The 288,358-nt window shown below is 39.7% G+C and overlaps 1 protein-coding gene across 4 annotated transcripts; it reads right to left on the reverse strand.

Moving 5' to 3' along the window:
- Positions 1–86,038: 86,038 nt before the first annotated feature.
- On the reverse strand, positions 86,039–225,003 carry Adgrg6 (adhesion G protein-coupled receptor G6). Of its 4 annotated transcripts, XM_085842659.1 has the most exons (26): positions 224,307–225,001; positions 215,221–215,321; positions 152,363–152,704; positions 150,726–151,349; positions 141,549–141,617; positions 139,577–139,660; positions 133,945–134,030; positions 132,240–132,292; positions 131,492–131,557; positions 127,428–127,570; positions 124,884–124,995; positions 123,842–123,897; positions 123,114–123,324; positions 121,841–122,012; positions 120,183–120,323; positions 117,719–117,838; positions 116,354–116,399; positions 115,035–115,141; positions 111,513–111,640; positions 110,159–110,427; positions 105,937–106,033; positions 103,699–103,982; positions 93,094–93,195; positions 92,310–92,462; positions 91,142–91,187; positions 86,039–88,922 (listed from the first exon to the last, which is right to left on the reverse strand). In XM_085842659.1, exons 1-25 carry the CDS (start codon positions 224,336–224,338, stop codon positions 91,174–91,176), a joined length of 3,612 nt encoding a protein of 1,203 aa, XP_085698785.1. In that variant the 5' UTR covers positions 224,339–225,001; the 3' UTR covers positions 86,039–88,922; positions 91,142–91,173. The 4 variants fall into 4 exon arrangements, with proteins under 4 accessions (XP_085698785.1, XP_085698784.1, XP_085698783.1 ...); XM_085842658.1 differs by lacking the exon at positions 91,142–91,187 and having other exon boundaries at positions 224,213–225,003; XM_085842657.1 differs by lacking the exon at positions 91,142–91,187 and having other exon boundaries at positions 224,307–225,002.
- Positions 225,004–288,358: the final 63,355 nt, after the last annotated feature.

The following is a 288,358-nucleotide window of genomic DNA, read 5'->3' on the forward strand; positions in this document are numbered from 1 at the left end:
AATATTCCAGCCTAGACAGGATTCCAACCCGGTCATTAACTTCACAATGACTTCATATGTGACCCAATGCAGCCAACACTGCATAATACCAGCCATTCTTAGTGCCCTTTCAGACACATTCTGAATCAAGCCCTACCCTTTCTCTCAGAGCCTAATAAGAACCACACCTTGAGCTCTTCAAATAAGAAAGAGTTTTAGGCACAGGTTACATTCCTTGTTCTTGAGGAGAGTCCCTCCGTGTAGGAAGCCTTTGCTCTAAGCCAGCTGGGAGCAGACTGCCGGGTTGATCAAGCTGGGAACCTGGAGAGCAAATTTTACTGAATTTTCATCCTAGCTCAGAGCTGAGTGCATTACCAAAGGGAAGAGGAAAGATACTCAAAGCACAGTATCATCAAGGCCCCCAAGGATTCTAAACGGATATCTAAGTTGGCTAAGTAGCAAGAGAGACTTGCCAGACAAATGGCAGCTCTCAGACTTTATGTCTTTCTCCCCTTTTTTAGGGAATGAGAGCTTTTGGAATCCCCCAGAGGAAGCAACTGCCTCCTTCCAAGCCCCAGGAAGCAGCTCAGTGAATGTGAGGCTTCCTTGGGGTTCTCCCACCATCCTTGGTGGCAGGATTTGCCCTTCAGGTTCATCCATTTCCTGGGGATTATCTCTGCATAATTACTCTGTGATCCAAATAGTTGATTAGAGACACCCCAGTCTTCTCTTTGTCAACATGGTACACTTGTGGCTGCCAAGCAAGACAGCTTTTTTAAATTATTAAAATGTTTGCAGTGGTAGCATTTAAAATGAATTTCAGGGCAGTGATAGTCACATTGTGAGAAAGTCATATGTGTCTATGTGAGACAGTATTCCCCCTAGTGATTTCTCCTTTGTCCCAAAGATTCGTTCAAAGCACATCTAACTGTAGAACTACACCAAAGTTCGAAGAAGTTTCTTGACCTTATCTCTGTGGACTGATGAGAGTATGGTTTGTGTAGCTGTGAGTGTGTGTGTGTGTGTGTGTAGAGGAGACACTACCCAAATTCCCATCATTCCATGTCTACTTTGCTTTGTCAACTCCAGAGTCACCAAATCCAAAAGCCGCTTAGCATATGCTATGGATAGTTTGAATGTTTGTTTCCCAAGGCTCATCTGGTAACTTCCTCACTCTATAAGGATATGGCATTTGAAGGCAAGGGCCTTTGGGAAGTGGGATTAGGATTTTTATGGGAGACATCAGAGAGATCCCTCATCAATCTGACATGTGACATTAGAGTGAGAAGATGAGGAAGAGGGTCTTCACCAGCCACAGACTCTGCTGAGGACTTGATCTTTAACTTCTTAGCATCTAGAACTATGAACGGTAAATTTCTGTTATGTAAAAATTGACCCAATCTGTATATTTTGGTATTTTGTGATGGCGGTCTGAAGTGAGTAATTCAGGACATACCACTGGTATGTGAAACCTTTATAAATAAATCTCAGTCATTTGAGAGTGTTCATGTTGCCAAATTTTATTTCTGATCCAAGTGTGTGTACAAGTTCATGCGTATATGCACATGTGTGTACATACACACATACATACATGAGTATATATGTATGTGGACGCCAGAGGTTTCTATCAGATACCTTTGTTAGTTGCTCTCCAAGCCCGTGTTGTAATAAAGTATCTCTCATAGAACCTGGAGCTCAGAGATTCATTGAGATTGGCTGCTTGGTATGTTCCAAGGAACCCCTTGTCTCTGTTCCCAAGAACCAGAATTACAGGCATGCACTGCCACACTTGGCTTTTTACTATGGGTGTTGGAATTCATAACACAGACCATCCTTGCCAAACTACTATTTTACTGATTAATCTGTCATTTAGGTCCCTATGTCTGATCTTATGAAGAGTCACAGAGAAATTAGAGGGAGAAAATTAAACAGAAAGAGACACCATTGTTTTTTATTTTTCATTAAAAATAAAAACATTTCCTTTGTCTTTTGAAAAAGTCCTGACCAAGGTACGCCGAACCACAGATAGGGAGAGAACTCACTGTCTTTCCCATGGCTTATCTCTTCCACCTGGAGATCCAAAGCTGGTGACTGGCCACAAACGCCTAGATGATGCTGCCGTAGTATTGATTTGTGGTCAGCAGCGGCTCCGCTTCCTCTGCTTTGTGACATCATTTTCCTGTTCATTTCCCACAGTTGCATATGTGGGTTTATGGGATGCAAACTAATCCAACAAATGGAAGAAATTATGCATCGTGTCAGAGAGCTTTCAGGAATAGAATTTGGAGCAAAGGAGCCAATACTTGACACATCAAGCGGGGGATGAGATAATGGGTGGAGAATGCTTCTCAACCCAAGATGAAAGAGTCCTGCTCACCGAATGTGTGAGTGGTGTGGGGGTGTTCCTTAGCACCACGGCTTTTCACTCTCCTCAAGATGCACTTGTGGGTCAGTGGACATGTTTGACTAATGGACACATGTTCATTCCACAATACCCAAAGGGTTGATCATGATTGAATATCCATCAGCAAGACTGAGGAAGGCTTCTTGGAGGTAATGTGGTGTGGTTTCAATGAGCTGTAAAAGAATAAAATTCTAGAAACTATCATAATGAGACTTTGGGATAGAGAAAAAGAAAGTTTAGAATATTCTGTTCAGTCAAAAAGCTTTTATAGACAAACCTCTGTTCTAAGCAACTGGAGTTTCTGAAGTCACCAACTGGAGCAGCTTCCCTCTTCCATGATTCCTGCATGCCTGCAGAGTGTCATACGTGCCTCGTGACTAATGTTCATGTACTAAGAGAGCCCCTATCTTTGCTGTCTTATCATGTTGTGTAAAGCCCCTCTGGGAAGTGCTGACTGAAGGCTTCTTCTGTACTCATGGCATTTTAGCACCTCTGAACCAAAACTCTGGCCTTCTTACAATGCATTTGATTGCTGTTTGATGTCCAATCATGACTTAGGATCTCCATGCATGAGACACCATAGTGCCAACAACCAAGAACACTTACATGCTATGCTACCTGCTTGTCCAAAGCCCACTTACCCAAACAATTTTTACTCAGAGCTTGAAGGACTGTACAGAAGGGTGAGCTCTGGATGTCTTATTATCATGTGACATCCACAGAGATTCAGAAATATCAGAGTCACATGGAATGGAGCCATGTTTGATCATGAAAATATCCACTATTAGCAGTAGCAGAGATAAGAAAACCAGATTTAAGTATCAAGTTACCAAACATATCTATGTCATCATGCATAATCCATGCAGTGTAGAACAGTGTGTAGCACAGTATCTGTTGCATGGGTGGCTTCATGCGTACCCAGCTTGGGTGGAGCCTAGCAGGGATTTGCAAACTCCAGGCTGTGATCTTCTCATAGGAGATAGCAGGTATCTCTGCAGCTGGTAGAAAAAAAATTACTGCCTTATTCACCTCTCCAACAGGAAACGAAGGTCACTGACACTGGGAGGAAGAGGTTTGTGGTGAGCTTCAGACCTTCAGTTTACTCACCTGTAAAATGGGGTGGTAAGTCCTGCAGAACCAATGCAAATATCAAGTAAGAGAGCCGTGAAAGCATTGAGTTTATGGATAATAGTGTCCTGTAGATTTTTCTGTATTCCTTTTTAGATGTGTAGGCAAACATATTCATCTTCATCGAGTAAGGATGAATGACATGGGGGAAAGAATGAACATTGATTGAGTGTATACTGTACACATAAGGAGGCCATATGTTATCTGTTGCTTGTGATAACCCAGTGAGGTGGGAGTCTGTGACTTAGAAAACTTGTTTGAACTTCAGGAGACAGTAAGCAACGCCGAATCCACAACCTAAATTCAAGTTGAGCTGAAACCCTAGCTTATGTTCTGTCATCTGCAACATGATAACTTTCTCCCTGTGGCAAGTGAAAATTGGGTGAGAAGTGTCTAGAACTGTTGGATTTTTCTACTTTTAGCATTCAGTTGGTGGAACATAATTTTCGACCTGTTTTTAAGAACCTCTCGTGAGCAAAAGGTGTGTGAAAACATTACATCTAATATCTGGCAGCCAGTAAAGCTAGTCCTCAAATCAATTCCTGCCCTTGAGAAGTCAGGGAACCGCAAATGTTTATATGTCACTGTCATGATTTTACTAAAGTCCCATTTTAACATTCTTTGAAGTACAGAAGCAACTAAGCAACAGTTTTTATTTATTATTTTTTGTGAAGTTTGTATATGTTTGCATGTCTTTCTTTTTCCAAAAGAGACTTTCTTCATGTTTTAGGAATAAAAGAATTTCCCATGGATACACATATAAAAGTATATGTCACTGAAGTTAAAGAGTTTATTCCTATAATTCAATTACTGATGCAAATACAGTGATAGACAGGCACGCAGGCAGACAGACAGACCCACAGAGACATACATATATATGCACATGGAGAGAAAGAAAGACAGAGAGAGAATACTCTATTCCAGAAATACCTACACAAACATACTCAGTTATAATGTTTTACTAGATACCTGAGAATCCCTTAGTCTTATTAGTATTGATGCAAAATTAACTAGCACAATGTATGCATGCACATAGAATTTGCATGCATGTCAAGAATATATGGACCCCACATATATATTCCTGCAAGCTATGACTTTTTAAAGATCTAGGAAAAATCTTTATAAGTCTACGGTTTCATAATGTACAAATCCATTCCATTTGATGTTCATCTACCTCTTAATGCCACATTTGTCTCTAGGCGATGTGCAGCTGGGATGATGATCCCTCCTTTTAGGTTTGGTTAGGGGATTAGCTGGAGACTCACTTCCAAATTCTGTGTTCTCTCATTTCAGAGTCAAGCCAGGCATGGACCACTGCTGTGTGTGATGTCTGATCGGGTCTGGCCTCTCTCAACTTTAAATTACCAACACTTAGAAATGAAGATTGGTCACAGATAGTAAAGATGAAGCAGCCTCTGAGCTTCTCCACTGGCTCCTGATGCCCCCAGATCCTATAACAAGCACACCCACTATCCCAGTACCAACTGAACATGTATATGACCATGATACTATGCCAATGATGATCATCTGCATCTAATTTTTTTTTAGTGAACTTTTTATTCTGTCAAGGCAGGATCTCTAGAAGATGCCCCCAGCCATTACCGCCCACAGTGTAGTCAGTGCACACTGACTGATGCCCCTGCATTTGGATTCATAGCAGCTCCAGACTAATGCCAACAGATAACAACTGAAAGATGCTAAATACTCTACCCCAAGATCTGGTTGTCCTGAGACCAGTGAATTCCCCTTATAACTACTTCTGTTGTGTAAACATTGTATACCCCCACACCCCCACCCCAGTTATCCCTGAATGGCTAATGAAGTTGCTGACAGCCTGTAGCTGGGTCAGGCTTAGTATTTAAAGGGGAAGAGAAAAAAAGGAAGTCGCCATGGGGTAGTAGGGACCATGAGTACGCGGTGAAGAGCAGTTTTCTCTGATGGCTGTCCTGATGGAAAAGAAACAGCACAAATGGAACACAGGCAAGTATTTATGGGGATTTTGGCAGGGAAGCAGACAAGATAGCTTAGAGGAGTTATATCTGCCCACCTATAGTGCTACAATGCTTGTTATAAATCTAAAAGGTCTCTGTATCTTTTATTTGGACAATAGCGGGTTAAGGATAACTGCTGCTGTAATAATTTCTAGCATTAATTAATATATACAGACTATTAGTAATCATTTTACAGTTATTCTCTCTAGGATAATATTGAAAATAGGTTTCTTCTGGATCATTAGATCTGAGCTGACACTACATTGACTGCTTTATATACTGTGTATCTTATAGTATTTGGTTCTTTATGAGTCAGGACAAATCACACATCTGCTTGTCACAAGGATTTTCTTTTCAGTGGCTGCCCATAGAAACGAACAACTCTTGGTGGGTGGCTCTTGAACCACAGGCAAGAGAAATGCAAAAACTACTGCCTCAAATACAACTTCCTGTCCCCTGAGGATATAACTCAGAGAGAGAGTAGCCCAGATGTCACTACCACCACCACCAGACACAACTATGCCTTCACTGTCACTTTCACCGAACATATCTGTGAGCATGGTGTAACAGCCATCTCAATACTCTACTGCTGGGACTTGCATGTCGTGATGAACTATCACCCAGGATTGTGAGCCAAATAAAGCATTTCTTCCTTAACATTGCTTTGTCAGAATAAGTTGTCATAGCAACAGGAAAAGAAACTAAGGCAGAAATTGGTTCCAAGAAGTAGGGCCATTGCTATTCTAAACTGGACTACAGGTCCACAGGACAAAGAAGCTTTTTGTGGAACTGCTTTGTGGGAGAAATGTTTGTGGGAGGAGTTTGGAACTTGAGGCTAGAAGTTCTGAACCTTCTAAAAGTGTTTGAATGATGGAAGCAGAGATTGGTGGGACATTTTACGTGAAGCTTTCCTGACAGTGATGTTAAGAGGTACAGGAACAGTGAAGCTCACACACAGCAGGTTTCAGAGGGTCAGAAGGACTGTGTTTGGAACTGGATAAAGGACCATTCAGTGTGCTATTTGAGCAAGAATCCAGATTCATTATTCCAGTGCACTGAGAATTTAAATGAAGTCGAATGTAAGGTTCAAGGGATATCTTGTTTAATAAGAGAAAGGTGTTGGGGAAAGTTGAAGTTTCAGACAAGGGGAGTTCAGACAAGGCATCTTAGCTGTCAAAGAGATTGGTGCCATTAAAGAGAAACCTCCCATTCTGCACTAAGACAACAGGAAAGAAAGCCTAGCACACAGAGGCTGTTTCAGATCTAATCGAAGGCACACAGGCAGGCTACACCTTGAGTTGGCAGCAGAACGTGACAATGACATCTACATAGTACTGGTTTTGAAGGCAGAGCTATAATGTTGAGATCTTCATGGACAGCAGATGTGAGCCCATCAAGTACTGTGTAACAGGATTTAACTCTCTTCAGTGAGGCCCTGAAAAGACCATATGTGAAGCTGTGAAAGTGAAGCCCAAACTTCAGTGGAGACCCCAGGATCCTGGAGATGCCAGGACCTTATAGGGCCTTAGAACATCCACTAAGGAGGGCTACAGGTATAGAGTGGAGCTGGCCTACGCCTAAGAGAGCATCATGTGCTATGGATATCAGAGTTGGAGGAGTGGGCCACACAAGTCTTTTGGAGACTGCTTGGCTCTGTCATAAGCCTCAGATTCTAAACATGAAGCTGAAGGATTTGGTGTTTGCCCTGGTAGATTTTGGTTCTGTTTCATTTTATAGTTTCTTGTTATGCTTTGATTTTACAACAGTGCTTCTTGCTCTCTGCCATTATTTTCTAGAGACATGCAACTCAGTTTTCATTCTGCACAAGCTCACATATATATGTATACATATGTATGTATATATGTATGTATGTATGTATGTATGTATGTATGTATTAAGATGGTCATGAGCTTATGGGAACAAAGGTTGCAGGGTATGGGTTAAAAGTGATATGTTTGCATGGCAAGTTGACTGTGGTAAAGTTAGGCTGGTTGGCACTGACTGTAATTCCACATCGACAAGTCAAGTTTTTGGGCGTACCTATTAGAGAGACTCTTAGTTGATCTGGGAAGAACCAGCTTAATTATGAGCAGGGCCATTCGCTGGGTTGGAGAGTCTGCACTATATAAAATGGAGAGGGTAGCTTGATTGCTAGCATTCATGCTATTAATTCATTCCTTCTATTATTGATAGTAAGTGACTATGACCAGGTCTCTGAAGCTCCTGCCACCATGTCTTCCTCGCCATTATGGGCTATAAGTTGGAATTTCGAGCCACATTAACTCTATTTTTAGATGCTCTTTATCATATTTTATCATAGCAACCAAAAAATAAACTAAGACTGAAGGTTTGCATGTGGTCAGAGTCAGCAAGCTCAGAGATAATGCCAGGAGATAATGGATTCTAAGAGGTGACTGGCAACTTGCCCCAACTCCAACACATTGTGAAGTCAGGGACAGAATAGTTAAATCCATTACAAGCTTAATTGGAGCTTCAAGATTCTTTTTCAAATCACACAAACTGAGAAAATGACACTGTTTGGTGGCATTTGAAAAATGAATAAAGATGCCAGGAAACTAGCCACCTCCTGGTCTTCACCTACCTGCTATAGAAAGTATGGCTGTGGTTCAGCATCTTGAGGTCCTAATTTATAGTGTTTGACTTATAAGTTTTTGGCTTTACAGAGATATGCAGTTTACATTTTTGATTTTCCACCATACCCATTGCAGTATGCTATCTGGAAATGCCAGGCAAAAGCAAACTGCAGCTTCTACTGATAGTCGTTGGGGAATCCATGCCTATGTCATATTTTAAATGTCTCTCAAATTCATGAGTGAACATAAATATTTCACAAAATCCTAAGCATTATTTATTGCTCCAGATCCCAGCAGCTTTCTTGATTCCAGAGTCCAAAGGAGACTCTAGAGAACCATGGAATTGGAGACAAAAATATTCTAGGCATTTCTAAGTCCTTGTTTTCAGACTAATATAATTTGGCTGGATGTTTTCTGTTCAGTAATCAAGAGGAACTCCAGGTGAGTCCAGAAAGTAAATCAAATTGGCCTCAGAGAGAGTCTTGGGGAAGGTTGGCCATAGAGCATTTTCAAGAATCAGTCCCATAACAGCAGTACGTAATGCTTTGCCCATATGGTTATGAATGGGAGACACAAACTACTCCTTCCACAAAGCATCACATGGGAATGTTTCTTGAAGAAGTTCAGATTATGAGCAATAGCAACTTGTTCTGCATAGGTCTGGGGGGTTGGTGGTCCCAGTGAGGGCCATCTTTGGGGATAATTGACTGCCATTTTCTTTGTATTTTCACACAGTAATAATAAATGTGCTGCCGTGGCCTCATTATAAAGATGGTGGCCTCATTAGTGAGGCTCCTCCCCCACAGCCTAATTATTTCCCACAGAATCTCTCACCTGAGTGCCATCATCTTAATAGGTAGAATATGATCACATGACTTCAGGGAGGCCATGCCCACTCAGACCACAGCATCAAACATGAAATTGTGGTGCTGCTTCCTCCCAAGAGATTTCCCTGTATGCCTCTTCTCAAAGAGCATCTTCTTCATTGTATAATGGTCCTTCATGTGTCATGTGATAATTGTGTCTTCAGAGTGCAAACTGCTTAAGAGCTGGGACCATATGGTATGTGTTTTAATCCACAATCTCACGCAAGGATCTAACAAATCGAGATAATAAATGACATGAGATTCGGTACAGTGTGTTGATTGTATGTATCGTGTCATGGCAATTGATGAGATGGCATGGCAGTTGATAAATAATGGGCTGCTCATTATTCAAAAGCTTTGCTCTCCAAATATGTACTTTATTAAGTCACTTGTAGAGAACCTGAGGTTTCTTAGAGAAACATTCTCATAATGGTGAGTAGCTTCTTAGGTTAGCTATGAAAGTTAAAAAAAAAAAAAAAACCCGAGACTATCACAGAATGAAGAGTCGCCTATCAAGTTTAAAATCTGGATCCAGGAGTGTGTATCGGAATGTGTATATCTATATGTGATAGGTTCCTAGATGCCTTTTGAAGAAAGACTATTTGATACTCCACCATTTATCATAGGGCATTAGTTTTATCTCATCTGAGATTTATTCTATCTCTAAAAGTGTTGAACTTTAAAAGTACACCCTCAACAAAGCCAATTCGACATTGGGCTTTCTTGGTGTACAAGATGTTCTATATGCACAAGGCAAGTTAATCAAAATGAACCACACAAAAAGGAATGACTTATGCATGAGAGTCTTGCTTTAAGTGGTCACTGCGATCAGTCCTCCAAGCTGCCCTGACCCCACAGGTTTTTCCTGGCTTTGAGAAGCTCCTGGTGCTTTCAGGGCTCTGTTATTTCATTCTGACTTTCCTGGAAACAGAAGTGCATGGGCCTTTAGCCTGGGTAGCTGTGACCCTGTGTGCTCCACCTACATCATTTATTTATAAGTTGGCAGGGAGTAAGTCTGGTACTTTCTGTGCTGAGGAAAGCTGACTAACATTCCCTGCTCCAACCCAGCACTGGAATGCAGATGCTCTCAACCTTCAAAAGCTGACTCCAGCCATGCCTGTGCACAGTCTGGAAGACCCTGGGGCTCGAGAGCTTGAGTTAATGACACACCATCACATGGCTGTGGTTACAGGCTGTCTTGCCAAGGTTGTACAGCTGGTAGCCTGTGTGTTGGAAGATGCTGGTGCCCCCTGCTGTACCTGGAGTTGCCAGAGGAACAGCTTCAGTGGGGTTTAAAGAGAGCCCAATTTATCTTTTCTCTAAGGCGCCCTTGTTCTTTGGCTGCTGGCAGGTCTCACTCAGCTTGGGTTGTGGTTATGTCTGTGTTAGATACTAAGCCATCTGTCTTCCCCAGGGGCAGGGCTGATTTATAAGGGAGGCTGTAGACACTGGTTGGCACTGTCCTAGCCTGGATTTGACTTCAAACTGGAACCTCCTGAATATTCTGTACTGTGTTCACTTTTCTGCATGGGACAAGCATTCCATGTGCTTTTTGTTTGTTTGTTTTGTTTTGTTTTTTGTTTTTGTTTTTGGTCTCCAGGGTTTGTTTACTATAGAGTTATAGAATACCACTGAGGCCATTTTTCAGCTCATTTAATCTTCTCAAATGAAGTTTATTTCCCCCTTCCCATCAGCTCTTTTTCCCGCAGCTGCCAGAAGCTCTTCACATTCATGCTTGCATTAAATATTTAAGCATGCACTTCCAGGGAAGGAACGTATTCTGTGCTCAGAGCAGTGCTGGCAGATGAATTTCTTCCACTAGAGAGGAGAAGACTTTATGGAGGGCTTATGATGTGTTGTCACATGATACACCAGGAAATAGAGATACAGGAGCCTCTGTGGTATTTGAAGCTTCAGAAAGACTTTTTTTCCTAGAAGATGCTTGGTATGCGGCAGCATTGCAGGGCCATGAAATTCTAGGTCAACACGACAGAATTAAAGCTGATGAATAATGCATGTGGACTTAAAGGAAAACCTGCACCTTCTGAAGGAGATGGTAACGTTTAAATTCTTGCAACCCAGGCACACATCTTTTATTCAGTGAATAGGCTCCCACATGCAGACTTTGTAAAGAACAACTTTATCATCTGTGGGGACTGATTTGACCCCACTGTTTATTGAGCACCACACATGCGCTTAGCTTACTAATGGGGAAGAGGAAGATTGAGATAAGGATGTGAAGGGTCTTAGGGATTCGGCTAGTGCATCAAGGACCCGGTCCAAGTGTATTAGGGGTTCATAGGCTTTCTGTTGAACCCTGCCCTGTTTCTCCTCACAGCCCCCAGGTTAGGGATTGCTATGCTTTCACAGGGAAAATGCAGTGCAGGAGATGTGCTTTCAGAGAAACAGAGCACACACGACAATGGTGTCATAAATACATGGTCTATGTACGTTGTAGGTATGCATGATAAAATACATTATATACGTTCGTATATGTATATTTGTCAGAGGATATTAGTTCACATGATGGTGGAGGCTGAGAAGGCCCATGATCTCTCAACCACAAGCTAGAGACGCAGTACAAGTGGTGCTATGGTTGGGAGATCTGAGAATTCAGGATAGAGTTGCAGTCTGAGCCTAAAGGCCTGAGAAGCAGAAGACCTACATCCTGATTCACCCAGCAGAATGCAGACTCACACTGCCTTTTGCTTTGTGCTCAGTCAGGCCAGACCAGCAGCTGATAGGATGAAGCATAGTGGAATGCCCGCCCCACTCGAAAGTTTTCCCCAGTTTGTCAGTGTAAAGGCTCATCTTTCCTAGAAATCTGCCATAGACATACCGAGAATGGCTGTTTGGTCCACAAAATGGGCATCTTATAGCTCCTTCAAGTTGTTATAACATTTTACCAGGAAAGGAGAGGAGGACAGGAAGTTTGGTGCCCAGTAAGTAAATGCCCCCAGTCATTCCAGGATACATATAGCAAGAGAAAGAAAAAAAAAGGCTTGAACAATCTCAAGCTAACTTACTGAACTTCACACACATCATACATGTAAGCTCCCTGAGGACAACTCAACGGAGGTGGTCATGCCGGTCATCTGGGCATCCTTCCTGTCCCCGAACTAGTCTCTTTCTTCATCACTCCCAGGCTTACCCTTCCTTCTGGACCGAACATCATGGGGCCGTTGGCCCACTGCTGGTGATTACTCTTCCAATGACAACCTCCACCCTTCTTTGTGGACCACTGTACAAACACCTGCTTTAAACTGTAGTCCAAATTTTCTCTAGAGCTGGCATCTGGCTCATTCCTTCCAAACCTTTATGAAGCTCTGTGTTCACTCTCAGCTTCATTCCAATAAGTAACTGTACTTGCTGTTGGAATTCCTCCTCTTGGCCCTTTGCCTACATGCCTGCCACCCCTTGAGGGTCTGTCATCATACTGTTACCAGGGCTCCCCACCCCCATGCCTATTTTCTCTCATTTTATAATGCTTGGGGCTTCACTTCCAATATACACAATATAATATGTGTGTGCTATATAATGTCTCTTTGTAAGATATGGGATGACTTAAACTTGGTTCAACTCTTTTTGTACTTGAAGCTGCTATACATTTCTCAAGATTTTCTACCCCAGATGATTAAAGTCTCTACAAAAACTATGAAACAATTTTTACTCAGAGTTCAAAACTTTCTGCCACCTTGTGTTGCTTTTTCTCACAAGGTTCTCAGAGGCTTTGCCCTACAATCTCAAAAGCCTTCAGTCTAGAGCAATATTTCTCGACCTTTCTAACACGGTGAGGCTTTAATACAGTTCCTCATGTTGTGGCGACCCCAACTATAAAATTATTTTCATTGCTACCTCATAACTGTATTCTTTCCTGTTATGAATTTTATGTTAATATCTGTGTTTTCAAGTGGCCTTGAGCAACCCCTGTGAAAAGGTCATTCAACCCCCAAAGGGGTCACACCCCACAGGATGAGAACCACTGCCTAAATTAAAGCAGCTCTTCTGAAGTGTCAGTTTCTATTCCCAGAGCAGAGCCCAGCTCTGAGACTCTGGGTCCTGTGTATGACCACTCCTCTGGAGAATCTATTACATGTCATGTCTCAGAAGAACACCTTCCACTGATGATGAATGATTTAGCATCTTTTGAAAAGTCCAGAGTTACTTTTATAGCAACATATGTTAAAGCAAATTTTCTTTCACACAAAGATATATAAAAACAAATAACTTTTCTCACAGTCTTTGTTTAAACTATTTGAAGAGATGAACATTTGTGCATGCATTAGTTCTGTGTGAGGGTGTTAAGTGAGGTGTGAAGTCACATGGCACTATCAGTAAGAAACCAAAAGGATCAGGAAAGTATTCAAAGATGGAAGCAGGGATGTACAGGATGGAGCTGGAAGCATAGTAGTAGCCTGAAGGCATGAGCCTGACCAGAATTGGCACTGGTATCTAGGAATTCTCCGTTCTTCCCTGGACTTTGAAAAGGGAGAATTTAGTCAGTAGAGTGAGAGAAATGAGGCCATAGTTGGAAGGGGAACATAAGGAGACATTAAGGAGGCAATGCAACTTTTCTTCCTTGATGGTTTGCTAGCTCTTTAGTAAGAGATTAGAAAATAATTTTCCTTTAATAATTCCTTTTGATTGATGGTAAATGTAGAGTGTGTATATATATATATATATATATATATATATATATAATTGGAATATACATATAATTGGAATACATATAATTGGAATATATATATATATATATATATATATATATGATTGGAATAGTACTTCCCATGGGTACTGAGGGGCCTTTTTATGTAGATACAAATCAATGTTTAATTAGACACTCTACCAGACAGGCAGACAGGCCAACAGTAAGTTGCAACTACCATTTAGGCATATAGAGCCACAGAGTAAGGAGTATAAAACCCTTTTTCCCCTCCTGTTCCTATATTTTCTGACTAATGTTCTCCATAATAGATGGAAAAATGCAGTGAGCTAATCTCAAAAAATGAAAAAAGGAAAAAGAAAGAAAAGAAAAAAAAAGAAGAAAGGAGAGAGCCAGAAGAAACGAGATGGAATTGAAGAATTGCTTAAGAAGATTCATGTGTCAAAAATGTCAGAAGATATAAGAATCTACAGAACCTTAATAAACATTAACCTTAAATCATTTTGTTTTATCACTGTATCACATGCATTAAAACTATGCTAGCAGCAGGTGTATACTTTTGAACATTTTGTAATGTAATCGTTGACAGTTCTCAGAATGTTAGTCTAACTCATTGTCTTAACAATGGTATAGTCTTTTTTTTTTTAATGACTATTTTCTTTTTTTTTTTTTTAAGATTTTATTTATTATATGTAAGTACACTGTAGCTGTCTTCAGACATTCCAGAAGAGGGCACCAGATCTCGTTGCGGATGGTTGTGAGCCACCATGTGGTTGCTGGGATTTGAACTCTGGACCTTCGGAAGAGCAGTCGGGTGCTCTTACCCACTGAGCCATCTCACCAGCCCCACAATGGTATAGTCTTATTAAAGCATGGGGGGGTGTCTGCAAAAAGATGATGCACATTTTAAAACCTTTTCACCAACTGGAATATAGGAGCAATAGCTGATTACCTAATGCATGACAGGTAGGGATATAAACACATGACACAATTTTGCATGGTGAAGGATGTGGAGATTTCTATAGAAGTTAAGGAGATTGCACATAGAATTTTTTTCCTTAAACACTGTATCTCATGTCTAGCCCATGGAGTTAGCAGTGATTTTAGTTTGCCTGTGCAAGAGTGCCTAGAAGCGTGATCATGACACAGAGTGACAGCTCTAGGTCTATGAGCCACTGTCCTGAGTAGGATAACATTTCTTCTTCATAATTTCAAGGAGTAAGTTGTGAATAATATTCACTTGAGTAGCAAATATCACAAGATAGTTAATAGGACAGTACTACATGTATTCTATATTTATTCATTTTTTGTTCTTAAGGGAATATACCAGGTTGAAAGTACAGTCCAAGTCTCTCACTCTACTTGTATAATTGTCATTATTGACACCTGTTTTTCTACTACTATCCAAGTGACCCAGCAACATTTTTCTATGGCGTAATCTACAAATCTAAATTCAGTAGTGATTGACCTGGTATAAAATGGGAAACATTTAGTTTTCCCTGTTGAAATGATGACAGAATGTGTTTCATATTGACTCAGTAAAGTAATAAAAACACGAAACCCCATCATTCCTGAGTATGTTCATGGGCCATGTCTATCCTGCTCAGGCAAAGCACAGTCAATAGAACAGGCATCAAGGTTCTTGTTGTGAGTCTTTAATGGATTCAACTGTCATTGATGAAACACACGAAAGACCTAGACTAGGCCATAGCCGACAATCTTAGAGCATTTCAGAAAATTGCCACAGTACTATTTAGACATATAGAGAAATTTGGGATTCTGTATTTCCCAGTGAGAAAAAAAAAAAGGGAGGGCAGGATCAGGTGTTGGAGAAGAAACTAGTAATAAATATTGTTTCATTTCATTTTAAAAAGATTGGCCTTTGTGGTGTTTAATTGTGTATATGCTTGTGGATACACCTGTGGGTATGCACACATGAAGGAAGGTTTCTGCAGAAGACCAAGGAGAATGTCAGATGCCCTGGAGTTAGAATTAGAGGCAGCTATGAACTGCCTGATGAGGGTGCTGGGAACCAAACTTGGGTCCACTGAAAGACCAGCGAGTGCTCTTGCTCATTGACCTATACCTCTTCAGTCCCAAGGGTTGCTGGATCTTATAAAGCGTCATCAGACAACTCTCCCTTGAGGAGCCCTTATCCACACTTGAGTACATGTCTTAGCCCCTGGGAGTCTCCCTGGAGAAGTTTCAGCCCATGTTCATAGGTGCCTTGCCTTTATCTCTCAACCCACTTCTTTAAGTCTGGTTTAAAAAAATATTAAACCCCGTTCTACTTCAGTTATTTGTGAGGAAAGACAGACACCAGAAGTACAAAGACTGAATATATTTTTGATTTGGTGTAGAGAAAATTTTAGATATCAATATATCAGTATAGAAAGCCTATATGTAGGCTTATTGAAAGTAAATATTGAATTTATAAATTTATATTTATTACATTTAGGTGAGTTCAGGGTCTATAATTGGAGGTAATTTCAGTCTATTCTATAAATAATTAGAGAAGTTGGAATTTAGTTTATTCTAGAAGAGTAAGAGTCTATTATCCATTTGTCTATTTTAAGATGTAGGCGTTAGAACTTGTATTGTAGTAATTAGGATTCAGAGTTGGGAATCCCAATCATTTTAGAATAGTGATTAGATGAAGAGGAGCAAATTCATATCTAGACACAAGACAGCAACATTGGCTCATAGAAGCTACTTGCTGATCTCCTTCAGTTGCATAAAAATTCCATAGCAATTTTGATCAACCTGAACTCAAAATTTCTAGGTCTCAAACATCAATTTCAAATTTTATGTCCTCCCTCCACTTTGGTTCCATCTGCAACATCTCTATGAGTTTTCCACTGCCCTGCTCTCTGGTCATGCTCTAATGCAGAAACTCGGGGTATTTAATATTTCCCTGAAGTATGCATGTAAGTGAGAGAAGCCATACTGATCAAATTTGTAACTTTAAATTCAGTGATGCCTATCTTTATTAAACTAATAATTGAAAAAAATACATCTGGAATAACAAAAAACCCAGGATATTGAAAACAATCCTCAAAAATAAAAGAACTTCTGGTGGAATCACCATCCCTGATCTCAAGCTGTACTACAGAGCAATCGTGATAAAAACTGCATGGTATTGGTACAGTGACAGGCAGGTAGATCAATGAAATAGAATTGAAAACTCAGAAATGAACCTACACACGTATGGTCACTTGATCTTTGACAAAGGAGCTAAAACCATCCAGTGGAAAAAAGACAGCATTTTCAACAAATGGTGTGGGTTCAACTGGCTGTTAGAATGCAGAAGAATGCAAATAGATCCATTCTTATCTCTTGTACAAAGCTCAAGTCCAAGTGGATCAAGGACCTCCACATAAAACCAGATACACTGAAATGAATAGAAAAGAAAGTGGGGAAGAGCCTTGAGCACACAGGCACAGGGAAAATTTTCCTGAACAGAACACCAATAGCTTATGCTCTAAGATCAAGAATTGACAAATGGAGCTGAGCAGTGGTGGCACATGCCTTTAATCCCAGCACTTCAGAGGCAGAGGCATGCAAATTTCTGAGTTTGAGGCCAGTCTGGTCTACAGAATGAGTTTTAGGACAGCCAGGGCTATACAGAGAAACCGTGTCTCGAAAAAACAAAAAACAAAACACAAAACAAAGCAAAACAACAAAAAAACAAAAAACAAACCAAACCAAACAAACAAATAAAAAAAAACCCAAGAATTGAAAAATGAAACCTCAGAAAATTACAAAGCTTCTGTCAAAATTACAAAGACACTGTCAATAGGAAAAAACAACAACCAACAGATTGGGAAAAGATTTTTTACCAACACTGCATCTGATAGAGGGCTAATATCTAATATATACAAAGAACTCAAGAAGTTAGACTCCAGAGAACCAAATAACTCTATTAAAAAGGGGGGTACTAAACAAAGAACTCTGAACTGAGGAATATTAAAAGGCTGAGAAGCACCTGAAAAAATGTTCAATATCCCCAGTCATCAGGGAAATGCAAATCAAAACAATCCCAAGATTCCTCCTCACATCAGGCAGAATGGCTAAGATCAAAACCTCAGGTGACAGCAGCTGCTGGCCAGGATGAGGAGAAAGAACACTTTTCCGCTGCTAGTGGGATTGCAAGCTGGTACAACCACTCTGGATATCAGTTTGGTGGTTCCACAGAACATTGGTCATAGTACTACCGGAGGACTCAGCTATACCACTCCTGAGCGTATAGCCAGATGATGCTCCAACATGTAATAAGGACACATGCTTCACTATATTCATAGCAGCCTCATTTATAATAGCCAGAAGCTGGAAACAACCCAGATGTCCTTCAACACAGTAATGGATACAGGAAATATGGTACATTTACACAATGGAGTGCTACTTAACTATTAAAAACAATGACTTCATGAAATTCTTAGGCAAATGGATGAAACTAGAAAATATCATCCTGAGTGAGGTAACCCAATTACAAAAGAATACACATGGTATACACTCACTGATAAGTGGATATTAGCCCAGAAGCTCAGGAATACCCAAGATACAATTCATAGACCACATGAAGTTCAAGAAGAAGGAAGACCAAAGTATGGATGCTTCGGTCCTTCTTAGAAAGGGGGAGAAAATACCCATTGGAGGAGATACAGAGACAAAGTGTGGAGCAGAGACTGAAGGAAAGGTCATCCAGAGAATGCCCCACCTGGGGATCCATCCCATATACAGTCACCAAACCCAGACACTATTGTGGATTCCAAGAAGAGCATGCAGACAGGAGCCTGATATAGCTGTCTCTGCCAGAGCCTAACAAATACAGATGCAGATGCTAACAGCCAACCATTAGAATGAGCATGGGGTCCCCGGTGGAAGAGCTAAAGAAAGGACTGAAGGAGCTGAAGGGGTTTGCAACTCATAGGAAGAACAATGTCAACCAACCAGACTCCCAAGAATTCCCAAACCAACAACCAAAGAGTACACATGGAGGGACTCATGGTTCCACCAAACAGATGTAGCAGAGGATGGCTTTGTTGGGCATCAGTGGGAAGAGAGACCCTTGGTCCTGTGAAGGTTTGATGCCCCAGTGTAGGGGAATGTCAGGGCAGGGAGGTGGGAGCAACACCCTCTTAGAAGCAGGGGGAGGAAGAATGGGATAGGGGATTGGGGGTGGGGGACCTGGAAAGTGGATAACATTTGAAATGTAAATAAAGAAAATATCCGATAAAAAATTTGAAACAAGCTAGATAAATGACAAACAGCACATTTACGTGGCCCTTCAATTGCAAACAGCTCGCCAGACAGATCCTTAATCCTGACATCTAGTTACAACCTTGTACTCTGCCATCTCCAGCCCACCTTCCACCTTGTTGTGTTAAGTTCAAATAGTCATGCCTTTCTCCTGCTGACAGTTCCTCGGTGGCTACCCATTCACGTTATAGAGTCTAGTCTTCGAAACACAATGTACAACAACCTGTCTCCATGGTTTTACTGTTACCCCAGTCTCCAGGTCTCCAGCCTGCTTCCCCAGGTCTTCTTTTCCCTCTGGGTCATCTCCACTCCAGCCAGGCTGACCCATACATTGTATCCTCCTTTCTCTCTCACACCTAAGTATTGTTCCTCCCTTTTCTTTTATAGTCTGGAATGCAACTCATAGTCCATTTGTAATACTCCCTCATTGTTGATGATAAAGTTCAAAATATCTTCAGCAAAGTCATTCTTGGTGTCAGCCTGAATAGTCGACTGTTTTCCTTTAGTGTACTCCGTGGGTCTTACTCATTGAGTCAGCCATGTCCTAATTCTTGGGGGACAGCTTTGCTACGTGTTCTTGTAGTTGGCTCAAGTGACTGTCCCCTTTCTCAGGAAGTCACCCTGCAGATGATGAATTATTTCATCATTTGATCTCTTCAGAGGTTTTTTTTTTTTCCCCTCCCAGCATAACGCTTAACTTCCCTCCTTGTAGTTCAACGTATTTTTTAGAAAATAAAGCCTTGTAAAAAACAAGAACACTATCATTTTACCTCTTTCTACTCATTTTCTAGTCTTAGCACATTTTAGTTAAGGTAACACAAATTTTAGTAATGGGTGCTATTTATTAAATTAAAACATTTTAAAACAATTTTTACTTGTCTATTAAATCAACCATTCAATTAAATACAAAATGCAACATTTCAGCCACAAATCACCAGTCCTTATTGAATTTCTTCTAAATAGTACTTTTCATTTTATAATACCTTGCCATGAAAGCTCAGATTAGTAAGAAAATAACACACACACACACACACACACACACACACACACACATAGGATCAGGGGACATGAGGGGCTCCATCCTCTCCGAAGAGAAGAGGAGGAGTGGGGGAGGAACTGTCTGAGGGGGAGACTGGGAGGAGAGGAGCAGTGATCAGGATGCAAAGTAAATTAATGAATTAATTAATGGAAAAAAGTGGCACAGATGCATCCACTGTTCTTGGCAGTATTTGAGTCTATGCCCCACATCACCATGCCTGTATTAAGGCTGAGGTGCTTGTATTTTTCCATTTATCATCAAGGATGGGTGGGAGTCTTAAGATGCTATCAAGTAAGTTATCAAACATATTCCTTCTCTTTCTACTACATACAAGCAGTTCCAGGTCCTTCTGATAATCCTTGGCTTGTTGAATGCCTTAAGAAGATAGCAGTTAAAGAAACAACCAGCCTATATAGAGATCCATCCCATGGGCAAGCATCAGTCCCTGACACTATTAATTGTACTTTGTTATGGTCAAGGACAGGAGCATGTTGTCCTCTGAGATGTCCCACCAAACAGCTGACTCAGACAGATACAGACACCCACAGCCAAACATTGAATGGAGATTGGGGACTCTTATGGAAGAGTTGGGGGAAGGATTGTGGCCGCTGAAGAAGATAAGAACTCCACAGGAAGATGAACAAAGGTCAATAACATGGACCTTTGTAGGTTCTTAGGAAAAAAAAAAAAAAAAAAAAAAAGAAGATAGCAGTTAGTTGTAACAGAATTTTCCCCCAATTAATTTAAATATTAATACAACAAGAAGTCTGATTGGGCAGTGGAAAAGGAAGGCAGGTGGAGATTGTATAGAGATGGAAGAGAGAGGACAGAGGGGGTAGAAGGAAGATGGAGGAAGAGGAAGATAATACAGATTCTGCTTGACTTTAAATAGCTATAGGTAGCTATGAATACCTTATAAGGAATGGATAATTACAGGACAATTTGACTTACCTAGGGCAACTTATATCAATTGGCTCTGAGTTCATTGTGCTGGCATTTTGTGGGATGAGAATTCACTGATATATAAAACTGAGTGAAAATTATATAATAAAAGATGAACTAGATGGTAGGTGTATCTTAAACTTTATAATTTGCAAAATGGTAATAGTTGTGCTCAATTTATATTTGAGAGAAAAGGTTTTTTTTTTTTTAAATTTGGACAGAAAGGATGAAATGTAGAAGAATTTTACCCCAATGAATTTAAATATCAATAAAACAGGAAGCCTGTGATTGGACAGTGAAAACGAGGCAGAGCTAAGAGTTTCAGAGACAGGGACAGGAAGAGAGAATGAGGAGAAGGAAGGAAGATGGAGGAAGAAAAAGATAATCCAAATTCCACGTGGCTTTAAATAACCACAGGTAGCTATGAATATCATAACGGGATAGAATGATTGGGATAACTTGTCTAATCTAGGTGGGCAACTTGTATCATTATCAATTGGCTCTGAATTTATTGTGTGGGCATCTTGTAAATTGAGATATAAAAATATAAAAATTGACTGATAATTATAAGCTTTTAGAGTTTTGATTTACTGGGTTAAGGGGATTTGTGGCAACTAGATGCAGGAGCTGGATATCTGGGAAGGCAAAGCAGCTCTGGGGGAGGCTAACCGAAGCTGGGAAAACCCACTGCCTGGGGCTAGCCATGGAGCCAGTGGGGTCGCCTGGGGGCCCAAGAGTAGCTAGTGATAGCACAGGATGGTGCAACTTTTAATATTTCCCACAACAGTTACTCTCTTTGATCTCCTAGTTTCTCAACATGAAGAACCTGATCCTTCTAGATGGTAGCTTTAGCCTAGTATTCAAACAGATGCATTTTGTATTCCTTGATGGAAGTTTATATCTTTACAGCATCAGGACCTCAAACCCTATAGCGTCCAAGCTAGGCTCAAATTCCACAAATACATGATCAGTTGGTGGTAAGAGAGGTTATTGGTGATTTCCTGTTATGGTACTCATATATTTCACCTTTTAGGGATATTCAGCACCATATCATGGCTATTTATTTTACCTACTTCCGGAAGGGTGGTATCCCATCCTTGGAAGGTGATGTTTTGCAGCTTGTCTCCAACTATGCCTTCTCCAAGGTTTCTGTCATGCTATTGGTCCAACAGGTTTTGATTCTGTAGAATACAAAAAGAACAGTCGCTTACCCACTCTTTCCTGTATTGTTGACCATGTTGTTATCAGTAGTGACAAATTAATAGAGCGGTCACTCTCTAGTTTTCAGATAGTGACACTCTGAAGGCATGTAAAGCAAACCTATGCTAGAAATGTAGTTTAACTTATACCAAGGTCTTCCCAGAGTAGAGGATAGTAATGTACTCAGTGTTTCACCCAGTGAATGCTATTCACATGTTAATGCTATTCCTGAGTTGAGGTGGAAGGTCAATTCACCCAAAATTGCATCCTTGTTGCTGGTCAGAAGGATTTTTTGAACATGTGTAGAAGAATTCTGTGAAGCAAGATAATGTATTGATGGATCCATGAAAAATCTATATGCATGATTCCAAATATGCAAGCACTACTCTTTGAACATCGGCCTCTAATAAGCGTAGATAACTGTCATCTGCCCAATTCTATCTGCCTGGTTTGTCTATATAAAGAGGATTCTCTTTGGAGACCACATGGAATAAATACAAGGATCTTCGCCTTCCTTGCATTTCCATATATCTACTCCCAACTTTGTAACCAAGATCTCTATAATTCTGGTTTTCTAATAATTTTTAATCAAAGATAAGCCCTTTCCATATTTATGATATTTTTTATACAATCTATTTGGAGAGGATAAAGGGACTGTGAAAGAAGGGGAATAACTTATGAAGAAATGAGAAGGGGAAGGAGGGAAGGAGGGAGGGAGGGAGGGAGAAAGAGAGAGAGAGAGAGAGAGAGAGAGAGAGAGAGAGAGAGAGAGAGAGAGAGAGAGAGACTTTGAAACCCTGATTATCTTAAGAGACCACTTGAGCAATCAGAATACCTGGAAGATTAAGAACTGCACATTGCCACATAATTCCTACAAAAGCCTTGAAAGACTCAAAAGATGATTTCATGTTCTTTTTAAGACTTTAATTCATATTTGAAATCTTCAGCAAACACATAATGCTGGTATTTGTCCTTTCAAACATGAATTATTTGACAACCCATAAATCATCCTTTCCAAAAATGTCAGCAACTTAAAGACATGCAGGTAAGAAATAGGTTTCAGAGTGAGGAAAACATTCCCAAACAAGTGGGAAGGAATTCTAGGAAGAAAGGGATGCTTCAGTCTCTGTGAGGTGCTAAGTCAGAGAGGATATGGAAAAAAAGGGTCCAGAGAATAAGCTGGACTTCATTAACATGGGATATGTCTTTTACCTCCTTATTCAGGTCACATTTTAAAAGAACAGGACATGAGAGCTTGCCACATACTTTCCCAGACAAGCAATTGGAGCAATATAGCATTTTCTCTAGGATGCTTCTCCAGTCATTTTCTTTCCACTTCTTTCCCAGTACACATCAGAGCTACACCTCATAAATCAGTGTTAAAAACCACTCAATGCGGTGGTGCATTGAATAATATTGTAATGTCCTCTTGGTCATTTATTAATAAACATTCTTAGTAACTTTTGGTTGACTGCTTCATGAACTACAGTACATGTCTGAATCCAAACATAATAACATACTCATATAAGAAGTGCAAATGAGATTAAAATATGAGGCAGATTTGTCACACCCGGTAGGAGAGTGAGGATGGAGCCACAGATCTGACATTTAAGCTGACACTGACAAACACTGCATTAGTTACTACTCTGTGATAAAATACCATGACCAAAAGCATCTCCAGAAAGAACTTATTTTAGTTTGCACTCATGGAAAAGATTCCATAATGGAAGCAGGAAGCTGACTTATCACATTTCCCTTCACACACAGGAAGCAGAAAGAAGAAAGAGAGAGAGAGAGAGAGAGAGAGAGAGAGAGAGAGAGAGAGAGAGAGAGAGAGAGAGAGAGAGAGAAGGAAAGAGAGAAGGAAGGAAAGGACAGGAACTAGCATGAGGCTCTAAACCTTTAAAGTTCACTCTAGTGACATACTTCCTTCAGCAAGGTTCTACCTCTTAAATGCCCCACAAACCTACAAATCAGTGCCACCAACTGGAAACACAGAATTCAAACTGTGTCTATGGGGTAGATTTCTCATTCAAACCTCTACAGCTACTCGAGAATAAAGCAGCCCCCAGAAGCATCACTCCAGTCTGAGATTCTGCCCTTTCTTTCATGAATTTCTGATGAATCTCCATGGTGTGTCTTCTTGCCTTCATCCTGCAATCCAACAAATAAAAATTCAACAAAATAAATAAACAAACAACAACAAAAAAAACCCCATCATGGTTGCACCTGTCATAGAAATACCCTACTCCTGGTACTAATTTATGTATTTAGTATTTTTCTATTGCTGTGATAAATCACCATGATGAAGGCAACTTGTAGAAGAGTTTATTTGAGTTTACTGTTCCATAGGGTTAGCATCCATGATGGTAGAACAAAGTTATGGTGGCAGGAACAGGAGCATGAAGGCTCATATGTGAAGAGTCATAAGCACAAAGTGGGAGGTGGGGGGCATGGACTGATAATGGTATTGGGCTTCCAGTGACATACTTCTTCCAGCAAGACCACACCTCCTGAACCTGCTCAACAGCATTATACCTGGGGGTCACATATTCAAACATCTGAGCCTATGCAGGGAGGCATTCTGATTTCAAACCATTAAATAGTAGATGGGACTATAGGGCACACCACTTTTTCTCTCTCTAATCCTATTAACCAAGCAAAGTGACACCTTCAAAATTGGTTCCTTCAAAATTGTTATGGGTGGATCTTTTCTATACCCCATGTTATGGAGCTGATAAAAGAATACTTTTGCAGAAAGGAGCAGTAACATTGTGACTCTTGCTCCAGAAAGGGTCATTGAGACTCGACAGCCCTATGCTTCAATTAGCGCCTAGCATCTCACTATCCACTGGTACTTGAGCACCAGAGCATCTGTCAAGTACAGATGCACATGTTACATAGAGGAAACATAGTGTGGAACTTCAGTTTGGTGTGGAGACTTTCCTGAGCCTGAGCCTAAGAAGGAGCCAGTGCTGCTGCTGCTGCTGCTGCTGCTGCCGCCACTGGTGGATCCATCCAACCAACTAATGGAGTCAAGAGGTATCTATGGAGGGAGCTCCTGTTACTACTTCTCTTGCCTTCATTCCAAATCCAGGGCATTCTCCTCATGCACATACAGCATTTAGCGATGAATGTATTAGGTTCCAGAGTACGCTATTGCAGCTCTCTGTTTTTATTTTAAAATGACAAATCTAAGTGTCATTTGTTAAAGGTATTTTAGTGAAATCTTTGATATGCTTTATAGAACTTTATATATATTCTCAAAGCATACTTAAAATGAGTTTAGAGATTATCTCCTCCATATCCTTAACAGGCAGGATCTGTTGAGAAATACAAAGTAACTGACACACTGGCCTGATTAGAGGGTCAGTTGTGAAGGCTGAGATAGCAGTCCAAGGTGTGTATGTGTTGTGTGTGTTTGTGTATTTGTATGTGTGTGGTATGGTGTGTGTGTGTGTGTGTGTGTACATGTGTATGTGCAAATGTTCATGTAAGCACAGAGTGATTTAAGGATACTTTGTATTTAATCTGCAATCCCACTTCTAAATTCAAAGCATATGTTTAAGTTTTAATTTTTAAATATCCAGTCCATGTGCTTGCTGAGCATGAAGTTTGATGCTGTACAACTTTCCACAACTGAAAACGTTCTCAGTTGAGCCATTAGTGAAGAGCTGATGAAGATACAGATTACAGATGAATGCTTGGCAGTCTTTTCTGAAAGGTAAATAGAACAATGAACCCTGGGCTGGCTTGTGCAGGACTCCCAATCATCCACATGATCCTTCCTTCTCAGCATTCACTTAGTAGCACTAAAATATGCTGGACTGTGCAATGTAGCCAAGCACACACCATGGACATAGCAGAGTCACAACCTTTACTGGAATACAGTCGCCTTCTTACTGTTTTTGCACAGAAATTGTCTAAAAATCTATAGATTTAAGTGCACCTTCCAGAAGAAAATCCCACATCATTACGGAACTGCAATTTCATACTCCCTAGCCTGAAATTTCCATCCTGTCAGAATCATTCAGGTTACCTACAGTTTCAAAGTACCTAAATCATTTTACTGTAACTACATTTCTACCACCACTAGGTCAAGGATAAATGTGCTTACATTGATGTCGAACAAACGAACAAACGAACCGGAAACCCTTGCTTTGAAATTAGAAAACCATTATGTGCAATTAATTTCAGTCTTAGGGATATTTAATTCTCTCTCTCTCTCTCTCTCTCTCTCTCTCTCTCTCTCTCTGTGTGTGTGTGTGTGTGTGTGTGTGTGTGTGTGTCTGTGTGTCTGTCTCTCTCACACTCTATGTCTCTCTGTCTTTATGTCTCTCTCTGTCTCTGTGTGTCTCTCACTCTGTCTTTCTGTCTCTCTGACTCTGTGTGTGTGTGTGTGTGTGTCTGTCTCTCTCACACTCTATGTCTCTCTGTCTTTATGTCTCTCTCTGTCTCTGTGTGTCTCTCACTCTGTCTTTCTGTCTCTCTGACTCTGTGTGTGTGTGTGTGTGTGTTTGTACACATGCACACATGCATCTGTCTGCCTGTAGCATGTAGTGTGAGAACAAAGTGATGACAGGGCATGGCAGACATAAAATCTCTCGCTGTATTACTCCCTGCCTTTATTTTTTGGAACCATGGTTTCTTACTTAGCCCAGAGTTTACTGTTTTATCTGACCAGCCAGCCCCATGGTTGTGCCTGTCTTCCTCACTCCTAGTTCTGTGGTTACAGAATAGTGCCATCATGCTATTGCGCACAGTTTGTTTTTGTTTTTTGTTTTAGTGTTTTGGTTTACACGGATTCTAGGGATCTAAGCTATGGATATCACGGTACTGAGGACCCACCACTGAGTCATCTCCACAGGCCAACTTAATTGACTAAGAAAATACTGCTGGCTCCCTTGTGAGAAACAAGAACAAAAGTTAGTCTTTGTTTCCAATACCATAAAGAAATAGATTTTGAATTAAAAGAATCCCTCCCTCTCTCTCAGTTACATTCATTTTACCCTAGATGCTGCCAACTCTGTTAATCTCCCTCCTAAGCCCTGCAGCAATGGACCCAGGGTAACCAGTGGGTAAGTCAGGTTAGATTGCTAATAGCCCAACCTTGACACTCAGGACATTCAAGACTCTTCAGATGGGAAGTGCAATATCAACCACAGGCTTTTGCTCTAAAGAGCTTTGGTTTAGAAGATAATTATCACATATCTATCAACAGATAGACATCTCAGTGAGATGACTCTGCCTTTGCCACTTACAACATTTAGAAACTGAGCAGTGCCGGTCTGCCCTCCTTTCCAACTCTCCTTTTCTCTCTGTGGCCCCCAAAGCCTGATCTTCAGGTTTACATCACAAACTCCAATTGCCACCAGACTTCTGCTTAGTTTCAGCCACATGGAGATCAAGAGAAGTTTGGGTTTTCCTGGGCCTGACCTGTTGCTACTGTATTGTCACAAGGTTGCTAGAGTCCCTCTTTCACCTAGTAGCTGTTCTGTGGTTTCCTAAAGGCAACAGCTTTGCCAAACAGACCTCATTTACACCTCCTCCACCCTCTGAACTTTCCCTCTCTTTGGGCAGAAGGTGAGAGTACGCCAGGGGGCTTTAGAACTGTTTCTTCAGTCTCACAGATTCCTATATAAGAATGAACTCTGTCCAACTGGGGCCAGCTCTGGTACATTGCCCTTAACCAAGTCCCACTCCTTTTCCTATACCTCCCTAGGATTCAGAATGAAGTACCACAACTTGGAACCCAACAGAGTTTAGGCACTTGTAGTTCCAGAACACAGTAAGAACTCACTCACACCTAGGAAAACAATGGGCCAATCACATGGCAATCCATTACCCAAAGTAACCTAAGGTAACACAATACTTACCTTTAATACCATTCTGAGTTGTAACCATGGATACTAGACATCAAGTTCAATTGCCTGCCTACATTAACATTTCATCTAAAGACATGGTATTATTTTCCTTTTTATTAGATATTTTCTTTATTTACATTTCAAATGTTATCTCCTTTCCTGGTTTCCCTTCTGAAAATCCCCTATCTCATTCCCCCCTCCCCCTGTTCATGAACCCACCAACTCCCACTTCCCTGTCCTGTCCTGTCCTTCTACACTGGGGCATCCAGCATTCTCAGGACCAAGGGCCTCTCCTCCCATTGAAGTCCAACAATGCCATCCTCTGCTACATATGCATCTGGAGTCATGGGTCCCTCCATATATATTCTTTGGTTGGTGATTTAGTCCCTGGGAGCTCTGGGGGTACTCATTGGTTCATATTATTGTTCCTCCTATGGGGATGCAAGATCCTTCATCTCCTTCAGTCCTCTCTCTAGCTCCCCCATTGAGGACCCTGTGCTCAGTCCAGTGGTTGTCTGAGAGCATCCACCTTTGAATTTGTCAGACACTGGCAAAGCCTCTCAGGAGACAGCTATATCAGGCTCCTGTCAGAAAGCACTATTTGGCACTCACAATAGTATCTGGTTTGGTGACTGTATATGGGATGGATCCCCAGGTGGGGCATTCTCTGGCTGGTCTTTCCTTAGTCTCTGCTCCACGCTTTGTCTCTGTATCTTCTCCCATGGTGTCTTAGTCAGGGTTTCTATTCCTGCACAAACATCATGACCAAGAAGCAAGTTGGAGAGGAAAGGGTTTATTTGGCTTACACTTCCATGCTGCTGTTCATCACCAAAGAAGTCAGGACTGGAACTCAAACAGGTCAGGAAGCAGGAGCTGATGCAGAGGCCATGGAGGGATGTTCTTTACTGGCTTACCTCCCCTGGCTTGCTCAGCCTGCTCTCTTATAGAACCCAAGACTACCAGCCCAGAGATGGCATCACCCACAAGGGGCCTTTCCCCCTTGATCACTAATTGAGAAAATGCCTTACAGTTGGATCTCATGGAGGCATTTCCTCAACTGAAGCTCCTTTCTCTGTGATAACTCCAGATGTGTCAAGTTGACACAAAACTAGCCAGTACACATGGGTATTTTCTTCTCCTTTCTAAGAAGGACCAAAGTATCCATAATTTTGGTCTTCCTTCTTCTTGAGCTTCATGTGGTCTGTGAATTGTATCTTGGGTATTCCCGAGCTTCTGGGTTAATATCCACATATACAGTGAGTGTATACCATGTGTGTTCTTTTGTGATTGGGTTACTTCACTCAGGATGATATTTTCTAGTTTCATCCATTTGCCTAAGAATTTCATGAAGTCATTGTTTTTAATAGTTAAGTAGTCCTCCATTGTGTAAATGTACCACATTTTCTGTATCCATTCCTCTGTTAAAGGACATCTGGATTCTTTCTAGCTTCTGGCTATTATAAATAAGGCTGCTATGAACATAGTGGAGTATGTGTCCTTGTTATATGTTGGAGCATCTTTTGGGTATATGCCCAGGACAAAAGACTTTATTTCATTCATATAGCAATATTTGGGGGCTGGTTGTTCCAGTATGGTTTGTATGTGTCCTTTCAAAAGCCACACCCTGGAATCCTTCCTCTCAGTATCTTTAAATATTGGGTTATCTGAAGACAGAGTTATTGTGGTAACTGGTAAAGACAGGTTCATATTGAAATAGAGTGGGTTTTTAATTCAATATGGCTGGTGTCCGTATAACAAATAACTATGAACAATGTGTGTCCACAGGTAGAATGCCAATGGAAATAAAGGCCAAAATTAGGGTGGTGTGACAGAAAAGCTAAGATTATCAGCAAACCACAAGGAAGGAAAGGAAGGGGAGAGGCATTGAAGGCATTGTTCTTTGCAGTTTTTAGAGGAACCAATCCTGCTGACTCTTTGATTTTTGAATTTTAATATGCAGACTACTTAAGATAATTTCTATTTTTTTAAGGCACCCAGAGGTGGATGGTTTGTTATGGAAACCATAGTAAAATGGGTGCTGTTGCTTCCTCTGTCTTCTGCAAGAAGAAAATAAAGGATAGCCCAAGCAACATGCTCTTCAGATACAAGGTGATTGGGAATTTGAACTTACACCATCTTATCCACGGCAGTCCTCTTTCCATTCATAACCATGGAAAAATGCACTGCAGTTTGTTAACATTTATGTCCTGTAGTCAGTGTCCCAGACTGTTTCCTGTAGAGCCAGATTGGGGATTCTGGTTCTAGATTCTAGTACCCAAGCAGCCAGTATGTTGTTATGATATATGTCTTACTCTTTAGAATAGAAAATTAGCCTAGGTTTCTGAAGGTAAAGGGGGGCTATTTGTAGCAAGAGTTTTTCTCATAGCCAATGATGTAATCCAGATCTCTTATTTTGATTGATTTATGTGCTAGCTATGAGGAGGAAGAGAAATGGCTGCAGATGCCTGGTTGGTACTAACATTTCTCATGCCATCTTTTAAGAGACTCAAAATACTTTTGTGAGTTCCTCCAGGAGTTTTGAAATCCTTTTGGACAGGTGACAGGTCTCCTTTTGAGAGGTATAAGCCATACAGATGAACTTTGCTTGGCATAATATGTTTTATGGAAGTAAGTTTATGTATTGCACAACTTTCAAACACCACAGCTCTGAGACAGAAACTGAACTCCCCACTTTGCTGTGATGCTTACTCCTCTGTGTTGTGTGCTGTCCTTTGGGCACACTCACCCAGACCTGCAGTCATGCCATGTGTGATATCCTGTCTAGGTCTTTCCTTCAACAACTGCTTAGAGTGGTCTCCTCTCCAAGGGAAGATAGGTCTAATGCTTAATGACCCAATGCAAAAGTGTTTGACCTGTTTTTCGTTTTTTTTTTTTTTTTTTTTTTTTTTTTTTTTTTTTTTGTAAAGCAAGAAAGAAGACAGTCAGGGCTTCAGACTTTATTATATTTAAACCACATTCAAATGGGTTATTTGTATGGTAGGCTAAGAATCTATCTGGGGAAGATAGCTTTGTGATTTGTTACATGTTTTACCTCGTCAAAAGTTTTTGAAGTTTGTCCTCAGAGAGCCCCCTTTCTCTACATAAGTGGTGCTACATGCCACTTAAACAGTGTTGCAGAAAGATAATGTTTAATTCAACCCTCTCATCTCCACATCTTTTGGGCTTTTGTGCTCAGCCTTGGATATGATGCCAACAAACACCAACTTTGAAGATGCCAAAGGTTTCCTTTTCCCACCCCAAGTTTCTTTCTGTCTTCAAAACAGCCCCCTTCCTTTTGCCCATTTATAAACCCAATCTAACACTTCAAATCTCCTTTAGCAAGAGGTCCGTTCCTTCACAAATAATGTGGCTTTCTTTAATGAAAGCCCCAGAGCTTGCCAGCTGTCCCCCTTTATTTGAGATGGAATGGAGAGAGATGAAGCAAAGGGGTGATTGATGGAGCCCTGTGGGGGCTAGCAGGAAATATCTCCAACTTCAATTTATTTGGCTCCTATTGACAAAGAAACGGTAAGCTCCTAAGAGCTTATTTCGTTCACATATTTTTTTGGCTGATGGAAAGTTTCATGGTTGCCAAATAAACATGCTTCCTTCATTTCTCTCTCTTTTGCTGACATATAATTTTATTTTGGAAAGAGTTAATTAGAATCAGAAAGCAGCTGATTCAGCCAGAAGTGTTGATGGAGACAAGGTGCTTGGTAGCTGGGTCTTGCTTTTGCTTTTTTTCCCCAGGATTTGCTGTACATAGGAATGAGGGGGTGCAGCTCTTTGGCACCAAGGATCTCCCTTCATACTGCAGTCCTTTCACTGTTTGGAAAAGGGAAAAAAAACGAGAGCTGTTTGCTTAGTTCCTGCAAGTGGGTACTGCTGACCTTGGGATTTTCAGAAAAATGAACCTGACTTTATGGTTTTGGCATAGCTATTACAGTGAAAAAAACTTAATCCCTGATTAATGTGGGGGATGCATGCCTGCCTGCCTGTCTGTCTGTCTGTCTGTCTGTCTCTCTCTCTCTCTCTCTCTCTCTCTCTCTCTCTGCATGTGTGTGGGCACAAATGAGTACAAATATCCGCCAAGGCCAGAAAAGGACATTGGATCCCCCTGGAGACAGAATTTCAGGTACTTGGGAGCCACAAGTAAATGCTGGGAATCAAACTTCTATCCTTTGGAAGAACAGCAAGTGGTCCTAACCACCAAGCCACCATTCTAGTCCCCAAAATTTGTTTTGAAATCTTTCAGCCTTCCATAATGATCTGGAAAGAATTAAAGATATGGAGAAAATACTCACCTTCTGCAGTCATGAGTTTGGGGAAGATGCACACCTACCCGCTCACTGCTGGTCTACTCTTGCCATATATACTTCCTTCAGTCTTGTATAAGTAATTTTCTTGATACTTTCATCGATGTTAACATCTAATGAGTGTTAAAAAAATGTACTAACCCCACCATGACACATAGAATGAGCAAAAACTTTTTTTTTTAATGAAGAAACAAATGAATAGAAAAATAAGATTAAAATAGAGTTATGGAACAAGAGAATTCAACCAGTCATTCTTGAAACAACACAATATCAAAGTCCTCCTTCAATAAACAACAAAACTTGAGCAAGTTTCAGTCTTCATGATTGATAATCAAACCGTGTGTACTCAAAAGTAAAACAAAATACATTTTTCCATTCTTTTTCTTCATTTCCTTGTTAAGTTTATCTATTGTTTGCTGTGCTTGGGCTGGTGAGAGCCCCTCCAGGAACAAGTGCTTCTTACCTTTAGTATATTTATTAGGATTCACTCATAGAAAGTTTAAACTAAAAGAGACAGTTTTTCAATGAGTAGAAGGCTTTACATGCATACATACATACACACACACTCTAGAAATAGATACTGGAGGTGTGATGATTTGTATATGCTTGGTCCAGCGAGTGGCACTATTAGAAGATGTGGCTCTGTTGGAGTAGGTGTATCACTGTGGGTGTGGGAAATAAGACCCTCATCCTAGCTTCCTGAAAGCTAGTATTCTGCAAGCAGCCTTCAGATGAAGATGTAGACCTCTCAGCTCCTTCTGCACCATGCCTTTCTGAATGCTGCCATGGTCCCACCTTGGTGATAGTGGACTGAACCTCTAAACCTGTAAGCCAGTCCCAATTCAATATTGTCCTTACAAGAGTTGCCTTGGTCATGGAGTCTCTTCATAGCAGTAAAACCCTAAGACAGGGGATGTGGTAGGAGTAAAAGATAGACAATTGGCAAATAGACAAATGCACAGAAGACAGACCAAGTGAATTGAAGTTATATCTAAATTTTCTGGAAACATAACAATGGGTTCCCCAAATTATCAGACCAGAATAAACAAGTCAAAGGGAGAACTGAGTTCCAGAGAACTCAAGGAGTGGAGCACAATGGTCCATGCTGGTACCTGCTGCTACTCCAGGTGAGTCTTCTGGTGAAAATGGCACATTAGGTGCCAGATTAAATCATAGCCTTCTCAAATGGAATGAGATAGAGTATTCTTGAGGCATACATGAGAAATCCTTGCCTGGAAACATGAACTAAGTAGCCTCAAACAGCATATTATGGTGTGGAAACAGTTTCATGAAGTGGTTAAAGACAAAAGACGGTTACGAATCAAGGCATATTTCAAATACATTAGTGGGGACATTGGGTGGTGGCTTAGTGGGAAATTAGCAAGTCTCTTCTCTAGCTTCGGGTGTTATCTGTTAACATTCTTTGGAGGTTCATTGAAGCCACTGGTTTGACAATAGTACAATCCAAAAGGTTTTGCCTGATATAAAGATATTAGGGGAAGAACAAAGGTGGGCCATGAACAGACTAAAGATAACCCAAGATAATCTGGTTCTGGATCTGCAACATTCCAACTCCCCACAGTCATGAAAATCTAATCCAATGAGCCTGTAGAACCTTCAGAGTAGGGAATACATACATATATATATATATATATATATATATATATATATATATATATATATATATCACTTTTGTTCACAACCCAAATGATATGTTGCTTTTCTTTACCAGTAGGACATTTCTGACTTCCTCGCTATGTTCTGTAAGGAGAGCCAATGTTCTGGGAAAGGCACACATAGGTTCCATACATGTTTCTTTTAGATATACTTGATTATGGTTTTAAAATATTTTAAAATTGTAATAATGAAAAACGTGGATGTGAGAGCAGAAAGATCCTAAAGTTTCAAAAGTGAAGTGGGAGTATAAAGAGAAATCAACAAGAGTAACCCAGCGCTGAAGGGGTCAAGGCTGGAAAAAACAGCTCTAAAAGCAGAGAAGTGAGGACAGGTCTCCTCCCAGTCAACCCCTAGCCCCCAAGACTGTATTACTTTTGTAGGGTGCTGTCAGTAACAAAACACCTCGTTTGAGATCACTGAGACTTCTTATGTAACAGCTCCAGAGAAGAGAGTTCTGAAATCCAGATCTTAGTAGTGTTGGTTGGTTCCTTCCAGGCTCTGAGGGACCTGCAGCTGCTTTTCTGACACTGCTTGTATTCTCATGCTAAATACTGGCTCTAAAGATCTGGTTGCCCCTGATGAGAGATCCTCATGTACACCAAGTGATACTATGTAAACCTTGCTCTCCGTTTAACTGCTCACTAAAAGGATAGAGCCTATGATTGGTCAGTGGAGGGATAATGGTGAGACTTGAGAACTGACTGACAGCAGAGAAAAGAGAGGAGAAGAAAGGACAGGAAGGTGCAGGAGGCTGCCATGAGAGGGGATAGACATGAGCATGTGGCCAAGAAAAGCAGCAGTAAAAAGGGACATTATGGCTGGGGAATAAGTTGGAATAGCTCCAAACATGCCCAAGCTAGGCTTTACCATCTAGGCTTGTAAATAAAGTACCTGGATTGTGTGTCTTCTATGTGGACTAGCTAGAATGGCTAATTTTGTCTTGCTCTGTTGTTAGTTTCTGCTTGTGGCTGATAATCCTCCCTGTTCTTTCCATGTATCACACACTACCCTCTTTCTTCCTTCATATTGCCCTCTCCACCACGTCTACACTCCTTAGGCAGGGAGTTGGCTCTATAGTGAAAGTGCTTGCAGCCACACATGAGGACCTGAGTTTGCATTCCCAGAGCCCAGGTCAGGCTGGGTGCAGTAATGTCAGTGGGTTTATCGCCATTTGAGGAGACAGAGGTGAATCTCCAAGAACTCAAAGCTGGCTGCTGCAGAGACAAACAACAAAAGGATCATTGAAGACAAAATATAAGGGACAGGAATCTCAACTTGATTCTTGATCTCCATATGTGTACTGCATTAGACATGTGCCCTACCCTCCCATGTACAGTTACATGTATGTGCACAAGCACACGAGTTTAAATCGTTCATATAAAATCATCCATACCAAATAAGATTTATGCTAACTTGTTCACATCTGCCAAGAACCTATTTACATATAAGGTCATATATGTAGGGGCCAAGGGTCACAACTTCCTGGAGGTAACACTTCAACTCATGAGAATTTCATTGATAGGAAATGTCACACTGAGTAGTGTAATCTGTAAGTGCCACCAGAAAGCAAACATAAGATCTCTCACTAGAAAAATCTTCCATTTAAGTATGTGTGATTCCAAACAGAACACAGACACAAACACATGTACTTAGTCCAAAAATGAGCTCATAGAAAACTATACAGAGAACACAGGGAAATGGGATATCACTAGACAAGGAATAAGAATTTGAAGGAATAAAAACCAAGCCCTCAAGGAGTTAAGATTATGAAAATAGTTTTATAAGATAGCAGTGGAATTAAAAGAAGACCCAGGAATTAAGTTCAGAATTGAATAGGAAATAGTGTGGCCTTGGGAGAGAGAAAAGGGATAGTTTAGCAATGAAAGGTTCTATAGCTAACAAAGAACAAGTGGGCTCAGTGACGGGTTAGGCAAGGCTAAAAGAAAAAGCTATGGTGACTGATGCAGGTGCCATGTGTAATCATAAGCTCCAAGGGAGTCTTTACTCTATATGTTGACTAGGATATTAAAGTGTTTTGATTTTCCCTAGAGTGTGAATGAATTGTATCTATGTGTAATTAGAATAATTAGAAACATAAATTATAATAATGAGGGTGTGGATGGCAGAAAAGAGGAGACAGCGAACATATGCATACTGATTCCAGGGAGAATCCGTGTAGGTGAAGCAGTAAGGAGTCATGATTGATGAGGCTTTGTCTTTGCTATGTATTCAATGCTAAACACTGGCCCCCAAGATCTACTTGTGTTAGACATGAAGAGAACCTGTACACCAAGAGATGCTATGTAACCTTGTTCCATAGTTTAAAACTATTGGTTGAATAAAGATGTTTATAGCCTGTAGCTGGGCAAAAGGGAAGTAGGTGGTGCTTTGGTTCCCAGGCTTGGGGTCTGGTGCAGAAAACATGAGGAGGAGACAGAGAAGGTGAAGAGAGAAGATGGCATGGGGTAGAGATTGTGTGAACTAGCCATGAGGGCTGGCCAGCTGGAGTGAGAGTAGTACAGGTGGAACATGGCAAGTTATATCTCCAGATTATTCACAGGGGAGTAGACATAATAGCATACAGGGTAGATACCTGCATCTTTTTTTTAAGTTTTCATGTGGAACTTATTTTAGGCTTGATAGAACCAAAGGGGATAGGAACTCCAGAAGACCAACAGAGTCAACTTGGCTGCACTGGGGGGGGGGGGCTCCCAGAGACTGAACTACAAACCAAAGAGCAAGCATGGGCTGGACCTAGGTCCCCCACATATGTATCAGATGTGCAATTTGGTCTTCATGCGATTTCCAACAACTGTAGTGGGGGCTGTCCTTAAAACTGTTGCCTGCCTCTGGATCCCATTCTCCTCGCTGGGCTGCCTTGTCTGGCCTCAGTGGGAGAGGATGAACCAACCTAGTTATGTAGTGACTTGACATGCAGGGTGGGTTACCCTGTGGCGGGTCCTCTCCCATCTCAGAGGAGAAGAGGTTATCAGGAAGCAAAATGAATAAATAAATTAATGAAAAAAATACTAAAAATGGTGCTCCACCTACACTGGGAAAACGAAATTACGTCCTTATTTCACACATCATAAAAAATTCAACTCAAAATAGGCCAAATACTCATGTCTAACGTGTATAACCATAATGATATTAGATGAAAACAGAACATAGAATAAAATGTTTCTGACAATAGTTAAACATTTTTTTAAATTTTTATATACAAGCGCTAAAGTACAGAAGACAAAAGCCATGATAAACAAGTGAAATTTAATAAAATGAGAAACTTCTGAACCGCAAAGCAAAAGGTTAAAGAGATGAAGAGACAGATATGTATAGAATGTTAGAAAACATTCACAAACAGTACATTACATGCAGAGTTACTATCCAAGGACCAGCCCAATAATGAGAAAAGAAATAACCCGAATTACAGTGGACAAAAGATGTGAGCAGAAATTTCTTAGAAGTTATAGAAACAGCCAAAGGTTTATATGAAATACACATGCACCATCATTAACCATCCAGAGAAGTGCAAATTAAAACCATAATAATAATAATAAAATATCATCTCAGACTTGTTAGAAGTATGATTATTAAAAGCAAAAATAAGCATTTGTGAAGATGTTGAAAAAAATAAACTTGTATAGTACCCATTGGGACATGATTCAGTACAGCAGCCACAGGAATAGCAAGACTTAAGAAATTAAAAAACAGTCTACCTCATCTAGCAGTCTTTTTAATAGACACAATCCAAAGGAGAAAACATCAACAAGACAGAGAGATAACTACGTTCTGATGTTCATGGCAGTGCTAGTCACGATTGTCAAGATATGGAATCATCTAAGAGCCCATCAATGGGTGAATAATAAGGATAATATGATATGCAAAAAACAGAGTATATAGTACATAGAATCAGTGTGTACATGTATATATGAAATATAAACTATATGCAAATATCTGATATATATCATACATAAAGTAACTAAAACATCATATGTGTATATGTATGTGTATATGTATATGTATGTATATTCTGCTGCTCTGAAAAATACAAAGACAATTGAAGGGATAAACATTTTATTTTGGTTTACAGTTTATGGCTTCAGTAAGGTAGAGTCCCTTAAGGAGTAGAAGCCAAGGCCATAGACAGCAAAGGCATGAAGACAGGAGCAAGAAGGTCCTGCTCATGATTTCACCAGTGCATAGGAAGTAAAGAAAGGGAGAATAGGAAGTGGGATATGGCTAGAAACCCTCTAAGACTACATTAGTGATGTGTTTCCTCCAGCAAGGGTCTGCTGCTCCAGAGGAGCTAGACTTAATTCCCAGCACCCTTTTGTGGCTCACCACCATTTATAACTCTAGTCTCAGAGGATTTGATGCCCTCTTCTGGCCTCTGTTGGTTCTCCATCACTCACCCTGGTGGACATACATATGGTATACAAACAAACATCTAGGAAAATCACCCATGTATATAAAATTAAAGTACATAAATGAATATTTAAAAGAAATTGTTTACCTGTGGAGAACCTACCCCTTTCCAGGCCCTCAGTCATTCCCTGAACTCTCCCATAAGACTCCCTGAGCACCGTTCAACGTATGGCTGCTGATCTCTGAATCTGTTTCAGTCAGCTGTTGGGTGGAACCTCTCAGAGGACAGTTATTCTAGGCTTCTTCTGGAAGCAATGAGGGTGTAGAAGGGGATAGGAACTCCACAGGAAGACCAACAGAGTCAACTAACCTGGCCCTCTAGGGACTTTTAGGTACTGAACCATCAACTGAAGAGCATACATGGGCTGGACCTAGGCTTCCCCGCATATATGTAGCAGATGTGCAGTTAGGTCTTCAATTATTTCCCTCAACAACTGGAGCAGGGGTTGTCCCTAAAGCTGTTGCCTGTCTGTGGAATCAGTTTCCCTAACTGTGCTGCTATATCTGGTCTTAGTGGCAGAGAATGTACCTAGCCCTGTAGAGACTTAATGTGCCAGGGTAGAAGGATACTCAGGGAAGGCCTCCACCCTCTCAGAGGAGAAGGAGATGGGAGAAGGAGAGAGAGAGACTGTGTGAGGGGAAACTGGGTGTGGGATGGGCAGTGATTGGGATGTAAGATGAATAAATAAATAGATAGATAGATAGATAGATAGATAGATAGATAGACAGACAGACAGACAGATAGACAGACAGATAGTGGAAAAAATATAAATTGTTTACTATGGCAAGAAATATATAGTTCAGTGGCAGAGTCCTTGCTTGCATATGAGAGGCCCTTGGGCTCAGTTCTTATTACTAGAACTAGTTTACCAATCATGTGTTTACTTACTAAAAGGAAACTATGTATAGATGTATTTCAAAGTTCCTGGGGGCTTATGGAGTAAAGTATACCCATTTGCATACACACTGGATTCATGAGTGCATTTTTAAAAATAATTTCTACTTTTTAAATTTCCTGTTTTCATTATATAGCTTCTCTACATTTCTGCAATGAAAATGTATTGCTTTTAGTTTTTTAATGTTGCTAATTTGGTACAAAGGTTTGCTGTCTACTGTGTAAAATCCCACAATCAACATGTTGCTGGCATATCTCACAGTCCTCCCATCATGCATCCTAATGGAGAACTTAGCCCCCATCTCTCACACATTAACAAGCATGAGCACAGTGTTAGTCTTCCTTGAAGTACAGTCTGTTCCTACAGCTCGAGTCCTCATTGGGAAGGCACTAAAGAGTCTGACAAGAATTTATTATTTATTATTTTCCCATGCAGACCCAGAAAATTTATATGCTATGATCAATGGATGGCCTGCCTGTCTCAGCAGTTGGATGACTGTTTTCTTCTGGTCATTCATCAGCTCATAACATTTCATTTTCTTCAAGAATAGTGTTTAAAAAGACTTCCAACTTTGGTCTTTTAACTAAAAGAAAATCAAGCTAATTTGATGGATTATTTTGTCTAATGCAGAATCGACAGCCTCTTTAAAAGGTCACAGATGACTATTCCATGATTGAAATTAGTTTGGCTACTTACAGGTAAAAGTAATATTTTCAGCTCCCTGTGCTTAAAGGCCTCCAACTCAGTTATCCTGCATCCCCACTGCAGACATCTCCAAAATTAGCCTCAAAGAGAACACAAGCTTCCTCTCTAAATATAGCCTCCACCACAACCAAAATAGCAACTTTTTTTTTCTTTCCTAATTTTCTTGGTCATAATCAGAAAGTGGAGAATATAGTAAAATTCTTCCCTGTGAAGGGCATGCTAGGCATAATTCAAGTCCCACTGGGAAAATAACAAATTGTTACAGATTTGTAGCTGGCAGGATTTTTACCTATTATTATTTCAGAAGGCCACAGTTCCGTCAACTCTAGAATGGAACTTGGTTAAGTGTATGGACTTCTCCAGAAGCCAGTTACTGAGGATGAGGCTGTCAGTTTATTGCCTCTGCATGTTTCCATTGGCGTAGATCTGATGGGAAAGCCAAGCTTGTGATACAAACTTATGCAATAAGGAAGACATGAGTAGAAAACCAAATCTGAAAGTGGAATAAGATGCGAGAATTCTGTGCATAAGTGGGTTAGCAATTATAAATATTTACTGTAAACATTATACATACAGAAAAATATGAGAACAACAGTATCAGATAACACATGTGTTAGATGTCCAGCTCATTCCAAAAAGGTCAGCTATAGCCAAAGAGCAGTAGATACTGTATACAACTTTATAGAGCTTTTCCATGGCAGAAAATGAAGAACAGAATTCAGAACTACGGGAGCTCAAGTAGAATCAAAGTTCAGACAAAGCCAGCATTTCTACCCTCACAGGCAGTATTTTATACTGAAGTCAGCAGATAATATATGCAAGAAAAAATGTAACTTTTGAATTGAAGATGACTTTGGAAGGAGCATCTGGGAGTAATCTTCTAACTGTACCACGTGCAAGACGCCTATATTTCCCCTACCTGTCTGCTCCAGCCTGAGTCTTTGTTTTTTTCTTGTTGAAGATGGGCTTGGTGGCACTCATCTCTGTGGAATGTAATCTCTGAAAATGCATATAAAAATGGAGGCCTACGCTGAATGGTCACCAAGTCATAATTGTAGACATATCACAGTGTCAAATGCAGCTGCCCTTGGGTCTCCCTCTTCACTTCGATTTTGGAGCATAATGAGAGTCTCAGCCAGCAGTCTTCTTTCTCTACATGGGCAAACCATGTAACACACAGATGTGGAGGCATCATGATGTGTCCTAACTACATTGAAATTACAGATATATTTGTTTTAGTTAATGTCACCATGGCTACAAATGGGAGAACAAGGTAATGGAGAAAGGATTTATTTTTTGCCTAGGGCTCAGGAGAGGATTTTCACCCATCCTCTGCTTGCCTGAGCCTTGGCAATTGTAAGGTAAGCCATGCTAATTGCAGGGGCATATGGGAGAGGAAGCTATTTACTTCATGGTAGGCAAGAATCAGAGTGAAGAAGGGACTGGCAAGAAGGTATAACCTAGAGTCCTGTCCCTAGTCATCTGTTTCCTCCAATTAGGCCCCACTTCCTGAAGTTTTCATAACATTACTCCAAGTATCTCCAACTACATATCAATTATCCAACACTCAGGCATGGGACAGACATTTCATTTTCAAAACACAGCTTGGACCCCAAAGGTTCATGGCTACTTTATAGTATGAAATGCATTTAGTGTACCTCCGGGTGTCCCCTAAGTCTTTAATAGTTCTAGCATTGCTTAAAAGTCTAACTTCGGTCTCCCTCAAGGCTCTTTGCTGTGAAGCCATGGAAAACACATCAAAGGCACACAGCAAATATTCCAGCTCCAAGAGGAAGGAACAGGATAATAGCAAAGAAAGATTGTGTCATCCTGAGACTGAAACATAAGGAGACAAACATGATGTCCTGTGCCTACATGTTCTGCAGCTGGGTGCAGTGGTGTCATGCTATGAGCTGAAATGGGCTTGGCCAACCCCACCCCTATGGCCTTGCTATTTGCTCTCCATATGTCCGCTGTCCTGGAGTGTCTCCACTCGTTGTCTGCAGCTTTTCTTGGCAGGCATTCCATGTTCCTGGCATCTCCATTGTAGCTTAAGCTTCAGCTTCACAGCTTCACACATTGCCTTCTGCAGAGCTGCTTCCAAGGTCTCCAATCCCCATTACACATAGCCTGGACTCCCAGGCTTTCTGCTGAAATGTGGCTAGAAGTCACCATGGCCTTGTAACTCTGCATGTCTACAAAGCTTCATGTAGACCATGCCCAGGTCTGCTACCAGCTTGACCTTGCAAGTTTCTTGCCTTGCACTGTGACTGAAGGTGCCTCTGGATACGTCAGCAGCTGACCATGGTAAAAAGGATCACAGAGGCACAATTGGCTTGGCATCCCTGGTGTACTGAGTGACATGAAAGGACTCTCTTCTCAGGAAATCCCTTCCAATAAAACTTCTCATTCTTGCCCTCAACCTGCAAATGACAGTGTATGGTTACTTCCCGAGATGCCTTCAGAGCATGTTTTCCCCTATTGTGTGAATACAAAGAGCTTGGATTCTTTTTATTTATTTATTTATTTATTTTTTCAAGACAGGGTTTCTCTGTATAGCCCTGGCTGTCCTGGAACTCACTTTGTAGACCAGGCTGGCCTCGAACTTAAACCGCAGTGATCTCTTTAGAAGCCAGGGCTTCCTTAACCCTAACTTTCCCCAGCCTTTCTAAGCAAACTGAAATTTTAAAGCCTTTCTGTTCTCCCCTGTCTTGTCTTCTAATATTCCCACATCATCCCAAAATAGCACCACCATGCAAGACCAAACATTCAGCATATAAGCCAATGGAGACCATTTCATATTCAAACCATAACAGTGACCATGAATACAGGATGCTGAGCTTAGGTCTTCACCTTGGCTGGTGAAGAGTTGAATGATGGGATTTCTTCTAATTTTCTTCACCAGGTTAAGTAGTCTACTACCTTCAAACTCAGACTTCCACAAAGTCTCAAGTCAGGGACAAGAGAACACAAAGTATTTAAGAATACATACAGTTCACAATATGACAAATTGACACAAATGACATAAAGTCCAAAATATCAATAAAGTTATCTTCCTATCCCAAACCTTATGCACTAGGGCTTCATGGATCACTCTGAGTACGAGATCCTGAAATCTTCTGTTCTTTATAGCTCCCAGCAGTGTCATCCATTACTTTTCATTTAAAGTATTTTAGGTTTTCTAGAGCCTACATCTTCTGACTCTTACAATTCCTTCTAAAAAACTTTTTTCAAAGATTTAAGGAACAGGTCCTAATGTTTGATTATAACAGTATCCCTTTTCTGACAGCACTTTTTTTTAATTTTGTAGAGCTGTGACAAAATCCATGACATAATCAAATTAAAAGAGAAATAATTTATTATTATTATTATCATTATTATTATTAAATATTTTTAAAGATAGGATCTCTCTGTGTAGCTCTGATTGTCCTAGAACTCACTCTGTAGACCAGGGTGGTCTTGAAGTCAAAGATACTCCTGTCTCTGCTTACCAGGTGCTGGGACTAAAGAAGTATGCTATGGCTGCCTGGATAATTTACTGATGTCTGAATGGGTTTGATCAATGGTTGCCAGGCCCCATGTACTTGGGAAGATCATATTAATAGCAGTGTGTGGAGGAAAATCTTCTTTACCTCAAAAAGGACAGTAGCAAAGAGTAAGGACAGGACTGATAGGAATGGATGACGTTCAAAGTCATATCCCCAGTGAGTAGCTTTTCCCAGTTATACCTACTTTTCTAAAGTTTCCAGAACCAGTTTATCTAATAGCATGGCCATGGAACCAAGCAATAGATGCCCGAGCCTTTGAGGGGCATTTCTTAATCACACCATAGCTACATAGTAAATATTTTGCTTTGTACCATAAATTTGAGACCTAGACACAATGAAGAATGGCAAATAGGACATAAGTTGGCAATGAAATTCTTGGCTTAGGAGGAGGAAGACAAGAGGTAGGAGGAGGGAGGGAGGGAGGGAGGGAAAGAGGAGGAGGAGGACGAGGAGGAAGAGGACACGGGATTGAGTATGCATACAGAGGGATTGTCTTTTCACAAGAACAAGGCCATTCTCAATGCTGTGGTGCAGGCAGAGTCGTACAGTCAATCCTAATACTTATGTTGACATCTTATCCACAAACACTTTGTAATGTGACTGCTTTTAGAGAAGGGGGTCTTCAAAGAGGTGATAGATGATGCCATGTGAGGGTAGATTGCAGTGATTCAGTGGTCACATAAAATAAACAAAGCTTTATTTTTACAAAAGAGATATCCAACTACAATTGCACACAGAGAGGGCCATCATCATATAAAGACACAATGAGAGATGTTATGTGCAAGCCAAGAAGAGGATTGACAGAAGACATCAAACCTGCTAAGAACTTCACCTTGGACTTCTACCTCCATGTATGTGGGAACAAACTTTGCTGTTATCTAAGACAACATCCAGTGTGTGATGCTTTGTTACAACAGCCCTTTGAAGGCTGTACCTGCTGTAACAGAATGAGAACATGAAGACAGACACAGGCCAGTGTACAGAATGAATTTGGGAAGCCAGAAGAGTTCCCAGATGATTGTGTCTACTCTTCATGAAACATGAGGTCAAATCATCAGCTAAAAATTAAGGTGAGAGACACTATTGAAAGTTGAAGGAGACAGGATGGTTACTAGTTTAAACAGTACCTGCTGATCCTCAAAAAGTCAGTGAAAAGATATTTTTCATGGAATACTTTTACTATTGTGAGTATATACCATTTTAATTTTGCACAAAGTAAGAATGTATCTTTGACCTGGGGGGAAAAATCCTTGACTTCTTTTTGAGACTAGGTTTCACTATGTAACCCTGGTGTGTTTGGTACTCACTGTGTTGATCAGGATGGCCTCAAAACTTACAAAGATCCTCTGCTTCTGATCCCAGGTGCTTGGAGTAAAAGCATGCACCACCATAGCTGACTTGAGTGTCTTAGGGGAGGGGTCTGGAAAACCTATCTCATAACTGTCAACGAGGGATGCTCAAATTAGTGTGTGCAAAACTTTTACCACTCTCTCTTTAAACAGAATATTTTCTGTGTAAAATATGCTGTAATATATATGTATAGTGTAAGTATATTTGTAAAATATGTATGACATAATGTAAAATATGTAATGTGCAATTAATAGGTAATATATAAAACATGATTATATATAATATGATATAATATACTATAAATATGATATATGTGACATATGTATAATATAAATATAGTATGTATATATATAAAATATAAAACAATGGTACTTAAAGATGTATCAATATTTTATTAACTGCTCTCTTTCCAAAATTCTCTTGTCTTCTCCCTCTCCAGGTCTAGCACTGAGCATGGTGCTCCAACTATGAGAAACCCTTCTCATGTAGAATGAAAGGATACTTGAATATAAACTGGTGACAAACAATGTCCAAACACACAAATTGGAGGTGAAGAGGTCAGGACAGTTTTGTGCTCACCAAAATTTTTGCATCATACAAAATTGCCTTGCTATAGCAATTTTGTAATAGCCTATTACTGTCAAACAGACAAAATCCTTTCCAGCTGGACTCATTATGTTTGACTTTGCTGTTGTGCATAGCTTGACCCGATCATCCTTATAAACACATTAAGTCAGCTAAAGGGGGCAAGAATGGAAGTTGTCATTAAAGTTATACCACATTGCCATTCTGTACAGTCTCTGTTTCTTTTAGATCTGGTACCTAAAGATGCTTCTTGTTTCCATAATTATAGCATCCAAGTAAGTTATTTCTTCAATCCTGTGTGTAGTGTTATATTTCTTGTATTTTATCGATGATCATTAAAACATTAGTAAATGTAACATCACCTGGCCTCTTGGCAGCAGACAGGTATAAGGAGAGATTTGCTAACTAGGTGAACTACACATGCCTCGCCTACAACACAGGTCAACCTATCTTTGTGCCTTAACTACTAATAGCTCCCTGACAACTGCTGTTTGTGACAGTCTGGAACACATCTTAGAAATAGAGTCATTGCCAAATCCAGCCTGTACTGGCTTTGGGTACATGTACAGTAAGTTACAATTCATCTTCTGAGTGAAATCTTAACGAAAATATTTGTTATCTTATGCTTTGAAATGGTTGGGCATGCAAAAGATTAGAATCTAATAGATCATGGGAAAGGTCAGGAACTGTGAAAAGCTTACATAGCCCATGTCTGTCAATCAAAACACGAAACCCCCTACCCCTCAGTAACCAATGTCTCTCTTTACCTAGAAAAGGAGACCCTGAGCACTAACTAGGGCTTTTAAGCAAATCTTGCTCGGGCCCACCATGGCCTGCAATGTATAAAATGTCTTTTCTTAAAGGTTAGGAAATTTTAGTTTTCCTAGTGGGCAAAATGCTTGAGACTAACAGCCTATTATAAAAATCTTCTGTTTATGCCTCATTTTTAGGAGAAAATTTCCAGATGGAAGTATCCAAATCCCCAGATTATTGTAACAGGGATTGAGTTTATCCACTCCTTTGAAAAATAAGAACAAAATTAGGAAATATAGAAAGAAAGTGGGTTGTTGAGAATCCCTTGACAACTGACAACTAGGAGAGTGATTCTCCAGTCATAGGAATTAGTAAGATCATTTTTAAGACTACCTCAGCCTGTGGTCTTGAAGGACACTATGGTCTAATGTTGATGACTCCCCAACATTCTATTTACTTATTTATTTATTTACTTACTTATTTATTTATTTATTTATTTATTTTGGTTTCTTTTTTATTTTTTTCTGAGACAAGGTTTCTCTGTATACCCCTGGCTGTCCTGGAACTCTGTAGACCAGGCTGGCCTCGAACTCAGAAATCCACCTGACTCTGCCTCCTGAGTGCTGGGATTAAAGGCATGTGCCCCCACCACCCGGCTCATTCTTATGTTAAGACTTAATCTTGTAATTGTCTCAAGAGATGAGACCTGGAGATGATCAGAGCTGAAAGCTCTGTCTTCATGAATGGAATCTGTGTCGTTATGAAAAAAGTTCCTGAATAGAACAACAATAGCTTGTGCTGTAAGATCGAGAAACGACAAATGGGACCTCATAAAATTGCAAAGCTTCTGTAAGGCAAAAGACACCATCAATAAGACAAAAAGGCCACCAACAGATTGGGAAAGGATCTTTGCCTATCCTAAATCAGATAGGGGATAAGACCTGGATTTAAAAGCATATCTCATGATGATGGTAGAGGACATCAAGAAGGACTTTAATAACTCACTTAAAGAATTACAGGAGAACATGGCTAAAGAGTTACAAGTCCTTAAAGAAAAACAGGATAACACAATCAAACAGGTAGAAGTCCTTAAAGAAAAACAGGAAAACACATCCAAACAGGTGATGGAAATGAACAAAACCATACTAGACCTAAAAAGGGAAGTAAACACAATAAAGAAAGCCCAAAATGAGGCAACACTGGAGATAGAAACCCTAGGAAAGAAATCTGGAACCATAGATGCGAGCATCAGCAACAGAATACAAGAGATGGAAGAGAGAATCTCAGGTGCAGAAGATTCCATAGAGAACATCGGCACAACAATCAAGGAAAATGGAAAATGCAAAAAGATCCTAACTAATATCCAATATATATAAAGAACTCAAGAAGGTGGACTCCAGAAAATCAAATAACCCCATTAAAAAATGGGGCTCAGAGCTAAACAAAGAATTCTCACCTGAGGAATACTGAATGGCAGAGAAGCACCTGAAAAAATGTTCAGCATCCTTAATCATCAGGGAAATGCAAATCAAAACAAGCCTGAGATTCCCCCTCCCACCAGTCAGAATGGCTAAGATCAAAAATTCAGGTGACAGCAGATGCTGGCAAGGATGTGGAGAAAGAGGAACACTTCTCTATTGTTGGTGGGATTGCAAGCTTGTACAACCACTCTGGAAATCAGTCTGGCAGTTCCTCAGAAAATTGGACATAGTACTACTGGAGGATCCCTCAATACCTCTCCTGGGCATATATCCAGAAGATGTTCTAAACGGTAAGAAGGACACATGCTCACCTATGTTCATAGCAGCCTTATTTGTAACAGCCAGAAGCTGGAAAGAACCCAGATGTCCCTCAACAGAGGAATGGATACATAAAATGTGGTACATTTACACAATGGAGTACTACTCAGCTATTAAAAAGAACGAATTTATGAAATTTCTAGGCAAATGGATGGACCTGGAGGGCATCATCCTAAGTGAGGTAGCCCAATCATAAAAGAACTCACATGATATGTATTCACTGATAAGTGGATATTAGCCCAGAATCTTAGAATACGCAAGATACAAGATACAATTTGCAAAACACATGAAACTCAAGAAGAACAAAGATGAAAGTGTGGACACTTTGCCCCTTCTTAGAATTGGGAACAAAACAGCCATGGAAGGAGTTATAGAGAAAAAGATTGGAGCTGAGACGAAAGGATGGACCATCTAGAGACTGCCATATCCAGGGATCCATCCCATAATCAGCCTCCAAACGCTGACACTATTGCATACACCAGCAATATTTTGCTGAAAGGACCCTGATATAGCTATCTCTTGTGAGGCTATGCCGGGGTCTAGCAAACACAGAAGTGGATGCTCACAGTCAGCTATTGGATGGATCACAGGGCCCCCAATGGAGGAGCTAGAGAAAGTACCCAAGGAGCTAAAGGGGTCTGCAACCCTATAGGTGGGACAACAATATGAACTAACCAGTACCCCCAGTAGCTCGTGTCTCTAGCTGCATATGTAGCAGAAGATGGCCTAGTCGGCCATCACTGGGAAGAGAGGCCCATTGGTTGTGCAAACTTTATATGCCCCAGTACAGGGGAATGCCAGGACCAGGAAGTGGGAGTGGGGGGGGATAGGGGAGTCGGGGGGAGGGTATGGGGGGACTTTTGGGGTAGCATTGGAAATGTAAATGAAGAAAATACCTAATTAAAAAATAATGAAAAGAAAAAAGAAAAAGAAAAAGACCCAGGGGAATGAGACAAAGAGGAGCAAGATGATGTTTGAAGCAGAAAAAATCCTTCTCAGGACACCAGACCTTCTGACACATGATATTCTGCTTAATAACTTCAGAACTCTAACACATAATATTCAATATTATACTTTATTATAACACGTAATTTACAAATATTTTATATGTATACATGTGTATACAATTATGTATACACAATTATATATACACAATTATGTGTACATGTGTGTGCTTTCCCCTTTTCCCTCCCCCACCGTGTGTGTGTGTGTGTGTGTGTGTGTGTGTTGCAGAAGAGGGCATTGGGTCCTCTGGAGCTGCACTTACAGGCAGCTGTGATCTATCCCATGTGGGTGAATTAAAACCAACATCATCATTCCCTAGGCAGAACAACAAGTGTTCTTAACCACAGAGCCATCTCTCTAGTTTTACCTTTGAGTTACCCGGTTGATGCTATTGGGATATAGAATCCCAAATAAAGTAGAAAAAGGTTTTTCTAGGCTGTGGTGCAGCCTAGAACCCAGAAAGAGCAGAAGAACATCTGAGATTGGGAGATAAATATTAGACACCGAGGGCAGCTAGTTCTCAGGAAAAAGGTGGGAGCATGCACAGGGTATAAACTTGCAGCTTTAAAAGTCCAGATGAGGAACACGTTGATCAAACTCATGGACGGAAACTACCCGAAGCAACAAAGAAGGGCATTAGTGAGAGAATCTGAAGAACTAGTTTCCTGTGCTCCCACACAGTTAGAGACAGTGCCTCATGCCACCAGTCAGACTGAAAAACCATATCATTCATGAAGCCCTTTGACAAATACTCGGAAGGCCTTGGTTAGTTTAAAGGAAATAATTAGCCTCACACCAGAGGTTGCTGTTGTTCCATCTTACCTATAAAACTCCTTTTCAAGGATCAAACCATTTCCAAGTAGCTTAGCCACATTCTTGAATAAAGTTCAAGAATATTCATAAGAATATTAATTAATCCACACCACAGGGTGAAATTCACAGCATGCGTCATTCACCCAAAGCTATCAATGAAGCAAGGCTTCTAATGAAGAGAAAATGCCTCGAAACTGGGAGATTCAGCTTGTTATGGTCCGGTAAGCACCATAGCTGTGTCCCACATGCTCAGAATGTGAAAGAGAGACATGGTAGATGTGAAAATAAGAGCCTGGTCGCTTGTTCAGTCCAGCCTGGCTTATGCCAGTCTACAATGGCTTCTGCTACACTCAGCTCCGGCAGTAAACACTAGCCAGCAATGTCCAGCTCACTAACATCTCCTAAAAAAGCCACCAGCCATTTCCTAGTGGAACGTCTCTAGGCTAAGAATATCTTTTCCAGAAGCTTTTCCTGGCAGCCAAGAGGTGAAATTTCCAGAAAGTTCCATTTGAGTGGCTCCACAGTGACTTTCCTACCTGTGCTGACTCATACCCATCAGACACCGGAGGCGCGTTTTATTTTATTTTATTTTATTTTATTTTATTTCTAATTTCTTTAAGACAGATTCTTATGTTTGCCAGGTTGGCATCAAGCTTCCTATGACCTTGAGCATGACCTACCTCTCCTGACCTTCCTCCTCTACCTCTTGAGTACGGGAGTTACAGCTGTGTACTACCGAGAGTTCGGGAATTACAGATGTAATTCTGTATGTAAATCCTCCGAGATTGGCTGGATACTGTCTTAGCCCAGGCTTCCCCTCTTGAATGTTATATTGTTGTTCTAGGCTTAGTTATTGCTATTTATATGTGATATTCTATTTTATTTAGGGTTATTTTAGTTTGAAGATCATTTTAATTGTTACTAGATTTGCACTAGAACACAGCGTTAACAGAAAAACAACCAAAAAGAGTATTAAGTCTGTTTCTTGAGTCACATAAGATTGCCAGTTATAAAATCAATTCAATCAGAGCAATCAGAAGGTGAAAATTTAAAAGAAATACCATAAAATTGCAACAATTCAGTGATGAATCTGGTAAGAGCAGGTCAAAGCTTTTAAATTAAAAAAAAATCCGTGAATCCTTGAAATTAAATTACCATGTTGTGAGTTAGAGTTTTCAGTATTGAGACAATACCAATTTCCTTTAAATAAATCTGCGGATTTCAGCCAGTGCCAATCAGAGTTGTAACAGGTTAGTGACCACATCTTAGCAATCAGAATTTAAGACTCATTCAAATACAAACAAGAAGGGAGACCTGAAGCTAATCTGAGGAAGAATAGGACATTGGTGGCTGTGCAGTATCTCTCTTAAGACTTCCTATGCGGTGGCAAGAACCACAACAGCACAGCACATGCACAAACACAGCCAGATAAGATGAAGCATGGAGGCACACAAATGCTGCTGATTATAGCACATGGGAAAGGGAACCAGGATGATTTCCATAGATCTGAATTCATAATGGGTTATATAGAAAGATCATGTCTGGAAACAAAAATAAACCAAAAAAAAAAAAAAAGAAAATAAGAAGAAAAAAGAAAAGAAAAAGGCTAAATACATAAGCAAAACCACAAAATGCTGATCGTGTCTAGACAATAGCTCTCTGATGCAAATATACAGGTATTCAGTGGAGATAAATACATTCCACACAAATGATGGCAGAGCAATTGGACTCTCTTATACTTTTTTTTTCTATATGGATTTGGCAAAAGAAGGTCAAACAGGATCATAGACCTAAGTTAGAGGACTGAAATTATAAAACTTTCTGAGGAAGCTATAGATAAGAGAAAAACCCTAGGATATAATAGGCAAAGATGTATTATATTATAATACTAAAGCACTAAACATGAACAAAAATACTATAATTGAGTTTTGTGAATATTAAAATTAGTATGTGTTTAAAAGATGCTATGTAGAGGGCCTAGGAAGGTCGCTTTATCTGTAAAGTTCTTGACACACAAACATGAGGATCTGAGTTTACCCAGCAGCAACCATGTAAAAAGGCAAGAGTGGCAGAGCCTGTTTGTAATCCCAGCATTGTCAAGGACCTAGCCTATAGCATGAACTTCAGGTCCTAGAGAAAGACTTTGTCTCAAGAAAGAAAGGGAAAGAGGAAAGGAAGGGAGGAAGGGAGGAAGGGAGGAAGGAAGGAAGGAAGGAAGGAAGGAAGGAAGGAAGGAAGGAAGGAAGGAAGAAAGGAAGAAAGGAAGGGAGGAAGGGAGGAAGGAAGCAAGTGGATGGTACTTAAGGAAGAAAGACATCCCCGGTTGACCTCTGTTAACTTCCTGCCTGCCTACCTATCTACACACACACACACACACACACACATACACACACACACACACACACACACACACACACACGAACATCTGTGTGCATGTACACATATCTGAACACACAAAATGACACTATTAAGAGACTGAAATAATAAACTAGAGAAAAAATTCAGAAAGTCTATAAGGTAAAAGGCTTAATCATAGATTTTTTTCTCTTAAAACTCATTTTTTATTGAAAAAAAACTTCTAAAGAATGGACAAATTAATTGAACAAACAACTCATCAACCAAGGTTCAGGGATTATAAGTGAACACCTAAAGAACTCTCATTATATACTAGGGAAATGCAAACATAGCTATAATTGGATAGTGAAACATGTCCATATCCAGAACTTTCAATGATGCAAGAGACTAGGGAGTCTCATTCCCCATGGAGAAAGTGATGAAGTGTGACTATTTTGGAAAAGTTTACCTGTTTTTTAAAAACTTCCACCACATGATGGAGCCATCCCCTTGTACCCGTTTTTTATACAAGTCAAGAACATATTCACTCATACAAAGGTATGTACATAAGTGTTGATAGCAGCCCTATTTATAATATCTAAAAAGTATAAATAACCCAACTGTTTAAATAATAGTTCAAAAAATATCCTGTGGGTTCTCTCTTAAGATAGAAAACTATGCAGCAGTTGACAGGGATGCACTATTGACACCACTCAGGGACCTTAAGGAGTCAAGTTGTTATCACACTTCGGGTTAGAAACCAGACACACAGTGTGTAGGGCAAGACGCCATTCATAGAAAAGCAGAGGGAATGCAGTCTAATTCAGAGTAACCAAGAGAAAATCACTGCTTGGGATGGAAACTGCAGCACAACTTTAGGGAGATAAAGACTTGTAGAACGAAAGAATCTTTAATGAGGCCCATGTTCCCTATCTTGTTTGTGGCAATGATTTCTTTCTTTTTTTTTAATTTTTAATATTTTTATTACATATTTTCCTCAGTTACATTTCCAATGCTATCCCAAAAGTCCCCCATAGCGCCCCCCACTTCCCTACCCACCCATTCCCATTCTTTTGGCCCTGGCATTCCCCTATATTGGGGCATATAAAGTTTGCAAGTCCAATGGGCCTCTCTTTCCAGTGATGGCCGACTAGGCCATCTTTCGATACATATGCAGCTAGAGACAAGAGCTCCGGGGTTCTGGTTAGTACATCATGTTGTTCCGACAATAGGGTTGCAGATCCCTTTAGCTCCTTGGGTACTTCCTCTAGCTTCTCCATTGGGAGCCCTGTGATACATCCAATAGCTGACTGTAAATATCCACTCCTGTGTTTGCTAGGCCCCGGCATCGTCTCACAAGAGACAGCTATATTTGGGTCCTTTCAGCAAAATCTTGCTAGTGTATGCAATGGTGTCAGCGTTTAGAAGCTGCTTATGGGATGGATCCCTGGATACGGCAGTCTCTAGATGGTCCATCCTTTCATCACAGCTACGAACTTTGTCTCTGTAACTCCTTCCCTGGGTGTTTTGTTCCCAATTCTAAGAAGGGGCACAGTGTCCACACTTTGGTCTTCATTCTTCTTGAGTTTCATGCGTTTAGTAAATTGTATCTTATATCTTGGGTATCCTAAGTTTTGGGCTAATATCCACTTATCAGTGAATACATATTGTGTGAGTTCTTTTGTGATTGTGTTACTTCACTCAAGATGATGCCCTCCAGGTCCATCCATTTGGCTAGGAATTTCATAAATTCATTCTTTTTAATAGCTGAGTAGTACTCCATTGTGTAAATGTACCATAATTTCTGTATCCATTCCTCTGTTGAGGGACATCTGGGTTCTTTCCAGCTTCTGGCTATTATAAATAGGGCTGCTATGAACAAAGTGGAGCATGTGTCCTTTTTAACGGTTGGGACATCTTCTGGATATATGCCCAGGAGAGGTATTGCTGGATCCTCCGGTAGTACTATGTCCAATTTTCTGAGGAACCGCCAGACTGATTTCCAGAGTGGTTGTACAAGCTTGCAATCCCACCAACAATGGAGGAGTGTTCCTCTTTCTCCACATCCTCGCCAGCATCTGACGTCTCCTGAATTTTTGATCTTAGCCATTCTGACTGGTGTGAGGTGGAATCTCAGGGTTGTTTTGATTTGCATTTCCCTGATGATTAAGGATGTTGAACATTTTTTCAGGTGCTTCTCTGCCATTCGGTATTCCTCAGGTGAGAATTCTTTGTTCAGTTCTGAGCCCCATTTTTTAATGGGGTTATTTGACTTTCTAGAGTCCACCTTCTTGAGTTCTTTATATATATTGGATATTAGTCCCTTATCTGATTTAGGATAGGTGAAGATCCTTTCCCAATCTGTTGGTGGTTTTTTTGTCTTATCAATGGTATCTTTAGCCTTGCAGAAGCTTTGCAGTTTCATGAGGTCCCACTTGTCAATTCTCGATCTTACAGCACAAGCCATTACTGTTCTATTCAAGAATTTTTCCCCTGTGCCCATATCTTCAAGGATTTTCCCCACTTTCTCCTCTATAAGTTTCAGTGTCTCTGGTTTTATGTGAAGTTCCTTGATCCACTTAGACTTGACCTTAGTACAAGGAGATAGGAATGGATCGATTCGCATTCTTCTACATGTTAACAACCAGTTGTGCCAGCACCATTTGTTGAAAATGCTGTCTTTCTTCCACTGGATGTTTTTAGCTCCCTTGTCGAAGATCAAGGGACCGTAGGTGTGTGGGTTCATTTCTGGGTCTTCAGTTCTATTCCATTGGTCTATTTGTCTGTCACTATACCAGTACCATGCAGTTTTTATCACAATTGCTCTGTAGTAAAGCTTTAGGTCCGGCATGGTGATTCCACCAGAGGTTCTTTTATCCTTGAGAAGAGTTTTTGCTATCCTAGGTTTTTTGTTATTCCAGATGAATTTGCAGATTGCACTTTCTAATTCGTTGAAGAATTGAGTTGGAATTTTGATGGGGATTGCATTGAATCTGTAGATTGCTTTTGGCAAGATAGCCATTTTTACAATGTTGATCCTGCCAATCCATGAGCATGGGAGATCTTTCCATCTTCTGAGATCTTCTAGAATTTCTTTCTTCAGAGACTTGAAGTTTTTATTATACAGATCTTTCACTTCCTTAGTTAGAGTCACGCCAAGATATTTTATATTATTTGTGACTATTGAGAAGGGTGTTGTTTCCCTAATTTCTTTCTCAGCCTGTTTATTCTTTGTGTAGAGAAAGGCCATTGATTTGTTTGAGTTAATTTTATATCCAGCTACTTCACCGAAGCTGTTTATCAGGCTTAGGAGTTCTCTGGTGGAATTTTTAGGGTCACTTATATATACTATCATATCATCTGCAAAAAGTGATATTTTGACTTCATCTTTTCCAATTTGTATCCCTTTGATTTCCTTTTGTTGTCTAATTGCTCTGGCTAGGACTTCAAGTACAATGTTGAATAGGTATGGAGAAAGTGGACAGCCTTGTCTAGTCCCTGATTTTAGAGGGATTGCTTCAAGCTTCTCACCATTTACTTTGATGTTGGCTACTGGTTTGCTGTAGATTGCTTTTATCATGTATAGGTATGGGCCTTGAATTCCTGATCTTTCCAAGACTTTTATCATGAATGGGTGTTGGATCTTGTCAAATGCTTTTTCCGCATCTAACCAGATGACCATGTGGTTTTTGTGTTTGAGTTTGTTTATATACTGGATTACGTTGATGGATTTCCGTATATTGAACCATCCCTGCATCACTGGGATGAAACCTACTTGGTCAGGATGGATGATTGTTTTGATGTGTTCTTGGATTCGGTTAGCAAGAACTTTATTGAGGATTTTTGCATCAATATTCATAAGGGATATTGGTCTGAAGTTTTCTATCTTTGTTGGGTCTTTTTGTGGTTTAGGTATCAGAGTAATTGTGGCTTCATAGAATGAGTTGGGTAGAGTACCTTCTGTTTCTATTTTGTGGAATAGTTTGTGAAGAACTGGGATTAGATCTTCTTTGAAGGTCTGATAGAACTCTGCACTAAACCCATCTGGTCCTGGGCTTTTTTTAGTTGGGAGACTATTAATAACTGCTTCTATTTCTTTGGGGGATTATAGGGCTGTTTAGATCATTAACCTGATCTTGATTCAACTTTGGTACCTGGTATCTGTCTAGGAACTTCTCCATTTCATCCAGGTTCTCCAGTTTTGTTGAGTATAGCCTTTGGTAGAAGGATCTGATGGTGTTTTGGATGTCTTCAGGATCTGTTGTTATGTCTCCTTTTTCATTTCTGATTTTGTTAATTAGGATGCTTTCCCTGTGCCCTCTAGTGAGTCTGGCTAAGGGTTTATCTATCTTGTTGATTTTCTCAAAGAACCAGCTCCTTGATTGGTTGATTCTTTGAATAGTTTTTCTTGTTTCCACTTGGTTGATTTCTCCCCTGAGTTTGATTATTTCCTGCCGTCTACTCCTCTTGGGTGAATTTGCTTCCTTTTGTTCTAGTGCTTTTAGGTATGTTGTCAAGCTGCTAATATGTGCTCTCTCTAGTTTCCTTTTGGAGGCACTCAGAGCTATGAGTTTTCCTCTTAGAAATGCTTTCATTGTGTCCCATAAGTTTGGGTATGTTGTGGCTTCATTTTCATTGAACTCTAAAAAGTCCTTAATTTCTTTCTTTATTCCTTCCTTGACCAAGGTATCATTGAGAAGAGTGTTGTTCAGTTTCCACGTGAAGGTTGGCTTTCTATTATTTATTTTGTTATTGAAGATCAGCTTTAGTCCATGGTGATCTGATAGGATGCATGGGACAATTTCAATATTTTTGTATCTGTTGAGGCCTGTTTTGTGACCAATTATGTGGTCAGTTTTGGAGAAGGTACCATGAGGTGCTGAGAAGAAGGTATATCCTTTTGTTTTAGGATAGAATGTTCTGTAGATATCTGCCAGATCCATTTGATTCATAACTTCCGTTAGTTTCACTGTGTCCCTGTTTATTTTCTGTTTCCATGATCTGTCCATTGGTGAAAGTGGTGTGTTGAAGTCTCCCACTATTATTGTATGAGGTGCAATGTGTGCTTTGAGATTTACTAAAGTTTCTTTAATGAATGTGGCTGCCTTTGTATTTGGAGCATAGATATTCAGGATTGATAGTTCCTCTTGGAGGATTTTACCTTTGATGAGTATGAAGTGTCCCTCCCTGTCTTTTTTAATGACTTTGGGTTGGAAGTCAATCTTATCAGATATTATAATGGCTACTCCAGCTTGTTTCTTCCTACCATTTGCTTGGAAAATTGTTTTCCAGCCTTTCATTCTGAGGTAGTGTCTATCTTTTTCTCTGAGATGAGTTTCCTGTAAGCAGCAAAATGTTGGGTCTTGTTTGTGTAGCCAGTTTGTTAGTCTATGTCTTTTTATCGGGGAGTTGAGTCCATTGATATTAAGAGATATTAAGAAAAAGTAATTGTTGTTTCCTGTTATTTTTGTTGTTAAAGTTGGCATTCTGTTCTTGTGGCTGTCTTCTTTTAGGTTTGTTGAGGGATTACCTTCTTGTTGTTTCTAGGGCGTGGTTCCTGTCCTTGTATTGGTTTTTTTCTGTTATTATCCTTTGAAGGGCTGGATTCGTGGAGAGATAATGTGTGAATTTGGTTTTGTCGTGGAATACTTTGGTTTCTCCATCTATGTTAATTGAGATTTTGGCTGGGTATAGTAGCCTGGGCTGGAATTTGTGTTCTTTTAGTGTCTGTATAACATCCGTCCAGGATCTTCTGGCTTTCATAGTCTCTGGTGAGAATTCTGGTGTAATTCTGATAGGCTTACCTTTATATGTTACTTGGCCTTTTTCTCTTACTGCTTTTAGTATTCTGTCTTTATTTAGAGCATTTGTTGTTCTGATTATTATGTGTCGGGAGGTATTTCTTTTCTGGTCCAGTCTATTTGGAGTTCTGTAGGCTTCTTGTATGTTCATGGGCATCTCTTTCTTTAGATTTGGGAAGTTTTCTTCTATAATTTTGTTGAAGATGTTTGCTGGTCCTTTGAGTTGAAAATCTTCATTCTCATCCACTCCTATTATCCGTAGGTTTGGTCTTCTCATTGTGTCCTGTATTTCTTGGATGTTTTGAGTTAGGATCTTTTTGCATTTTACATTTTCCTTGATTGTTGTGCCGATGTTCTCTATGGAATCTTCTGCACCTGAGATTCTCTCTTCCATCTCTTGTATTCTGTTGCTGATGCTCGTATCTATGGTTCCAGATTTCTTTCCTAGGGTTTCTATCTCCAGTGTTGCCTCATTTTGGGTTTTCTTTATTGTGTCTACTTCCCTTTTTAGGTCTAGTATGGTTTTGTTCATTTCCATCATCTGTTTGGATGTGTTTTCCTGTTTTTCTGTAAGGACTTCTACCCGTTTGATTATGTTATCGTGTTTTTCTTTAAGGATTTGTAACTCTTTAGCAGTGTTCTCCTGCAATTCTTTAAGGGATTTTTGTGCTTCCTCTTTACTGTCTTCTACCTGTTTACCAGTGTTCCTTTGTATTTCTTTAAGTGTGTTATTAAAGTCCTTCTTGAAGTCCTCTACCATCGTCATGAGATATGCTTTTAGATCCGTGTCTAGCTTTTCCGGTGTGTTGGGGTGCCCTGGCCTGGGCGAAGTGGGAGTGCTGGGTTCTGATGATGGTGAGTGGTCTTGGTTTCTGTTAGTAAGATTATTACGTTTACCTTTCGCCATCTGGTAATCTCTGGGGTTAGTTGTTGTCGTTGTCACTGTTTAAAGATTGGAGCAGAAGCTGTGTTCCACTCACCAGCAGTCTCAAAATCCTGTGGCGGGGGTCGTGGGTAGCTGGCGGGTGTCAGCCGACCCTGTGCTCTAGCTACCCCGGTGCTGGTCCGGCCGGAAGAGGCCTGTGGTCCTACTCAGGCCAGTTTTCTGCTTCCCTAACTAATGCAGTCTCAGGTCCCGCGCGCAATTGGATTGGAGCAGAAGCTGTGTTCCATTCACCAGAAGTCTTAAGATCCTGTGGCGGGTGTTGTGGGTAGCTGGCGAGTGTCATCCGACCCTGCGCCCTAGCTACCCCAGCGCTTTTCTGACCGGAGAGGCTTGTCGCCCTACTGAGCTCTTCACTCCTTCTTAATCCTTCTTTGTCCTCCTATTTTCCTCCGTGGCAATGATTTCAAAGTTGTGTGACCATCTCTAAACTTAAAATCACATATATTCCACAATAACTTGAATTTATGTATTTCAAATATGTATTTTAATTGCATGCTAGTTACAGCTCAAGCAGTCATGAGGTTTGTGCACTAGTTCCCCCAGAGGGTGTTTTCTGCCTTCAAAGATGGGTAGTCCCTTGCAGGTGGACACCCCATGCATTATGATTCACAGGAATTTAATCTAAATTCTCATGTTCTTCCATCCACTGCTAAAAGTTTTGTTGTTTCTTCACCTTCGGCTGTTGTTGAATATGTGTCATTTTCTACAACTGAGGTCAGCAAGTGGTGTGAAATCATGGTATGTGTCGGCCACTGTGATGGAGTCCCCACTTCATTATTAATGGTCCAAAGATCTTTTAAAGTTAGCTATGGCCTCTTTACAGTTTTCTCACCCTTAGCCATTCATGAGGTAGACCCAAGAAAGGAGATTCGAATCCCTTTACCCTTCATGTTACATCAAAATGGAAAAGGCACATAAGATTCACTGATTGCCAACATCAGACAGATAATGGCTCTTTTCACTACCTCTTCATGAAAGTACTCCCCACCCACATATCTCGATGTCTGCTTCTAGGTGACATGTGTTTCCAATTCCTGCCAGTCACTAAACTACAAAAGCCTAGGACCATATTTACTTACAGTTGTTTTTTTCACCCTTATATAAAAACTAATGTTATTAAATAAATTATGAAATTTCTTTTCTTTTTTTTTTTTTGAGACAGGGTTTCTCTGTATAGCCCTGGCTGTCCTGGAACTCACTTTGTAGACCAGGCTGGCCTCGAACTCAGAAATCTGCCTGCCTCTGCCTCCCGAGTGCTGGGATTAAAGGCGTGAGCCACCACGCCCAGCTCATGAAATTTCTTATTGTATTTTTGCTAGGTATTGAGATATTAATTTTGAATGCATTATCTTTTCATATTTCCATAGCAATTAGTGTCAATAGTCTTGAGACTATACTACCAGCAATTGTTTTACAGGTGAGGAGCAGAGGATTAGAGAACAAACCTAACCTATCACTCAACAGGAAACCATTACAGCCACTTCAACCAAATAAAACTCATTCCAGCACATCATGCAGGGAACTTGAACTGTGACTCTCTCACCCCTGACCCATTAAAGCACTGACAAGTAAAGGGTATAAGAGATTGGCAAGGATGTAGGAGATCATTACTTTTCCATGCTGGCAGAGGCTTGTGGAGAATTCAGTGTGAAATGACCTCCCAACCTAGCTCATACGTTTGGTCCCCAGCTGGTGACACTACTTGGAAAGGGTCTGAATCCTTGAGGAAGGTGGAGCCTCCCTGGAAGCTGTGTGTCTCTGGGGAAGGGTTTGGGGCTTTATAGCCCAGTCCTGTTTTCTGTTTACTTTGCAGTTCCTGATTACAGATGGGATGTGTTCCGTCACGTTTCAGCTCTTGCTAGCCATGCTGCCCTGGCCATGATGGTCTGGAGCCCTCTGGAACTGTGTTTTTCTCTTAAGTTGCTTTTGTCAGGGTGTTTTATCACAGCAGTGAAAAAGTAACTGAGATGGAATTAAAATACAGTCATTCAGAGAATCATATGACCACTTCTAGTAAATTTCAGCATGCCCTATCCTATGAGGCCATCTCTATCCTGCTTTCTTACCCAAGAGAAAGAAGCAAACGCTGACAAAAAGTTTCCCATTCATAAAACACCAAACTAGAAGCAATACACTGGCAATAAAAAATTCTCCTATTCATAAAATACCAAAGTAGAGACAATGCAATGTCATCAACAGGAGGATGAAAAATGAGCTGTGATGAATTTACTTCATGCAATACTGTGAACTGCAACAGTAACAACCCCAACAGTAACCAGTGCATGCCTAGTCTCAGGGGAGCAGTTATGGTGAACAGCAGGAGCTACATAGAAAAGGCATATATACATCTTTGCATCTATATGAAATCTGAGTCCCTATCTCCACAGAAAATAGAAAGGTATTTCTTCTCATCTGAGTGAGGCTCGTTGTAAAGAACCTAAGTGCCTTTCTGAGACCATGCTTACACTTCATATATAACCTGGTACACAAGAAAAGATTTTAAAACATTGAAATTACAAAAACTGTTTCATGCACTTTATTTTATTTTGTTTAGTTTTCTTTTTGATTGCATGATAGCATGACCTTGTTAGCTTCTTCCCTGGAAAAGAACAATACTGCTTGATTTCTCTGCAGTTCACTGAATCACTCCCACTGCCTTTGACTGCCTACCCTCCCACTGCCAAATGCCAGATGCTCTTTTCTTTGATCAGTATTTGTTCAATGCTTGTATTGTGTATGCTCTTAATTAGTCAGTTGGGACCTATAATATTTATTTCTTCATGAGCCAAACAATAAAAGTTCTATTGGGGGGCAGAGAGCAGATGTTGATATATTTTGGCCTACAGACCTTATTCTGTGAAACATCTGCCTATTCTTACGTTTGCCCTTCAAAACAGAAGAAGTCAGCCCTCATCTTTTCAGTTGTATTACATTCCACCAAGCCACCCTAACCCAGAAAATACTTGAAAAATGTTTACATAATAACTTTGACCATGTCTGTCCATACATATGTTCAGGCATGTGTCATATGATTTTCATAAAGATATTTTTTTTGATCACACCCCAGGATCTACCTGGTAGTACTAATAAACACTTAGTAAAAACTGGTCCTAGCCCAGGCATCCCTGACCTTGATGATGCTTCGTGGTGCCTGGAGTTTCTGTTGCTCCTTCATTGAATACATTTTTAGGTCTATTCTCTTGTTCATATGACAGTCTCCAAATTCAGACACTTGGGAACATATGTCCAGAAAGCATATATCTCTTCACTTTCAAGTGAGAATTGACCACAAATACCAGGATTCACTGAGTAGCAGAGCCCACAGTGTGGGAAAGCTAAGTAGAGGCTGACAAGCCATACATTTTGGTTAGTGTCTGTCCATTCATTATAAATGCATTTTCAAAAGTGGCTGTTTTGACATGTCTTTATCCCTGGCTAGTTCCCATTAAATGAGACAGCAACTATAAGATTTATTTGATAAACTCTATGGCTCACTAACTGATCAGTTAATAATCTATTCTAATCCTCTGATCTAATATGGCTTCCTCTCAGCCAAAAGTCCCAAGATACTTCCATTTTAGTATTGCTCTGGCTCTCTGGGTTTCAGGTGTTTTTCCATGATGTCTCTCCCAGACCTTCCCAGGGGAGAATTCCCTTTTTCTCCTCTCTCTCTCCCCTTGCATTGTCTGGCAGAATCCTATCCCTATTTTCTCTTCTGAGCAGCCATTAGCAAAGTTTACACAAACTGACATAGAAGATACTGAGACTAATCATTACAATGACATGTCCAGATTGTAACTGGATTTGGGGACAGAGAAATCAGCATTTGAATAATACAAGGATAATCTTTACAAAATGCATAAAACATTATGCCTACAGTCCATCATTGTGCAACCAGAACCAATGTAGATGTATGAGGCACGGAAGGCAGCTACATTAGTCTTTCTATTACATAATCCGTGTATACAGTGTCCAAGTCATTGTGTCTGGAAGACATCTGGACAGTCGAGGGGGTTCATTCTTTGGGCTCTCTGAGTATTTTTTGAAGAGGTGGGGTTTGATCTATTTAGAACTAAGATAATTCTTATGATTTTTGAAGTTTCTACGATGCTGACTAAATTGGGAAAATACAATGGGATTTTTGGATTAGAAAAATTTTCACAAAACAATTTTTATCAACTATTGGTTTTATAAAAGATGAATTTATAGTTTTATGAGGAAGTAAGAACTTCATAAAGGAAAATTATTGAAAAACAGAGAAAAGGAAAAAGCCTCATAAACATAAAAATAGAACACCACTTTGGACCTTTGGGGCTATTTCCTGTGATAGATCCTTTGTTTTTCTCAAAGCCATCTGGAAATTCATCTAGAATCTTCCTTATAATACAGAATTTGAGCATCTGCTTTAGGTGTTGTGTGAACCTTAGGGGAATGAGAAGAGTTAGGCTAGAAATGTTAGTAAAAGTCTTATGAGTCCCAAGAATTGTTCCGTGAACCATCACCTAATGTCTGTGTGCCTCTTGGGTCAAATAAGAGTACCAACCAAGAACGGATTATGTGTGTAGAACTATAGAGCTGTAAGGACCTTACAAGTAGTAAATACAACACACATAGACACACACACACACACACACACACACACACACTATTATTTTCATTTGTGGCGTCAGCTACTCATTAGATACAGCCATTTTCTGCTGTGATTACATTTATTAGGTATAGTGTCTTTTACCTAATTTTGATATTTAATTGATTATAAATTTCAATTTGACTATAGATATAGAAACATCCAAGAGACATACCTTTCAATGTGTCTTTCAGGGCATGTCAAAGAAAAATCAAGTCAGGTGAAGAGACATCTTAAGTATATGTGACATCAATCCATAGGTTGGGAGTATAGCCTAATTTTTTTTTTTAAATAGAGCTATAGAGGAAGCCTGATGACCAACACCATTCAGTTCTCTGTGTCTCCTGTCTGCTGACACTGTGACCACCTACCTCCTACCCTTGGGTTAGATTAGCACTGAAGACCCTCTAAGGTGCTGCATCCAGCTCAGCATGTCTATTTTGTACATCAGAGGAGTTGGTAAGTCTACAGAGGAGTTGTCTGTAGGTGATCAAGCTCAGGCTCTAAACATCCAGCTGTAGTGGCTGGTTCTGTCATATACTGCTCAACTGCTGTTAATACTTAAGACTCAGACCAGAAAGGCCTTTACCATTTCAACCCTTGCAGGGAAGTCTGAGGTGTTGAGTCCTTGATGTGGCCATCATTATGTTAAAAATACATACTTGCTTAGGACTTCATCCATTCCTACACATTCACTCCAGGGTTCCTTAGCTCCCCTCATTAAACGAAATTTTTTTTCCTCTAGTCAAGGTAATGAATGATTAGAGACCTAACATTCTTGTTGTTCAGGTCAATGACCAGGTGTGGTGAGTAACCTGTCATTAATGCCTAGCAGCTACCATCTTGAAGCATTCAGGTGTGCCTTTATGTAAAAGATCATCCCAGCTGGGCTTTTGACAGCTTACAACACCACACAGCAGAGCTAGGAGCAATACCCAGCTCTGAATACTGAGCTGATTCCTACTACTTGTTGTGGCCTGGGGAGGGACTAGAGTGTTACAGGCTGCAGGGCACTAGATGTGGAACTCCATCTATGCAGCTACAAGAATGCCCTCATTCTTCCTGGGTAAAGGCTTCCCAGGTGTGACCAGCTAGGGTTAGGAGCACCTATACCCCTGTAAATAACCTCTTACTTATGCTTGGTAAAAAAGTTCAATAGAATCATTAGTTATCCAGAGTGAATTTTGGTGGAAACATATGTCAGTTTGTTGTTGGAACCTTAGGGAAAGGGTATGTGATGTTTATCTCATGCCCTAAGAAGGAATTTTAGGAACCAGGAAGGTAGGTTCACCTTAAACCAGGCTAAAGAGATAAAAGGAGACAATGTTTTTTTTTTTCCTTCTCAGAACTCTTGACCCTAGCACATTCCATACAATCTGTCATAAGGGGTTTGTTTTATGAGCCTGCCTACCTTTCTGAGTCCTGTCTCAGACTTAACCTCTCTTTTCTGTCTCTTTCTGTTGCTGTCTTGAGCCTAAATACACTTTTCTTGGCACTGTGCGCTTCTTTATTCACTCTCTAAAGCATCCCTCCATGCCATGTGGCTGCTTCATCACTATACAGCTGACTACATGCTGACTTAACTATAATACGTGGCTTTACCCTCCTCTCCATTCTCTTCTCAAGGTAGCTGTGAAGAGTTACAGCCTGCTTGCACCGAGTTTTTATTTTAAACTGCAATAAAAATTGTCCTCAAACCTCTGCTTTAATCCACCCCTAAGTTATTTTATTAATGAGAGTAAGAATCCCAGGGAAGGGGTGCCTTCCCTCAGTATTACTGGCTGCCATGAGTTTCTTGCCATGATAGTCTTCCTCTCCTCAACTTGTGGGATAAACTAAATCCTACTTCTTTCAGTTGTTTCTTGTCAAGTATTTGGTACAGGAATTAGAATAGTAACTAATATAGAGAATTTGTTCTAAGAAGTAAGACCATTAGCTGAATAGACCTGACTGTGCTTTTAGAAGTTGGTTGGCACATGAAACTGAAGAAGAACGAAGACCAAAGTGTGGACACTTTGCCCCTTCTTAGGATTGGAAACAATCACCCATGGAAGGAGTTACAGAGACAAAGTTTGGCGCTGAGACAAAAGGATGGACCATCTAGAGACTGCCACATCCAGGGATCCATCCCATAATTAGCCTCCAAACACTGACACCATTGCAACACTAGCAAGCGTTTGCTGAAAGGACCTGATATAGCTGTCTCTTGTGAGACTATGCCGGGGCATATAGCTGTCTCTTGTGAGACTATGCCGGGGCCTAGCAAACACATAAGTGGATGCTCACAGTCAGCTATTGGATGGATCACAGGTCCCCCAGTGGAGGAGCTAGAGAAAGTACCCAAGGAGTTAAAGGGATCTGCAATCCTATAGGTGGAACAACAATATGAACTAACCAGTACCCCAGAGCTCTTGACTCTAGCTGCCTGTGTATCAAAAGATGGCTTAGTCGGCCATCACTGGAAAGAGAGGCCCATTGGACATGCAAACTTTATATGCCCCAGTACAGGGGAACACCAGAGCCAAAAAGTGGGAATGGGTGAGTAGGGGAGTGGGGGTGGAGGGTATGGGGGACTTTTGGGATAGCATTGGAAATGTAATTGAGGAAAATACATATTAATATATATATATATATATATATATATATATATATAGAACAGTAACCAAGAAAAAAAATAATTAAAAAAAAAAAAGAAGAAAGAAAATGAGGCAGAAAGACTGTAAGAGCCAGAATGGCAAGAAGCATGATATGAAACAGTCTCTCCTAGAAATGGCTGCATATACCAGATCTGCACAATGGCTGCATCAATAAAGGTGCTAATACAGAAAAGGGGAAATCTCAGAGAATCCACCCCAGGATGAGGAACTACTGGCAAAGATGACAGCTACGAGTTAGCCACCCTCAGGGATATAAAGTATAAAGTGAATCATATACACACAATCGAAATGTATTCAGCTGCTTTGTTTTTATATTTGAGCATACATATATTTATATATAACAATAGTAATCAAGAAGAAAGGAGCACCAATTTGAAGGTGAGGAGGAATGGAAAGAGTTGGAGGAAGAGGACTTGGGAAACAGACAGGAACGTGGGAAGGGAGAAGCAACGTAATTATATTTCAATTAAAATATATTAGAAATAAATTTTTAAAAGAAATAAAAAAAAAGAAGTTGGTTGGCGAGAGGAATATGGAAATGTTTGAAGCAAAGCCCTATAATACTAAAAGGCAGACCTAAGGGGACACTCTGGTGGGTGTTCAGAAGCCAGAATCCTGATAGAGTTGCAAACTGAAACATTATACTCATAAAGTTGTAAAGAGAAATAAGAGCTCTGACAGACTCTGTATTATAGGTTATTTATGCTGCATTTTGGCAAAGAATCTGCTTCTGTCCTGAAGACTTACATGAGGCTAAATTCAAAATTACTAGACTAATTTGTTTGGGAGAGGAAATTTTAAGCTAATGTAGAATTCAGGATGTTACATGAATGGAAAATGAGAGTTTAAAGTCACTTGCAAGGTGCAGACAAAGGACCTATACTTATTTTAAAAGATTGCACTATTAAAGAGAAACCATAGACAGACTGGGAGAATAGGAAAAGCACTTTGAGGGCAAGACTTTACTTATTAAGAACTATGCCAACTTTTGTAAAAGTTGCAGAAAAGATAGAGTTTTCAGAGAATGCTGATGAAAGACCAACACTTGTAGAAGTCTTACCAGCTTCACCAAAGAAGGCACATAGAGGCTGTTATGGGTATGGACTAAGAGGGCCAAGATACATCTTGATCTGGCAACATAACATGATGGTATCCACATGTTGCTAATTTTGCAAGCAGGCAAAATGCAAGTGAAGGGTTCACAGAGATTTGCGTCATGGTTCCAGAAGGCCTATTAGGCAAGGCAATATGTGGTAGGGTCAGGTTCCTTGCTGCAGAGTGTCAAGCAACCATTGTTCTTGAATTGAACATTATTATTTTGTAATAAAGAGTATAGGATATTTGTGATACAAAACTCCAGGACATTTGCCAACCAAAACTTCATCCATGGAGTGGAGCTGGTCTAAGAGAGAGGCCATACAACATAGCTGGATGGGTGGGTGGGGCTTCCAAAGATCACTGAAGTATAGATGATGATATGAAGGCACCAGGATGCCAGATGCCGAGCTCCAAGATTTGACATTTGCCCTGCTGGGTTTCATTCTTCCTTTGACACTGTGCTTCTTTTATGTTCCATCTTTTTGGGATGTGGTGTTTAATCTGTGCCATTTTATGTTAGATGTATATAACTCAAAAAAAAAATCACAGGATCTCACAGTGAAGATAATATCTTAAGTCTCAGAATGCTTTATTACACTTTTGAATGCTGTTGGAACTGTTAAGACTGTTGCAGATGAACTAAGTGCATTTTTGCATTATCAGATGGCCAAGGGCTTTTGAGAACCAGTGATAGAATACCATGGATTAAAAACTGGTATGTTGATATGTTTATGTGTTAAAACTGACATTGGATAGGCTTGTGATAGTTGATTACTTTCTATTTGACTGGATTTACAATCAACTAAGAGACATACCTCAGCAGCAGCAGCAGCCCAATGGCTGAGGGTCAAGACTTGGAGAAAGTGAGAAAGCCTGCCTTGCGCTGGGATTGGCTTTCTGCTTTCTGCTGCTAGAAATGGAACCAGGTGCCTAATGCTATAGTTATCATCTGTTTCTGGCCATGACAGACTGTATTCCTTCAAACCATAGGCCAAAGTCTTTCCTCACTTAAGTTGCTTCTTGATAGGTGTTTAGTCAGAGTGCTAAGGAAAAATATCCACTATGCTTCCTGATGTTTGAATATAGCACTTTCTATGTACCAGGCAATGTTGTAAATGCTTCCTAAATGTCGACTAATTTATATATTTAACAAACATACGGCAGTTTTAATTGTAAATGTCACTTTTATTTCCTCAGAGGAAGGAATGAGATGAAAGCCATACCAAGCTTTATGAATTCTTGTCTTGGACTGAGCCCAGAGTTTTTCCTTCTTGGGACTATCACTAGGCCTAGGCCTGGGAGTTTCTAGCCTCTGACAATCTAATCTGCAAGCCTGGACCTTGAAGGCTTGAGATTCCAGCCTCTGTCAGCTAACCTAGGTCTAGAATGTTTTAGTCTCCAAGACTGATGAATAAGTTTACTCTTTCTAGCTCTTTCTGAACTTTGGCAGGCTGGTTCAATCCAGCTCTGTCTCATACTCCCCTTCAAGCTGACTCATTCACACTGGAAAGATGGCTTCTGCGCTCCATGAACTGAGCTGCACTGAACAGGACTGAATTCTTGTTCTCTCCCTTTCCCTCACTGTTCTTTAAGTAGCCTCTCCTTTCTGGCTCTTCTCATGAGAGTTGGGTGTATCCTATCTCTGATTCACTCTGTCAAATCTTTCTCTGATCCTTTTGTCTTCCCTTCAATTTGATGTTGTTGATTGGGATTAAAGGTGTGTACTAAGGACACATCTGTATTCTAGCCAGAGTGTATTCCAGTCAAAGGGATTAAAGCTGTGTGGTGTGCTTGCATTCCAGCCAGATCATTTCTTTGGATGCCATCCCTTGCCAGAGCAGTCATGTTGCTGGATTAAAATTTCTCTACATATTCCCCCTTTCTGTTTAAGCTAAAAAGCACACACCAATTAACTATTACAGCAAAAACTATTATCAATCCCAGAATCGTAACAGTCCTTACGCAGATCAGTTGATGTCATGATCCTTCGTAACTGTTGCCCCGATCATCTGTCCTTCAGCAAAGGTCGATTTCAGCATCAAGGCTTTCCAATGTGCCAGTTTGATGAACAATCATCTGGTCTGGTTTGTTGAGCTGTCCCCACGTGGGGCCTGGGGAGAGTCAGCTTTCTGCATTGTCTGCATTGCTGTCTTTATGCATCTCTTCCCTGAGTCATTCCTTTCATGTGGAAGCGTCTCTTACTCAGGTCTGATCTTTATCAATTTTGATGGAACCCATAATCTTTCATCATCCGTGGGAATATAGGCAAAACCTCTTCCCCAGTGTAACACATTCTCTGATTTCCATTCTGATGTTAAAACATCTTTAAAGCATACAAGTTGATCTAATTCAGTAGGTTTTTTTCCTACAGGCAGCATTATTAAAGAGATGCATATCTTATAGTTACCTAAACTGGGACTCAACTACTGGTCCCCAAATCCATACTTTTAACTTTCATTTTGTGCTGGCATTTGCTGAGTTTTTGCATGGTGGAAAAAAAATCATTTCCTTGTTTCAGTTTATTGCTTGCCAGGAGTTGACAACCCTTTCAAGAAGTAGCTGTAAATATTCACTTTGTTCTATTGACACAACCTAGAAACACCTGGGAAGAGAGTCTCAGTGAGGAACTGTCTGGGTTTAACTGGTCTATGGGAATGCCTGTGTAGGATTAGTTTTCATGGGACTAATTCAGGTGTAACTGGTCATTGTGACGGTGGGCAGCACCATTTCGTGGGCTGGATTCTGAACTGCGTAAAGGTAGCATTGAGGCGAGCAAGGCAATGAACATATACTTCACTGCACATGTTTTCATTTCTCTTTGATATCGACTGGTTGCCATATGACTAGCTGCCTTACAATCTTGCTTCTGTGGCTCTCCTGTAATGATGGATGATAACCTGGAATAGTGAGCAGAGTAGCTTGTTTTCAAGGTGTTTTATAACATCACCGTATATGAAAATGAGGCTTTAGTATAGGTTGTTCCCTAGAAAACTACGTATAAATCAGTTCTGAACTTGGCAACTTTCTTAATGCCTTAGCAAAGGTGGGAACGCTAGCAAGGGCTTTAGAACAAACCATATGGTGTCTGAGATATGTCAACTCCTCGTGATTGGTTGTGCCCTGAGATCATTTAAAACTAGAAAAATAGAAAAAGAATCTAAATGAAGAAGATGAAACAAAGTGCCATAAGCCAAAATAAAATGCCAGTGGCTCTCAGCTGTCACCCATTTCTTTTAACAATGTAAAATATTTAGAAATGGAAGGGAGAAGCGCTCAGGGTTCAGGCTTCTGCTTCAGCGTGCTCAGAGGCAGAAGGCAAGGGCTTCTGAAGAGAATGTGGGGTGGAATTTCCCAGTGTCTGGTGACTGTGTGAGTCACTGGGCTAAAGGCTTCACAGATAACTGAGAAAGTGTCTTTTATGAAAATATACTTAAATGCTTCTGGAAGAAATCATCATTTTCATGTGAAGGCTAGGTGAAAAAGATTGCCTCCGCCAATTCAGGTGAACATGACCCAATGTGTCGAGAGTCTGAGTAGGACAAGATGGGAATGCAGTGGCAAATATGTTATCTGCACGTGAGCAGAGATCTCTGTCCTCTTACCTCATTCTTGAACTTGGCTTTTCTATTTTAGGCTAAAGGCATTTCCCTTTGGGCATTTTCCTGAGACTATACCACTAGTTTCCTGGCCTCAAGGTTCTTTCTCTCCCTCTGTCTATCTCTCTGTCTGTCTCTGTTTCTGTCTCTCTCTTCTCTCTGTTCCTCCCTCTCTTCCTCCCTCTCCCTGCCTTTCCTCTCCCCTTTAACAGCCCTCCCTCTTGCTTGGTACTATTATGTACAATGTTGTCATTCCTAATAAGAACACTGAAGATTTCAGAAACTCTGAAGATACCCAGGCTTGGCAGAGAGTTGGCTTTTAAAATGGAATATTTCCAGATATGACTCCTTAACTCAGGAGTAAATTGTTATTTCCCCTACGTACTTGGCTTAGCTGACACTAAAGAGGTGTTGGGTCCTGACTTAGCCTGTGAGCTGTGACAGCAAAAATAATTTTTATGAGGCATGAACTCTTGAAACTGTGACTCTAAAGAGCCAACAAGTGACTGAGGGGAATAAAAGCCGAGAAGCAATGCTCCTCAACCTTCACCCATGCAGCCTAGAAAACATCTTCCAAACAGGCGTCCTGGGCTACTCGGGCACAATGCTCATCACCGAATTCTTCCAGACACTTCTCAACCATACATTATAAAGATCCCTTAAGATCAGGTACTTGGATCTATCACTCTCGGCTAAGTAATTAAATCAAATGAAGTTCCCACGCCCACCGTGACTCCCAGGTGCACACGTGGTTTTGTTAATGGCAACACAAAGCACTTTCAATGTTTAGCAGCACCAGGTGTGGGGTGTAAATCTATCTACAGGAGTTAGAGACCAAGGCCCGGAGGAGGAAAGTTCTTTGTCTTTTGAGTAAATGCCAGGAAGAGAGGATAATGGATGAAGGGCTTAATTCCAGCTCCTCAGTGCTGTTCAACAGAGAAAATCTTCTCAGGAAAGGAAACTGTGAGGCTCATGGCGCTCTGGTTAATGGTCTAACCCCCATTTACTTGGCTGAACTGTTAGGGGGATCTGCACAATTCACCTCGTACCTATCTCACATCAACTCTGTATTCATTCTTCACCGTTACACCACGGAGTTGTGCTCCGTGTGGCAGTGACATCATTCTGGTTTTGTGTAGGTGCATCATATGGCTTTCTGTCTGATTAGTTGCCACCTTAGATCTCAGTGACACTTTAATTGGAAAGTCTAGAGAGCCTAACAGTGATATTGCCTTTTAGACAGCTGGGTGATAACAGGCCCGAGGGCCATCAGTTGATACTATACAAGCCCAGGAACTTTCCTGCTGGCCTCACTCAACAGCTTGCATACCAAATCTCAGCCCTTTTAGTTCTCTCTCTCTGAGCCTCTCCCTATCTCCTCCTCTTCCTTTCTCTCCTTCTTGTTTTCTGTCTTTCTGGCCTCTCTCCTCATCCTCTTTTTCCTTGTTTTTCTTTCCTGTGACTGGGGAAAAGGAGAAACCCAAGGACTAAATATTGAAACTAGTAATCACTAATTATAGAGTCACAAAAAGAAACATCGAAATAAGAGAATCAATGATATCAGGAAGAAGAAAGCTCAAGGGTAAATATTGTTAATGTGTTTTATTTCCCTTTGTGTGTGCATCAAAGACCAATTTATCCTTTTGAGTATTTTAACATGCATTGATCCATTCTAAGATTTTAAGGGTTGTTAATCATGCAAAGTAAATGTTATTCACCCACTCTTTGCCATGAAATAATGTTCAAATTTGAGCACTAAATTATTGTATTTTGCAGTGTCTATGCCAAATCTATATTCTCAATATGCTAACCTGATCATTTAAATAATTTAAATTTTACATACAAGTTACAAGAATAACATCCAGGTTTTCTGTGGGACTTTAACTCTGATTCTCAAGTATAAGCATCCGATCACATTTATTTTAGTTTTTTATTCAAGGTTATATTTTTTTCTGTGCAAATGATAAATAGACAGAGACTATAAAAGTAAAACCTATTTTGTTTTATATGCCAATGGGCTGATACTTTTGACTGACAAAACACAGGATTTCCTCACCAAGGAATTCCAGTCCTCTGTAGATACCAACGTGGTGACCCATGGTTCAACTTCATCATGATCTTGATCCCTTAACACTCTCCCAATCTCTCGTGCCAAGTGCAAGTTTCAATTCTCTTGCTGCCCCCCTGTCCAACTAGATATAAATGAGGGTTCTATGACCCCTTCCTTGTGTTCATTAATTTGCTGTGAGTTCTCAGAATTCAGGAAACAGTCTACTTACATTTTTCATTGTTTTGTAAAGGAGACAGATGAAGAGCCTGGGGCAGAATTCTGTAAGGTGAAGCATGGCTTTATGTAAGGCACATGGCTTTTCTTTGCCATTTCTCTGTATGCTACTCTTGTAGAACCTGCATGTGCTAGAGAGCCTACAAGTACCTACACCCCTTCTTTGGAGAATTTTTATGTAGGTTCCATTATATAGGCGTGATGAATTAGCTAGGCATTGACCCCTTAATTAATCTCCAGCCCCTTTCCCTTCTCAGAAAATGAGGGTGTGGACAGAGCTGAAGATGCCAAACCTCTGATGCCAAGGTTGGGTCATCTGGCAACCATTCTATGGCCTGAAGCTACCTAGAGGCATTGAGCCTCCAGTCAGCTCATTACCATAGGAGAAGAGACTCCAGTCCCCACTGCAGAGATCCCAGAGTCTTTGAAGCTCTTGTGCCAGGAAATGAAGACTAATGCCAAATGTTATAACAAAAGATGCTCCCAGACTACTCTTATCCAGGACAGTGTGCAATGATTTTATAATAAGTTTAGAAACGATTACCAGGAACTAGAAGCAAAGACCAAACACACACACACACACACACACACACACACACACACAAGCATAGTGCTAATTTGTTCATGTATTTTTTTCCAAAAAGGTCTCATATACAGCTAGAATAGAACAGTCAAAGCCAAAGCTACTTTGGTGGCAAAGACATGTAATTCCAGCTACTTGGGAGACTGAAGAAATGGGACTGCAATTCTGAGGATAGCCTGGGCTATATGGTGGATTTGAAACCATTCTGAATAACTTAAGAGAACCTTATTTCTAAATAAATACTAAATGGAGATAATTTAATTGGAGGTGGTAGTGAGTGTTTACCTAGCCTCTACCAAGCCCCTGGTCTCAATTTCCAATATCATCAAAAACATTTTAAATTTATTAATATATTTTATTATTTAAAACGAAATTTAAATTTAAATATATCTTTGGATTATATTCTTCCCCTCGCCCAAGTTTTTCCAGATCATCCCCCTCTATCCACCCAAAACTTTCAATTCTTTCTCAAACAACTAAAATACAATAACCAAGAAAACAAAATAAAACAGCACCAAAACAAGAAAAACTAAACCAAACCAAAAGAAACAGCAGCAACAACAAAACCCCAGCAAACTGTAACCAAATAAAAGCACATTGAAAGACAAACCCAACAAAATAAAAAAACTATGGCAGGACCAGGTTGCATGTGGTTTAGTTGTTGGCTGAGGGGTATCCCAGGGAGACTCCCAAACAACTGAGGCTAATGCTCAGACAGAGGGCTGCTCTCTGCAAACTGACAGCAGGGCCCCAGTGCTGAGCACAGCAGCAGCACTGAACATTCACACAGCTTAGTGAACACAGAGCGGTGGAGCTGGTTCCTGCTGTGGAACCTTCTCCCTGACTTTCTAGTCTCTTTGTTGTGGGAGGGTACTCTTCAGGTTACTGAAAGAGAAATATGGACACCAACCCAACCGGAAAACCTTTGAACTATAATCTGTCCTGCCTGCAAAATGTGCTGGAGCAAGGGTGGCCCAGAACTCCTGGGAGTGGCCATCTAACGTCTGATTTAGTTTGAGGCCCACTCCACTAGAGGGTCCCCGTGTAGGACACTGATCAGGATCTGGAGACTGGATAGTCCAGAGATGTAGGGTAGAACCCAACTTGACTTGCCAAAACCAAAACAAAACGAAATAAAAATAAACAATAAAACGAAAAGAAACAAAACTCAAGAAATGTTTCCTTTTAAGATTCTGCTGTGCTCATAGGTCGATGCCGTATCTGGGCATCATGAGAGAGGCATCCTCTGGCAGCAGGTGGGAGTGGATGCAGACACATTATGTGGAGAGAGAATCTAAATTGGGGGTCTCCATCATGCCCCACCCCTCAGAGCTCAGGGAAGCCAGTGGAAGAAGTAGAGGCAAGATTGTAAGAGTCAGAGGGGCTGAATTCAGGACACCAGGAGAATGTGGTCCACAGTATCAGCTAAGCAGGGCTCAGAGAGACTGAAGTGACAAGCTTGGGGCCTGTGTGGCTCTGCACCACATCCTCTGTGTATGCAATGGAGCTATTAGCTTGTTGTTTTTATGAGACCCCTAACTGTGGGAGCAGGTGTATCTCTTGACTTTTTTGCTTACTTTTGGGACTCTTCCTGTTGGGTTGCTTTGTTCAGCCTTTTGCCTTGTCTGAGGTATTTTGTTTTGTTATATTTGGTCATTGTCTCTTAGAGGCCTGGTCTTTTCTGAAGGGAGAGAGAAAGGGAGTGGGTCCTTGATGAGTGGAGGGAGGGGAAACTGTTTTGTTGGGATCTATTGTATGAGATAAGAATCTATTTCAATTTAAAAAAAAGAAAAGGAAAAAGAAATGAGTTTTAGCCGTATTTTGTTTCTCTTCCTTTCAGTACAACATTTTCTCTCAGAAATGTGATTTTAAGCAAGTAGGGAAGGGCAAAATAAAATTTAAAGGCAAGGTTGGACATTTCTCTTTTCTTCATTTACCATGCGCGTTCACCAAAAGCACGGAGCAAACATTTCGGCTGTTTGATCAAAGACTTCAAGGCTGACCCTACGCAAGAACTGAGCAATGCAGTATCTAGCATCACCAACCTCCCAGGGTTGATGCAGAAAGCTGTGGTCTAGGGCTGTTAGTCTATTGTTAATAGGACAGTGCCATCTGCTGGTGATGTAAATATTTACAGTCGCCTGCCTGAAATTGATATCCTTGAGGTGATGAATCCTGTTTGTTATAATATTGCTTTAACAGTACTTAGAGAATCAAGGTGAGGGATAGTATCATTTCATTGTATTATAAAAGAAATCCTCTTAATATTCCGTGAGAAATGACAAGGTCCGTGCCCTCACCAGAGACAGCCCAACCATCCAGAGAGTGCCTGGTCTTTAGATGGTTTGCCTTCAGGCTGAAGGAGCTGAAGGAGGGAGCAGGTCGCCACCCAGTGGACTCATACAGCCATGGCAGGAATGGAAGGATGAAGTCTGTGTTTCACAGTGAGCTCCCCAAACCTTTGAAGAAACAAACCCAGGTGTCTCTAGCTGTCTAGACTGCTGTACTTTTAAAGCAAGATCTTCTCTACCAGACGTTTCCCATTGATTAAGGAATCGAAGACAGGTTGCTGACAAGCGAGGCTTCTCCGGATTTTATTCGCTGTCGTTTCTCGGGTAAAGTATCACTGAAGAAGGGACCTGGCTTAGCAGAAGGGACTTTGCCCCTGTGGTTAAATCAAACCGTTGGAGATGAAGGCTATTCTAGAACGGTGGTTCTCAACCTTCCTAAGGCTGTGACACTTTAATACACTTCCTTATGTTGTGGTGACCCTCCCAACCTTAAAACTATTTGTGTTGCTACTTCATAATAGTAATTTTATGACTCTTGTGAATCATAATGCAAATATTTGTTTTCTAATGGTCTTAATCGACCCTTATGAAATGGTCATTCGACCTCCGAAGGAGTTCACCGCCTATAGGTTGAGAACTACTTAACTATAACACTAACATAAACACTTGGCGTGAAGTGCAGGGCTTTTGGGTTGTTTTTTTGTTTTGTTTTGTTTTGTTTTGTTTTGTTTTCAGCACTCAAATGGAAGATAGGGTTTTGCTCATCCTTACCAAGGGCTGTATTCCAAGTTACAGAAGTTGTTTTGTGCTGGACGTATTATTACTGTTTTTATTATCCTAAGACAAGACTATCAAATCATATGCTATTTATAGAATGGTAGAGTAGAGAGTGTACATGGGTAAATGAGGTTTTTTTTCAATAATTTTAGACACTAAGGACATGACAATGTGATGAAAGCAAAGGTCACATGGGGTGTGAGGGGATGCCAGGAAATGAGGCAGACATATAGGCAGGGAGGGGGACACAGTGACAGCCAGTGTGACTTAAGCAGGTGTTAAGAAAGGAAGAGAGAAAGGTCATGCCAAGTGTCAGAAACTGTAGACTACAAAAAGGACAAAGTGAAAATCTTAGGAGAAGTCCTATGTGCAAAGCTGAGCCCAAACAATAAGGCAACCTTGCATCTGGAACATGCCATGGAAGCCTGGGTGACATATCGCCTAGTCTCTTGTCTTGAACTTTCTATAGCAAAAGAGAATATCGATAAGTTTCATGAAAAGTTTCCCTGTTTAAGTTCTCCTCTTCATCTGCAAATGTCTGTCATTTGTTTAAAAAGTCACCTCAAGCAGGCGACACACAATTGAAATCCCTCACTGGAGGGTTTTACGTCGTTTGGTTTTGTGTGATGCTGGCTCTCACTGTACAGTTCAGGCAGCCTTTGACCTTGTGCAATTCCTGTTTCTGCCTCCTGTGGGTCAAGACTGTACCAACCATGACTGGCAAAGACCTGAAGCTTCCTTGTATTTGTACAGGGACTCCGAGGGCTTACACTGAAATCTCTAGTGTATTTATTGTTTTGTTTAGGGATAATTACCTCTACAAACACTACTATTAAGTAAAGAGTGATGGGACTAAGTCCTGGAGAGCTGAGCATAGTTCATGCACAGCCATAGACCCAAAGCACTATTATGTATTTGAAAACTATGGTGGGTGGTGGTGGAAGGAGCTTCCTTTAGCTGCTGGAGTGTACTTAGCATGGTAACAGACACACCTTCACTGCCCTCAGCCTCCGGTAGAAGCACACACGGTTAGGCAGAGCATCTACCTGGACATTGTCTGCTCCCATCTTTGAAAAGCTGAGAGCGGAGCAAGGGAGCTTTGAATAAAAGTAGTCCCCATAGGCTCATAGGGAGTGGCAGTATTTAGAGTGGGTGTGGCCTTGTTAGAGTGGGTGTGGCCTTGTTGGAGGAAGTATATCACTGAGCTGGGTTGTGAGGATGATCAAGCCAGGCCTAGTGGCTCACTGTCTTTTCCTGTTGCCTTCAGACCAAGATGTAGACCTCTCAGCTCTTTCTCCAGCCCCATGTCTGTCTACACACCTCCATGCTTCCTCCCATGATGATAATGGACTAAACTGGTGAAACTGTAAGATAGCCCCAATTAAATGTTTTCCTTTATACGAATTGCCTTGGTCGTGGTGTCTTTTCACAGCAGTAGAAATCCTAAGATAGCTATCTAAGCATAATTGGTGCTTTGTATTGGATGGGGGCTAAAGTTCTATGTAATCTGAGCATAGTTTTGACTCTTGGATTTGTACGTTTCCTCTCATTTGTTATAAAAAGATTCAAGGAACCATGTAGTTTGGCAGAAAGGAAACATCATAAGTTGTATGATCAAAAACTGTGTTTTGCTTTTTTTTTAAATGCAGGATTTCCATGAATCCATTTCTCATAAGAGATTTTAGCTTATTGATACCCTCGCATGAGATCATGCTATAATCTAAGAAAATCCATTTTGTTGGGTTTAAGTGTTGATCACTAAATGTTGCAAAGCTTTCCTGGACTATTTGGAACCAGGAAAATCAGCTCTGGCTTGCTTTCTTCTTGTCTACACTTTAGCATGTATATCACAAGAGTAAACATGCAAAGATTGACAGATAAGTTCCCAGAGTAAAAACAAGCACAATTATACACCTCACTCAACTGCCACACACTCACATTCTGATACACATCCTTTAAATACACACTCTTTTGTTTTAAAGATTTACTTATTTATTTAATGTATATATGAGTACACCATTGCTCTCTTCAGACACACCAGAAGAGGGCATCAGATCCCCTTACAGATGGTTGTGAGCCACCATGTGGTTGCTGGGAATTGAACTCAGGACCTCTGGAAGAGCAGTCGGTGCTCTTAACTGCTGAGTCATCTCTCCAGCCCCTTAAATACACACTCTTACATACACCCCCCAAATACACATATTTAATCACTCAGACACACGCACATACACACTTATATACACCCTTACACACACTCATACACTCAGTTTGACAACTGAAATGAACAAGTCTGTGGTCTTCACATGATGCTGAAGTTAGCTTACTGATTAAGAGAACAAGTGATCCTTTCCATAAGATGCCACCTGCACCCTGAGTGTCCTTAGCTTTGACGTTCAGAGTAGAAGAGTGAAGGCAGCAACCTTCTTTGGGCCCTAGCACTGGGACAGCATTTACTGTCCTCTGCTGAGTGTCCAGGCCTCCAGAGGACCATTTGCACAGATGTGAACAGTATGCAGCATTTTTAAAAAGAGACACTGTTTCTTGGACCCTATCCTTGTTATGGTTAGAGTTGTCTGGGAAGAAAGACCTGGAAGGGAGGGAGGAAGGAAGGAAGGAAGGAAGGAAGGAAGGAAGGAAGGAAGGAAGGAAGGGAGGGAGGAAGAGAGAAAGGGAAGAAGGGAGGAAGGGAGGGAGGAACGGAGGAAGGGAGGGAGGGAGGAAGGGAAGAAGGAAGGAAGGGAGGAAGGTAGGGAGGGAGGGAGGAAGGGAAGAAGGAAGGAAGGGAGGAAGGTAGGAAGGTAGGGAGGAAGGGAGGAAGGAAGAGAGGAAAGAGGAAGGAAGGAAGGAAGGAAGGAAGGAAGGAAGGAAGGAAGGAAGGAAGGAAGGAAGGAAGGAAGGAAAGAAGAAAGGAATGGAGGGAGGGAGAAAGGAAGGGAGGGAGGGAGGAAGGAAGGGTCTGTCTTCTACTTGTGAGTCCAGGCATAGACTGTGCCCTCATCAGCATAGCCTGTGCACTGGGAAATGAGGAAAAATGTAACTGGGGAGGGAAAGAAACCGAGCAAGCAATCAAGCAACAAGCAAGCAAGAAAGGCAGGCATTTGGAAGTACACGGTTCTGCTTAATTAACACGGACATTCAACACATAGAGCAAATGACAGAAAGGATCTGTTGAGAGAAAAATTTTCCCCAGTGAACTGTGAATTAGTTAGAATAATGAAATTCACAGCAATGTTAGAAATCCCATATCAGGCTCCGTGGGTTAGAGAAGAACCCTGCTTTAGAACTGTTAATGACTTTGCTGTTCCTGTGATGAAAGTCTAGTACATTTTAATTTACATGTTTGTAACACTTTGTTGGAATTATTATAGAAAGGGCAATGTTATTTTATGATTTTGTCTACCCAAAACTATTTTTGAAGGTAATTTTAGTCTCAGGTTGATTTGGGGGTACATTGCTTATCTTACTGATCTTTTATATGTATATTATGGCTTCTTACCTTGGAAAGGTTTTGTGTCTGTGTGTGTGTGTCTGTATGTGTTTTTGTATTTATGTGTATGTGTATGTATATGTCTATATGTATATGTGAATATGTATGTATCTATGTATGAATGAATGTGTATACATGTATGTGCATACCTATGTGTGTACATGAGTGTGTGTGTCTGCATGCATGTGGGTGTATATGTGTGTACATTTGAAGGTGTGTGCATGTGTGAGTGGACACAAGTGAATTTCTTGTGCTCTTTCTATTTCTTTTGTTTGTTTGTTCACTTTTAATATTTGTTTGCTTGTATTTTTATTTGCCTGTTTGTTTTCTGAAAAGATAGAGAGAGAGGGAGAGAGAGAGAGAGAGAGAGAGAAAGAGAGAGAGAGAGAGAGAGAGAGAGAGAGGAGAGTTAGAAGGGTCAGGAGTGTGGAGGATCTGGAAGGAGGTGAGGAGGGTAAATAATAATCAGAATATATTACCAATAACTTTATTTTCAAGAAAAATAATAAAATATCCTGAGTATCAGTTTTAAAGATTATTTGCATGTTGTATAAACATATGTAGTATTGTTAATCAAAATGTTTGAAAGGATGACTCATTTTCAGGTGGACATGCTAACTAGAGATGGGCTACTCATGGGGCCAACCATTGTCTTCGTAAGAACTACTTTTCTCTTAAATATTGAACCACTAAATGTACTGAATTTCTGCTTACCTTCCCATCCCCCTTCACTTATTTCCACAACCACAGCATGGGCCTTATGGTCATGAAGTCTGTAAATGCATATTTGAAATAACCTACTGTGAGACTTGGAAACCCAATCGCATACAGCATCGGCTGCTTACCTGCTTCCAGGATCTCTGGTAGGCAGTTCCAGGGAGAGCAATACCCCAGGACTCATGCACAGCAGTCTTTAGCTTTCTTCAGAGAAAAAAGTAAGGACAGGTTTCCCTGCTTGGCCTCCATACTTCCAAGGTATGTGCTTGGGAATGACACCCAGGGATGCTGTATTCTTAGTGTCTCAGGAGAGCCCCCGACCCATGTACATATCCAAGGTCAGTGCCTATCTGGCTTATTGTCTTTGCCTCTCCTCTTGCTGGTTTCTTCTTTTCCATGTGGGCTTTGCACAGTGCCATGACTCACAGCTGGTAGTAGAAAATGGGGTTTAATCTCTGGTGCTCACTTGGCATTGTTGGTTTTCTAAACCATCATTTCCTTTACATCTGAAAATAAGTCTTCCTACAAATTCTGTCTTTAGAAGACAAGTACTAATACATGTGTGAAGAGGACAATTATTTTGGAAATGAAGAGCTATAGAATATACAACATAGAAGAAAGAATATAGAATAATATAGAACATATATAATATAGATATATTATATATAATATATAATATGATGTAGAATGTACAATATACAATGTAGAATATAGAACATAGAAGAGTATAGAATATATAGGATATAGAATATAAAATATAAAAACATAATATATAGAATATAAAATTTATAATTTCTTTTAAACAGATAGGAGATTGACAGGTCAGTCAAACTTTGAGGAATGAGTTAATTTCTTGAGAAAAATGAACATTTAATAAAGTTAAATGTCTTACTGGACATTCAGGTTTCAGCCTTTTTATCTTGTGTTTCACTGGGAACTGCCATGGTTCAAACATTTAAAAGAATTAAACATTATCATGGGGTTCCAGTGCTGGGAATAGTTTTGTCATAATTACTTTGTTTGCCTCATGGGCATGCTGAGTCCTACAACAGATAAGAGACACAGCAATATCTCATTCTAAAGACCACTCACTAGCAGCAGAAATATTTTTTACAAAAATGACATTTGTTCTGAATTGTGTGACCACTTCAGAGCAAGGGATTGTTGACTTTAGGGAAATGGGATAGACTTGCCTTTCTGAACCTTACAGCAGCCATATCCACCATATCCAAAGCCTTTTCTAGTTGCTCTCTTTTAATTGGTCATCCCTATTGCGGCTTACCAGATTCTCTGAAGGCTGTAATGTATAATGTGGCTTTCTACAGTATCAAAACTTCTAGAGAGATATTAAGAGAACCCAGGCTGACATTAGGCTGAGACCTAATTGAGATTTAATACAACACACACACACACAAACACACACACACACACACACACACACACCACACTCACACATTTTAAAATAATCTTAAATCTTTATCCAATCACAACTTTGAGAGACAGTTTGCAGTACATAACTAAGTCAAACATGCTCTCTTCATGTGACCCACTCTTTATGTATTCAGGTATACTCAAGAATATCAAAACGGGGAAACAGACAATTACAGCAGCTCAATTCACTGTTGCCCAAACATAGACGTTGCCAGTCTGTTTTTCAGCAGGAGGGAACCTACCTAAATGCTGGTACAAATAGGCAATAGTACTATTAAACACTAAAGAAAATGTAGTATCTTTGTCTCGTGTTCAAACAGAGTACGACAGGCTAGACCCTTTATAAAGTAAATAAGTCTCATAGTTCTGGAAACTGGGAAGTCCTGTTGAGGCGCAGGCACCTGCCAAGGGCCTTCATGATGAATCATGCCATAGCAAAAGGCAGAAAGGCAGGCAAGAACACATGTAGTCAAGAGGACACTGAACATGTTTTTATAGCAAACCCGGTCTTGTGACGCTCAACTAACTGCACTGAAGACATGCCTTCCTTTAAGAGTCTTCCTAGCCTAATTTTGAAAAGTATCTTAATTTAATCTTAATTATGTGCCTGTATGTGTAAAGTACACCCGAGGGCAGGTACCTAATGAGGTCAGAAGGATCTGATGCCCCTGGAGGTGGTGTGGTTGAGGGGCACCCTATGTGGGTGCTGAGAACCATATTCGGGTCTTCTGCAAAAGCCGTATGCACCTTTAACCACTGAGCCACCTTCGGAGCCTCCTAACTACTTTAGAAGATGTTAATCTTTCTGCCATTTTCACATTGTAGGACAGCATTCTTTCACAAAAGGCTAACTTTCCTTTTTGGTTCCTTTGGCCCTAAAGTGCCTGGGCACAACCAAGGAAGTGGCTGTGACTCTTGGCAAGCTCACTCCAACCAAAATATGGCCTTGCTTCTGCTCAGAAGGCTTGTGACTGTGTCACTACTTTCCTGATAGCCACGACCTCTGGACTTCAGCCTTTAGATGGTCTTTCTGGTGGAATTCTGAAGCTTTTTTGTCTTCTCTGAGATCAGCCTGGTTTCCTTATCTTCCTTCCATTCATCTCCCTAGATCTCAACTAGACTCAGACTCATTTGTCCAACAGCCTCTGTGCCTGCTCTGTGGCTCTGTCAAGCTCACCCCTCTTTAATTAGGACATTGTGCTCTTCTCATGATGGTCTAGTATATGCCTTGTCTGAAACACCGCCTCTGACCTGTTACCCTTTCCATACCCTGCAATCAAGCCAATCCCAACCATTTTCCATCCAGTGCTCTGGGCCTTCTGACCTCTGTGCCCAAAATAACTTTTTCACTCCTAATCTGAACTGATAAGGACAAATCCTCTTTCAACATTTGATACGTCACAGCTTTGTCTGAAGTCCCAGAAGCTTCTCTTCAATTTTCCCTGCAGTCACGCTGGCCTTCAATTATTATTTTTTTTTCATATCTAGGGCTATGAGAGAAGCTGCTAAGTATGCTGAAGTAAGAGGGAACAAGAGTCTAAGTCCTTAGCTTGGTTATAGGGAGGGTATTTACTTAACTTTCCATTATTTATTTATTTTTATTCATACTACATCCCAATTGCAGACCGTATCCTTTCCTCCCAGCTCCCTCCTATCCTTCCCAGATACTATTAATGATTCTCTGCTCTACTTGCAGACATGAACATAGCATACATGTCTCCAGAGAGGCTCCATCCAACAGTGGAGGAAAACAGATGCAGAGACCCACAGTCAAACATCAGGCTGAACTTGGGGAGTCTTGTGAAAGAGTGGGAGATAGAACTGAGGGAATTGGAGGGGTCAAGAACACCACAAGAAGATCTACAGAGTCAACTAACCTGTGCCCATGGCAGCTCACAGAGACTGAACCACCAACCAAAAAGCATGCAGGAGATGGACCTAGGTTCCCCATAATTTGTAGCAAATGAGTAGCTTAGTCTTCATGTGGGTTCCCTAACAATTGGGTCAGAAGTTGTCTCTGACTCTGTTGCCTGCCATTGATTCCTCTTCTCATACTTGGACTGCCTTGTTGGGCCCCAAGTGAGAGAGGAGGTGTTTAGTCTTGCTGTGACTAGATGCTCCAGGGTCGAGTGGTACTCAAGGGGGCTTTCCCTTCTCTGAGAGTATTTATTTATGGTTACAAACTTGTGGCCTGTGTTCTGATTGTGACGGCTTTCTCTCTCTTGGGCTTTCTCTGGAGATGTCCAGAGAGCATTCATTCTTTCTCTTTCTGTTTTCTGTTAGATACAGCTCTCCAAGCAGTTCTCACCTACTATTCTAAAATACTTTCTGTATAGCTCATCTCTTGCACCATAATTCCAGTCCTTTTATTTTTTAATGACCAGCTTCCCATAGATGCAAGATAGATACTAGCATTTCCGCATAGGGTCATGATAAAATTTACTCTATGATCTGTACGCATTGACATCCAAAGCTGCATGAGTTTCCTTTCTAGCAGGTTCAAATTACTCGGGTTTTATTGGTGTTTCCTGTGGCAACAAAATGCAAGGTCTTCCCTTTTCCTTTATGTCTTGGTAGAAAGTAAGCTATAAATGAAAATATTTGAAACTTTCACTTTTATTCTCATTTCATTTTCTCTTGAGGAAGGCAGAACAAGAAAAGTATAACATAAATCTTCTTCCCTTGAAATGAAGAAAGGAAATGATCTAAAGGGAGAGATGAAGTGGGAAAGAGAGAAATGAAAGGAGAGAGCTTAGCTTCAGATAGAAAGAGCGGCATGTTATTTAATTTCGAGCTCCAAAGCCTGGCCAAGGCTCTGCATTTACAAAGCCCAACTCATACAGACTCCAAAACTGCTATAAACGTGGAGTGGTGTGGAAATCAAACACAAGTTTCCTGTGAGCTCTCCTCTGCAGCTCATGCCTTCAGACACGACCTGATCACCCAGGTCTGCAGATGGCCCTTAAGCAACTCCTGTTTGCTTAACGTGACTTGGCCGGGAGTTGTGAATCTTGGCGCAGAAGATCTGGTCTCGCAGTGACCTGCCAAAGAGGCTGACAACTTAGTGTTGGGTGCACACTTTCCCGAGGAGGATCATGAGCCAAGTTGGCCTTGGCTCTGCAGAGAGGAATGATTCTAAGTTACCAGAGGAAAAAGGAAGTGGGGCACCTCTGTTCTGATCATGCAAGTGAAGTTAACTAAAACTGACCATTTTCCAAGTCTCCCACCATGGAAATGGCAACTTTACATATGAGAAAAATATAGCTCTGAATTCTACATACTTTTGTTTCCTCTTCTTTTTTCCTTTTCTTCCTTCCTTCCTTTCTTTCCTTTACTCATTTATTTTTTTGGATGCTTTAGACTTTGCTTCAAAGGAAATAAAAGCCTAAGTTATGTTTAAGCTGCCCCACAGCCTGGCTCTGTGTTAGTTATCTTAAGAAACTCTAACGTCAGAGTGCATTAATCCCGGGACCTGGACCTTCGTCATATATTCATTCTTAGTGTTTTGGCAAAGTTGCCACATGTCATTGGATTTATTGGTGGCAGGGTTATTTTCCAGTTGTCAAATAATGTTTTTCCCTATTTAGGAGGCAGAAATAGAAACGATCCCTCATAAAGGAACTGAATAATTTGGAACATGAACAATATAAGTATTTATTTGAAAAAAATCATTTTCCATTTCAGTAAAATGGCAAATCAGCTTTAGCAGTTTCTCACTACTAATTCTAGTTCGCCCTCACAGTTGCTTTACCTGTCATAGTCAACAATATCAGTACAGAAAACTGTTTCACAATTTTTTTTTCTAGAAAAAAGTACAGTCTCTCTAATGGGCGGTTAATTAAAACAACAAAGCTGGGTGAAAGAAAGCTAAGATATAAACAAACTGACGTGAACACAAATAAATAAATATGTACAGAAGAGACATTGCCAAAGGCACTCTACACAGTAAGAAACAGTGACAAGAATGGACCCTAGGCTAAACCTGGAACACATCACAGTGAAAGGAGAGGGTGGGAAGCAAATAGCCAGAGTCTGGATTGGGGCTGTTTTACAGCTGTGTGTAGCCTGAACTCTGGGTCTCCCATGGAGCCCTGTACCACTCTTCTGAGGAGGCAAATGAGAGCCACAGACTTGTAACTGAAGGCAAAATTTGGACCAGTCGTTTAAATCCACTTGCAAATATGTCTGGCCTGTTGTTTCTTCATTTTTTTTTCTTTCTTTTCTTACCTGGTTATTGGAGATTTTTAAAATGGAGCTGACATCATTGCCAAATATGAAAAAATAAAAAAAGATCTTTCTTAGATCTGAATGCTGGTAAGAAAAATAAAACAAAAAATGCCACATTTGAAACAAAATCATAATTTCTATTAGCTAAATATTCACTTTGTGCAGAAATCTCACAGCTAATTAAAATCTACCATGAACACCTTAAGTTTGGGGGGTGTATATCAATAGTCAGCGTCTATTGAGATTATATTCTACCTATATGTATCCTGTGGTACAATGAGCAGCCTGCTAATATAAGTCCCCCTCCCATCCCCCCAAAAAGATTGGCTCTGCTGAGTTGAATCTTAGTCACCTTAAGACTAAATCACTATCCCTTTCTCCTACATGGCCTCTTCCTTTGTGAAAATCAGGCCCAGCCTAGCAAAGGTTCAGGTCTGCCAAGATGGCAGTCCAGGTTGCTAAAGAATGAATGGCAATAACTACCCCCATTGCCACATGCTATTGACATCCTTTGCAGCCTGGTGTATAGCTTTGTGACTGACACTCAGAGAGCTAAGGGGACCTGTTGGCTGTTTCAAAGCCTGCAAGTTCTTCTACATCCTAGCTGAGAATGGCCTACTTTCTGCACAGATGTTCCATTCTGGCTGCTCCTGCCTTCTAGCAGGCTGGCTCTGCTAAAATCTCCCTCTGTCGTCACTGCGCTATCTTGGAAACCTGAAACTTCCCAGAGAACGCTGAGCACGGGGCTAAAGCCAGCATGCACTGAGGCCCATGAATAGGACTCCACCACTTGGGCTCAACCTAGACCCTCACTAACAGGCAAGCACACATTGCTTAGGATAGTTTAAGACTTAGGTAAGCTGCTTCACGTTCTGCACGACTTGTATGCCACAGTCTGATCCATGCATGTTCCACTAGAGTAGCAAATCCTGCCAGCCCTCCTAGGGTCGCATCCACTCTGATCAGAGGGTTCGGTGCAAACAGTTTTTAGACTAGCAGTTGTAGACCTACACATTTATAAATGACTTTCATTAACCTAGACAGCTGTATGTTTCAGTGTATGTTCCTTGGAACAAACTTGTCACTAGAGGGAGCCAGAGGCCTCTGAAGTTTATGTGATTTGGAATGTCTTTTTTTGTTTTTTAAAAATCATTAAAACAAGGATAGGACCACATAATCTCAAAAGTGTGTTCTTTAAACAGTGAGAGGCCATTGAATGGGGTGCTTAATGGGAATTCTCATCCCTCTAACAAGCCTATGGACCTATGTGCACATGGAAGGGGACAGGAGAGGTGCTTGTTCTTAAGTTCCAGGAGGCCCACTTGAACATAATGTCCATATTCAACTGGATTGATTTATGTGCACGGGATAATGGAGATGCTTAGGCTGCATGTCTTGAGATACTAGAAATTCACACAACGTATTGACTAGATCGAATTTTTGGAATACTTGTTTAGCAAGTTATGTTCATGAACATTCAATATTTGCCATAATAGAGAAAAAAAAGCATGTTTAATATGTGGGTCAAATACTAAACATTCTTTTCTACTTATGGTTGAAATTTCACTGAAAAAGGAAACTATGCTGCTATATTCATAGAAAATAGCACTGGAACAGAACCCGTGAGCATCCAAAGACACTACAAACAGTAATTAGTGTGTTTTCTACATTGTCTTTACAAGAGTCAGGCCACTGCCAAGCCTAACTATGAGGTGTGGTATATGAGAGCTAAACTCAAATTTCTTCTTGGGGTTCTCCTCTCAAGGCCTATAATTTTAATGCCTTTCCCCCAATTCTGATGAGTTTGATTCAATTACATTCTAAGAAGTCCTGTATCCTTGCCGGGCTCAGAGTGTTCTCAGTTCTTGAAGTGTGATGACTGAGTGCCACCATGGAAGTATTCCAAAACAGATGAATTCTGCATCTCAAAGATGCTTCCCTAACAAGATGCAGTCAGTCCTCTAAGCTCTGCAGTTCCCTACAGAGCAGCACACTGACATTCCACCGGTGTAGCTTTCAGTGCTTGTTGGGCATCTCACTTCTCCAGACAGGCTTTCTTTTCCCTTTGTTTCCCCTCTCAATGACATTAAAACTTTGTGCTGTGGCTGAAGGCATCTGACAGGATGATATTTTTATAGAAGTTATCGGAATGGGCATTACAGTAACCCTTGACCTTATCAATAACCTGATGGACGGGAATGATTGATGTCTGTTCTCCACCAGCATGGGTCAGTTTTGACAGGGACTTGTCCGTGGAAGTGCTGTCTGCAAGAAACAATACGAGAGCTTAGTCTGCAGTGACAGGGACAAGGCCACGACACCCAAGAAGAACACAAAGAAGAGGAAGTTCTTGGCTCTCTGACAGGTTACAGAGTAGGCAGTTCCCACCTTCAAATGCACTTCTAATATTCACTGAACCTCAGCTTGCCTTCAAGTAATTTCTTTTGTGGCATGGTATTTGAAAATATTCCCTAAAATGTTACTTTTCAGAATTAATACATAAAATAATTTAACTTTAAAAAAAGTATGCACCAAAAGTCTCCAAATTCAGAAGTGAGATTAAAAACTGAATGAAATGTGTTGGAACATTCATGGAAAAAGATATGATATCTAAGATATATTTTACAAATAGCATAGAGTAGGGAAAACCAGTAGATATAGCTGCCTCTGAGTTTCTGAATGCAAGGAAACTCACTATACTCTACTTATGTAAGGATGACACTGTCATAAAAACATTTGACACAAGTTAAATGCTTTTGGGGAGCAAATATCAATCAAAATAAACATGAAAGACTGTATTGAGTGCATTTCCTTCTTATGGTTGTTAGTTGAGATATGATTGGAAGTTAACAGAAGCATCATCATATTATAAAGTGAAATTCTCTCCACCAGAAACAGTTTAAAAGCAATAACAATGTCAGAGAAATTAATAGCAATTAGGGACCACTAAATAAATTTCTAGAGTTTTCAGAACTACATAAGCACATGCTTTTTTTTTTTTTCACATGCTCAGAAAATCTAAAATTGACTGAGGTAAATGGTCTGTAACTTGAAACTCATACCACCCTTATTACCAATGTAAAATTGTGTGCTTCTATGAATATAATCAGTGACTGTCTTGTCTTCTCCCTCCTAATATGCTTTGGGAGATGTTTTGCTCTATATTAACCAAATTATAGATTTTGGAGTTATGAAAAGGAAAAGAAGATGGCTTTCCTTTAGTCATATCTCTTCTATACTTGGTGAGAGAAGCAAGAAAATGCTACCCCCAAACACTGATCTCAGTAGCCAGCTCTCCCAAATCAGAGTGTGTTTTGAGTAAACTGGGCCCCGTATATGAAACTATCTGTAAAATGCATCAATAAGATTCAAAGTCCGTGTCATCATCATGGTATCTACTGCTCTGCTACTGCTCTGTCTTCGAGCAAACACCAAGCCAAAAAGGTGAATGCAGGACATGGTGGTCTCATCCAATGCTAAAGGAAACGGGGAAAACAGGAGATGATGTGTTGGATGACCGGCAGATGGGATGATAGAATGATTACAGCTTGTCCTAGCATGAATTAGAGAAAGCCTGGATGAGTCCCATAAAAGTCCTGTCCATGAGGCTCTCAGCAAGCTGGTTGGTTTTGGACTGCATTTGGGTTCACAGATTCACTGGCCACTGGTTTTCTGTCAAAGGATTTTCTTATTAAATGAAATATGAATGATGAAGAATTTGTGCTTGATGTTTGTAGCAAACCACAGGTCCTTAGAGAAATGTAAAGGATGCATCCCTTCTGGTGCCTGGACAGTTTTCCAAAGGCATGTAGTTTTACAGATTGCAATTGGTCCCATTCTAAATATATGTTCTGGCAGGGTGGTTCATCATACTCTGATAGAGTAAAACTGTGTGTGTGAATTCAATATATCCTGTACATATATGATATCTCATGGCTTCTCCTCAAACATCACATTATGAGTGACAAAGATTTATATTGTATTTCTGAAAACCAGGGGCTAGAGATGTGAACCATTATTTGATACATATTTTAGTCTCAAGCAGATAAAAAAACACCATAAGGCAGCTTGCAATTAACATTTTTTTCATTCAAGACTTCTACAAATGTACCATGACACACCCAGCAATCCAAGAAACAGTGAAAAGTTTTAAAAAGTCACATCATATTACAAAAAGTTTACTAAGAATTTCTTTTGTTTTACTTTTGCCATTATATTACAAGATACGTAACCCACTCATCAGGAGCATGGTACATTTCCTAGAAGGCACAGTTTGCACACCTCAAGCAGAGAAGAGCTGGCACAGCCCGCTGTCAGAAATTTCAGATTCCAGCTCAGTGCAGGAACACCAGTGTGCTAGCTGAGAAGTACTGTAAAGAGCAAGCTATTTTGCTGGTGCAGCAAGAATCTTAGCTTAATCCATGCAGATGTTCTCATTACCTTGCACAAACTCATGCATCCAAAAATAAAGCAGTAGAAGTTACCTGAGTGATCCACTTTTGTTGAAGGAATTCTCTTAGGAGAAATTATCTACACCATAAACATATGAACGTCTAGATCAATTCCAAGAAATAATCCAATTATATATTTATGAGGTTATGGAGTGGCTTTCTGCACACCCCAAACCATTGTCAGTAGACAGCTGACCCACCAACAACTGCTGGGATTTAGACTTGGAATTAAACTGTTTCCAACCTGAGTTGTCAGTATAGACGCTTCACATCTCACACCTTTTAAGAAAAATATCAGACTCTGGTCTTTCCTATGCCACTCACCTCTGGTCACACATGTAACAACTTATTAGAGTAAATAACTTAAATTTCTTTCCATTATGCTCCTAGATATATCATAGTGTGTGCTAGGGCACTACACCTCTCTGTTAAGGGGTTTAATTAGTATTTAAACGTAGAAATGCTATCACTTCCCTTTGACGTTAAATGTTGAAACCTTTCTGATATCTCACAATCAAGCACTGCAGCTACATTCTTTATTTCTCCGTTGTCTTCAGGATTACCTGTGTATATGCTTAGTGTCAGAATGTGTGGCCACAAGAGCTCTGTTGACCCAACAGGGCATGAACAACAGCAATGTTTCTGACAGTCCTCGTTACTTTATGAATGCTCTCTGTTCTTTTCGTGTTTCATTAGTGTCATAGGGGTAGCAGCAGCTTACTGCACCTCATCACTTCCAGTGGTTAAGGAATTAAGTCTTAAACAAAATATTCATTCCACTTTATGCTTCTTCCTGCCCTCCCCCCAATATGAAATTTCTCTTTTATACCTGAAAATTTCATCCTGGGTTGAACTGTTCTGAAATTTGGTTTCTACATTTTTAAACAAAAATGACTTTAAAATAAAATATTCACAATTTAAATGGGAAAAATGTTTCAGGTCACACTTTGAAGTTATAAAAATAATGAGAGCTACTGATATTAAAACCAGGAAGATGTAGTTGGGTTGAAAATTACTTTCAATTTAAAATTTACAAAGCCAATGGAGAAAGTCTTTAGCTGGACAGGATAGTTTAGGTAAATCTTAAACCAGCCCTTTAGCAAGCACAGAGATCCACCACTTATCATAAGTCAGTTTTGTGATGAAAATGGTGAAATGCAAACCAGCCCAAGGGAAGCTTTACAGGCTAAGAATGACTCACCCGAGTGGCTGTTTCTTTTGAAATAGGTAGTGGAGCTGGACTTTGATTTGGATGTGAGATATGTTGAATTGGAGCCAATGGAGCTTGAAGACAAAGATTTCCCCAGGTTATCGGAGCTCTTCTTGATGATATTGGTAGCTGTCTTACTCCAATCTGGAAAGAATAGAGAACAGGACATTATTAGCTAGCTTATAGAAAATAAGGCTGTCCCCAAATCTATCACCACATCATTTAATCTATCCAGAACAGCTTGTTTCCCAGTATTCACAGTGATTTAAAGAGACTGACATGGAAACAGTAAGAAGCCAAGGAGAGAAGAGTTTCTTGCTCTGACCCTGTGCATATGCTATGTAGTATCCCACTTCAATGCCCTATAGGTGGGAAGAATTTGCAGATGTTTAAAAAGTTAGTGACAGTTTCCTCTAAATATTATATATCCTAAGAACAATCTCTTCACTAAAAATGCAACTGTGAATTTAAAAATGGCAAGGTGGATCTCATGTGGAGGAACCCTGTACAGGAATTGCCAAATTAAATGTCAAAACTTGAGCAATTTTTAAAACAACTCTGGACTTCATGTTTCTTGTCTACAGCATTCAAGGATGGGGTTCAATGTGCTCCGATATTCTCAAGCCCTATCAATCTGATGTGCCAGCTCAGCATCCTCATGTGCTCTGTTTGAAAGGCACTCTCGGTGAGGCTGGGATGCTGTGGCAGCATAAGGAGCAATGCCATTGGTCTCAGGTGCTTTTCCATATGAAACCAGTTAACCCCAGGCCTTTACCTGAGTTGTCTGCTAGCCGAAACCTGCCGCAGCAGAGATGACGCCTCCACTGTTTCTGAACATTCTCCTTCATTGCACAGTGGAAGATGAATATAAATAAACCTGAGACAAGAGAACATGAAGATATTTATCAAAACAAGTGGCACATTATTAGGATAAACATTATTAAGTATGTGGAATCCTCTTAAGGTTTTATAACTAAGTCACTGTCACCGAGGTACAAAGGTCTTAAGGAACGGACTCAATGTATGCAGTCAGCAGATTGATCTTCTGCAGAAGAACAGAGAGTCTCAGAATTCAGAACAGGTGCACAGATCTGATTCTGTCTTTGACTGTTCAGCATGCCTTATGACTTCAGTGTACTCCCAAGACTCACTGATGATTTTCTTTGCCTTCCTTCCCCTCCCTTCCCAGGGCAGCATTCTAACCCACACAGCTTCTAGGACATCTTGCCTTGTTAACTACATCTCAAACTTTAGATGTTCTTAACAGAAGTTCTGACTATGATGCCCAAACCACTTGAATATTCTGTTGGTCAGTGGACAAGTATCAGGCTTGTCTTTGTCCAACACCATGCTGAACACTTCCTTCAGATCTTTTAGTAATAGTCCCGTGCCTCAGGTGAGCCAAACACTCCCTAGAGTAGTCAGTGTCTGAAGTTATAATTCATTCTGAATTCAGATCCTACTCATCCTCTCTTGTGTACACTGATCAGTACATGGGGCTCCTGTGTTCCTTGTACAGGCATTGGTTTGTTTGATTAGCGTTTCCTAGTGAACAATAAAGCTCCAAATGCAGTGTCTGTCTGTCTGTCTGTCTGTCTGTCTGTCTCTGTGCTATGGTTGTTCGTGGAATGATGCCAGGAATCATACAACAGATGAATGACTGTTTCCTTAATGAGTGAATCATAACAAGCAGGCTAATAAGATGAATTAATCCTATGCTCAGTCAGTGAACATATGCTCATTTTAAGGGATGAGATGTGATTAGAAATATGGAGTTCAAAATGAGACCTATGTAGGGGCTGGGAAGATTTCTCAGTGGGTAAAGCACCTGCTGTAAAGGCAGGAAGACAGGAATTCAAATCCCTACATCTTCCATAGATGCTAGGTGGTCAGGGTGATGGTGAAGACACAGGATCCCCAGAGCAAGCTGGCTTGTCAGACCAGTTGTGCTGATTATCTCTAGGTTCAAAGGAGAGATCTTATCTTAAAGAATGAGGTAGAAAGCAAGTAACACATCCAATATCATCCTTAGGCCTATAGAGATGCAGGCTCAAACGCACACACACACACAGACATACACACACGCACACACACATGCACACACACAGACATACACACATGCACACGCACACACAGAGACACAGACATACACACACATGCACACACATACACGCACACACACACAGACATGCACACACACAGACATACACACAGACATACACACACACACATACACACACACACACACTAGCTGATACTGATGCAGTAGGGGTGCACCTCAAACTGGGAAGGCTTGGTTAAGAGTATAAGTTCAATGCCAGCCTGGGCTACACTGGGAGACCTCCTTACAAAACAGAAGAAAACAGAACAGACTGGGTTCTATGCAAATTAAAATCTAGGACTACAATGAAAACACCTTTAAGGCAAAAGTTTCTGAAAAACATGCAAGTGAACTTCAAAGCAATGCCTCTGTTTCATATTACACTGGTGGCAGTGGTGGTGAGTCCACAAAAGGAAGGGTCTTGCAGAAGATGCAGGCCTGTTTGGAACCTAAGGGAGAACCCACTGCTATCTGGACATTCTCTTAACTGGACATGGTGTTAAATTAGCTCCTGGTGACTCATCGATATACCCAGAGATCATTGCATTTCTCAATGTTCATCAGAGACTCATAACCGTCAACGTTCAAAGAGTAAGAGAGTACAAAGTACTCAAGCCTAGGGGACATGTATGTCACTGATGTATGTAGCTGATTCTCCACCCAAGGTTCAGAGATCATCAGCGAAGAAGGGATGGGAAGATTGTAAACACCAGAGAAAATAGAAAACTATAACAAAACAGTGTATTTTGAACACAACAGGGCAGTTACACCCATAAACTCACAGTGGCTCTGATTGTATACACAAGATCTGCATAAGATAAAGCTAGACAAAAATCTCAACTTGGAGGAGGTCACCAGGGCCGCCCCCCCCCCCCAGCTGAAGAACTGTTGGCAAGTGATGTCTGCTGGGATATATTTTCTATAGTGATGTGGCCTCTGATAAGGTACCCATGTTCTAGTAGATGATGCTGGACTCATATACATACTAGCAACAGCATAAGTGGACTCAGAGAGTTATTATTTAAAAAAAGAGCACCTGAATTTGGTGGCATGTTGAGAGGGAGACTAAGGAGGAATTGGAGTCAATGGGATATATACAGCCTGGATCAAAGCCCATTTTATATATATATATATATGTATATATATATATATATACATATATATAAATATATGCAAATATGAAAATTTCAAACAACAAACTAACAAAGGAGTTCTAACTATACAAGATAGCTTTAATAAATGTGAAACTGTAGTTATTCAGAAACACATCCACCCTCAAGATCCCTGTGTTGCAAATTAGAGGAGGAAGGCCTAGGAAGCACATGGCAGCTCCAGCACTGGCCTGATCTATTGAGGGCATGAAAGGTCTCAGAGCAAGGAAGGGCATTCTTCCATTCTTGATCACACCTAGAAGCAATGCCTGGGCTTTGTCACTCCTCCTCAGGGAGTTGGGAGGAGTGTAATCAGATCAGATCTCATCTCCACATCCAAATGACTGAATCAGAGGGTCATGCCTACCTAATCCTGTGGACTCCTGCAGGATAGTCTACCAAGTGAATGCATGTGGTACCTACAGTGCAGACCTCAAATTGTGTAGTAGATGTTTTTATGTTTGAAGATGCTGATATATTTACAGAGACTGGAGGTCTGAGGTGAGATCTATGGAGGCTGCAGACAAAGAGGGCCATTGTTTAGAGATTGCCTGCTGGCTTAAGTCTAATCTACTTTCCTTTAACAATGTCAGAACTCTCTACACTTGTCCTTTGAGGGTTTTGTTGCTGCTGCTACATGACTGAGAACATTAGTAATTGTGTGGTTAATGTATAAGTGAAGCTCCTGTGTGAGCCGGAAGATACTCTCCTCATTTGAAGATGTTCATTTCCAGCTTAAATCAAATGGTCACCTTAGGGCCTCATGCTGAGTCAATGATTATCTTCCAGTTGAGAGCAGAAGGTAAAGTTTTATGGGTATTGCTTACCTTCAGACTCCATTAGTATTCTTTTCATAATACTCTGTATTTTTACATATCATGTGAATGGGAAAAAAGAAACCTTATGACATATTTATGACATTTTTCAATAAATATTCAGCAGACATTTTACTAGAAAAGAACTAGGCTTTAAATTTGACTTTTGAACCTTTTGGGAAGCTAAACTATAAGTTACTTTGAGAATCACATGCAGACTGTAGTCAGAGAGAATGAGTTCAAAGATAAACTGGCTTAATGAAAGATTTTAAACAATTATATAACCAGGGGCCGGAGAGATGGCTCAATGATTAAGAGCACTGACTGCTCTTTCAGAAGATCTCAGTTCAATGCTACCATCCACATGGGGACTAACAACTATCTGTGACTCCAGTTCCAGGGGATCTGATGCTATCTTCTAGACACCAGGCATATGCCTGGTACACAGACATATATCTAGGCAAAACACCCATACAAAATAAAAGTAAATAAATCTTTAAAAATAATTTGTGTAACATTGTTCTATATCACAATTATATAATCAGAAATGACATTGCATTTTTAATCATCTCTGTAACTTACTGTTAATATATAGGCACCAAATAAGTTTAGATTAAAACCTGATCCATCTTCGAAAATTACATGATAGACAAAGCTCATATTAAAGTTCCATATCCTATAATAAGTTGTGATAAAAAATAGATAATAATTTTGAGAAATGAAAACTTAGTGAAGATTTTATTTGAAAATTAAAGGTACTATATTTATTATAAAAAAAACTCTTTTTTTGCTCTGAAACACATTTTCATGCTAAATTAGAATAAGGATATCCTTGTATGCTGTTTTGTTCTTTGCAGCAATGAATGTTTCTCATGTGAATTTAAGCTAACCAAACAATAAGTGATAAAACATCTGTTTTCAGGAAAATATAACTCTTCTATTTAAAGTTCAGCCATGAGAAATGTGGTTGAATCCACATTGTAATCTAAGCCTTTTTAGGAAGCAGTATTAAAAATTAAGCCATGAGAGCCAACAGCAGGTGGAGACTAAGAAAGGAACATGACCCATGTCCCCTCTCAGCTGCTGATGTTTCTCTCCATATAAACATCACGGCTCCAGAAGCCAAGTTAGGTACAAAATATCAATGGGGTCTCCACGGGCATTAAAGTGAATCCATTCCATTTCCAACCTAATCTCCATCCTATCTGTATGTTTCCTCCTTGAGAATGTTCAGTCTACCTAGGAAACATCCGAAAAAGCTCCATTTTGTGGCTGGGGTGGTGATGAGAGAGCTTTACTTGGTACCGTCAGTTTTCCTGAACTGAGGTCTAAGGGTCATCCCAGGGAGGTTGGGTGCCTATATAGCAAAAAGATTTCACTCCATCTTGATTGCTTTAGTGCTAAGTTCATGAAGCCTTCCTGTTACAAAACAAAACAACAAAAACAAACCAACCACCACCAACAACAAAAACAAACAAACAAAACAGCTACAGCTGTCCATTTTTTGGTGAACTGAAGCCTCGCTTGAGAGACTACTGCTCTAGAGAATCCAAGCCAGAATTCTGTAGCAACAGTGACTTCCCCCTTGAAATCTGCCTTGATTGTTTGTTTCATTTACTTGAAACCAGTCCATGCTATATGAGCAACGGTTTTCCAGCCATTTCCACCCTCCTGTCCCCTCCCACTCAGTTCAGTCTTTAACATCCATCTTCTGCTGTATATTCGCTTCACACAAACACCAATATTACCTCAGAACTGAAAATTTCTTAAATCTCAGTAAATGTGACAGATTTTTTTTTTTTAATTTTAGACTAATACTATTTCCAGCTGCGATGAAGAAGCAAGAATGCTGTAATTCACGTGGGAGGTAGGGCTGTCTATGGGAATTTTGAAGGTAGAAAATCTTAGCCCATGCTTTTGGAAGCCAGGCTAGCTGTGCAAATACAGTAGAGGAAGACACAGAAGAGACTGTAGAGAGTGCCCTGAGCCTGCAGGAAGGAGACGTTCTAAAAAATCTTACAAAGAAGTAGATTTGCTTTCTGATTCTTAGTTCTGTCACTGAACCTAGAATGGTAGTAGTGTCTTGGAAAATAAATATAAGCCTCTTTTGACACTCTGGCATAAATGTTAACTGTGCATTATATGACTTGTGTTCAATCTTGATCCTGATGGTCTTATTTGTGGGCGAGGAAAGATATTTTGACTAGAATATTTGACTGCCATATAGAATCCATTCCCTTTGTTTGGCTCATGTAGAGACAGCTTCCAGGAGTATATGTAAAATGAGTAGCTATTTCTTAGATGTTGAGCCTAATTATTGAAAAAAAATTTTTTTAAATGCTAGAATGGGTTTCTCCAAATATCATGGTGTAAAATCCAAGTCGGTATAAGTGGCCGTCTGTCACTGTTCCAAAAGGTCTCATTCAAATCCAGATGGAGGGACAAATGATAGCTTTGAGTGATTTCTTTGAGCATTCTTCTATCTAAAGGCCACTGGTATTTCCCCCCCAAAAGTCAGCAATAAATTTGTACAAAAAATAACATTTTTCTTTTCTGAGTCTGACTGACAAACCTATAGAAACACAGAAGGGAGACATAAACATCAATATAAACATAAAGCAACACTAGGCAAAGAAAGGGGTCAGGCAAGCAGCAGTGGGCAATTGGCGTCTTAGCTCATGACTGCATTTTGGAGTTTTGATGTGAAAATCAGTCAATAATTCATCAAACTGGCTATTTGGGAAGAAGAGGCTATGTGTGCTACATACTTAACCACTGGCGAAACAGTACAGATGGCTTCTAAGCTCTCCAGTGAGTCTGCTCTGAAAACTAAACACCTCCTGGGTTCTCTTGTTACTCAAACAATGCCCGCTGTTGTTAGGTTGGATTTATGACTGTTTTGGGAAACTTTGTTTTGAATCTTCTTTTCATACTACAAAGACAGCCTTTACAAAGTTATTTCTCTGTGGCAAAAAAAAAAAAATGTCCTCTAAAAGGGTGAGTAATATATTTCCTTGCGATGTGTCATATTTCATCGCACTTGATGTCATTTCCGGTGTCTGCCGTTGAAAAGTACCCACTTTCAGTTATATATAATAGTATCCCATCTTTGCCTTGGCAGCAATTACACATGTGCCTTATGTGTGTCCTTGTGTCACAGCTTAACTTTCATGAGACCAAGGGAGAGTCAGATGGCATTTAATTTCATGTATCTCAAAATTTAACTTAATGTCTTAGCCAGCCAACAGGATCAAGATTACTGACAGTTCCTGTTGGACAACAAATTAAATTCCCATTAACTTATTGGTATGTGTACTAGCATTTTAATAAATGGACATAGATATTCATGTCCCAAATAAGAACATTGACATGAACAGAATAGTCAGCTAAAGAATATGCTTTAGTTCTCAGCTTCTATTGAAAATTATACTTTTAAGCCGGGCGTGGTGGCGCACACCTTTAATCCCAGCACTCGGGAGGCAGAGGCAGGCGGATTTCTGAGCTCGAGGCCAGCCTGGTCTACAAAGTGAGTTCCAGGACAACCAGGGCTATACAGAGAAACCCTGTCTCGAAAAACCAAAAAAAAAGAAAGAAAAAAGAAAATTATACTTTTAATACCGTGACACCTATTAAGACACCTATTAATGTGTTGTTTAATTTTCATATATATATATATATATATATATATATATATATATAAAATGTTATTGTCAGATCTTTGGAAAGTCATTACCTTTACCTACATTAGTTTGCCTATTAAAAAGGACCCTGTCCTCTTTCTGAAGCTCCTGCTTTTCAGTCTGACAAACCTGAGAGTAACAGACACTAGATGAAAGTGTTCCATTAACTCCCATGCAGTCCACAAAGATATAGTTCTGTTGCTCCAGGTTTTATACACACACACACACACACACACACACACACATATATATAACGTAATTAAGGTCAACATCTCTGAATGGACCGAACATTCCTTTTTTTGTGTGTTCCCTGCAGCAGCTGGTTGCAGAACTGTATGGTATATTTATTATGCTCTCACATTTGGATACATGTAATGGCCTGGGTATATTTGACTGCTAATCAATACTGCCTTTTATTTCTGGAAATAGAGAATTGAGGATCAAGTTCCAGGTATGGACTAAAATTTGCAACCTGTTGAACTTATTAGGAAAGTCAAAGTTATCTATATGTTAGAAAAGTAGAAAAGGCATTGGGGATCATATAGAATTTAGTAGTTAAATTATATATATATATATATATATATGTGAGGCTGTGTGTGTGTGTGTGTGTGTGTGTATGAAAACTTCCTGGAGCAGCATGTGTGTGTGTATTTCTGATCCTCATCATTTCAGAAAAAAATAGAAGAGAATTTTCTAAGTTTCATGTGTCACAGGGCTTATTCCCTTCCCCCTTTAAAAATCAAGGATCTTCCTGTAACTCCTGAGCTCTGGGGTTACTGACACACACGGCCTCACAAGACTCTATATGCTTCTAATAAAGCATAAAGTTCTTCCAAAAATAGGCCTCATGCTGAAGGCAGAGACTAGCTCACCAATAAAAGCCATGACGTCAATTTAAATACTGCCCCAGCTAGTTTTCATATGGCCTGGCTGGGTGGAATAACTGTCCATAGGGTTGTGCCCTCAGTACCATGGATGGCCCTGTGTGTTTAAATTTTTGTCGGGGTATTTTTTTAACATCATTGGATGCAAATAAAATTGTTCTGCATTTGTATGATTTGAAAATCATCTTAAAAGACGGTGATTTATGGGGAACACTAACTTGGTGACGGCTGACAACATTTTTCCCTCTCGTCAAGAGACCCACGCTGGGAAAACTAAAGCATCCCCATTAGTGGAAACAGAGCTGCACGGGTGACTGTAGCGCCTGATGAAGTGCACTGAGGCTGCCAGGAAATTTTAACGGTGAAATTGAGGTTGGGCTGGCAGATGACTACACCTTTCATGTCCAATCCTGAAATATAAAACCATGGAATTCCGAATGCGAGTGGACACTTTGGTCAATATTTACTTGGGCACTTGTATGTAGTCTATCGTAAAAGGGATAAAACAGTTCCTTTCCCTAGCTGGATCCCTTTATAGATTGTTCATATTGTACAACTTCAGCTTCCAACGTAAGGATATACCCCTGAGGCCTACTGTTCCACATATTTGTGATAACAAGCCTACATGCTTTGTGTGTCATAATCGTGTGTCTATTTGCTGAATTAATTAGTGAGTATTTATGCCAGAGGCATCTTAGATTGGATCTAGGCCACAGCCAAGCCCTCTCCTTCCCTTCATCCAGCATTTGTTTATTTAACAGACACTGAACATCTACTTTGTGACAATTGTTTCAGTTCAAATGCTAGCAGAAGTTGCAGGGTGACAAGTAGTGATGGCTACTTTCCTTCAGATAAGCATGTGTGTCTTAGAATATGGCACTGGGGAACACCCAATGAGGCAACTGAGTATTGGGTAGTGCAGCCCTGCTTTCCACCCCAGCTTAGATGTTTTCCCATCCACCCATCAGTCTGTAAACAGCAGAGGAGCCTCAGGTGAGCTATAAGTGGTGTTCTCATTGAAAATAGGAGGGTGGAGGTGTCGGAGGCCTATAATCCCAGCTCTTAGATGGTGGAAGTAGAATTTTGAGTTTGAGACAAGCACAGTGAAATACATACACACATACACACACACACACACACACACACACACACACACCCCACGGTGGGTTTCAGACCATGTCATCTAATTTCTTATGATGTGTGGTGCTCATGCCGCTTCAGTCCATGAGAGAGTTTGGTCATATGAATGGAGAATATTTGGTGTCTTGGACACTGTGCCCCTTCTTAGAATTGGGAACAAAACACCCATGGAAGGAGTTACAGAGACAAAGTTTGGAGCTGTGATGAAAGGATGGACCATCTAGAGACTGCCATATCCAGGGATCCATCCCATAATCAGCTTCCAAACGCTGACACCATTGCATACACTAGCAAGATTTTGCTGAAAGGACCTAGATATAGCTGTTTCTTGTGAGACTATGCCGGGGCCTAGCAAACACAGAAGTGGATGCTCACAATCAGCTATTGGATGGATCACAGGGCTCCCAATGGAGGAGCTAGAGAAAGTACCCAAGGAGCTAAAGGGATCTGCAACCCTAGAGGTGGAACAACATTATGAACTAACCAGTACCCCGGAGCTCTTGACTCCAGCTGCATATGTATCAAAAGATGGCCTAGTCGGCCATCACTGGAAAGAGAGGCCCATTGGTTGTGCAAACTTTATATGCCCCAGTACAGGGGAATGCCAGGGCCAAAAACTGGGAATGGGTGGGTAGGGAAGTGTGGGGGGGTATGGGGGACTTTTGGGATAGCATTGGAAATGTAATTGAGGAAAATACGTAATAAAAAATATTAAAAAAAAAAAGAATGCTATCAAAGGACTTGAAAGGAGCTCAGAGCCCTAACATGAATGAGGCCCTGGGTTTAGTCTTCAGCACCACAAAGTAAAGAATATGATATAATTTTCAAGATATAACTGACATAAATCCATTTAGAAAACATGAGGGGACACACGCTAGAGGGTGTGTAATGGAATCAAATCCCATCGTTGGGGAGGCAGAGGCAGGCGGATCTCAATGAGTTAGAGTCCAGCCTCTGATCTATGTGTCAAGTTCAGACGAGCTAGTGCTATATAACGAGACCTCTCTCCACCCCATATACATATAGCTATATATAGGGTGGTAAGATTCTTGAAGAAGATAGCTTATATATTTTTCCAAAACAGAGCATTGGTATGTTTGATAGGTTGAATTAATTTCTGTACCTCAAAAAGACAAATTTCTGAATTAGACTTGGATTTCATTTCTAAACCTCAGGCACTATGGAAGCAAGTTGAATCATGAGGCTCGCACACAGAACACCTGCCCAGTCCACATGAAGGGCAGTGGTAGTGCCCTGAACCAGAAAGAAGACAAAGATATGACCCTTCAACTTCTCGTTAGGCTCTCAGCTAACCCTTAAACTGCTTTGTCCTCCCTTACAGGACAGTATACTTACTGACTGCCAACTATGTACCAGGCACTGTTCTAACGTGTCTGGGAATTATTGCTAAAGAAAAATAAAGTCAACTAATGGTCTCCCTCTTTACCTATGCAAGAGCTTTTTAATGAATGGCCACTTGCACCTATGCTCAGTATCTGGAGGAGTAACAGAAACTTAATCTGTCGTAATCTGTGCTGTTCAACGGGAAGCTGTCTACAACTTTGATAAAATTAGAAAGCAGCCTCTGTTCAGGGACCATTTATCTTACCTTGTAATGAGTTGAAGATGGAGAAGAGGTACATGAAAGGAATATTTAAGGGTCCCCAGGCAAAGAAAGCAAACCCCCACGTCATGCCCAGCAGGAAGGTCAGGCTGACCACACTGCGCAGGTTTCTTAAAACCTCTTCTCTCAGGGTCCGGTTGCTTCTCTTTCCATTCCTCCCACAGATCTGCACCATGACCACAATGAACATGGCGACATTCAGGAAGAACATGATTCCGAAGTATCCGGCACAGCTTACATAAAACACCACAGGATCCTGAATCCAGCAGCTGAAAGGAAAAGAAACAAGAATCAGATAAAAGACTGGCTCCTTCCCTGTGTTTACTCATAATTTCCCTTGACCTGGTTTGCACAGTTTACAGCTTTTTTTTTTTTTTTGAAACACCATGGAAAGTCTACTCACTTCTGTGAGCCTCAGTTTCTTCTTTGATCCTTTCATAGTTTTTTCCCCCTCAACTTGGTTAGTTTTGGATGGCTGCTGTCTTAAACTCATTATTTAAATCAACATTAAAAACCAAATGAGGTCGCTTGTTGAATTCGGATTGGTATGAGGGCATGCTTGTTTGGCTGATTCTAAACCACATCTGACCCTCTGTGTGTCTTCACTCTAAAAACGGGGATTTTCACCACTCAGTTTTGCTGTCCTTTTCTGTCAAGGGGTGGATGTGTTGACATCATTCCAAAAAAATAACATGGAAGCAGAAGTCTGTTAAAAGTTTTGTGTGTGTGTGTGTGTGTGTGTGTGTGTGTGTGTGTGTGTGAGAGAGAGAGCGGGAGTTATGGTTTTATGGCTGTCAGTTTATGTCCATGTGCAAGAGGCCAGGAGAGCTGCAGAGATTTTTAGCTTTGGTGGTTTTTAGCCACAACATCAATACTAGTTAGTGGTCACCCATGTCCCTAGTTCCTTGTCATCTATTATTAGATAATTTATTCTTCATTGTCACATTGAATGGAGGATTCAGAATCCAAAGCAATTATTATAATTGCTGAAGCAAAATATTATAGAATTAAAAGATTCATGTATACACATTTCTTGCATACAATTATAAGGTATATATAAATTATAACATCTTCATTAGGAGGAATATATGTGATTTTCATAAAAATATCAGCTAATAGATGGAAGAAAAATTCAAACAATTCTGTATTGCAAATTCTAATGCGAGTAAGGATGAAAAGCAATGCAATTTGCAAATATTCCAGAGCTCCTTAAAACTATGGAAATTCTCAAGTACCAGAAATTCAATTATTTCAGGAAATTAAATTTATCTTAAAGTGAATTGGCCTCATCCTGCCTACTGAGGTAAATGCTTCCTTGAACATCCTGGGATCCTAGAACTCAAGATGATTTCTAGCATATGAAGAGTGCTCACTAAATTATATTTTATGATAGCAGAACTTTAAACAGAGCTTTAAAATCCTATAACAACTGAGTAAGATTTTACATTCCCCCATTTAAAGCTGACTTAGTTTAAAATAAATTGTTTCTTGTAAAGGGCCATAAATAATGCTGCATGTTCATGACACTAGATTTCCTATAAACTTGAAAATCTCTCAAAGATCCTAGAATTCTTACAGATTGAGATTGTTGGGGGTTCAGGGTGATGCTTCAGAAACACAAAGAAGGGAAGACCACAAGGGATGAGAACTCATTAGCTATAGAAGTGTTATTTATCCCTGAAGCTTACACAGACACGAGGTGTCACTGATCTCACATAATAAAAATGTTCTTTAAGCAATCAGTAATTCTTCAAATCAATAGATGTCAATAATGCCCCACAATGTGGTTGATAAGGTATGTGAGAGCTAATTGCTTAAACAACGTAATGCCTTTAATTTCAATGACCTCAACTTGTGAAGAAAGGTTTTACAAAAGAACTCATAGAGAAATGGGGAGCCATTTTCTGTAAAGCACTAGGTCATTTCAGCCTGAGGCAAGAATAGTACAGAGTCTCCAAAAGTAGATGAATCTTCTGAGTCTAGAAGAGAGCATCTCAGGCATCCGAACTGTCCAATCATCCAGTACAGTGTTACTAAAATAAGGAAGGGCAGCTCTGACTACGGAAATGGTTTATCTGCGGTAGAAGACTTGTGACTGATTCCACGGATGAAATGAAAACCTTCAACATCAGAGCATTATTATCACCATGATAACTTATATCAGACTTTAGGAAACAAAGTGCCTGTCCCATCACGATCTTCCCCCAGATGCATATTACTCACAATTCATCATCCTGATCTTTCCCATAACTTTCTTTTCCATACACTTCACTTTGTCTTCTGCTCACTAGAATAATTGACACCACCAAGGCTGGCAGACCTGTTATAAAAAAAAAGACCATGGCATTGAGAGCTCTCTTGAAGACTCTGGGGCTGTCTCATGGGACAGATGCTGTCAAGCAAGTTGGTTGGTTAAAAGCAACAAGAAAATTGCCTCCTCAGTGTGATACATGTAACTCTAGATGGCAGTAGTTAAACTACTTTCTACTTATAAGATGCTCAAATCTTCTGCTGGGTTTAGTGATGCTCCCTGGAGATTTACTGTGGTAGAAGTACATCTCCTGAATTCAGCATAAGACAGCAGTGTGATTGTGTTAATGATGCTATATTGGGTCACCAGAGTTTGAAAAGATAAGGGGATGCAGTTGCTGCTGCTGCTGCTGCTGCTACTGCTGATGGTGGTGGTGGCACTTGTTCTCCTTCTTTCTCCTTCTCCTCCTCCTCCTCCTCCTCCTCCATCCTCCCCCCCTCTTCCTCCTCCCCCTTCTCCTCCCCCTCCTCCTCCTTCTCCTTCTTCTTCTCCTCCTCCTCCTCTCCCTCCTCATCTTCTTTGTTTGCTTGTTTTTCCTTTTTTCTTTTTCATTGTAATAAGGATGTATTTCAATGTTCCTCACATCACCAAAGGATTTTACCTTCATAGTAGCTAAGAGCTGACAGTTCTGCTGTGCCAAAGAATGAAATATAGGCACGATTATTTGAATATATATTTCCTGCTATGGTCAAAGCTATCTGACTTGAGTGATTGTCGTCATTCTCAGCCCACAGGGAACAGGTTACATTCATTTAAGAAATGATGTGTGTATTAAGATGATCTATCCATGAAGTCGTTCATCAACTGTTTCAATGAAGAATGGTTCTGCTTGGAGGGTGGCACAGACATTAAGTGAGGGTAAGATTCTGGTTCATTGACTGTGATGATTTTGAAAAGCATTCATCTCAGAAAAAAGAGTAACTTATAAGGTCCTCTTCTTCAATATTGATACAGTAATTATAGATATCAAGCAAAGCATTCAGTTTCACTCATCGTTGTTCTCTTACAAGCCCCCTCCCAAATTAATTACATTTCTTTTGGCTGTATAAGTAATTTTGAAATATGTAAGCTGTTCTGAAACCATAGTATAGTGTAAAAACATCAAATAAACAGTCCTACTAATAGAGAGGCTGAGATAGGAGAAGCATGATTTCAAGACTATTATGTGGTACACAGCAAAACACTGTCACGTAAAAACAAGCAGAAAGTGTATATGGACTGTGCAGTACTGAACCTATTTTTCCAATTACCAAATTAGAGAGACCACTGGATGACAGCCAACAAATTTCTAATTCCTCATATTTTTGAATTTCAATTGGTTAGGGTATGTTGGTAATATTAATGTTCATATTAAGAGATATTAAGGAAAAGTGATTGTTACTTCTTGTTATTTTTGTTGTTAGAAGTGGAATTATGGCCGGGCGTGGTGGCGCACACCTTTAATCCCAGCATTCGGGAGGCAGAGGCAGGTGGATTTCTGAGTTCGAGGCCAGCCTGGTCTACAAAGTGAGCTCCAGGACAGCCAGAGCTATAAAGAGAAACCCTGTCTCGAAAAACCAAAAAAAAAAAAAAAAAAAGAAGTGGAATTATGTTTGTTTAGGTTTGTTGAAAGATTACTTTCTTGCTTTTTTTAGGATGATTTTCCTTGTGTTGGTGTTTTACATTATCCTTTGTAAGGCTGGATTTGTGGAAAGATATTGTGTAAATTTGGTTTTGTCATAGAATACCTTGTTTTCTCCGTCTACGGTAATTGAGAGTTTTGCTGAGCATAGTAGCCTGGGCTGGCATTCGTGTTCTCTTAGGGTCTGCATAACATTTTCCCAGGATCTTCTAGCTTTCATAGTCTCTGGTGAGAAGTCTGGTGTAATTCTAATAAGCCTACCTTTATATGTTACTTGACCTTTTGCCCTTACTGCTTTTAATACTCTTTCTTTGTTTAGTGCATTTGGTGCTTTGATTATTATGTGAGGCAGGAATTTCTTTTCTGGTTCAGTCTATTTGGAGTTCTGTAGGCTACTTGTCTGTTCATGGGCATCTCTTTCTTTAGGTTAGGGACATTTTCTTCTATAATTTTGTTGAAGATATTTACTGGCTCTTTAAGTTGGGAATCTTCACTCTCTTCTATACCTATTATCCTTAGGTTTGGTTTTCTCATAGTGTCCTGGATTTCCTCGATGTTTTGGGATAGGAGACTTTTGCTTTTTGTGCTTTCTTTGACTCTTGTGTCAATGTTTTCTATGGTATCTTTTGCACCTGAGATTCTCTCTTCAATCTCTTGTATTTTGTTGGTAATGATTGCATATATGCCTCCTGATCTCTTTCCTAGGTTTTCTAACTCCAGGGTTGTCTCCCCTTGTGATTTCTTCATTGTTTCTAGTTCCATTTTTAGATCCTGGATGGTTTTGTTCGTTTGCTTTGCCTGTTTGACTGTGTTTTCCTGTAATTCTTTAAGGGATTTTTGTGTTTCATCTTTAAGGGCGTCTACCTGTTTACCTGTGTTCTCCTGTATTTCTTAAAGGGAGTTATATATATATATATCCTTCTTAAAGTCCTCTATCATCATCATGAGAAGTGATTTTAGATCTGAATCTTGCTTTTCTGGTGTGATGGGGTATCCAGGACTTGCTATGGTGGGAGAATTGGGTTCTGATGATGCCAAGTAACCTTGGTTTCTGTTGCTTATGTTCTCATGCTTACTTCCCACCATCTGATTATCTCTAGTGCTACCTGCCTTTGTTATATCTAACTGGAGCCTGTCCTTCCTGTGATCTTGGTTGTATCAGAACTCCTCAGAGTCAAGCTGTCTCTGTGATCCTGTGATCCTGAGATCCTGGTGTGACCAACCTCCTATGATCCTGTGATGTTAGAGCTCCTGGGAGTGGAGCTTCCTCTGTGTGTTGTGGGACTGGCTGCAGAGTTTGTGCCCAAAGTCTGCTCAGGGTACCAGCCCAAACAGACCAGAAGGAACTTGTGCCACTGGTCTGGCAGAGTTCCTGTGTGCCTGGGTCCTACTGGTCCCAGTAACTCCGGGTGCTGGAACAGATGTTGTGTCCTCCTCACCTCTAATCCTGTGATCCTGGGTGTGTTAGAGAGCCTGAGAGTGGAGCTTCCTCTGGGTGCTGTGGGATTGGCTGAGGAATTTGTGCCCAAGGTCTGCTCAGGTCACCGGCCCAAACAGACTGGTTGCTTGTTTTTCTAGACAGGGTTTTTCTGTGTATCCCTGGCTGTCCTGAAACTCACTCTGTAGAATAGGCTAGAGTCTACAACTCAGCCTCAACTCAGAGATCTACCTGGCTCTTCCTCCCAAGTGCTAAGATTAAAGACATGCACCATCATCACCTGGTTGAATTCAGCTTCTTTTACCTTTTTAAAAATATGAAACAGATCTTAAAAAAAAAAGTTGGGGGTAAACAGTGAGTGTATGATGTCTTTTCTTTTCTCTCCAGAGAATCGCTAATACTCCTGTCTACTTCACTGAGCCAATTAATGCCTCCTCAGGTTCCCGAGAGGTTCTATGCTTTCTCTTAGAAGGGTGTGGGAAACTAAGAAATGGCTCATCCTTGAACACTTTCATCTGAGAAGGACTGTGACTGAGCTTTAAGGCGCCCAGCTTGACCCAAAATCCAGAGAAAGAAAGCTGTTCAATGAAAAGACTCTAAACGGGATAACATGGCCTTTGAATAGCTGACTAAGGATCAATTCACAGTTAAAAACAAACAAACAAACAAACAAAAACAAAAAACAAAAAACCAAAAAACCCCCAAACAACTCAAGGTCATAATTTTGTAAATATCTTGTTTACACACATAAAAATAATACCCCTTTCCTGGCTTCCACAACAGGGACGAGTAGAACTAAGAGTTTAGCTGACTACTATATTTGGAAGCATAATGGGCTGTCAGCTGCTTCTGTAGCCCTGGCTAGGCTGGCCCTGGGCTGCAGAAATGAGTTTGTGGTGACTCTGGCCTAAGGCTTTCTTTTACTCCTGAATTTAGTGAGTACTGGTAAGGGTTTCAAAAACACACGGTGCTGGGGAACAGGGGATGTCCCTTCTCAGGATTTTCTTATCTTATACATGGTTTTCTGTATCTTCTGGGATGATGCCCGAGAAAGGAAGTTTTGAGGGAAGCTTACCCCAGCCTATGATGCAGAATTTTAGAATATACCGGTGGATGTAAGTGTTAAACACTTTCACAAGAGCAATGTACATGTGGATGGCTTCCAGCCCCATCCAGGTGAAGGTAGCCAGGAGGAAGAAATGCAACAGAGCAGCCACAGCCGTGCAGAGTCCAGCCACACCAAAGGAAGTGATCCAGCCATCCAGGAGGAAGATGAGATTCAGGAAGAGCAGGGCTGAACTCAGGTTCATCAGGATTCGGGAGGGATAATCCCTGCGCAGCTTCCTAAGGGCAGAGAAGGGAGTGTCATGCATGGAATAACACCTTACACCTATGGCTTAAATTCAGGAGTCAGTTCGTCTTTTCTACTGTTCAGCAGTAGGTAACTCCACCTAAGAGATATGTGGAAGAGTGAAGATATTCATTAGTTTTTGCCAGGCTACAAAGTGTTTTTCAATGTGATTTTCATTTCAAATCTGTTTCCAGTTGTTTCCAAAATCCCCAAATGTTTACACAGAATTTATATTTATTTATTTCCTTGTCTATTCTTGAGGCAGGGTCTTCTCCTGCAACTCTGGGTGCCTTGTAACCCACTGTATAGCCCAGGCTGTCCTCCAACTCGTCGCAATGTTTCTGCTTTGAGCCTTTTGAATGCTGGTATTAGGGACATGAGCCGCCACACCCACATTTTTTTTTTAACTTAAGAATTTCTCCAGATTTGCAAGATTTACATTTTAATTAATATCTTTATCCACTTGTATCTGTCTGTCTGTGTATGTATGTGCACCTGCTTTTAGATGACCAAAAAAAAAAGTCAGAAGGTGGCAATAAGGTCCCTGGCACTAGAGGTACAGATTGGTGTGAGTTGCCTGGTTGGGGTGAAAGGGTCCAGACTCAGATCTTTCTGCAGGAGCAGCCAGTGCTCACAGATGCCGAGCCATTCCTCTACTCCGACATTTTTATTTTCAAAGTAATTTCCCCAGAATTGTTTGATGTTTCTTGACTTTTAGTGAGTCAGAGATGCCTTTTTAAAAAGTTTCCTGTTTCAAGAATGTTTGCATACAATTCAAGAAGCAAATTGTCTTTACCTTTACAATGTAGCAAGTATTTCATGTCATTTTAATTTACAGAAGTGCTAATAATCTCTAGCCAACTTGAATTCACTTTATCAATAGAAATATGGTACTTATAAACTAAAATTCTATACCTGGAAAATTCATGATGTATGATCTTATGAGAAACATGAGGATTAAAGGGGAGACACAAACATGATTCATAAACCATAGAATTGTTTGTATGAAGCTGAGGCAATTTTCAGGCTCACATTTGCAATTGTTAGCACTGGGCTTAGCAAATGGAAATATACTTACTCAAAAGCAACGTATGTCAGGAGAGTTGCAGCTGAGAAAATGGCAGATATTCCGCACCCAATATAGGTAATGAACGTGAGGACTTTTGTGTTTCTTCCATCTATTTGTGAGGCACTCCTTGGAAGATCCTAACAAAACATGGGAAGCAACCATAAGTATTATTCCTCTTCCATGATAGTGACGCTTTATATTGCTAGAAGGTTCACTGTTGACATTAGAGCAGTTCAGTCTCAGGTGCTAAATACAGCAATGTCCATCAACATTGCCATAGCTACTTATGACGACACTCTAGTGGACCAATACAAGAAAGAAAGCTGAAGCATCATTGCAGAAGTAGGTACATACTGTCTTAAATCAGTGCCTCACTAATATAAGCTCTAAGAACCCTAGTGTAAGCCAAAGAGTGAAAACACTAAATCTCCAGCAAAAACAGAGTAAGATGCAGCTGCCTTGAATGATAAGTTAACAATCACACCTGTTTCTGAAGAGGTAGGGGCATGGGTATAAATGGATGCCGCTGTGAAAACATGGGCAATCCCTAGGCCCCTAGATGGTCAGGTAGGTGAGAGATGCTCAGGCAGGAACAGCTGGAGGTAGGTTGCTATGAATGGTGTTGAGTTGTTACGGACATTTCAAAGCGTGGCATGCATAAAGTTGGGTTCTTTTTATTTTTTTTCATAAAAGTGATGTCACCAATTGTGTTAGGATCTAGCATTTTTTAGTCCCTACAGGTTTTAAATGGCATAATTTAACGTGTCAGGAGTTGGGCAGAGTGGAAAGAAACCAACATGGATGGATGGGAAGCATTAATCTCACATGTTGAAGTGAACTTGAAAACTCTGAACCTCACAGGACAACCTTCCTTCTTCTCCTTATATGACGTACAAGGTAAAGATAAAACCTGAGGTAAGATCACTGATCTATCCTGGGGGAAGATGAGATTCACTTCCAACATGCAGATGTTTAAAAATGAAAGAAGAGATTTAATGAACATGCAGGTTAAACATTTCAATCTTGTGATAAAAGTAAACTTTTCTTTCTATATGTCAATTCCCTTTTGTTTTCATCAAATATCAAGAAAACTGGTACTCTCACATAGGTCACCCCACATAGAAGCAATATGTCTGGGTATGTGCGTGTATTGACATGAAGAAACAGAAGTCAGTTCTACATATAACTAATGCCATAAGACACACGCAGTGGTTTTGAGACACTGACACACAGTGGTGGAGATCAGTAGAGGTGAGAACCTGAAGCCAGAAAGTCTTCCCCTTCCTCAACAGCCTATGAGTTTCTCAAAACACAGGGAAGACACAGGCCCATGACACATGCGACAGAGTTTCTGTCAGTGCCATTTGACTTCAGAGGGGTGTCTATCTGGTACAGTTTCCACAGGACCAGCTAGAGTAGAGAAATTGAGAGTTTTGAAGGATGATCAACTGTTTCCATCTAGGTGAGGCAAATGAGACCAAATAAATAATTTTAAAAAAATCAGTACTTCTGCATAAGGACAGCAGTTCAAAGACAATTCTCACATCATGTTGTGCTTTCTGAGGATGACTACATGACAATTTCATCCTTCTAGAACAGCCAACATGAAGATATAAAAATGTCAAACAATAGGCAAGTCAGTTCTATAACAGAGACATGTAGAAAAGGACGTTAGGCATTTTTCACATCCACAGATCAAAGGACACAATGATGGGATCATGGGAATATTTAGACTCTGAGACTATCTTATGCAAGTGAACAAGAGTTTGTAAATCCAGAATAAAAAACTATGACTCAAGCGTTGTTGGCCTGGAAGAGCCAAAAGGCTGTAGGCACATTACCAAAAAAGATGAATTTTGGAAAGTGTTTCTTCCAGTGGTTTATAATCTTATAACAGAGGCCAAAAACAAAAGTGAAGGAATTCACTAACATGCAAATATCTACATATGTAAACTTAATATTTTACTCAGACAGCAATAGAAAATGCAGTGTGCATTTATAAACCCATAATAAAGTTTAAATAGAATATATTAAAACTGGCCATCTAGGTAATGTGCAGGTAAAATTGGGTTGCATATAAATGACCTCTGAGAAGTCAACTTTGTTACTAGCATCTATTAATCCATAAGAAATAAAATTCACAATCATTTTCAAACATATACCTGCACAGTGTTGACATGCTTAAATTAACTGAGCTAAAGTTCATATATCTGAATGACTTCTCCAAAATAAGTATTTTCTGAAGAATTATCTTTAGTCATTTTTAAAGAAAAGAGAAATATGAGAGGAAATGTAAATTTCTGTTTCAGATGCTTAGGGAAAACACATGATAGTTTAGTTGTTCAGTATAGTGAACTAATTATAGTTTGATGTCCCCAAAGAAACAACATATTTTGAGAGCATTAAAAAACTACTTTCTGTGATTCATCGCCTTTGTCAGTGACTTCTCCTTGCCCAGACAGTTTGTATCCCTGATTGTCAGTACACTTATGACCTGCGGATTTGTTATATGACAATGCCCATTTACACAGGCCAAGTAGTTCATCAGCCAAATACCACAGCCCAGAGTTGCTCACTCTTCCTCTCAGACCCCACAGGCAGAAGGCTGGAGGAACTCAGGGAAGAGGTGACTAGAACCTCGTGTTTGTGGTTCCAACTGGAAAAACTGTATCAGCTCAATTACTGTTACTCCCATCTTCTATAAACAAGCAATTGTGCTTGATCCCTTCATAGGAACTTTGTCAAAGCAATGGCCACAGTACATTCTAGATGTTCTGCATCCTAGATAGGTGCTTAGACAACACACACAAGTGTACCAGATAATGGCGCCCACAGATGACTTCCAACAGGCCCAAGGGAGTAAGATGGGTCATGAAAATTGAATGGGATGAAAGAAAATGATGTGGCCTAAATCTTTATGCAAACTCTTGAGTATCCTGGCTAAGCAGATATTTTAAGGATGAGAGAAAGGAGGAGGAGAAAGGATGACAACAAATTCTCCAAGTGAGAGAAACCTCCAACTATTATCTCTCTTGCAGGATTCGAGTCACAGACTCTAACTCCTAGGTGTCATAATGGATTATACTCTTCAGGAAAGAAATCACTTGGCACAAGATACAATATCAACTGGCAGGCAAGCATATTAAATAAAACATGAGGAAGACAAATCTTGATCGGAGTATTTATAGTTAGTTCACCTTTCTTCTTCTGTTGTTCTCTCCTTTCGTCTCTGTCTGACCAACTCCTTCTTCCTGAACTAAAGGGCTTTGTGAGGATATTTGTTTTCATTCTGGAATTGTTTCTTGTTAATGCTATGGAAAATGAGATAGAATTCTTTTGTGTGATGCTGTCACTTGGTGTAAATCTTCTGCTAAGCGGATGCTTCTTTATGACTCACGATGCAGGGTTCAGATTAGCATGATTAGGTTACACTATCTAGAATATATACTATTTCAAAAGCTGAACTTACACAAAAGAAGTGTGTCTTCTACAATTATAATGTGTCAAAGGAATCTAAGAAATTCCCCTTACCATCAGAACTCCAAAGTGAGTGAAGTGGCTGCACAGACAGATGGTCTCACCAGCATCCAAATCAGAGTGGGCAACACATCCTGAGGTGTTCCACCCGCCGAAACTTTCTGCGGGAAGAAACAGTGAGCTGAGAACAGCAGCATCTCCATGTCCTCTGTAAGGGAGGAACCCTTGTGCCTCCGCGGTTATCTGTAATATGGGCATCGTTCTTGTAGTGACCAAGATGCAGAGTGATTTTGATTCCTTGGAATTCGTCTCAAAATCTTTCAGGCAGCTGTTTCAAACTGTGCTCCACTGAAATACCTCAGGGCTTCTGCAGATGCTCATATTAATTTTTAAATAATGTTTGAAATAAACTTCTATAAAAACTAAAACTTCTTTTCAAACATCATGTGCTAATGAGCTCTCAGAAGGCCAAAACATTTTTCCTCTCTGGGATCAGACTAACATTTCAGGAAGACATACGAAAATGGGAGTTGGACTTAGCCTATTTTGTGATGCATACAGTAGTTATCATTATGAAAATACGGGCAAATGGCATGAGCACAGCTTCTCTGACTTGTTGGTATTATATTTGTCCATTTCTTTAAATATGTTATGGCACAAGATGATATTTCAACCAAGTATGAAGTCAATCAACATCTCAAAAGATGGTCAGCTAAAATACAAACTATAACTATACTGTCTATCTGTGATAAGAACACTGGACTGTATTTTTCATAAGCAACACAGCCAGTATGGCGCCAGGATTATTTATTAGCAACATGGTATTGGGGGATCCACAGGGAAGATGACTCTTCGAAGACAAACACAGGAGGTTTTTTTTTTTTTCCCCCACAATTCCCTTATCATTTCCACTCTTCGACCTAATGATTTGTGGATTCCTTACATCTTCCTTCCTGTCTTGATTGCTCAATAAGATTTTGGAGGTTATATTTTTCAAATAATCTGTGTTCTTTACAACCATTTCCTTCAGTAGCATCTTTTACCTATCTCATAATTTTTGTGACTTATAAATGTCAAATCATCTTATCTGACTGTGTTCAGCTGCAAGTGGCGACAATAAAAATGTATGCCACATTGAACACATAACTGAAGTGAGAGTGGTTAATTTGCTCAGAGTATGAGTCAAATATGCTTACTTCTTGCAGTGACAAAATGTTATTTAAAAAGTGAGAATTGATTCCCAAGCTACAGTAAACTATAGTTTGAAGCTCACTTGCCATCAAGCTGTGGTTTGGGGTGATATGGAGGGGGTGCTTGAAAACACTTAAAAGTCTATTCATCTATAATAAGTCCCCCTGGATTTTATGACTTACTGTTTTTGTTCATATCCCAGAAGGCACAGATAGGATGATGCACTTCCTAGAGTAACATAAAAATAAACATGAAAAACCATATTTTAAATTGATTCAAAGTCACAACTGAAAGGCAACCAATCAGTACCACCATGCCAGTACCATTTGACCAAGTCAGCAGCCTGGGTGTGTGTTCTCTCCTAGAAACTTCAAATGAACATCAGTTGGGATCCCCGGGAAGATTGACACTCACTTTTCTTGCGGACATTCCCTCTTGTTCTATCATTAAATACTGACTCTACTTTTATTCATGTTTAGTAAAGTTTTTTATAATTTAATGTTTGTGTCATCTTCAAAATTCTTCCATATGTCTGGGTATCTGCAAAAGCAAACTAAAAGCAGGTCCTCAAAGGTCAGTTGGATGCCTACAGCCAGACTGCATTATTCACAAAACATAGCAGGAGTCTTTGAAGGAATGCACTTCCTGCATAGAGGTTGCTGGAGATTTCTGGGAGGTAAGAACAGGGAATAGATGGGAAAATGTTCAATGGGGGCAGAGTTTCAGTTGAGGCAAATTAAATAAAAACTAGTAGAGAGAGAGAGAGATGTTCTCTACTGTTGACAAATTAATGCAAATGAATCATATACTTGAAAAAATCGTAAGTTCTACTAAGTGTGTTTCCCTAAGGGAAATAAACAAGTTTTCCTTTGTGGATGCTGAAGCAAATAAGGCCAAAGATGAATAAGGAGGTCTCTCCGGCTTCATGATAAGGGATAGTGAATTCGGTGTTTCAACTCAGAATCCTCAACTATTATCAACCTGCTCATGTCCTTCCTGATGATTGAGAGACCATTACTCCGAAGCTCTACAAAGATGAGTATACTTGTTTGTGAGCAGGAGAAGATGGTACATCTTCCCATAGCAAGTAGGTCGACAGCAGAGAGAGTCCTGAGGTAATAAGAATGCTAAACTTGGCAAGATCTTAAGCCACTGCATAGCTCCCAAAGGACAAGTCTACTCTCTCTAGTTGTGCCTTGAGCTTTCTCAGTTGCAATTGTTTTTGACATCAAAAGTCATAAAGAGACCATCATAACTCCACACCAACACCTGTATCTGTGTCCTTGTATTAGGAGATGCTCAAGACCTTTATTAACAACAGTAGCCCTCTTGGTCACTTCCATTCTCTTCTGATTCTTGGGTACCAGGCAAGAGAGATTCACTGGTGGCTGCTGCCATTCATGGTGCCTACCTACCTGACTAGCCCATCTCCCTTCTAGAGGATGGATGTCATGCCGAACAAAAGGTGTTAACATGGTTCTTTTATTATTTACAGTTCTCTGAGAATGGTGTGAACTCCCCAACCACTACCTGTGGCATTTTCTTACCTGTGTTCTGGTGTGTTTGATTTTGATTTGAACCGGATCTTTCAGATTCTGGATAGTAATGTTTCCAATGCTGCACGCCATCACATAACTCACGAGGACTTTTCTTTGAGATCCAACATCCTTTGAAAGAAAAGAACAGATTGCGTGCACAAGTCATAAACACACACTTGCATGCTCCAAAGTAAGCAAATGGTCAGCAACTTTTACACTTAAGATCTTCAATTCTGGAACATCCTGTTTATGACTTGGACTCACTGGCTTTCCTGAAGGGTCTCTGCTATTTCCCTTATTACAAAAAAAAATATATTGAAGGGACAGCATGAACCAGCGTTATAAGGGACTGTTTGAAGTACTCCATTCTCCATCACTGAGATGATGCAAGCCAATTGACAACTGTAACAATACAGACTCATCAATCATACAGACTCATAAAGAGCTGTGAAACAATGAGATCATTTCCCAACCCTAGAAAACAGATGAAATTATTTACAGTGTAAAAATTAAAAAGGAATTCATCATTTACACCCATGCCAACAGCCTGATGTGTCCACCAGTTTATACCTAAATGTAATTGGGTTGGTCTGAAGTCTCACTCAGTACATCTGCCTTTTAGTCTTTTGGACTTGACAGAAGATGAAGATTTCACAGAGAAATTAGGTGGCCAGAAACATCCCTGAATCTGTGCTGTAAAATGACTTGGAGCACCAGTCTGTCTTTCTAGCAAGTGCTCTGGTTTTCCCTTCCATCTTGTTTTCTTGTCAAACTTGAATGTCTCTATGCCAGTTTATAAGTCAATTGTATTAAAAACAATTGTGCACTCTCTTAAATTCCAAATATAATTCTAGAACAGAGTTTTTGATTATTTTTTTTATGTTCATTACTATCAACACAGGTGATGGGTTGGGGATGACCATCATTTATTGAAAATTTTCCTATTATTTCTATAGCATGGGGAGACTGCAGACTCTTTACACTGGTGTTTTGTTTTATATATATAAATTTTTTATATTTATATAAATATGTATATATTTATGTATATATACACACACATATATATTTGTTATATATATAATTGTAGAAGCTTCCTAAAATAAATACAAATATATGAATGTATACATGTACATGAAATATACAAATGTATATTTCATATATACAAATATATGAAAGAAATCTACATGGAGTCACCAAATAATAATTAGACATGTTATACTGCAAAGCAAAAACTTGCAGTTCCAGGAAGGGCTGTATATTTTTGAGTTATTGGCTAAGGGGCCCCATGGAAACCCTAGTTATCACAGGCTTCTGTCAAGGCTATAGATTGCTCTCCACAAAAATGATGCCCCTACTTCCGAAGACAACACACATTTCATCAAGCCTATATGCATTGAGTTGGTCTCTAACTCAAAGTTTGTATAAAAGTCTAAGTTCCATTTATATTACAAATGAACATTTTACAAAGCCTGTGTCTAAAATATTTGCAGAAAAAAGTTTTAAAATATTGGAATTATATTTTTCTATATTCATTCCCTTTGTCTCACCCCTCTCTCTACTCCTCCTCTTATTCTCTCTCTCTCTCTCTCTACACACACACACACACACACACACACACACACATATGTATCCCTGTCTATCTCTCTCCCTCTCCTTCTCTTTCTTTCTGCTTCCCAAGTACTGGGATTACAGAAGTGTGGCAAAAGGCCCAGTCATTTTCTCCTCCTTTAACTGAGTGGGTATAGAGTGAGCATACGAGAAACATTCCTGTGGACCTGAGATTCAAAATGTTCTTCTGCACAAGGCCCACTACTGAACAAACACTGGTACCTTGAATTTAACTGCTAACTCTCCTTCTAAAGAAAGGGTCCAGCAAAATTCTCTCGATAGGGTTGGCCTCATAAAGGCAACCAAGGGTCACCAGTGTTTTCTGGCAGTGGATCATCTAGTATCTGAGCTGATGCCAATAAAAATGATAATATGTGCATAGCACAATGCCACTCTACTTTGCGGATATGAGAATGCCAAAGGTCATTTGAAATACTAATGCAAAAAATGATTAAAGCCAAGAATGCCGCTCATTATGTAAAAGGTGCTTCCTGCTGAGTTAAAAAAAAATCCTTTCCTTTGGTGCACAAATGCTTTAACTCTAGAGGCCTCGGGGTCTGGAGAACAAAAGGACTAACAAATAATAAATAGTAGCATCATAACTAACTCAATTTCTCATTATATAGTACATCTTAGCCTGATACTTATTTTTGAAATTCAAGTAAGTCCATACCGTTAAAGTGGAAATTATTTGAGTAAGATATTTAAACATTTATATTATTTTTTAATTTCGAAAATATAGTAGATTAATTTTTCTATAACTGTTGGTGTACTTCAAAGGCATCTGAATGTTTTAACCTCTGAGCAAAGATAGTTCCTTTAAAATTGGGAAACACAATCACCAATAACCCCAGTGAGTTCTCACCTGGAAAAGGCCGGTTTTGTTGAAGAAAGTGAACTGTGCTCTCCTGACCAATACAGAATCTTCGGGACTTAAATTCTCAAGCAAATTTGGAGGCAAAATCACAGATGCCAGTGGATCTGCCTGTCCATTCTCGAAGTCCATCTGGCACACACAAACACATTGGTAGAATAGTTATCATGAGGGTAACGGTAGCCCAGTCCCCAGGCTGAGCCAGGTGAGAGAACATGGCAATGGCCATGCTAGCCAGAGCCAGTGTTGGCCTTGACCTCCACAGAAGTCTGGCATTCCTGGATAAGTCGCTTGCAGTCATAGGCAGAGATGGCATTCAGAGTTCAAACAAGAACACCTTGATTCTAAATCATATCCACAGTCTTAGAGACCAATGAATATTTTTCAAGTACAAGAGTGGGATTTTAAAGTGTAGGTGGATTTCAATGTTTTCTCCACATACTATGGGCTTGATCTCACTTGTTTAACTGCACAGATCAGTTACCTCTGTCAAGAAACAACAGCTGCTTTTTGCCTTGTTTTGACACCATGGCCTTCATTTGAAATGAGACAAGTGGAGAGTGATACACTTTGAATGGAGAAGTCGCACAGAACAACTCAGTCTTGATTGACACTGGTCGCTTTATGGACTACAGACTGAAAAATAGCTAGATGAAGAACAACCTCAGATACCATTTTTTCTCAAACTATAACTCAGGCCTTAGAGATTGTCTGCCCTCACAGTATGAGAGAGACCAGGGGAGCTTGCCCTATTTAAATATGAGAACCCCTGATAAACCCCAGAACCCTAATCTAAACAGAACAAAAAAGTCTTCTCATATCTCATGCCTAGACCTTTTCTTTTACTTTCATTGTAATCTATCTTGAGAGCTAAAAACAAAACAACCCAATTATGCTCTACTTAGATCTTCCCACAGATCAGGAATGGTGTCACATTTATTGGGTTTGTTCTGCTTGCTAACACTGACTGGAACATGGTAGGTGCTTGACAGTTATTGAATGAACTGTGACTTTAACATACCCAAGAGGGTCACTTGAGCCCCAGATTACTTGTTCAGCCTAGTTTTGTCTTTGGCTGCCTACCAGTGCCGAGCCACTACATTGTGGCTTTACACCACACGGTCCCAAGAGCAGCAGCCACTGAGCACTTAACTAACCTGGACATACTAGAGTTCCACACAGAGGCTATCATCTCAGAAGCTCTGAGGGCAAGGCCCAGAATTGTTTTTAATATGTCTTCTCTGGATCTCTAAAGTCCAGTATTAAAATCGGTGGCAAGGAGAGGGCTTCTTCTGTACCTCTTCCCACCTGAAGGTTGTTAATAAGATTTTTATCTCTTAAAACTGGTTTCCAACCTATACTTCAACAGGGCGGTCTGTACTCACGTGCTAACATTTAGCATCTTCTTGTCTCCTTTAGAAGGTACCTTTCATCATCTAGGTTATGAAACATACATCTCCTGTACTTCTATTTTACCTATGGATGCTGATGCCATTTTAGTCAATGTTCAGATCTATCTACCACCTCATAGATCAAGACTTCCTTGAAGTATCCAATATTAAGGAGCCAGTGAATTTGCTCTCTGTCTCATTAGTTAAAATGAAAAACAAAAAACAAAAAACAAAAACAAAAAAACATGGTTTTGTTACCTGGAAATACGATTCATTATTGCTTGGAAGGCCAATGCTAAAATTTGAAGGTGCATTTGTTCCTGGAATTAAGGATGAGACTCCAAGGGCCAAATTCTGTGTCTCAATGTTCACATGTGGGGTGCTATTCAGGTCTATTTTGAAGGCTAGCTCGTCAATTGTTTTTAACGCTCTAAAGAAACACAAACAACATCTCTGTTAGATTAAACTGTGTTTTAGGTACTGGCTGCATGACAAAATTCTAATAAAGAAATTGTTTTTATGTTCTTGGATCTTAGTGCATACAGCCATAAAAAATTGTAAACCCCAGTGCTATCAGCTAAAACACAGAATGACAGTAATTGATTCATCCTCAAGAAAACTGAACTGTCTATTATTTATTATTATTATTATTATTATTTTATGTACATTGGTGTTTTGTCTTCATGTCTGTCTGTGTGAGGGTATTGAATCCCCTGGAACAGGGGTTACATACAGTTGTGAGCCATCATGTGGGTGCTGGGAATTGAAGTGAGGTCCTCTGGAAGAGCAGCCAGTGCTCTTAAGCACTGAGCCAGCTCTCCAGCCTAACTGTAGTGTCTTAAGGACAATCAGCAGCTAAGTCAACAGGAATGAATTTTGTTTTCCACAAATATTGTTTGAGAAACTGAAAGATACTGCAAAAGTATTTGCAATGAATTAAGTAGAGATCAAATAATCGAGAGAACATGCTAAAAATACATTTTAATCAAAGAAATATTACTTAAAGGAGGGAAACAGAAGAAATTAAAGACCCTACTGTCAATAACAAGTGAAATGATAAAATACAAAGAGATGTAATTACTCCTGTTCTAGGCTTTTTCAGTTTAGAAGATCACAGAGCTGTATAGAACAGCAGACTTACTGTGGTCGAGTTATAAAAATCATGGATAACCAAAGTTTTAGAATGAACATATATTACAATGTACTGAGTATGCTTTGGGTGGGGTGGGAGTGGGGCTTTATATATGCTTCCAGATAAAAAGTCTAATTACTTTGTAAATTATACTTCTAAATTAAAGAACTTTGGAGTTTACTTTGTACATGACCTTGGGAAACACTGATGTATCTTTTTTTTTCTTCTTTTTTTCTTTTTTTTCTTCTCTTTTTTCTTTCTTTTTCTTCTTTTTCTTTTTTTTTCTGATGCATCTTAATGAGTAGTGAATTATGGAGTGTGAGCACAAAGCAGGCAGAAATGGGGAATGTTCTCAGAACACATTGGTGGCATGCAAATCTGCCGGGAAGGGATACTCACTCAGTAGAAGACTCAAGCAAATCGCTATCTGAACTGCTTAAGATATTAGAAAATATATTCATTAGAGTGGAGCCGAGGGTGATGTCAATGTTTTCTTCTTTGTTCACAATCCGTTTGACCTGTTCTACAATGCTGCTGATATTAGCCGAGGTGAGGTTCTGCCCATCACCAGTTAGGTTTAAAATCTCATTGGCCACTTTATTTGGTTGTCCTAGAAGGAGAGAAAGAAACAACATAACGTTTGCCTGGACCCTTTGGACATTTCTAGGAATAGATGGTGTGAATAGTTTATTATACAACTTCAGGAAGTTAGCACTGCACAGCCCTCACACATCTTCATAAGGCAATACTTCTCTATGCACAGGGACAGATTCCTTAAGTATGGTACAAATGATTCAGAGGAATCAATGTTACTTCGAAGTTGTTTTCTACTTGAAAATAACACGGAAATATGAAAACATGGATAGAAATAGCAATTTGCACATTACATTTAAATCCTTTGTGTAAATTCCTTAGCACTTTTATTTCCCTAGGTTATGAATATGAAACAAAGTTAATATGCAGAAAGTTATATTTTCTTACTAAAATACGTGAAAGATTCATTTGCCCGAGTTTTAATATTACAGTAATATCACACAGCAGGACATCACATCTGAAAAGAATAAAGCGTTGACAATGGTAAGGTCACTTCACTCTGTTCTTGGGAAGGGAAGACAAACTGAACTCACTTGAACAGTTGGAAGTGTCGACAGGGCCCCAGAAGGTTGATGTTCCATTAGAAAGGCTGCAATAATTACCAAACAACAAAATGACATTTCAATAAGAGGCATTAATGAAGTGACATTTAACAAAAGCAAGTGTTAAGTTTCAGGATTTGCCTTGATATCTAGCTAGACTCCCTTTGAAAAGACTATTACAAATGATGCTGAGAATCCTTTTTGGAAAACCAATCAGAAACTTGCACTCTCGAAGGGAAGTTCCGGCTACATTCTGCATCCTGACCTCACATACATGGTCAAGTGCTGCTTTAAGGGCCTTTACTGGAAAACTCTAATTTCAATTTCACATAACTCTGGAGAGTAGATTTCAATCCACGTTTATAAAAGAGGAAGTGCATTTCAGAGAAGCCAAGGAATTTTCCCAAGACCGCGAGCCAAGAAGAGGTAGGGCCACATTTCAAACATGTGTCCATAAATCTTACAGCACTGCTCTCTTCTCTACAGCAAGTGTCAAATGTGGTCCTTGATCCCAGGGACTCACACTTAGGCACTTTCTGTTCCTGAATCCTTCCCAAAGAACTAACTGGGCTCCAGGCAGAGGGTGGAGGACTAGATATGCAGGGCGGTTTGGTGAACCAGCGCAACTGTCTCATCTAAGGTTTATTAGACATGCAGGGAATTCTTGCGTCTTGGCAGTCTGTGTCAACAGGCTGCCCAACCTGGATCTAATCTTTATTCCCCTTCTGCCAATTCTCTCTTTCCCAAACTGGGTAAGAAGTCATGGGGGTTTGATGCATGTTCTGAGACCGAATTGGCTACAGGGTCCTTTGCTCTGGAGCCAAGCTTTGACTTTCCAATTTTCTCAATCTTTTCTTGGAGAGAATCTGATTAACTCACTGTTAGAGGAAAGCAAGCTTGTAGGCAATATTTTTCATCATATCTATCCACCCGTATGCGTGTGATTCTTAAATCAATACAATGAATGATTACTGCTGTGACATGGATAGTAAGCTTAGACATGTGAGTAGTCAAAAGACAAAGAAGGAATTACCACGCTCGAGTCATAAAAAAGCCAGGCTTGTTTGGACATGGTTGTTTGTAGACAGAGGGTAAGGTGGCTGGCCAACTAAAGCCGTCTGGATCCTCCAAGGCGCTACACATACCTAGGAGAAAATGAAAGTCATCATAACATAGACCAGTCCTTAATTTTCTGAAGTTAAAGGTATAGAATAAAAACCAATGACAGTCCTGGGAATTTAGTAACTATTTATATATTACCAACATATCCAGTGTTTTATATTTAGAATTTTTATAAGTTAGTAAGGATATATATAAATTTGAGATAAAATTATTATACCTTACAAAACTATCTTATAATAAAAGGACATAGTATAATAATGAAATGTTAGTGCTCATTCCTATAAACCATTAACTACATATTAGTAAAGGAATTTCAATCAGAGAATAAACATGATAGGAATTGAGAACAAAGCCTGAAAATTTCAAAATGTAGTGCAATTATTTTAAAATGGGGGAGGGAGGATCAACCTGTGCAGGCAAGTCTTTATGGCTGAGCTGTAAGCATCATTTTCTAGCTGTTCTTGTGATGTGGACTTCCTACAAGCTTACTGGAAAAAGCAAAGCTAAGGAAGTTCCAACAAGCCAGATTCATCTGTCTTACCTCTTTTATAAAACTCTCCTACTCTTGTGTGAAAAATACTCTAGGTCAATGGTTCTCAACCTGTGGGCCGTGACCCTCTTGGGGGTCAAATGAACCGTTCACAGGAGTTGCCTATTGGCTATTCTGCGTATCAGATATTTACATAATAATTATAATATATTTACATTACAGTTATGAAGTAGCAATAAAAATAATATTATGGATGTGGGTCACCACACCATGAGGAGCTGTATTAGAGGATCACACCTTTAGGAAGGTTGAGAACCACTGTTCTACATCGTAGTAATGGAAAAAAATTCAGATTTTATCACGGAAAATGTCACAGTCACAGCAAGATACCAACCACCACAATCTTCTAGTGCTGAAGAAACAGTAAGTCTTTCTGAGAATGAGTATTGTAGGCACCAATTGAAAATTCAAATAACTTTCCAAATTGCCTTTTGAATTCAGGAGGTTTTAAGCTTTCATTTTCAAATGCCATAAACCCTTTTTCACAGAGTCACTTCTAGAGAAATGTATAAAACAATATGAAACAACTAGTATAAATTAAATATCCAGGTATGCACAGAAAGCTGTCCTGAGATCATCCACCTTTTGAGGACAGATGTGGGTGGTCCCTCAGGGTTGTGTGGTCTTGTGTTTCCTGCCATTTGTTCCAGTGCTTCTTTGCAGAGAGACCCTTGAGTATGAAATGGGAGTTCTGGCTGCTCTCTGGAAGCCTGCTTGTGAGAAAGCATGTACTTTCACAAAGCCCCAGATACTGTTTAGTACTTCATGACTGTGGCTGCTATTTACACATATCCACCTCTCTGATGGTCTTTGTAACTCTGTGTGTTGACATTGAATGGAGATGGGCAGGTGGTTTCAGAAGTGGGCGTTTATTGCACTGGATCTAGCCCTGGTTGGTAGCAAGCTCTAGGGGTGAAGGATATAGCAGTCCCCATATCCTTACTTCAACTTCTTAGTGCACCAGAGGCAAAGCAGCAAAACCTTCTTTTGTCCCAATTTCTATGAAAGTCCCTAGTTAGAATATAATTGCTCCTAGAACAACACCGGAGCGATTGTTTTTGTTGTGTATGGTTTTAGTTATTTGTTTGTAAAAGTATACCACTAAAATTTACCCCCCCCAAAAAGATGCTATCTTATGCTAAAGATCAAAATACTTACAGAAAACATGCATAAGAATGCAGATAAGTCCAAAAAGAGACTATACTCTTCTGAGGTGGGTGAAGCATGAGGTTTCTTAACAATACGAAGCAAAGGCTAAACAATGGTGATGTGTGTTATATGTGATGACTTCAGAAAAGACCTCTAGGAAGAGGTGAATTCATGGCTATCACTAAAGTTATATAGGTGAAGGTGAGTGGGTCATTATAGTAAAGGGTGTGCACATGATCTGACTACGAAGGGGCATGGGTGCTTGGGAAAGTATAGGCTTTGCCACATGTATCATGGGAGCTTAGGATGTGGAAGGTATGTTGCTGAAAATTGATTCTCTGTTCAAGATTCCTGACTTGCTCCAGTGAAGATAATATCATCATTCACAGACAAAGAATACAACAGTAAGAGACGTTTTATAGTAAGGGACTTATCTACAGTGGTTATTTTATGAGTTCTTGTAAATGCATATAGACAGTGTTTTACTCCTGTAAGTGGAAGCCAATGATAGTTAAGATTATTCTGGTACTTTGCTCCTTTTAGGATGAGAAAAGATAAATACAAACAGGCTGCCTCCTTCATTCCCTTAGATTCCAAAGTATTGAGACCATCTTTAATGAAGTTATACATTTTTAACAGTCTCTATATAGGAAATTTCACCATTAAAAATATACTTTATACAGACAGATAACAAAAGAAGAATGTGTGTGTGTTACTTAATTCTACATCTGTAAATCACACAAGCTGATCACGTACCCAGCTGGTTCACGTCGACTTCACACAGCCTCAGTCCATCCTCTAGTGATGCATTGTTTGTCATAAGCTTTTGTTTAATCTTCTCTTCATTCAGGCTGACGTTATTGGTAGCATTGTAGACTAGAAGAGCCCAGAGCACCAACCTATAAAAAAATACAATAGAGATCTCGTGCTCCCGGGGTTGCTCACTGACTCAAAATTTTTTTGGTGGGAGAAATAGAACATGGATGCCATGTGTGGTGATTTGAATATGCTTGGCCCCAGAGAAATGGCACTATTCGGAGGTGTGGCCTTGTTGGAGGACATGTGCCACTGTGGGGGTGGGCTTTGAGATCCTATGCTCAAAGCTCCACCCACTACAGAAGAAAGCCTCTTTCTGGCTGCCTACAGAAAGGTCTTCTTCTGGCTGCCTTCCGATCAAGATGAAGAATTCTCAGCTCTCCAGTACCATGTCTGCGTGCATGCTCCTATGGTTCTTGCCATGATGATTATGGGCTGACTGGACCTCTGAAACTGTAAGCCAGACACTGTGACACATAGAGACTGAAAAGATCAATTAAGGAGTCTTGGTCCTTAGCTGGGCAGTGATGGTGCATGCCTTTAATCCCAGAACTTGGTAGGCAGAGGTAGGTGGATTTCTGAGTTTGAGACCAGCCTGGTCTACAGAGTGAGTTCCAGGACAGCCAGGGCTATACAGAAACCCTGTCTTGAAAAACCAAAAAAGAAAAAAAAAAAAAAAAAGGAAGTGTTGGCCCTTCTCTGTGGTACAAATTATAGTGTTTGCACTACCCGGACAGATTTTACAAGATAGTTCCTTAGGATTTTATCATGGCACCCCAGTTTTTAAAGAAATATTTATATATTTAATATATATAGTTTATATATTATATAATAATATTTATAGCATCCACTTAACTCAAAAGGGGACATATACTTAATTCTGCCTTGTTTCTGTATGCTCAAAACATAAAAATTCAGAGGGAAAAATCGAATTTATACTGGACTCTTGAAATTGTTGTACTATTATTTACAAATATGATGCATGCCCATAGAGGGAGCTTTTACAAATGCTCTGTATGGTGAAAAATTGTAAAATGAACACTCAAAATATACAGTTTGGTTACTACACTTCTGCAAATGGTTTTAGAATGTGTGACCTTGAAAAATATCTGAATCAAAGTAATGTAGGAATCAAAATGATGTAGGAATCACAGAGGAAGATTTAAAAACCCCTGTCAAAACATACAACTAAGCCATAACCTCAGCTTTTACCAATAGCAAACCTGAAAGGTAAAGTTCAGCACTGAGATGGAGGTCCCTGAGGCAGGGAAAGGAGAAAGCTTTTTACTGCTTTATGTGAGAGTGCTGCATTTACATTCCCTCCGTATTCTGAAGAGAAATGAAGAAAGTAACAGACTGTCACTCTATTATCCAGAATGGTTGCTATTCACTCGCCCAAGAGAAGAGGAGGCAGGCTTCCTCAAAGTACAGAGGATGGAACACTCAATTTATGAAATGCTGTCATTAAGAATAGAAGTAAATAAAGAATGAGAACATATGTGACGTCAAAAGAAAAATAAGGAATAAGTAAAGTAGTCATTGTTCAAGGGTAGGTGAAGTAGCTGCATGGCGGGTCCTCAAAAAACAAATCTCAAGGACAAAGTCACTGCTCTTCTCTCAACGGCTTTCACTTCTAAAATAAGCCACCACTTAACACTCATGCATAAGCCAGACTTCAGCATGAGGCCAGCATCGATGTGGACACTTGGTGTACAGTGAACCCTTGATCATTTCCTAACTGGCATACGATAAGGTGTCTGGTGATTAAATGGCTGTTGGAAGGAAAGCATTGCCTCTCTGGTTCCCGAGAACTCACAGCCTTGTTCAGGACAACACCCTGATGTACTGTGGGAACCTTCCAATGTATTGTGGGTGTATTCAATACATGAATAACACGAACCATTCAAGAAGTAGCCAGCATTTTCACAATCCTTATCTGTGCTATTTTCCTTCCCCATCTGAAAACAGAAACTGCTCTATGGTTCCACAACGGTCAAGGTCTATCTTTGTTGCTATCAGCCAGTCATTATTTGTAGAAGCCAGACAGACACTCTGTGGTTTCAGGTTCCTTGCCTGTCCAAGCAATGATATGCAACAGCATTATCTGATGCTCAAGCTGCAAGACTAGATTGAAAGGACGAGTTTGGGGAAAGGAATGGAGTAGCCTGTGCGAAAGGAAACCTAGGACTTTGTCAGCGAGCACAAGAGCAGCAGAGAATAGGTTTCTGAAAAGAGGGGGAAGCTATAAAAAAGACAATGCTGAGAATTTTTAACAAAGGAAAAATCAAGTAAGTGGATTTTCCCACAAATAAGATTGGTTCATTTGCCCTATAATTTTCTGTGAAATTATTCACTGGTTTGAAAGACCAGGAAATGGAGATTTTATTTATTTATATTTCTTCCATGCAAGAGCTTCTGAGATTCTGGCCCACACCCACTGTAGCTGATGTCTAGTGTTATCAGGAATAGAGGAACCTCTATGAGTAAGCTGGGGGAATGCTTAGTTCCTAAGGAAGGGTTCCAATGGTCATACTCCAAGCTAGGATTGTCCCAAATGTTAGATAAACACCCATAGTGGATCCTAGCTGCTGCTGGACCCATTGATGGAAGCTCAACATGATGTAGTAATGACTGCGTGAAAACATCACCTTCCTAGGAGAAAGAGAAGAAGTTTTATCATTTACCATCCTGAAATATGTTACTCTGTTTTCAGATCATAAAGGAAAATGAATGTCACAATAAAAACCTAATCAGACAGTGTGGTTCGGTTTATTGACCACATATATAGAAATGACAAGGCTTAAAACATTTGTTTCTGAAATATTAAATAGGAACGGAAAATAATAAAAGTTTTCTGGTCAACTCTCAAATAAAATTTTATGTGTATTTCTCATGGTAGCAATACATCATTGTCTTCAAGGCTGGGCTATTTTTTTTTCGGTTTTAAAAGAAATGCTTAATTATATTTTGGAATGCATGTGGTGTGTGTGTGTGTGTGTGTGTGTGTGTGTGTGTGTATGTGTGTGTGTGGTGTGTTCTATAGAACACATGTGGAGGTCAGAGGATAAGCAGTACGAGTTGTTTTTCTCCTTCCACACTGTAGGTTCTGGGGATCAAACTCAGGTCATGCATGTTTACCCAGTGAGCCATTTCACCACCCAATGGCTGCATTTTTATGACATCAGATCAGTAAATTAAAACCTAGTGACCTTTCTAAAAATATTAGCCTTCCAAATGATTTTCACAGTTCTATGGAGATCAGATACACAACCCTAAGACAACTTTTTTTTCTTTAGTTCAAGGGTTTAATTGTTTACTTTGCAGCAATCTGAAAGGCTGATCCTTTGTGCCAACTGGTGGTGCACGCTGTGAGCAGCCATTAATCACCTATGTGGTTAAGTCATGATCCTGAAACAAATTTTAAAATGGAAACTTTAAAAATAGTGATGATGGCAGATATTAAATACTTGGCTCCTATTATTCCTATTTTTATGTGCCATCCCATGTCAGTAGAATCTTAAAATAGAGCTATTTGGGGTATAGTTCTGAGGCTAGAACCTAGGACATAATAAATGCTATGCAGGTGCTATTAATACACCCTGACTTTTGCCTCCTACCCATGAGCTATGGGTATGGCCTATGAAGGACTTTTGGGGATTTTGAACAGGTAGTTGTGGGTTTTGACGGGCTACAGATGTTAGCCTTGCTCACCATCCCTCTTAAGTGCCCTGCTTCTCAAAGACTTTCTGCAGACTTACATTTCTACTCGTTTTCCCTTTCAGCATCACATATGAGAAAAATGTAGCATGCAGCCATGCTAAGGAGATAAGCTGGATGGACTGGGCAATGAAAACATTCTCCCTGATCACTGTTTCATGTTTCCTCCAGACAGCCAAAGTCATGAGCCAGGGGAAAACAACAACAACAGCAGCAGCAGCAGCAACAACAAACAAAACCAAATTTAAAAAAAGCCCAGCACACTTTCCAGGTCTCCTTGCTATTACCTTTTGTCATCGTCCATGATGTCTCTCTTGACTTTCATCCTGTCCTCTCCTACTTTTTGGTGAAAACTGTAAAGACAGATACATGTATCTGTTACCAAGCTCATCCATTGTGTCTGGTCAGTAGCAAAACTGTGGTAGCTGAGAGACTGAAGAGGATGGAGACTCTAATACAACTTTCCCAAATGTGTGTTCTGTGGTGCCCAGGGCTGTAGAGTGGGATAACTGCGCATCTGTGATCTCCTGGAGTCCCATGGTGGATTTTAGGACATCACGGACCCTAAGACACTCCAAGAAAGAATCTGCTTCGCCTACCCCCGAACTTATTGGACAACTTGACCCCTCCCCTGTGCCATGCATCTCTGAGGTTTAAGTATGGGATTATGAAAGCATCATCATGGGAGCCTGGATGGGCCATGTTTGGTGAAAGAAATTAAGTTGAAAAATAATGAAAGTTCCTTTTTTTAAAAAAGGAGGGTGTATGCAGATTGTCAATGTCTTATTTTGTAGGAAAGTAGTCTCTGCACTGGGGTGACACACCCAATGCACACTCAGTGTGGTCTACTAAGGAAAGACAAACAATTTCCATCTCTGAGTATCTTTTCTAAATTTTGATAAATCAAAGCACATAATATATTGATCCAGTTCACATATTGGTACCATACGCACATATCTGTATTCAGATACAGCCAGAGAGGGGAGGAGTGGAAAATTAAATATTGACATTTCTCAAATAATAAGTTGCATGTACCTTATATTAACCACATAAACAGTGTAGTTCCAATTCTGAAAGGTTGAATTGAGCTGGAAGACAGAATGGAAAAGGATGAGTTTCAGTAGTGCTTCAAAACATTCTTTTGTGAGTCAAGGTTGTCTTCCCTCCAAAAGATGAGTTGTCCTCAGTGCAAAGACCATGGGGGGAGGCTGCAGAACCACAGGAGCAAAACATAAAGGAAGGACTGCAGGACCAGGCAGCCATGGGATGTGTGCCACCCCTTTCAATCTTCAAATGAACCAATGAAGCAGACACTACACCCCACCCCAACGCCACCTTCTCATTTATAAAGAAGTTTGAAGGGGAGAAAGAGCTTTCCTGCATCATCGGCTAATCAACAGAGATCTCATCCAAGATTCAAGCTAGTGAAGTGGGAACAATGTCATTTCCTGTCTATCTAATACTCTAGTAACAACCTCTCGACTAACACCTTCTTTAGTTTGCATGTAATAAATATTGAGATGAAATCACATCAGTAACGATAAAAAGTATAAACAGAAAAATATGTCTTTGATGAAACCCAAAGGCATGGGGACTATGCCAATTTTGTGTGTTAACACCAAATCCTGCTATCTTTAAGTCATCTTCTTTAGGTCATAGTTCATATACGTCTTTAGTTTTTATTGTAAATATTATTAAAATGGAATGAAAATTCTAGAAAATTTTGGCAAAATAATGATAATTATCTTGTGTATAATTAGGCTGTTTGTGTTTTATCTAAATTTAGTACTTGGGTCAAAAGTATTTAAGATTTCTGATTTTCCCCCTGAGTTTGGAATATTTGTATAGACTTCACTGGTTTATCATCTATAATCCAAAATACTAAAGAGGTCTGTCAAATTTTGTGTTTCCAGGTTCAATGACCCCACCCTGTAATGGGTATTGGGGATTTCACTCACCCTTGCTGTTTTCAAACAACTTTTTTGGAAACCTAAATCACAGATGAAGGTAGATAATAAATCTTACCCTCAGATGACAATGATGCTGAGATGCAAACCATGCAGGACTGAATGTAATGTAAAATCGCACCCAGTCTAGTGGCAAGGTTCCTAGTTAGAGTTCATTTTCACGATTAGTAATATTACCAATAGCTCGATAATGAAAATAAATAATTTAATTTTAGAAATCATTCTTCCTGTAAAAATAAATAAAAAGAACACTGTGGAAAGAAAGAGGGACGCAAGGAGGCACCCTTTCCCACAGCCTGCTTTCAATCTGTAAACTGAGCACATAGTTATTGTTTTGATCCATGAAGATTACTTAGGCTCAGTTTTGTATTCTGTACCCACATGCATCTCTCTTCCTATACAGAAACACAAGACCTTGTTTCTGTCTTGTCATATACTGTTTTAAAGTTTTCTATTTTATGTTTAATTATGTATGTGTGTCTGACGTAGGGTGGGTGGGCAGGCACATAGTGCAGTAGCCACAGTAACCAGAAGAGGGCGGAAGGAAGATCCGCTGGAGAGGCAGGTGTTTGTGAGCCTCCAGAAGTGGGCGCTGGGAACTGAAACTAGGTCTGAAAAAGCAATATCCACTTTTGACCACTAAGCCCCTTCTTCAGTCCTCTATTAATTATTATTATTATTAAGCATTATTTGTTGGTTTCATTCAAAATCTTTAAGATCTATAAAGAAGATACAGTTTTAAAGTGAAAAGTCAATAGAATAACCTCACTTACCCATTCTGCTACTTTGGTCTGCACTTTTACTTCAGGGTGATTAAAGTCATTGTGAATCACAACAGATATTCGATACTTTATTCCGTCTGCACATTGGAAATAGTATTAACAATTAATTATATTTTACTTGTGGAACAAACAATACAAATTCATCATCACGTCATTGCATATAATTAAAGGACACACAGGTGCAGGAAGTTTGGGGCCAATTTTGATGTGAAAATTACTGTTGCAACCACTTAGAAGTAGCTCCTGATTAGTGTACTTTTGTAGCTATTTCATTGCTTCTAAATTATCACTTGGTTAAGACTGTGGTAGCAATTGCAAGCTGTCTTTTTACTTCTATAGATTCCTGATACCTCGGACTGATGAAGTGATAATTTTCCCATGTGAGGTTTGATTTCTGATAATATGAAATTATGGTTTTTTGGATATGATTAAAAGTGGTAGTTTGAGAACGAGAAACAGTAAGTGGGGTTCTTGGCAAGATTTATACTGGAAATGAAGCAGCAATTTCCTCAGACACACCACCACTCTTCCTCATGTCCCTCTCCCCACTAAAGCACACACTTCTAGTTAAAGTATTGGGTCGGATTTCATTTAATTTCTAAGGACAGTCTCTTTACCAAGGTAGAGAGGAGAAAGCTAATATTTATAGGTAGAATCTTAGTTGGCTTAATGGGACTTATAGAGAAAACCAAATTCTGAAAAGAAGGCTGTATTTGGGCTTTAGGGTTCTTTCAAGTGTTGAGTCTCATTGTCCTCATGAAAACTGAGCTCATGAGAAAGGGCTTGGTAAGCTACAGCAGCCAGTTGTGTGCCACAAGGCACACAAAATAGCCAATGGGAGCTCAGGGGGCATCCTTTTAAAATAGAAGTTAAAAAGAAGGGGGAAATTAATGTCTATCATTATTATTCATCTTTTTCCATGTTTTTAGGTACATTTTAAGTAAAAAGTATAAAATATCTGAAAATATATAATTAATGCTGAACAATCCATTCAATGAAAATTTTGGGGAAGCAGAGCAAAAATAGATAAAATTATGTTTCTGGAAAGTCTCAGCTATAGAAAAAAATGCAAATCCCAGTCCTGTAAGTCTCATGTGACACAATAGGTATTTCTATCTTCTCATGCAGCTCTGCAAAGATGGAAAACTGAGTTCGGAGACTGGTGAGCTTAATTTATACAGGCGAGGTTGTGTCAGTATCTAAGACTCCTACGGCTTTAGTAATCTTCAATTTTAGTTTCCCCAGAGCATGTTCCAAATGGCAACTATTTACAACACATGTAAAAAGAGATGGCAATAAGGCAAATTTTATAAAAACCTACACTGTAGGTCTCATCTCATCAAAACATGGACCTGCTGAGTGCCTTGGAGGCTATTCAAGCTGCGGAAGGCCATGTGTGCCAGCATCCAACAGATAGTCTCTAACAGTGGCAGATCCCTGAAGAGTATCTAAAGGCTACCACTAGATGGAGTACTAAATATAAGTAATTATTTTTCCCTTACATTGAAAAGATTACAAAGCAGTAAAAATGCCAATATTTTAACCACTGACATTTCTGAAAATTTATGGAAGCACCCAAATATTTAGTGCAGTTTCTTTGCATTTTAAACGTTTCCTGCTCCCCTCTTTTTCAGTTCATTGATTCCATAAAATGAAACCTTCAGCCTCAGAAAAACTTAGTGCTTAGGAGAGATACAAATAGATTAGTATTCCAGAAAAACTACTGTCCGTATTTCAGATTCTTTTGTGTTATGATTAATTATCAAGTAATCTCTGCTTGGAAACCTCAGAAATAGAAAGTTAGCTAGAAACTCAGTGGGGCTTACTTGTTACTTATTTAAAACTTTTTTGAGTTATGTATTCAGTGGGTAATTGTATGCTACATTTAAAAGGCACCGAAAGAACTAAAAAACGTGGAGTCTCTACTGGTGGTCTGGTGACGGAGAGGGTGGTTTTCGAAAAATTAATTTGTTTAAACATTGTCACTAGGGAAAACTCTATTAAGAAACACAACCAGGCTTCCTGATGTTATCAAAGCAGCAGGTCACTGTGTACAGATAGAAAACTGGCATGGTATTCTAGTATCAGAGCCAACTGCACATCCTCATGCATCCACGTGACTTAAATGAGCCTATGATAGGATTTTTTAAAAAGGAAGAGCAGACTAACTAAGTAGATATCTATCTACTTTCCAGTCAGTAACTCTTCTATCTGTATAAAACTTCAAAGAGCTGCTGCAGAGAGGGCATTAAAGTAGTGCTCACTACTGTAGGCCTCTCTCCGTGGAAACATCCAAGTTTCTTGAGGAGCATGAAAATCATCATTAAAGCTACAAAATACAGGGTTGAAATGATGGAATGAAGTGTATTTATTTGAAAAGACAAAGCAAAAATCCAACTCATATGTTACTTTAGAGTTCAGACAATTCTTCCAAACTGACAAGGAGACAATTATGCAGCTGCATTTATACTACAAATGGCAATCTGCAGAGCCTTATATGCCCAACTTCTTTATACATCTGTCATGTAATGACCTGTGGACGCCCACAAATGTCCTATAAGCGAATTTGTGATTTGGCTAGCTGAACACACGTGAGAAATTGGAAGGAACATTGGAATTAGCACTTGTGAACTGGAGTTTCAGAAGAATGAGGACAGGTGGGATTGATCCCTTAGTTGAGTTGCGAGTCAGTAGGATTGGTGCAGGTTCAATCACAAACAGCATCATTTGAGAGTAATCAGCATGCCAGCAGCATTTTGCAAGAAGGTCAAGGAGATGGGGCAAAGATTCATTATTTGTGGAAATACCTAGACTATCTATAAAAATTGGACCAAACTCTCTTGGTTTAATACTAGAAATTGGGTGCAAATTTTATTTAAAATGTTGAAAGGAGCTTTGCAAATGCAAGTAGGAACACGACAATTAGAAGTAATTTGATTGGCATAGTGAATTAGACTATTTGATTGTCAAGTGGTCTAGTGCTCTCTCTCTCTCTCTCTCTCTCTCTCTCTCTCTCTCTCTCTCTCTGTCTCTGTATCTCTCCCTCTCTCCCTACACTGGTAGATTATAATTGATGAACTCAGTAAAATTCTGATAACTCAGAGTTAAAAGGGCTGGGTTAGGTAGATTTGACAGTTGTCTCAGTCATCTTTCCAGTCATGGAAAAGCATGATTTTTCTAATCTATCAGATGGAAAGCCTGAGAATGTTTACTGTAACATTTTCTCAAAGGATAAAGAGATGTTGATAATATGTGAATGACATTAGAGGTTCTGAGACTTGACATAAATGTGATTTATTTACATAGAAAAAATAATCTATCCTCAATTATTTTAAATTAGAACAGAGGGAAAATTTATGTGAATATCTTTTGTCTGGAACACTTTGGTAACTTCTCCTTATTTACATAGAAAAAATAATCTATCCTCAATTATTTTAAATTAGAACAGAGGGAAAATTTATGTGAATATCTTTTGTCTGGAACACTTTGGTGACTTCTCCATTTTTAGGAAAATAATGAAGGTGTCAGGCTGTAAGCCCCCAGAAGTGCAGTGGAATATAAAAGATAGCTGTGGAGCACTGTGTCCCCGCACTTCCTTTAAGTTTTCACTTCTGAAGTGAGACCACCATTATAGAAGAATGAAATTCTATATAAATACAGAGAAAAGAGTGGGTGGCCGATGTAAGAGAAGCACATGGTTCAAGAATATGATTAAATTGCTAAGATGGTAAAAACAAATATTTGGAATCCCAAATTTTTACTATTAAAATTATATGTTAACCACAACAGTCATCTGAATTAGATTCTTCTTTATGAGTGTGGTCACTATAGGCCATTTTAAGTGACTCTAATATCTGCCTGCTTTGTTGCAACTTCAGTGAAGGTTATGACGCAGAGAGGGATGGCCTGAACAAGGCTCTCTTCAAGAGTGTCAGAAACTGTACGATCAAATGAATACAGCTCCAAAGCACAAAGTCAAGGGCTCTGAAGCAGTCATGTCAACGTTCTCGGGCAGCAAAGGATGTATCAGTTCTAGAGGGTGAGTGCCACAGAGGCTCTTTGTGTGTTCATACAAAGAGGGAAATACTTAGTTAGAATTATAATATTCCCATCTGCTGGCAGGAGTCCATGTGAAATATGCACTGGAAAGTGGAGCTGCTGTGACTGCTTGCTTGGGGGACGTGGAGCTAGTACCATAAATCTCCATGGTGTAGCTAGCAGAATAACCACAAACACTTCCTTGATTCGATGTCTTTATAGCCCTAATGAAATTTATATCTATGTTACATGCAAACTATTCCATACTTCCAATGTAAATGTCCTTACTGAGGAAGTTGGTGTAACCCCTGAAGCCCTAAGTGGAAAATAGAAGCGAAGTATGTAAGTTTATTTTATTTTCCCTGGGGTTTGGAACCCTGGTGATATATTACAGATGTTTTGATCTTACATGCTAGAGGACTGGATTTTATAAAACTCCTTTGCCTCTAGTATCTCATATTTGAGAATATTACTGTGTTGAAGGCAGTCTCTTGATCGGAATTCGTTTTTGTCAGAAGAAACTGAAGCCACTAACTTCAAATTGCACATGGCTATGTATGTGATCTGTATGTGTATTATAAAGACACCTGGCTTTTTCTCTACTGGTTTCTTAAAAGATGTAACTGCCACCTTTGAAAAGTATGGTTAGCACCAACAGAAAAATACAAATGGAGAAAAAAGGGCAGTCTATACTGGAAATTACTTGCAATTTTGTCTTTCAAAAATTGGGGCTCCAAGTAGAGCTCAGAGGCAGGCACTTGCCTAATGTGTAGAACCCTGGAGTTAAGCACAGCCCCCCCCCCCATAAAAAAATACAAAACCCTGTTGGTGACTTACTGAAAATGCATGCTAACCAGTGTTCATCAAGAAGTGATTAAAAGGTACAACCTGTTGCCATGACCACTGATATAAATGTTGTAAGGGCTTAAGCGCAAAGCTGACTTCCATGAAAAATTAAATGCCAAGTCTCAGGTCTCTAACATATCATAACACTCTTTTAAAATCTGTTTCCTCGGGTGGTACCCTTGATACTGTCCAGCCTCTCTGTGTTGCCCTCTGGGATACACAGAGAAATCTGTTTCTCAAGCAAACAGAAAGTTTCTCAATTGTAACAATTTGACAAAAACACTATATAAAGAAGTGCACTTCTTTTTCTCTCAGACATATTAAAATGAAAATTAATTCCTTTCAATTAAATGACTTTTTCTTTCCTTTTTGGGGTTGGGGGATAGTTTTGAGACAGGGTTTCTCTGTGTACTCCTGGTTGTCCAGGACTCACTCTGTAGACCAGGCTGTCTTCGAACTCAGAGCAATCTGCCTGCCTCTGCTCCCGAGTCCTGGGATTAAAGACATGCACCACCACCACCATTACCCAATTTTTAACCTCAGTGTGAAGAAGTCCTCAGAGCCATTGGTTCGGCTGGGACCAGAGGTGATGATTGCTTTCCTAGTCTTCACGTGCACAACTGAACCACGTGTTGCCGATCATAGAGGTTTGCTGGAACATTCTACATTCCCACTCTCAGGATACAATTTCACATACTCCAGACATATCACACATAGTATCTTACCAAATGAATCTTACCATTCTTTTGTTTATGGACTCTGTTAGTAACGGGGATATTAGTGGTGACAGTGGGTGGTGGAGTAGAAGGAGGGCTTACAGTAGCTGGTAATAAAGATGAGAGAGATGCAATTTTACAAGGAGCATAAAACAGTTAATATGGATAAGCAGTCTACAGATAGTTTATGAAGATGCACAGGAGAGTCAATACTACTTCATGCTATTAATACAATAAACTAAATGCAAAAAAAAAAAAAAGAAGCAAGGCTTTCTGTGGAACGTGAAGAATCAGCTTAAAGCAAGTTCAAAAGCAGGCACTCTGCATAGATCAACCTTAGACTTTTACTGATTCACCCCTTCATTGATATACAAAGACTAGAGAAATAAACTGCCAAAAATAACTAATAAAATAAAATAAAATAAAATAATAAAATCATAATTTTTAAGAATTAATTAAGAAAATAAAAAATAATAAATGAAGTAGAAAATAATGAAGAAAGATCTAGAAAATTACCTTCTTATGGCACCAAAGAAAATGCCAAACTTTTTGAGGTAAAATGTATGTAGCTACAATAATGCTATAATAATTTTCTTTTCTTTATTTTATTTGTTTGTTTGTTCTTGTCTTTGTTTTTTGAGACAGGGTTTCTCTGTGTAACAGCCCTGGCTGTCCTGAAACTCATTTTGTAGACCAGACTGGCCTTGAATTTATAGAAATCTTCCTACCTCTGCCTCTGGAGTGCTGGAATAAAGGCATGAGCCACCACAGCTGGCAAAATAATTTCCATTTGAGAATTAAAAAATTTAAGAATGGAAATTACTTTGATGGTTTTGTTAATTGTGAAAAACTGTGATCATCTTAATGTAAATGCATTGTGAAAATGCTTTTTTTATTCATTAAGGAAAAAACAAGGTATAAAACAAGAAAAAGCTGAGTTTCTGGTCCTTTGGTCTATGGAATGAATGCTTTAGATACTTTTATTAAAATAATAAGAAATAAATTAAGATTTTTGAAGCCTTCACATCAAAGATCTTCTGCTCTATTTTATATAACTACTTCATAATTACACAACGTTCATGGAAAGAAAAAAAATTCAATTAACATGGAGAATTGATTGGTAATATTAATCATGTATCTTAGATGGAAAATCCAAAAAATAATGAGTTTACTCCTTGCTCTATCTGGCTTGAAATCACTTCTAACCTGTCACCTTTGTGCCATGATCCTCTTAACCAAGCCACCATATATGGAAAAGCATTCCCATGAGTTTCATGGGGAACACAGAAGGTGCTGCAGTTTATACAGGCATGTAATATGCAACATGACAATGGATGAAAATGGGTCACAAAGTATTAGATGGCAAAATGATACATTTAAGGCAGCACATTTATGCTATTATATATTAATATAATGTAATATATGTTATATATTACACACATGTGTAACTCTGTTATTAGCATGCAACCACTTAGTACATAAAGCAATTTTATTCAAAATACAGTCATTAAGGATCAAAATAATTAACACAGTTAATATTAACATTAACTTAATGTAACTATATTTATCTTAAGATTTAAGATATATAATATAACATGAAGTGCCTCATGACCTCATCTTCAAATATTTTCTAAATATTCAATATCCATTCCCCGAAATTTATGAGTATGAGTACTGCTTCAAAATACTGTATAACTGCATATCCAAGATGCTTACAGTAATCAGAGAAGAAACATGGGGAGAGGTGAAATGAACTGTTGTTGAGCGCCATTCACATTTAGAAAACCCATACTTTATGGAAATGTGGCCAACATGGCCAAAATGTCCTGATAGCACATTATTTGTGCAACACGACCAAAACACATCCAGAAATTCTGTTTTGCTGTTTCTGGCTTTTCAGATGAACATTAAGATACAAAACAGTGAAACTACAACCTCCCAAACAGCAAGAATTAAGAACAGGAAAGGGGTTGAGGGATGATGTCGGCTCCATACCTTGACAGAGAGTCCCAAGTTCTGAACAGTTTGTCAGCTCTGCTGCAGGAAGCTGGATCAGGTAGGAACCTTGATGAACACAGAAGCATATGCAAATTTAGCTTGTGATTTGCTGATGTAAACCAAAAGGGAAATATTGTCAATCATGTGATCGATAAAGCAGAAACAGCCTTCAGAGAGTCTACTGCCACAACTGCACCCACAGGAAACTGTCTTTTATGGTGGCTGTGTCTGACTTTCCTTAAATGCAAAATTGAAGAATTCACATTGCCCTGAAACTCTTGGGCTCAGTACTTCAGCCATATGTACCTGAAATAAAAAAGCATGATTATCCCTTAAAGTTTATGTAAAACATTTGGGGATTTTTTTTGAATAATGAACTATGAAACTCAGGTAGCAATTCATGTAAATAAAATAATATGAACATTCAGGGTCCACTTCAAAACAGAACTTGGATAATTTGAATTACTCATAAAATGCTGATTTTTTGCATATAAACACAATTATACAAACTCTAATTCCACAAGTATCTTTCCGGGATTTCCAGTCAGTCTTGTTTTGTGTGGTTTCAAGCTTTCTCTGATGCCTCCTCAACAGGAAACAGGCACTGAACTGATTTTCTAATAGAAATATTAGATGCTCTTTGTGGCATTAAATCTTCCTGTCATGGTTATGGGCTAAACTTAGTGCAAATAATATGTCACTTGAATAAAGACTCAAATACTTAATTATGCATACATACATATATAATACACCACATACTCTCTCTCTCTCTCTCTATATATATATATATATATATATATATATATATATATATATACAGTGTAGAGTACTAGTGTAGTGGTGAATTCATTCTAATGTTTAAACATGTGCCCAACTTTCTCATGGGAATACTATGTGAAGACAAAGCGGGCGTATGAGCTCACAGAGAATGTCTAATTAGGTAAGTGACAGATACACAAGCAGAAAACATGTCAACAGTTTAATGGCATCTAGGAAGGTATGGTTTCCTCTTTCTCAGATGTCTCAGGCTCATGGAAAGGACTGTGACACATCAGAAAAGGCCAGCCCTACAGGCAGGTCTATCATGTGCCATTTACTGGCAAGAAACTACTTCATAGGTTCCTGCAACCAACACAGACACTGTATCTACACTTTCTGAGTAATGGCGGGGAGAAAAATTCCTGCTGCCATGCCAACTGTCAGAGAGGCACCAGTGTAAGGTGCCTTACTGTAACATATGCCTAATGTCTAGTGCTGCCATGTCAACTGTCAGAGAGGCACCAGTGTAAGGTGCCTTACTGTAACATATGCCTAATGTCTAGGGAAGGGCTTCCGTGCTGGAAGCCATGATGGAAGAGAAGAGTGAGCAGGACACCAGCACTCAGGTACTGGGGTTGCCAGAGCACCCAGGCAACTGGACAGGATTTCTGAAACATATGCCTAGGAGGCACTGAAGAGGTCCGGGAATGTACACACTTGGCACCGCTGTAGTAATTACAGAAATGTGTGGGCATAGCCAGATGTATATCAGTGCAGCCTGTGGAAGACTGTCTAGTATACAACAGCAGGACTGAGTCTTTCTCCTAGTGCGGAATCCCATACACGGTAGGGATGCATGCTCAAGCTTCACTACACAAGTTACTGAATGCATTATGAATGACAGCTAAGTGTCTGAACTCTTTTTTTAGTAGAAGCAATTGAAATAAATGAAGGGGCACCTGGTGAAACTATAGACTATCATTTGAAAAACAATTTTTTTTGATGTGGGAGCAGGGTGCAAGAAGGCAAAAGAATATTAATTATTCAGGCTTGACATCCTGAGTATCAAGAAGAGAGACAGAAATGAATGGGCACAAGAAATGGTGAAGACAGATTGTGTAAGATTCAGTGACGTTGGAAAGAGGAAGAGGAAAGGAAGAGTAATTTGCAGGTTTTCAACTTGAGAAACTGGGCGTGATGACCTCATAAGTGGAGAAAGGAAATAGTGAGAGGGGAATTATCTTCTGTTGTGTCTGGCAAGGGAAGTCATTTGCCATTGAACATCTCTAATGCACACATGAGAAACTGTTTCTGTAAGGCACCAGTCAACAAGAGGTACTGAAGGGTTTGTGTTCTCCAGAGTATAGGTTTGAGAAGAGAATTGAATCAGACTTCAGCTATGGCCATAGTTAAGTTTCCAGGGCAGAGATCTGGGGAGATAAAGACAGCCCCTTGTCAAGGTGGCTTCACAGAACTTTAGTAACGAACATTGAAAGGAGGGTGTGGCAACAATGAGTGGAACCGGGAGGCTGAAGTGATAAAGACTGAAAAGACCTTTAACTGCGCGCTTCTGGAATCAGGGTCAGTCTCGTGGGAACAATGAAACTCAGAGGTTTGGGGAGTTAATGCCACAGGAGGAAGCCTGCTTGTGCACGGAAGCAGAGATAGGGAAGGGGAGTTGTGAAGACTGAAAACCTAAGCCAGAGTGGACCCTGGGAAAGGCGTGTGATGTGGCGAAGTGGAGGGAGGCTGCAGAGAGGGAGAACCTTATCTCGGGAGCTTGCTGCCCATTGCACATGTCCATTCTTTCCAGGACTTCAATTCTACAGGCCTTCATTCATGTTTTAGACAGGACTTCTAGAAAACTAACAAGCCTATCAGACTCCCGTGACTCTCAGCTTTGTAACACAACACTATGGAGAGCCTTGGATGAGGTTGCTGTAGTTCTCAGATTACATACAATGCTGGCAGTCCAGGGCTCCTTGGAGGCTTCTGGAGCCGATATGGTATCTCTCCAAGACAAAGAAAGATAAGGGACAAGGTTGTGGGAAAGGAGTTCTTAGGCTAACTCCATGTCCACTGCAGTATGTCTGTCCAAGAGCTCAGAGGTGACAGGACGGAGAATGTCAGAAGAGCCATGATTTAAAACAAGATCTTGACCATTTTATCAGCTTCATTGTATACATTTCAATCTGGGGCTTCCTTTCAGCTAAAACTGTAAACATTCACTTCTGAATATTTTAATTAGTTGTTCTCTCTAGAGGAAGGCCAAGTTTATCAAATTGCTAGCATTGTATAAATACTGAATAGATACTATTGTATTATGGTCTCCTGGAGCAATAGAAATTACATTTGAATTATTTTAAGTGAGAATGGCACAAAAGCAAATGACCTAATTAATTAGAAGGAAATTACACTCTTTCGTTATAAATATGTGGAACTACATAAACAGATACATAAATCCCTGCTGAGGTTTGTTGAAGTGCTGTTGTCATCTCAGCTGCCTGGGAGGTTAATTCAGAAGGAGCACGTGAGCCCAGGAGTTCAAGGCCAGGCTGGTGAGCATAGCGAGACAGCATCTCAGATAAATAAGGAAATATGTCGGCAACATACACAAACTTTTCATTTGATACTCAGTTGTACTTTCTTTGCCCAGTTTTCTAGGCTTACTATTGTGTTTTCTAAAAAGAAAATGAAGCCAGGGATATGTTTGGTGGAGACTCGGTATGGTGTGGGGGAAGGGGGTGCTTCTGTGGGCCCATACTGAGGCATCCCTTTCTCCTGAGGGACCAGCCATATAATGGTATAGCAGCATAGAATAGACTTTATTTAGGGGAAGGGGATCAGGATTTGAGGAGGTAGTAGAGACAGAGAGAGGCCGAGGAGGGGTGGTTAGAGGAGTAAAGGCCACCATGGGGAGAGAAGAGGGAGTGGAATGGGGAGAGACAGGGAAGAGGGTAAGAGAGCAAGAGAAGAGAGCAAAAGAGTGAGAAGGGGGCAAGCATCCCCTTTTATAGTGAGTCAGGCACACCTGGCTGTTCCTAGGTAACTGGTGGGAGCCTAGATGAGATGGCAACACTTACAGATTTACAAGTTGGAAGACTGAAAAAGAGACAAACTCTCCTTTGGGAGAATGACCTATCAGTCATCAATCAGCAGTACTTAAGTGATCTCAGTGTGTATTCTTGCTCTAGCCTTTGAGTCTACCCAAAAGTACTTAAAGCTTGTTAGCTAACAGAAAAATTTAGAGTCACATGTTATGCGTTAAAGTAAAGAAATCTTGAAAATGGGAAGTTAGGACTGGGGATACAGCTCAGTGGGTAGAGTCCCTGCCTAGAACCCATGAAACCTTGAGTTCTAGTCCCACTAGTTTGGACAGGCATGGCTGCACACATCCTAGCACTTGGGAGGTGGAATAGGAGGATCACACCAAGCTTATCATTGGTACCCAGGAAATTTCAGAGCAGCACCAGTCAGGGATTCTGTCTCAGAAGAGGAAACAGGCAGTCGGTTAAAAAACAAATAAACAACAACAACAACAACAAAAACAAAAAACAAAAACAAAAAAAAACCCTCTAAGTCTTTGGGCTTCTACTCTTTCTACTCTCCTCCCAGTCACACTAGTGAAAGGAGTCACTATTATTATACAGGGTGTGCTAAAATGGACTGATGTGTAGCCAGCAGCTTAGCACATATCTTCTTAATAATTTTAATCATAGTCCAGTTAGTGGTAGAAAGTCAGAAAGAAATGTTTTCCAAGTTTCTCTTTGTTGTTGTTACTAAGATAAATTTTATAATTTCTCATAAGTCAATATATTAAATTATTTTATGATTTTATATTTTACATTTTTCTTTCTTGTATTATAGTGGATGTGTATGTATATGTAGGTTGGTATGATTATATTTACATGTAAATGGATGTGTACATGTGTGTGGAGGACCTCAATTGCCTTCCATGTTATCTTTTGATGCAGAATCTCCGATTCAACATGGAACTCACTGATTTTATTACACAGCCTAGTGTGCCCCAGAGACCTTTCCCTGACTGCCCACTGTTAGGATTACAGGTAAATAATTATAGTCTTTTTAGGTGGGTTCTATGATTCCAACTCAGGTCCTTTGACATTTCTACAGTCCTATTTTATTACTATTTTATTATTATTTTGTATATACAATTATTTCTGAAGATCATCTATGTTCTTCATGAGTTTGAGCCCCCTCAAAGAGTAATGTGCTTCTCATGATAACGCAATTATAATTTCAGTTAAAAATGATCTAATAATCAACCAATGGTGAACTCAGTAATTGGTTGTACATGAAACTAAGGACCAGTAATCGAATTTTAGAGCTCTGTAAGTCAGGATTATAGTGTATTATTTAGTTAATGATGAAAGGATGGGAATTGGGGAGTTAGTGATCAGAAGCAGAAATTTAGAGATGAGAACTAAAGTCCATTGAAAAAAATCCATAAATTTCTAGGAAAGAGTAATGACAGAATACTTACAACCGTCTCTTATCTCTACATCCACAGTGACAAAGATAGGAAAGTGCCTAAGAACTGCTGGATAAATACATGCAATTTGCTTGGACTTAGACTGTTCACTGAATTATACTATACCACTCCTCAGGAAAGAGCAGTAATCAGTTGAATAAATAAAACCAGCAGAGAAAGTACTGTCTGTTCTCTGTGAAAAGCAAAGGGCAGTCTCCAGTGTCTACACTGTAATCATAACATGCAGATACTTGTACCTATAATTAAAGGGTCAGAAAAGGAAATGACCTGTGCCTGAAGGTCATAAAACTGGGTATGTTTGAAAACTGTTCTAGGAAAAATAAAGATGTCTAAGGTTTCAAAAGAACTATTGATAATGCAATGCTTGTATCACAAAAGAACAGACGAGATTGACTGATTTTTTTTTAAAAGACAAACCAGCTAAGAAAAATTAAATTCAGAGACAGTCCAAAAATACTTAGAAAAGTATAGGAAAGCAAAAATAGCATGATGATAAAACTATTGAAACAGTTATCGAGGACATTAGTTTTATATTTAATGTGTGACAGATAACAGCGTCGTTATATACTCAATGTGATCTGTTCTGTCTTAGCCCCTTACTTTCTCTTTTTGTAATTTATCCAGGCACACACAGATGGAAAACATATTCTTTTTCTACCACAAGTGGATACTAGAATAGTCAATACTTGGCAGACTTTGCCAGTCTTCTGGAATGTAAGGAATGAGACTGCACTTTCCCATTGGTTACTGTACTCACTGAAAGCTTAGGGAATTATGTTGACCCTAAACAGCAATCACAATATTTTCTGGGGGGAAAAAAAAGGAGGTTAAAATGTTAACAGAACACCCTTTATTTTTCTTGATTACTGAAGTTTTGCTTAACCAACAAGGCCAAGATACAATCTGGTACAGGTATTTCCTGCCCGTTAATAAGTGACTTGGATTTTTCAGCCTGAGTTTGATCATTAAGCAGCAGGCATTTCCTTCTCCCACCAATCCTCCTGACAGGCACAGAAAGACATCTGGGTAAAAGGAAAAAAAAGACATCTGGGTGCACACAGTTGGAGGTTGGGGGTAGTGTCACCATGGAATGTTGCGATAACTGCTATAAAGTTAATGAGAATCGACTGCACTGAGTCTGTAAGAGTGTGCTGTCTTATGATGACATCATTTTGTGGACTTACTTTGTAGATGACTAAGATATGTGAGCACTCATTTGATAAGTTCCGATAATCTTCAGGCTTTAGGATGAGGTAGTGTTTTAACTCAGAGGCAGTGTTTAAGAAAATAGAAGGAAGGCATGATCTCACTTATGTGTGGAATCCCAAGAAGTTGAAATCAGAGAAATAAAGCACAATTGTGATTCACATGGCCTTGAGGGCAGAAGGTGGGTCAAAGGGACTAGAGATTATCAACCAAAGGATACAATTCTAGGTGTAATGAGATTAGAGAATCTATTATACTGCATAACAGTTGCAGTTAAAAATGATGTAGTATGTGCTTGAATTTTCCCAGAAAGGACTAACAGTGTAATCAGTCTCTGTGTTCTTTTCCTTGAATGCAAAACACTAAAAGAGAATTGATAAAGACTTAGATTTTTCTCACTTAGTCATGAATATATGACTAAGTAGGATGTACTAGTTTGGATTAGTCACTTCACAATTTTTATAGCAAAATATCATGCTACACAACATGCACTTTTGTCAATTAAAATAGTTTTAACTAATTAAAAAGTGCTTTCAAAGGTGACATTGCCAGGGATATAGTGCTGAAGAGTGTGTTAAGCAAACTAGCCACTTCAACAACTGATCAATTATATGCTTTATTTTCCTAATTAAAGCAAAAAGAGTGGTCTCAATTGAGATCTTCCAGTTCAAATGCCAACCAGGGTCAGACAGAAAGCCTAAAGAGGAAAAGCCAACAAGACTGGGGGGTTGGGGTTACAAATGTGATGAACACTGAGGTGAACTCTAAAACCTCTTCAAAGGGACTAGCTACCACTTTGCTCTAGCTGTGGTATCCATGCAGAAACACTAGCCTAGCATTTGTGTTTGCCAAGAATATCAAATAATTCATTTTATGTGGAATCTAATTTTTGAGTGTTGGAAACAAAGTCACCATTGAGAAGCATCCTGGGTAAGAAGTGCAGGTGGCGAGCACATGAAGGTATATCTCCACCTCCCGCCTCCGTGGGCTTCACCTCCTCTCCAGTATCTTCTTCCCTACTGCTGCTCCAAGTGTGAGCTTCAGCCACTCTTAGGATTCTTGGCTAGTTGGGGGCTCATGTTTTTACTCTTGACTATTGACAATAAACATCAAAACTTGCAGGAACTGATTTTATTTTAAGATGGCGGAGCATGCTATGTCTGTCACTCTCAGACAATTTAGCCCTGTTGGTATAATCACAGCCGCCTAAAGTACATAGATCTATGGGCCTAGTTGTGTTCCTATAAAACTTTATTCATAAAGCAATTTGTCTCCCACGAGCTCTCCCACTTTTGACAAACCCTGGTGTAGAGGATTTTCTCCAGCGTCACATACAAATTCTTTTGAATTGCAGGCCTCTCTCTTTAACTAAAATATATGACACTAGCACCTAAGAACCCATGTTGTCACGTTTTAAATTGATACCAGAACCATTTTTTTGTGGGTGTTTAAATCAGTGCTACAATAAAACACGATTTCTAGAATTAACTTGTATGATATAAAGAATACTGAATAGAAGTCTACTTCAATATTAATTATTTTCCTAAATAATTTGCATTCAGTTATTTCCAATGTTGCCACAATTGAAGTCTCCTAGAAACAACTGGGAGAGAAGAATTTTTGAAATGAACCACCAATGTTTGCTGTCAAATAGTGATAAAAGATCAATGAAAAAATTCATAATTCTAGATTAATGCAAAATTTCTATAAAATAGAAAGTGACCCTCACTGAATAAACACTGTCCTACACAGTGACTGCTGATTTAGGTAATGCAACTGAAATTCTGTTCTAGAATCATAAGGATCGGTATATTAGGGTAGCATTTTGGTCAGGAAAAGATTACAACTTACATATTAGTTTCTTGTGGTTTAAGTCGAGTGCCAGGGCTTTCATCTTTTGTTTAATCATTTAGACTGGTCAGTGATAAGCTGACCTGGGGAATTCTTAAAAATGGAAAACCCAACATTGACACCATTGCATACACTAGCAAGATTTTGCTGAAAGGACCCAGATATAGCTGTCTCTTGTGAGGCTATGCTAGGGTCTAGCAAACACAGAAGTGGATGTTCACAGTCAGCTATTGGATGGATCACAGGGCCCCCAATGGAGGAGCTAGAGAAAGTACCCAAGGAGCTGGGGGGATCTGCAACCCTATAGGTGGAACAACAATATGAACTAACCAGTACCCCCAGAGCTCATTTCTCTAGCTGCATATGTAGCAGAAGATGGCCTAGTTGGCCATCAGTGGAAAGAGAGGCCCATTGGTCGTGCAAACTTTATATGCCTCAGTACAGGGTAACGCCAGGGCCAAGAAGTGGGAGTGGGTGGGTGGGGGAGTGGGTGGGTGGGGGAGTGGGTGGGGGAGCGTGTGGGGGACTTTTGGGATAGCATTGGAAATGTAAATGAAATAAATACCTAATTTAAAAAAATGGAAAACCCACTTTCACTAAGTAAGTAAGCATGGTTCATCATCATATGCATGCTATGAATCGCTGAACTGGTAAGGTTTTCTGAAGTTAAAGGAGCTCTGTGTAGGAGTCGACATACAAACATGCATATATAATTTCTTATATTTTTGGTTGTGAGCCTAGCCTTTAAATGGCTGAGCCATCTCTCCAGCCTTGCATATATGATTTCTTAACAATGAGCATTTTCACCAAACAATGCTAAGACCATGAAGAACATTAAGTCTTACCACAGCTCAGGTTGCTCTCAGCTTTCAGAGCTTGGGTTGAGATGCTCCAAAAGTCATTGTGCCAGTCTATGACATTCCCAGACACACTACAGCTGAGGTTGGAGAGGGATTTCAGATCCATGGTAAAATTCCAAAGTCGAAAGTTATAGATGCTGCCCTTTAGAGAGGCGATCTCTTCTCTGTCGGAGCCCAACAGCAATGTCCCATCCCCGGGCACGACAGCACTGATGGTGGAATCACATGGAACTGTTTCATAGTTCTTTTTGAAATTTATACCAATGGAGCCCCAAGAATTATTCCACACAAGACAGAGCTGCTCCAAATTTTCTGTGAAGATGTCCTCTTTTTCTTTCACAGGTAATGCACTGTTCAACAAGCATCTTGAGCCAGAAATGGACAGGAAGTAGCCATTGCTGGCCTTTTCAAGACTGAGCGACTGTGTAAGGGACTCGTCTGAGTAGGAGAAAGCTGTCCAGTCATCATCTTCATTGCCAACTTTGGAGGCTTCAAAACAGAGTGTGAAAGCTTTGAGTTCTGGAATGGAGATGCTTTTTGCAACTGATACCTGGTAAGCATCTAATGTCTGGGGCAAAATGACCTTTTGATTCCTCAAGGACACAGCAACTAGGAGAAAGTATAAAAACATAACATAATTCTAGAACATGAGCCAAGATGCAAGATGTGAAGTGTCTCTCAGAACTCTACCATGTTCTTCCAATGAACTTTTTACTTAATCGGTGAGTCATTGCTATCCCTTTTCTCTACCTAGCCTTGAACACCTAACTTTTACAAATGGTCTTACACCAAAAATAACAATAGGCAATCCCACCCAGGGACAACCATGTTTGTATTTTTTTTAAATTTCTTTACACAAACATTAAAAATTAAGAAACAAAATTACCAAATTAGGAAGGGGCTAATTTCAGAGTGATTTCATTTGTATATTTTGTATTTTAAAAATAGGATATTTCTTAAATACTTTCTGAACACAAACCAGCTTTCACTAATATTTACCTTTGACTCTCTCAAATATTTCCAGGCAAATCTCATTCATTCAGAATTTTTGTACTCCTCCCTTTTTCTTACACATTAAATTTCTGTTTGTCTTCTAGTAAATTTATTTTAAGGGAAGCATCGTATATGTCCAAAATAAAATAATTTCTAAACAGAGATGTTTAAAGCTTATGCTGAGGTGATATTAAAATTACAAGTCTTCATTATTACCAGTGGACTTTTTAAAGCAGAGCTGGTCATGTGACATACTTGGAAAGCAAAGGCCATCAGCTCTGTGAGTTCAAGGCTAACCTGATCTACTGAGCAAGTTCTAGACCAGTCACAGCTCAAAAAGAAGACCTCAGCTAAAAACAAAATTAAGAGAATACAAATATGAAAATAAAATAAATAAATGTTATGCAGACAGACAGTCTAGAATTCAGTTCTGAAGAAACTAGGATTTGGATCTAGTAGTTTTAGTTTGGTAATGAGGACTCTCAGAAACTATTAATAGATTTTTCACCCTTAAATCCTGATCCTGAGCATTCGCATAAAAGAGCCTAATTCTGTTCTCCAGCCCTGGTGTTTACTGCAGCACATCTTAAATGGAAGCAGAAGGTTGGCTCTGCCTGTGGTTTACATACCTCTGATGTAGCTGGCGTTGAAACCTTTCTTCTGGATACTAAAGTCACTTGAAAAAGACACATGCATCTCATTCACGCTGGAGTTAAATGACAGGCCCTTGGCAGTCGCTCCACAGAATTTTGTCTGGCTTTCTCCATTATCGAGGGACAATGAGTCATAGATACAGTTGGGAGCTTCTTCAATGTCGAAGTCATTGAACGTTATCTGAATGATGTAGCCAGCAGGAGCTCGGAGGGTCCACGAACAAGACTGGGTATTAGGGTAGTCATTAGGGTAACACGGAGAAGTAAAGGTACCCGAAGGATTGGACAGGACAAGTCTGCAGCTGCCACATCCGCACACTGTTGGCCATTAAAGAAAGAGAGAGAGAGAGAAGGGCTGGGATCAGATTATGTATAATAAAGCAACAATCCTACTTACTGGGGGCATCAAGCAGTAACTGTCAAAAAATACATAAGCATTAAGAGTAAATGAAAGCACCTCAAGGAGAAAAAGAAATGCCAAGGACTTTCCAAAAGGTAATGATAAATAAAAAATCTTAGAGAGCAAAACTTGAGGTTGTGAGAACCCAGGGAAGGACAGAGGAACTCTCTCATGCAAGATGCACAGGGGCCCTGCAGGTGCCCACACATGACAGATGATTCTAAAGAGTATGCAGGGCTTGAGACCCATCAGGAGAGCTCACAAAAGCTTACTGGGTGTGATAAGGAGCTCTACTTCAGAGAGTCCATAAAACCATACAGGGAGAGCTCAATGTTATAAACCATGGCTATATGTATACACACACACACATACAAACACACACATACACACATATATACATATACCTTGGGAAATGAATGTTGAAATATAAAGCAGGAGGGGCAAAGCAGAGATGAAAATTAGACAACTTATATTTTAGCATTTTTTTTCAAATTCAAACAACTTTTATAACTTTCCCATTTGTTTATTGTGGTTGATAATTATGCATTCATATGATCTTGTTTACTCATAAATTCAGCAAATATTTATTATCTATTATATAATAAAATGTGTTCTATACAGAATATAACAAGAAGCAAAACAGTCATTATATGGAATATTAACAATTCAGACTTAGACCTAAAGAAAACAATAATATATTGAAAAGTGGTGTGATAGTTTTGTCAACTTGACACAATGCAGAATCCCCTGGAATCAGAATCCCAGTGCAGGACTTTCTAGACCAGAATAGTCTGTGGACTTGTTATGTTCGTTGAGGTGGAAAGACCCATCCATTGTGGGGAGCTCCATTCCCTAGACAGGAGATCCTGAATTATCTGTAAGAGTGGAGAAAGAGAACTGAGGACAAGCGTGCATACCTTAGGCCATGCCTCTCTGCTTTGTAACTCTGGACACAATGGAACCAGCTGTCTCAATCCCTCACTATTGTGACTTCCCTGTGGTAATGGACTATAACCCAGAACTGTGAGCTAAAAGAAATCCATTCTCCTCCATGATGCTTTGGTCAGGGTATTTGATCACAGCAACAGTAAACACACACAGCAACAGTGTCACTCAAATGGTGACAAAGGTGGAAAAAAATAGTAAAGCAAGGGAAAGGATCTAAAGTATGGTAATGAAACACAGTCTAGTTCATCAAAGGTGATGTTTAAACAGAAATCCTTCCAAAGTTATGGCACATGCCATAAGCATTCTAGGACAGCAACAATTTGGTCGATGGACACAGCAAAAGGAAAGCGCATTGTAAATGAAATTTTATTCTCTGCCGTTGAACTATCAGTTCCATAAGCCAAGGGCTATGTCTCCTTTGCACACCTCTGTAGTCTCAATGTACCAGGAGAGCTCCCAGTCAATGTTAACTGAAGGAGTGTTTGTGAGACAGTCTTGTTGGATTAACAGGTATATGCCACTATAGCATTTTTAGTAAAAGAACATTAAGGATCTTTTTGGTTATTCTGAACTATGCCCTGCACATCAGATCGGATGAAAAACAGGTCTCCTGTGTTCCCGTTTATCAGTGTTTCTTAAGTTAATATTCATGCTTTAAAATTTTTGTACAAATAATGGTAACAATATTGTGTGCACAACACTCTAAACAAACAAGTTACTAGAAAAACAACACATAAAGCTTCAATTAATACTACTTCAGTGTTTACTGGGTGGAGCTGAATGACTGACAAAGCAATAGCCATTCTTGAGAGTGACAGCTATTACACACATCATTTAATCTTCTTTGCCACAGTGATACACTCAAAGGCTGAGAGGTATTAGCCTGCTGAAGTTAGCTTCTCCCCGTTGTCATTCCCAGGGACTAGCTTGGGTCGTACCATTTGGTCAACTCTGCTCCCCATCTGCTAACTCTTTCTCTGTTCTTCCAGAGTCATTGACAACTTGGACAGGACCAAAGACAGAAAGAAGAATACAACTATAAAAATGTCTGCCAAAGCCTTTTCTTATCTCCCCCCAGAGCATCATGTTCCACGTCAGTCTTCATAGCACTACCCAGGGAGGTTGTGTTACTTCTACTTGTGGAATTATTTGCTGTCTGTCTTCTCTCATTGGTCTGTAAATTCCACAAACAAAGGCTACTCACTATGTTAGCCAGGCTGCTGGAAACACTCCAGGGTGCTCCTGACACACAAGACATCAGTGATCACATTTGTAAAGACACAAAAGACTAGCTTAAATGAACAGAAATGTGTGTGAATTAAAGAATGACGACACCACACGGTGTACAAAACCAAGACAAAAGAATTGTAAGCCCAAAAAGTGGGTGAGAAATACATGGGTCGTAGCACGTCTCTGGATAGGGCTTGGGGTTCTTTCTTGTAACTAATTCATGCACGGCCTGAGACTGAAAGGATTGAGACTCTCGGATAAGTTTCCTTTCTCTTCTGAATCCTGGGTTCAAAAGAGAAAGAAGTCATCCTAGCCTATAATTTATACACAGTAATAGACACCAGAGTTAAAGCAAGACAAGGAAAAATGGAAGATTTTAAACAAACAAACAAAACCAAACCCATCAATTTCATGCTATGTGAGCATACAGATGGGGTATCGTTTATCTAAGGTGAACTACATTTCCCTATATCTAATACACAAGTAATACAACACACTTTCTATATCCAGTTACCAAATTATTCCCCTTCCACTGTGTGATGTGGGGCTTGAATTCAGGTCCTCAGGCTTGCATAGCAAGCACTTCTATGCACTGAACTGTCCTGTTGGCTCTTGACCCAGTTTTGTGCCTCAGTTTTACCTCCTTTGCACCAGGGATAATAAGGAACTTGTACCCCTTTCTAGGCTGTTGGGAGGATGACATGGGTTAATATGGGAGCATCTTGAGACTTGTACAAGACATGCAGGGCTAATATTTAAGTGTTGACTATCATTGTTCCTTACTACAGAACAAAATCTGTGCATCAGTAATTTAAATGAGTTAAAATAGCACCAACCTTGCAGACTCTTTATCCCTCAGGCAGTTGTTGGGAAATGAGACAAGTAAGAAAGCAATAAAGGGAATTAAAATTATGTTAAAGCATTCTTTCACATGACCAAACTACAGTGGCCAGATAGAATTTCCAGAGTGCTAGAGCCATTATCTTAATGAAGGCAATGTCACATCAGGAATGATAGCAAAACATTCATTAAAGTCACAAACTACTTCACTATAAATGGCCTTTGCTATATATTTCTCATTCAGCATTATAAAAACAGTGGGAGTTACTCTTTGCTAAAACAAATATTACTAACAGAGATTCTCCAACATGCTTAACGTTACAGCTCTACTATGCAGTACAATCAAAATTCACCAATTATTCTGAATGTGAGCCTAGAGTCTTTCATGGGGAAAAAAACCACAATAGAAAGATTCAGGCAATAGAAAAACTCAGGGCAAAGAGGACCATGAAGAGAGAAGTTATCAATGGGAAAGTTCTAATAAGTATTGCTATTGCCTAAATTGAGTAGGTTTTCAGAAGTTCATTGAAATGTTAGAAAATTGCATTTGACTTCATTGGTATGTATCAAATGTTAGTTGGCTTCTATACTATGAGCCATCCCGTTAAGAAATGAATTTGTCAAAGGAGACTGGCCCTTTTCTGAAGAGAAATGGAGGAGAAGTAGATAGGGTGGGGAAGAGAAGATTGGGGGAATGAGAAGAGAGGGAAGAGGGAAATTGTGGTTTGGATGTAAAAATAAAATAATAAAATAAAATTAAAATAAGTAAGAAGAAAATGATTTGCGGCTGGGTAGATAGCTCAGTGGATAAAGTGATTGCTGTGTGAACATGGAGACCTAAGTTCAGATCCTTAGCATCCATGCAAAATCTAGGTACAGTGGCATATATCTGGAACTCAAGAGCTCAGGGCCTAGAGATAGGTGGATCATGGGCCACATTGGCAAGTAAATCTAGCTAAAATGGCAAGATTTGGGTTCCATGAAAGATATTACAAACTGGAAAGCTGATAGAGGGAAACTGCCGACATTAGCTTCTGTCCTTAGCATATACACCAGTGAGTGCGCTCCTACATACATATGCATACCCAAGCATACATCACACACACACACACACACACACACACACACACACACACACACACACACACCATCTACACATACGTATATAAGAAATAAATTTATTCTCTTATAGAAAAGGCTTCTTAAAAAGTTGGCCACTGAAGTAGGCATTAAGTTGGGCTTAAGTAAAATCATGGTTACTATGTCTCCTTAAAATCTACCCAAGTAAAAGTCTCTGACTCATTGCATTCTCAAAAATATATACAGTAAAGTGTTCTCAGCTCCACTTAATGCCAGAAAACGTTTTCAGGTAATGTAAATAGTAACAAACCAAAGCTCAAACTTAGCTAGTGTGTGTGTGTGTGTGTGTGTGTGTGTGTGTGTGTAAATAAATGTCTAGCTCTAGCTTGTTTGTACCTTACAAAGGCCTATTTTTCAGTTAATCTTAAATAAACTCCAGGAAGCCTGTATGTCAAAGCTTTCTTCAAATAGCACTTGCATCTAGACTTGATGCCTTTAATTTTTTTTTTAATTAAAATTATTCGTATTGTCTTGTGTGTGACCGCTTTGCTGCATGTGTTTACGTGCACCGTGTATGTGTCTGGTGCCTGTGGAAAACAGATGAGAGTGTTGGATCCCCAGGAACTGCAGTTAGAGATGGCTGTGAACAATTATATGGATGCTGGGAATACAACCCTGGCCTCTGCAAGAGCATCAATTGCTCTTACCCATCTCCCCAGGACCAGTGAACATTATGCTAATGGTTTAATTTTCTTTTTAATTTGAGAAATTTTGATTCTTACACTCTGAAATCTGAAGTGCATACCCTTTAAATTTTTCCCAGATGGGAACTTTGGATACCCAGTTGCTAAGTAAAGCAAACAAGAAATCATTTGTGGCTGATTTTTAAAAGATCTATTTTTTTTCTATACTCTGCTAAATGGGCAACAAAACCCAAGTGTCAGATACAAGTGTAACCCTGGCATTTGAGAGGAGGAAGCAAAAGAATCAAAAGTTCTAAGCCAGTCTTAGCTACGTAGAAAGTTCTAAACCCACTAATGCTCCATGAGACCGTATTTCAAAAGCAGCAGCAACAACAAAGCAAACAGAAGGAATACACTTAAATAATTTTATTTGAGTTCTTGGATAGCTGTAGCGAGCAACTTGAGAAGGTAGCTAGTAAAATCCACCCCCAGAAAGATGTAGCTTGGGTTACATGTTCATTACTTTCAGTTGTCTGCAATATATATGGTGAGATGTCAGGCTGTAAGGAGTTCAGAGCTCATTTGATGTTTTGAAAGTTTAAAATATCTAGTAGCTCTGTTAGTTTCTAAAAATTAGCCCTAAAGTCAACAGCTGAGAATTCTGGGGCCAGTGTCATCACTAAAGGGTCAGGAGAGTCACGTGTTCCTGCAGCTCAAGGCAACAGCTGCCAGATGGAAGTAACATCAATGAAATGTAAATAACATGTCAGATGCTGACAACACCTGTGTGGCTGATGACATTCAGAATGGACAACGTCATCAGAGCATGTATTTAGTCCATTTCTGATGACCTTGCACATTTTCAGGCTGGGAAGGAATCTAAAAGGCAATCTGGCTGTGACATCTCTGTGTTAATGTGACAGACAGACATGGCAAGGGACACAGCCCCATCTCCCCATTCTCCTTAAGCTCTGCTTTCAGAGAGAGCCTTTCCATATCTGGGAAGGCCTCTGGCACCACAGGCTGATTGTGGCCATTCTCATTTCCCACTGGAGCTTCCAGCAGCCATGTGAGGAGACCACTTCACTCCCACAGCCTTACGACATCAGTCCTCACCACCAGTCCCTCCAAAGTTAACCAGATGACTGTTTCATTTCCTCTTGTGATTATTCAATCTCCAAATCTTTTTGGAAGCAGCATTCAGAGGAAGTTGTCACGATGACTTTGGCATGAGTTCAAAAGGAAATTATTTATTTGGATCGGTCCAGTTAGGTCTGACACAAGGAGAAACCTAACAAGATAGGGAACTGAAAGATGCTGATGGACTGCCTTCAGGTTGATAACGTTTTCAGTCTCTGACCGTATGCCCATGCACCCTGACCCCAAACACAGCTTGCTCTTCTGTAATACCATTCATGTTTCAACTGCCAACCCTCTCTTTCCTTGATCATCACGTCAAGAGAACATTCCATACTCAACTGCAAGAGATAATACTTCATTAAGCAAGTGAACGGTTCTAAGCCCCACTGGCGTGCTTGCTCTGGAGATGTACTTTAGATCTCTTGAAAGAGGATTATGAAACTCAAGAAGAATGAAGACTGAAGTGTGGACACTATGCCCCTCCTTAGAATTGGGAACAGAACACCCATGAAAGGAGTTACAGAGACAAAGTTTGGAGCTGTGACCAAAGGATGGACCATCTAGAGACTGCCATATCCAGAGATCCATCCCATGATCAGCATCCAAACGCTGACACCATTGCATACACTAGCAAGATTTTGCTGAAAGGACCCAGATATAGCTGTCTCTTGTGAGACTATGCCGGGGCCTGGCAAACACAGAAGTGGATGCTCACAGTCAGCTAGTGAATAGATCACAGGACCCCCAATGGAGGAGCTGGAGAAAGTACCCAAGGAACTGAAGGGATCCGCAACCCTATGGGTGGAACAACATTATGAACTAACCAGTACCCCAGAGCTCTTGACTCTAGCTGCATATGTATCAAAAGATGGCCTAGTCGGCCATCACTGGAAAGAGAGGTCCATTGGACATGCAAACTTTATATGCCTCAGTACAGGGGAACTCCAGGGCCAAAAAAATGGGAATGGGTGGGTAGGGAAGTGGGGGGGGGAGGGTATGGGGGACTTTTGGGATAGCATTGGAAATGTAATTGAGGAAAAGATGTAATAAAAAATAAAAAAAAAAAGAATTGGGAACAAAACACCCATGGAAGGAGTTACAGAGACAAAGTGTGGAGCAGAGACGAAAGGATGGACCATCTAGAGACTGCCATACCCAGGGATCCATCCAATAATCAGCCCCCAAACGCTGACACCATTACATACACCAGCAAGATTTTGCTGAAAGGACCCTGATATAGCTGTCTCTTGTGAGGGTATGGCGGGGCCTGGCAAACACCGAAGTGGATGCTCACAGTTAGCTATAGGATGGAACACAGGGTCCCCAATGGAGGAGCTAGAAAAAGTACCTAAGGAGTTAAAGGGTTCTGCAACCCTATATGTAGAACAACAATATGAACTAATAAGTACCCCTGGATCTCGTATCTCTAGCTGCATATGTATCAGAAGATGGCCTAGTTGGCCATCATTGGGAAGAGAGGCCCCTTGGTCTTGCAAACTTTACATGCCTCAGTAAGGGGGAACGCCAGGGCCAAGAAGTGGGAGTGGGTGGGTAGGGGAGTGGGTGGGTAGGGGAGTGGGTGAGGGGAGTGTCTGGTGGACTTTTAGGATAGCATTTGAAATGTAAATGAAGAAAAATACCGAATTAAAAAAATTAAAAAAAGAGAAAAAAAAAGAAAGAGGATTAGACACTATATACACAAGCACACTCATGTTCGTTTTTTATGAGAAACCCTTCTCCTTCAAGCAGTGGGTGAGCCTTTCCTGTCTCTCATGAAATAGATAACTTGAAACAACATGAACTGCATGCTATATTACTTAATCTACTGCTTAGCACTGGTATGTTTCGTTCCTTGTTCATATTCATAGGCTACAAATGCACAACTCTAGATTAATGAAGTCAAGGACTTTCTTACCATATAATGCATGTGCTGCTAACATAATACTGAAGAGGATGTGTTGACTCGTGACAATTATTCAGACTGACGCTTCTCACATGCTTTATAATACAGATGCCTCCAAGAGCATCCTTACCAGGCTGCTCGAGTTTCACTTCTACCATCTTGTCCTACTTCCTCAGACTTCCTTACTATGCTTCATCTTACTGGCGTTATTCACATTGTGGTCCTCAGGTCATCAGAGGTAGCATCATCTCTGGCATTAAGAACTGCCTAAACAAAACTTTCAGGTTAAGATTTTCAAGCAATTCGAAGACGTGTTCCTTTAATTAATAGCACAAGCCATACTTCCTCTGGAAACAAAAGAAATCTATAAAATACATGTAAGGCTCAGAGGATATTGCAGAAGAGACAGTGGAAACATATATTTGTATGTATCTATTTTACATATATGTGTATGCATGTATGCATGTAATAATAAAAAAGCTAAAAAGAAGTATAAATTTGAAGGAAAGTGCAAACAGGTATATGGGAAGGTTTGGAGGGAGGAATGGGAAGGGGGAAATGTCGTGGTTATATTATAATTTCAGAAGTGTAATTGAAAAAGAAACCAACAGTAAAAGAAAACACCTAAAACTGCACAGTGAAAGTAGACATAAGGTCTCACCACGGACTAAGCAACAGCTCTTCTCACTAATGTGGGGAATAGCTGCAGTTAAGTCCACAAAGACATATCTCATCAGACTCTTGAATAAATGACCTGCATCTCTAGCTTCAAATTCTGGAAAGAAAGATACTAGCTGATCCATCAGCTAAGTCTATGGCTTGTTTCCTTCCCTCCAGGACAGGGCTCCACCCCTTGCACCACAGTTAATGACATTCTCCAGGCACAAAGCTTCTCTTGAAAGTGTCTGTTTCCTCTGCAACACTAATGATGGTATTTGTACAGCTTGCCTCCAGGGGTGGACCCTGACCTGATGGGAACCAAATCACAGACTTCCTCAGTTGGATTTTCTTTCTGAGAAAAGCGAGATAGAGACACAGGACATTTGCTTTGTTAGAGAATGAAGCTGATGGCTGGTAAAGAAAGGAGAGGGGGCTAGAGGGGATGAGGGAGGGGATGTGGGCACAGATATAGGAAGAACAGATGACGGTAGTGTGGATGTGAGAGGTGGATACACTTTAGTTGCAGACATTCGATGCCATTGCAGCCAAATGTGTCTGCAGCCAACATCCCAATGAGCATGCCCCTCTACCTAGATCTTCTCTCTGTACTCATTCTCCCTAGATGACCAAGTCTGAGTCAAGGCTTCCTCAGTGTTCAGATGCTAGCAGCATACATACTTATCCTTGCTTGCAAATGTCTGCTAGATACTTTTCCTTGGATATCCCTCAGGCCCAACAATCCAAACACCATTCCACAATGGTCCACATCCTCTCTGATAGTGTTCATAGCATGAAAGATATTAGATACAGGCTAAGACTCTGTGTATCTCTTCTTTCTTTCTTCTCCAAGGTTTCAAAAATCTCATCATTTATTCTATTTATGTGTATCAAATCCACCCCTTCGTCTGATTTCCTTCCATTATAAGTTTCTTCTCTTTTCTCTCCGGGATTAAGTTCAGCATGTGGCCTCACAGTTATTCAATACCCTTGCAACCTCCAAGCCATCTTACATATCAGTACCAGAAAGGCCTATCAAAATTCAAGCATAAGTTTTAAAGTATTATCATCTCTAAGTGACGAGTGAATAACATACACAGCACTTCTTTTCTGCCCTGTTCATACTTCCAATCCACTACATCCACCCACTCACTCAATAAAGACTTCTGAAACTTCTGTGTGTCTTCACAGTCCCAGGTTCTAAAAATAAAATATCGTATAAGACAGCAGGGGCTGGGGAGATGGCTCAGAGGTTAAAAGCTCTTCCAGAGGTCCTGAGTTCAATTCAGGTCCTGAGTGCAACTACATGGTGGCTCACAACCATCTGTAATGGGATCTGATGCCCTCTTCTGATGTATCTGAAGACACTGACAGTGTACTCACATACATAAAATAAATAAATGAATATTTTAAAAAGGGAACAGTTTGTTTTTTAAAAAGATAGCATCCCTGACTGTATGGGATATACAAATTATTAGAAATGCAGATAGATAGATAGATAGATAGATAGATAGATAGATAGATAGATAGATAGTAGAAACAGAAAGTGATATTACTGTAGCAGAACAAGTAGCTGAGTACAATAGACTATGTATAAATTTTGTAGAGACAGTGCCATGATCAGGGGGCTGAAGAGATGACTCAGCAATTATGAGCACTCGTTGCTCTTCCAGAGGGCCTGGGTTCAATTCCCATATCTGCATGGTGGCTTACAACGATCTATAACTCCAGTGTCTGGCTACTGTAGGCCCTGAACACACATGGTACATAGAGAAGCATGCAGGAAAAAAAAAAAAAAAAAACAGTTTGTGGTGTAGACCAGGGGCAGCAGACCATTTCCCGAGCACTTGCAAGGCCCTAGAGTCAATTCCGAGTGTTACAGAGAAACAAAACAAAAACAAAAACAAAAACAAAAACAAAAAACTGCAAAAGATGACTAAGAAGAGAAACAGAGAGAAAAAAGTGAGAGATGAAAGGCGAGAAGGGGATTAAGGACGGACTGAAGGAAATATGTCTAAGAGAGAAGCAAACAGCAGAGGACAGCATGTGGTTTAAATGGGAAGCCCTGCAGAGAGGAGGTCAGGAGAGAAACAGAAAAGCTCTGGTCGGCTCGGTTAGCAAGGGTGACTGCCTGCCTACAGGTAAGACGAAAGCTGGATCATTCAAGGATGGGAAGAGGTTAGTTCAGCTCAAATCCTGTGAGCAAAGTAGGGAGAAACAGACAACAGACAACCAAAAAAAATGAATGAGGTTAGAGGTTATGGGATTTTTTTTTACAAGCCTTGGCTCACCAACAAATTCAGGAAACAAGAAAAGAAAACAGGTTTAATTATGGGAAAATAAAAATCCCCAGAGTTTTGTTTAGCCATAATTATAAGTGTTTTAAATTTTCACTCATTTACATGAATACAAAGCTACCTGAGACAAAATGTCTTTGACTATCACAGCCACCTTATCATGAAGACTTGGCAAATGACAAGAAGTACAAATGATGACCAGTCACTCTGAGAGTCTGCTTATGTGATAATGATCTCTACGGCAGGGCACACTAGCATCACAAAGTCTCAAATCGCCAAAGCAAGCCTACACTAAGGGACAGCCAAGTAGCATCCAAGTGTTCATCAGAGGTTGGTCTTACTTGCCTTTGGTGTGTTTTGTTATCCACAAAGAAAGACTAGAGAAACAATAGGCGAGACTCACTCATGTGTACTTCACGTGATTCTCTCACAGGAAGAAAAGCTTTCTGTGTGGATTACCTAGGCAGCACTGCACTGGCAAACTGGCTAACCTGGAAAGATATTGCCAAATAGCACCAAAGAAGAGAGAATCCCAGCCTCATAAAAGTTAATTGCCGCTCTCACACCCAGGCAGGCGATGATGTCACATATAGCACATCACTAACTTTTGAGCATTAACTTGTCCACACTGGCAGTACACTTGGCCTACAATGGGATGCTCAAATATGACATTTTACTGTCCTTTCATGGTGGTTGTTATTTAACAGCATGATGTATTGATCACATTCATTTCTACCATCTGCCCATTCCGTATTCTGGGAGCCTAATATCATGACTGCTGTTTTCCTTTAGAGGTCTTCATATACAGTCAACAGAGCACGGTCTGTGGAGAGGTAGAGGAAAATAAACTCTAAGAGCTGGTAACTGTTATTACTTTCTGTTTGTTTTGTGTAATGCGGTGTAGGTGATGAACCTGAAATTAACAGCTAGAAGCAAATTTGGGGTTTGCAAATTGGCCTTCCCAATGAGGTGGGAGGGGCCTGGGTGAAGATGGCAGCCGGAAGGATGTTAGGTCTGGATGTTAGCTCAAGTTTTCCACATGAACCTTTAATTTGGGGCCATAAAAATAATCCACTCCGGCTTGTGCACATAAATGGAATCAGTTTAAATAGTGAAGGTTTAGAGAAATGCAAACTGCAGGTACAACTGACATGCTTTCTGTCTCATTGTGGGATACTTCTTTATGCAAACTTCTTAGCAGTGAGGGAAAGCTGGTATAAAGTTCTATAAGATATATTTCCTCAGCAGAATGTTTTCAATATGGACATTCTATACATGAGAAATTCTTATTTAAATACGCTATACATTTTCCCTAATTCATCACCAAAATTAATTACTTTAAAGATATTTACATGATATTAACTCACCGTGTAGATCTCAAGAGTCTGATGAAAACTCATTGTGAAAGATGAAAGAAAAAAAAAAACGACTTAAAATTTCCTGTCAAGTCTCAAGTTGAACTTGTGAAGAGTTTCTTCCGAGTATAAGCAAAGCACAGGGCCTAGCTGATGCAAACTCTTTTCCATCACTGTGGAATAGCATAGTGTGGAGAACAAACTCCAGATTCTCTAAACTGAAATGACCCTTTTCGAAGTTCAGTCTTTAAAACCGGAACGCAGCCATGGAAGCCCCTACACACTGTCATGAAATACAATAACATGGAGAGAGGCAGAGAAATAAAAATAAGAATAAACACCATCTCGTGAGTGATTCTCTTCTCCCAGATGAGAAAAGGCAGACAGTCACCTCCCTGAAACCATCTGTGCTGATTGTAGGAGTTGGGACATAATACCAGCATATCACAGAGGCCCTGCTCTTCTTAGCTTTCCCATGAACCCATCTTGTGACAGTAACGAGCCACCGAAGCCTTGGTTTCCACATGTCAAAAAAAATAGTTCATTGGGTTCTAAAACACTGGTACTAAGTTCCGTCTTCATGCAGCAGTAAACTTCAGCTGTTTCTTTGTAGGGAAGAAAATTCCAGGGGAGTTATGAGGAAATATGAGGTTTCCCTAAGGAAAAGCATCATGATGTGAGTTTATAAGGTCAGGAGGCAAGAGGGTCTCTTCGAGAGTTCATGAGACCCAGCCTATTTATGTCCATCTGTCTACTTTGAAGTCCTAAATTCAAGTCCCGAAGGGACAGCCAATGCAGGTTGAACACAAGTGAAGCTAATGTCCAGCAAACATCCTGGCTTCTGGGGTACATTGCTGCTGCTCAAGAAATTTTCCACATCTTGCTAACAGTACTTATTGTGCTATTTTGAATATTGCTGGTTTGGAATTATAGAACGAGCTATGACAGATCACAAAGATTTAAAGTGTGGTTCCGTGTGGGGAAAAAAAAATCAGCTCCTGTCTACTCAATATAGCTAAGGTAGTGTTCTAGTCATGTCCAGCAGTTCACTGTACAAAGAAAAGAGTTTATTACTTTCATGGGGTTAACATGCCCATTGAGAAGGAGGCTGGACTTGGGTTTGCCACACCACTGCTGAAATGGTTATCTAATTGCAGGTTGGGGCCTAAGGTGATGGAGGTGTTAACCAACCCCTGGGCAAGTTATAGCTGTGGAGGCAACCCACTAAATTTGTCTGCAATTTGACTGCTTTTCCTGTGCCTCAGGGATTCTCTGCAGTAATCCCAGGGCTGTAGGAACACACACACACACACACACACACACACACACACAAGTTCATAGAGGTCACAAAAGTTTATAATTATATATTTCCAGGAGGGTATAAAAATCAACTTGCTTGCTGTCCTCTCGGAGCCAGTGGTATTTTTAAACTTCAGGAAAATGGTAGAGAGGCAAGCTCTAGGTGAGTAAGGTCACACCTGCAGGCAAACCAGAGTGAAGCCAAACCACCAAAAGTGGGTGGGCTGGGTGGGCTGCCGAGCAAACAGCCCAGCGTGTTTCCAATTGAGGCACAGGACTAAAAACAGAAGAAGAAGGCCAGCGCCCCAGCAGTCTGGGTGGAGGCAAAGCTCACTGTTGTTGGGAGCTGGAGCGTAGGAGGGCTCAGCTGCAGGCATCTGTTTCCCTTCTCCGAGAGGAGATGAATTTACAATTTCAGCCAAATCTCCTCCATGCTCTGGATTACCATTTAGGTTTGTGGAGGAGTTGGCAGAAAGAAAAATATTAATAGATTCCTTTCATGATCCCCTTGGAACATCAAGTAGGTAAGCTCTGGCTGGTATGAGCCTCTGGGTTAGGACAGACTGGAACACAATTGTCCCCATTCTCTGCCATAGTAACACTGATGACAATTACTGGAATTACACATCATATTTATATATTCCATGTTATTTATGTATTATATGAGGAGATTTGTCTTTAGCAGGAGTGAAATGAAAATTTCAAGCAAAAGCAACTTGGTTTCCTATATAATAACAAAGCTAAGGCATAGATACTGTTTCCTTCTGAGGGCTTGTGAGAGCAAGAATACTTTGCCTTGTAGCAAGGCATGTAGATGGCAGGTCTTTTTGAATGATATTTGATAAAATAATATGTTCAATCTATACCCAAGAAAATCAGTATAATTTTCTCATTTCTTTCCACTCCCTCCTTGTTTTGTGTGTGTGTGTGTGTTTCTAGACATTGTACCTAAAGCCTCACACATGCTAAGCAAGTGTGGTATCACTGGATTATACCTGTAGCTTTCACTTGCCTTTTATATTATGAGACGGGGTCTTGCTCAGAGTGTCTTAGATCCTGGATCCAGACACTGGATTTGCCATGCTCTTGCTTTAGACCCCTGAGTAGCTAGGATTAGAGAGGCCTCTACCACCAGGTTCAACATGACTTTTTTTTTTTTCCATTTTGGTTTTAGGAAGAGCGTGCCATGGGGCATTTTCTAGAGAACCATCCAGATAATGGCACAAATTCTAAGTAGAAAAACTCCTAACCTCATTGCACAGAAGAAGCAAGAACAAAGTGAGCTGAAATTCCAACAGAATGTTTTCTTCTGAGTGTATGCAAATACTTGACACGTACATTTTTTGCCTCAAAGGAATAGATTTTTCCACCGTCATAAATACTTTTCTCTAATCAATTTCTCTTGCAAATATTATGTCTTGTAAACTTCCTTTCTATAAAAATATTAAACCATGACTCAGAATCAAAGGATGGAGGATGGTGGATCACTACTTACCTTACCACAAATATAATATCAAAGGTTTCACATTGTTTTAAAATCATCTCAAGCCCTTGGCCAAGACATAACTGAGACTGTCAAAGTAGCTACAAATGGGCATGGCTGTATCACTGACAAGAGACTCTTGGATCTGATCAATTGCATCTCAAGTATACAAAAATTCTTTTGAATAGAAGGCTGCATGATGGGCACCAGTATTAGAGATAACTCACCCATCATTTCAATCTTCTGTATTTAAGCATCTGCTCCAGGAGAGCTACTTATTAAACACCTGTGGTTCACATCCACTAGTCGCAGCTTGTCTCTAAGCTGCTTCTGTGTTGTGCCAGCGCCAGCATCTCCCCAGATGCTCTCAGCATGGGACGTCTCTGCTGCCTGAGTGGAAAGAGCACACTGGCTGGCTGGAACTTCCAGCTCAGTGTTTCAGTGAAAGACACCACTGTCCTCCAAAGCACATTATTCAACCATTAGATTCGTGCTGCTGGAGCCGGAGACAAAGGAAGTACTATGTCCTATCTCCCTCTAACCATGTGCTCTGTGATGTCATTTTTAGGTACTGTCTTTCGATTCAAAGTGTGGATTTTTGAGTGATGTTAGATGCTAAGTAAAAAGTGCAGAAACTATATTTTTCAAAAGCTTTGCTTGAAAGAATATATCAAGTTTGATCATTCTCTTGAAATAATACTATTAATAAAGGCAAATTCTAATATTCCTAGTATCTTAATGAAAAAAACATATAAATCCTACTCTAATAGATGCTATGCCCAAGAAATAATACTATATTGATCATCTGGCTGATTTTTAAAAGAACAGACATTAAAAATACTAAATAAAAATTGACAACAAGGCTCAGTAGATCTGATGTTGGATTTTTAAGAGAAAGCTGGGATACCTTACCCATTAAAATGTATGATATAAATCATTATTAAATCGTCAAAGGCAAGTGGGTTTTGTTATATGTAATTAGATTTGCATTATGCACACACACACACACACACACACTATTGCATTTTACTTGTGATTTTATTTAGCCACTGACAGTAAGGATGTAGAAGTTAAAAAAAAAAAAAACTTGGACATAGATTAGGTGGGAACCCTTTGCTGTCTCCTTCCTCTTTGATTCATTGGATTTCAGCCAATAAAAACGGAAGTAGAGGAGAAAAAATAAACAGCACAAGCTATCTAAGAGATAGTGGTGGCGTTATCATGAGTTCACACTGTGACACTGGGTGATGCCAGAACCCAGCTACCCAGTCCCTTCATCTCACAGGAGGTTTCTCCGTGTGAAGGGGCAGGGAAAGAGAAAATAGAGATGATCTGAGCATAGGGCTGTACTGTCTCTTAAGTTTAGTCGTGTTTCCCTTGGCAAGTTTCACCTAATTTCACGCACTTGATTTCTTTCTTGGTTATTTTGCTTTTCTTGAATGAAGACCACAAACTCATAGAAAGAAGTCAGGCTTTAAAAGAACATTCCAAAGCACATGAGTAGCGTAGGTGCTTTCTGGGTGTACTCAAGTGCCACGAACACCTGGTTAATTTCTAAGCTTCCAGTGCTTGGCATTCTACCTGTCATTCAGATGTGTAAAAAAATCTAGCAAAATTATCAAAATATGCCCATCATCCACATGTATCTACAATTCATAAGTTTATATTGAAAGACTTCTTTGAAATAAGTCAGGATTTTTGACTTGGTAAAAGAAATGATCAAGTTGATTCTATCCTCCTTCTTCTGGTCATAATAGTTAAGTTGAATTCCATCTATGGTGGGCACTATGTTTGCTTTTATATAATGTATGATTACCCCAGTGTAGTGACTTAAACATTCTTAGAACATATTATGTCTGAGGTATACACTATAAATATCAAGGAGAAGAAGGATTTTCTGTGGGAAAGATGGGAAGCCATGGGTGTAATGATGCGAACCTCCTAAGCAGAGATGAACTCCCAACTTAAGGCTTTATAATGATGTGAACCTCCCAAGCAGAGATGAACCCGCAACTTAAGGCTTTATTTGGAGCTACCAAGACTTCTGCCATCAGCAACAGCTAAGTTGTTTATTTTATTTTTAATTAAAATATTCCACCCTTTCCTCCTTCCCTTTTCTCCTTTTAAACTTTCCCATACCCCTTGCCACTCATTTTCAAACTTATATCTCCTTTTTATTTTAATAATTACTGCTATATAGTCAATCCACTGAGTCCATTTACCATTGCTTGTATGTATGTTTTCAGGGATAGCCACTTGGTATAGGATAGCAGTTATGGCGCTCATTTCTGGGAAGGGTAATTTTCATTCTTTCAGTAGTGATTATCTATAGCTCTTCATCTAGAGGCAGACAGAGCATCTGAGATTTCCCTGCCCGTACTGGCATGCCATTGGTATTGTCATTGTTTGGGTTTTGTTTAGGAAGCCAAATTGTTAATATTTCATGGGTGTAACTTCCCTGTCAAATCTAGATCACAAAATTTGCAGCAGACTTCTTAGTCCTCTGGCTCTGAATCTCTTTCTGTCTCTTTTCTGTGAAGTTCCCTGAGCCTGAGGTATAGGGACTGTGTTGTGCATATCCTGGGGCTGGATAGTCTCTGTTGCCAAAAAGAAAGCTCTTTGATGAGAGGTGAGAGATACTCTTTTCTGTGGCTAACAAGATAAGTATTTATAATTTGGTTAGGAATTATATCAGCCTAGGAAAGTACTAGCTTATTCTTTAGGATCCAGGACTTCACTAGCCGAAGACTGTTGGCTAGGTTTACACTGTAAATTTTACATGATTTCCCTTCTACTAAATGGTCCTTAAGTCCAATCAGCCATTGGTTACCTCCAGGACATGTATGACACTAATGCATCTTTTCAATATCTGTGGTTCACAGGCACCATAGCTTGGTAAAAATTATTGTTTCCCCCCTTTAGCTGTCTGCACAGCACCTTCTGGCTAATTCCTAGAGATGATGTTTTCAGGTCAGATATAGGTTGATTCATCAGAGTCTTATGTTCAAAGTATCAGTCTCTTCAGCAATAGGAGCTGGCCTTCAATTTCTGGGAGGCAACAAAGAGCAAGAGGAATAATTCTTTTGAAAGTCTCTTGGATTGCCCTGACCAGCCACAAGAAAGGAAGTTCTCATACCTTATACAAAGGGATGAATAACAATGATATTAAAGATGAAATACAAAAGGGGGAGGAGACTTAATTCTGCAGGGGTGAGAACTATATAGGAGGAGAGGGGGGGAAGTGAAGTTAATAGCAAAAAGTACGCTTTAACAGGACATAGAAAATCATATTATCTTCTACTTAGCTAAAATAACACACAATATACATAAGTATACATACACATACATATATTTTAAATGAAGTTGTGTTATTTCAGTTGGTACTGCTTCCCTAGAAACCACAGACTATTTAACACTTAGTCTGTTATTATTGTGGTATGAACCTGTTTCACCGAGCCTATCATCCCAACTTCACCGATGAGAAGGCTAAGTTCCAGAGAAAATCTACTGACTTGCCTAAGGAGAAAGTACTATTGAAAAGAAAAGTAAAAATAAAAATAATTCTGTTTTCTGAGGAAGGTCAGTGTAAGTAGTTTCTAATATTCCTGTTTGTACTGAATAATAACAGATAAAATAGATCTTAGTGTACCTAATAAGTAATCTTACTACGGTAAATTAAATTACTGTAAGGTTCATCCACACTTGGAGGTGTTAATAAGAAAATAGGTTTTTTGAATTTATTCTTAATGAATTATTTTGCTTCCATAGTTTGGTCTATACCCTAAAAGCTAGGAATGACATCTCTGTGTTTAGATGCCTAACTAAACTAAAACGTGGTTTAGTCAGTAGTAAATACCAAAACTCTCTCTAGTGGTGGTAGTGTTAACCAGGATAACAATTCAACATTCAAGTTTTCTCCAGTATCAAGTGATTCAGAGAACCTTAAATTTGAGATCATGCATCACCCCTTCTTTTATTCTAAGACACAACTTCAAGGAAGATCATGAGTTTTGGGCTTGCAATATGATCTTACACAAGTCTCAATCTTTTTTTGCTTAGAGCAGGGACAACACCACGGCTTTTGCTGTAGTGACTATGTGAACCAGTAGTGTCCTGCACAGAGTGGATTAGTCAGCAGTGGGCACAGAGCACCCATCCCATTAAGGCAGGAAGTAGGCACACTGGCGTGCAGGCCAGATCACTCTTTCAGATCTTCAGTACTGACAGCTTGATGTTGAGTTTCCTTTGGAAGACAGCCAATGAGAGAAGAAACACCCACTCAAAGACATCCTTCCTTACTGGAGCACATCCCACCCAGCGAGTGAACAAAGGAGCTCTAGTACAAGGCCCAGTCTTCTTGTCTAAGGTGTTGGTCCAAAATTCCTAGCTGGCAAACCTCCGTCTTGGAATGTGGAATTCCTGGAGTTAAACTTGCAATCTCTGGTCATTTATGTTTTAAACTTGACTGAAACAAGACACACAAGCATCACTCAAGAAAGAACTCTGCTCCGACTATGGTAGTGGAGATGATAGAGAAACTAGAAAACCAGAGATGTGAGCACTGATTCTACTCAGTACTTATAGCCTAGCTCACTTCTTTGATATTTCAGCTTTAAAATGGGATAGTCTTATAACTTTGACACAAGTTTTAGCTCTCTGCACTTTAGAACTCCCTTTAGATCCAAAGGTTTCCATCAGAGTAAGAAAAAAAATATTTCTTCTATTTAAAGCATATCAATAATTATATTTTTTACAAATTCTAATCAACCCTTAAAACAACAACAAAAAAAATCAGGATTTTTTTCAACAATTTGGAATAAACATTGTGTATTAATTTAACCAAATGGAAATTCATTATCTTATTGTAGAACACTGGGATAAGTAATACTCAGTGTCAACTTTGCAGGATTGTCTCCTCCCACGAAGGAGACAAGCCTCTGGGCTTGCCTGGGAAAGAGTATTTAGAGCCATTTAACTCTGCGAGCAAGACCCACCTTAGTTGTGGGTGGCATCATCCCACGGGCTAAGGTTCCAGTGCTAATGCATGAGTAAAAAGGAGAAAAGAGCTGAATACCTGCATTCATTCCACTCTGCTTCCTGGCTGCATACATAATATGGCCAGTTTTCTGTACTCTCTGCCTCCATGACTTCCCCCATCATGATGGACTATACCCTCGAACTAGGAGCCAATATAAACCATTCCTTTCTTAAATCACTTCACTCACATATTTTGTTGCATAATCCAGCAATACAAATACTACTTATGAAGAAATAAAATTTCCTACATTTCTACTGAGACCGAACTTTAGGATACCATTTTTTCCTACAAAGTCTATCAAGAGAATATTTCATTTTCAAGTATTGTTTTGGTCTTGACCCACAAACACATTTTTAAAAAATCTGTACAGAGAGTTAGATACTAACTGTGCTTTGTAGTCATAATGAGGAATCAGACACATTCCAATGATGCTATAAATGAATGAAGAAGGTTCTGGTCTAACAATGTATAGTCACTAGAAAATGACATCTGCCTGCCTTCCTATTTAAACTAAAAAATAGCCTCACTCTCCACCCATGGAGTAACCCATCTCATGTGTGTGCCTAAATTTTGGCTCACTTATCTGATCTTTTAACATGAGCTGTCCAGTTCAATTACAAAAAAGGCTCAATTGATCAAAGTTGGATTTTCATGTCCTTTTGATGTATCCTCTGAAGGGCTTACCAAACCCCTTTTTCAAAAATATACAAAAATATACGCTACCTAGAGCATTAATCTATCAGTCATGTTTGTTTTTTATTGAATTTCTGGTAAGCGGGTACTGTGATGATTCCCAAAACCTTAATTCCCCCACTCTGTTACCATGTAGCTAATGGGTTCAGAAAAGTCCAACCACAAAAACCAGAATCACAGTAGCTCTCTGTAAAGAAGTACCTGAAACTTCACTGATTACAACACTCAGAATGTTCCTTGTGAAGGTCAAACTCAAAATATATTTATGAAAAATAAACCTTTATGTTTAGATTTTAAATCCATTGGCCAGAAAAAACATGGCAGTTTGGTCCAGAGTATAAAAAACTAACATAGGATCCAGGAGAATATTTAGCAACTTTATTCAAACAGAAATTTGTCAGCACTTGGGAACTATGATGAAGACTTCTCCAGGAACATAGGGATCGAGTCGTGCTTTGCTTATTAAAAGTTAACTAATCTGCATTGATATCAATAAACAGCTATCATAGAAGTAAATCTTTTCTGGAAGATTAGGACTTGTCTGTTAGAAAGCAGGATGAGGAAAACCACGTTGTGCACAGTAAAAGTCAAGTCTCAAAGAGTTCAGTAGTCATTTGCATCCAAGTGCTATAATGCATTAGCAAGCAGTGATCCCGAGATCTTGTACCCTTGATCAGATCAAGCCTTCCACCAGATGAACTCAGAAAGCATGTTTGTTTCTTCAGTGTTGAAGGTTGGGTCACTTAGACTATCTTTCAGATTCCTATGCAGATGGGACTTCCCCCCACTCCTCTGGTTCCTCCATAGTGCTATTACTTAGTACCAAGTGGCCCATTAAAACTTGGTTTCCCAAGGAGAGAGAAGCCTCATTACAATGATGTAAAGACAGGTAAGGACACATATACTTAACACTCTTTAAGAATGTGTGTGGTTTGGGGTCTTGATTAATCAGAACGTATGATGACCCAGTAGAGAGGCCATTGGAAGGAGCTGAGTATCAGCTCTGACAGTAATATTTCTGTACTTTCCTTAATTTCTAACTAAACTTTTGCTTGTTTACCATTGCTCTTCTCAAACCTTGAGTCTGTGAGCACTGGGGTTACACTTCATTAATTATGGTATTGAAGGGAAATGACCAGAAAATTGCCTCATCCCGAGAATTCATAAAGCAATCCATACATAATATCATGCACACAGTTTAGTTTAGCTCATCCTACCTCTACTGAATGATGTCGCAGTCACCACCTTGTAAGAAAAGCAGGAACAGTCTACAGTAGAGTCACTTAACTGCCCCCTATGCTATGCTGCTCCCCTCAGACATGGACGATTTGCTCCAGATCACACAAGGCCTTCCATTTGGCTATAAACAACCAAAAATAAAATAGACTCATCATAACGCTTAGGACTAAAAGCCTTTCACCAACTTCATTGACTGATGTCTTTTCCTACAACAACTTACTTTATGTTGCTAATGTAAGTGTAAACCACAGCGCCTAACTAATTTAATTGATTAATGTAATAAGCCAATCTTGCTGTCAATCAAGTCGGTCTAGTATTTAGAAGTTTGATTGTTGAAACATCCAGCATCACCTATGTAGCGTGGAAACTGTTTTTTGGTTTTTGCTTTGCTTTGTTTTGTTTTGTTTTGTTTTGTTTTGTTTTGTTTTGTTTTGTTTTGTTTTGTTTTAATAGTTTGTTGTACTTTGGTCTCACCCTTACTGCAATTGGGAAATACATTTTTAGTTGATGAAATGATTTGGTTATAAATTTACATTGGATGAAATAAACTATCTTTGAGTGGACCATCTAGAGACTGCCATAACCAGGGATCCATCCCATAATTAGCCTCCAAACGATGACACCATTGCATACACTAGCAAGCATTTGCTGAAAGAACCCTAATATAGCTGTTTCTTGTGAGACTAGGCCGGGGCCTAGCAAACACATAAGTGGATCTCACAGTCAGCTATTGGATGGATCACAGGGCCCCCAATGGAGGAGCTAGAGAATGTATCCAAAGAGCTAAAGAGATCTGCAACCCTGTAGGTGCAACAACATTATGAACTAACCAGTACCCCGGAGCTCTTGACTCTAGCTGCATATGTATCAAAAGATGGCCTAGTCAGCCATCACTAGAAAGAGAGGCCCATTGGACATGCAAACTTTATATGCCCCAGTACAGGGGAATGCCAGGGCCAAAAAATCGGAATGGGTGGGTAGGGAAGTAGGGGAGAGGGTATGGGGGACTTTGGGGATAGCATTGGAAATGTAATTGAGGAAAATACGTAATAAAAAAAATTAAATCTCAAAAAAAAAAAAAGAGAGTAGTCAGGACATACTGTTGGAAGATGGAGGACCTAATGTTTATGATATTCTGTTTCCTTCCTTTGTGCATGTTAGAAACACCCACTTAAAAAATGATGCATTCAGCTAACATGTAAGCCAAAAAGCCTATTTTTGAACTCATCTGTGATTATGCTGTGAATAACACTTCTAAACCAAAAGGCTAGTTGCTTAATATAGTGTTTAACTTTATATATACAAACCAAACTTTATTTCAATGTTTTCATTATGTATGCAATGCTTATAGTTATCAGACAGCACTATCAGCCAGTAAATGGGAAAGGACCAGACTTGACTTTGCTTGCCAGAGCTCTCAGGATACTGTTTTCAACCTTCCCATATTTTTTCTGTAACGAATTTCTTAACTGAAAATAAAGATAATAAAAGATAGAAGATTATTGTTGTTGTTGGTGGTGTGTGTGTGTTTGTGTGTGTGTGTGTGTGTGTGTGTGTGTGTGTGTGTGTGTGTGTGTGTGTGTGTGAATGACAGAGGGAGGGGCGGGAGGAGGGTATGGAGACAGGAAAAGAGACAGGGGTATGAAGGGCTATGGCACATTGTACATGTGGAAGTTAGAGGTTAGACTGACTTACAAGAGTCAGTTGCCAGTTTATTGACTGAGCTATCTGGCCAACCCAGAAAATTACATTTTTATATTAAAAGCACAAACTCCTCTCTGAGACTTTGGTACATATCTTACCCCTTTGCTATTCTGTTGAAAACCTTTGTGGTGTAAAACTCTAAAAATACAAAATCAGTGTTCTTCATATCCCATGACCTTAATAATCAGTGATATTTTAGTATCCTCTTATTGAAGGACCCACAATTCTGAACTTCTTTGAGCAGGCAGGAGTCCTCTGTTCTTTACACTCCACACTGGGTCTACCTATGTCTTTGCTGTCAGTACTTGGGGAATTAGTGGAAGAAGGGGTAGAGTCAACTGGCTTCCTGGCATCCCAACAGATACAGAGGCTTTTCAATATCCTCATAGCCATTGCTTTGTTTTTTGCAAAGTCAACTTGTAACTACAACTTCAGATTCACATTGAACATCACTGTTCACATTGAACATCACTGTTGAAAACATTATTCCTAGGGGAAAGGGTACCTTCATGAACGGGTACTCTAAGACTATTTCCTATAAACTTTTGCCTATCAGTCATTTCCTTAAAGAGAATGGAAGCAAGGAGTATTCTTTACTACTTAAGGTATCAAGTCACTTTAACATATGAATCGAAGGCTGAAGTCCATGCTAATGTATCACATAGAACCAGATTTCTAAAGAAACGGTTAATTACCAAGCTCATTAAAAGTTGTTTATAACTTCCCAGTCTCAGAAAATTTCCTAAGTCCTAGCAACTAGAGCACTTTATTTTACTAATTAAAATTATATATCTCTCTGTGTCTGTTTAATCTATCTATCTATCTATCATCTATCTATCTATTGCATGTGTCTGGGTGTTTTGCCTGTATACACATGTACCATATGCATAATTAGTGCCTACAGAACCCAGGAAATGGCATCAGGTTACGATGGTTTGGCAGTGTTGGGAACCAAACCTGGGTTCTCTGCGAGTGCTCTTAACTACTGAGCCGTCTTTCTAGCCTTGTTCAGTGTGCTTTAATTGCTCTTCTTCACTGTTTTATTTAAAACATGTTTTATCTAGTCATTAATAATTTTGAATGCATTCAAAAAACCAACCACATCAAACTTATTTAAAGTGGTTTTGTCTGGGCACATTGCAAACACAGTAGATGTAATTCTGAGTGGCATGGTAAGATATGGTAAAGCAGTAACTTGTGCAGACAAAATAAGTGACATTTTCCTTCGATTACCAAATTCTTTTTTTGTTGTTGTTTAATTACTCTTTTGCTTTAGGAACTCTTCTTTTTTGTTGTTTTTTGTTTGTTTGTTTGTTTTTATTGATGTTTTCTTCATTTACATTTCAAATAATATCCCCTTTCCTAGTTTCCTCTCTGAAAATCCCCTATAGCCTCCCCCATCCCCCTGCTCCCCAACCTACCCACTCCCACTTCCTGACCCTGGCATTCCCCTATACTGGGGCATAGAACCTTCACAAGATCAAGGGCCTCTCCTCCCATTGATGGCCTACTAGGCCATCCTCTGCTACATATGCAGCTAGAGACACGAGCTCTGGGGAATACTGGTTAGTTCGTATTGTTGTTCCTCCTATAAGGCTGCAGAACCCTTCAGCTCCTGGGTACTTTCTCTAGCTCCTTCACTGGGGAGACCCTGTGTTCCATCCAATAGATGACTGTGAGCATCCACTTCTGTATTTGCCAGGCACTGGCATAGCCTCACAGGAGACAGCTATATCAGGTTCCCGTATCCTGTTGGTATATGCAATAGTGTCTGGGTTTGGTGGTTGTTTATGGGATGGACCTCCGGGTGGGGCAGTCTCTGGATGGTCCTTCCTTCAGTCTCAGCTCCAAACTTTGTCTCTGTAACTCCTTCCATGGGTATTTTGTACCCCCTTCTAAGAAGGAACACAGTATCCACACTTTGGTCTTCCTTCTTCTTGAGTTTCATGAGTTTTGCTAATTTGTATCTTGGGTATTCTAAGATTCTGGGCTAATATCCACTTATCAGTGAGTGAATATCATGTGTGTTCTTTTGTGATTGGGTTATCTCACTCATGATGATATCCTCAGATCCATCCATTTACCTAAGAATTTCATAAATTTATTGTTTTTAATAGCTGAGTAGCACTCCATTGTGTACATGCACCACATTTTCTGTATCCATTCCTCTGTTGAGGGACATCTCGGTTCTTTATAGCTTCTGGCTATTATAAACAAGGCTGCTATGAACATAGTGGAGCCTGTGTCCTTATTTCAGTTTGGCAGTTCCTTAGAAAATTGGACATAGTACTACTGGAAGATCCAGCAATACCACTCCTGGGCACATACCCAGAAGAAGTTCCAACTTGTAATAAGGACACATGCTCCACTATGTTCATAGCAGCTTTATTTATAATAGACAAAAGCTGGACTGATTACCAAATTCTAGTGAGGAGAAAACCCCCCATGTATCCTCACAACATAAAACAGGGTTTTCCCAAGAATCTGTTCCTTTTATAATTCTGGGCTCACACAATATCTCTTATCACTAGTATTTTGGAAACAAAACAACCAGTGACGCCATCTAAAGGATAACTTTTTTTCACATTTCACAGAGCAATAAGTCTAGAATGATAAATCATATGAAGCACGTGAGCTGGATCTCTCTGACATCTCTCTGAACACTGGTTCAGTCTTCCAGCCAGAAGACAATCCAGTCGGAGGTGTAGCTATCATCCAGCAGCTTTCTCTCTCATATATTTCATGAGGCACTTGGACAAACTCTAGAAACAGAAATCTCGTGTTGTGGATGTCAGAAGGCAACAAACTGTACCAAGTTAAATACTCCAGGGTGCCATGAATCTTCATCTTCCAGTTCAGAGGCATATACACTGAGAATGCCCCTCTTTCAAACTTTGTTTCCATTCATTAGACCATTTTTCTGAAGTCTTGACTTTCAATACTTTACTAAAACAAGTAACCACACATTTCCATGGCTTTAGCTTTGGCTATGAAAAAATGTGGGAGGTTTAATGTTATTATGCTTAGAAACTAAATGTGCCTTAGAGTTACTTGACTTATTTCTCTCTTTCCCAATGCTAACTCTAATATTAACTATATTTTACTGTTATAATTTAGAGACTTATGATTTGAAAGGTTTGTAATTTCATAGTCTCAGGGAAAACCTAATCTACATATAGCAAGATAAGCATCCCCATATCCTATGAATCTTTGCATCTTTCATGAGAAAAATAATGTAACTTAAAGAATATACAAAAGTATTTTTCAGGAATATTGATACCACAGCTCATTTTCATTAAAAATAAATTCATGTAAATTGTTTTTATGAAAGGTAAAGAATTAAAATTTATTATTCATCAGCTTAAAGCTGACACACTTTCTCTGTTAACAGTTCTTAACTATTTGTTAATTTATTCCATCCATGGAAGTTTTACTGATGCAACCAAGTCATTTTTGCTTAAGATCTTGATGATGATGAGAAATGCCCAGGCACTTATTTAGAGGTCAGAAGAATTATTGAGTAAAAAAGAGTATAAGTTAAAAATGAACATGATACATTTATCAGAAACAGGCATCTCAACTTGCAGAGACCGTAAACACATTTTTCAGAAATTTAGACAGGTATTGCACAGTTTAGTACAAATAATTCAGTCTATGTACCAAAACACACATTGTATTCTCTATAATGGCATTGCAATGTGAGGAATATCAGCCATGTTATCAGCAGAAACTTTATAGACCCCAAAATGTTTTTAAAACAAACAAAATTCCATTACTTACCAACCTTATAACCATGTTGGAATATAACAATTTATGCAAGAGATACACATTTACTTTCCAATTGTGATTGACTTTCTTATGGAGGTCAGATAATTTTAAACTTTCTTATAAGACTTGCAAAGGTGTAAAGAGATTACTGCAAGAAAGAGCAGGGTTGTCATCCCTGGGCTTATGAAGTTTGGCTTGAGTAAAGCAGCATCATAGCTGTCATTAATGGTTTTATTAGGTGTCAAGATATCAGTAATGATGAGCAAATCAAGGCCTCAATAACAAAAGTTAACGGTAGAAACCTAAAATTATTTTTTTAAATGTAAATATATTTATATGTTTTAAAATGGATGATATAAAACACACAACACATACATACATGTATACATATATATTTACACATATACATGTATATACATATGCATAGATATATACACAGTATATTTGCATATATATATATGTATGTGTATGTGCACACAGTATATATGTACACACACACTCACTCACACACACATATGAATTGTGCTCTAAGGAACAATGAAAGTAATCTGCATTTCCTTGTTAGTGAGGGTTATTAAAATTCCCCATTTTAACAAATACTCATAGCTATGCCACAGAGTATGTATGGACTAGGACAGTACCATGGGGATGTACCTCTTTGGAACACATCCCTGAGATAAACTAAGCTTCTCATTATCTTCTCAACAACTCTCTCCAGCCTCCTTGGTTAGGCTGCCTCTCTCCACTGGCCACATGGCTCCACCCCTCCATCACCATGCTTCCATTCTCTCCCCTCCATTCCTACTCTACGTGAAGGTCCTTATAACAGAGTCACCACAATATAAAGTTATATGTATCACAAGAAGTGACCTATACACACAAAAGTATGACCTAGATTAATTTTAAATAGTGAGCCGTTGGAACAAAGATAAAGGATTCCAGATTCTATTGGGTTTTTTCCATTTACAAAATAAAGTGTCTTGGTACAGGTGCTGGGAATTTCAGCAAGTCAAGTTTTCAATTGGTTGGCTTCTATAATTTATTATTCTTTTGATAAAATGCTCATCGAGTTACAAAGTTCTCATTAGAATAGAGTTAGAAAGCACATAGACTGACAACCTTTCCAAGGTCACATGATCTCTTGGTAGCTTAACTACAGTGAGGATCCTGCTCACGATGCTCACAGTCATCTATTGGATGGAACACAGGGCCCACAATGGAGAAACTAGAGAAAGCACCCAAGGAGCTGAAGGGGTCGGCAACTCTATAGGTGCAACAACAATATGAACTAACCAGTACCCCTGGAGCTCATGTCTCTAGCTGCATATGTAGCAGAAGATGGCCTAGTTGGCAATCACTGGGAAGAGAGGTCCCTTGGTCGTGCAAACTTTATATGCCCCAGTACAGGGGAACACCAGGGCCAAGAAGTGGGAGTGGGTGGGTAGGGAAGCAGGGTGGGGGGAGGGTATAGGGAACTTTCAGGATAGCATTTGAAAGGTATATAAAGAAAATATATAAGTAAAAAAAAATAAGTTCAATTGTGATGGACAAGATAGCTCAGCGAATAAAAGGATTTCTGCTAAAAAAAAAAATACTCAGGAAAGTATTTCTAAATGAACCACAAACCTATACTGTGATTTCCTGTGATGGTGTACAACTGCCCTACTAAACAGCCTTATTAGAATTAGTAAATCCGAGGCATGGAAGACTTTCTTTAAATTTGCAAAGGCACAATTTAGAGGGTGAGAAACAAGGATTCAGATTTGATGAGTTCAGCGCTTGAAACTTCTTTCTTATTTTTCCATTAACTTACTTATTTATCCACTTTACATCCTGATTGCTGCCCCCTCCCCCGTGCTTCCCCACTCAATTGAAGAATGGATAGAGAAAATATGGTACATTTAGACAATGGAGCACTACTCAGCTATTAAAAACAAAGACATCATGAAATCTGCAGGAAAATGAATGAAACTAGAAAATATCATCCCGAGTGAGGGAACTCAGACCTAGAAAGATGTGCGTGGTATGTACTCACTTATAAATGGAAATCAGCATAAAACACAGGATGCTATAATTCACAGACCCAAAGAAGCTAAATAACAAGGAGGTCTCAAGGGAGGATGCTTGAATCTCACTAAGAAGGGGAAATAAAATAGACAATGGCGGTAAAGGGAGGTGGAAACTTCTTTCTTACACAAGTTTGCTTCCCTTCACTGTGGAAACACAAGGCCCTGACAGTCATCTTTCTAAAGAAAGTTGTTTTATCTTCAAGGGTCTATAAAAAGAAGGTTATTCTTTTATTACACTCCTTTTTAATTTTTGAATCTTAATTTAGAGTGTGTGTGTGTGTCCATGCACATGTGCACATGCTTGCACACATTCATGCACGCCCAAAATGCATACACATACCACCCATGTGGATGCATAAGGCAACTTTTCAGAATGAGTTTGCTCTGTCTGCTTTACCTGGGTCCTTAGGATCAAGCTCAGGTCCTCTGGTTTGGGAAGCAAGCACCTTTACTTTATATCAGCCCTCTTTTTAGTTGTGTTTCTTGAGACAGGGACTCTTTATTATGTAGCCTTGTCCATCCTAGAACTCATTGCACAAAACAGGCTTGCCTCAAACTAACAGATGTAATTACATTATAATCTCAAAATAAAATAAATTATAAATAAAAACAAAAGAAGTATGCCAATGAAAGGGCTTCAGAATAAAGAGAATGGAGTTCTCTTTTTCTCATTTCAGTCTTAATTATAAAATAAAACCATACTCAATTTAATTTATGCAATATATACAGGTACACATACAATTACACATTCTGAAACTGTATATATCAATATCTGTATGAGCTCTTTATAGCTTTAACACTATAATAACTTCTATGTTAATTAAATGCAAATACTGGTGCTTGAATAAATATTTGTTATTAATGACTGGGAAGATTTGTACTTAGTATTTAGTAGACATTTAGCAACATATAAATTGCTGTAAATGTGCCTCTTCCTGTGAATACATCTGTATTTCATGTTGTTTTCTCTGCAAAATAATTTACCATTGTTGGTGCGTCAGCAGAGCATCCCTTGGTAAACTAACTCCCACTTTTAATATTCTTCATTCCACAGATGTGGAGTGACTTACAGGAGAGACAGCTTGGTCCCATTGTGTGCGAATGCTCTGGTTAATAATCAGTATTTCCTATTAGCAAGGCAGAATGAGAAATTTGTTAAGCAACCCCTATCCGTGTCTAACATTTGAAAACATTTGTATCTCTAGATTAGGGATCTGAATTCCCAATGCCAGCCACACCTGCAATACACATGTGCAATGAGCAAATGCAGAAGGGAATATTCAGCCTGCTGTGTTGAAAAGCAATACACTAGAACAGAAGGCTAAAAAAAAACAAAAACAAAAACAAAAACAACCACCATGTTTTTAAAATTTCCATGATGTAATGCAGGTCAGACACAACCACTTAGGATTAAATATAGAAAGTTTTAATGGAAACCTAACCAATCCATTTCATAGTAGATATTCTTCTGAACACGAAATAATCTCTGAAGTAAAGATGCTCTAGAAATATGGATAATCTAGAATGACCTGCTTACCACTGCTGAGTAGATGAGCACTGGAGGTGTCGAGCCCTTGCCACCACAAAAGGATCATGGTTAATAGCACAGATTGTTAGCTACAAGCCATAAGAGAAGTCTGGTTGCTCAAAAAACAGCAGAGAGCAAGAAATGGCTTGATTGATATCAGCTCTTACCTTGGCAGTGAGAAGAAGAATAATTTTAATTTTTATGTGGTTTCTGGAGAGCTCTGACTTCAGCCCTGATTGAAGGATGCTTGACAACTCCTAAATAAAACCCTAATATCAGTGTGTGTAGTGCCAATTTTCACTGTCTTCGGGTCTCCAGTTTCTTTGGAGGCATTCTTAAGGCTGACATGCCCCCAGAGCGATAATGGGCAATCTATATTTTTGGTGAGAGTCTCTGGCCATGTCTCGTGTCTACCTGCTTGAGTGGTCTATTATGCTAAGGTAAGTAATCAGGAGATCTTGTGCAAAGGAGGGCACTGGGGTCTCAAAAGCAAAACCAATGTAAAAATGTAAAGAATACTATTAATTGGTATCACTGGAAATTGAACTCAGGTCCTCATTCTTGTACTAATATTGTAGCAACTAAGCAATAACCACCCTCAACCCCCAAAAGCCCTAAAGAGTAAAATTTGTATCGTATAAATAGTAAAATTAGTACCTGAAATTTGGAATGCTTGTAAACCCAGAATAGGAAAGGTTAAGAGATGAGGGTTGTTATCAGTTTAAAGAAAGTCTGGACACCATAAAGAGACTCAATCTAAAAAACTATGCATTCAAATATGTGTGTATACACAAACACATATACACACCATATATGCTGAAATGTGTACTTACAATATGGCTGGATAGTATAGATTAATCATTAATAGCTATTCTGGATGTGATAATTTAGGGATATAAAGCTAGAAAACTCTTCCACTAATTTAGATGTTTAGTACAGTATAAATTAGACCTTTCGAAATGTAGAACATATTTGTAGGGAGATAAGAAATATACATTTAGAGCAATTTGCTAGTTGCTGAAAGAAAAGTAGGTTTATGTTTTGAATGTTTTCTTGTTTATGTGTGGGGGTGGAGGAGTGATGTTAGTAAATGAATACAATAGATGGACAGGTGAGCATGTATTTCTATGGAGAAAGAAACTTATTCAACTATATAGGAGAGAAGAATAAAAAAATCACAACGTACTCTTTTAGAGGATTTAAGAGGATTAAAAAATTACAAATGTAATAACGTTAGTTAACTACTGTAGCAATGTAAAGTATGCCCCATAGGCTCAGCCGTCTGAACACTTGGTCTCCAGCAGGTGGTGCTGTTATGGGAAATTGTGAAACATTTGGAGGCCTGAGGCCTAACTATAAGAAATAGGTTAGGCTATGGGCCTTTTGTATTCTGCCTCTGCTTCATCATCTGTTCAGAGAAAAAGTAGTTGACTCTTGCTCTTCTCACCACTGGGCCTCCTGTTACCCTGCCTTCCCTTCATGACGGACAGTATATCTTTAAATTTCCAGCCATAATAAACCTCTCCTCCATAGAGTTGCTTGTGGGGTATTTTGTGATGAACAAAAATAGTACTAATAAAACTACATTATAATGACTTGTCAAATGGTAATTACTTTAATAAAATATTATTGATCATACTGCATTTAAAAATCAGACAAAGTAAATGTTGACATATATAGAATTTTATATCTAAAATGAATTTGATGCTGAGGAGATATCTCAGTGGTTAAGAACACAAATATCATAAGAAGAAGGATCTAAGTTCAAGTTCCTAAGATCCACATTAAAGAAATAAAGGTACAGTCATGAATGCCAGTAACTCTGCCCTGTGGAGAAGCAGAGACAAAAGGAAGGCTGTGAATTGCTGCCTTCAAGTCTAGCTCCAGGTTCAGTGAAATAAGAGAAATAATGATAGATGGGGGCACCCAATTCCTCCTCGGACCACACCCATACATAGGCATACATACCCACACACACATGTGGGGGCATGTGCCATACACACCATGCACAAACACACATACTACATATATAGACAGAATTTTAAAAATAAAGTAAATTTGATGAAATATAATGTCAATAAAAATAAAGTAAAATTGATGATATATAATACTATTAAATGCTATTATTTAATCATGAAATATATGACTTAAATGGTCAAATTTATGGATTATATTAGATTTTCTCAATTAAGGCCCTAATTTAAAAAAGACAATACTGAATTATAAACAAAAAATAATCCAAACACAATTTAAGAAGCAAATTTATGTTATTAAACTCAAATTTGTATTTTTATCCCAATATGATTATCAAATACAAAAATATTTTTGCAGGATATTTGTTCACTTTCAACATAAATAAGCATAAATAAATTTAGAATCATATTAGGTAGAAACTATTCATTGTCTGTCTGTTTGCAATGATCACTGCTAGGGACCACTCCTCTCTATTAGGCTTAAGACAGAAAGAACAATTTAATGTTAGAACTGAGTTACAGAACACTATGGTTCCTAACAGATCACAGCTTAGTCCTAGGCTGAGAATCAGGACACTCAAGGGTCTCACAGCAATAATTCATCCAAAGGTTATCTAGGAATGGGTCTGTAGAAATGTGCTGGAATGCACTAGAATCTATTGGAGTACATCAGAATGTACTGGAAAGTACTAGAATGCTCTGAATGCTCTGGATGCAATTGAATACACTGGAATTCACACTAATGCACTAGAACACACTAGAATGAACTAAATGCATCATAATGTACTGGAGTGCACCAGAGTGCACTGAAATGCACCAGCATGTGCTATAATGCACCAGCATGCACTGGAATGCACAAGAATGAACTGGGATGCATAATGCTCCTCTCTCCGTTGTGCACAAATGCTCCTTTAGAGGAGAGCAGTCAGGATCTACCTTTCACAAGCTCATTTGTCCTGGTAACACACCATTCTACACTCACAAACAGTATAAAACTACAAAAATGTCATAACACAGATTACAATAAAACTCAAAGTATATAATCCTGAAGGATGCTAAGGCCATAAATTTTAATGATGAAAACTGGATAGCAGATTCTCTAACATTAATTCAAAATGCAATGTACATATTAAGGCATCTTGTGCAGGAAAAGATACAGCCAGGTAGATGCAAACCTGCTTCCTACCTGCTTGTCTAGCTAGGGCTAGACACCTCTCTCTGCCTATCACTTGCTCATCATTACACTGGACTGGAGAACACCAAGCTTGTAAACACACTGCCCCAAGCCCAATTCTCAGCTCAGTTTTTGCGTCCATTCAGCTTGAACATCTAACAGATTTTGCACACATTGGGGCAGCTCTCCGATGAAGGAAATAGAACTACTCTAAAGGGGGAATCATAAAAATACCAAAGATATATATATATGTATTGTGTATGCATAGAGTTCTACCTGTCTATAATATAGACACATATACACATATGTATAATGCTACTATAGTATATATTATCTTAGTATATGCATCTATATATGTAGTAACTGTCCTATTTTCTATATTGTTACTCTACTGGATTAACAGAAGCATATACAGTTATTATTGGTTTAAAAGTGAACTATTTGAGCTAATTTCTTGCAGATACTTTCATAATCCCAGGCACCAAACAATAAGGACCAAATATTTGCATTCTATTCAATCATGACCTTATCTTTATATATGAAGCAGTTTCAAAGTCAGACTGGCTATATTACACAGGACAGCACTTCAGAAATAACTGAAAGCTCCATCCATGTGTGTCCCCTCATCTACTCCTCTGTCCTGTACTGAAGCTTGGTCCAAGCTGATAGAATTACTCCTGGTTCAATTATATCCTTGAAGTGTGACTGCTATGTGGAGAGAACGAATGTACATCTGTGCAGACAGAGACACCACAGTCACCTAGGAGGGAAAAATGAAGAATCATATGAAGTCACCTCGAGCCGCCAACTTTTCTTAGCTCCTTATCTTGTTATTGTATATTCTTCCATATTTCTGAAATAATATTTTCACCTGTGTTTGAAGCTCTTGGTTTAGCATCCTCTTCAGTTCATTTTGGTACTTTCTTAACCTCACTTGTTTGGTATCTCGTTCTTGCCTTTGTTGGCTTCTAAGAAATTCCACCTACTGATTTCTCTTTCATCCCTCAGTCTTTTCTCACAACCCTCTCTGATTATTTTCTTCTTTCTTCATCTCTATATTCTGCTAACAGTTCATATCAGCAGTCTCGATTCTTTTTCTCCATAGTTTTCCCCTTTGCAATTTCAACAATGTTCATGACCTCAGTTCCATTTGCCCCAAAATTCCTGAATCCAGTCTCAGATGTCTGACATCTGGCTCATTTCCAGTTTTGCATTGGGAGCCACTAATAGCCAAGACAGGCCTCCTTGCCACTGAGGTCTCCAAAACCCTCTTTCCTTTTGCTTCTTATTTCCAGGAAGCGCACTTTATCTCATCGTGTGTTGAATTGTCCTCTTTTTAGTTCTAATACTTCTCTTACACCCCATCCTATACAGACTAGTTCATAGCATTTGTGGTGTAAGCTTAGATTTTTCTCCTTTAGATACTTTTTCTTGACCCTTGCAACCTTCCCCTTATCCAACATTCTTCCCCATTATTATGTTTGCCTTCTATGGATTACAGGCAGGCTGCTGAGTCCACTAGCTTTTCCTTAGTGGATGCTGATGATTTGAACTCTATAGTCATGACATTTATAGGGTAAGTACTTTACTCATGAAGACATGGCCTTGGCCTCTTGGGGTTCCTTATTTGTGTCTTTTGTTTTCTTACTACTGCATTATGCAATAAAAAAAGTCACCTGCTAGGATAACAGCAGAGGGATCGCCACATGTGTTTGTGTCCACTGCCAACTTCTAACTCATTCTTTGGAGATTTATGATTCCGTGGCCTTACATGATAGCACTTTCAAAAGAATCTCATTCTTTATTTTTCTCTCTAAAACAGACTACTCGAGTTTCATCTCATTACTTTTTCAAAAGTGTGTCACAGCTAGTTATATTTTGTAAGCTCAAATCCTCCCCTGTGTGTATTGAGGGATATTTGTGAAAATCAGTAGGACTCTGAATACGAGGGAGAAATAAGGTGTGACCAAAACAGTAACAGAATCAAGAAGCTTGGCAAGGAGCCTTCAAATTCTTCTGATTCAAACTGTGACATCATGCTGGAGGCCTGCAGTGTCACTCCAGGCACATGGTTTTCTGGCTACCATCTGATGCTACAGTCAAGATGGGACAGCTGGGAGAACGGGACAATCCACTGCTACTAGTTTTGCATTACTCTGGGCCAAGACATACTTCCTGGGAACTTTGTCTTGCTACTCCCAACCCCATGTCTACAAACACTTGGGCTTCTCCACCGTGTCTGTTTCAGAACAAGATTCCTGCTCCACTCAGACGATACTATAGACTAGGTGGTCGGGATGACCTAGCTACAGCATCTGGTGATGTTGAATGGTAGTTGTACTTTCTGTACTGTTTTCTTTATGGACCATTTTGTCTCTATCACTAAAGGCTTTGCTTTGATTTTCTGTTCTTCACATGAAATATTCTTACTCTAATACTCTCCTTAAATTTATTCATTTTATTTTTTCTAAGGATGTTAAGAATTTTTCTTTTAGTGAGCATGATAGTTTCAGAATTTTCTATTTAACTGTTATATCTTTCAGTTCCCCCTGGAAACAGCCTGTAACTTCTACAGAATAATTTGATAAACTCATTGAAGCCAGCTATTAGAAACGTTGATTCTCCCATCAGCAATGATATATCACCTATACACCTGATCACTTTCACACCATTGTTTATCCATCTACAAATCACCAGGTACATTTGAACTCAGGAGTGACAGAGTGGGCAAGCAGACAGAGTCAGGACAAGCTTTAGCTGAAATTCTTCTCTAACTAATTCTTAGTCCTAATTGGAAAATGGGCAAACCAATGAACTGCTCAATTTCTTCAACTCAATGAGCTTTTCGATTCCCCCATCTCAGGCAACCTGGCAATTTCCTCATCTTTCAACAATAGCAAACTATAATGTCCCTGAAAATCAACTGCACTGTCTCACACACTCTACGGTATAACAGATATATTATTGGCTCCATCCTTGACAAATGAGACCATCAGCTAATATTTATCAAGGCCCAGAGGTTGTAGCACAGAGTTTGAAAGTACAGGGCAGGCTCACGTTCTTCTACTATATTATAGATACTGCTGAGAATCTGCAGTCTCAGCTTATGTAAAATAAACGCTGTCAGTTGGTAACTACATGTTGGTTTTTCTAGCATAGCAAGACTTCAAAAATACTTCCACATCACCTGACACTACCACGTGCTTACCTCCCCAAGTCCCAGGAACCAAATCATTTCTGGGAGGTTTACAGGCTCCTCTGGGCTACTATTCCTGCCATGATACTTCAGCTCTCTCCTTGTTGCTCTCAGAGAATAGAGGCTCAAAGATAGTCTCACTCATTAAGAAGCCCAAAGATAAACAAAATCAATGAATATTCTCCAAGCACCATCTTCTACCTTTTGCATCTTTTGCAAAAGGGATCATTCTTGGCTCTCAGTAAATAATAAAGTTTTACATCTGCACAACATCCAAGGACCACAGCAAGATTTATAAGGAAAGGAAATCGTTCCTAGAGAAAATATCTTGGAATGAGGTGGTTCATGATCTGAGCCAGCAGAATGTCAGCTCTGCTTAGCCGAAGCCTCCTTCACACAAGACAGAAAAAAAAAATCCTGGTAAAAAATGTTCTGGTTTAGCAAAAAACAGAAAACCAGTTAGAGTTTTCAAGTCAATAATTTGTAAATTTTCCTTTTATTAAAAATGAAAGAATTCCAGTGGCCACGTAATGACATTTACTAATTATATATAATTAAATGTCTGTATTGAATTAGAAGAACTATCATTAATATTCTGGTACATTCTATATACTCATGGCTATGCTGGTAAGGACAGCCTCTGCTGAAAAAGTTCCACATTTGAACCTCTCACAATACCTAAATATGCTGCAGTTAGGGTTATTTTCATAATCAATAGTGGACAATAGTTGATATTGTGATATCTAACTCTGGTCCTTTTGCTTTCAGAAGAATTGCATTCTTCCACAAACATTGATTTATGCCCCCTTTGTTTCTAAAATACTGATGATTTACATTTTAGCTTTGATATGTTATTCTAGAGATTTATATTTAATTATCTCCTCATGGGGTTCCTATCACTACAAAATGCCACCTTCCTACTGATTTATAAAAATGCAGTTAGCTATTTTGAGGGAACTTTTTTTTTTCACAGCTCATTAAATTATGATGCAACAATTAGAGAAAGGGGGGAGTGAACCTGAAAATGTGCCAAATTCCACAAGCTGTGAATGAAGCTGATTAGTAACTTGGGGGCGGGGAGAGAGAGGTGGTGATACATATCTTTCTACTTAGTCACAGTACACTAAAAATAAAAAGGCAGTTTAGCCAATTGGGGGGTCGGGGAAACTGCTTTCATCTATTATTCTGCTCCACTAGCTCTGCCAATAACAAGTGGTCAATATTGTTACTTTCATTTTTTAAAAAAGGAAATAACAATCTAGGGCTGTATTCCATAATAAGACTGCATTTCAGGTCTAGTCTCCTCAAAGGACAAGGACGAGGACTCAAGGACAAGCTTTTCCTGAAAGTCTGTGCTTCTTTTCTTTTCGGGGACTGTGCCTCTCCTGGGTGCCCCACTGGCTTTTTGTCACACAGAGTGCTGACTGCATCGCGCAGGCAACTACAGAACAGAAGAGTCCCTTTTCATTTCTGACTCTGCAAGATGAGGTCACAGAGAGTCTCATACAATGTCCATGAGCTGCAGGACATGTTTCCGTGGGCCTAAAAAGACACAGTGCTTTTCACTGGGGCTGGTCTTTGAACTGCATGCTTTCAAGGAGTCTTAATATTCAAGGGAAGAGGGGGATGCGCAGAGGAAAGAAAGTGCACGGTCAATAGATCTGTCCCTCCGACCTCGAAGCAGAGGACTGGCAAAGGTTAGACCTTAGCCAGAAAGGCCAAGACAATTGAAAACACTAGCTTGATAGTTTAATTTGTACTACACTTTCCCACTGAATACGCTGCTCTTTTCAATGGCCTGTTCTACTCACAACCATAACTGTCCTAACTCCAAGTTCCAGGCAAAGGCAAGTTCTATTTTTTAGCTCACATGGCAAGACTACTGAGTAAGCCCACTTAAGTAAAATTAAAGAAACACTTCTTTTAAAGCATCTTTTTCATGGGCAAGGATTTTACACCCTAATAAAAGTATTGGACTATGGTTCAGTTCCTCCGATGAATTAAAACTAAAAATGACTTTTCAAGCTAGAAATATGCTTTATCATTGCAGATTGAAAAAAAACTGTATTGAAGATATTATCTAATAAAAAATAAAATAAAATTTAAAAAAACAACAACTGACTTTTCCACATCCATTTGTCATCTTCATGTCCACATTTTATTTCTTTTCCTGGAGGCAAAGGGCAGGCATCAATGCTCGAATACAGCATCTGTTTCATGGTTGCGAACAGTGAATAGAAATGTCGAAGATCAAGAATGGGTCTGGTGACCTGGTGTATTACATGGAAAGCTAAGGGAAGCCCTTTCCTGAATATGGTTTTCATGAGTCCTCGAGGGATGACGTTGCCGTGTTTACTCCCACCGCTTTCCGGCTTGCCTAAGCCCCTTTGGCTAAGAACGCCATTATGGGAAAGAAATGTTTTCACCGCTTAATTGTCACCTCCTCCTTACCTTGTGGTTCTGCTTTTAAAATGACTGCGGCACACAGGCCCACTTACCAGGAGCCTGGTTTTGGTTTTTTTTTTTTTTGTTGTTTTTTGTTTTTTGGGTTTTTTTTTTTTTTTTTTTTTGAGACAGGGTTTCTCTGTGTAGCCCTGGCTGTCCTATAATCCAGGCTGGCCTCGAATTCAGAAATCTGCCTGCCTCTGCCTCCCAAGTGTTGAGATTAAAGGCCTGTGCCACCATTGCCCGGCTGAGCCTGAAATCTTTTGTTGTTGTTGTTGTTGTTGTTGTTGTTTGTTTGTTTGTTGTTTTTTGTTTGTTTTATTTTTTATTAGATATTTTCTTCATTTACATTTCAAATGCTATCCCAAAAGTCCCCTATACCCTCCCCCTGCCCTGCTCCCCTACCCACCCACTCCCACTTCTTGGCCCTGGCTTTCCCCTGTACTTGGGTATGTAAAGTTTGCTAGACCAAGGGGTCTCTCTTCCCAATGATGGCTGACTAGGTCATCTTCTGCTACATATGCTGCTAGAGACACGAGCTCTGGGGGTACTGATTAATTGTTCTACCTATAGGGTTGCAGACCCCTTCAGCTCTTGGGTACTTTCTCTAGCTCCTACATTGGGGGCCCTGTGTTCCATCCTATATATGACTGTGAGCATCCACTTCTGTATTTGCCAGGCACTGGCAAAGCCTCACAGGAGACAGCTATATCAGGGTCCTTTCAGCAAAATCTTGCTGGCATATGCAATAGTGTCTGCGTTTGTTAGCTGACTATGGGATGGACCCCCGGGTGGGGCAGATCTTAAAGACTAGCTGAGAATGTCAGATGTTAAGTACTGGAGTACTTTTGCTTAAGTGAGAAAAGAACTTATAGCGCCAAAAACCCCATGTCTCTTTCAGGCTGCTCACAGGGGAACAGTGAAAGCTTTTTTTTTTTTACAAGGATAGGATAGAATGTGATATTAGATGATGAATAGTGAATTCACTTGTTGAATTTCTTCTTTTCTTTCTTAGGAAGGATAGCAATATGCCAGTATATTAACAAGAGTAGATGAGAAACACTGTGAAGATAACCAGATACTTAAGTAATTCATTTTCTTCACATGTAAATGTGAAAGTTTTAGAGAAAAAATGAAGATCACTTTTAAATAAGTTATCTAGAACAACCTTCTTTTGGGACTTGCATTTAGTTATTAACAAATAATTTTATTAAGACAAAATAAACATTTAGAATGAAAGGCTAAAGAGCCATGGACCGTACACGCTGCACCTGGAAAGTCTTCCACTATGGCTGTTTCGCCTCAAGATCATATTCAAAGTCCTTGATTAAAACATTACATTTTCAAAAACAATATTTACTTATTCACTATGATGATAACTGTGCTCTGGATGATAAAATTCATATTTAAAACATCATAGGTGCTTCCCGTGGAGTTAGACTCTACTGAAACTGTTAGGTGGCTTAACTTCTTTCTCACAGTGATCCAAAGAGGTTGCGGCTGTCATAGCATCGCTTCCACTCAGCAACTTCCCTAAGTGGTTGTAACTTACAAGTAATAAAGCCAGTGTCATAACTCACAGGAGCTCTTTGAAGCTCACATCCTGAAGATTGTACCATACTATCTCAGGTAGCCAAGACAGAGGTGCACATATAAATAAAAGCATTCATTAAGTATCATAAATGCTGTATTAGTTCCTTAGATGCTCTGGGGAGGGAGGATAGGAATTAAGTCATACTTGGCCTAAATTCTAATTGCAGGGACTAAGGTTTTAAACTGCTGGCACTCTGACTTTTAGTTATATGGGAATCACATAGAAGGTTAATGAAAGCAGACTAGTGTGGTCCACTCCTAAATTTCTAATTTACTTTGTCTGAGATGAGGTTACAAAATTTGCATTTTTCACCAAGTTCACCCATGATATTGACCCATTCCTCTCAAGTCAAAATCACACTCTAAGAACTTCTTCTATATTCGCTGGGGAGATGGCTTAGTGGGTAAATGAATATTTTCATGTCCCACCCTGCTCCACATACACACCAACTCAAAGTGGGGGAAGGGAACCACTGCTATAGAACATTTCCTTGGCAATACTCGTGAGTGGAGTATGATGGAAGAAATTTTGTTGAGAACAATCACTTGGTTAAAGTGAAGTTTACAAATCACACTCTTTGTCTTGGTCAGCCACAGGAAATCAAGACGAATCGTGTGAGGCTGGGTGTAGGGTTCAGCCTTGCCTTGGTAGAATCAGGTTCTTTGGGAATTCGTGTCTAAAGAGAATGGACGCATGAGGAGAGTGTACTGGGGGACAGAAGAACTGCATTCTGCTTTTACTCTACAGGGCTGCCAATCAACTGTTCCTAAAGTCAACCTCTCCTCACTTATTAGAAAAAAAGAAAAGGAATAAATTAACTCCCCCTTTTTGTGGTGTGAGAGTGTTCAGAATAATCTGCTGAGCAGTTGGTGAGATAAAAACTACTTGGGCACACTGCAAAAACACATTGATAGTGTTTGATTCAGCCTTAAAATTCAACTTTTTCCTTTGAAGAAATTTAACAAGGCACACCTAATATTTATCTATCACTAACCTGTGTGTTTCTACCCTACAATTATAGTTATTTTGCCATTGTTTATTAATTAGTTTAAATTAGTGATTATTACAATGAGGTGTTTAGACTCAACTACTCCCTTAAAAGTCAAAGGAAAAGCTGGGTGTGATGGCGCACGCCTTTAATCCCAGCACTTGGGAGGCAGAGGCAGGCAGATTTCTGAGTTTGAGGCCAGCCTGATCTACAGAGTGAGTTCCAGGACAGCCAGGGCTACACAGAGAAACCCTGTCTCAGGAAAACCAAAAAAGAAAAAGAAAAAAAATAGTCAAAGGAAGGAACAGAAGGGACAGCAAGGAGTAAGTAACTAGTTTTTAAAACTTACTTTATACAGAAATAATGAGCTTTTCTGTTCATGGATATTTAATCCTCCAGAGAACCAAGGGAGAAAACTATAAAGAAGATTGCATGTGCTACCAGGCAAGTTTGTGGAAGACACGGTTACAGAAAACTTGATGCAATTCCCCTTAAATGTTTAAAAATTTGTGTTCTCATTGAATTGAGTAACAGCATTCAGCTGCAGAAGTTTACCACAGGTCATAATAAATGAAATCTTACTCTTTTTTTTTTTTTTTTGGTACTGATTTCCATACTGGGCTCAGAAGCGCTACTTTCTACCACAAAAAGTGAACTCCTTTTACTAAATTTGAATCTGGGGGATTTAGGTTACATAGAAAGTTCTGCTTCCATATGTTTTACTTCCTCCTAGGGCTGAAAACATTGTTTTAAAAGAATCCCTCTTTTTCATTTTTTTTCCGGCCATGAAATTATGCTCCATTATCTTTGTCTTTTCTTTTTATGAGGTTTTAAACCCGAAAACATGTTGAGAAGTCATAATGTCCCCCTGATGAATGCATTACATCTGCAAACATCAAAATGCAAATACCCGAAAAGTACTGAAGATGAGATGCTTGCCTTTCATAATCAGACCAAGCTGAGAAATAATATTTTCACAATACTCAGGATTTGGTCCTGAATCATTCAATGATGGACTAGGATTTTTCTGGATGCTATCAGTTTCTGAAAGAATGATCTATGTCAATTCATCTTCAGAAGATTCTTAAGGTTAAAAAAAATTATACATTGAAAGTGTGTGTGTGTAAAAGCAAATCCAACGTCTCCAAAGGGTTCCTGGCCAACCCAGTCTCCCCTCCTTGCATCTGTGCATGCATACTGAGCCCTTCCTTCTCGCTCCACTGTATGGCCCCCCTTCTCTGCAGATGTGCTCACATCAGCCATGAGGCCTCTGTCTCCACCTAATAACAGTCCTGATAACAGATGACCTCAGTCTCATAGAATGAGTTTGTTCTTGCACCATTAATTTAAAAGCTCAGTGAACAGTCAGGGGGCACATAAGAACAAAACAACTTTGTTCTGTGTGCAGAGAGAGCAGGCGCTTTCAGTGTGACACCCATCTTGAACCGTATTCAAAGGCAAAAGCAGCCAAAGTCTGAGAAATTATGCTATTGTAAATAATTGGGCACAATGAGATGTGTTTATTGTCTATTTAGAATTTTAACTATATTTTAATGCCCATCTGTATTTTATATGGGGCTTTAAAAGCATACAGTTTGCAACAAGGATGAGAAAGGGAAACAACAATTAGGTGCCAGGTGGTAAGAATAACAGTTTTTCCTCGACTGGATGAAGAGGAAAAGAAGTGTTTTTTACTTGTCCTTGTTGCCAGGTATTGGGGTTCCCTTTTGTGCGTTCTTATTATTCTTAACAAAATTTGAAACGGTTCAGAAAGAAGCAAGATGGCTATTTTCCTAGAGCTTGAGAGACAACAGGGCAGACAAAGCTGACATTCTTGGCAGCTCCTAGTAGGGATGGAGAAGATGGAAACTCAAGCCTTTTTGTTAGAGTCAAAAATGCCTGATTCCCCAGTGGAGCTGAATGGTGAGGTGGACAAGGACGAAGAATGGTGTCAATGTATAGAGGATCATGGGAGGATTCCTAAGGGTAAGAGAGGGAAACCCTGTGAGCAGCTGAGCTAACAGGTAGTTACAGAGCGTGCTCTTCTCCTCTTCTATGGGGCATCTACATATTTATAGATCCTGGGCTTTATCTCTTATGCTCTGTTCCTTGCATGATGCTCACGTAGGGATGGGTGTCCAGTCTTTCTCTGCCAACTGCCTCCTTTCACACTACTAGCAATGATGCAGGCTTTCACCTTTAGTCTCTTCTCTCCAGCCATACCCTGTTCCTCTGCCACCCATTCCATATTACCTTTCCAGAGGAACGTGGTAAAAATCAAGTAAAATTATTCAAGATACATTTTGAAAAATTAATAGTCAATATTGTTAATTCCCTTGCCTCTGTTTTAATGTCTACATGCCACCTTACCTTCACCTAGATACATGTCTATTTTGCAAACAAAGTACACCTAATATTTACTGTTGATGTCCTATTGAAAACCTGTGTGTTTTTACCCTACAATTATAGTTATTTTTTCCATGGTTCATTGTTGAACCGTTCTGTAGTAATGGAACTTAGTGGTCACTTTGCTTTCTTCTGTACACAGTACTGTGAACACCTTTCTATGTAAAGCCTTGGCCTTTATTATATTTTATGTATTGCTACCAGCAACTAATCAAAAGATACAATGCTTTCTTATATGAAGAGCCCATAATGATCTATTTATAAAAGCTAAAAAGTTCATTAATTATAAGGTAGATAAGTATAATTTAGATTTGATTGTACTTAAGTGGAAAGAAATCTAACAAATCACCAAAATTGAAACATTAGCATAGAATATGTCTAAATAATGACACAAATAAAAAGTATATATTAATCTTAATTCAAAGAAAGAGCAAGAAAGTTTTTTATATTTGTTCTTTAATACGTTTAAAACTAATTTAAAAATATACTAACTCATCATGTTGCAAAAAAAATCTGGTTCAAGTTGGTTATTTCGATTTTAAAATTATTTTCCCCAAGAAGATAATATAAAATTCAGTTAAAACCCATGCCAACTCATAAAATAGCTAAAAAAAATTATTAACAGCTCTAAGTCCCAACTCCACATACTCCCATGGAACTTCAACTCAAGATTCTGCTAAACTCTCAGCCTCTTGGGATAGGAATGATGGGGCTGAAATGATGAAAGCCCCAGAATGTCTGATCTCCCAGGAAAGGAGGAAGAGGTGGCTTAGAGCTGGGAGCAAGTGAGACAGTGCTTCTGGGATGGCTCAGTCAGGGAAACACAGGGAGGCACTTCAATGACCATGTTGTCGGCTGGCTGCAAGTCCAGTGTTCTGATATGATCAACCGTTTGAGAAATTTTTCTTTTTTTTTTTTTTCTTTTTTTTTTGGTTTTTCGAGACAGGGTTTTTCTGTATAGCCCTGGCTGTCCTGGAACTCACTTTGTAGACCAGGCTGGCCTCGAACTCAGAAATCCGCCTGCCTCTGCCTCCCGAGTGCTGGGATTAAAGGCGAGCGCCACCACGCCCGGCTGAGAAATTTTTCTTAAGGTTAATATAACTACAGGTGTACTTGTTCCTTAATGATCACAGAGTTAAAATATTCATGTAACAAAATTTTCCTGAACTAAACATACACAGACATTGTTATCTGGCCACTACCCCCTAAATAATATACTGTAACTTCTTACATAGTATTATCATCACATGAAGTACGTATGAAGTAACCTCGACACGGTCTAAAGGATGTGGGAGGGTTTGAGTTCTACCCAAGTATTGTGCCATCTTGTATAATAGAGGTGAGCATCTACAGATTGATCCCCTCTGGGGCTCTAAAACCAGTTTCATCTGGATATTAAATGGTAGCTGCACATATAAATAGACAAAAATAGTGAGGCACATGATCACCAAAATTAAGAGCCCTCTGAGTAAGCCAAGCAAGTCTCCTCTCCGTATAACTTAAATGCAGGCTGTATCTTGCTGTGTTTGCACATCAAGTCTGTGGATAGGAAGGCTAACCTTACTCACAAATGTCTCCCTTAATTTACATCCTGTGCTTTAATTTATTCCTAGCACAGAAAAATGGACTCTCTTTGCTTTATGCAGAGCATAAAAATAAAGACACATCCTGTACCTTTAGGCCTAGCAACAAATATGGAAGAAAACATAAATGTATTAAAAATCATGAAGGATAATATGTCAACAAACACTCAGTAAGTGCAAATTTTTGTGGAATTCCAAAAGGGATACAGGGTGCAAACAGAGATCTCTAAATGTACTCAACTGTATTGCATTTTTTTACAATGCTATATACCATGGGACACTAGTAGAAATTAAGAAGAAAATGCCTACTTATCTGTCTATCCCTGTTCGACATGCTCCCTGAATAAGGAAGTGTTTAAGAAGTATCTTGACATGAGCAAGCATTTTATTAAGTTACAGAGAAGCAAAAAGGGATTAAAAACATGGTATGGAAGCAGGAATGCACATGGAATGTTGGGGGTGGGGATGCTTCCCAATCTGTTCATGATCGAGATTATATACAAGTAATAAGAATATGTTGAAAATATTAGTCGATAAACCATGACAAAGAACAACTTCAAATGCTAGTCAGTAAGTGCCTAGCATTAATTCAGATATTAAATGGCAAAGTTCCCAGGTAAATTACACTTGAAGTAATGACTAATGAAAGGGGCTTCTTGCTAGAGTGAAAAAGTTCTTGCTAGAGTGACAACACCATCTGTGTGTCCCTTCGTGTAAGGCAAGACAAGAAGCACCAAGGGTCTGCACTACAATGAAGTTCACTTAAAAAAAAAAAAAAGGTAAACAAAACAAAAGATTTTAGCTACCACATCAGCAGCAGGCTAAATTTCACACAATTGCTGCCAAGAAGGTGTCAGAGATAATCTTTGAAATGTTGATTCTGTATGAAAGAAAAATGCCTCTGCTATGAATGCCATGTGAGGTCAGGAGGAAGTTTAACTTGAAGAGCCTAGACTGCTGTAAGAGAGATCTTCCAGTAAGTAGCTCCTGAGCATCCTCAGTTGATTGAGTGGTATCCATCCTCTCATGGATTTCCCTATAACTGGTACTGGGTGTGGGTTATAGGATTGTTAGATTTTCTGCTTTCAAACTTATTTTTGCAAGTTGGACTTCATATCACAGTAATAAAACTTATCTCTATTTGAGCCATGAAGTATGCAAAGGCTTACTTTAAGGCCTAAGAAAATTATAAGGATGGAATTATTGATAAAGATTTGAATTAAATGCTGTCATGCAACCTTTAATAACTTATGGTAAGTCTCAGAAAATAATGATTTTTCTGTCCCTCTTTTCGTAAAAGGAGTGGAAGAAATCATCAATAGTGAGTCAGGGATATGATTTATACACAACAGAAAACCCCGAGGTCTAATGAATACATCTACACACACACACACACACACACACACACACACACACACACAACCTGACTCGATGAATAGCTGAGAAATGAAGGCAAGTTTGCAATTTGGGTTCAAACACAATGGCAAGGACTCCTGACTTTAACTATGGTTAAGTACCAAGAACTGTCTTTTCCCTTGTTTCATAAGCAACAATAAAAGTGAATAAACAATTTTAAGTCTTGTCAGTTTTCTGAGAAAAAATAAATCCATGAGCTAAACACCCTATCTTCTTCAGTTTTCTGTCAAGACTCTGCTGAAGTACAAATAAAAAGCCATGCCTAGACTATCATCATATACGGTAGAGTCCAAGGTACCACTGTGTCTTGCATACCCTATAACAGACATACAGTTCTATGAGAATAAATTATTTTCCTGATCATTTCCTACAGTTAATGACAATAAGCTATCATCACCAGTCCTAATAGCAATATATCTGCTGTATTTGCTTAATTTTAAGCATTATGAAACTCATAAATATGATCGATCAGACTATAAGATAAAAGTTGAGCACCATCATTTTGTAACTACACCGTTTTCACTTTGGGGCTTTCTGGCATTAGTCTCAGAACATTCTTACACCATTTACCCAATGCCTTTCAAGTTCAGATGGTTTTTTGTTTTTGTTTTTTGTTTCTTACCATCTGTGGATCCCCTGGGACATGGATATTAAGAGCTGATGATTATGTCTTATTGTTTGGCTTCCATCAATGGCTCCATTTTCATTATGCTACTCATTGTGAAAATACTGACGTTTAGGAATGAGTTGCTCATAGCAGGTGTTTGTCAAAAATTAGACCATCTTGAATGATTCTTTCAACTCATTACTTAGTATCCAGGAAAGAACAAACAACCCTTCAGAGGGCACTCAGCAGGTGCCCAGTCTACTCTAAACACAGAAATCTCAAGTGCTTGACTGGAATTTACATTCTGGTTCATGCCTTATATTTGTTGAGCAATCAATCTACTTCACAATGAGATTTGTGGACTTTTTACAAAGATCATGGGCTTTAAAAAAAGATTAATGACTTTATAGTAAGTAAACTATTCCATTGCAGTGAAAAAACAGGTCAACAGATGTGCAAACACATGTATACAACAACAACAAGCAGAGGGAGTGTTTCTGGGCCACCCTCTCTTATTCTTTGGTTTTTATTAAACTTCACAAATTAAAAATACCTGCTGGTCCCATATAAGTCAACTAACAGGCAAGAATCTACTATATGAATATGAAAATATAATCAGTAAAGTGATAAGTTGGTTATTAGATTATTTTTGCTAAATAAAAGAAAGAAGCTATGAAGGAAGGGTCTCCGAGCAGAGTGGTGCGGACACTTGGCCTCCCACTGAACTAGACTCTAGCTTTTGCAGCCATGTTGGTTCCTACACTGATCACTATACATGGCTACTGAACATATGGGGATGAGCTTCACCAAGGCAAATGCAGTAAAGATGGAGATCCATTTCCTGCTGGCCAAAAGAAAACACACCAGCCAACAGCTAAGGAGCTGTGCCTTAGAAAGTCATTATGACTTACCTCCTGGTTGAGCCAGTAAAATACAAACAATTCTGAGGATAATGACTTCTTATATACTAAACCAACTTCAAATACACTTTCTAGTCTAATTATTTCTTAAATTGATGTGTGTGTGTATGTATGTATATATATGTATGTACATGGTACCTATTTAACATACATCTATTTATGTGATAAAATTACAAATTTTAAGAATACTATTTGATGATTAAGTGTATTTCCTGTGTCATTATACATTTCCTGTGTCATTATGGTAACCACCATTTGGAACTTCCAGCCACCCAGCTTAACTGACTAAGTCTGCTTGTGGTTGGATGCTCTCTCCAGGCAACAATTTATTGATTTTATCATTGTACTTCATGAAGCAGAATCATAGCGCTTGTACTCGATGTCCTTTTCTTTATTCAACATGTCTGAAAGATTCACAGCTCACATGGCCACCAGTCTCCATAGGTCTCTCCAATTGTGCTGAGTAACATTGTATTTTATGAGAATAATAAAATCTATTTGTCCATTTATAACTTGATGGGAATTTGAATAGTTTTTGGCTTGGGACTATAATATGAAATATGGTATTATGAAATCCTTGTAAAGTTGTCTTTTCTGTGAACAATGCTTTTATTTTGTTTAGTTAAGTACTAAATGATACAATAGTGTGTGTGTGTGTGTGTGCGCGTGTGTGTGTGTGTGTGTGTATGTGTGTGCACGCACGCACAAGTCCATGCACATGTGTGCGTTTAACTTACAAGAAATCATTCTACTCTTTTCTCTTGGTCAAACTATTTCACATTTGCACACCAGTGTAGCAAAGTTATGGTTATCGTCCGTATTCATGAACACTGGTAGTTTTTTATACTCTTAATCTTAGCCAAGCTTGTAAAACTAAATCAGTACTTCCCACTTCAAAGGCAACATTATCACTATTTAAACCAATTTTCTTTTGCAAAAATATAAATCAATAGATTAGATGAGCAGTATAAATATATATATTATATATATTCATAAAAACAAACATTATATTTACATATGTCTCAACTTATAGAACAGGACATATGTACTGATTTTATATTTTTATGAAATTAATATTTGCTTATTGAAAACAGTTCTGTAAAAAATGGAAGAAATTGATGGATCATAAAAATTTAAACTGCTATCTTCCTTCATTTTTTATTTATTCAATTATTTATAACTTAAACTACTATGTTAAAAATAACATAATTCATAGTTTTATTTCATTTCTCCCATTATACTTGATAAGTTATGAATATTTATATCTTTAAAAATGTGAGTGAAACATGAATGGTAAACTTTTCTTGGTAGATACCTAAATTCTCTTCATGGAAAGCTATTACAACCAGTTTGGGGATGTCCATCCACATGTGATGTCACCCTTAGCGGCTTGCTGCCAAACACTTTCAAATAGCTTTAAAGATATCATGACATTTCGAAAATGTGATACAACACTAACATATATTTATAGAGCGATATGAATAACCAGCTGAGGGTTGCTGGACCTTGTGTCTAGTGTGCATGGGGTCTTCAGGAGCAGGGGCTTAGGCTTCCACCTCTGGAGGGCAGCCAGGGCAGCAGCAGTAACCTACAGTGCTTTGGCAGTCTTGTGGGCAACTCTGACCAGCAACTTAAAAGAAGAACTCTGCCTGCTGTTGAGGTCTTGTAAGATAGTCTATGGCTTGTGGGAGATTTTCATTTCAAACATAAATGTATATTTATATACCAGCTTCCATGCATTAGAGGTATTTTTAGGTAGATAGTTAAGAGTATGACGTTTCCGGACGTCCCTACTGTTGTTCTGCCTTCCTCCCTGTATTCAGTATATATCCCTTCCCACCCCTAGTTAGAGCCCCTCCTACTTCTCCACTACCAGCCTCAGACCACTTGTACTTTGCTATTCCCCTCTCTACTCCCCCCCACCCCTGCACTGGTTCCATTTTACTTTCCTAGTTTCTGCAGTTATTCCAGGCTATGTGCTCTTATCTAATGATTTGGTGCTAGGAGGCCTCAGACAAGGTAGAACACGTAAAGTTCATCTCTCTAGGTCTGGGCTACCTCACTCAATATGATCTTTTCTAGTTTTATCCATTTACCTACAAATTTCATATGTATGTGTGATGTGTGTATATATATATATGTGTGTGTGTGTGTGTATGACACATATTTAATATCTGTATATTTATGTGTGAAACCACGGAGAAATATATATATATATATATATATATATATATAACTAGCATTTCAGAAGCTATAGCAATGAATTCTCACCAGCATGGCAGCCTAAACATGACCTGAACAAGGATAACACCAGCACATGCTAATCTGAATGGAGGGAAGTTTATGAGGCCTCAACCCTACACAACCAACTAAAGAAAACTAAGGGATGTTGAGAGCAGGAGAAATAGGTTTCCCCAGAGTGAAGCACACCAATGGTTATCTGATACCAAGTGGTGGGCCCTGAAAACATACAACTAACAGATTGAGGAGGTTGGTGTGTGTGTGTGTGTGTGTGTGTGTGTGTGTGTGTGTGTGTGTGTGTAATGATTAAAGACAAAGAGGCCAGGAATTTGAAAGAGAGCAAAGGGGTTAGTACATATACTTAGAACAGTTTCTATGGAGGAAAAGAGAGGAGGAAATAATGTAATTATATTATAAATTCAAAATCTTTTTTAAAATATTCTTTAAAAAATTCAGAGTATATCACAGCAAACCAATTCACAGAATCCTTTCTCAACTTACAGGAGAATTTTAAATAGATTCATGTTACATTCAGTCACTAAATGAGCAAAATGGAAGCTTTTTCTTTTTCTTATCTTATTTTATTTTATTTTTAGGAAAGAGTATGCTTTGGCTTAACCCATCCTAGTAATTCTCCTGCTTCAGCCTCCCAAGTCTGCTGGTATTACAGGGTGTGTCACCTAGCTGAAGCCAAGTTTTAAGCCTGTGACATCTGGAATATTTATCCAGAAAACATAAAATAAAACAGAGACTACTCAACATCACTAGTTCAAAACCCTCTCTGCCAGAAACAGGAGCTGAGTAACTCACAGACATTTACCATGTTACTAACAGTACCGCCCAGCTTATACTCCACAGGAAACAAGGCTTCTATACATTCAGAAAGTGTTTGTGATTGTGAACAAACATTGTTATATTTTTATTTCAAAGTTGGCCTTTTATCCTATGTTTGCAATTGCTCAAGCAAAGCAGGAGTCTAGTTAGTCTTGAGACCGATACAGGAAAAAAACTATCCTCCCTCATTCAATTTCGCGCATCCACAAATTTCTTGACGCTCATTCACGTAATTCACACTGTCCTAAAGTCTAACAGTTTTACATTTTTAAAAAAGTGTAATATGCCTTTGTTCCTTGAAGGTATATTGTTCTCTCCAACATCATAAATTATACTTCCCTATGAAGCCTTATTTCCATGTCTCTTCCTCCTGTTTCTAGAAAATCCTTTTCATTGCATCTACATTTGCACCAGCCCATTCCCAACACGGATTCCCCTTCTCCCGTGCCACACCCACTCTTGGGCTTCTCCCTGATATCAGTAAAGGTCATGTTGACACTCAGTAGATATAATCCACCCCCAGAGCACAGTTCTACAGCCAGTCAGTCAGTTCAACTGGAAAAAAAAAAAAATCTGTTAGCGTGCCCAGTGCTGAAGGCATACCGACTTTAACTGTTTCATTCATAGCCCTTACTGGAAGGCTACTTTATAATATTCCCTCTGTGAAAACTTTTCTGACATGTTTTCTGTCATCAATTGATGTTATATTTGTAATTTTAGTAAACCACATGTCAGCCTGCATCCTACTATTTGTGTTCCCTGTCAGTTTCCCTATAAGATTATGATTACACCTAAGAAAGGAGCCATTGAAAAAAGGGAATAAAGGGAGGCAATGGAAAGGAAGGGTCAGAGAGCTCTCCTAGGACGGTATGACACAGAACCTAGCTTTTAAAGTTTGTGATTATCAATATTTACTTTGAACTTTTAGGAGTGGGGAAAGGAGGAGGCTCTGAGATATTTCTTAGCTCTTAGACAAACTAAGCTCATCTTGCTAAGAGGAATCCAAAATCTTAATACACCAGCTTAGAAAGCAACTCAGGTCCTCTGAAGCAGCTTTACTGGGCACATTCCCTAAGTGTGGAGCAATTTGAATAGTGTCATGTTTGCAAATGGACACCACCTTAAAAGAGGAGAAATGATTTAGAATCCATAGAACAGTTTCTTCTGGCCTGGCTCCAGAAGAGGCAGGCATCTCGGCTATGCAAGTAGAAGACATGTGAACACAAGTCAGGAAATGAGAAGCAATGAGTATTTAACCACACACCGACTATGACATCAGCCTTATAAAAATGAAAATCAAAGGTGCTACATCATCTTAACAAAGCCTACTAGAGAAAAAAAAATCCCACAACTTAGTTTTTGGTGAAATGTTAAGGCTTCACTTAAACATTGAAACAGAAAATTTGAGGTCATGACCTTCTGGGAAACAACAGACCTTCAATTCACTATTCTCAAGAGGGGAAATTAGGAGTCTAAATAGAAAACTTGTACTTCTGTAGAGCCAGTTGGGGAGCAATTGGCATACCCATCTGCCTAGGAGAATCCAAGAGGGTAGACGTATAACACAAGGGTAGATAATCTCTGTAGGCCTGGATTTCTTCCTCTAGTATCATTACTACAGCCAGTGATACCCCTTTGAGCAGAGAAACCTCATTGTTTTTCACCTTTAATTTTTTTCAGAACTTTTTCAACTCACCAAAACCGTTCTTCATTCTCAGGAGAGGTTAGTATTAATGGTGCATGATATACGTAAGTTCTGGAGTTATAGTTAAGAGATAAGCAAATAAAAGAGGGAAACTAGGAATGTACACAGTGGTGGTTTGAATATATTTGGCCCAGGGAGTAGCACTCTTTGGAGGTGTGGCCTTTTTGGAGGAAGTGTGTCACTGTGGGTGTGGGCTTTAAGACCCTCATCCTAGCTGTCTAGAAGCCAGTCTTATCCTGTTTGCCTTCACAACAAGAGGTTGAACTTTCAGCTCCTCCTGCACCATGCCTGCCTGGATGCTACCTACCATGTGCCCTACCTTGATGATAATGGACTGAACCTCTGAGCCTTTAAGCCAGCCCTAATTAAATGTTGTCCTTGTAAGAATTGCCATGGTCATGGTATCTGTTAGCAGTAGTAAAACCCTAAAACACACACAAGAGCAGAGAATAATGTAGATTCATATTTGAAGTACTTTCCCTTTTCCAGATATGTGTTTTACATTAATGATAGTCTTCAAAGTTTTAGTCAGGGAAAGGCTCCTCTAAAAGGGGAGTTGCATACATTATAAGAATTTGTCCATTCTTATGGCCTGCCTAAAACCAAGAACAATGACTAGTGTTGTAATCACATAGTTGATGAAAGGTGCCTGATTATTTAAATGGGTTGGCTTTGTGTTCTCCATGAGCTTCTGGGGCTCTTCTGTTTTTCTAAGCCAGAGGTATCATCAGGCTTGTAGTAAAAAATGTTAGCAGGTCCATTGCTTTAGATTCACAGTAGTTGAGGTTTTGAAGAAAAATTTGTAATTACATTTAAAGCAGATGATTTCTAAACCACAAACTTGGATGAAGTATATTTGGGAATGACTATAAATCGGGATATCTCAACATAAATACATAATAATTGAACTATGTTTTTAAGAAAAAAATTCTTCAAATGATTGAACATACCATTAGGAATTCTTTAGCAACAAATGAGCTTCAACTACAAAGTCACTACATTACACAGCTCCTATTGAGCTACTTCACTGCTCCTGGAAAGATTTAAGGTTAAGGCTAGTATGATCTGGTGACAGGCAAACCCATTTGGCAACCGACAGCCTTGTTTTCTTTCCAAGCATTAACCTGTTGTAGCGCAATGCTGGCGAGAGAATATTTATGTGACTTCAGCAGTCATGATGGGATAAGTATATTTTCTTATTTGACCACCAATGTTCTTCCTTTAAACTATATTTGCTTTTAAAATCTGGTCTGTGTTTTCTCTCTTTGGTTCCTTTCCGTTACTCTTTTCCACATTCTTTACTTCCTGAGAGTCATGATATTACAACCTCAGTGAGAACAGTGTCAAAGGAAAGTCTAGAGTCTGCCAAGTTTACGCTGTACAAGAAAGTAACCTGTTTATCCATCTCTAGGTCTAGTTCTCTGTACCAAATGATACAGTCAAATTGAATGGGATGACACATCAGAGAAAATGCTTAATTAAAACAAGCACCTGTGTATGCATGCTTGTAGAGATGGGTGTCTGGTGTCTGCTTCAATTTTTGTCTATGCCATTTTCTGACAAATTGTCACCCAGTATATCAGGAGCTCACAAGTTTGGCTAAACTCACTGACCAAAAATACCCAGAGAACCCTCCTGTCTCTGCCTCCACAGGGTCTAGAGAGATACCTCCATATCTACCTTCCACCTGAGTGCCAGGCATACCAACTCAAGTCTTCCTACTTTTGTAGCAGACATTTTACCAACTGAGCCTTCCCCTCAAGTCTTATTCTCTTTGAAGTGAAAGAGCTTTTGCTTAAAAATAAATCGAGGTGGGGGCTGGTGAGATGGCTCAGCAGGTAAGAGCACCCGACTGCTCTTCCAAAGGTCCTTAGTTCAAATCCCAGCAACCACATGGTGGCTCACAACCATCCGTAACAAGATCTGACTCCCTCTTCTGGTGTGTCTGAAGACAGCTACAGTGTACTTATAATAAATAAATAAATCTTTAAAATAAATAAATAAATAAATAAATAAATCGAAGTGACACACAAAAGCAAATGTGTCATGCCTGAGAAGCATGCTTGCATGTGCCCCCCAAAGAAAGCAACAGCTTACTATAGGCAGAGAGAGCCCTGGGGTATGTTTGTGATTGTATCAGGCTCATCCATGTTCTAATTCCTATTGTCTAGATAGTTCTGTGTATAAATTATTTCTACATAATATCACTTGTAATGAGGCAAGCTTGACCTGACCAGGGACAGTAGGACTCTATGTCAGCACTCAGATCTCTGTGACCCCATGTATGTCATGTCAGTCTCATTGGGGACTCCATCATACTGGTTATCCACTAGGGACTGTCACTAGAGTAAGAAATAAGTCACTTTCATTCCATGTTTAAATAACTGACTTTGCAACTTTTTCTGTAGGGATTACCTGTTTGGCATCACCAGACTCCACTGTCTAGGGTTTACTTGTTCAACTACATTGGCTCTTTTCATCTGAGGCATGAGATGGGGTAACGGTCCACTCAGTCCTTTGGCTGAAAGCTTCTAAAACAGTCAGAGCACCTTGTCATTGACTGAAACATGAATACATTTCCAACATATGTGTCAGGGCCTGCAAAAAGCATTGCACAACTCCACGTACACATTAAGACATAAGTGGCTTAAATTTTTGAAGATTTATATAATGATTATTTCTCTGGACATTTTGGATCACATCTTAAAATATGTACAGTATCAGTTTACTATGAATGCATACTTCATCACAATAGATACTATATTCCAGTTGCTTGTTCTAAGAGCATGTAAAAGTTAAGACTCGAGCAAGAGCAGAAAGCATACATTTTGTTATTTGTCTAGTCGCCTGCCTTTTAGAACTGTGTTGTGCTCAGGGACAGAAAGTACCCAGCATTTGGAGCCAAATTTACTTCCATTATTACTTCCCCTTTCTGTCACTGATGTCTCGTGGATGTCAGAACACCAACCTGCTGATACTACTGGTTTTCAGGGGAGAAGGGAGGCTCCTCCCCCAGTGCTCATGACTAAGTCTATCTGTGTGGAAACCAACTTTTGGTTGCTTAGGAATTTGTTGGCTTATGGCTGTTTGTTCCCCTACTCTACTTGAAGCCATAATTTCTGCCTGCTTTTATATCATTATTTATCTTCAGAGTCACAGAGTGTCATGCACAAAAGGAAGTTATGATCTCAAACATGTCTAAGAATCTTCAAGTAAAGGAGTCAGCTCAGTGACTCGGAAGGTCTGTCATTTGCTTAAATACTCGGACCAGCTTCTGTGTGGCTCATTCAATCAAAACAGCAGCAAAGCTCATGAAGTTCTCTTCAAATCACAGGACTAATATATGGTTGTGGTAAAAACAAAACATTTGGGGCAGTATGATGTCTCAGGGAACAAAGACACTTGGTTAAGACTGGTAACCTGAGTTCTACTCCCAAGGACCACATAGTGGAAGAAGAAGACATAGTCTCACAAGTTACCCTCTGATCTCCATCTGTCCTTGCCCCACAACATACAGTAAGGAAAAAACAAGTTTAATTATTTTTTTAAATCCACAAGTATATAAACTGTCTCTGCCTTCTCCTTCCCCCAGAGATTACTCATTCTGAAAGCTTGGTCTGCTCCGTTTTTTGTTTAAATGTGTTTATGAAGTCACATAAACATATAGATATAAAATGTCCCACTTCTCTAATATGACCCATTAGAATGTGAGATAATTTCATATTCCTCTATAATCTGATTTCTCATTCCACATTATTACCTCAGACTAGCCATTATAGTAAACCAGTATGCATGGTTTTACCTCATTGTTTTTAAGAACTCTGTGGTATTTCATAGCATGATGTAAAATGATTTATATAACCATTATCTGGCTGATGAACAATTAGCATTTTCCAATTGCTTGCTGTTACATTAACACACTAACACACATCTTGACATATGCATTTTTATTACCTGTGTGTAGAACTTGTATCCAAAGACAACACACACCTCAAATTTTATGACGTATTTGTCAACCACTTTTCTGAAAGGGAACTAATAGTGCTGTTTTCCCAACAACTTCAGCTTTGCTAACAACTCTTTTAACAGTTGGTAAGCTGGAGTGTAAAAAAAAAATCACATTTTATTGTTTGAATTTTCATCTATATGGGACCAGTTAACATGTCCAGTTGTTATTTTGTTGTAGTTCTTACTGTTACAGCCATCATGAATCAAGAGCCAATGAGTTGTTTTTCATGTATTACTTTCAATAATTGTTTTTTTTTTCCTTGAAGGCGTATTGTTAACCTACCTACTAAGACTAAGACTGTTGATGTTGCCTTTCTGACGTATAAAGTATGGGTGCTAATAGAAATAAACTATAAGAATTTCACTTTACTCATTTGAACTATCAATTTTAGTAGTCTAAAGAATATCTCAATCATCCACCCTAGCTATTACAATCAAAATAGCAACACATTTGCAATGAAAAATTTCCAGTAAGTGTAGATTACTCTCCAGGACATTGGAAAGAATGACACTGGGGATCCTCTGAACTGTGGGTTGAGAATGCATCATCTGCTAGAGCAGTGTTTCTCAACCTGTAGTTTGACGCCCCTTTGGGTGGTGGGGCCTTCACAGAGTTTGCCTAAGACCATTAGAAAACACAGATTCCTAGCCAAATGGATGGACCTGGAGGGCATCATCTTGAGTGAGGTAACACAATCACAAAGGAACTCACACAATATGTATTCACTGATAAGTGGATATTAGCCCAAAACTTAGGATACCCAAGATATAAGATACAATTTGCTAAATGCATGAAACTCAAGAAGAATGAAGACCAAAATGTGGACACTGTGCCCCTTCTACAAGTGGGAACAAAACACCCATGGAAGGAGTTACAGAGACAAAGTTTGGAGCTGTGATGAAAGGATGGACCATCTAGAGACTGCCATATCCAAGGATCCATCCCATAATCAGCTTCCAAACGCTGACACCATTGCATACACTAGCAAGATTTTGCTGAAAGGACCCAGATATAGCTCTCTCTTGTGAAACTATGCCGGGGCCAAACAAACACAGAAGTGGATGCTCACAGTCAGCTATTGGATGGATCACAGGGCTCCCAATGGAGAAGCTAGAGAAAGTACCCAAGGAGCTAAAGGGATCTGCAGCCCTATAGTTGGAACAACATGATGAACTAACCAGTACCCCGGAGCTCTTGTCTCTAGCTGCATATGTATAGAAAGATGGCCTAGTCGGCCATCACTGGAAAGAGAGGCCCATTGGACTTGCAAACTTTATATGCCCCAATACAGGGGAATGCCAGGGCCAAAAGAATGGGAATGGGTGGGTAGGGAAGTGGGGGGGGGGTATGGGGGACTTTTGGGATAGCATTGGAAATGTAATTGAGGAAAATACATAATAAAAAATAAATAATAAAAAAAAGAAAACACAGATATTCACATTACAGTTTACTACACAACAAAATTACAGTTATTAAGTAGCAACAAAAGTAATTTTATAGCTGGGAGTCACAACAACAGGCACTGTATTAAGAGATTGTATCATTAAGAAGGTTGAGAATCACTGTGACAGAGGAGCAATCACACAGGCAAGCACATCAGAAGCAGCAGACCTATTCTTAGAACGTGGGGATCAAAGAAAGAGTCTGATGAGAAGGGAAAGTCAAAGAACAGACGTTTGCCTGAGAAACAGTGAGGTGTGACAGAACCTTCAGGTGGTCTGGGGGCTTGTAGAGGCTGGCAAAGAAATAGACAAGGACCTTGGGTAGGAATCAAATTACTATATTACTACAAAATTAATTTCCACATGTAAAATCTGAGAGGTATTATAAATCTAAGGGAGAAGCCCACCAGCAAACAGACAGATGACTCTAGACTGAACGTGAGGACTTAGGAGACATTAGCATCAAAATGCCATTAAAAGTCCCCAGAATGTAAGATGGTCTAGTCACATACAAAGCTGTGAAAGGTTGGAATGTGGACATAAGGGACATTACAGTTAAGCACTAAGTGTTCTCATCAAATACAGTGTTAAGCTCACTTCTCTAAATGGCAAGAATGAGAGTTAAGTTTCTCTAAAGTGGTAATCAGAATCATTTTTAAACATCTGAGTTCCTTTTAAGAAATGCCACTGCTGAGTTAGTAATCAAGGCAAGAATTTCATATATCCAAATATCCCTAATAACATCTACAGTATGTGGGGGAGGGTGGGGAGGGGGCTTCAGCCATTTATGTGTGAGGTTTTGGCACAGTGAATAAGAAAAGGCTAGAGAAAAGCAAATGCAAAGTCCTCTGAGCAAAGAAACTGTATTTGATGTATTCTAGGGGCAAGGCAAGAGAGATGTTTGTTGAAAGAAGAGACACTTGGGGCCAGAGAATCACTTCAAATGAACTTGTGATTGCCTTGTCTCAGATGTGGGTGCCTTCTAACAGCCTGAACACCCCTACGCGTCTCTAGCCTCAGCCCCAGTCCCAGCCTGGTTGACTTATTTTAATTTACTTTAAAGTATAAGTTTGATTCCACTTATTCAAAAGACAAAAATTCGGGGATGCGCATACATCAGTTAGAATGATGAGATGTAAAAACGCAGGGCCCAATTTGAGGTACAACTGGTTTGCAGAAACGTTGAAAGTTTACAAACGCATGACCTCACAGAAACGAAAGTAAACAGACCTCAACTAATTTTCACATCATAATTTATCTTACATCATCCAGCTGGTTCTTGAAAAACCACTTTGAAGGTTAAGAAATAGTTCAGGACTATACATCACCGAAATTCCATCCACATTTTGCTTTCAGATCTCCTTAAAGCACTTTCTTTTGGCAATGACTAAGGAACAGAAAGACTGACTTTACACAGATATTCTACAGAACACACACAAAAATGCACCCAGAAATCAGTTTTGTTTAAAAAGCTTTTTTAAAAGTGCCAGGGATTTTCCAAGCGAGTAGCTGAAAACTCTTCACATGGGAAAAAAAATTCTCTGCACACTGAGAACAAACTGAGGGTCATGATTCATGAGTAAGCAGTTTTGGTGAATAATCTACTTCAAAGATTCCTCCAATGCATCATTTACACAAGCATACAGAATATTGTGAACCTGAACAATCCGATTAAATCCTGAATCATGTCACATAAAAATCAAGTTACTTTGTTAATTGACCTTTTAACCCTATTCGAATGGGAAATGTGATAAAGTGAGTGTAAGAAGAGAAAATAAAAAATAAACAGTGAACTTAATAGAAAAGCTTCAAGATAACAGTGTCCTTTAAAACCCTGTCCATATGGCGCAGTTGAGTTGGCCTACGTATGTGACTATTTATAAAAATGTAATTTTCAACATCCAAAGAATCCTAGTTCAAAGATTAAGGAAAAGCTCAATTATAAGAAATAAATGTTTTAATTAAAAAAAGACACAAAGATAAAATAAACTTTTCCATACCCTATAATATAAGCAAACTGTGAGCTAAAAGGCATAATTTTAAATTCCTTCATCAAAAATTGCAAAATTCATATTGCAAAAAGTTAATCAAGTCAGGATTGATGAAAATTGGCAAAGTCTACATTTTCTGTAAATGACTGCATGAGAACTGGAAAGGAAAGGTAAGTGCAGTGGATTTATTCAACAGAAGAAACAGCCAGTACCTTTTCTCTGTCAGTTATGTGGTTGTCTGTCACTCACTATAGGCTAAATAAACAAGTAAAATCCAAAGGAGGATAGCAAAGAGTTAAAAAGCTCATTAGGAATCAGAATAATGGCGGCCATGATAGAATTCATATAGACCTGGAAGGAGATGGAGGATAGAGACCAGAGGCCAAAGGCAAAGTTAGAAGGATGTGAAATGAAAGGAAGGAATGTAGCTATTAAAGATAAGGTCATTTCCTGTCTGAGAAAACTCACAGAATTAACTACCCAGGTTTCCCCAGGGCTCACGGAGACTAAACTAACAAGTCTGAGCTGCAAGCGCCTGACCTAGGCCCTCTGTAAATATGCTCTGGTTGTGTAGCTTTGTCTTCTTGTGGCACTCCTAACAGTGGGAGCAGGGTACTGTCTGTGACTGTTTTGCTTGATTTGGGGAGCCTTTTTGCCCTACTGGGTTGCCTTGGCTAACCCTAACCTGAGGGCAGATGTCTAGTCATTTTGCCACTTGATAGGCCATGTTTGGTTGAAATCCCTGGAAGGCCTGCCCTTCCAGAAAAGGAGTGGATGGAGGAAAGATGAGGTTAAGAAGGGACAAGGAGGAGAAGAGGGAGGAGAAACTGTGGTCAGTATGTGAGCTCTCATATATGAGAAAAGAAGAAAAAAGGAGTTAAGGCCATTTTGATAAAATGGACAATCAAAAGTTTACAGTGAAATCCTTACTAATCCGGCTGTGAAGAGAGTCCTACCTGAGAGAGGAACACAGGTAACACATAAAACAAACAGGAACAGCAGGGCGCTTGGCTTCAGTCTCCAAGGGCAGCACCTCTTCCCGAGAGTGTCAAACATCCTGCAATGAATGACAGAAAGTCACAGTCAGGACAGATACTCTTCATTAAGGCATTAAAACAAATCATGAAAGTATGGCTCTCAGCAAGGACTGAACATAGAGCATGCTTTAGGCTTGTTTTCAAATAATGAGCTTAATAGAGAAGGAATAGAATTTGGGGCAAAACAAGCGTTCTAACCACGTCCTCAAAAGACCCTTAAAAGATAGCAAGGACCAAATTATCCCCTACGAGTGAAGAGAAAGAAACTAAATGCTTCAGGAGTTAGCTAAAGGTTTGGTGGGCAACCCTAGGGACGTTAATTTGGATCACCAGTGCACATAAAAAGCCTAGGGACCTGAATTAGATCTCCAGTGCCCATAAAAAGTCAGGCAGTTCTGTAATTCCAGTGGGGAGGAAATGCTGACTGAAGGACCTTTACTTGCAAGACTGGCCAAAAACGGAGGTGGACAGTGATTAAGAAAGACACAAGATGCTGACCTATGACGTTTACAGGCACCTGCATGACATGTATGGACATGTACACACATCTACTGACTACACACATACACACACATGCACATATACATGCTTGCACATGTGCACACACATACATAATTTCATCCGTTTTATTTGTTACATGTACACTTGTACAGGTTCAGATTTAACTCTATTTTGTGTCTTCTGTCTCCTGACTGTCTCTTGCCTGAGTCAGAATCTGCGTCTATCTGGAGACTGTTTTGTGAATCTATTTGTTCCTGTGTCTGTTTCCACTCCATGTCTGATTCTGTCGGTGTATCTGTGTGTGTATGTGTGTGTGTGTGTGTGTGTGTGTGTGTCTAGTGTGCCTGAGAATGAGTGGTATCTGCTCCCATTGAACTGCATAGAATGCATCACATGGGGGAAAGAATGGGCTGCTTTTCAGAAGAAATTTTTAACAGAGTTTGACAAGAGATTAAGTCACTGGCCTCAACTGATCCCAACTGACCCAGCCATCCAAAACCATTGTTTATCAACCAACATCCGTAAATGGTTGCTTTCAAGCTCTACAGCAGATTTTAGGAAGCTGCTTTTAAGTTCTGTATCTGTTGCTTTCAGCAAATGATTGACTTGCACTATTCTGAGCTGGGGCATAGAGGAGTACATAATTTAGAATTTCAGCTATACACTGTCTGAGGCTGTGACGCTAACTACAAGGGAAAGTCAAGGCAAGTAAGGAAGGTTGTTATGTCATTCTCTAAAAGGCAGGTTAAACAAACAGGCTGAGTACATGGTAGGATGGTACACCTAAGGCCCATATGACCTCAAAGTGTATTCATTACTAACTCTGCCTGTGAGCCCCAGCAAAAGTTCTTAGAATGTAAGGGGTATTTTCAGAATCTTGCATCACCACACACGTGGTTACAACTTCCTTACAAGACTATATATGGTAGGTATGTCTTAATAAGAGGAGTAAATATTCACGTCATTCCACAAATAAAGCATCATTCATTAAGAAATAAAACTAGGGCTGGGTATGGTAGCACACACCTCTAATACCAGCACTCAGGAGGCAGATACTGGTAGATCTCTGTGAGTTCAAAACTAGGCTGTCTATGGAGTGAGTCTTGGAACAGCCAGGGCACTGAGAAATCTTGTCTCAAAAAGAAAAAAAAAAAGGAAGAAAGAAAGAAAGGAAGAAAGAAAGAAAGGAAGGAAGGAAAGGAAAGAAAGGAAAGGAAAGGAAAGGAAAGGAAAGGAAAGGAAAGGAAAGGAAAGGAAAGGAAAGGAAAGGAAAGGAAAGGAAAGAAAGGAAAAGAAAAGAAAGGAAAAGAAAGAAAAGAAATAAAGGAAGGAAGGAAGGAAGGAAGGAAGAGAGAGAGAAGGAAAGAAAGAAAGAAAGAAAGAAAGAAAGAAAGAAAGAAAGAAAGAAAGAAAGAAAGAAAGGAAGGAAGGAAGGAAGGAAGGAAGGAAGGAAGGAAGAAAGGAAGAAAGAAAGAAAGAAAGAAAGAAAGAAAGAAAGAAAGAAAGAAAAAATTTCAACTTTAACCTCTTCCACATCACCAGATATGAATGCCCATCTATTGTCAAAGGGAAATATTTAAAATAAAATTAAATTTCTCTTCTTTCCCTAATATGAAGCATGGGAGCATTAATATTCTAAAAGTTGAACCCATTGTATGTAACAATACTTATCAGTGTTTCTAATGACTAGTATTCGCCAAGTAGTTCAGAAACTACTCTGTATGTTAGATGCAGGTGAAATGGTTGATCTTTGTGTATAGCAGTGTTATCTCTTCCCATTTTTAAACTACACTTAAGTATTGTGTGTCTGTGGGTGCCTGCATGTAGAAGCTAGAGGACAACTCCGGGGAGTGAGTTTTCTCTTTGTATCCTGTGGATTTCAAGATCAAACTCTTGGGTCATCAGATTTGGTGTCATGTGCCTTTACCTGGTTGACAACCCATTCTGCTGGACCAGCAGTGTCATCTCTAGATTGAAAAATGTATTTGCTAAAGATTTAGAAAAGATTCCATGTTCATCATGGCTCACAACAGACTTCCTTGAGTCAGCGTCATCAAATGTTGCAAATCTGCAAAGGATGTAATAAGGACAGAAGCTATTTGCTCATAGGGGCCATAAAAGGATCTGAACTGACAGGAGGCAAGGCCAGGCATAGGACAGCAATGGGAAGAAATCACCAAGTCCTAACACACTCAAAAAAGACAGTAAAGTTGCAATTGCTACTAGAAAGTAACATTATTTCCAAAAGAAGGACAAGCTACTTTCTTAAAGTCCCAAGTCTGCTTACATGGGTAATGAGTGTAACACTAAATGGGAAGGCAGAAAAAGACTCAACTGAGAAAATATACACAAAAGAATTCCTGTACTTGCCTTAAGAATACATATCGAATCATTGTTTTTCTGTGACACTGTCACGTCAAAGAAAACATGGATTACATTAAAAACAGGTCTGCGTTTGCTCCCTAAGACCTGCACAATCCCAAAATTCGATTAGCTCTGTTGTGTCTACGTGTCACCTGTTGTGTCACCTGTAAAGTCAGGAGCTGCAGTGTGCCTAGCCCTAGAGTCACTGACTGATATCTTCTAAATAAGATGATGTCTTCAAAAGCCAGTGCACGATATCTCACAACCTTTCCATAAGTAACAGCTGATATTATAATTACTGTACTACCAGACTTGCTAAGGTGAGGGTTTATTCTATCTGCTCTATAAGAGAAGGAAGACACTAAAACAGTAACAGTCAACAGGCTTAATCACGTACGCCCATACCCTTCAAGTGAATCGAAAGCCACTCCTGGGATCACCTGGGAGGAAGGCAAACCATTTCATGTCTGCTATGAATGAATAAACGTTATGTAGTTCCTGAAATTCCTGTCACAGTCTTCTATGCCACATTCTACAAGTTCCAACCACAGGCAGCTGTCCATTTGGAATTTCTAAACTAAGAAAAGATTAAGACCCGAAGAGGATTTTTAGGGAGGGGGGGGAATGGAACACATGTTTGTATATATTTTCATCCGATATATTTGAAGCTAAAAGCAGCTACCCATTAACAGGAACATGTTTGAATAAGTAGTAATACTGATACTAACAGGTATGGATTCTAGAATGACCAGTGTTTATTCTGTCCTGTTCCTCTGTTAAGCATATTATTTGTGGATCAGACACTTTCGACTGTGAGCCTTGTTGCTTTTTTTTGTAAATGGGCCCCTACCACCCAGAGAGAACTTCTACCTCTAGCTCAGCCAGAAGTTTTCACAAAAGGCAGCAAGATATTCTGTCACAGGGAAAGGTCACGTATTTGGAAGAATGGGCCTGTTTCCTAATGACATTGTATGAATGAGTTGTTCCCCGTCCATGCTGGGGATGAATTAATTGGCTGTGCTTCTAAGACAAAAGAACAATTACGTATTCAAAGAAGCTTAGAGAACTGGAAACCCAAAAGATGATGAATCGCTTATGGCTTTCACTGAAGAAGAAACTGAGGTCCCGAAAAATGGAAAAGAACTGAGATGGCTGCCAGCCTTCCCTAAGAGTTACATGCCAGCCGTCTATCCTCCTACTCTGTGTGGTATCTGGTGACTCTCCTCCATCAATATGTGAACAGTGTCACTCTCTCCTAAGCTCATACATGCTCTCAAACAGGATGCTAGACAGTGTTCATTTTCCAGGCAACTTCTTCGCTATAAAAAGCTCTGATGTTTCACGACTCCATAACTGATCCTTGAGTTGTTTGACCAAACCTGTCTGCAATCCTATCAAGGAATAGCTGCAAATGAAGACCAGAGCTTGACACATTCCAGGACCAAAGACTCCATCACTGCAGACACAAAAGTAGCCAGAACAGTGCAAGTGCTTGTGACCAAATATAAACCATATGATAAGCCAACTTTCATCTACTTTGCTGTTTAGCAAAGAGCAGAAACAAGTAAATTAAGAATAGAACGGTGGAAGGAAAGTCCTGTGGGTCTTCTCAAGGGATCACTTAGCAAAAATACATTCCTGAAATTTAAACAGCTTTCTCAGAAGAACGGAAAATCCCAAGCAGGGTTACTAAGGTTCTAAACAGGAACTTCAGCTCTGTAGAGTTTTGATCAAGGTCTCAAAGTTTGACCAAAGAGAACAGAAACTTTTGTTTTTACTTATGTGTATGTGTTTTTGAGTGTATATTCCAGATGCATGTGGGTATGGGTATCCATGGAGGTGAAACGAGGGTATGTTGTTGGATCCCCTGACAATGGGGTTACAAGTGATTGGGAGCCACCTGATGTGGATGATAAAATCAACTCTGGTCATCTGAAAGAGTGGCAAGTGCTCTTAACCAATAAGCCGTCTCCCCAGCCCCCAGAAACGTATTTTAAAGGAAAATTAATTCATATCTTGTATAATTTTCAAAGACTTTTTCATTATGCAGGCAAAGCTACTATCTCACAGGTGAGAATGTAAGAGATTAAACTACTTGCACAGCTCTCAGGGTAAGTCATGAACCCCAGAGCTTTGTGTTCAGCTGTCCTTTAGGGGAGCAGACAACCCATATCAAACCCTGTATCAAATCAATAGGCTACAAAATACCACACATTTGAGCTTCATTTCAGAAAGCTGTGGGGAAAAATACATTTCATAGAGATGCTAACAGGATATTAGTTCTTCTAACATCAACAGTAGGAATTCACTTCCTCGACCACATCCCTGCTGTGTTTCTCTGGTAAATCTTTTCATAGAAGGTTTTGAGAGTGACAGAGAACACCTTGAGATTCTATAGGGATAAAAGAACAGTAATTTAACATATTCAAGCCTACTTATAATAGCATTTCTTCCTTCAGTGAAAGATCATGTTCCTGAGACTAAGCTATGCATAAAGGAGAGAAAGTGCTATCCTGTTACTGAAGTGAGACCCCTTTATTAAGTTGGCCTCACCCCACACCACTACTAAAGTCTCACTTGCTGTTCAGGTCTTCACAAAGCCTTCCTTATTTGAATATGTATGACTGGCTCATACCACGAAGTCACCTTGAGAATTTATACAAATACACACACACATACACATACATAGGATCACACAGGCACACACACATGAATGGATACACACATGTAGACACTCAGTAAACTGAGAGAGATAACTCTAATTTATCAACATCTATTTTTTTCTTATTTTTCTTATTTTGCTCTATAGTTTTGTAAAATGTTCTTAATAAAAATTAGCCAATGGATATATGGGATATTGCATTTTTTACAAATATAATTGAATCTACAATTATCTTAAAATTTTTTCAATTGAAAAAATTAAATCTTTAATGTGTGCAACGTGATTTCAGAAAATTCTGAAAAAGACAAAATTATAGGGTAGGTACATGCAGGAAATGAGTGAAACAAATGATGTTACAAATGATAATACATAACTCTAAATGATGTTACAAATGATAATACATAACTCTTGGGAAAAGAATACTTAGCTGTTCTTGCATTGGTGTGTGTGAGAGAGAGAGAGAGACAGAGAGAAAGAGCCTTTAGAAGGTATGGACCTAGAGCTGTAGTCATAGGCAATTATGAGCCATCCACCCAACTGAGGGCTACGAACTGAACTCCTGAACTCTTCAAAAGAGGCAAGGCTCCTCACTGTTGGGCCATCTCTCTAGTCTCCTGTGAAAGCTATTTGTATTCGTTCAAATTTCTTGTAGGTTTACAATTATTAAAACAAGGCAAGCAAGCAAACAAACAAACAAACAACCCCTTAAATGCAGCCAAAATATGCCCTGGGGTATATCAGTGCTGTCACCCGTGCTGGTGAGTGGCACTGCTTTGATCACTGTCAGCTGACAGAAGTGTCTCTCTTGGATTTCCTGTATTTGGATTGGCAGGATCAAGTCATATACATACTTTTCTATTACAGTATAAATATTTTTCTTTCTGATTGTGTATTTTTTTATCAACGCTTTCATAAACATGCAAGCTTTCGTTGCATTGGCTGCCTTTTAAATCATCTTGAAAGGCATTCCAAAGAACTCCACTCCAAGTGAAGGGAAGGTTAAGATGATCCAGGTAGCCGCACTTGTTATACTGGAATTCTTAGTCGGGAGTTGGTACAGCCCTTAAATGTCATCATTTCCACAGAGCAGTATACATGATAATGTCATCTAGCTTTGACAAGGCAATGATGTCATCCAACTAGGCCTGAACATGGAAATACATATCTTGCCACAAATACTACACACTTTCTGTTTAGTCTAAGTATGAGATAGTCTCTAGAAACTTCTTCTTTCCTCAGAAATGTAAATTCTATATAATATGTGGACAGTTAGAAACATGATTGGGTCGAAAGATATTATCATCTGTTTATTTTTAATATATAAATGACATTTCTCTCAAGTCATTATTCCCAGAAATCAGAGCGACACTTCACTTAGGCAGTAACAAATATGGGCTTCTAATACTTCCCATAAGCTAACAGACAATGGTCTCATTCACCATTCACATTGGAAAGGCACAATGTCATGTAACTTATAAAAGCCATAAATGGAACAGTATCTTCATGCAGTGTGAGACCCACAAAGGTCACCCTTCCTAAATCTCCTCAATTTCTCAGAGCATGAAAAACATGCAATTGTAATAACTCCTAAATATATTTATAAAGTCTGTAATCTCAAACCATGAGGGTAACAATATACAAGTTTGTTCTTACCAGAAAGACGCTGCCAAGACCCTTAAGTAGCCTGTGTATTTTTATTTACTGAAATTAAAATTTGAAAAATATAATTTGTCTCCCATTTCAACGTTTTTAACAAGATAATAGAAATATTTACCTTGGGTAGCTTGGCATTATCTCCATGTAGTCTACCTTGGCTAAAATGGGTTAAACTGTCTCAAACAACTGCACAAAAACCATACGCATAACCATCTTGAAAGAGGGAAAATATTTCCACAGAAAGAGTTTGGTAAGGAAATTTAAATCAAGGACAAAAAGCTTTGGATGATTGTTTGCTCATGACTCAACCTGAGAAGACATAAATTTAATCACACTTAATCCAAATGGACTAAGTAATTTAATTGCATTATCAAGAGAGTGTTATCATTACTGGTTGATCAGTTGTGTGTGTGTGTGTGTGTGTGTGTGTGTGTGTGTGTGTGTGTGTGTGTGCTTTTAATCCCATGAGGTCTCTATACCTGGGGAGGCTGCCTAAACATCTCTAGTGAAAAGTCAGGGTATGTTTGCAGGAAAAACTGAAGTTGGAAACTAACTTAGCAGTCATTCCAGACCTGTTGCCTGCATAGGAGAACCAGTCTTATGTTACAAGGCTGGCTGTTTCCCAAGACAAATGCTTACAAGTTATGCATTCGTCCATTCCACTGGCAGAAGCAAAACTGTAAAAGTCACAGGTGTGGCATTACTTCACATGGAGTTTTAATAAAAATAAGTGGTATTCATTACAAGGCACAGAGCAGAGATCAGAGCTGCAGCATGGCCGGTGTGGTTGGTATGCGCTGTTCTGTCTCCCACCTTAAAAATGCGTTTGGGGATGCAGACAGGACAGAGCAGCGAAGGGAAGTAAAGACTCAAGACCCTTGGTGCTAACCTGGAAGAGGAAATTGAAGTGGAAATAAGTAAGGATGGAGTAATGGAGTGAGGGAAGTATCAATTTGTTATACCTCTTCAACAAGTTAGTAGAAGGGGGTTAAACGTCTGCCAAGTTGATGGCCCAAGAATAAAGCAAATGGCCGAGGGAATAATTACAGTGTGAAAAAAGGCAACAACGTTTAAGTTGACCGCAAAGATAAGTGTGACCCTTCTGAGAATCACTGACCAGTTGGGAAGGCCAGGAACTGCGGAGGCTGCTCTTTCACCAGGTCCCTCTGAGCCACCCCACAACTTGGATGGTAGTTCCATCCAGGCAAAACCTTCATGCTTTTTCTGACTGTCTCACCCTCTCCTTCAGTGCCTCCTACTTGTGATTCTACCGGAAGCCTCCATCACATTCCTTATTTACTTGTTAATCAACATCGGCTACTGAGAACACTTTTCTGAGTTCTTCAAAGAAAACAGCGAGAGGTGGGAGGTTACAACTGGATAAAAAAACTCATTTAAATATCTATGAGGTCTAAGAAGGACTTCTTCAGGCAAAAGTGACAGCTGAAAGCCAATGTCTCCCAGGCAGTACCTTCCCAGACCCTAGGTGTTGATCCCCGGAATGCTGGCTTGACAGGACCACAACCCTGAAGACAGATACACAGTGCGTTCCTACTTGTTTAACCTGAATCAAAACCCTGCCATTCTTATTCTTTCCACTGCCCCAAAGTGAGGTTTAACTCTCTAGGGGAGAAAGCCACGCACACATGCTCTGGCTCAGTTTGGCAATACCCAGTCCCGGGTGCCTCGAGGAGGCACGCTGAATCTTCTCTTAACTGCAGTTGGTACCTTTCTAGGAAGCGCTGCTCTAAAGTGGCGAAGGGGACACAGATGGAGGTGCGATGGGCTCCAATCTGGAAGGCGACTTACATGCTGGCATTACCGTGTGGAGATTCCCAGAGGCCGCACACTCATCCTCCAGCGCTCCTCTGCGTTGTTGCCCTCAAGCTCCACCGAAGGAGATCCGGGCTTTCGGGACCGCGACCCGCAGGACCCTTCGTCACGCCCTTTCTCGAGAGTTCATAGGGTTTCCCGGCAGCTGCTCCTCGCCTGCGCACGGGGCGGCGCAAGGTGGACCCGGGACGCGCGCCGCGGAGTTCAAGATCAGGTCCGGCGCGCGGGGGAGCGGCTGACGGCGGCAGATTCTGCCGCCCGGGTGGAGAACTTTCACAAGAGTTGGGACGAAGGGCTCCGGCGAGCGAGTGGCGTCCGATCCCGGCCTGTGGGGCTTGGAGAGGCTGAGATCACCAGGCTCCTGAGCCTGCGGCCAGGCGCGGCGCAGCGCTGGCGTCCGTTTCCCCCTGAGGCTCAGGTGCGGCTCGGCGCGCCCCCCCCCCCCCGGGTGGCCCCAGCTCTAGGCGTTTAGAGGACAGAGGACCGTCCTGCAGGCGCAGCTGCCCCACCCAGGGCCGGCCACCCGAGGGCAGAGGCAAAGGGAGAAGTCGCCACGCGGGGCGGGACCGGCGCGGGCGGTCGGGTTGGAAGACTGGCACAGAGCCAGAAGCAGCTCCGGGGAGGGGACCCCGCTGACCCCGAGGTCACCCGCCTGCCGCGAGAGCAGAAACCCGCAGAGCTTGGGTGAAGGAGCTCCGAACGCAGGCGCGCCAGTGGGCATGTGTTCTGCACGCTGCCAAGAACCCGGGCTGTCCCTTACTTTTCCCTTTCTTAGTTCTTCCTCCTCCGCCCCCCACCCCCTGCACGTCCCCTCAATTTTCCTCCAGAAAGAAAGAAAGAAAAGAAGAAAGAGAGAGAGAGAGAGAGAGAGAGAGAGAGAGAGAGAGAGAGAGAGAGAGAGAGAGAGAAAGAAATGAAGAAAGGGAGAGAAGGGAAGGAAAGAAGAGAAAAGAAAAAGGAAAAGGAGAGAGAGGGAGAGAGAGAGAGAGAGAGAGAGAGAGAGAGAGAGAGAGAGAGAGAGAGAGAGAGAGAGAGAGAAAGGAAGAAAGAAAGGAAGGAAGAAAGAAAGAAAGAAAGGAAAAAAGACGGACGGGGGAAGGGTATTTAATGGGGGAAAGGTGGAGGAGGGCTTGAGAGGTTTGGGGCGATATGCCTCCTTTACGTTTATTTTAACTTTATTTTTTTCTGTTTGAGTGAATTAATTTATTAATACAAGTGCAGCCCCTCATTAGGGAAAGTCAAGACAGCCAGGCAATGCTTCTCCTGAGAAACTGCTTTGCAAGGGATGTAGGCACACCCACTTGGTAAAAGACAGGGAAGCACTCCAGCAGAGGGTCCCTTGCGCTGTGCCTGACCAGACTAAATTCACAGAGTGCTAGGGGCGGCGGCCTTTCCAGACTTGGTTCCATTCAGAGTGAAGCAGTCCGGCTTTCCTTGTAGACAGACACATACAAAAGCCATAAAAGTAGATTAACCCTGATTGGCTAGTGGTAGAGAAGGGTTGGGGTAGGAGGCAAAGAGGTAAAACAGGACTGAGGACAGATAGTTTCAGGCAAAAGAAAGAGGAAGCTGGAAAGCCGCCAGCAATCTAGACTACTTCTGGTCCAGCCTGTGTTCTTGTGATTTTTATCAGTATTTATTTTAACGTTAAAAAAAAAAACAGTAGAATTAATAAAGACTCAAACTGCTTCATTTAAGGAAAGCTGAGATCATTTTGGTTTTACAGGTAGAGAAATGGGTCCAGGGAGGCATAGTCTGCACTAATTATTCAGAAATGATCGGGGTTCGAGTCTAAGGTTTACAGACTCTCAGTTCAAGGCCGCCTCTGTGACACTAGATTGTCTCAAGGATTTAACGTTCCTCCTAGAACTTTTCAAAACGACATAATTTTACAGTTTTGTGGGTCTGGAATCTGGGTGTAGCTTAATTCTGAAGGCTCGACAGGATCAATGTCTACCTGGAAGCTCTTTGTGAGGTTCTTCCCCTCACTGTTTTGCTTACTCTTTGACAATGATTACTCTAGTCCCTCATGTTCATCTATCTCCGTCTTGTCCCTATGGATCCGAGGCTGATTCATGACTTCCGGGTTGGTTTTGTGACCCGCTTAGTTTAACCACTGCTATCCATTGGTTTCAAACTCTCCATTGGAGCTTGGTGGGATCACAATTAAAAGCGAGTCCCTATTACCTGAATTGGTTATTATCAAATAACTCAGCAATTAGAGGTAGTGCTACATGAGTTCTTTCTCCGTCTGTATGTCTGTTGGTGGAAGCCAACCTTCCAAGTAGGACGTGCTGATTTTTTGCAATAATGGCATCATTGCTAACAATGCTCTCACAGTATTTGAGGCCTGCTCTATAGAAGGAATCTATATATCTGGTTCCATAAACCTGGCCACAAATCTATGAATGCGAGGTCACAGAACCCAGGGCAGAACTTAATACTGCTATCTAGCTAAACTAACATAATATCAAACAGTATTCCAAATGCCCACGTTAATATCCATAGACAAATGCTACTCTCAGCCTTTATCAGAGAACTCCCATTTTCCAGGAGTGAATTTTCCACAATGGCACTGAGTGCAGAGAGACTCATGGCTGGGGAGAAGGGGGTGGGGGGCGGCGGCTGAGAATAAGTTACAGATGAGAGTGCTTAGCCCTCAACAAGACTTATCTGTCATCACCTCTAAGGCTAAGAACACTGTGGAAGAGTGGGAGGAAAGAAGGTAAGAGCCAGAGAATAGGGAGGAGGGATATGAAATGGCATCCTCTGGGCAAGACTCAACCATTGCAATATGAACTCGCGGCAGTCCTATTTAACTAACCTGTGTCTACACAGGCATACGTTTCAACTTGAAAGTGACTATGAAGCTGGGCGTGGTGGCTCACGCCTTTAATCCCAGCACTCGGGAGGCAGAGACAGGCGGATTTCTGAGTTCGAGGCCAGCCTGGTCTATAAAGTGGGTTCCAGGACAGCCAGGGCAGTATAGAGAAACCCTGTCTCAAAAAGACAAAAAAAAAAAAAAAAAAAAAAAAAGAAAAGAAAAAAGAAAGTGACTATGAAATAGAGAGCAAAGAGAGAAACAGAAGTAACAACATTAGCCAGCACTCTTCCCCAGAAAAAGAGAATCATCTAAGACCTATGTGAAAGTATACTGAGATTGCTTTCAAGGAATTGGCTTTCACAGCTCTGGAGTTGTGGGTTCAGAATCTGTAGGACAAGCCAGCAGACAGGAAGAATTGCAATCTGCTGGCTGAATCCTTTCTTGCTGTTCAATTAATCATTAAGCGACTAGTGATTTTTAAACAAATTTTACTACGATTATTTTATTAGCAAATTATATTTATGGAATACAATGCAATATTTTATGTATATAATGTGAAATTCAGCTAAATAACATTATCTGGGACCTCATTTATGTATCTGTTTTGTAACGAGGACACTTGAATTTATTTTCATGGCAATTTAAAAATATACAATACAATTATTTTTAGTGGTTAGACTTACTATGTTATACAAATGATCTAAAATATATTTTCCTAGTAAGGAGTGGTGGTGCATCGCTATAATCCTAGCACTTGTGAGACTGAGACAAAAGGATGGGGAATTTAATATCACTCTGGGTTGCATAGTGAGTTCAAGGCTAGCCTTGGCTCCTCTGTGTGGATGGGGGAAGGCATTTCTACTGATTGAAATACTGTTCCCTTTGATTGACAGCTCTCTATTTCCACTGGTCCCTCACTTTTAGTAACCATCATACTATTCTCTACTTCTTTGAGTGTCGGTATTCTATTTTCCATTTAAGTGATATCATATGGCAATTGCCTTTTGTCTATCAAAAGATAAATGGATGAATTGGAGTTTTTATCACTATGAAGAGACATCATGACCAAGTCTTATAGAAGAAAGCATTTAATTAGGACTTAAACATTTAATTGGGGACTACTTACAAGTTCGGAGGTTTAGTACATCATTGTTCTTTCGGGAAGTATGGTGGCACACAGGCAGACATGGTGCTGAAGGAGTAGCTGAGAGTTCTACATGCTGATCTACAGGCAACAGGTAAAGAGAGAGAGAGAGACACTGAGCCTAGCTTGAGCTTCTAAAACTCCAAAACCCACCTTCCCACCTTCAGTGACTCATTTTCTCCAACAAGGCCACACCTTGTAATAATGACACTCCCTATGAAACCTATAGGGACATTTTTATTCAAACTATCTCAATAAGGAAAATAACACACACACACACACACACACACACACACACACAATGGGTAAAATAAGGAAATTCTTCCATTTCAAACACTAATAAATCTAGAAGATGCATGCAATGAAAATTGACTTAAATGTTAATCTCATCCCCAAAGGAACCTCTCAGGAACATTCAGAAATGACCTCTGACTAAATAGCTGAGCACCTTGCCAAACCAAGTTAACAGATAAAATTAATCACCACATTAACCGAACCCAGGAAACATCCTAGGAAACGCAGAAGTGGCTGTTATGTGCTGCTACATAATTCATGCATTGAGGTCTCCACAGAAAAAATCCCCTAAACGTGAAGCACAGCTAACGGACCCCAGTGTGCCTGTGCTGACTACTGGTCAGAAGTATGTTAAGAGCATCTGAAGATTTTGAAATCTGTTCTCACAAGAAAGTATTTGTTCTTTATCTTTGGAGGAGCTTGTCAGGGAAAGAGTGAGAGATGTAAATTACAGTCTTTTGATGAAATGGTTAATACTCGGCCATCCAGTCTCTCATCACTGTGAGCTTCTGCAGTTTATCCTGGTTTATAAAATAAGGGTAAGTGTTGAGCATGTTTCAGTCCGATTCAATAAGCTAAGGACAGAGAACACTCGGGACTTTATGGACTTTAGTGATATCACATGTCCCTCCTGCTCCGTATATCCTATCATCCTAAAGCTGAAAGTACCAGGAGCACATTCCTTGGCATTCAGCAATCTGATGGCATTCCAGACGAGTGGAATTTTGGACATCTGTGTAAATCCTGTAATGCTGATGAACGCTTGGCTATGAGAAACTTCCTTTTTCTATTGACTGACTTAAACATTCCTGTCTTTAACACCCATTCAGAGCAGGGGCATTCTGCCTTTCACAATGAGTCTTTCAAATATCTGAAGGCAGGCTTCATCTTCATGTTCCATCTTTACTTGGTGTTCATAGGCCTAGTTTTTACTTTAACCATTTAATGCCTGGATTCTTGCTATATGACTGATTTCTCATTTTGTCTCCAAGTAAGCCAACATCAATGTTCTTTGTCAATGACTCAAAGTTGATCACATACTGCAACTGTGGGATTCTACTTTCCTGTACTTGGTATAAGTATTGCATAGATCTCAGCAATTATTTACTTTATTGTTTTTAAATATTAATTATTTTAAAATATTGTCACAATTTAGAGTTACCTGAAGAAGATAGTCCAGTTTGAAGAATTGACTATATCACATTTATCTATGGAAATTGTCTTGATTATTAATTGATGTGAGAGAGCATGGCTTATTGTGGGCAATACCTTTCCTTATGTAGGTGATCCTGAATTATATAAGAAAACCAAATGAGAAAAAAATTCTCATAGCCAAGCAGAAAGCAGGATCCTCCACAGGCCTCACTCATCATTCTGCATTTCCTAGGCCATGAAATACGTTCCTCACTCAGAACTAATGCTGTTCGTGTAACAGCAAGCAGCCTTCAAGTCCCTGCCTTGAGTTCCTTCATTGATGGACAATGACCTAGAATTATAAGCCATTTTCTCTCCTAAGTTACTTTCAGCCAAAGTGTTTCCTAACAACAGAAATGAATGGGTATATTTTGAGATTCAACTTCTTATTTCCAAAGTGAGAATACTAGTTATTTATAAAAATTTTGATTATGTAAATTCACAATATTTCTGAGATTTTCTTCCTCCTAATTTATGTTCCCTTCTTCTTCTTTCCTCAGCCAATCTTATAGCTGGTGCAAACAAAATGGAGGAAGAAGGAAGAAAGGTACGGTTGGAGAGGCAGTTTGTGAGATCTGAGAGCGCTGAATTGTTCCCAAGGATTTCGAACCTGTTCTTCTGCTTTAGAAAGAGATCCATTGATGAGTCAAGGTTTTCAGGGCACTGGCTTGATAAAGACAGCCATGGGCCATCAACAGAGAACCTGACAAGACTCACTGGCTAAACTGGACCAGTTACTGGGAACTAGACAGGCTGATGTCCATGGATATAGACAAGTCAATTATTAGCTGTCTTCTCTCCTCCTTGCTGAAGAAAGAGAGAAACTTAGTGAAAGCAGAGGAGATAAATTGATTATAAAAGAATAAAAGATGCAGAATTTTCCATTTGGGGTTGAATATTTACAAGTTATGTTACATGTCTTAAACAATTTCACATATGAAATAAAGTTTATATGTTTTTTCCACATTGATTTATTATGCCTATTTCTGTTGGATTTTACATTTACTAGTTGTATTTCCCCTCAGTTTCCCCGCAGATGTTTACATCCCCATAATTTACTGTCACTAAAAACTCAAACAACTTATCCTTTGTCAACTCTTAGCAAACGTATAGCCCTCTGAATCATCAGCTTTGACTCCTCTGTGCCTGTGCTCCTCGTATGACCAAATCAGTCCTGAGGTACTTTTTGTTGTTTTTGTTAACATTTATTACTTAAATCTAGTGTTGGAAATACTTGTTAGTGGTCTTGTTGCTGCGATCTGACAAGACATGACCAAAGGGAGGGAGGATCTTTTTTTTAGCATGTTATATAAGAAGGGCTAATGTATATTATGGGAGAGGAGTCATGGCAACAGAAGCGTAAAGCAGTCAGTCATATTACGTCAGCTATCAGTAAGCAAGGGACAATGAATGCTGACACTCTGCTGTCTGTCTCCTTTTAAGTCCTCAAGGGCTCTAGTCCACAAACCATCCACAGCCAGGACGGGGCTTTCCTCCTCCGTTAAAGTTTCTGGAAACAGTGTCATCAGCACACTAAGGTGTGTATCTATGGTAACTCTAAATCCAAACAAGCTGACAGGGAAGATTAACTATGAGAACTATGACAAGTGAAGATTAACTATCTGACAACCATAAGGTCAGAGATATAGGAAAAGAAAAAATGGAACTCAAGGAGCCACGGTCCCTGTCTACTCTGTCCCTGTAGGACAGATGTCTGAGGCTTTTTATGCCTGACATCATGTAGACAAAGAAGAACCAGCAGATTCTTATCAGTTTATAGAGTCAAACACAAACCTTTCCTATTCTAAATGTTATAACTGTAAGGATCATAAGGACTGTTTTCTTCTCTTCATTTTCTCTTCCTCCTCCTCCTCCTCCTCCTCCACCTCCTCCTCTTCTTCTTCTATGACTGCTTAGCCATGACAATGAATTGCCTTAGTAAAAGGATCACAATTAACATTCATTATTGTATACTAGAAGCTTTTATGAATGCAGTTTATCCTCTTCTCTTAGTCCTACAACATAGTAACATTCTAAATGGTGACGATGCCATCAGCTGGGATTCCAGGATGGAGATGACACATAGCAGATACTCTAGCCAACTAGCAGCAAACTATACAAGTCACATGTATGGTTTGATTCTGTAAGCCACTAAGATTTGGGCTTACCTCTTAGCAGGATGTAATTAAACTCCTTTAAAATAATGCAGGAACTATTATGTAAAGAAAAAAATGAGCTGAAATATAAAAACAAAGAGAATTAACGAAGCAACATGTAATCAATTATGAAAAGTATTCAAGTAATTTAAAGTACTTGTTTTATGTGAAAAACTATTTATTATTTTAGAGATACTGAGCAACAGATATAGCACTGATATATGATAATACTCATGAGACTAACTGGCAAGGGAAAAGTGCAGCCATGAAGACTAGTTTATATTACATATTTGCTTTGTTGATTTGAGTTTATGCAAGTTTTCCTTTTTAGAATGAATGGAGTAGCTCTGTGGAGTCCCAGGAAATGGAAAGTGTGGGAGTGGTGGGATGAAGGAGAACAACAGCAAGAAAGGGGAAGGAGAGATAAAATTTCACATAGGAGACAGGCAAAATCTAGAGCTGAATCGAACTCTGTGAAAGCAATACAACTGGCTTCTGCGTGAAACCCCTTGGTGGAGAATTGAGTATCAGAGATACTTTTCCCTACCTCGAGAAGAAGTTAATACATTTTAAAAGAAGTTAATACATTTTAAAAGAAAATACATTTTAAAAGAAAATACATTTCCCTACCTCGAGAAGAAGTTAATACATTTTAAGGCAAAGAACTTCATGCCATTTTATTTAGAACTGTGCAGCTCAAACTATATTTATAGACCCAAACAAGCCAACTTTACATTTAGAGATATTGGTGCATATTTTTGATTCCTTTTTTTTCTTTTTTCTTTGTTGATTCCTTTTTTTCTCTTTTTTCTTTTTTACTTTAAGGAATCTAGTAACAACCTGCAGAGATAGCTAGACTAAGTAGCCTGTGTTTAAAATAACAGAGAAATTATTCTGTGAATAAAAATTGGTAATTGAATATAGAACAATGTGGTTAGATCTCTGAAGAAAGCAGAATCATCAGCTTAGGGAAGGAAAGTCTATATTCCTTGCTGAAAATACAAAAAGAAGGAAAGTGGTATGCTTTTTGAGTTATAAGAAAGCAGGAATACCCTAAGAGAACAGGGATACAGGGCAGAGGGTGACATTGAAAGATTCTTAAGTCAGGGTAGAGACTAGAACTTGTATTTACAGTTCTGTTGTATACTGCAGGGACTTAGCCATTTTCTACTAAGTTAAGGACAGATTTGAAAAGGACAATCATTAAAAACATCATGTGACAGTTTGTTTTACCTGTCAGTTTAGTAGGTCCACAGGGTGCCCCGGTATTTGGCCAGATATTTTTCTGTTTTTTTATTTTATTTTATTTGAAAATGTATTATTTTTATTAGATTTTCATTTAATGCAGAAGGTTTAAAGTGAAGTAGATTGCCATCTATAAATGTGGCTCTCCTCTAATCAGCAGAGGCACAAATAGGGGAGATGTTAGGGGAAGGAATGTCAACAGAGAGGACTCTTCAACCTTGGACTTCAGCAACATCAAATCTCCCTACGTTTATGACAGACACCTTCAGAAGCCAATTGAAACCTAGGATCTTTTGTCTCCAGCCTTCCAGACAGAGTCCCCATACACATGAACCAATTCAAACACTTTCTTTCTCTCCCCATCCTCTTCCCTCCCCCATCCTCCATATCCACCCCTTGCTTTCTTGCTCTCACACACTCCCCCTTGTTCTTGCCCTTTCTCAGTGCTCTCTTCCTATCTTGTTGGTCCTGTTCTCAGGAGAATTCTGACTAATAAACAGGATGGTCTCTTTGGTAGGTGCCTCGGTAAACTTGGAGGAAGGTAATGATGACCCTGATAAAGGTGTTGATGGTAAAGGGTACAAAAAGAAGTAGATAGTTCTGGATGGATTTTAGAGATTTAGATAATCGGATTCAGGAGACTAAAGGAGAGAGAGGCACCAAAAAGGGCATTTGAATTTTAGGTTTGAACAACTACATAGATAAGATGAAAATTCACCCAGGAGAAAGAACAATTTTGGAAGACCAAGGACATGCAAATGGTAAGTTGCCTGAAAATGTCTATAGAAATCAAACAGATCATTGGCACACATATCTGGAGCTTTTATCATGTTTGGGAAATCATCAGCATACAGGTGACACTTCTGGAACCAAGAATGAGTCATGCTCTAGCTGTAGGTACTGATAGAAAAGATAAAGATGCTGAGGCCTTGGCATGGAACCAATTAGCCCTTCACTTAAAAGGAATGAGGTAGCAAAGGAGACTGGGAAGGAAAGCCTAGCGAAGTAGTGTGAAAGTAGGAGTTCAGTAGTAGATCATGCTCCAGGATGGAAGAAGAAGGAAACGAAGGAGAAGGAGAAAGAAAGAGGGAGGTGGAGGAAGAGGAGGAGGAGGAGGAGAAAGAAGGAGAAAGGAGGAGGTGCAGAAGAAGAAGTAGGAGAAGGGGGAAGGGGACAGGAAAGGAGAAGGAAAGAAGAGAAGGAGGAGGAGGTAGAGGAGGAGGAAAAGGAAAATGAAGAGGGAGAAGAGGAGGAGGAGGAAGAAGGAGAGGAGGAGGAAGAAGGAAGAGGAGGAGGAGAAGGGGAAGAGGAGGAAAAGGAAGAAGGAGGAGGAGGAGGAAGAAGAAGGAGGAGGGGAAGGGGAAGAGGAGGAAAAGGAAGAAGGAGGAGGAGGAAGAAGAAGGAGGAGGGGAAGGGGAAGAGGAGGAAAAGGAAGAAGGAGGAGGAGGAGGAGGAGGAGGAGGAGGAAGAAGAAGAAGAAGAAGAAGAAGAAGAAGAAGAAGAAGAAGAAGAAGAAGAAGAAGAAGAAGAAGAGGAAGAAGAAGAAGAAGAAGAGGAAGAAGAAGAAGAAGAAGAAGAAGAAGAAGAAGAAGAAGAAGAAGAAGAAGAAGAAGAAGAAGAAGAAGAAGAAAAAGAAGAAGAAGAAAAAGAAGAAAAAGAAGAAGTGATAGCAATGGAAGAGTAGAGGACCCTTGAATATGGAGATCAATTACTCCTTTGTAACTCCAACAGGAATGTGGGTGGAATTAAGGAGCCAAAAACCAAGATGGAGCATCATGAGAAGTCAAGCTGGGTTAATCTCCTTTAACATAATGTCCTCCAAATTCAGCGCTGTTAAAATTTCCTCCTTCTCTTTTAGAAAACTACTGCATGATCCACATGTACTTGGAGGCCACAACCCAGTCACATTTCAGAAGGCTAAACCTGAGACTAGGTAAGGCTAGGTGCAGAGATAGTATGAGACACTGACCCACACTCACAAAGTTTCAGTTAAACAGGAGGTCTGCAAGCGTGGCAATCATCATAAGAGAGTTCATTTAATTCAAAATGACTTAAAAGCAAAGCGTGGCTGGGGCGGTTGCTAAGCCAGCAGCACACTTGCTTCCTTGCTGCACAAGCATGAAAAAACTGTGTTCATTGCCCAGTGCTTGTGTAAAAAGTCAGGCATAGTTGTGTTGTTGTAACCCCAGCTCTTGGGAGGCGAGACAGGAGGATTTTGGAGACTTCTGGCGGGGGCTAGCCTGACTATCAAGTTTCAAATGCCAACGAGAGACTGCATCTCAAAACATGAGGAGGAATATCTTCTCTCTAAGAAATGACACTAAGGTTGACCTCTGGCCTTCACATACAAGCACTTCATACACAATACACAATTTGAAAAAAAAATATATAGTTTATACCTACCTCAAAAGTCCATGAGGTGATGAATATAAAAGCATTCTTTATTTGTCGATTAAAACAAATATAAGTGAAAGAAGATGGACATTTTGCTATAGTTGGTTACAATTTAGCTCTAAACTAAAACAGTAACCAATGAGACATTTTCTTGAGGAGAGTTGTAGATATGTTTTGCTCTTCCAAGGAATATGCAAAATATTGAAGCTCTGGAGAGAAAAGATGGGATTGAGGAGCCATCCAGGAGAGGAACTGGGTAACCAGGTCTGGTTTAGAATTCGAAATCCTTCTCTCTTAGTCTCCCAGGGGTTGGCAGTGCAGGACTACAACACCACAACCAACCTCTGTTAGGTCTTACTGAGATGCTGCTAAGTGAGCCAGAAGTAAACAGCTGTTATGCCAAGTGATCTGTCAGAAATATGTAAAGTAAATAAAAGTAAAAAATGACTAATTGATCATATTTCTTAAAATTCTTGTAAAAATCACAAAAGTGTGTACAGTTTATGAAATTCTAATAGTGTTTAGGGAGGAGAAAAACACTGTAATCTTTGTAGGATGTAAAAAAAAAAAAAGACAAAACCTTGAAATTCCCAGTTTGGGGCTGGACTGGTGGTTCCTGGCTGCCCTTCCTGGACAGGCAGCTTACAGCCGCCTGCAACTCCATCTCTAGGGGATCTGACACCTCATTCTGGCTCTGGCTAGCATTAGCCTGCACTCACATGGATACATACACCAAAAAACCAAAAGAAAATCTGCCTCTCCTTTTTTTAATCAGAAAAAAAAATTATGACATGGAAATTTACAAAGTTCTTAAAGATACATATGTTAAAGATCTTTGAGCACTTCTCCCCTAAAAGTTCATGCATGCTTAACTTTTTTGTTATTTTTTTCTCATTCTCAGTAATTTCTAAATTAAATTCATTTATTAATTCACTTTACATCCCAATATCAGCTTCCCCTCTCTTCCCAGTACCCCTCATGCAGACCCTCCCCTATTCCTCTCTGAACTTCTCTTTTGGGAAGGGGGAAAACTCCCTCTCTAGGTATCACAAAGTCACCTTGCACAAAAAGTCACTGCAGGACTAGGCACATCCTCTCCCACTGAGGCCAGGCAAGGTGTCCCGGTTAGGGGAACACGATCCACAGGCAGGCAGCAGAGTCAGGGACAGCCCTGGCTCCTGTCATGGCGGAACCTAGCATGCTTAACTTTTAACTGGATCTTTGATTATCCATTTACTATTTGGCATGGCATTGCTGGCTTTTAACATTATTTTCATTGCTTTAGTAATGACTTTAATCATATCTTCTCTCTGCTGGTCTTGAAGAAGCTAATTTTATTGTTTAAGTTGACTGCCAGAGACAGAGCAATTGGAAACAGAAAGTGCCATCCCTGGCCAAGAAATGTGATTGAAAACATGAGACTTCACTGTTAAATGAGAGACAAGAATGGTTAGGAAAACCTATATGGAATCAGTTCTGCTTGCATTGGTTCACGAAGAGTAGCCACTTATGAAATGTAAGCCTCGGGATAGAGGTAAAAAAATTGAGAAGTTCTGAGATGTGGGAGTCGTAGAGTGAGCCATGGCCCTGGGGCTCCTGTAGAACTGAGGGTCCTATGAGAAAGGTATCACTTAAGAGCTACCAGACCTGAGATAAAAACACAAGTGTGTTGTTGCTCAGAGGCCTCAAATGAAGATTCTCTCACCTTGGGGCAGTCCTGTATCTACAGACTGGGATAAATGCTCCCCATTCTTGTTGGTTGTTGTTTTTCCATCATGTTTATAATGTGGGTGGCAAAGCAGAAGCTAAAAAATAGTAAGGATAGTCATTAGTAATTCAAAATGGAATCAGGTTTTTTATAGAAACAAACGCCACAGATTCCCTGAGGTGAAGAGAACTAAGTTCATTAGCAGAATAAATAGGCAAAATTTCTTACTAACTCGTAAGTTGGAGTCTGTTTTGTGTCTTTATATCCTCAGCACAGAAATGTTTGCTAGTTAGCATTCCTAAACTTGTGGTATAAAAGATTTCTGCCATCTCAAATTTTCATGGTTTGGCCAACCCACCCTGGAGTCAGGACATAGATCTTGAACCAGGGGTTTGTGGTGCAATCCCTGAGGAGAGGATAGACTCGGGGTGGCTGAGTGTTTTCACATTCACAGAAGGAACAGAGCTGGTAAAGAGGGTGTTCAGGCCATCTGAGTGTAACTCCACCATCAGAACTTACCTTTCCTGCCTTTGTGAACTTAGGAGAAACTGTGCAGCTCTTTCTTACGCTGTTTCCTGATTCCTTTGTCTACTGGCTAACTACGTACCACACAGTTATGCTACAGTTTCTTGTTTTCACTGAAGTATTTCAAAATATCTTTTTGAATTATGGTTACAACCAAAACTATTTCTTGACATTTTGTTCACTTCCTTATTATAGTAAAAAACACATAGCATAAGGTATCCTTTAACCATTTGTTTTTGCATGACGTCCAGTGGCATCTCATGCACTTGCATTGATATCACCAGTATATCACCTTCTGTGTGTGTGTGTGTGTGTGTGTGTGTGTAAAACACAGAAAACTCTCCTCTTTCACTGTGCAAGGTCATTTGCTAGCATTAAATATTTGAGCAAAACCAAAAACGTGGTTGGAGTGACTGTAACACTGCCTGGTAAATGAGAAAGGAGGGTGGAATTCTACAGAATTTACAGCAAGCATGTCTCTATTTTTTTTTTAATTTACTCACTTTTCATCTTGATTGCTATCCCTCCTTCCACTTCCCCCTACCCCACCTACACCCCTTAGCCTCTGGGAGAGTGGATATTTCCTCCAGCCTGGTACATCAAGTCTCTTCAGGGCTAGGTGAATCTTCTGATGCCAGACAAGGCAGCTCAGCTAGAACAGCATATCCCACAGACAGGAAACAGCGTTTGAGGTAAACCCCACTCCAGTTGTTTGGGACCCACATGAAGACTGAGTTGCACATCAGTTACCTATGAGTCAGGTGCCTAGGTCCAGCCCGTGTATGCTCTCTGGTAAGTGGTTCAGAAGACCAACAGAGTCAATACCTTATTCTTAATGAAGATGTTTGCTTTGTATCTATTTAAATATGCCAGAGAATGAACAATTATATTTTAAAGGGACGTAATGTACGAGGAGACAAGAGGGAGGGGTGCCTGCCATTAGATTCCTAACTAAATCTTTGTTTCAAGCTATAAAATATTTATCTTAGAACAAAGTAAAAACAATACTCCTGTAATTCTTATGTGGGAAGCATTAATAGTCTCAGAAACATTTTTTTTTAATGTGAAAAAATGCTAGTGGATTTGGATGTGGGCAACTATGTCTATAAACCAAGATGATTCAGACAATGAAATAGTTTTTGAAATGAGTGCCATTAAAACGGTTTCTTTTCCTATGAAATTACACTGGGCCTACACTGACTGTGTTAATTAAATTATGCTGTGTTAATAAACTATACTATCAATTTGTACCGCCAGTCAACTTGTGTTTTACTTTGTGAGTATCTGCATACAATATGAAATTTGATAAAGCTGACTTTAAATATCAAACATCCTCTCTGGTTTATGGGATTGTACTGCTTTCATATTTTCCCTTTTTATCTGGTCATTGATTTAAGGGACAACTCTTGCCAGGATCAATGAAGTTCTCATCTGTGAATGTGTGGTTGTGTTTTATGGTTTCCCTGAGTGACTATGAAACAGGAATCTGACTTTCCCAGATCTGTTGTACTCAATGAACTTTATTCTGATGATCAAAGCCCAGGCCATTGCTGGCTGAGAAACTGATTCCAGGTTAACTCAAAGGGACTGTTGTTCAACTGCTGGTAGGCAATTATGATTATCCTCATCCTGATACAGTGAGAAGCCATGTTGCATGGGACTAAACGTGTTCTTCCAATATGCTTAAAATGGTTACAGTCACTTCAGGGAGACATTCTCTTTTGGTGGATCATTGTAAAAATAAGCGGTTTTTAAAATTGTGCTTTTTTTTTTGTTCGACTTTTGGAGCTAGATTGGTAAATAAATTGGGAGTTTTAATTTTTAGTTATTAGCAAATTAAAAGTTGTTAAGTTATAAAATATACAGAATACATTAAGTATTATTCGGTGATGTTTCATCTAAAAATGAAAGAACAATCTGCAAGTGAACTACTAGTCTTGTATGTGTATTCATATATAAAGCCATTATTCATTCTATTTTTTATTTATTTACATTCGTCATTTACTGATGAGCTTTTGAATAACTTTTTGCAAGGTTTCCTTTTTAGCTATAATTAAAAGGGGGTAATATACATAAAGCATCTGCCAGTTACATGGTCTGACACAGATAGGCGTAAAAGAAACTATAGTGATTATTATTGCTAATAAAAGTATTGGAATACATTTTCATCATATCCTTGTGTTTTTAAAACAGTTACCAGTAGTTACCAGCATGTATCTGCCCTCAAATAGTTAACTGAATCCAATGTCTTTATTTTTAAATACATTCTTCCTAATTTTTCTTAAAAGGTAAGCTTATCTCTTTTCTGATTTTAAGATTGAAGGGCTGAAAAGGCCCTCCATACTGATGCCAGTGTGGAAATGCTTATAAGGTTGAGATGTAAGAGAGGTGCCACATCTAGGGCACTCCTGGCACTGCAAGAAAGAATGCAGAGGGTCCATAGGCAGGGCTTTGAGTTCTTCCCAGTAAACAATAAGCCTTCAGCCTTGAGACCCATATGTTACTGTCTGGAGCAACCAGCTTGGGGTTGACTGGACAGCCCTGAAGCATGCATGCTCCATGTACCAGAAGAGGCAGTGCCAAGTGAGGAAATATAAAACCATGACAACTGTGCCCCAAACAACCCATGAGCCTGACAAAGGATGGGACTATTTTCAGAGCCAGTGCTATAAATGTCAACTTTCATCAGACAAAAGGAAGACATTTTAGCATATGTAAAACACACACACACCAAATAAGATAAATGATTAAAAGAACTTAAAAAACTAGTACTATATTAGATATCCTATAGAAAAATACAAAATATTTCAAAGCCAATAAAAAAACAATGGTAGCAAGTTGCAATACACATGTACCCAATAACTAAGCTTCCCAAATTAATAGGGCTGAAAGGAGAAATAGAAACACTTAGAGGCATCCAAGGTTGGGACAGCCCTCTTTGTGTTTGATAGAGAAAGTATGTCCAGGAGACGTGTGGAGATCTAGAGCAGGTGGCTTAGTTGACATGTGCTGAAGATGCAGAATAGTATCATGAACTATCCAACCCATGTGGAAGGCTCACCTATAGAGACACAGGCCACAGCTCTGTTTTGTACAGTATAAAAGGATTGAAATCATATAAACATGTGTTCCCTGATAGCACAATTAAGCTTAAGTTTAAAGCAGAAATTGCCCAAGTATTTGGAAGTTGAACGACATGGTTTTAAGTAATTCACTAGTCCAAAAAGAAACCAAAATAAAGAAAAATATTTTTGAGATGATCGATAATGAGTGTATTTTATATTAAAATTTGTGTAATGAAATTAAGTGGTTCTTGAGAAACCTATGGTATTCAGTATTTATTTTTAAAGAGAAGAAAAGCTAGAATTGATCATGTCAACTTCTAATTTAGGGCATAAAAAGGTGTAAAAGCAATCCTCACCTAAGTAGAACAAGAATCAAATCAAACCAAGCCAAACAAACAAATAAAAAGTCCAAAAGTAAACAGTAAAGAAGATATCAGAAGGGAATATAGTGGAAGACTTTACACTGTTGAGTAAATGCACGTGATTTTTAAAAACAACCACCAAAGGTCAAAACGAACCACAACAGGGACAAGGTATCCGAGTCCTGGTGTTGTGGTGTATGCCTTTAATCCCAGGACCTGGGGAAAAGAGGCACATGGCTCTCTGTGAGTTCTAGGCTAGCTTAAATCTACATAAAGACACTCTGTCCCAAACGAAAGCAAAGCAAAACAAAACAATAAAACCAAAGGCGGAAAGAAAGCAAAAGTGATTTCTGAAGAGACAGGAAATCTGAATAGTGGCTACTGTATAAACATAATGACATCATAACTACAATGCTTTCTACAAGGAAAATTCTTGGCTTATGTGACTTGATTGGTATCTTGTAGTAAACATTTTAAAAAATATTAATCCCACACAAATTCTACCTGAAAATCCAGGGAAGAAAACCACTTTCCAACTCACTTTATGCAGCTAATTTACTCCAGTACAATTATCAGCATGAAATAAACCACAGAGGTTACAGACAACCAAACTGCAGATCAACAATCCCCATGAGTACAGTTGCAAGTGATTTAAGAATCCACGAGCAAACTAAATGCAAGGTAACGCTGAGAACATGAGGGAAATCAAAGCGGCCCCTTTTGAGCTGCTGCACACAGGTCTGGAAGCTCAGGGGCAGGACTAAGCTGCTGCTTGGAAGGCAGATCTGTGGGGATCAGCTCTCTTCTCTGCTGACTTGCTTTGTAATTCTGGAATGCTCCTGAATCTAAATGAATGTCTTGGGCTCTATCTAAGTTAAAATTGAGGGATCTTGGATTCTGAGGCGGAAGTAGAGGATAAACTGTTTCTCAGATTTGGAGCTAGATAAACCAAATGAGATGTTGGAGACATTGCCCGCATTCTTTCCTTAAAGGACCAGGAAGACTTCTATTCTATTCTGTCTTTTATATTACAGAGTAGTGAGCCAGGAGCCCCTTCCTAGCATCCACTGGAACTGTTCTATAGGGAAGATTTCTTTTTTCTTAATCTTAGCTTTAGATGACATTGATGATATTTGAGAAAGGTGTGTGTGTGTGTGTGTGTGTGTGTGTGTGTGTGTGTGTGTGTGTGTGTTGGGACTACAGATTAACTGGCACTAACACAGCCCTATGCAAACAAGATTCTAACTGTTATTATTCAAATCACACGTTCCCTTTTCTTGGATTATTTGCTAAGATGAAGCTGCTATCTGCCTTACTGCATGCTTTTCCTATAGCCAAAGGCAGTTCATGTGCACTCTAAGGTTACATCATTTGTTTTCAGGACAGACTGCCTTTGTTTTCCTACTTCACCATGTTCTTAGTCCAGAATTCCCTTCTGTATAAATGTCTCCCCTCCCCTTGAGAAATCCTCCTAAGGAATTAGTAGCAAGTAAAAATATCAGAAAAAAATATAAGAGACACACAAAACCAAAGCCTAAAAGTTTGTTTTAAAAAGTTGGCCCAAGCAAGGTAACATGTGGAACTATTGTAATGTTAACTTTAACAAGAAGTCTTATCAGGGTGCAAAGAAGTTAGTCGTTCTCTTTGCTACTGCCTGAGCCACACTGGAACACTTCAGAGGGAAAATGGTATTACACTGGCTCCTTTTTCTCTTTCCTTTCCTTTCCTTTCCTTTCCTTTCCTTTCCTTTCCTTTCCTTTCCTTTCCTTTCCTTTCCTTTCCTTTCCTTTCCTTTCCTTTCCTTCCTCCCCCCTCCCTCCTCCCCCCTCCCTCCTCCCTCCTCCCTCCTCCCCCCTCCCTCCTCCCTCCTCCCTCCTCCCTCCTCCCTCCTCCCTCCTCCCTCCTCCCTCCTCCCTTCTCCCTCCTCCCTCCTTCCTTCCTTCCTTCCTTCCTTCCTTCCTTCCTTCCTTCCTTCCTTCCTTCCTTCCTTTCTTCCTTTCTTTCTCTTTTTCTCTCTTTCCTTCTTCCATCCTTTCGATTATAATTATCATTTCCTCTGTCTTTTTCCTCCCCCTAAATCCCATTCTATACCTCTCTTTGATGTCTTTCAAATTCACGATCTCTTTTTTCATTAATTAAACACATCATACCTAACCTCCTTTAAAAATCTTCTCCCTTATGCTGCCTAATTTTATGTCAATTCGACATAGGCTAGAGTCATCTGAGAGGAGGGAACTGAAATTGAGAAAAACCATCTCCACCTGATTTGGGTATAAGCCTTAAGGCATTTCCTTTATTAGTGGTTGATGAGGGAGTGCTCATCCCACTGTGAGGTGCCATCCCTGGGCTGGTGGTCCTGGGTTCTATAAGAAAGCAGGCTGAGCAAGCTATGGGGAGCAAACCCGTAAACAGCACTTTCCATGGCCTTTGCATCAGCTCCTGACTCCAGCTTCCCACCCTGTTTGAGGTCTTGTCCCAATTTCTTTCAAGTATGGCCCATCACGTGGACATGTAAGCCAATAAACCCTTCCTCCACAACTTGCTTCTGGTCATAATGTTTGATTCATGCAATGGTCACCCTAGCTAGGACATTTTCTCTCCCTCTCTTCTCTCCTTGGTTTGAGGCATCTCCTGCCAACTCCTCGGGGCAGGCTTTGTCCTGGTGCTTCTCTTCTCTCCTCCTACCATTAAAAGATGCTGCCAACGAAAATGTCCACGAAAGTGTTAGACGGATTACAGTTGTCATCTTCCTTGGGTATTTGTAGTAAGAAACATAGAGGAAAAAAATCAGTAAATACCTAGGGCTAGAGTTTGGGGGAATTTATAATAGTCATAAAGGAGACAGATGGCCTCTGGCAGCATCTGGAAAATCAACTCTGCCATGGGTATGACTTGACCTCTAACTTGTGGCTGCATTCAAACAGTACAAATTAGAAAACAAGAAGTCGGTGGTATGTGACGTTTCAGGAAACCGCCTTTAAAAAATATCAGAAAATATCTCATTACTGTGCAATAGACCAATATCTGGAGAATTGGAGAAAATTTTAAGAGAGTGTGGAATTACATCTGGATACTGATTTGCATGAGGAAACTATACTCAAAGAAGAATATTTTAGATGTATTTAGATGGGTAAAGTACAGCCACTTGATTTCTGAGTCATTGATAACACTGAGTGCTAGTAAACTGGGAACTCTATAGCACACGTCATTGCGAAGACATGATGAGACTCTTCCTTGAGATAGGCCTTTGGTTTAGGGAGCAGAGTATCTTGAGAAATGCCCAGAATTCCTTTAAATGTTTGTGCTGTCTCTGTGTTTAAGACTTACAAGGATATACCCTCTGAAACCTTTTCTCAGTTGCTGTTTTACTGGGATGTCTTTTTGTTCTGTTTCCTTGTTTACAGGAAACGTAGGTCTTTGAACACCTGTACCTCATTGTAGCATTTGATTCTGTGCCCTCATTGAAATGTCTATGCGTAATGGCCAATTAATAAATGCAAAAGTACCCAACTTCCTTCCCAGGAGGTAGGAGTCTTCATCAGAAATGCTGGCTGAAACACATATTCTGCATGGAAAACAAGGAACTGGTGGGTGGCCAGGACAATGCAGTGGTTACAATAGAAACCAGAGCAGCTTCAGAAAATAACCAAAAGCCCTTGTGGAAAACACAGCGTGTACGTCTGGAGAGAGATAAAATTATGAAAAGACTTGTGTTGGGCAAGGAGCTCCTCTGTAGAAAAGAAAGCCATTTGATGGGGCCTCAAGACAGCATCTGGTTTTGCTTGAACCACATCAACAGAAAGCAACTGAATGAAGACTGAAAGCTAAGTTGTTAACAGTGGAATCCTAAAGGAAGTAGAATAATACAAGTGGTTTTAAAATAAGGACAAAGATCTGATACAATATGATTCTACTGGAAACCTGGAAAGCCATGAGCCACATTCTCACTTTAGGTTTCTGGGACTAATTTTTAAGGGGAGGGTCTGAGTTGTGCTTTTCCTGCCTCTGAGGTTCCTGACACAGAGAGAAAGGTATGGCTATCCCAGAGCAGCTGTCTCATCAGAGCAGCCTGGAGCACAAGGGCAGTTTTACTCCTGAGGGCAGGGGGCTCACTCATGGAGATTTGTAAGGTTAAGAAACAGTTCATAAAGTGTAAGTAATAAGAACTTCCATGGCTGTTCTGCCCTCTGTCCTACCAGCATTGTAAAATACTGAAGATGTTTTTAAGCTTGGTAACAATATGTGCAGATTGTGGTGCCCAATGTGATGGTGGAGGAAGGTGGTGGTGACAGTGATCAGGCCACTGAGAGGAGTCTTTGCAAATTAGATTAGTGTTAGGACTCAGGAAGTTCATATGTTCAGAAATGGCAGGCTTAGCTCTGTACAGGCTGGCCTGAAGAAGGAGTTCTGGCAGTTAGATAAAAGCCTGCATTCCTCAGGGACTTGTGAAACAGGTTCCCACCAAAAGGAGCTCTCAACTCCAGCTCCAACACCTGGCCTGCCTGTCTGCTGCTGGGCTTCCTGCCCTGAGGGTCAGGACTAACCCCTTGAAACTGTAAGCTCCTCTAATAAACCCTTTTTGCTATAAGTTGCTTTAGCCACAGTGTCTTATCACAGCTATAGAAGAGCTAACTGATCTAACTTCCATATTCCCTTAGTATAGTCTTAAAAGCAAAAAGCAAGCAGCCTTCCCTCAGCTTGTCAAGACATAAGCACAAAACTAAAGCCACATGGATCAGATTTGTCAACTGGGATTTTGGATTTTGAGCCTAAAGACAGAGAAGACAGTTGGAATTCACACCCTTCAGCTCTAATGGCTCATGGATAAGGTCGAGGGAGGACGATGCCACAACCCCCCACCCCCCCAGAGTTAGCAACTTCCTTAACTCTCTTATCTTGGGGTCCTGTGCTTCCCCTTCAACTCTATAAACTGTGTAACCATAAAGCTTTGGGGAGCTGCCCTGTCCTTACTCACCAAGAATAGAGACTAGAGACTCATGAGGCTATGCCTTGCTCTTTGTAGGTTCTGAGTCTTACAGTCAGTCCCAATGTTTACACAGCAAGCAATTTACTCACTGAGCCACCTCCCTGATCCACTTTTTAATTTCACATGTACATACCTTATCATCTAAAACTCTAAACATATGGCTTGATAGCAAGCATTATTAGCTTTCTTTTTGGAAGAAGGAGTCTTGTTTTCTGCACACTTGTCCCTATAGCATAAGCTAAGTGTAGTGGATCAAATATATCATTCTAGTACTTGTGAGTTCAAGATGAGCACTAGATTCAGTGGGTAGCCTAGAATAATAATTATTGTTATAAGTATTATTGTGTATATATACATATGTTTCATATATATATGAACATATATATATATATATATATTTGAGACATAACTCAATGTTTAATAATGTGTACTGCTCTTCCAAAAGTCCCACATTTTGCTCCCAGCATTCATGACAGGTAGCCAGGTAGCTCACAACTGCTATAACTCTAGTTTGAGGGCTTTCAATGACTCTGTCATGTGAGGGCACCTGTACTCACATATACATATACACACAGAGAGATGCATATGCACATAATTAAAAATGAGAAAAAATAAAGCTAAAACCACTGCACAGCTTGGGTTGATTCAAGAAAACACTAAGTCTCCGAGTGAGGATATGATTCTCAGAGTACAGGATACCAGGCACTAAAGGCTACCTCTCTGGTTTTCCAGAGCACAAGCATTGCAGAGTTGATCTCTCTTTCAAATCATAGTCGTCTATATCTTCCCCAAATCTATGAAGATGTAATGAAGAGTCTAAAGCCCGAGCCTCAGATTTTTTACCAAGAAAGGCATCTCTGAGGCTGACCTTTGAAATCTCATTGAAAGTCCTTGTTAGCTGACAGTACATACAAATCCCCCTGTAACTTGCCAAAATGCTTAGGAAAGAAGGATGTAACTTGCTTCCAGTTTTACCTAAAGTTCTATCCTGATTCAAAATTGAGTTCTTTCCATGCCTTAGCCTTTTGAGTGGAGTCATGGTTTTGGTTTAAATTTTTAAAGATTTTCTTATTTTTAATGTTATGCGTGTATGTGTGCGCTGAGTATATGTGTATGTTCTTCATGTGTGCAGAAGCCAGAAGAGCTTCTAGAACTAGAGTTAGAAATGTTAGTGAGCCATCTGATATGGATGCCGGGAACTGGACCCAAGAACAGTGAGTGCTCTTAACCCCCACAAGCCATCTCCTCAGCCCAGAAATATCCCAGCTTGGAGCTTTTGTTTTGGATGCCCTGGCTGTAGAAGAAAAGGATCAAACAAACTCACCATGGAATAGAGAGATTCAAGAGCTGTCATCACCATTGACAAATGTACATTTTTGTGATATTGTTTGGGGTGGCTAAGATTAGAACAGGACTGAGCCTATGCTGCTCTGTTAGACTGCCTTTTTCAAGAGGAGGGAAAATTATCCATAGGGAAATTGTGACCTTTCAAGTAGAGGAGTAAGACAGGCTTATATTTTAAACATCAGAATGAGTACCCTTGGCCATGTAAGTTAAATAGCAAAGCCAGACATGAGCTGTCTCAGTTAGACTTCTTCCTGCTATGGTGATCCTTGTAGCTTGACTGTAGGCATGGTGTTCTATTCATTTTAACAGATATCCCATGAGTAGGTGTTCTTGTTATCTCCATGGTATAGTTGAGAATATTTACTTTATAGTCACTTACTAGAGAGTTAACGAGCCAGGTTAAAAAAAAAAATATGTGCCAGCAAAATGATTCACTGGGTAAAGGTGCTTGATGCCAAGCCTGAAGACCTAAGTCAGATTCCCCAGAACCCCATAGATGACAGGAGGAGATGACGCACACAGCCTTCACACACTCACAATAACACACTGTCGTGCCTCCCGTAAATACTTGTAATAAGATGCCATTTAAAATATTTTTTCTGCTATGTCCATTCCAGTGCAGTCTGCTTGGTAGACCTAAAGCCTGAAAGCAGTCATGAGGCAAAGAGTTTCATGGAAACAACCTCCTGGAACCTTAGCATTCCAATAGCCTGTATACTCAAACCCTATCCCCATGGTGGATGGGTGTATGGATCTGTGTGCTCTCTTTCAGTATTCTTTTATTATAAGTGGTTTTAAGGATTGATTTTTTGACATATAGCTAAGCCTCCACCAGTGTTCCAATGGTTCCTAGAAAATCCTTGAAGCTGACCCTGAGCTTGGAATTCAGTAAGAATGTTACCTATTCAATAACATTGAAATTCACTTCTAGTAGTGACAGTGAAACTAATTAGGCATTACTATTTACTGGAACAGAGCTAGAAATGCTCAGGACTAGTCTGCATAGTAAATACTTAGGACAATAGAGTCACACCCAAACACAGCAATACACAATGGCCTAGGAAATAGGTGGGTTTAGTGCAGGTTTCTTCACTAGGCCCAGAGGAATAGCATAATCAGGTATTTACTAAAGAACCCCTGGTGGTGCATCAGAGCATTCACCTGGCTCTGGTGTTTAGCTGATCCTTTTAATTAAGAGGTAAACAAGGCCTGGCTCCCACCATCTTTTTATGTATGGATCCTTTTGTTTTGTGTCAATGTAATTTGGTGGATGTGTTCGCCTGGATTTCTTGTTTTTCTTCTGAATTAAAAGTCCGGTGTTCGTTTGGACAAAACACTCAGATCCACGCTCCCTTGTGTCGTGTCTGTTTGACAACCCCTTCTTGTTGACTCCTTGCCCACCTGTAACTGGAACCTGAGTTTCACCCGTGGATCAAAGACCCAAGTGAGGTTCGTCTGCGGAATTTTTCTACTTTGTGTCTATGTGTGTAGGATTTGTATACTTATCACCCTTTCCTTCCACCCCTTTTTGAGACAGAGCTACTTCTGGTGTGCTAAGCCAGGCGGGATAGCCTGTAGGCTTCTGGGGCTTCTCTTCTCCCCCTGCTATCTCACCATAGAAGCATGGGGATTACAGACATGTGTTCCCATAGCTGGGTTGCTGGTTATTTTCTTTTCCTTCCTTCCTTCCTTCCTTCCTTCCTTCCTTCCTTCCTTCCTGCCTTCCTGCCTTCCTGCCTTCCTGCCTTCCTGCCTTCCTGCCTTCCTGCCTTCCTGCCTTCCTGCCTTCCTGCCTTCCTGCCTTCCTGCCTTCCTGCCTTCCTGCCTTCCTGCCTTCCTGCCTTCCTGCCTTCCTGCCTTCCTGCCTTCCTGCCTTCCTGCCTTCCTGCCTGCCTGCCTGCCTGCCTGCCTGCCTGCCTGCCTGCCTGCCTGCCTTCCTTCCTTCCTTCCTTCCTTCCTTTCTGTTTTTTTTCAGATTGTGTTTCCATGCCTGCTTTTGTACGTATGTGCATTATATGCGTGTTCCCATGCCTATTTTATTTGTGGTTTCTGGGAATTTGAACTCAGATCCTCACACTTCCCTGGCAAGTACTTTATGCACTGATCCAGCTCCCCAGCCTTAGGAGCCAGCTTTTAAACACAGACCTTGTCCAATGCCAAAAAGCATAGTCTAAATCCATATAGTTATTACAGAAATAATAAGGCTCTGAAAAAGATGTGTATTGCAAAATACATTTTCATTGGCACTCGGTCCATTTTAGATGTGGATTATGCTTTTCCGCTTGTTAGCAAGTAAGATATAATTCATTTTTCTGAGCTGGTACTTGCTGATCTATAAGCTATTAATTATGAAAGTAAGGATGCACACAGATATTATTAAAATTAATGAAATAAATAAAACTAGCATGCAGCACTTATTCCATTATTTCATTCTCCTCTCTTGAGTTGTTACTGTACAGCCTCACTCTGAAAGCAGGAGTAAAGGAGAAGGCTGTGCTAAGAATCCAGAGGGAAAGATAGCACACACACTTCAGAGTGCCTCTCCCTTTTCCCCATGGGCATGATGCTATGTCATTCATTGCTCCTGAGTGACATCCATTTTACCATCATTGCATTTTACAATGAAGTATAGAGATAGTGGTTCTTAATCTGGAGCTGGGCCCTGCTAGCAGGGAGGTATCTAGAAGACAGGTGTGCCTAGCATCTGACACTATTATAGCAGCAGCCTTAATAAAAACTGTGAAGTCCCTCAACCATAACCTCAGTATCTAACAAGAGAAGTTCAGGGTATGACTTCGTTCATTTATATGGTCATTGGGTTCCTGGTCTTTCTCTAAGCCATGGTTTGTCTTTTCATCAGTTCCTGAGGTGAACCTAACTACTGAGCAGGCCCATTCGGGCTTTCTTTGGAGAAGATTAGAAAAAAGGAAGTCCTAGGTGCTTTCTAGTTCTGCACCCATCTAGAATGACAGAAACTGGTTCTTCCTGGAACACTTTGCATGAAGGACCTTGAGGAAAAGACTTCTCTCTTGTCTTTTATAGTTTTTGTAGCTCTTTGTCATGCCAACAAGACTTCTATCTCATTACTCTATTCACTAATGAACAAGGGATGGTCTCAGTCTAGCTATGAGTCAGGCTTAGGAGAGCCAAGGGGAGGTTGCTCAAGTATGAGTGGGGGATAAAATGTTTCCTGCCCATTTGTGTGTCATTTTATAATTTAAGAAAGAATTTCACATATAAGGATTTGGTGGAAATCTTAAAATTGGCACCCTGAAAGCACAGAATTCACAAAATGCCTCTTGAAAATGAAAGAGGGAAATAGTAATAAAGAACTAAACTTTGCATTATAGCTTTTCATCATCCACTCCAATCCACTTCACAGGAATCATCATGGAAACACAAATTAAGAGAGCAGGACGCAAACCTCACGCTTGTTAGAATGGTTTTCCTCATAAAACAAGAAGCTGGCAAAAGTTCAGAGGATGAGGAGATGAGGGAACAGTTGTAGACCATTGTCAGAAATGTGACGTGGTCTGACCATGATGGAGGTTTCTCAAAACACTAAAAACTACTGCTCTCTGATGTAGTAATACCACTTCTGGGTACACAGTCAAATGAACAGTCTTTACGTGGAAGGCAAGGTGTGTAGCTCAGCAGTAAATCTTACACCTAGCAGGCAGGGAGCCCTGAGTTCAATTCTCAGTACCAGAAAAAAACATTGCTAAATTGAAAGATCTCCAGAGGTGGCTCTTCCTGTAAGCAGCCAGAGGTGACCTGTGAAGATGGCTTGCTACTCTCTTGACCCAGAAAACCCCACAAAATCATGCAAATCAAGAGGATCAAACCTTCCTGTTCACTTTAAGAACACCCAGGAAACCACCCAGGCCATCAAGGGTATGCATATCCACAAAGCCACCAAGTATCTGAAGGATGTCACTTTAAAGAAGCAATGTGTTCCATTCCGGTGGTATAATGGTGGAGTCAGTATGTGCGCCCAGGTCAAACAGGGGGTGTGGGGTGGGCTGGACACAGGGACAGTGGCCAAAAAAAGAGTGCTGAATTTTTGCTGTGCATGCTTAAAAATGCAGAGAATAACGCTGAGTTTAAGGGTTTAGATGTAGATTCTCTAGTCATTGAACACATCCAGGTGAACAAGGCACCTAAGATGCACCGGCGCACCTACAGAGCTCATAGCTGGACTAACCCATACATGAGCTCCCCTGCCACATTGAGATGATCCTCACTGACAAGGAACAGGTTGTTCCAAAGCCAGAAGAGGAGGCTGCACAGAAGAAAAAGATATCCCCGAAGAAACTGAAGAAACAAAAACTCATGGCACGGAAATAAATTCAGCATAAAATAAATGAAGATAAAAAATGTCTGTTCACCTATGCTTACAAGATTATTCACAAAACATGCAATGAACCTAAGCATTCACTGTGGATGAATAGATGTGGTCCCATATACACAGTGGAATACATTCAGCCTTCAGAATCATATCACTTCTGACAGTAGGACTGACCTGCATGACATGTGAAGAGAAATAAGCCAGGCACAAATATCTAAATGCTTCATGATCTCTCTTACATGTGTGGTCAAAACAAACAAATGAGAGAACAGAAGACGACGACAACGACAACAACAACAAAGAAACAAGACAACACAACAACTTACAGAAGCAGAGAGCAAAATAGTGGTTACCAGAGCCAGAGAGGTGGTGGCAGGGAAGGCAGAGACACGGGCTGAAGGAAACAAAGATCAGTTACACAAGTGAATGTGCTTAATTACACATTTGACCTGATTATAGATTATATAGTTGAAATATGCTGAGAGTGGACTTTATTTTATATGTTCTCCACATGAAAAGGAAAGATGACTGACATTCTAATTAGCTTGTTTTATGTTTTATGTGTGTGTGTGTGTATGTATATGTGTATGTGTGTGTGTATGTATATGTATAAATGATGTTGTTTGTTCACCCACAGTGAACTCTTAGGTTGATTGAATATTTATATTAATTTATATTAATAAGTATAAGTATTGGTCAGTAAAATCAAATTTAAAAATATAGAATATGTTTCATTTCACTCAAGAAATTACATAAGTTCTTTTTCTGACAATGTCATGAGATAACTACTCTCTAAGTTTGACAAGTTTATAGAATCTTCTAGAATATTTATTCTTAACCTTCCTAATATTACAACCCTTTATAATTCCTCATGCTATGGTGACCCCCAGCTATAAAATTATTTTGTTGGTAGTTCATAGCTGTAATGTACATATAACTACATCATAATGTAAATATTTTTTGAGACAGAATTTTACCAAAGGAGTCACAAGCCACAGGATGTAGAACATGGACCATGAATGGGAAAGATTTTCCCTAGTTTTGCTTAGTTCTGTGTGGGGCATTGGGCTATGCAAAGACAGTCTGGTCTCCAGTCGAGCTGAGGTCTGAACCTTAGGACCCAGTGGTGATAATTCACCTACATGGGACAGAAGGAGTTCTCTCATGTCTCCTGGAACCCTGGCTCCTGTCCCCTACAAGGGAAGCATGGTTAGTAGTCAATGTCCTAAGCTTCTGACCTTTAGGCTAGACTCCTCCCCAATTACCTAGCAACAGTAAAGATAACAGCATACCATAAAAAGGGCTGTTTGGCCCCTCCTCACTCTCTTGCTCTCATGCTTTTACTCTCCTCTCCTCTCCTCTCCTCTCCTCTCCTCTCCTCTCCTCTCCTCTCCTCTCCTCTCCTCTCCTCTCCTCTCCTCTCCTCTCCTCTCCTCTCCTCTCCTCTCCTCTCCTCTCCTCTCCTCTCCTCTCCTCTCCTCTCCTCTCCCCTCCTCTCCCCTCCCCTCCCCTCCCCTCCCCTCCCCTCCCCTCCCCTCCCCTCCCCTCCCCTCCCCTCCCCTCCCCTCCCCTCCCCTCCCCCTCTTACCTCTAGCCTTTTTTCTCTCTCTTCCTTTCCCCTTTGTCTCCTCTTAGCCATGGCCAGTCTCTCTCTCTTTCTACCTTCTCTCCTTTCCCCCTGCCTTTCTACAATAAAGCTGTAAAAACATAGACTATCTCTTGGACTCAAGGTCCTCTGTGCTTACTCTTGCCTGCATGGGAACCTCTCCCCTCAGCCCTCTCTTCCATAACCCTGGGGCTACAGGGTGTCACCACAGGGCCTGTTCAGGGGCTGTCCCTTGTCCATTCCCCCCACCCCCCACCCCCCCAGCAAGTGGGGTCAGTGGCTTAGATGCCCACCTGGGGCGAAGTGGAAAGCGTCTGGCAGCCCTCCTTCATCTGCCTGCCCAGAGCATAGGAGGAACTCTGGCCAGGTGCAAGCTATCCTCCCTTCCCCCTCCTTCCCCTACACCCCTTTTAGTTCCCACACTTCTGCATCCCAGCTCAATGTGTAATGGGCACTTCATGCACTTTTATGCAATTAAATAATCATTTATAATCTTGCAAGTCTGTTTCTCTAACCTTGCGCTTCTCCTTATTCCACTTTGAACATGACTCAGTCTTTTCCCTCTCTGTTACTGCTCACCGTCCTCATTACTTTTTCTCTTGCACACCTCTCTCATAATCTACCTAGACTACATCCGAGAGAGGGGTGTGTGGTTTCACATTATTTCTTAGAACTGCTTAATACCAGAAGAAGTTAAAATTCATGCTGTTTGTAAATACCTATAGCTTGGACATCTGTGAGAAATGTAGTTTCTTCTTTTTTTTAATATTTTTTTATTACGTATTTTCCTCAATTACATTTCCAATGCTATCCCAAAAGTCCCCCATACCCATCCCCCACTCCCCTACCCACCCATTCCCACTTTTTGGCCCTGGCGTTCCCCTGTACTGGGGCATATAAAGTTTGCAAGTCCAGTGGGCCTCTCAGAAATGTAGTTTCTATACACATCTAATGGGTGACTCTATGTAGTTCCTCTGCAGACATACATCCTGGACAATCTTAAACCTTTCTTGTGAAAGAAATAAACTTACATGTGGTAATCTCAAGCTGCTTGTAGTTCCTCTTTGGTTTTGTGTAACTGAATGCAATAGGTTCACAACTTGGTGAATGCAGAGCTAAATTAACAGCACAGCAAAGACAGAAGAGCTGTGAACGATTTATCATCTAATCAACAAGAAGAACGCAGAGTCTTTGCCAAAGCAATGCCCTTCTCCGTGGAAAGTATGGAGATTCTACTTAGAGAGCATATATATCCATATCAAAGTTGGTTTATTCCGGTGTATGCTGAGATTAAAGTCATGTAAGGTGATACACAGACAGGAGTGCTTCTGGGCATGTTCAGTATACTCCATAAAGTTCTAAGTGAAAATCAAGGTAAAGCTACTTTGAAGGTGCTTTACCATAGGAGTCTACCCTGCTGCAGATGCCTGATCGGCTTAGCGGCATCACCACACTGTTGTAATGAACTGAATGCTGTGCAAAACCATAGTGTGTTTTGCAGTCTTCATGTGCCTGCACTGAAAGGACAGTCATTTATGAATAGCTATTGCCAAAGTATGCAGGAATATGGGAAATACAGCACTTACTTGCATAATTTTCTTACTACCTAGTACTTCTCTTTTCCATTCAAACAAATACGATACAATCTGCGGTAGGGTTGCATAAATGTTTCGTACAAAAAAAGTGCATTTAGCCAGGCGTGGTGGAGCACGCCTTTAATCCCAGCACTCGGGAGACAGAGGCAGGCTGATTTCTGAGTTCGAGGCCAGCCTGGTCTACAGTGAGTTCCAGGACAGCCAGGGCTATACGGAGAAACCCTGTCTCGGAAAACAAAAAACAAAAAACAAAAAAAAAAAAACAAAAACAAAATAAAAACCCAAAAAAGAAAAAACAACAACAACAAAACAGTGTGTTTGACTCTTGTTTCTTCCCTGCCACCCATATAGTGGCAAGGAAATATGTAACACTAGATTTCCTTTCAGTGTCTGTCTGTGTGTATTTAGCTTAATTTTATTGTCCTGGCAAGTTGCTGTGTTGAAATGGCATCTCACTGTGTTGTTTAAGCTGATCTCCCACTTCTGACTTCTGAGTAGTTGAAGTGGTAGACATGAGCACTGTATCTGCCCTCACTGTGTTTTATTCATAGGACACAATAAGAGCTCTTATCAAATGCTGTGGGTTAGCTACATGTCCTTTGACTACCAGAATTGCCTGAGACCTTGATCAGCTGTTCTGACCAAGGTTCTCAAGTTGCAGCTAGTGACACGAGGTTTGAAAGTGTCATTTGCTATCCCTGAAAGGGTTACTGGTGACTAGCACTCAGACATCCTTGGTGATGTGGCTGGCAAGGCCAAACTGGCAACCCGCCCTCTATACAACATCTTCAGCAACAGGGCTCAGAGAAGCCAAAGCTCTGAGAAGAGGTCTGGTTGGTCTCATACCCACAGGCCAAGGTTAATTGCACAAGGAAGACTGGTGGATCAATGTGCTTCAGTTATACCAATAATGTCTCTGTAATGGTATTTCCAAAAATCCTATCTTTCATTTGCTAGTGGAAGAGGTGAAAGCCTCAGTTTGCCTAACTTGAAGTAAATATTTGGGATAATTATAAAAGTTCTGAATATTTGTGCCACTTCCCTTAATGAAGAAGGTTATTGAAGGTTTGGTATTCTCTGTTGTTATTTCAAACTGACCTTAAAAAGTAATATTCACAAAAGGAAGCTTAAGTTTCTCATTCATCAATTTGGAATTTTAAATTTTGGAGGTGAGCACAAACTAGATTCATCTCTAATGTTTTTGTGTTATTATAAAGATAACATCAGCAAAATTACATATACACACCCAAGCCACTCACACTTAGTACTATGTCATACACTTACTTACATACATACTCATACTTAAGTAGTATGTTATATGCATGTTATATTCTCTCTGTATCATGATTTGGAAAATGTTTGAAAGCAACAACTTAAAGGTGTACTTTTCAACCAGCAGCTATCTGTGTTTGGCAAATAAAATGTGCAGTTTTCAATAATACTGAAAACCAGATGAATATGAATAAAAACTTTGAATCCTGGATCTCTTCAGTAAAGAAGCATCAGTGACCCTTGCAACTCTCCCCCCTGCAAGAGTTTCAGAAAATTGTACATGCTAAGAACCTGGTGAGTAGATCTTATTTCATTGATGGTTGACGAGACGGTTGGATAGAGACCTACAGCCACACTGGTAAAGATGTTCTTTACCAATTCACCACCATTTACCACCATTAGCCAAAGTATATTTGGGGTCTTATTTTCCCATATGTTTTCAACCTATGCTTGTTCCATTTGTGCAACAAAGAAAGTTTAAAAATACATCGAACTTACAGAAAAGCAAGGAAGAGTGACTCAGTAGAACACTGGGCAGGGAAAACTGACAGGTCCTATAAGAAGACATGAATATTTTTCTTTCTTACATAAAAAGGGAAACAAGATTTCTTTACAGAGATAGACTGGGAAATCACACTAGTAACCTGGTGGCTGGAAAGGCTGCCTGCTCTCTTCCATTCTTCTCTGGGAGTGATATAATTGTTGTGTAAGGGGACTTCTCTATGCCTCACAAAACCTTTTATGTAATATACACTTTAAATAGACAACTTTATAACTCAGTATTATGACATTATACTGCCAAAGATAGAAGAAAAACACATGTTCATAGCTTTTATATTTCAGAGTTATTCTTCCAGATGAAAACTAGAAATATCTTAGGGTTGCATCAAAAGTGACTATGCCAAGAACACAATGCAATTAAATGAATGATGGGATGAGTGATATTTATGGCCTGTGGTATGATCTACAAAAACTTATGTGCAAAACCCAAAGTAGACTAATGTGTGATAGAGTGCTACTACTTACTGAAAGGTGAACATATAACCATGAAGGCATACCCAATATCTTAAAGATGAGAATGGAAGAATAAATCTTAATTGGTTACTTTGAATCATAAATAAATGGGCTGGAAAGCACGGAGTATAAGGGGCACAGGCTGTAGATAAATGTCCTTGATCATAACATTTACTTGTGATTTGCTTTTAGAACTATGTATGTGTTCAACCTAATTACGAAACAAAAGTTAAATGAACAAAATTTTTATATTAAACATAAATTTTTAAAATGTACCAACTGGTAGAACAACAATAACAACTTCAATTTAGTGAAATAATTAAAATGCAGTAGTTAATATAGTTGTAGTTGGCACAGAGAGACAAAAGGAGCCTAAGTGACTTAGTTTGTTTACAGTAATTACACATAATTGTGTTCTGTGAGACAAGTGGACTAAACTAGAAGAATAATTTTATGATGTTTACATTTTAGTCTCCTCAATGTCTTGGAAAAGAAGAATTCTTGGTGCTGGAGAAAAGCAAAACCCCCTGTAACCGTAAGGTAGTTGAGTATTTGTTAAAAACACAGTTCTGAATTTGCACTGGACATGTGAGGATTAATTTATATTTTGTATCTTTATTCACTGAAAATGCCTAGAAATAATCAGTAGTAAAGTAGCACCTCACAGTCCAGATTCTGAGCCTTAGATAGTACTACTCAGGAAAAGGAATGCATCTTAGAGTGATTGAAAGGTCTGAGGTAAGCAATAATGTACAAGATGAGCTTGGAACTTGTGACCCAAAAGGCAGCAATGAACCCTCAAAGAATAGAATTGTGTCAAAGGGATGTGGCATCCTCTGCTACACAAAGCTAACTGCAGTGCATGGAGACACTTCATAACATGTACATATTCACAGGTTCTAGTCATGTTAAAAGACTACTGATGGTAATTCCACTAGAGAAGATGCTATGGAACTGAGTGTTTTGAGAACTGTTAAACAAAGAAAATAATTAAATACATGACTTACTGTCAGGTAAAACAGTACCCCTAAAATATGTCCATATCACATTGTAGAAAAGGAGAATTTTTCCTGACGTGTCCCAGTCTTGGCTATGAGGAATATTGTATAAGGAACCCTCAACAGGTTGATGAATCACAAAGCAAATCAGAGCAACTAACTCAATTCCTCACTGGAAATAAATGCTAAAACAATACCAATTGTATAATACGCAGCCAAAAATTGCTTGAGACAAATAAACTACACATTTAAAAACATAAGGAAGATGTGAATGTAGGAGAGAGATGTACAGGGATAAGGAAGAGTTGATAGGGGTTGGAGGGAGATAACAAAAGATGTGGTTAATCATACAGGTTCAAACCATACAAAATCCCAGCCAGAGAAGGGAAAGTAGAGACACTAAGACCCATCCCTAACCAAGAAGTTACTGGCAGTTGATGCCTGCTGAGAAAGGAAAAATCAGCGTTTTTCGGTGAAGTCAGCAGGTAAATCACTTACGTTCCAGAGGTCCGTGGAATGCAATTCCACATGTCAGGAGTAGTTGGCCAACACAAAACATCCCGCAAGCTTTATTGTGCACTTTTCGAAATTTGTTTTTTTTTTTTTTAATTTGGAGTTTGTTTGTTTTAACCTTTTTTTGGAGAGAGAGATAACAAAGTTGGGTGGGTAGGGAGGTAGAAAGATCTGGGAGGAGTTGGAGTGGAAGGGGTGGGTGAGAGTAACCATTATATAAGTGTGTATGGAATTATCAAAGAACAAAATTGATTAATAAAAAGTAAATATAATAATAAAATATTTAATACAGGCACAAAAGGAGTGAGTGGAGGAATTTAGAAATTACTTCACAGAAAAGATAAGCCATAAAATCAGGTGGTTTAAAAAGGCAGTGTGTAGTGTTTCATAATTTCTAGGGTGTACTATAAACTCACAATGCTACAACATGTCCTCAGTACTGTGGTAACTACTCTTGGTCTGTCATTCCACATAAGCTTATTCCTAAAATACTAGGTGGAAGTCAGCTGCAGGGGAACCAAGCCCGTCTGTACCACTTACCTCCCAGAAAAACAGGCAAAGTAGGAGGAAAGGAGAGTTAAGGCTATGACTTGCCTCATATCCATCAGGATCACTTGTCAGGAGTACCTCTAACTATAATGAAAGTCATGAGTTTTAAAGACATATCTAATCTATGTGGACACCTGGATATGAGCCATTCACTTTGTACATAAAATTTGTGTTGGCTACTCTTGGTTGTCAGTTTGACTATACCTGGAATTAACTAAAACCCAAATGACTTGGCACATTTGTGATGGAGATTTTCTTAATTAAATCATTTGAATAGGGAAGACCCACTTCTTTTTTTCCCTTCTCTTATTGGATATCTTCTTACATTTCAAATGTTATACCTTTTCCAGGTCTCCCCTCCCCCTGCCTCTATGAGGGTGGTTCTCCCACTCCCGATTTCGATTTCCAGCTCTAGCATTCCCCTACACTGGGGCATCAAACACCCTCAGGCCCAAGGGCCATTCCTCCCACTGATGTCCAAGAAGGCCATCCTCTGCCACATATGCGACCAGAGCCATGGGTCCCTCCATGTGTACTGTTTGGTTGGTGGTCCAGTCCCCGGGAGCTCCAGGGAGTCTGGCCAGTTGACACTGTTGCTCCCCCTATAGGTGTAAATCCCCTCAGCTCCTTCGGTCCCTTCTCCAACTCCTCCATTGGGGACACTGTGCTCAGTCCAATGGTTGTCTGTGAGCATCTGCCTCTGTATTTGCCAGGCTCTGGCAGAGCCTTTCAGGACACAGGCATATCAGGCTCCTGTCAGCAAGCACTTCCCGGCATCCGCAATAGCCTTCGGGTTTGGCAACTGTTTATGGGAGGGATCCCCAGGTGGGGCAGTCGCTGGATGGCCTTTTCCTTTGTCTCTGCTCCACACTTTGTCTCCATATTTCCTCCTGTGAATATTTTGTTCCCCCTTCTAAGAAGCACTGAAGCATCCACACTTTGGGGAAGACCCACTTCTAATCCAGACCTTTGAGGTGGGAAGATAAACCTGTAATACGATCTTTTGATGTAGGAAGGTCCATTTTTCATCTGGGCTGCATCTTCTACTGGCAGACTATGTAAAAGACATGGAAGAAGGAAGCTTTCTCTTTCTCTCTTAGTCTGCTTGCTCTCACCCTCACTAGCAAGCCCATACCTTCACTGATATAGAGTCTACCACTTTAGGATTCTGTTATATACTGAAGACCAGCTGAGACATACGGACCTGACTGAACAATTTTTGTATTCTCAGATCTTTCTTTCATAGGCAGCCATTGTTGGATTACCTGGACCACAACCTGTAAGCCATTCTATCAAATCCTGTACTAATAAAGAGAGATCCCAAGTACTGTTACTCTAGAGAACCCTGACTAATATAAAACTAAATACCAACATCAAAAGTCCACAATGGATCGTTTGAATTGTCTGACCAGAAGCCAAAGCAATCATTTAGAAGTCCTTCATGTGATTCTAGTGCTCAGAAAGATATGAAAATCACTACATAGACAAACCAATAAAGTACTAATAAAGTAACAAATGCATTAGATCCTGACTTTATCAAGTATTGGAAATGGATTAAGAGCCTTGAGCCCAGGTTCATAACTGCTCTGTGTAGCTTGGCCCCTCAGTCTTTTCCTGTAACAGTCCCTCCTCAATACTACAGCATGCTGTTGATATATTATCATTTCTTATGTGTGCCAAGACAAGGAAAGGTCTGGGAGGCACACGGGTAAATATGAGCAGAGTCTTGTTTCCAAAGAGCTCTAGAACATTTCCATTTGTTACCAAGGCAAAGATAGAAACACTAAAGGAACATTTATAAATTCTTCCCCTATTAGCAGACATGGAAATGGGCCTCACAGACCTTGCAGCTGGGAGGTTTATGCACCTCTCCCACCCCATGCATCTACCCCATAGTTCACTCAAAGACACATTTTTCATGCCTGAACACCATGAAGGGTCCACAGTCAGAGTGACTTAGCTTCATGAAGGGTAACTTTGTCTCAACGACTCTGGACTCAGAGAACTACATGCCTTGCCAGGAGCCTCTGTCTATACAGGCCTCCTTCACAAGGGTCAGCCCTGTCTAATAACATGTGGGCTTCTTCCCCATCGGACCTTCCATGTACTCTGTGAAACACTTCCCCCATCCTCTCTTGTACTTTCTGCTGTTCACAGATCTAAAACTAACATTCCTGTCACCCCAGAACCAGTATGTCACATACTGTCATTGTTTCCTAGGAAGATAGAAAAGGACTGACTTTTAAAGATACGATAAGAAATGATAGTTGCTGGAGAAGGTGAAGTTGGAGTGAAGGTAGGGGGATTTTGTTTTGATCAATAGTTATTCAATGGTTATTTGAAAGTAAATGATATCTACTTGAATTGCACTACTCAGAAAAAATCGATCAGGACAGTTTGTGCTCTGCTGTGCTCCCACGTTTTCTCCTTTACTTTAAACCAGGGCTGGGAATCCAGCATGCATCATGCATGTTATTTCATTCACAGTAAATACATTCTCAGTTTGTTTCATAAGGAATCAAAGGATAGGAAATGACTGAGTATACACGCTGGCGTTCAGCATTAACATTTTGCTTATATTCACTTCAGATTTCTAAATTAGTATTTCCCTCTTTCTGGGCATTCCCTGACATGACAGTCTCTAAGTAGAATGTCTGCATGTTTCATACAGGTTTTCCAGCTGCGTGAAGTGGCAAATAGAAATTACATATATTTAGTGTATAATGTGATGCTTTGATGTATGTATTCATTGCAAAGTAACTTCTTTAGTGAAGTTCCTAACACATCCATCAACTCATGAATTTACCTTGTATGGTGAGAAAAAAAAAAAAGATGTACTTAGCAAATCAAACTTACAAGGAGTAGTATATTGTCATTAATTGTAATTGCTATTGTTGCACATTCGAGGTGGAGAACTCTTTGACCAACCTTTGTGCCCTTTGACGGGCATCTCATTTCCTCCTAGCTCCTGACTGGTGGCACACTTTCTTACTCTGTTTTTCAAGGAGCTTGAGCTTTTTGGGTTCCATGTAATGATGGTGCATTCCAGTCTTTCCATGATTGCCCTGTTCTACTTGCCATAGTGTCCTCCATGGTATTCCATATTATGCCAGTAACAAGATTTCTCTTCTTTTTAGGTTAACAGTATTCCATTGTATTAGATTACATAACAGTAGAGTGTGTGTATACATGGAAACATATATTCGTCCTCACTCATACACACACGTTTCTGTATTCAGACCATTCATCTGTCATTGGCATCTAAGTGATTCTGTAGTTTGGTGATTATGAGCAATGCTTCCATGTCCATGAGAGTGCAGATATCTCCTTGATGTAAGGATTCTATTTTCTTTAGCTACATGCCCAGCAGCTGGATTGCTGGCAGTTAGGGCACTTATGGGTCTCCATATACATGCTCATATGAATACATTTTTGTCTTATTGGTTTTTTTTTACTTTTAATTTAAAAGTGCTAAGTAAGGGGTGGTGTGCTAAATGCACTTTGCAAGCTGAACTTTCCTTTAGTTTTATATTATGAGATTTACTTATGTGGGTATAGGTATAATGGCTACATGAATTATATTGAATGAAAAATAAAAACTCTTATACATTTGATTCAGTACTGAGTTTTCTCTTATTTTGAACACTGCAAACAGTGCTACAAATACCCTTAAGCTGCTTCCTTGTGTGTATGTAAAAGAGCAGAAGTAGCATGCAGTGTGAAATAAGCATCTTTATTTTTCCTTTCTAAGTGTCTCTGTGCACTGAAACCCTGCTGCCTGTGCTAGAGTTGCAACTCTGTTCATCCTGTCCTTCTGTTCCTTGTCAGTTTATAACACACAGCAGAAGGAACTGCCAAAGGTGCTTGCTTCACTGGGATTTTGAAGAGCTGTTGCTGATATATTATTTCAACCAGAAGTTAAATTTCCAGGCACAGTTTGCTTCTATGTTAAACTTTATAGTCTATTATTACCAATGGATAGTCCAGGGGATCCCAGGTAGGTAGGAAATGAATTCATAAATAAAACAAAAACAAAAGAAAAATCCCAGAACAAGCAAACAACAACAAAACCCTGCCAAGTAACCAAAGGTGTCTTGAGAAATAGGAACAAGGCTGAAGGCATCATAGTATCCTACTTTAAAATATTCTACAAGTTTATAGTGGAGATGCACTATGTTATGAGCATAAACAATGGGCACTTGGACCAGTGGGAAAAATAAAGAGCCTAGAAACAAACTGACACATTGATAGTCAAACACTCACGGGGAGGAGGGAGATAAACAGGGAGTGGGAAAACTCTGTGTAGAACACGGAGGTATTCATTTGGGTCCTTATCTTACAAGGTAAAATCAACTCAAACTGACCACAGAGGTAAATGTAAGGTTTCAAACTCTAAAGGGACTAGAGGAAAACGTGAAGGAGCCTTCATGTCCCCAGTGTGAACTGTCTCCTTCCCTGACCTGGCTCTCTGTCTCTGTCTCTGTCTCTGTCTCTGTCTCTGTCTCTGTCTCTCTCTCTCTCTCTCTCTCTTTTTGGTTTTTCAAGACAGGGTTTCTCTGTATAGCCCTGGCTGTCCTGGAACTCACTCTGTAGACCAGGCTGGCCTCGAACTCAGAAATCCGCCTGCCTCTGCCTCCCGAGTGCTGGGATTAAAGGCGTGCGCCACCACGCCCGGCCCTCTCTCTCTCTTTTTAAATGTAGAATCCCCAAAGCATGGATAATAGAAGTTAAAAATAGAGAAATGAGGACTGTATTATACTTAAAGTCTTCTACATAGCCAAGGAAACAATCAATGGAGTAAAAAGAAAAGATATGGCATGGAAAAAATACCTGCAGATGGTACTTCTGATTATAACTGCTATCTGAGAACATATAAATAACCCCAGTGGCTCAGTCTTAAGGAAATAAACAACCTATTGAAGTCCATTAAAGCTGCTGATATGTTTAGTATGTGCCAGGCCCTGGGCTCAAATTTTAAAGGGGAGATGCACATGAAAAAAAATGATCAACATCAGTAATCACTGGAGGAATACGCACCGTGATAAGACAAGCCAATCAGAATGAGTGTTATTAATAATGCTCTGTACAGCCTTGAAGAGGATGGGGAGGACTGGTACTTTGTATCCTGCTGGTGTTAATTCCACAGTACAGTCATGAAAAACATTACATAGTTCCTCAGAAACCCCCAGTTAGAACTAATGTAGGCTCCTGTGTAAGTTTTATATAAGTCTTTCACCCACTCTTAGCTTCGGTCATCAATAGTTAACTAATCTCTGATTTCTGCCCATACAGTATATTTATGGCAAGCAATTTTCACATTATACTCAGCTCTGCAGCGCATCTACCTTGCTGGGATGGCTATTTGGAAGAAAACTGGGTGAGAGTAGGCTCTGTTTTTAAGCCCAGTGTATCTTGCCAGATTGCCTTCCGAGAAGTGGTAGGCTCACACTTGCACTGAAAATAACTGAAAGTAACCTTTCCCTCCATCCCGCCAAGTGTCTAGGAGTTACGACTCATTGTTAAATTTTACTAGCCTGATGGATACAAAGCACCTCTGGCTTTTTGGGCATACTTTTTCAAATGATTACTTTTCTGAATGTTTCTTTCCTGTTTAGACAGTTTTCTATGATTTTATTTACACCTGTACTATGGTGTTGGGAATGCTGGTAGGTTCTGTGTTCTTTTCTTGTTTCTTTAAAAAGCAATTTGTTTGGCATAGCGTGAACTCTTGACAATCCACACTGCAGGCATCACTAGCATCACTACCTTTCCGATTTAAAACACGTTGGCACGTGACCGTGTTCACATTTGAAATTGTCCGACACGTGAGTTTCCAGTGTGGACTGAGCTCAGTCTAGGTTTCAGTTGTCACTCCGACACAGTATAAATAATATACAACTTTCTCATATTTCCAGGATGCAGACATTCATACTCAAAATAAAGTGCTTTAAATCAAGGCACTTGATTAGGAAATGGCCGTGAGTATTACAAGGCATATTAGGAATTCTTTGAAAGTTAAGTAGGTGTTAAATTTTTTTTGCGTGTTCTTTTGTCTTAACTCTTTAGATTTCTTATAAAAATAATAGTTGATGTGCCCTCTTTAATTAAAGGGTGGAATCCAGTCTACTGACTTTTAATGAGAGGGTAACTATTCTTGCTTCATGCCTTCCATTTTTAAGTGTTCTTGAGTTCCTTTTTCCATCTCTTATTATTTCTGAAGGTTGATCAAACTATTACTCATTCCGTGTTATCAAGAGCTGGTGTGGAACTTCTCTTGGCGTTTTTTGCACTTCAGCAGTTGACTTGGCTTTCTTTGTTTACACAATCAGTCAGAAGCAAGTCACACAAGTCCCTCCCGAACTCTGCATCGGCCTCGGTGTTCTTCTATTTATTTAAACTCAGACTGTAGTTAGCACACATGTTATGGGGCTTCATAATGGTATTTTCAAACAACATACATTTTTGTTGCCTCTCCATCCCCATCCTCGTGTCCCCAGGTTGACCCCCATGCCTCTTCTTTGCTTCCCATTTTTGTGTCACAAGTCCTATTTGTCTCCCCCTTTTACAAGACTTCTTTCACCACTTGCATCACTGTCTCCTGTCAAGTTAATTTATAATACACTTTATTTTCTGCATGTTTCTTCTATCCTCAAACCATGAGAACATGGAAATATTTTACTAGTCTCCTTTTAACTTTCTTTCCTACATGTATGAGAACACTGGAGTGTCTAACTTCTATTCATTCTCCATTACGTCCACCTAGTTCTTCCGAAAAGTTGGCAAACTGGGCCATATTTTGATGGCTAGGAATAACTGTTTTTCATATAGATAATACATGTCACTTGGGGACTTTGCATAGCGGTTTCCTCCAAATCGAAGCATTCACTGCTGAAGAAAGGAGGGAAAATGATATTTGGGGAAGCTAATGAAAGGCTCTGGAAGCTTAGACCATGGCCATATCCACAAAGCCCTGCCCTGAGGTCACAAAAACAGTAAACAGTTACTTTCAGTAGCAGATTCTTTAGAGTGTTGCCTATAAGTTGTGCAGAGAACACCAATGCTACAACTTTCATGCATGGCTGCCCATGCTGCACCAACCCTTCCAATGATTCTGCCTTTGAGTTCCCATGCTCCTGCACATATCACCGTTAAATGTAGTGGCTCACCAAGCTAGATTTGGATGGACTCAGTGCTTTCTACCCTGTCTGAAGTGAATACTTGTTTGTCTCTTTCTCACTAGGGAAAGTCACCAAACATAATTGTCCCCTAAGTGGGGACAGGTAGAACAAAAGTTACATGTGGCCTGCAGTAAGGGATACACATGGGACTCATCGATGGAACAATCTGTGGGAACAATCCAAATCTGGCCCCCTTTCTGTGGTGGTTTGAGTAGAAATGATCCAATGGGGTCATTCATAAATTTATTAATATATTTGAATGCTTAGGTACCAGGGAGTGGAACTCTTTGAGGGGATTAGATGTGTTGAAGGGTGAGGCTTTGTTGGAGGAAGTGGGTCACAGGGCTGGGGTGTGGTAGGGGTGGGTGCTTGAGGCTTTCAAAAGCCAACTGCCAGACCAGTGTTCCATTTTTTTTTTCTCTCTTTCCACTGGATCAAGATGTAATTCTTTGCTAATTCTCCTTCATCATGTCTATCTGCCTGTTGTCATGTCTCTGCTGCAGTGTTCCCTGCCATGACAATAATGGATGAAGTTTCTGAAGCTGTCAGCAAACCCTGAAATAAATGCTTTCCTTTACAAGAGTTGCCACAGCTACAGAACGATGAAATGACCCTTTCCTTATATGGTTTTGTATGGCATGGCGACCATACTTATACTATCCTATAGTGCTACTGCATGCTGCCTGTTATGAATATGACTCTTGACCTAGGCTGATCTGTCTGAAAGCAGGACATCCTTGGAAGGAAGCCTTAGGTGTCATATTTCCTACATGCTATGGGATGCCACACTTCCTTGATTAATGCATTCTGCCCCGTGGTGACTCATACATGAATGAGAAACTTGAGAATATACTGTAGTCCCTGAGAGCACCACATGTATTAGATGCAATGGCTAACAGGATGTGGTCGCTATTGTGTGGCTTGTTTGTTTTGTGAGAGAGGGTCTCTATCTATATAGCCATGACTGTCCTGGAACTTGCTCCTTAGGCCAAGCTGGCCTTGAACTCACAGAGATCTGCCTTCCTCTCCCACTCAAGTACTGGGATTAAAAATGTGTGCCACCATGCCCAGGAGGAAAAGACTGTTAAATAAGAAATGAAGATTCCTTCACAATCTGCCTCATGGGGTGTGGGATAGGAGGCAGATGAGATCAGTGTGCTTGTTGTGAAAACCCAAGAAACTGAGAAATTCCTCCTTAATGTAAAGGCTTCATGATCTGTGGCCATACAATGAAAGCTGTTATTTATGGATTGATTAATAGAAACCATTGGGGCATTTGTTGCTCCTGGATGAAGTCTCCATGAATATCAGGAACTGGAAGAAAATAGAACATTTGAGAGAGAATTAGGGATAAAAAAAGGTGGTGTTTGATGCTCACTTCATCAGGCCCGATAGAGCTGTGTTCATAACAGAGTAAAGAAAAGTATTGATTTAGCAGGATTTGTGGCTTTAGTGGCTTCACTGAACCCCCTGGGGAATGCAATCTTTATGAGATAGATGATGCTCTAGTGGATCTGAATGTTTCAGAGTAGAATATAAACTGGTTGTGTAAAGAGCTAAAGCATTAAAAGGGGAACTAAAATGGATAATAATGGAAGTGAAATAGATAATAGGACCTATCCAGGTAATTGAAAAGCCACTGTGCCAAGGTTTGCATCAAGCTGGAGTTTGGCGGGGATTAAGTTTGACATAAAGTCAAATATTGTGCTAGAAGGTAGTGAGTGCTTGGAGGTGGTCAGCTTTAAAACCTGACAGCTCAGGAATAAAACCAAAGGCACTAGAGACGGCTTGTCTTAGAAGTGAGCACGTACATCCCTAGAGTACGCTTTTTTTCCAGGAATAAGAGATATGAGAGGTGGTTTTTTTTTTTTTTTTTTTTTTCTGCTTAGAGACATCTCTCTAGCTGGACGTGAATGATGAAGAGATGATGGTCATGACCCTAGAACAGAATCCATATAACCCAGAAAGCTGGCTGAAATAGAGCATGCTTCTGGTGAGAGCACAAACCATCTTCCATACAGGCCTCAGCCACACTGAGTAGCATTAAGTGGGAATAAAGAGCTATTCAGTAACCCCCGCATCAGTAGCTGGAGATGCATCAGGAAGCCAGATAGCTCATGAAAAATGACTATGGATTAGAGAGGAATCGGTGAGCATACTTATTATTCCTTATTTAGACAGCTGTATCTGACACTGCTTTTTTGATGAAGAAATTGATACAAGTAATGGGATATTTTATGCCATTTTATACCTTAGTAATTTTTAAGGAATTATTCCTTCAGCATCTAAGTCTGAGGTCAATTGGTATTTGGTTGAAATTAAAGGCAACAAGCCATTCAGTGACCCTGCCCATCTTCTATAAAACGTTTCATTCCACAGTGTTAACCACAGAGTGTCTTTCAGATGTGAAATAACATTCTCGAAGAATAGTAAAAACAAAAGTTAAAACTTTTAAATGAAAGCACCCTATATGGGTGGAAAAGTGACTACCAAGGCCCACATGTTGCTGGTAAATGCTCATGTTAGGAGTAGGTAACTTTTTTATTAGTTCTTGGCCATGGTAATCACAAAGACTCCACAGACCACAAAGGTTCTTGCCACTACTGTTGTTTGCATGCCAGAACTAGCAAGTAGGATCCTGTTTCTGAAGACACCAAGTTCTTTGATTGTAGGGCACGAAGAAATCAGACTGAGACTGTCTAATCCATACGTCTGCCCCACCGGATGGATTTCTTAGTGCCTAAAAGGCTGCTATTGGAGAATTATGACCAATAGTCCTGCTTAGTTGTGAAGCCCGTGTACTAAAATACAAATAATCAATTCAAGTAGCAGCATGGCTATTTCGGGGATAAGCAACTGCTTTCTGACTGGGTGTAATGCTCTGCCCCAAGAAGGGGAAAAAACGACATGCACCTGGGAAGTCATCAGAAGTAGGCTACTGTTACTGCGTGGTTAAATGAATGCGATGTGACTGTCAAATAATTGCCTTCTAAACCTTTGTGTTTATGCCTTTAGATTACTGCACATGTCACTCTGGGTCATGGAAGAAAAGGTTTTCCCACAGTAGGAAGTGGTTACTATGGAGACTCATAACTGGACAGTTGTCTGTTGAGAATAAGTGACTGTTACTATGGCATATTGATACAATGCTCAACCATACATATAGGAAAATGATCACACATTATTCTTTATCTCCTATTCCAAAGCTCAGAAAATGCAGGAGGAGGAATGGAGGAAGAATCAGAGAAGTGATGGAGTGTCCTGTAGCCGTTTTCTCTGAATTGGTACATTGACTCTAGTATTCAGGAAGAAGAAGAAAAACAATTTAAAAAATCCAAGAAACATACAAGACCACAAAGTCACTCCCTTGTCCCCCAGGGGTCTATAATCAGTAAAAGATTGCTGGGTACGAGAAACTGTGGCAGACCTTCCTCCAAGTTATTATGGTTCTTTACTGATGAAGCTTTCTTGAGTTCTCACTGGAACTGTGATGGGCTTTTCAGCTCCTGTAAGTAAACCCAAAGAGCTCATTGCTTCACCAATCTAGAATTGGACGGAATATTTTTTTAATTTATTTTTTTAATTAGGTATTTTCTTCATTTACATTTCAAATACTATCCCCCCCAAAATTCTTTATTTGGTTTAGCATCAATGTTCTACCGGGGATGAATAACATTTGCTCTTATCTTCCTTGAGAAAGTCACAAAATAGAGGATTTTGCATAAATTACCAAGTGAAACTTTATAACATTTTTCTTGTTAATTATAAGATTTAAAAATATAACATTGACTTAATAAAATTAACCTATGTTTTCCTAAGAAATTGTTTACTTTGTCAGTGTTTAGACTTATCAAACACAAAATTATTTTATTGTCTAATGTCTTAAAAAGTCTCATTAACAGTATAGTGCATTTTTTCATGTTAGCTATTTTAAAAGGTCTACTGTTTGTTCATGGTCACAATGTCCACTGCCAATAGAATGTAAAATTTGCAACTGCTGAACTTTTCTCTGACAGGCACATCTTTCTCATGTAAACAGTGAAGTTAATTCTGATGGATTTTAAACATTAGTCATAAATATAAAGCTGAATTCTCATTAACACTTTTAAGTTTAGGACTGTGGCTATGGCTCAATGCTTAGACAGTTTCCTGGCATGCATGAAGTTATAGTTTTGATCCTTAGCATATCTAAACAATATATATATTTGGAATATATATATAACAATCTATCTATCTATTCATGTATATATATATATATATCTTAATCCAGATTGTCTGTACAACGTTACAAAAAACATGTCCATTGGTCTTTTTTCTCCGACCTACATTTAGAGGATGAGTCCCAGAGCCTGTGCATTGACCCTGGAGTCATTCCAGATCAAAGGTTCCGGTCCAGGAGAGCGGTACCAGGACTTGCCCAGGAGACTGTCCATCTGATGGACAGAGGAGAAGGCCATGTTCCAGAGGCCGGAGGATGCTGGAGTCAGGGGTAGTTTCAGTACTTGCTGCTCCTTTTGAGTGACACGTTTTCCAAGTGCACCTTGCTTTCCCTCCTTACTGAGGATGATTGCAGCCCACATGGACAAGTGGCTCAGGATAAACTCATCGTCTCCAGTAGGCACCAGCTCTACACCTTTCAAGACAGAAGAGACAATTTATCTTCTTCCTTACAGTGATGATTGTTCTAGTTCATAAATTCCCTTGATAGTTGATGGCCCTTTTTCTGTTTTTATTTGTGTTCTGGTCAAATTACAAGCTGGCCTTCAGATACTCCAACAACATCTCATCATATGCTGAATCAATGTTTTCCTCCTTTATATTGGAAGCTTGACTGCTGCTCTCTAATTCGATCTCTCCTTTACTCAGTAAACTTCTTTTCAGACTGGCAATGTTATCTGCAGTGGTTAAATCCTTCCTGACCGAGGCTTTCCCATGTCAGAATTAAATTATGCCAATCAGCTGCAATGTTCCTTAATTTTTCTGGCACTGACAGATAAGACAGGGTTTTCCTGGCACTGTGATTCCAAGAATCTTTGCTTCCATGTGGCCTGCAAACATTCCTGGAAGGAGACCTGAACATAATGTTTATTCGTGACCACTCTTATCAGACGCGTGTTGATTTAGTAGACAGCTTTTAGGTATGTTGATCCAGGTCAGAGTTTCTGAGCTTTCTAGTCCATAGCAGGAAGTCTCCATAACTTTCAGGCCCAAGGCAAGGCAGAGACACCATGGAAGAGAAGCATGGCATGGAAAACTGCTTAACTCTATGGCAGACAAAGAGCTAAGGCAAAGCATCAAGGACTAAAGTAAGATGCATCCTACAGGGACACGCCCAGTCATCCCATTCTTCCTGCTAGATCCATTGTCCACAGTTCTGCCATCTCCAAATAGTCTGTTTAGATTTTAGTTTCATCAATGGCGTAATCCATCCGTAACCTCAGGGCCTTTGCAATCCATTCCTTCCCCAGAGCCCGTCAGATGGCAACTGAACCCTCACCACTTAGGCCCACGAAAGAGATTTCATTGTTAAACCATAACAAATTTAATGTATGCTTTGCTACTTTTGCTCCATAGAATAACCAAGCATGAAAAGCAACTTCAGACCATCCACATCAGGGTGGCCTCAAATCACTCACAAATAATCCTGTTTATTGTCAGCTTAGAAACTTCCAGCTTCAAGACGTTTGGTCATTTCCTATACATTTTTAGAATCCTTGCCAAGCTTGGGAAACCACAGTTTGCTTTTTAAAACTGTGTATTCTTTAGGCTTTCCCACATTTAAAGTTTTATTGTCTAGGTATTTACTTTAAATAATCATTGTATTACCAAAAAACTATTAACAGTTTGTCAATGATATACATGAAATATCTATTAGAAATTTGATACCTAAACTAATGTCAGATTTTGTGTCAGGTTAGCAAGTAATTAATAGCAGCCTATGCATGAGCCAAGGGTGTGGTCCAGCAAGGGGAGGCACACTTGTAAGGAGTTCTGGGAATGGAAAGAGATAGAGTGGGAGGGAATTGGAAGGATTTGTAAAAACAAGTTAGGACTTACATGATTATATCAATTGCTTTTTGGAGGGTTTAAATCAATGAATTAATGAGTTGTTTATGGAAAACTAAGAGTATGTATGAAAAGCAATGTAATATCAGAAGCAGATAAGTGTCTGGGTCCAGCCTCTACTTCCAGAAACCTGTAACAAGCTCTTCAGAAATAATTGGACTAGCAATGAGATGGACTGCAAACCATGGGAGTGTATCTCAATAAACTCAAACCAAAGGGAGCATCAATTCATCCTATTCTTCAATATATTTTAGAAATGACAAAATCACTCTAACTCGAATGGTAATGTAAGTATGTGAGAGATTAGAATTGTATAGTGAGAAATGAAGTTAGAAAATGAAAGATCTTTAATTTGTATTTTTTTTTTTTATTTTTTGGTTTTTCGAGACAGGGTTTTCTATATAGCCCTTGCTGTCCTGGAACTCACTTTATTTAATTTATAAATAAACTCCAACTCAGAAATCTGCCTGCCTCTGCCTCCCGAGTACTAGGATTAAAGGCGTGCTCCATTATGTCTGGCTGAAAATGAAAGATCTTAAGAAAGAAAAATAGTTGTAATCATTTGGTTAAGATAGTGTTGTGGATTTTACAAAAACATGTGAACATGTTAGGATATTATGTACTCAAGACTTAGAATGGTACATGCAAATAAGAACCCAATATATAAACTTCCTCAGCTTCAGAATTAATCCTCAGTTCACAATTGTCTTGGTTAGGGATTTACTATGAACAGACACCATGCCCAAGACAACTCTTATAAAGGACAACATTTAATTGGGGCTGGCCTACAGGTTCAGAGGTTCAGTTCATTATCATCAAGGTGGGAGCATGGCAGTGTCCAGGCAGTCATGTTGTTGGAGGACCTTATAGTTCCACCTATTGTTCTGAAGGCAGCTAGAAGACTAGCTTCCAGACAGGTAGGATGAGGGTTTTTAAGCCCATGCCTGAAGTGACAAACTTACTTTACCAAGGCCACACCCACTCCAACAAGGCCACGCCTCCTAACAGCACCACTCCCTGTGCCAAGCATATTCAAACCACCACAACAGCAGGATGCCTGGGATGCAATTCTGACTGTGCAGCCTTGTACAAGTTACTAATCTTTTCCTTCCATTTTCTCATTTATAAAACAGAAACAATAATAGTACCCACTTCAAAGGGTCACTAAGAGAATAAATTCACAGATTTAAATGCTTATAGAAATGTTTAACATACAGCAAATTCTTGATTTTAGAAGTATATCGATAGAATTGCATAAATCCTTCATCATGGTTAAATTGATCCTTTTAGTACTTTAATAACATGGTTTCTCTCTCTCTCTCTCTTTCTTTCTTTCTTTCTTTCTTTCTTTCTTTCTTTCTTTCTTTCTTTCTTCCTTCCTTCCTTCCTTCCTTCCTTCCTTTCTTTCTTTCTTTCTTTCTTTCTTTCTTTCTTTCTTTCTTTCTTTCTTTCTCTTTCTTTTTTTTAAATTTTCTAGGATAAATGAGCTCTCTCTCTTGGAGCTTATGGATTACCATCCCATAATCAGCTTCTAAACGCTGACACCATTGCATACACTAGCAAGATTTTGCTGAAAGGACCCAGATATAGCTGTCTCTTGTGAGACTATGGCGGGGCCTAGCAAACACAGAAGTGGATGCTCACAGTCAGATATTGGATGGATCACAGGGCCCCCAATGGAGGAGCTAGGGAAAGTACCCAAGGAACTAAAGGGATCTGCAACCCTATAGGTAGAACAACATTATGAACTAACCAGTACCCTGGAGCTCTTGACTCTAGCTGCATATGTATCAAAAGATGGCCTAGTCAGCCATCACTGGAAAGAGAGGCCCATTGGACTTGCAAACTTTATATGCCCCAGTACAGGGGAATGCCAGGGCCAAAAAGTGGGAGTGGGTGGTTAGGCGAGTGGGTGGGAGGGTATGGGGGGACTTTTGGGATAGCATTGGAAATGTAAATGAGGAAAAAACCTAATAAAAAATATTGAAAAAACAAAAACAAAACAAAACAAAAAACCCCAAAAAACAAGAATGTCTCCCATAGGATCTGGGATTTGACTACTTGGCTACCAGCTGGTGGCACTGTTTCAGGAGATCCAGAAGGTGCGGCTTTGTACAAGAAAGTACATCACCGGGAGCTGGTCATCTCCAGTTTGCCCTCTATGCGTTGAGCATATGGCTCCAGATGTGAGCCCTCAGCTAACCTCTTCTGCTTACTGTTGTGCTTCTCTATACGAGGCTCTTACTCATTTGGAACTGTAAGGTTGAATAAACATTTTCTAGTTTTTTTTTTTTTTTTTTTTTTTTTTTTTTTTTACCACAGCAATTAAAAAGTTACGAATACAGAGCTTTTAGCCCACTTCTTGTCTTAGTTAGGATTTCTATTGCTTTGATAAAACACCATGAATAAAAGGACCGCTGAGTCGCAGTCCATCATCATTGAAGGAAATCAGGGCAGGCACTCACAGCAGGAACCGGAAGGCAGGAAACTGAAGAAGAGGCTATGGAGGAGTGCTGCTTACTGACTTGTTCCTTGAGGCTTGTTTAGCCTGATTTCCTATAGCACTAAGGTCCTGCAGTCCAGGATTAGGGAGCATTATCCCTCATCGACTATTAAGAAAACGCATTACCAACTTGTCTGTAGGCCTATCTCGTGAGGCATTTTCTCAACTGATGCTTCTTCCAAATGACTCCAGGTTGTGTCAAGTTAATATGAATTTAGCCAAGGCACCTCTCTTAGTGCACAAAGTATATAGTAACTGCCATACTTGTCTCCCACCTCCCTTCAAGCAGTATTATTTATCAGAAGGATCATGCCTTGTTTGACACAGAAATCTCAGGAAATGTTGAGAGGCAATCAAATCAATGTGCTCATTGTATGCCTGTTACTCTTAAAGACCTGGAATTTATTGCCACCATCTGGCTTCACTTGTAAACTTTGTTGTTGTGTTTTACAAGATGTAGAACTATGAGTCATGGCACATAGCAAAAGAGTAAGAAATATATGTGGTTCTTTCCTTTATAAATAAGACTCCTAAGCTAGGAGGGTAGCTTAGTTGGTAGAGTACTTCTTTTGCAAGCATAAACATCGGAACCTCCACAAGATAGCAAAGAGGACATGGTCCTGGCACTAGGACCTGGGGACAAGAAGAGTCATAGAGTTTGTTAGTCAGCCACCCTAAAGTACTTGGTAAGTTCCTGGACAGTGAGAAAATATGTGTATGTATGTATATATATATATATATATATATATATATATATATATATATAAAAGAAGAAGGAGGGGAAGGTGGAAGAAGGGGAAAAGGAGGAGGAAAAGGAGGAGGAGAAGGAGGAGGAGAGAGAAGAAGAAGAAGAAGAAGAAGAAGAAGAAGAAGAAGAAGAAGAAGAAGAAGAAGAAGAAGAAGAAGAAGAAGAAGAAGAAACAAGGTTCTTTATTACTCCCATGGAAAACTACTGTAATTTTTCCAACTACAATAAAGCATAGGATGTTACAGAGCAGTCTTTGTTTTAATTAAAGCCAATAAACAGACATGAAGGTCTGCCCAATGGGACTCAGGCCATCCTTGTCTTTTTTGTCTGCCCTTTCCTAATAATTTAAATTTCCTTTGGAAACCATGTAGGTAGTTTCCAGCTCAGGTCTATTGGTCTTAGAACACACTTGTAATTTCTTGCCAGGTTTCAAGTTGTTTGTAGTGTTTTCACTATCGAAAATGTTTGATTTGGCTTATTTTTATGGATTTATTTTTGTCTTACCATTGGAAAACTTTTACAACTGGATTTATGATGATACGATCGCAGTTTTATACACGTATATTCAAGAATCGTGCTGGTTAGCTTACAGGAGGCACATAGGCTTTAGCCATTTCCATTCTGATCTTTGTAGGATTCTTTCAAGGCTCCATGATAAACAGTCTGATGGCGTCTCTCTTTCATGGTGTTCTGGAACCCAATTGATCAGGAACCTTTGAACAAAACTGACATTAAGAAATTCTGTTTTCAACTTAATCAGGTTAGAGATTATAAAGTACAATCTTTAATAAACATATTTCCCCCTCCAAAAGAAAGAAAGAAAGAAAGAAAGAAAGAAAGAAAGAAAGAAAGAAAGAAAGAAGGAAAGAAAGAAGGAAAGAAAGAAAGGAAAGAAAGAAAGAAAGAAAGAAAGAAAGAAAGAAAGAAAGAAAGAAAGAAAGAAAGAAAGAAAGAAAGAAAGAAAGAAAGAAGAAAGAAGGAAAGGAAGGAAGGAAGGAAGGAAGGAAGGAAGGAAGGAAGGAAGGAAGGAAGGAAGGAAGGAAGGAAGGAAGGAAGGAAGGAAGGCGGGGCAGGCGGGCAGGCGGGCAGGCGGGCAGGCGGGCAGGCGGGCAGGAAGGAAGGAAGGAAGGAAGGAAGGAAGGAAGGAAGGAAGGAAGGAAGGAAGGAAGGAAATTCTGTTTTCCAGTCATCCACTATCTCAGTTCATCTCAATTCCCAATGTAACTCTGGGAAATATGAATTTCATAAAATGTTGTCTTTTTTTCCCTGTGTTGTTTTGGCTTTTACCGTGGACCAGGGTTTCCTAATGGCCTGAGCAAATGAAACATTTTAAAGTATAAAAATTATCTTTAAAACTATTTCTTTTCATTGAGAAAACAATTTCAGATTTTAAATTGAATAAAAAAATTGAGTCCCTTTTAAATCAAAGAATAGCTTATTTATAAAGATTGAATTTCTTGATACAGGAAGAGGTAAAAGTCTTCCTTGAGGTACTGCGCACAGGTAGATGATCACGCACAAGACCCTGAGTTAGCTCACTGGTACCCCAAGAAAGAAAGGGCAGTTGTGAGGAGCAGGGACTGTTATTCAAGTACCACATTCTCTACTTCGTGTGTGTGTGTGTGTGTGTGTGTGTGTGTGTGTGTGTGTGGTTCTGTTGTTTGTCTGAATGTGTGTATATCTGTGTGTGTGTTTGTGTATGTGTGTATCTCTGTGTGTGTGCATCTGGGTCTATCTCTCTGTGTGTATTTGTGTGTATCTCTGTGTGACTCTGTGTGTGTAAGTGTGTATCTGTGTGTTTATATATGTGTATCTCTCTTTGACATATATGACTATGCATGTGTGTAAAGGCCAGATGAGTAATTTGGGTGTCTTCCTCTTTCACTCCCTTAGTCCTCTGAGAAAAGGTCTCTTATTGAATCTGGAGGTCATTGTGTTTCAGGTAAGATGAAGCTAGCAGGTCCCAGTTAGCCTACGTACCCCAGCCACACTCTCCAGCACTGAGATTACAGATAAAATGGCAACAGATGGCTTTTTACTTTGTGTGTGTGTGGAGGGGGGAGGGGTGTAGAAGTTGTGGGTAGGCCACATATGTGCTGAGATTAGGAGTCACACACTCTTGTTTGTGCAGCAAGTGCTCTAACCTGCTGAGCCATTGCTCAAGCCCAACTTTTTTGATTTCCATACTATTTTATGTCTGCTTTCGTCTAAATTAAAGGGAACCTTTATGATTATCTACTATGCAACAAGTGAGCACTGTTAGAGTGAACACTTGGAATGGAGTGAAGTCACTGTCAATAGAGTCAGCATGAAAGATGGAGGCCAGCAAGAAAATTAAAATCACAAAACTTTATACACAAATATAACTTCTACATTTTTATGCCCTTTGAATCCTTAACATAGCGTCCATTGAGTCACATAAGCCCCTAGATATGTGGAGAAACAGAATTTGATTCCCTCCCCCCAGAATGGAGAAAATAAAAGAAGGGACACAAGATAATTAGTACTAACGGAAATGACCTCTATGGGTTAAAGTATTTCAAGACCTAGAAGTTTTAAACTTCCTAGAGGTTTTAAAATAAGGACTTTTTTTTTTTTTTTTTTTTTTTTTTTTTACTATTAATGGAAAGTTACAGCTGCTCCCAGAACTCCAGGCTGTGAATTCACCATCTGGGAGCACATTAATGAATTGGAATGTCTTACTCACTCTTCTGTGATCTCACTATTAATAGTTGTAATTCAAGTGTACCATAAAGGTTTAGAGAAGGATCATCCATCTCCTGGGAATTAAACTTCTGTTTTTCTTACACACTGAAATGGGTAATAAAGGCTTGAAAGACACAGGTTAGGACATAAACCTCTATCTATCTATCTATCTATCTATCTATCTATCTATCTATCTATCTATCTATCTATCTATCTATCATCTATCTATCTATCTATCTTTATTAATCCACCTATCTCAGCATCCTTAAACTTCTATCTTTCTTCTGTGAATGACTAGTAAGTGGTTATCACTAGTAATTTAGAATGCCCTTCTGAGCACTTGGTAATCATTTTTATTCTTAGGGCAAGGTCTGGAAATGCCTCCCTGTCTGCCTTGGGATTCAATATGTAGGCTAGGCTGGCTTCAAGCTCACAGAGCTCCTCCTGTCTCTGCCCTAAGAGTACTGGGATTAAAGACCTTGCCTATACTTCAGAAAGCAGAGTCTGGCAGATTTCTAAGTTCAAGATCAGCCTGGCCTGCAGCGCGAATTCCAGGACAGCCAAGATTAGGCAGTGCAGAAAACAGAAAGCTGGTGAAGGTGTCATTGAAAGAGGGGGCCATGTTCTAGTCCAGAAAGTAGCAGAACTTGGCAGTGTCAGCCACATAGTTCTGGATTTAGAGTCAAGGATAGAAGAAAGGGGTTATGGAAACTCCCTCTGTGTGTGACTAAGGAAAGTTGCTGAAGCCAGGCATGTGTCAGGGATGTCCCTGCATGGAGACTTAGAAAGGCAATTGTGTGAACATGTGGGAAAAAAAAAAAAACTTGAATTGCTTCACAGACCTCAAAATGTTAGAGATGCCAGAGCAGTGGGATACTTGCCAAGAAGAGCTGCTAACAGGGAATAGAACCAGCTCAAAAGAAAGAAGTGTGCTGCAGTCAATAAAGCTGTAAGGAGATGGAGCTCTGAAGAGCACTTTGACATCAGACATGGAGATGTAGAGTTTGGAGTTTGCTCTACTGGTTTTCAGTCTTGTTTTGGCCCAGTATTTCCTCACTGTGGTCTTTTTCCTCCCACTTGGAATGGTAAGGTACATCCTGTGCCATTATATGTTAGAAGTATGTGATCTGCTTTTTCATTTGTTTTTATTCTTTAGAGATTGCATGATTCTCATAAAAGACTTTAAACTTTTAAAGTCATATGGAATATATTTTTGCATTACATTATGGCTACAAGCCTATGGGGGCCAGGTGGTGAAATGTGGTACTTTGAATAGAAATGGCCCTCATAAACTCACATGTTTGAGTGCTTGGTTTATAGAGAGTGTCACTATTAGGAGGTGTGGCCTTGTTGGAGTAGGTATGGCTTTGTTAGGGGAATAGTATTTCAGTTCTTTTCCTGATCCCTGTGGATCAAGATGTAGAACTCTCAGCTCCTTCTCCAGGACCATGTCTGCCTGCATATATTCATGCTTTCCACTATGATGATGATGGACTAAACCTCTGAACCTGTAAGCAAGCCCCAATTAAATGTTTTCCTTAAGAATTGTCATGGTTGTGGAGTCTCTTCACATCAATAGAAACCAAAACTAAGACAATGCCCAACTTTATGAAAATCTTTTAAGAAAGGAAAACAATGAATGAATTTCTTTGACTCTTGTCCTGCTGAGACAACGTAGTGACATGGGTGCTAGACCATTCTGTACCAGTCCTGATAATCCAGGTAGGGAAATAGAATTAGAAACTTTACATCAAAAAAAGGAAGATATTTTGAACTAGGAGGCTCATTATGGTGGGGAAAGCCAGATAGAAATCATTTAGCCTGGGGAAGATGTGATGACCACAGATATAGTTTTATTACAAGAGTTTATATTCTTCAACTCACAGGTATTTGGCTGGTTCAATTGAGTAAGTTTACAGAAGGCTAATTACATATTAATAGGAGCTGATACAAAAAAAAAAAAAAGAGGCCATTTCTTCATGCTAAGAGCTTGCCAACTAGAGACCTGAGTTCTGAGTCCTTCCCAACCTGCCTGTCAATGTGGTACGTCCACGTGGAGACTTTTGCTTCTAAAGATAAAATGAACTCAACTTACTTTGCCTAATGGAATGTCTTCATCCTCTCAGGGTTCTTTGTTGGAGAGGGACAGCTCCTGTTTTTATGTGTGTTGGTGAGTGTTCCTTATCAGGCAGCCTGACTGGATTTAGAATCACCTAGTGAGACACACTTGTGATTGTGTCTCTGGGGGCATTTCCAAAGAGGATTCATTAGTTGAGTGAGAAAGATCTCTGAATTTGAGTGGCATCAGCCAATCTTCGAGGGGGCTGGACAGAATAGAGTGCGGAGTTAGGTATCTAGCCTAAAGTAGCATGCCTCATTAGTTCTTATGAATGCAGTAAAAGCAATCCAGAGCGTTCTGCTTATCCTGGAGGTGATGTGGAAGAGTGAGAGACCTAAATACAGGAGCTGAGTGAGGGGAATGCCAGTAACAAACACCATCTTCAAGACATCAGCATAGGAAATGTTGATGCTGAGGGACCAGGATATGTCCAGCTGTGCCTCACAGTGCACGTTCCATCTCATGACTAGTGACCAGTGGGTCCATCTGGATCATATGAAATGCTCCTCAGGCAGAGACGGGTGACAGACTAGATTGTAATTTTCCTGTGTGACTGAGCACATAAAGTACTTGAGGCATGAAATGATGTCTAATATGACAAATGGGAAGGAGACAATGAAATGGGACTGAGTGGGTATTCAAAAGGTAGTTTCTTATCTAGGGAAATTGTGTCGGATTTGAGTTGGGAAGACTGTAATAAACTTAAGGTAGTATGTAGAAATATGGAAGGCTCTTTGGGTTGATGTTTGTAACATGGTCCGATGACCTACAGAAAAACACATTTACAGGGTTCTGAGCCATTGAGGGTTCATTTTAACATCACTTTAAATGACTTAAAATCCTTTTTTTGTATTTATGGTACCTAAAACTACTTGCTTTAATTATTTGTTCTTGATGCTAAACTCATATTTTGGGTTGTAATTTAATACAATTTACTAAAATCTGTGTGCCTTGTGAATATACACACCCAGGGAAGTATCTCATTGTAATAACACAGCAAAAACATGGAATGTAAGAGAACCAAAATGTTGGAAGCCAAGATAATAATTCAGTTTTTAAAATAAAAATACAGTTTTAGAATACCTTTAGATGGATAGAAATAAAAAAACAATACAAAACAGGAAAACATCACATAACACAGTAAGTTTCCATTAGGTTTGTGCAGCATATTCATCACAACAAACAAATCAATGTTGAGATCTCATGATGAGCTCAGAACTACTGCTAACTCAGTTTCTTCATTTTTACCCAGGCATCTTTTTCTGTCCCACATAGGAGTCTACATTATATCTACTTGCCATGTCATGGAGATGATATTGTCAGCTTTTATTAGGATACTTTCTGCAGCTAGCAGGCATCCCATTAAGTGAATACATTATTCATAAGCTGTGTGAGCATATATTCCTAGTAGCTATATTCATTGAGGGTTTTTTTTTTTTTTTACTTTTTTGCCTGCTTATTGTTTTACTCCCTTAGAGATGAGCTGCTTAGAAGTGATGAGCAGTAAAGTAGGAGATGATGAAGAAGAAGGAGGAGAAGGAAGAGGAGGAGAACAAGAAGAAAAGTTAGGAACAGAAAAGTTTGCTTCTTCTGAGATTGACATCTCAGTTTTACCCCTGCTTTTTGCATTCTATTGCTAGTCTGATGCTCTGATGTTTCACATAGTGAAAGTCCAGGAACTGTCATTTAGATCTATTTGCTCACTTATTTGAGTGAAAGAAGAACCTCATTGTTTTGTATTATGATAAACAAGTTGTCTTGATCATTCTGGGCTATTAGTGCCCATACATAATGCAATCAAAGTAGATTGCAAATAGACATCAATTAAGTATGTGTCAAGAATTTTATTTTATTAACTTTTTACTTGGTTTCAATGCCGACTCATTTACCAAAATAAGTGAATTGCTGAGATTTGGTCAGTGACTACGTATTTTAATGCTAAAACCTGGCCCTGAGAGCTGGTTGCCCCAGACATGAAGTTCCTCAGGGACGAAGAGATTCTCACATACACCAAGTGATGCTTTGAAGCCTTGCTCCTTAATTTAAAACTATTTGTTGGATAAAGATGCCTACAGCCTGTAGCTGGACAGAAGAGAAGTAGGTAGGGTTTTGGTTCTTGAACTTGGTGTCTGAGGCAGAGACCAGGAGGAGAGGAGGAAGAAGAAGGAAGAAAGTACCATGGAGTAGGTAGATTGTGAGAACATGGACATGAGGGCTGGCCTGTTAGAGTAAGAGCAGTCCAGGCAGAACATGGCAAGTTATACCTCAGTGTTATTGACAGAGAAGTAGACAAGATAGCATAGAGGGTTGATATCTACCCAGCTCTAATGTTTTTAAGGTTTATTATAGATATAAAGATTTTGCCTTTTATTTGGGAACTAAATGATCTGGTTTGGGGTAGAAACCCCCAATTAATTGTTACCACAACAATGAACACAAGGATGACTAATTGATAGACTGAATGAAACCTCATAACATCGTTCCCTCTATTGAACTGAATATCAACATAATAACTGAGGTAGGCAATTTATGCACATTATCTCTGATGCTTGAAATAACTCCTCATTGTTATTCAAAGTCACCTTCAAGTAAGTCAATTGCTTTTCTTAGTTTTGTGGATTCTGCAGATAACCTGTGACAGGCCTATTGGACTGGAATGCAGCTAAAAGCAGATATTTTGAAGACTTTATACAGAAGGTCTCTCATGACTACAGCAGATGCCTAACATTGCCCTCTCTACGTTAGAATCTTTGCCAATTTATGATATGAATCAGAAATGTTTTTCTTAAAAGAGGCAGAAAGTATCTATCTTAGCCTCTATGGATTATACTGTCACTGTTGTGTCTATATAGTTATTCACATTGTGGCCTAAAAGGACAGCAGACTATGCATTAGTGAAAATGTATGGCTGTGTTTCAACAAAACTTTTTTTTGTTGTTGCTTTTGTTTTTCGAGACAGGGTTTCTCTATATAGCCCTGAATGTCCTGGAACTCACTTTGTAGAACAGACTGGTCTCGAACTCAGAAATCCGCCTGCCTCTGCCTCCTGAGTGTTGGGATTAAAGGCATACGCCACCATGCCTAGCTTCAACAAAACTTTATTGAAGAAAATTAATGATCAGTCAGATTTAGCCCATGAATCAGTTTTCTGTCTAATACATGACAGAGAATCCTGAAACTTCTTCCTAATGGTAGCATTGTTTAGCATTGTTTTGCCATTGCTAATGACAAAACCAGTCCTTATCAATTTATCAAAAAAAGATTTGCTAGGCAAATATTTGTTCAGTGCTCTTAATATTTATAATACAGTGTTAGGTTTAGAATAAGAGAGGGTAAAAATCATAAACAGTAAACTACTGTGGAAGCATGCTAGCTAGCACTTGTTCAGAAAACTCTAAGTCTATAGCCAAAGAATTTCTATTTGTAAATAGTCATCAAATCAAATACCTTTATACAACAGAATGCTTAAACATCTGGGGTTAAACATAAGGAAGATTCAATAACAGTGTGATAGTTTGGATGAAAAATGCCCCATAGGCTCATAGGGAGTGGCACTATTAAGAGGTATAGCTTTGTTGGAGTAGGTGTGGTCTTGTTGGGGGAAATGTGACACTGGCAGCAGGTTTTGAGGTTTCAAAAGCTCAAGCCAGGTCCAGTGTCATTCTCTCTTCCTACTTCCTACAGACCCTCATGTAGAATTCTAGTCTCCTTCTCCAACACATGCATGCTCCCGTGCTTGCTGCTATGATGACAATGTACTAAATCTCTAAAATGGATGACAGTCCCAATTAAATCCTTCCATTTATTATAAGGATTGCTGTGCTCATGATGTCTCTTCACAGCAATAGAAACCTTAGCTAAGAAGTTGGTACCAGATGTGGGTTATTGCTGATATGCCAGACCAGGGGTTGTTTGTTTGTTTGTTTTGGAGAAATATGGACTTTGGAATTTTAGATTAGCAGCTGAATACTATAAGTTGCATTTAATGGGCCCTAGTAGTAGGAGCATGGAAGACAGCGATGCTGAGGGTGATTTGAACTGTGGTGACCTGGCTCAAATGGGTTCAGAGGAGAATATTAATACGTGACCTAGAGACCATGCTCGTGATATTTTAGTGAAGAATGTGGCTGCTTTCTGCCATCATTCAAAATATATGCTTGAGGCTAAATTGAAGAATTATGGATTAAGAGCTTTATCAGAGGACACTCCGATACAACCTAGCATTGACCATGCTGCTCAGCTATTATTGGCCAACCTTATGCAGATCTATAATGAAAGGGCGCAAGCCGATCAAGGAAAAATACAAAATGCACAGCTGGGAGAGAAAAGAAGCCCAGCCCCAGGAAGCGTTGCTGTGGGCATTTAATAACTCTGTTACTTCTTAGTGTGACCCGGCCAGACCCCGATAATCAAGACAAAGTCCTATTGATTTATTGAATCAGCTTTACACAATGACTAGGCGATTACCCCTAAACTGTTTTTCTTATGCCAGACTGGCTATTTCCTAATGGGGCTCCCCAAGTTACTTGTTGTTTGAGTCTTGCCTGGATTATTTCTGCTCCATTAGTCTGTCCTCGGGGGCCACTTGTCTGGCCAAGTACTTCTGGCCTATTCCATCTTATAGAAACCTCCTGCTCTCTCCATCTTCTTTCTCCTTCTCTTGTTTTCTCTTTCTCTCTCATGGTTCCTACCTGTGACTCCCACCTGAAAACTGAAGCACCTCTTACCTCAATTAACCCCAGTAGTTGTCCGTAGCCACTTTTATTTAACCAATAGCTTTAAAATGGGCAGCAATGTTTACACAACAAAGACTGGCATACCTTAGACATCACTCCTCTTGGGGGAAACCAGATCTTGGAGTTCAAGATTTAGTATGCACAGTTCCAGACCAATCCCCAACAAGGAAGTGTGAACAGATTAAAGAAAATGCTGATGGTAAGGGGAATAAGAGGAGTGGTGACCTCAAAGCAAAACTGCCCCAACTAAACCTTTAACTTATAAAAAGGAGTTAAAGAAAATGAAAAGAAATAGTTTAGCAGCCTGTGTGGTAATACAGACTTTTACTCCCAGCATTCTGGAGTCAGAGGCAGGTGGATTTCTGAGTTTGAAGCCAGATGTTCTACAGAGCAAGTTTCAGGATAGTCAAGCTTAGGCAGGGGAAGAGACTTTCAAAATTAGAAACCCGATGAAAACGTATTGGAATGAGGATGCCATGTTCAGCAAGTAGAAGAACTTGACAGCTTCAGACATGTGGTTTTGGCTTTAGACTCAAAGACATAAGAAAGAAGTTATGGAATTTCCCTCTGGTGACTAAGAAAGCATATATATATCCAGGTTATCCCTACATGAAGACCTAAATAGACCATTGTGTGAAGCTGTGAAAGTGAAGCCTGGATAATACTGGAGCCCCCAATATGTTGGAGATGCCAAAATCCTGGGATACTTGCCAAGGAAAGCTGCTAACGGGGTGTAGAACCACCCAAGGGAAAGAAGAGTGTTGTAGTTAATAAAGCTGACAGAAGTTGGAGAACCGAAGAACACCTTCACATTAGACATTGCTTTTGGTCCAGTTTTTCCTCACTATGGTCCCTTTCCTCCCCTTTGGAATGATAACATACATCTCATGCCATTATATGTTGGAAATATATGCTTACTTATTTTTACTTTACAGAAGATTACAGTTAAGAAATTGCAGTTTTGTACTTAGGACTCTTAAACAGTGTTCCAACTGATAGAGTATGAGGACTTTGGATAATATGGTTATAAGCCTATGGGGGCCAGAGAATAAGATGTGGTGTTTGAATGAAAGTGGCCCCCTAGGCTTATAAGGAGTGACAGACACTATTAGGAGGTGTGGTCATGTTGGAGGAAATGTGTTTTGGGAGGTAGACTTTGAGCTTTCAGAAGTCCAAGCCAGGCCCAGTTCATTCTCTCTACCCGATGCCTTCAGATCCAAATGTAGAACTCTTGTTTCCTCCAGCACCATGTCTACCTGCATGCGACCTTGCTTCCTGCAATGATGACAATAGACTAAACCTCTGAAATAAAAGTCATCCCCACTTAGATGGTTTCCTTCATTAGAGTGACTGTGGTTATAGTGTCTCTTCTCAGCAATAGAAACCCTAAGTAAGATATTCTACAACAGAACTTTTATATAAGCATTGCAAAAGAGAGTTTTTTCTATTGAAAAATTGAAACTGAAATTTCTTGTTTCTTTTTCATTTTGTTTCTTGTCTTCATGAGAATCTTAATATAATTATTTCAGAAGATCATGCTGTTAACTTCCTGGTAACCACTATGAAAAACTTAAAACATGTTATTAGAGTAAATTATGCAACCACAAAACAAACTATGAGAGACTTAAAAAGGGGGAACCATGATAAAACTGAAAACAAGTTACAAAATGACTATAATAAATTTTTATCTATTAATATATTTATCTTGAATGGCAATGGATTCACTCTCTAATCAAAAGCCATATAGCTGGCCACTCATTGTACTATATGCTTGCAATCTTAGCATAAAGAAGCTGAAGGAGGATCATGAATTATCTTATGCATGCTATATAATTTCAACCCCTCTGTTCCCACAGAAAAGGCTGAGAGAGACTAAATGCATTTTTTTAAAAATATGACTCAGCTACATGTTGCTTAAATGAAACTTGTCTCATCTCTAAGTACATAAATAGACTAAAAATAAAAAATAAAAGATATGCCCCATACAACCCAAACCCATATGAATATATGAATAGCCATTCTTATATAAAATAAGTGTCAAATCAAAAGCAGCAAAAGAATCAAAGAAGTCATTGTGGTGGTTGGAATGAGAACGGCTTTCATAAGTTCATGTATTTAAATGCTTGGTCCCCAGTTGGTGGAATTGTTTGGGAAGGATTAGGAGATGTGGTCTTATCAGAGGAGGTGTGTCAATGGGGACAGGCTTTGAGGTTTCAAAATATTGGTGTGATTCCCTGTGGTCTCTCTCTGCCTTTTGGTTGTGGATCAAGATGTGAGCTCTCAGCTATTCCTTTGTTCCACCATCATGGAGCCTAACCCTCTGAAACTGTGAGCTGACTTGAACACTTTCTTTTATATGTTGCTTTTGTCATGATGTTTCATCACAGTTACAGAATAGTAACTAAGATGGAATGTATTATATTATGATTAGGGGATCTATTCAACATTTGGAAATAACACTTTAAATATATATGCCCCCAATACCCAATTTATGAAATATCCCTGGAGAATGGTATTAAAATTTTTTTAATATTAAACATAATATAAAATATATTTAATATTCTACTTTTAGCAATGGAAAGATTGTTTAGAAAAATCTAAAAAAGAAATATAGTTAAATTGTGTTCTAGAACAAATAGACCTAACAGACATTTACAAAACATTTTAGCCACTGTCTGAAGGATACATATTCTCCTCATGGAACATTCTCTAGGATAGATTGTATGATAGATCACAAAATGGTTCTTAGAAAATTAAATTGAAAATTGAAAACACATTCAGTATCTTTTCTAAACATAATGAGGTAAAACTAGAAATCAAGAAGAAAAATACTCAAAACTGAAAA

Source organism: Mus caroli, unplaced genomic scaffold (genome assembly GCF_978045245.1).
Source record: "Mus caroli unplaced genomic scaffold, Mus_caroli_1 scaffold_9, whole genome shotgun sequence".
Taxonomy (NCBI): Eukaryota; Metazoa; Chordata; class Mammalia; order Rodentia; family Muridae; genus Mus; species Mus caroli.

Bases quoted from the DNA above. Each gene is read 5' to 3' on its own strand.
- Adgrg6 (XM_085842657.1), bottom strand. From the start codon at position 224,338: ATGAGTGTGCGGCCTCTGGGAATCTCCACACG. The intron at 141,618-150,725 runs GTAAGACTTAAT...GTGTTCATCAAG, and splicing joins TGAGAGCAACCTGAGCTGTG to GTTCCTACCTGATCCAGCTT. The intron at 122,013-123,113 runs GTGAGTATCCCT...GTGTTTCTTTAG, and splicing joins TTGCTTGAGTCTTCTACTGA to AGCGTTAAAAACAATTGACG.